The sequence below is a fragment of the Rousettus aegyptiacus genome, unplaced genomic scaffold (genome assembly GCF_014176215.1).
Source record: "Rousettus aegyptiacus isolate mRouAeg1 unplaced genomic scaffold, mRouAeg1.p scaffold_m13_p_6, whole genome shotgun sequence".
In the NCBI taxonomy this organism is placed as follows: domain Eukaryota; kingdom Metazoa; phylum Chordata; class Mammalia; order Chiroptera; family Pteropodidae; genus Rousettus; species Rousettus aegyptiacus.
Window position 1 is genome coordinate 94,558,891 of NW_023416309.1, and position 265,126 is coordinate 94,824,016.

Consider the following 265,126-nt stretch of genomic DNA (forward strand, 5'->3'; position numbering starts at 1 on the left):
ACCTTGAAGGACTAGATGTGTTGAGAAGTCTCAGGCCAGTCTCTTACCCTTTCTGGGCTCAGAATACCTTTATCCATATGAAGCCAAAGGTACCTGCCTTGCCACCTCATTCATGAGGGTCATTGGGACTACAGAGACAAGAGAACTTTGCAAACTGCCTAGACCTTTCCAAAGCCAAGACTTGAGCTGCCAAAAAGGCCACCTGTTCTGTACCATGCTCCACTCTCCTTCCTTGCTGCCCCCAGACCAAGCTCCATTTGCCCAGCCTTTGACAAAGCTGAGCAGCCTCCAGCCAGAAAGAGGACAGCTGACCTTGTTGGCCAGAGCTCTAATACCCTCCAGATGGGCCGGTGGCTTGCACTGAGGGCGCAGCTACCCAGATAAACCCTAGTCCCAGTGACCATGTGTGGCTGTGTGTGTCCATGCCCAGGGGGTGACCAAGGTCCTCAGCAGATCTTGGAATGACTCAGTTCAGTTTCCCAGCTGCTTCCTGCCCCACTGCTGACAGCCCCACAAGCAGTGGCCTCATTCGGGTTTCATGTCCAGCAGCCTCTTTTGGTTGTTGTACTGCTTGGCTTTGGTGTTACCAGCGTGCCCAGGCTCAGCAGATCCTTGAAGGTCTGAGGTAGAGGGGCAGCTCCATCCCCTCCTCCCTGTCAGCCCCAACACCCTACACCTACCTTCTCAAAGCACGCTTCCTAGTCTCCTCCCCATAGTGGAAGCTAGATGAGATTTCTGGGGCCTGTGAAGAGGTAGGTGCTAAGAATGGGACTTGTGTGCATCTCCTAACATTGAGGGGACAGGAGGAGGTCACAGAAAAGTGCTGGCTTTCCCTGCAGCAGGAAGGACTCAGATTTGAAGGAAAACTTTCAACCCAACAGAAGAGCCAAGAGCTCTTTTCCTGGCCCGGCTTGTGTGAAAGCAGGGGGATAGACAATATGACCTCCTGTGGGAAGGCTTTGGCTCCATCCTGGTGAAGCTGGGGGCTGGATGGATACCCCAAAAGAAATGTCCTTGTTCCTGATAACAGCAGCTACCACGGTGTACTGAAGCATGTGCAAATGTCATCATTTCATGAATAATAAAAGTTCATAAAAAGCATCCTTCTGCCCCTTCCCCAGCTTAAAATAGGAGGAGACAAAGGGAAGGTGGAGGGCAAGTCCCTTGCTTAACTCACCTGAGGACAAGGATTGGCACTTCCCCTCCTGGGCAAGTCTACACCCCCATCCCCACTCCTGGCAGTTTCACTCAGGGTGCAATCACCACGGCAGGGGACAAGATCAGCCTTGTCCTTGAAAGTGAAGGAGGAATGCAAGAAGGCAGAGAGGTAAGCTAGGGCCTCCCAGAGGAAGGGGCCCTGAGCTACTAGTTCACAGGCTGGAGCCCAAGGCCCCTCTCACAAGCAAAGCCAAGGCCCTGAGGTTACCACGGGACGCTGTTAGGTTTATTCCAGGTTAGGTGGGTGCCCATGGGGGAGGGGGACAGCGAGGATGGCCAAGGCCACCTGGTGATAGGGTGCCCACCGATGGCCTCAAGCTCTCTAGGGCCCCTCAGGGCCCAGTCTCTGGTCAGTTAGGGAGCTCTGCCTCCTGCCCCAGCTCCAGCCCGAGGAGGACAAGGCAGTCACTGATGCAACAGTTTGCGCAATTCGCTGGGCTCGGTGACAGGCATGGAGCAAGCTTGATTCTCACACACGTAGGCAGTTGCCCGGTCTTCTAGCCGTCGCAGGGTATTCAAAAAGGGCAGCTGGCGGGACAGAAAGCTTGAGGGGTCCCCGTCGGCCAGAATCAGCACCTGGGGTAGCGGCAGAGGAGAGAGTCACCTTGGAGCTACTGAGACACTACTAGCAGGGGCTACTGAGAGGGTTTCCTTCCCTCAGGCCTTCAGAAGACAAGATATAATGGAGGGGGGGGGAGGGCTGGGCTCACAGATGCAAACCTTGTTAGGGATGTAGATGGAGTGGACACACTGCACCAGAGCCTTGGTGTCCTTGGCCTGGGGGTCTCCGCAGATGACAATCTGGCCGCAACAGAAAGGTAACTCCCATGTCAGGTACGGGGGGGCTGCACCCAGACCTAGCAGGGCTTCCCTATTCTCCCTCCACCCCCTTATATCCTTAAGAAGGAATGGGACTCAGCTCAGCATCCCCCAGACCAGCTGCCAGGAGGCTGCCTCAGATTCACTGCTCAGCAAGTGAAGATACGTGTATGTACACACACACACACACACACACACACACACACACACACACAGATATAGGCGAACATGCAAATGTAAGCAGGCAAACCTTAACATGGAGCACACACATGCACACAGGCAAAAATACAATGGAAAACACATCAGCACACAGAAAGGCAGACACACAGTCACATATCTCTAGATACCCACATACAGCAATAATGCACACAGGGACACACATGCAGATAAGTATATACCTGCACACACACTAGCAGACCCATTTACACAGATACACAGACACAGAGAAACACTACAGCAACCACAAGGACCCACCAACCACAGGGATCCCTGCCTCCCGCCCCTACTCTGAGACCCTCAGTCACAGGCACTCACAGAGGCTCCTGCCTGTGCCAGAGGCCTGTCTCAGACTCACACAGATTCCTCCACCTGCTCAGAGCAGCCCTTACAAACGTTCCCGTGGAGAACCTGCACACACACGCCTAGATGGCCACACACTCACAGAGCTGAGCTCTGGAGGGACAGTCCCAGGAGCACCACCCCCTGTCCCCATCCCCCACTTCAGTCCCGGCTCCTTACCCACCCAGGGTCTCAGCCTAAGCGCCCTCACCGCCCCGTACCTGCTTAAGGGTCTGCTGGTGGGCCAAGAGGGCGCGGACCATCTCAGGCAACGCCACGGGGACACGGCGCATGCGCTCAGAGAAGGCAGTCAGCAGGCACACACACTTTTCCATCCAGTCCTTGTGGCCCGTGAAGCCATGCAGCCGAAGCAAATTGTGGGCCGCCACGGAGTTGGCGCTGGGCTCTGCGCCATCCTGGTCTGCAGAGCGCAGGGGTCGGCAGCCATGAGTGAAGATCACTGGGTCCCAGGACCCTGCCCCAGGGTTGTGGCCAGGATGGAGAAGAGTCTCTGCCCACCTACCCCGGCCGGGGTCTGAGTGGAACGCCGGCACCAGCAATTATAGGTCCTTTGCTCTCTCATACACATACTCCATCCACTTCCTTGCCCCTGGCTGAACTGTTGGTCTCCCAGCTCCCCCATCTCACTGCTGACACCTCCGTCCAACCACCAGGCTGCTGGAGCCAGAGTGGCATCCTCCTTGCCCCTCCCTCCCTCTCACACCTCCCACTTCTAATTCCTCCACAAGACTGCTGGGTCTGCAGCCAGAATAGACCCAAATCTTTCCACTTCTCCCATCTCACACTTCTCCCTTGTCCAGATCTTCGTCAGTGCTTGCTTGGACTAAATGCCATTAAAAGACGCCTAACTGGTCTCCCTGTTTCCCCTGCCTCCATTCTTTCTCTACCATCAGCCATAGTGGCATTCTTAGATCTAACAGGAGCAGGTCACAATCCACTTAAAACCCTTCAGAGCCTTCCACTCCTTGCCACACCTACAAGACCCTGAAGGGTGCTAACCCTTTGTTCACATGCTGGCCTCGGCCCCCATCCTCCATGTCACAGGCTGCCCCCACCCCACCCAAGTCCTCTCACAGGCTGTTCTCTTGGCCTGAAATCCCTCCCCAGCTCTCCACAATCACACAGCCCCATCTTGCCTTGGTTAAGTGACACCTGTCAATGGTTTAATTTGACCTCCCTCCAGCTGAGTTGGGTCCCACTGTCGTTCTCTCTCAGAGCCATCCACTCATTCGGCTAATGTTTATTGCGCACTATGTGCCAGGCCTGTGCTAGACTCAAGATACGGCAGTGACAAAGTCCTGTCCTCAAGACGCTAATATTTGGTGGGAAAGAGGAAGACTATTAACAGACCAGACACATCGGGTGATGGTAAGCACTACTGAGAAAAGTTAGGGGACAGGGTGCAGAATGGATGCCTCCTTCTTCTTCTTCACAGCACTCACAGTTTTAACTATGCCTTTGTGCGTGCATTTCTGCATTAAGTACTAGTTGTCTCCCCTACTACACTGTAAGCTTCATGAGGGGAGGGACTAAGTTGGCCTTGTTCAGCATGTGAATCTAGGCATGCCAGTTACTGTACTAAGCACATTCACAGAATAGCTAAACTAATCTTTACATCAACCCTATAAGGCAGCACCAACATTAGCTCCATCTTGCATATTGAGAAACTGAGATTCTGAAATATGACAAGCCCAAAGTCACTCGGTTAGTAAGTGGTGGAGACGTGAACGCAGGAAGGCCTGGCACCTGCCCATGCTGGCTTTTCACCACCACACTGAGCTGACATCCCTCCCCCAGGGAAAACCAAGCCTCAGTTGGGTCCAGGAAACCAGGCCAGCTCTGCCCCCCCAACCCGCCCCCCACTGACCGTCCTTCAGGCGCAGGGGCAGGCCGGCCCCCAGCTCAGCTTCACTGCAGAAGTAGCCGCCACCCCGAGAGTCCCAGAACAGCTTGTCCTGTGTGTCCTGCAGCCGCAGAGCCCACTCGAGCCATGCGCTCTCCAGTGAGGCCTCGTACAGGTCTAGCAGGCCCCGTACTACGAAGGCATAGTCCTCCAGGAAGCCCCAACAGGGTGGGTTGCTGGAGGGACAAGCACCAGGGAAGAGGAGAGAGGGGTTTTTTACAAAGGATGCCCTTTTCACACATTCTTTCATTTAACTCTCAAAATCTACCTCTCTGGTGGGTACCATTAGCCCATTTCCCAGATAAGCAAATGGGCCCAGGGATGTTAAGAGCTTGAAGCAGACAGATGGCAGAATCAGGATTGGAGTCTACCCGGAGTGCGGAGAGGGGCAGAGACAGGTCTGGGGTACCCAGGGAGACAAGCCTTCCCCAGCTGCCCGGCCCCCCACCTGTGCTCCACTGTCCCTCCAGAGCCTGCATAGCAGGTCCTCATCAGGCGGCCACTGGCCACGTCAAACATGTGCCGCTTCAGGAACTTGGCACCATTGGTGGCATAGTTGACCAGCCTCTCCATGCCCAGGACAGCCCCGGTGATGGCATAGCCAGACACCATCAGTCCTGGAGGAGAGAGACATCAGGAGCAGTGAGAAGCTGGCTGAGGCCCTACGGGTATGTCCCCCCTTACCTCCCCTAAGCCTCAGTGCCTCTCTGGAGCAATGCGGTGACAGAGTAGGACTTGGACTCTAGCACCAGATAGGTCTGGGCTCCTGGCCCATGTGTGATCTTCGGCAAGTTACTTAAATTCTCTTAGCCTCAGTTCGCTCATTTGCAAATTGAGATAAAAAAAAATCTGATAAAGGAAGAATTAATATTCAGCGGATGCCTGACACACAGAAGAAACTTTGCGAAGGGAAATTCTATAAGTAGGATCAAGCCACAGACACGGCTGCCCCACCATTCCAGGCAGCCAGCATTTTGCTGTCCAGGTGCGGCTTTGGCCGATGTTTCCGGGCCTGGAAGAGCTTCTCCAGCCCTGTATTGAGCAAGGTCCGTACAGCTTCCACATCCAGGCCAAAACGGGCAGCGGTCAGCTCCAGCGAATACCGGACAGTCAGCACGTTCTGGCCCTGCAGCTCCCCCTTGGGGTCCTGAGGAAAACAGCCCTTGTCTGAGAGAGTCCACTCACCTGCACACCTGTCTGGCTTCAGGACCCCTCCAGTATCCCCAGGAATCCTCACCTGATTGGGGCTGATGTTGCCGGCCTCCGTGAGCCCATAGTGCTTCATGAGGAGCTGGCCCGAGGTCAGTGGCTCGGTGGCGCCATGCACAGGTTCTGGGAGTAGCTGCTGGACCTCTTTGACTGTCCACACATAAAAGGCGCCCTCTTTAGGCCGCATGCCCCGCTCTGGGGGCGAGTCTGCATCCTCTGCACTGTAGAAGCCTCCAGACTGTGAGGAGGGGAGAGTTGGCTGGCTCCCGTCTTTTGGGCAGTGGAGTCCCCGAGCCCTCCCACAGCCAGGCCCTCCTGCCTCAGTGGATACACACCCGGTGACTCAGGTTCCGAGATACATACTGCAGGATGCCTTTGGCAACATCTGAATAGAACTCGTCACCAGAGATCTGAGGAGGAGGAAGGAGGCTATCAACAGAGGTCCCTGGGTTGGCCTTGGTAGAGTGGGCAGTTAACGTTCTCCCAGGAGGGTGGGGAGGCAGCCTGGGTAGTGGGCATAGAGGAGGGGGTTAGAAGTGAGGTCAAGGGGGAGCCATAAGTCACTGGGAAGGCCCTGGGAGGGGCAGCCATGGGTAGGTAGACAGGCTGGGTTCAGGGGTCACCTGGAAGGCCTGTGAATAGGCCACTGCGAGCTGCCCCTGGTCATATAGCATCTTTTCAAAGTGGGGGACATGCCACTGGCGGTCCGTGGAGTAGCGATGAAAGCCCTGTACCAAGTGGGACATGGGGCTGGAGGCCAATCCCAGCCTCTACCCCTACCCCTCTGCCTCCTGCTGCCCCCTCCAGGGAGTGCCTAGCCCCCTTCACCTGCCCCACGTGGTCTCGGATCCCCCCATTGGCCATCATTTTCAGGGTGTGCAAGGCCATCTGCTGGGCCCGAGAGCCATCCTGGGTGAGTCGATGGCTGAGCCAGTAGGAGAACAGGAAGTTCAGGATCACTGTTGGCACCAAGAATACATGGATGAAAGAATGAAAGCGGGGGGCAAGGGCCGCAGATCTGGGTGGTCAGCAGACCCTTGGCCAGGCTGGGGTTAGGCAGTCTCTGACAGACTTAGGGTCAGGAGGTCAGTGATCAACCCACAGGACAGAAGATCAATATCCAGGTCAGTGTTGGGGTCACTGCTAAGACCAGAAGTCAGATATTCATTAGATAGCTATTGACAGGTTGGGTGAAAGGAAAATAGGTTAATGACCAAGCCAAGGGTCAGAAAATTATTGACCAGGACAGGCATCAGAAGGCCAGACTGGGGTGGGGTGGGTATGGTGGGGACACTGACCTGGTGTAGGGAACTTGGGGGCCTCAGCGAAGCCACCGTACTCCTCATCATAGCCCTCGTCCAGCTGCTGGAAGCAGCGGCTGTTCATGGTGGCAGCGGAGGGTGGCAGCTGGCGGTCACCGGTACTAATCTCTGACCGGGCAAGCAGGGCTGTGGTGACACGCTGGCTGTTTTCTAGCAAGGTATTCTTGTTCTGTTTCCACTGAGCGAGACAGGGGCAGACTTGGAGGTCAGCATGAGATTCCCTCGCCCTTGACCCTTGCCCCACCCCAAAGATACCTACCTGCTCCCGGATTCTCAGCAACACTGTGCGGAAGCCAATTCGGGTCAAGCCATCCTCAGGGGGGAAATAAGTGCCTCCCACAAAGGGCTGGAGGTTGGGAGTCAACCACACATTCATGGGCCAGCCCCCACCACTGCTGGTGGCCTGGCAGAGAGAGGACGAAGGTGAGGGGAATAGTCCGCTATGCACAGACAATCCTCCCTATGGGAAGACCACTCACCTGCACAAAGGTCATATACACCTTATCCACATCTGGCCGCTCCTCTCGATCTACCTTCACACTGACAAAGTCCTCATTGAGCAGGCGGCCAATCTCCTCATTTTGGAAGGATTCCTCCTCCATCATGTGGCACCAGTGGCAGGTGGAGTACCCCACTGGAATGGGGCCATGGGACCACCGGGGGTACCATGACTTGTCAGAGGGATGCCAGCCAAGAGGCCCCAGATGGACCGAAGAGGTCCTGACCTCTGGTTTCCTGGGAGGCCCCCAGGCCCAAACCACCCTTCCCCTATCCACTACAACTAACCTCCCGCACCCCAAGGAAGGTGGGTGCATTACCTGAAAGGAAAATTGGCTTGTTTTCTTTTCTTGCCTTGTCGAAGGCTTCCTGTCCCCAGGGGTACCTAGGCCCAGCAGGGTGAGGCATCACACTCGGCCTGGGTGGTAAGAGGGACTGGGAGCCCAGCTGCCCCGGGAAGTGTTTCAGGAGAGGTACTCACCAATCCACAGGGTTGTAGGCATGTTGCAGGAGGTAGGGTGACTTCTCATTGATCAGGCGGTTGGAAACCTTCTGGGGCTGGGAGCAGTTGGTGCGACTCCCCTTCCCTCCAGCGGGCATGGGCACTGAACCATTGGCCGTCACACTTCGGTCCTTGTCCCGGGAAGAACTGCCCCTGGCATGGGCAGGTAGGTGAGGCCAGGGGCCTTTCCCCCACCATCGCAGAGGCCCAATCCACTCTGCCCTGCCCTCTGGCGCCCCTCCTGGAACCCCTTGCTCCCAACCCAACCTACCTTTCTGAACCACGGGGGAGACTGTGGCCTTTGTGCTCCCCCTTGTGTTTGGGGGGCGGTGAAGAAAGGTGGCTCATTGGGGGCACCCTGCCAGGTTAGTCTCCCCCAACCTCTCAGACCTGGCAGTGGGAAGGATGATAACTGTGAGGTCAGGGTGAGTCACAATGGGCAGAATGGTGGTTCAGGCTCCATTCTCTCCCCTCAGCTGGGCCCCCTCCCCAGGGTGGTGGTACTGGAGGGGTTTCTCTGGCATGACCCAGGCCGTGATCAGGGCAGGAAGGCCACTCACTGCTGGTGGTTGGAAGAAGAGTTGGGTCAGGACTGAACCAGGTGAGGGGCAATGAGAAGGAAATCAACAGAGGGGACTCTCTCACTCAGTATTGACCCACTGGGCACTTTATTGGGTCAGGTCCTGTACCAGACCTCCAGAACCCCCCAGGTTATCAGAAACTGGCCCTGATATCAAGGGGCTCAGTCTAGGAGAGTAGCGATGTGGGGCGGGGGGGGGGGGGGGCAGGCAGACCTAAATAATGACAGATCCCTGCAGCAATTAAGACTGTGACAGGCCAGCCCAGGGTGCTGTTGACAAGGACCCTTTAGCACAGCATTGGGATTCAAGGAAGGTTTCCTTGAGGTGATGTGAGAACAGAGTCCCAAGGAGCTAGCCCTGCAGCCAGAGGGGAGGGAAAAGCAGTAAAGAACGGCAGGACAGCGTTATTGCCTGGTGCCAGGAGCAGACTAGAGCGGGGTGAGTGGGGTCAGGTATGAGGGGGTATGAGCTGGGCAGGGACTGAGGACCAGTGCTCGGATGCCTGGCCCTGGGTACCCGCAGGTGCAGGCCCGCTGCAGCAGCCCACTTGCCCGCCTGTACCTTCGGCTCGTGGCGAGGTCTGGCCCAGCGCGGGGCAGCAGGAGGCTGCGGCACAGCCAGACGCGCGCGCCCAGCATGACTGTTCCAGGCCTTGGGCCTGGGCGCCGCCGGCTGGAAAGGAAGTAGGGTGAGAGGCTGCGAGGGGCGGGCCGAGGCACCGACCCAACCCGGGACGGGTCTTCGCCCAGACTCTGAGCCGGTAGCTGGTCTCCGAGCGTCACCCTGTGGCCAAGCGCGGAATTGCAGGCTGGACAACCCGAGCTTGGGAGGACCCGGGTCTCTGCGCAAAATTGGAAGGACTCAGCTGGACCTAAACCAACTGCCTGAGGGAGAATAACCGTCATGAGGAGAACATGGAGGTCTGTGAAGATTCCAGGGCCTTGGAATGCCAGAGCCTCGGCTTATTTTGTCCAACCCTTGCCCATTTTACAAATGAGAAATGAGACTGCAGCAGAAGGTATGGCTTCTGTAGGCCCATCCAGCCAGTGAGCTTTGCCTATGCGCTGCCTCCCCATCTCAAGGTTCTGCTCAAATCCCACCCACTCTAGGAAGTCTTCCCTGACTAATAATGATGAAGCCAACTTTATGTCCTATCATATACTTTACACACTTGTTTCATTTGCTACATGCCGCCAATATTTATTGAGCGCCCACTGCCTGCCTGACATTCTCCTAGATGTGGTGGTGGGCGGAGAGGGACTAGGCTCCTGCCCTTGTGTTGCTCAGAGTCTGATAAGGGAGGTAGAAACTAATCCGACAGCCATACAAATGAATGTACAACCACCCACTGAGAAAGGCCATGACTAAGTATAACAAGGAAATTGGTCTTGTGGGAGAGGCAAAGGGGGAAGGCTTCCCTTTGCAAATCACATTTGTGTAGCATCCATCAGTAGAGGGCATAGAATCAGTAGAGGGCATCACAGGTGAGTGCTGGGGAAGCAGGAGGAACAGATATGCAAAGGCCCTGTAGCAGAGCAGTAAATCAAGGCTGAAGAACTGCAGAAGGGCAGCCTGGCTGCAGGACAGAGCAAAGGGAAGAGTGTCAGTAGGTGAGGTTGAGTTTGGTGGGGAGGGCGGGGGCCAGGTCTTGGAGGGACTCGTGAACTGTGAGAAGTTTTGGTAATTAACGAAAGCAGAAGAAAGCTGTAGAAGGGTTTTATAGTCAAAGGAGTGACCTTGCATTTTGGAAAGATCCCTTTGGGTTCCTGATGGAGAATGGGCTGGGAAGGGGTAACAGGAGTGGTCAGGAGGCCATAGTAGGACCAGGAGAGATGGTGGAGGTCTGCACCAGGTAGAGGTGGACATAGAGAGATTGGGATGGGCTTGAGGTCCATAGAGGAGAAAGCATTACCAGGACTGGTGGTGAGGAAGAAGATGGCAAGAATGATTTGCAGAGTGGGATTTGTGCTGGATGGTGGGGCCATTTGCTGAGGAGGGGCACAGGAAGGGGCTCAGGTGGAGGTTCATGGGGTCATTTTTGAATACGTTGGTTTGAAGTGCCCTTGAGACATACAGGTGAAGATTACAAGGCTCTAGAATGCAGAGGTTGGTGGGAGAGGGGAACTGGGGGTGTCTCGTGTGGACACAGTGAGAATGTGGGAGAGATCATCCGGAGAGACTGCAGGGAGAGGAGAGACATAGGCTCAGGCTGGGGCTCCGAGAACTCGGGAGTGCACCCATGAAAGACACAGAGAGGAAATAGCCAGAGTGTCAAGGGAAAACCAGGGGAGGGTGGTGCCCTAGAGGCAAAGGGACAGAGAGTTGTAGCAAGGGAAGGTTCCCATAGCCAGACTGGGATGGGACAGAAAAAGGTTCACTGGCTTCAGCAACATGGAGGCCATTGGTGGGCTTGGTGGACAGTGTTCCTTTGAGGTGAGGTTGTCAGCAGAGGCTGGTGGAATGGGTTAAGCGGGGAGGGGAAGGAAAGGGGATAGAGAGAGATAAGATGGGCACTTGGTGTAAGGGGAAAGACACTTTCAAGATAGCTGGGGCTAATTATTACAAATACTTAGGGGAAAGATTTGGTTGAATGAAGGCAATTGATGATGTGGAGGAAACAGATCCCTGAGAAGGTGAGGTGGTGAGGTGTCAAAAGGATCGGTCTGATGGGTGTTCCCTGAAAGGAATGAGAATAAGATTAGAGAACGGGAAATCTGCCTTGAATGTGGAGGAATTTGGGGTGATGGCAGCCCCCAAAGTGTGACCATGAGCAAGGATAGCTGAGAGATCAAGGGGCAGTAAGGTCATCCTCTTGAACAATGGAGTCATGTTGGATTGAGCAAGATCTGGATCGAAAGAGACTCTGAGCCAAGACTGAAGTATGGCAAGAATGAGGAGGAACAAAGCCCCAGGCAGGGAAGAGATAGAACAGCCTAGTGGCTCCAGCCTCCAGGGAGGAGGGGTCTTAGAGGATGAAAATAGTCTGGAAGAGGCTATGGGGAGCAAGGGTACCAACCACTTCTTTGTGGAAAGCAAAACAAAACCTCTTGGGAGAGAGGGTCAGAAAAGCCATGTCTGCACAGAGAGCCATTTTATAAGAAGAGGAGGTCCCAAGTCGTGGAGGGGAGAAGGGTGGGTCAGTGACCAAGGATGGAGACTTCCCATGTTTGTGTGGCAGAAGACAGATGAGGGCTGGACTCTAGGCAGTGTCTGGCAAACCAGGAATGAGAGGATATGGTAGGTTCATTCCTCATGGTTAGTCTTTGAGAAGGTGGCCCCAGGCCAAATGGACAGTGGCCAGGGAGGAGCCACATAGCAACCTAATAAGGAAGGAACTCTTCCCATTTGACAAGGAAACAGAGGCAGAGTCATAAAGAGGTTAAGTAATTTACTCAAGGTCAGGGAGCATAACCACTTATTACTAAGTGATTGTTATTATTATTATTATCATCATCATTATCATCATCATCATCATTACTATTAAATGCAAACCTTGGAGCAGAGTTTTGAACTTTGCCATTCTGACTCCTAAGTAGGTGCTCTTGTCCATCCTGCATGTAACAGTCAAGGTAGGACTCCCTCCCTCCTTCCAAAACAACAAAGCAGGTCCTTTCTCCACCCCTGCCTTAGGAAGGAGAGTCCCCAACTTTGATGTTTCTGGGCTATGGAAAGCCATTCCTCCCAGCTCCCCAAAAGTGGGTAGACCTGCTGCTGCTGCCCGCAGGCTGCTTGACACTGAGGACATATCAGTGTCTAGTGGTTAGAGCGCTCTCAGTTTAAAAGGAGGGAAGGTGACCATGGTGGCCCCCAGGAAGAGGTACCAGGCCCTGCTGCTCCCCTTAGTTTCCCAGACCCCATGTTAACCACCTCTGCATGACAGGTTGAGTTTATTGCCAGCCCTGTGGAAGGAGAGGAGGGTAGAGCCAGACTTAAGATGACTCAGTACAACAAAGGAGCATGTGGGCTCCTGTACCTGGCTTGCCTGCCTACTGGGTTCTGAGCTGCTGGAGGCTGTGGGCTTAGCAATTCTTGGTTCCCTTCCAGGTGAGTATAGCACTTTGTTCACAGCAGTCAGTCAATATTTGCAAATTAAACCTGCTGCACAGCCTACATACGAACTCAAAGCTGTCTGACTCTGAATTCCACCCCAACTTCTCAGCTAGCTTTGTGACTTCGAGCATGACATTTAACCTCCGAGACTGTTTCCTCACTATAAAATGGGAGCAGGGCCAAGGGCTTTGCACTTGGTTTAATGCTCTGCTGTCCCCATATTGAAATTCTTAACCCAATTTTGAACAAGGAGCCCTGCATTTTCAGGGCCCCCATAAATTATGTAGTCGGTACCTCAGAGAGTTGTTGCAAGGATTAAGTGAAATCTGTCTAAAGTGCTTAGCACATAACGAGTGTGCAATAAATGAGAACAACTGCTATTGTTCCTAGCTACTAGATCATCCCCAGCACCTATGTGTGATAAGTGAATGAAATGATCGAACGAGTGAAAGCCTGGGGAGTATCTGGAAGCGAAGGTGCCAGGCTAATCGGGCTGTGTGGGAGGAGTGAGAGCATTTTTGTGCTCCACATTGTGGAGCAGTTGTTTCCACGGCAGCCGGTGGGTGATTCACGTTGTGGTCCAGGCCCTGCCACCATGCCCCACAAAAGTCCACTTGATGAGAGCAGAGGCCGTGGGTTCCAGTCTTTATTACGGGGTCGTGCTCTCGGATCCCAGGAAGTTGTCAGTCTCCAGCTCCAGGAACTCCAGAGGGTCTGCAGAGGCCAAGACCAGGATCCGTGCAAGCCTCAGGGCGGAGTCTCAGTGGTTCTGGGATTCCGGGGGCGGGCCCTGGTGGAAGCCCCGCCCCGCGCCGAGGCGTGCCCTAGGGGCGGGGTCTAGCGCGGTCTGCGCCGGAGGGCGGGCCTAGCGCGCAGGCGCCGAGTGGCCGGGCCCGACGCGGCTCAGAGGAAAGGGTTGGTTCCGGGCTGTGGGGAAGGGTGGAGCAACCCAGCCGAGCCTGACGTGGGCAGCAGCGGCGGCGGCAGGCTCGCGGGAGGTGGCGTGAAGGCGCCAGCCCGCGGGAAGACGCTGACCGAGGCTGGGAGGGTCACGCCGGCTGGCACGCTGCTGAGTGGGAGGGGCAGAGAGGCACTGTAGGTCATGGAGCTCAGTGGCACTCCAACTGGCCCGCTGGCCGCCAGGCCCAGCGCTGGCGACCCCGTGCGCATCTGGTTCAGGGTTGACCTCCCCTGCTCTCCCAAGCCAAACGGGTTGGCGGGAGATGGAGCGCTGAGATCTGCAGAACGAGAGTGGGTGGGGTGTTTGGAGCCAGCAGGGGACAGAGTACTAAAATAGGAAGACAATCTGGGGTCTCAGAAATAGGGAAGAGTAAGATTCTATGTCAGGGTCTGGGCTCTGAAAGGAGAGATGCAGAGAGAGCAGGGGACCCCCAGTGTTGAGGCCTAGCAGGGACGCGGGGATGTCCTACCTGTCAGGAAGGGGTTCCGGGTCTTCGCAGCCTGGGGCACCTTGACTAAGGAGTCAAGGTTGACCAATGGGGAGGCTGAGGGGCCCAGGAAAGACTCAGGAGTGCAAGGTCGTGCCTCCTTGCTGGGTTGGGTTAGCGCTTCCCCTACTACACCTAGGTCAAAGGCATCTGGTTCCTTGGTGCCATTTTGCTTGGAACTGAAAGTAGGGTCTCCAAACAGGTCCAGCTCTGGAATAGAAATGATAGAGCACATGGTTAGGCAGAAGGATTGGTCACTGGGAGGAAAAGGGCAGAGGCCAGCAATGGGAGGGCCCCTCATTCTGCAGAACTGCATCATCCCTTGCCTCCTGCTTACCCGCAGGACTGCTGGGCTTTCCAGAGGGCAGGGCCTGGACACCCTCCAGCCCCTCCTTAGTCTCTGTGGATTCTGGAGGTTTGGCAAATGGGTCAAAGGTCGAGGTACCACCTAGAGCTAGCCAAGGAGGAAAAGGGTGATGAGATGGGTTGGCAAAAAAGGCAGGCAGGTCTCCTAACAGACAGGCTCTGCTGTCCCTTGGCCCTGGAGGTGGGGGACCCAGAAGTCCAACAGACCCTCATCCACACCCTGTGGCCCTTCACTTACCAGGTGTGTTGGAGGTTTCCACCAGGGCCCCCCAAGGGTTGGCTTCAGTGTTGGGAAGCTTGTGCTGGGGGGAGTTCTGTGCCCAGGGGTCTGTACTGGGGAGTCCAGCAGGCAGCACTGGGGTCCGGCCCCAGGGCTCAGAAGAAGAGAGCATAGGGGGCAGGTCCCATGGCTGGCTTCGGGATAGGGTGCTTCCTGAGGGGACTGGAGACCAGGGGTCTGCTGATGGCCCCCAGGAGGAGCCACTGGCCTCTGTGTTGGGCCTGAGACCTAAAATGGGAAAAGCACAGACATAACCTCAGGCTCACGCTTATCCCCAGTTCAAGGCCTTCCCAGTTACCCAGACCAAGTTGGGAGGCCAAGGGACCCATTTCACAGTCAGGATACTGACTCAGAACCACTCACAAGCTGGAACCCATATCCAGCATGGGCAGCTCAAGTCACCCTCCCAGTCAGGGATGGGCTGGGGCAGGAAAGCCAGGGTGACCAGGGGCAATAAGAACATACTTCTCAGATCATTTCCCATGAGCTGGGCTCTTCAGAGGTGTTCCCTCTTCCTGACTATGACACCATGTCACAGAGGAAGCTGAGGCCCAGAAACGAGTGATGTGCCCAGTGTCCCTCAGTCATGAGGAAAAGTTGCCCATGACCCTCAGTCATGGGGTGCCAGCAAGTGGCCAGGAAGGAAGAGGCTCTCTGAGGCCAGCCTGGGAGGATCTTGCAGCCCTGCGTGCCCACCTGGGATGTCCCATGGGTCAGCGGAGCAGTGCGTGGAGGGCGGGGCCGGGGTGGGTGCGAAGATGTCCGCCAAGTCCAGGATGGAGGACTGTGAAGGGGAGAGGCAGCCATGGCTCAGAGGAAGGCGGGGCGTGGAGGAAGGGTGGGCCCTGACCTGTCATCCTGACTAGCTCATTCTCTCCATGCATTCCATAAACATCTAGTAATGATCCCTCACCTCTGCACAGTGCTTTCCAGTTTATATTTCCTCATCCACTTAGTGTCTGATTTTCCTAACGACCCTGTGTAGTAGATACAGAAAGTGGCGATGTGCCCATTTGACAGATGTGCTAGCTAAGGCCCAGAGAGGTAATAATTTGCCTAAAGTCAGCTAGGGAGAGGCAGGGCTGGGCTAGAACCCAGGCCTTCCTCAGCTTTCCTGCTCCTCAGCCCATCAGTGGCAAGGCAGATTTTATGATGAGCCTACCTCTGTTAGTGTCTAAATGAAACTGGCCATAGTGAACATAGGCAGGAAGGGGACAGAAACACTACAGGGGTAGTATAGATAATTTTGGAGGGGGGCCTTGCTCCCAGAAGCTACCTGCTTCCCCATCTTGGAAAGCATGCATATGAGCCCAGGATGTTTTCAGCACCATATGCCTGAGTCCACCTCCAGTCTTGGTCTACAGCATCACATAATCCTAGCATGTCAGAGCTAGAACTGTTTAACAAGCCTACTGTACAGAGGAGGAAACTGAGGCCGAGATAATGATATGCCCTGACTCATAAAGTGGCGGCAAATCCAGAACCCAACTCCAGGGGCCTCGGATAAGGATTCTTTGCATCCTACTTAGCCATCAGCTTGGTCACCAGCCTATGTAGTATGAAAAATCAGAGCTACTGTATCCCTCCATCCCATTTTCATTTGAATAAACATTTAAGTAGTGCCTACTGTATACCAAGCACTGTTCTGCACTTTACAAATACAAACTCAGTTCATGTCCCAGGCTCTGCCAACCCACGCACCCCTGTCCCCTCCCTACCTGGCTGGTTTTCAGCTTCTCCTTCTCCTCTTCTCTCTCAAGTTCTCTGTCCCGCCGAGGGCGGACGGTAGCCCCAGCACCATTGGACATAGGGGAGTCATCTCCCCGCCAGGACCTCACCTCCTGCAGAAGGCACAGAAGGCGTGAGAAGAGCATGGGCAGCCCAGGTCGGACTTGAGGGGACCTGAGCTGAGTTGAGGGGAGTGCAGGGCGAGAGTCTGCCGAGAGAGGTTAGGCACAGCAGGGCCACCAAATAAAGTGGGAGGAGCCTGGTTAGTGCCCATTTAACACCTTCACCAGCACCAGCATGGAGGCTCGGCCCACTACCTTCTCATGCTCCTGCTGGCTCAGACGCAGAGCCAGCTGCAGCTGCAGGTCCTCATCCCTGTGGGAGGCTGGGGGGGCCGGCTGTGAGGGAGGAAGAGAGAAGTGAACTTGGCCCAGCACTCCCACTCCTGAACAGGAGAAAGGGGCATGGAGAGAAAAATGCCCACCCCAGACAGCCATATAGATGTGGCCTTCTCCCTGTCCAGATCTGAGATGCCGTTTAATCAAGAAGATAGATGCTTTTCTTCTGGGTTCCCTGAGTCTCCCCAAGTCCTGCTATGTGAGGCCCAGCTGCATCCTGCCCAGTCTACCTGGATCCACAGAAGTGATAACAGAAAGAATATTAGCATAGGGGCTGTCCCCACCCCCCCCCCCATAAGGATAGCTGATGGGGGTTGTGGGAGTAGGGGTGGTAGCAGCTTGTCTCTGTCTCCTAGGAATGTGTCTGCCAGCACACTCATCCCTTTCCCCTCCATGAGGCAGCAGCAGGCCCATATGACACTCAGCTATCTCCAACTGCACTACACACACACACTGTCCTTTCCAGGCCTAAACAAAGAGAACTGAAGGCAGGGAGGTAGTCCCTATGGGACAATCCCAGGCACACAAACAGGCCCTGTGCTGTCCTTGGGAGCAGGACTAGGGCTTTGGGGCCCAGAGGAGAGCCTAAGAGTTGGGGTGTGGTGCATCCGGTCACCTCTCCTTCCTCCTTCAGTCTCCTCTCCATGCCCCCCCCCCCCTGCCCAGCCCAGCTGTGGGACCTCCTGGGCTGCCCCGGGAAGGGGCCTCACCTTCTCAGCCTCCTCTCGGCTCATGGCCAGGGCCAGCTGCAGCTGCAGCTCCTCTTCTCCTGATGTCTGGGGCCGGGCCCGCTCCAGGTCTGAGGTGTAACGAGGGGATGAGGAGGAAGCTGCAATGACCATCATGGTTTCTGTAACCACACAGGTGCCCACAGGCTCCCACACCCCCATCTCCTCCAGGAGGCCAAGGTTCAGAGGGGAAAACTGAAGGGAAGAGAACAACGGGCAGCCAAGGGCCCCAGGGGCCAAGCCATGTGCCTAGCACTTTCTATAAGGTTTCCCATTCCACCATGAGGGGTGCCTGGCCAGGGTCCTGCATCAAGACTTGAACCCAGGCCACCTGACTCCAGTCCCTGACTCTTCTAGCTGAGCGCCCTCCAAGCCTGGGATCCAGTAGGGTAAGAGGACGAGAGGCTCAAATAAGCAAGGTCCCAGCTCTCACAGCTCACAGCACACTGTCAAGTGCTTTATGAATGGAGGGTCATTCCCTCAGATCAGGGAAGGCCCCATTGGGGTGGGGAGGAGAGTCGAGAACTGCTCATCAGCTGTCCCTAGCTTCTAGAACAGGCCCCTCGAGTTGGGGGATAATGGGAAATGCACTGTGTGCCATGTGTCTAGGTGCAGAGCTGAGGTCATTCCTGGGCCTGGTCTCTTGAATTCTCACATCAAATGATCAAAGTAGATATGATCGTCCCTTCTTTATAGAAGAGGAAACTGAGGTTCAGAGAGGTAGTTAGTTGTCCAGGTCACACAGCCTGGAAGGGGCAGAGTGAGCAGTGCTGCTGGACTCCTATGCCTCCACCACCGCACCGTCCTACCTGACAGAGAATTAACAATAATAACAATGAACGTATAATGATATTATTGTTTATGCTAACTGGTTGAGCTCCTACTATGTGCAGGGCATAGTGCATCGAACTTTACATTCCTTATCTCACTGAATCCATTCCTTCCTCTGAGGTGGTAGAGCCAGGATTAGAACTCAGGCTGCATCCCCGTCCCCAGCCACATCTCTAGACTCACTCACAGTTGTAGGAGGATGGGGAACCCCTCGAGCGGCTGTAGTCCTCGCCATGGCGGCGGCTGAAGCCCAGCTGCCCGCTGCCTATGGCCATGCCTTCCAGTGCCATACGCTCCTTGGTCTTGAGGGCATTAGTTCGCTCCTGCCGGAGGCGCTCCTCATCCGTGAGCAGAGCCATCACTTGCCTGACCTTCTCACGTACATTGACTCCCTGGTCTTTGCCATCACGGTCGATGTACTGGAAGTCCTTGAGTGTCTGGATGGTGAAGACGTTCTCACGGCACTGGTGGGCCACTCGCTCCGAGCCCGTCTTGAGCAGGTAGTCCAGCAGCGTTAGCGCCTTGTACACATGCCTCCAGTTCTTGCCACTGTCATTGAGCCGCCGCCACAGCATGCCCATGACCTCAGCAAAGGCCACCGTGTTGAAGGTTAGGTCGGCAATTTCCGACATGAGCGAGCTGGGCGGGCCCCAGGGGTCATTGCTGGTTGCCTCTCGCACCTTGATCTCCGCCTCGGAGTAGTTGTGTACGATGTTTTTCACCTGGCGCCGCAGCGCCGAGGTCGTCATGGCTGGGGACTTGGAGATGGGCGCCTCCCGCCCCAGCCGGAGGTGGAGGGCTGAGGGCCACCGTCTCGAGGTCACGGTTTCCAATGATGGGCCGCCGCCGTGCTTTCAGCAGAGCGGCTGCGTCCTTTGGTTCCACATGGGTCTAAGGAAGAGAGGATCTGGGACTCAGGGTCAATGGTCTATCTCAGTGGCCACTCAGTGACCAACTTAAGGCCTGACCAGGGCATCCCCTCTGCTAGGAGTAGCCTTCAGCAGGCAGTTTTTATTTTTCTTATTTTACTTATCATTCAGTGGGCACCTCTAGCTTTGCATGCTCATTTATCATCATCATCGCACTATAAAGATGCTATTATTATTATTATCTCCATTCACAAAGAGGAAAGTGAGGTTTAGGGAAGGGTTAAATGACTTGTCCAAGATCACAGAGCTGGTAAGTAAGGAGCCAGGATTAACTCAGCCCTCACACCCTACAGTCCTTGCGCTTAGTAAGGGACACCACGATGACCTCCAGGAATGCCTACTTGACTAGCTTCTGCTTGGCTACCTCTCCTCTTTCTGCCAGGATCTAGCTTAAGACCTATCCTTCCTGACCTTCTCGGGCCTCACTTTCTTCTCTTCTCATATTGTTAATTTTGTAGCTTGATTCATTCAATGCCTATTTCCTGGGACTTCCTCTGAGCCAGGCACTATGGCAAGCACAGGGCACAAGTCCTGGTCCATCCAAGGCCAGTTGAAAGGGTATAGACAATCACAGCCCAGCATGGGGGTACAGAGGAACACAGGCGTACCCAAGCTAGGAAAATCGGGGGAGAGTTCTCAGAGGTAGTGGTAGCTGAAGTGAAATCAGAGATCAAAGGAAAGGGAGAGTAGGAGTAGCCAGAAAGTCTAGGAAGGGCGGCTTAGAGGGAATACTGTGAGCTGGGCCAGGTGAGAGAGGAAGGAGCACTGGGGGAGGCTGCCTCTCAGACAGATCTAGCCACTGCCGCCAGTTATACAAACAAGAGCACTGAGGCCAGAGAGGGTACGTGGCCTGCCCAGTCGCATACTGTGTAGGTGGCAGAGTTGGGACTAACACCCAGGTCTACAGACGACTAATTCAATACTTATTTTCAGTATCACCGGTTTCATAATTAATTCATCTGATTGCTTTACTGCCTCAGCTCCACCTTCTCAGCCAGAATGTAAGCTCCCTACAGGCAAGGCCAGTCTGGGCTCCCCAAGCCCCCAAAGCCCGGGACACGTGGCAGGCCTCTGACACCCCACCTGCGGGGTGATTAGGACCAGCCCAATGCCCTCCCCACAGCCGCAGGACCAGGCCATCTACTGAAAGCAAACCCAGGCCAAAGACAGAGAAGTGTTCTCCCAGGGCCCTACCAGAAACCCTAATTGGAGTTCCCCTGCCATCACCATTCCTTCGGTACACACACACACACACACACACACACACACACACACACACGCACACGCATGCACCCACATGCTGGCCGGACCTGCAGAGCCTCCACTTCACCAATGAACCCCCACCAACACCAGCACCCAGCAACTCCCACTCTCAGCTCTACCCTGAGACTCGGCAGCAGTCAGGAGTTTGTCCTGCCCCTCATTCCCCAAATTCAACTCTCCCTCCACCCAGTTCTGCCAGCAGCAACACAGGGCTCAGTTCAAAGCGGCCGGCCCAAGGGCCTCCCAGTTTTTTTTTCCAGAGCTCGGGTGCCTGTGAGAGCTTTGCCCAGACTTGGCTCCTGTGAGGGTCCCATGGGAGACCCGGAGACATGGACAGTGCTGGCCGAAAGTGCTGCCTACCTGCTGTCTGCTGTCTTTCTGTCCAGCCAGTTGCAGGCGTTCTGTGGGGATGCCACAGTCAATACTTGTTTAACTCCCGCCCTCCCCCTCACTAGTGACTCAGATCTTTCTTTACTTCTCTAACCAGTGGGCTGGAGGGTGACAAGAGTCAAGATGAGAAATAATTGTGCCCCAAAGCCTTCCCAGAGTGCACGCCCCTCCCGGTGCTGGCCACTGAAACCAGCAGAACCAGTCAGGCACTGTGACTCCAGGAGGAGCTCTACCTGGCCCTCCAGCCAACCTGGGGTAGTGGGAGGGGCCCTCAGTGTGGGCCCTGAAGCCCTGCCGGGACTCTTCTCCTGGAAGGTGGGCATGGAGAAGCCTTCTCTGCACACTTCTACCATAGCTGGGGAAAGGGAGGGATTGGAAACACCTCAAGTCTGAGAGGACAAGAGAGAGAGGAAGAGGGGGCAGGGTGAGGCCCAGGGAGCATGGAGGGGAGGGAGGTAGAAAGGAAGGAACGCAGGAGGGAGCGGCTGGGAGTGCTGCCAGTGGTGTTACAAGCAAAGGGTTTTATTGAACACAATATGCCCAGGAATAAAAGGGACTGAAACAGAAACCCAGCAGCCGATAAGGCGGCAGCAGCGGCGGCGGCGGCGGCAGCCCAGGCAGCTGGGTATGGAATTACTGCAGTGACCTTGAGCCAGACCCTGTCAGGTGGAGGGAAGGACACTGAGAAGGCAGAGCCTGAGAGGCCAATTCAGAGATGGGGGAGAAAACGGGAGAGGCAGGAGGCAGGAGGGCCTGGGTGCAGGAGGGAAGAATCTGCCAGAGGCGACGAGAGAAGAGCCAGCAGGGGATGGGACTGGCTGGGCATCAGCACTCTCCTAAGGAGAACTTTACAGAGGGGAGGGGGCTGCTTTCCTCAGGGCCCAGAGGACGGGGGAACTGTCAGGATTAAGGAAGCAGATGGTATCCTCGGAGTGGGGGTTCAGAGAGAGAGAGAAAGAACCTAGATGTGTCAAGTCAAAAGTCTGCGCGTGTCCCAGCAGCCTGTACCCCCTCCCATCCTCTGCTAAGGTGGGCTCTGGCACTTGTCCCCCACCCGCATCAGGTCCAGCAGGAACAGCGGGGTGTGGCAGTGCCCTAATTCCTGCTGAAGGGACAGGGGAGTGCACTCTGGCTCTCAGCTTATGTCATCCCTGAGGTAGCTATCAGATGAGGGCACTAGAGTGGGTGAGGGGCTGCCCTGAGGCCAGAGGTGCATCAGGGGCTGAGAAGAAAGGGTCTGTAGAGATGGGCAGGAGTCCGTGGGGAATGCCACTGAAGATGCTGGTCCCAGGTCAGGGAGCAAGCCCCCAGTCCTCCTTCCGGGGTGCAGCAGGGAGGGGCTACGGGCAAGAGGGGCACTTGAGGCAATAAGCCCACTCTACCTCCCTGCCCTCCTCACCCTTCTCCCTGGAATGTGGAAGGGAGATTAAGCCCCAAGCCTTCCATGCTGAGCGCCACCACCACCAGGGAGGGGCCAGCTTACCTCCGATGCCGGCTCCCTTGGCCCCAGACCCAGGACCAGGAGCAGCCTCTGCAGTGACCCTCCAACCTGTGCAGAACTGGGACGGCACAGCTGCGGGCGTGTCCCCAGAGCCATCCACCACAAACCCTCTCCCAGGAGGTGTGGTCCCCTCCAAAGGGTGGCGGCAGGGTCCCCGAAACAGGCTGTAGCTCTGCCTCTTGTCCACGGGTCTCCTGGATGCCCAGCCAGCAGGCAGCACTTGGGAGGAAAGTTGCTCAGCTGGCCAGGCAGGTCTGCCTCAGCAGTAACAGGACACAGGAGGAAGCGCAGGGCGTGTTAACCCCTTCCTGCTGGCCAGGCAGGCCGCACCTTCAGAGGTGGGAGGCTTGCCTGCAGGCTGTCCCCAGGAGGTGCACATCCAGAGCCAAGCCAGAGCCTGTTTGGGCAGCCCGCTCCCACCCTGCAGTGAGTTAACTCTTCCTCTGCCTCTTCAACAGGAAACAGGGCCACAGGGCTCCAACACCCACCCCACCCCTCCCCTTCTCCCTCTGGCCAGGACCATTCCCTGGGGCTGGCTGTTTGGTGGAGTCACTGCCTTCTGTGGGCCCCCAGCTGGCCACTCTGACAGGGGCATCAGGACCCCAGGCTCAGCCCCCTCTCTGCTCTCCAACACAAAGTGCTCTGCTCTTTCCAAACCTCCCCCCATCTCAACTGAAGGACGCTTAAGGCCCATGAATGAGGTACTTATCGGAGGCACCAGATGCAAAATCAGATTGGTGGAAGACTGTGGCCACTCCCCTAGTCTCCCACCCACACGTCCTGCTCCCCTGCTCCGTCAGCGCTTAAGGCAATAAGCCCACCATTAGCAAAGTTCTTCAAACTCTGGGAGCCTGGAGCTCACTCCACACAGGAAGCCTGGCCCAGAATGACAATTACTGACAGAGAACAATTATGGTACTGAGTTTGAGCTGACAGTACCTTTCTTTCCAAAAGCTATCTCTTATCCACTTCACATTTCTCCGAGCGAGGGAGGGGGCATAAAGTCCAGAGACTGGTTTTATAAGGCATAAAAATGGCTCAAGGAAGTCAGATGGTTTGACGTGAGGAGGGGGATGACAGACTGGAATTCAAACTAATGACCTCTGGCTTAGGACAAAGGGATCCATCCTCTAGAGGTTGAGTGTCATGAGCATGATTCTCAAGCACGAACAGGGCCCTTGGACCCCAACTGAAGCGAAAGGATCTCAGGGAGCCAGGTCCCATAGGGTCTAGTTATCCTCGTCTCATACTTTGTCATACTTGGTGATGACACTTGGGGAAGACTTGGCTCCAGGAAGCAGCGCCCCAAAAGGGTGGGCCAAAGAAGGCCAAAGGCAGGAACTATGAAGGGTGATGCTATTGGTTCTGTCACCTGATTCATTCCTCCTCCTGGTACCAGTCGCTCTTCAGGTCATTACCCCACACATCACTTCCCCAGGTGTGTTTCTCTCTCCTGCTAGATGACTCCAGGAACTGGGACAGGGTGGTGGTGGGGGATCTGAGGGCAGGTGGAACATGGGAGGACCTGGGTTATGAGCAGACCTCATCAAAAGCTGGTATTCAAGACACAAGTCATAATGGAAATGGTAGAAACCTAAAGGTTCTTTATTTGTTTGTTAACCGGTTACCCAGAAGGCTGCTTGGACACACGAGTTAGGTGCAAAGACGCAAAGACTCCTCGACATTCTTTATGGGGCTGAGCTCGTCAGCCAAAACCATCAGGTCAGTCACCAGGGTGTCCAGCAGCTCGTACACCTGGAAGAATGGGATAAACATCACCGGCAAAGGTTTGCTCTGTGCAAGTACCTACACAGGGGAGAGCACCCATTGTGCTACAACGGCGGACATACCTACACCACAGAGAACAGCCAGAAAGGGGATAAAAACCAAAGTGGTGAGAGTTTCCGCAGAACTTTCGTTTTTGCAAATAGTTTAATTTTTCAAACCAGTCTGAGGAGGTAATCCTGCACTGGCCCCTAGGACATATGGGGACATTAGAGCCTACAATGGTTCAAGGGACAATTCCGGGGAGGCCAGAGAGCAGTGCCCACAGCCCCTTGGGGTGACCCAAACCTACTCTGGCCTCATGAAGGTCAACTTTCCTTCCTGTAAGATCACAAATCCACATACTGAAATATCTCCAAGACTGTGCCTTCAGTGGGGCTAGACCACACAAACCTCGGCAAGTTGATTCTTAATTTCAGGAAGCCAAAGAAGAGTCCACTGCATGGGTCCTCAGAGCCCTATGATTACTTTCTAGACTCCATTGACCCTCAGAAATCTCAGCGATGTCACCAGCAGTAAATGAAGCTTGTAATCAAATGAGATCCAGAGTGTTATCACAACACATGATGTAATCCCAGTTGTCCAGCTGTCCACGCCAGAGGAAGACAAAGCCTCACCATTAGACTGGCTCCGCCATTAGACCTCCCCTCCAAAACGAATAGCAACAATAAAACAACACCTGGGTGAGTTTCTAAGGACCTACTGCTCAGGAATTCATCATTATGAAGTCTCTCCAGTGTTTCGAAACCCTTATACTTGCTGGAAATACACTCCACATGGTGTTAAATGCCAAGATCCATCTAACACAGAGAGGAAGCAGGAGCAGCAGAAAGGGAAGGGCTTCAGCTCTGTTCCCCTAGTCTATTTTCCAAATGGCAGCCAGAGTGATTTTCTAAAGCTCAAGTCAAGACCATGTCACTCCTCTATTCAAAACCAGGGGTTATGACTTCTTGTCTCACTCAGAAAAACCCCAAATCCTCACGTTGCCTACCAAGCCCCACATATGGCTTGTTCCCTCTCGGCAGTTTCTCTGCCCTCTGTCCTGGCTACTCCCTCTCCTGCATTAGTTCTCCCTCGCCCTAGGGAACTCTTCCTCAGGGGTCCACCTCCCTTCAAGTCTCTGATGTCACCTTCTTGATGAGGCCCACCTGCCTTACCGGGGCCTTCCCCGACCCCCCGTGGCTCTGGCCTCTCTTTTCTTTAGTGCTCGTAGCCTAACACCTAACATACCAGACGTGTTACTTATTCATGAAGTCTGTCTCACACACTAGGATGCCCTTCACAGGGCAGCTCTGTTTTTTTCAGAATGCAGTAGGAGCTGATCCTTCGTGGACTAAATGAGGGGAGTGCAGGGCAAGTATGAGCGAGAGGAGGGCTGAGCGCTGGGGCTCTGCCCTCACCTGTGTGTACAGCCTCTGGGTGTATTTCTCCATGACCAGGGGATCCATGGGTTCCTGAAAAGGGGTGGTGCTTTCAGGGATAGGGTCTTCCAAGGAAAACCTATCCCGACTGAAAGATTTCACAAGTTTCTTGTCGTCCTTTGCCTTGTGCTTCTTGCTGTTGAAGCGGTCCTGCTTGGAGAGATAAAACACACACAGCCTTCAATAGCTCCTGAGGGAGGTCACCAGAGTGACCACCCGCCTTCCGCAGCCCCTGGTGCCCTCCCCGGCCGACCCCAGGCTGGACCATGTCCTAGCATGCCTCTTTCCCTGGCAGCTTGGCTTTTTTATCTTCTCTGTCTTTGATTCCCAACTGCTTCTTTTCCTGGGCTGCCCCTCTCCGGTCCTCCTTTCCAACTCTCCCAGAAGTCACCTTCATTTCCATGACAGGAATTGATTTTTGATCTAAGGAAGGCGAATGAAAGGCAACGTGGCCTGTGGCTTAGCTGAGCCCACAGGGAGGAGTTGGGAAAAGCAAAGCACTGTCAGCAGTTCTGAGAGAATTCCCATAGACTAAGAGCAGAGTTTCTGGCTCAGGCATGTGATCTCGTAGGGACCGTGGGCCAGGGGCAAGAGGCCTGGTTCTAGTCTCAGCGCTGTCACCCCCCTAAGTATGGCACAGACAAATCATTTAACCTCTCTGGGACTCCACCTATATAATGAGGGGACTGAACTCAAGTGATCACTAAGGTCACTTCTGGGTCCCAAATCCTGGCAGCGGATAAAACGGTAGCAGGGCCTACTCTACAGATCAGCCTAATGGAGTCTCCCACCGGAAGGGTGTGAAAGGTTGAGTCTCCACTACTATCTGGGCAGAGGGATAAGGAAGGCTGTGTGGAGACATGGCTGCACAGTGTCTGACCTTGCTCTTCTGGCACGTCCAAATAGACGGTCTCCTTCTCAGGCAGGCCCAACAGAGCCCTCAGCCACAGGGAATGGCTCACCATGCTGTCAATCACATCCCGCCACAGCTGCAGACTAGAGGGAAAGACGTACTGGAGAGAAGCCATCACACCTCATTTGCCCTGGAGTCTACAGAGGCTTGGATCTTTCCAAGACACTGGTGCCAGGCCAGGCACTGCCATAGAAACGCCACGCCCCTGACCAGCCAGCATCCTCATCAGCACCTGTGCAAGCGCTCAGGTGGGAATCTGGCTTCTTTTGCGTGGCAACCAAGAAAAAGTCACCCAGAGTTAGGATTAGCTCATCTTAAACTCCAGCTTGAAACTATGGCTGGACCTTGCACAAGATTTCCAGCATGAGGCTCCGGGGGATGTATTCTAAAGGCCTGGCAAAACCCATCCCCTCAGCAAGTTCCAAATAGTCAATGACAACTGAGTCTTTTCATGGAATATGCCCCTCTTCCCGCCACCCTCTGGTTTCTCTTATTCGTCCCTCTGCTCACTGAGAAGGAACAAGGAAAGAGGAAAAGAGGGGTAGGTGCTTACTCTGCTGTGACCGCTGCTCAGGGAGCAGCAGGTGGCTATAGGGGCCATTGCAGCAGGTGCCAAGCATGGAATGTTCGCAGCTTCTTTTAGCAACCTGAGCTCAAGTGAAGCTTAGCCCCCTTGAGTCCTAGGACTGTCTGCTCAGAACCCCTGGCCAGAAGCCACCAAGCAGAAGAGATGGGGCTGGCTCTCTTGCTGGGCCACCTACCACATCTGGTACAGGAAGTCGGACTGCAATGGCCTCTGTTCCTGGCAGAGCTCCAGGGCCGCTTTATTGAGAGTGATAAGGGCATCTTCTCTCTGATTCTCCTCAGGGAGTGTCATCACCGCCTGGCAGGGTCACAGGTACCATGAGTAACTGTTCTGCCCAGGACACCGAGGGTCCCTGTGTCCTCTAATGATGTGTGTGGTGTGGTAAGGGGATATGGCCATGGAGAATCTGTCTGGCGTGCCTTCTGTGGGAGCTTGGGACCTCCCTCAGAAATCTGTACCCATGAGCCCCTTTTCCAGGGTTTGCCAGGGTTAGAGAGGGAGGCCCCTCTCGTACCATGGTGGCCTACGCACCTGAGACAAAAAGAGATGACCCAAGAAATTGCTTTCCCTGGGCCCTCATTTCTTCACCCGTGAGGACAAAAGGCACTGCTGGGGCCCTCCCTCGCCAGGCTGGGCCAGGGCCACTCTCCCCCACCCCTTCAGGGGCAGGCAAGCACCTTTCTGAAGTCCTCCATGCAGAGGTTCCACTCAGGAGGGGAAAGGCTCTCCAGCTCCCAGGGGCTCTTGGCACTCTCCCGGTCCGGGCTCCCCTCCACCAGGATCTCTTCCATGATGCTCTTCCCCTGAGGACTCCTGACCCTCACTCCGGGCTTCTGAAACCTGAAAGAATCTTGGGAGTCCCCAAGGGCCATGTGCTCTTGCCGAGGCAGTTGGGATTCCAGGACTGGGTTCTTAAAGTACGCCAAAGGCTCAATGTTCACCGCTGTCTTCTCCAAATAGGCCGCCTGGGCCCTGGGGCTGAGGTGCTCCTCCTCGCCTGGCCCAGCTTCCTCAGCCTTGGAGGGCAGGATCATGTACTGGTGCCACAGTCCGTGCAGGTTTTGCACCACTTGGTGCTGGTAATGCAGCTGTTAGCAGGTGCAAGGGAAGACACGTGATGGGGAGGCCAGGCATGGGGCACCCAGAGCCTCTGAGCCTACTCTGGTTTCTCTGTTTGTTCCCTTGAGGACATTGATGAAGGAGGCAGGGGGGAAGCCAGCAGGAGAGGCTGTGACCAGCAGGAATCCCCACTTCCCCTTCAACCTGAGCATCTCCAACTTAAAACATTTTTTGCCTGTGGGCTTCCAAAGTAAGATTGGGTTTGAATGAAGGAGTTCCTGAAGCTCTGTTCTCACCGAGCATCCACTTATCTTAGGCAAATTACTTAACCTCCCTGGGCCTCAGTTTCCTCCATGTAAAGTGAGGATATAAATAGTGCCCATCTCACAGAGCTGCCGTGAGGAGAAAGTGAGTTACTCATGGAAGACACTCAGAACAGGTCCTGGCACATTGGAAGGTTTGCTATTCCTTTCACCCAGGGCAGGCAGGAGGGACAGGGGCCAGTGCTAGGCCTGTACCCGAGGATTCCTGTGGTGGAACAAGTCCTCCTCTGTGAGGTAAGCATCCACAGGTGACTGCGCACGTTCTGGGGTCAGGATCCCCCTCAGCAGCTCCTGCAGTACGCTCTGCACAATGGTGACTGCTTCCTGGGAAGCCAGATTTTTCTGAGGAAGAAAAGTTGGCACCAGACAGCACCTCAGGCTTCCAAAATTCATTTGCATCGCAGAGGGGAGCCAGATCCCTGGGGACTTTGCGCCTCCCTAGGTGTTGAGTTCCTGCCATATTGTCTCTGTCTCTGTCTCTGTCTCTGTCTGTCTCTCTGTCTCTGTCTGTCTCTCTATCTCTTTGTCTCTCTCTGTCTCTCTCTCTCTCTCTCTCTCTCTCTCTCACACACACACACACACACACACACACCACGCACCCCTATTCCTAGACTCAAAACACCCTGGGTCTGCCCCAAACATCTTTGTTCCCTAAAAGAGGCTGTAAGGACCCCAAGGAAGGGCCAGTTCTAGAAAAGTTGCTCCTTCATAGGGCCAAGAGGTCACATAGTCAGCATTTCCCACAGATTAGGAAGCGACAAGGGCCAGGTGCCGCACGGTTTGAGCCTGAATATATGACTTAGCCATATAGTCAATATCACAGAAACAGAGGAACAGCATCTCCAGAGAGAGGTCAGGCTTATGGTCACAAGTAAAGCAGATATGGCCTGTGTCCAAACTACCTCTGATCAGCACAAGTTGAGCCCCAGCTGAAGTAGCTCTGGCTAGTGAATAAAAAAGCATGGCTTTCCACAGAGTCCCACAGAGCACAGCACCAGGAGGCCAGGGTCTGGACCTGACTCGAGGGGCGGAGTCCCAGTTCCCACCTCATACTCACTCCTGAGTGCCACCTCATTGGTTAAATTGTTCTCTCTAATTTTGCCTGGTTTTGAAGTCTTGCCAGTTAAATGCAACTCCACTGGTTGGTACCAGACAGCAGTGAACAAATACAGCACCAGGACATGACATCATTCGTTATCTGTACTCAAATACATACTTCCCCACAGGCTGCATCTTAAGGCCTTGTCTCATCTCTTTCTGGCTATGGGAGCTATGCATGGCGGAGCTCAAAGCTGCCCTTTCTCTCATCTGCCCACCCATCTTTTACAACACAAAACCCTGAAAAGTGTCCATCGAGCAAGGGTATCTGGCAGAAACAAGATCTCTGCAGGCAGTGCCAGGAAGCACACCAGGGTAACCTATCTGGTATCCACAGGGGCCAAGATCCTGAGTTCCTTACCTCCAGTAATTTCCTCTCGGTCCTAAAAATATCCTGGGCCAAGGAGACTGCATAGAGATTGACCTGCAGGACAGCACCTCCCAACAGGGTGGGGTGGGTTCCGAACTCCCAACATTCCCTGAAGATCCCAGCATTCAAAGACTTGAAGAAGAAGGTAAAGGTTTTAGTTTCTCTGGGCAGAATCACACCTGAGAAGGAAAGAGATGGCGGTTTTCAACAAGGAGGAACTGGCTGAGCCACAAATCTGCGTGTCTAAAATTAACTGAGCCCTAAGCCCATGCAGATACATTTAACTGAACCCCAGGTAAGGTGACCCATTGCCCTGGTTTGTCCAGGACTAAGGTGTTTCTTAGGATGTGAGACTTATGGTCCTAAAACTAGGAAAGTCCCAGGCAAACAGGGACAGTTGGTTGTCCTAGCCTCAGGCCTGTGCCTATAGGTAACTGAACCCCTAGAATCCCTCTGCTCCCTGGTATTCTTAAGAATTCTACCCTTCCCCCAACAGACATGAATAGTTAGGAGATGACACATGCCATGGAAGAAACTGGGGATGGGGAACGAGGCAGGGAAGAGGAACTGGCCATTAGCTAGACATGGCTTCTCAGACATCGAGGACGAGACCTGCGAGCAATGCCACTTCTCCCAGGTACCTTCCCGATTGTTAAAGTAGAACCGCTCCATCCTGTTTCTCTTCAGGTCTTGGAAAGAGTCCAGCTGGGACTGCCGCCGCCAGTCATACGAAATGGCCACTGTGCCATTATTGACCACGGTCAGTTCCGAAGATGTTTTCTGCCCTTCTAGAGTTTCGAAGGTTAAGCGGACAGCAATTCCAATGTGCTTCTGAGGAAGGAGGAGGTACAAGGAACGTCCTTGAGGGAGGCCCTGGCCTAGGGCGACCAACTCATCCTGGTTCACCCAGGACTTCCAGGTTTGGCACTGAAAGTCCCATGTCCCAGGCCTCTAGGGCCTGGCTGCTCTCAGACAGATTGGTGTCACCTCGATGGTGGCTATCTCTGAGGTGCCAGCAACAGTAATAAGAGATAAAGCAGATTTTATATCTGATGACAATTTCTGCTCCTTAGCACCTGAAGAATATTTTAGAACCTGCTTAAAGCCACACCTGTTTGAGAAGATTTGCTTTTTACATGGATTGGGGCTAGGTACAAACTGAGTGGCTTGGGACACTCTTTTCACCCTTGTGATTTTATTCTGGCTCAAGTTAGCATTGCTGTTACCATTTGCAGACATGCTGAAAGCATGACCAGATTTTTAAAAAAAAAATGCAGGCAGGAGACTGCAAGCTCCTTGTGACTGCCACAGTCACCTTGGGACTGCACTTGAGGGAGGCTCATCCAGCAGGTGGGTGAGGGTGAAGGCAGGCTTACCTTGTCCTCTGGGTTACTGCTTCTGATCCAGCAAGCTGGCTTCCCACAGAATAGCAAAGAAGGGCCAAGAATAGGCATGGGGCCCGTATCAGGGTAATCAGTCAATAAGTCTCTGTAATAAAAATCAATGACATATTTTTTTTCTGAGGCTGCTATGGTCTCGCCACATGGAGCCCACGGAAATGGTTGTCAGCAAGTCTGGAGAGGTGCCCAGCTGTGCCCCCCAATGGAGTATCATCTGCTCCACTTGAGCTCAGCTTTGTCCTGCTCCATTCCTGTTTGTGGAAGAGTCTTGGACATATAGAGACTCTTCTTACAGAGCCACTCAGTGTGCCCAGCCCTGGGAAAGTCTGGAGAGGCCCCACTTACCCAGTAAAGGACTCTCTAGGAAACCCCCATTAGGAGTTGGTTGCTGGAAGGGAACAGATGGCCAGAGAGAAGCTGGCACATGTGTTGGAATGGGCTAGAAAAGGAGGTGACAGCCACTAGCAAGAGGTTGTGATAGAGGCATCCAATTTCAGGGAGGGATGCTTGCCTTTAATACTGTGGGTGCTGGGGGAAGCCCAACCTTCCAACCTTTCTCCCTAGGGTCCAGGTCCAACTCACAAGCTTATTGTGTCTCCAGAGGAACTTTTCTGGCTCCTTTCAAACTCTGGAAAGTCTTGCACTGTAACAGCTGAGAAAGGCTGCCCTCTGCCTACCACCTCCAGGCCATCAATATCCTTAGAGAAAGCAAGAAAGGAAAGATTAGCTGAAGATGAGCGCCACTCTAAGGGGCTTCAGACTGGGCACAGAGGCATTACCAACCTGCTGGCTAAAATCCAGCTCTGCCATGATATTCTGCAGCTCCTTGCGTCGGTAGATCAGAAACAGACTCCGATCCCAGGTGTAGCGGTACCAAGCGTCCTTCTGGTCCAACAATCCTAGAGCAGGGTCGAGGACCCTCAGCACAGGCTGCTGCCATGCCTCCTTCCCCACTCAACCTAAACAGCTCTGAATATACTCATCTCAGCACCATTTCTGGGAAAGGGGAAAATACAGCTTCCCTGTGCAGCTGGGCTGCACCTCTTCTATAACTGTCTCACTGAAGAGGAAACTGGACCTCCACAGGGCTATGGGACCTGGTCCCAGGTCAGTCTCCCACCAGGGCCATGCTGTCCCACCTCCACATCAGTTACAAGCTGCCCTGCTCCTCACCCATCTCTGCCTGGATAGAGTGCGGCTTCCTGACATGAGTGATTGGTTCCAGAAGGCCACGCTGAGTTTTTGTCTTCGTCATTACCAGACCCGTCATTTCATCTCCCAAGTATTCCAGTTGACTCCAGAACCCTCTGGTCTCCTCACAGCACTGGAAAGGAAGGGCAGATGAGTCAGATCACCTGAACACCTTGGAGAGAGGCTGGCAGGGGCCCTGGGAGACCAGAGCACCACAGGTTACAGATGCTTGCTTTGGGGATTTGTTGCTGCCAAGGACATAGCACCCACTTTCTTGTTTTCAGGATGCCCCGTTGTAGCCTTCACCCAGTCTCAGACAGACAGTGTGGGTGATAGAGGTGCTGTACTAACATATCAGATACAACACGGTACCCTGGATCATCCAAAAGCTGGAGCTTAGCTTTTAAGAGAGAACACTAAGACTATTCTCATAACACAGTACCTGTGCTATCTTTCTCCTCAGATTAACTACCAGTGACCACCATAGGCTTAATTACTTAACTGGCCAGTCTCTGTTAATAATATAATATAATAGGACCAATAATATAATTTAGTAAAGGGCTTGAGGGTTTAACAATGCTTTGCAATGGATAGATTTGTTTTGTCCCCAACTGAGCAAACTGAGGCAGCCATCCCTGTCTCCAGACCCCCAGCTCACAGGGCACCTGGGAATGCTGTCCTCACCTTCCCATCGTGCTGTGTTGGAAGTGTTCGGTCAATGAGCTCCCGTTCCTCCTGGATCTGTCGGTAGGTATCCCCAACGTGCATCAGCAGCTGGTTGACAGGCTTCTTCAGGTGTTCTAGAGAAAGAGAGAGCCAAGAATGCAGCCCCTCTACCAAATCAGAACAAACAAGCTCAGCACTAGGCACTGGTCAGCCTTATCAATGGGCTAATTTCAGGTCCCACTAAGAGCAAGAAGCGCTGGTAGAAAATGGCACAAATGTGTGCAGCCTAAATCCAGGCTCTGGACAGGTGGAGGGAGAGAAAACAAACAGCAGCAGAGCCTGGATGTCAGATGAGGGAAGGCAGGAGCCCCAGGCACTTGCTCACCACTGAGAGCTTCCTGCTGCCTCTTCCGCAGGGCTAGGTGACGCTGCCAGTTTTTTAGAAAGTTGTGCTGAGGAGGTGGGGACCAGGGCTGTGCCTTCTCTTCTTCTGGGGATTTCTGCTTCTGCTCTTCTGTAGCTGAGATGGAGTCCACCGGACAGGGCGGGGTGTGTATCAGCTCGGCTAACTGAAAAGTACACCATATGTGTGTGCAGGGTGGCGAGAAGGCACTAAACGGGCAGAGCAGAGATTTCTTTGGGCCTAGATCGCTGATGTCCTCCTACTCTGCTGAGGATCCTTCTTCTTCAGGACCCTAAGGTAGTGAGTGGCAGAAAAATCACAGAACCAGGGTGTCTGGGAAACTAATCAGTCCCCTCTCCCCCAGAATGGGGACCTCTGTTCTAAGATTACGGTCAAAATCTTTCCATGAGTCTGTTCTCTTCACAACTGTTGTTAATTGACACCTTCACTGCCAAGATGATTGAGACATTTTTATATGACTCCAGGCCTCTTAGTACCTGACCAATCAGAGAGTCTTTGCCTGGCACCAGAGAAGCAAAGAAACAGAGAGAGAGAGAGAGAGAGAGAGAGAGAGAGAGAGAGAGAGAGAGAGAGAGAGAGAGAGAGAGAGAGAGAGAGAGAGCGAGCAGCATTGCAGGATGGGAAAGACAGTAAGACAGGCCAACAATTCATGTAACTCCAGGAGCTGGGCTCCAGCATGTGGACCTAGGAGGAGAGAAGGGAAAATGCAGCTGGTGCATAGAGGAGCAGAGGGCAGCGAGGGAGCTTGGGCCCGAGGCCCCGAATCCTTTCTGGGTTCTCTGGCCAGACACACTCTTGCCTTTGGATTCCTCGAGGCACCTTTGTATCTGTATCGCGATTTCCTAACTTCAGCCGAAGCTAACTTAAGTTGACTTCACTATTTCAGGGGGAAGGTCACTTATCACTTCAGACTCTGGGGCCCAGAGACTGGACTGTCTTTTTAACCCCGGGTCTGCTTGACTCTGCCGGGTGTGAGACTAAAATGACCAGTGACCTCTCTTGTCCAGGCAGCTTTGTGCAAACGAACCTGGGTGTTCCCTCGAGCAACTGCAATTCTCTTAAAGTCCTGGAGACTCCCCAAGATGTGGTGGGACAGGATCTGGTTGCTGCCATGGAAATAGTCACCTGGACCTGGTGGGCAAAAGAGGAGCGGGAAAAACAAGCTGTAGCTAGCTGATGTAAACAATTCAAGGGGGCTGCTTTCTGATGGAGACCTTGCTGTCTTTCAAGGGCAACCCATGAATTCAGAGACCAGGGCCAAGGCTGGTCATACCAGAGTAGTCCAAGGGCTTTGTGGTTGCATCTGGAGTAGCAGGATGTGCTACTAAGTGGCAGACTTTCTTCCTAGGATCCTTGGGTTTGGGTTTACGGATGATAAATTTCTGGGTAATGACAGGTTTATCTTCCGTTTCAGTAAAGCGAGGAACATGTTGCTAAAAAGAAACAAAAGAGAGAAGTCCGGAGATCAGGAGGAGGAAAAACACCACCCATCTCCTCTGTCCTAATTCTTCATGGAATTCCTGAAGGCTGACAAATTTGTTTTTCCAGCTCCGTCCATATGTTCTGATGAGGAAATGCCCATGCAACAGACATGAGACTTAATAATGTCCTGGAAGGAAAAAAAAATAACATACCCCCAGACAGTTCAGGTGAGAAGTGGCTAACTCTTCCAGGTAAGGCATGGGGTTAGGGTTTAGCAGCTTCATCCACATCTGTAACTTTGGTTCTTAAACTCGTTTTCCCTTCTGTGAAATAGGGATGATGGCTCTTGCTTCCATGGGAAGCAAGATGCCACATCATCTCACTCCTCTGCGGTTCTATACAAATCTCAGGAATGTTAAAACAAACAGTAAATTCCTTTAGATGTAAAAGTGAAAAGAACTATGTTCAGTGGATTCCATGGAATTAGACACACCCTATGAGTAGAGATGGTGGACATGGTTAATGTTGGAGACCACACAGGCTGGTAGAGAAAAACTACTGCAGGAAGGGATCCTTGGACTTCATCCTTACCTTCTTCAAGTCTTCCTTCTTAATGGCTAAGGCAAGAATGTCATCTCCTTGTAGGACATTGCTAACAGGCTCAGTTTCTTCCTGAATGGGGGGTGTGGGCTGTTCAGATACCTTTGCCCGCTTCTTTTCTAAAGAGAAGCAGATTACAAATGCTATATATATATGTATTTATTTGACTCCACGGTCGGGGGCAGGCAGGGGAAGAGCTGGCCAACTGGATGGTCAGTAGACGCTGCCAAGGTAGCCTGGGCAGTACTTGACTGGGGTGACAGGAGTTCTCTCTTCAAAGTCCCCCCTCCCCATTGCCCTTGGCCCACCACAGCAACTGAAGGTAGCCAGAATTGAGATCAGAAAATATTCCATTCCAGGCTGTGCTACTTATAAGCTGAACGACCTTGGATATATCACTTAACCTCTCGGCCTTAGTCTTCCCTTCTGTAAAAAGAGGAAGCTGGACTAAATCAGTGGTTCTCAAATATTAATCAAATATCTGCCTCAGAGTGTTCTGGGAGTTTTACAAATATAGCTTTCTGGCTCCTGAGTGGAGTTAGGGCCTGAGGAACCATATTTTTAAACTCCCTAGGTGTTTCTAATGTCAATGGGTTGGGACGCCTGGACTAGATGCTTCCTCAGCTTTCTCCATTGCTGGCACTGATCCATTCTTCCAGGTGAAGGCATAGGATTTTTTAAGACACTGCTTAAAATTCAGATGCTCGGGGCGGGGGGGGAGTAGAACACTCACAGGTGACCATTTATTTCATGTTCTTTCATTTAATAAATACTATTTAAGTATCTTCTATGTGCCAGGCACTAAGCTAGGCTCTGGGGGACATAAAGCAAGAGCTTCGGGCTTCAAAGAGCACACGCCCATGGGTGACAAGGCTGTCAGGCTGTACTAGGGTTACTATGGGAGCAGCCGGGGTGGGGGGCCTAGCCCAGTGTGTGGGGTAGTCAGGGAAGGGCTCCCTAAGCACATGATGTTTAAACTGAGAGCTGAAGAATGAAGAGAACATAGACAAGGGAAAGGGCTTGGGGAACAGGAGTAGCGTGAAGAGGCCTAGAGGCAAGAGAGGATGGTGCACACTCTTGGAACTCAAAGCACGAGTTTTTAAAATAGCCGGAGTGTAGTGAGGTGGGAAGTAGAAAGCAGTGCCTGGAAAGAGAAGTTGGAGCCATATCACAAAGAGCTTAGTGAGCCATGTAAAGGACTTCAATCTTCACATGGCCATCACATGGCAAGGAATGGATTAGGGGGCGCAAGACAGAGGAGGAGATTACTGAGGAGTCTACTAGAGTAATACACTGGTTGACGACAGTGGCTCATGGGACTGGAGAGAGTGGGGAGATCTGAGCCTATTTCTCTCATGCACCATGCCAGAGCATGGCATTGAGAATTCATTGTGCAGAAGCAAGTCATTCTCCAATGAGGAAACACTTTCTGCCTTCCTTCCAGAGGTGGGTTAACAGTTCCAAATGCATCTCTTTTCTCTGGCTAGTATACTCCTGTCTGCTGCCCTCTGGTTTAGAATGGTTTGATGTAAGGCCCTACAAAAGAAAACTCTGAGTCCTGACTTCAGGAACTTTAAAACAGACCTGGTTTTGTCCACCGCTTCTCACAGTACTCTAATTTTGCAGAAGCGATATCACCAGAACATCAAAGCAAGTGTTTTGGTTACCCAAATCAAACTTTTTTTTGTAGGAAATACCCACATAATTGGTGGCAAAACAAAACAAAATAAAAAAACGAACAAGCCTAAGCCCGAATCATTCCAAACATAACTCTAAATTCCGCCTGTGTCTCAGAGTCCATCTCCTCCGCGATGGGGTCAGTAGAAACTCAGGAGCGTCATCAACTAAATCGCATGGCTCTGGTCCCATCCGTTGCCATGCATGGACATGCAGCCTTAGGTTTTGATTTCTCCAGTCACTAAAACTGGTGGCAGCCCAAGAGAGAATTGGTATCAGTTGAAAGTCTGCCTTTATAAAAATTGTTGTATTATTTCTATTTCCAGAATATCTTCTCCCTCTGCCCATCGCCTTGGCTGCTTCTACATCTTCTCAAGGGATTAAACATCTCCAAGTCTGTGCATTTTACTTGTGAGTGTATAATTATCACGGAGAATTTATAAACCTTCAACATTGCTGAAGATTTCTGAAATACTGAAACTCTGGTCTGAGGTTTTTCTGAGAAGGTCATCTTAATATACAGTCAGGGAATGGTGTGTTCCAGAGTTAATAAAATATTCACAAAAAAGATGTACATTTTAAACTTCAAATCACCCTAGAGAATATTTACCAATCATCTTTTATGTGCTATAAACTAGACAGAAAATGGTATAAAAGGTTAAGGTATGGCTCTTTCTCCTGAGGAATTGAAAAATTCAGCAGACATTAACATACATCAATTATAACATAAGAGCCTAAAATTAGTGGCACAGGCAATGAGTTTGATTACACATCAAAGCAGGAGCAGATGGATGTGGATTATACAGTTTAGGGCTCTAACCAAAGGTTCAGAAGAGCAGCTGCAGGGGTCAGAGGCAGCTTCTCAGGCCATTAGGCCTTGAAGGACAGGAAGACTTTGCATGGACACAGCAGCACACAGAGGTGTTCCAGATGGGGTCACCGTTGGAGCAAAGGTGGAAGCAGGGCTGAGCATGGCATATGTGAGGCATGGTGACACAGAAGGCTTATTGGGGAGGTGGGGGTGATATTTGGGGATAAGAGGAAAACCAGGGCTTTTAAAGTAAAGCCAAAGCATCTGATCTCCCTCTGTCGGCAAGAAAGGAGGTTTGGCCCAGGAGAGTGAAATGAAAGCATTTCAGAGTGATTCATCCAGTCAGGTAAGCCAGGTGGACTGGAGGGGCAGAGGCAAGTTGGGGAAAACAGAGAGGAAGCATAATCCCATGAGGGTCACTTCAGGACCTTCGTGAAGACTCTACAGGGTCAAAGTGTATCTCACTACTGAACCTGCAGAGGCCCAGCTATTTCCTCTTCTTCCGGTCTGGAAACCCAAGCTGAGTGGGGCTCCTGGTGAGCGCACAGCTGGCACTTCTCCCCTAATCTTGACAGCTGCAAGGTGGTCAAAGACTAGCCTCCTTGTATGGAGCAGTCAGGTGACACCTCTGCTGGAATTAAATCAGGCAACTAGAAGCAAGGTGTCCAGGTGGGGTAGGGTGGGTAGTGGGCTGGGGAGAGAAGACAGCTATAGAGGGAGAAGAAACCTGGACTCTCTGGTTTTGCTCCTTGTTTTATCTAAATGTTATTCTTTTTTGTGTTGATTAAAGTCTTCAGGAGATTCTGACTTCAGGGTTGTGTAGGGGGAATGCAGAGAGGGGCTGTTCTTACCAGGGCTAGTTTACTTGATGGGGGAGGGGGAGCCGGTACTGCTGGGAGGGAGTCTCCCACATTTCTTAGCAATGAGACCGGGGAGTCAAAAGGGCTGGGATCTCTAAACAGGTTTACAGTCACGATATTTGCTTGCCTTTTTGCTTATAATTCAGAGACCTTGAAGAAACACAGCACCAGATGAAAAGATTATATTTGTTGATTAGCTGTATTATAGTGGGGAGGGGGGAAGTAGTGCTCTACAACATTAGAGGCTTCCCCTGAGATATTTGGGGCGGGGGGGAGGTATCGGCATGCTGAACTAAATTAAACACTGATTTTTTTTAAACTCCTCACCCTGTTGCACGTTCTTAACTCAAGGGCTATTTAATAAACCCAATTTCCCCTTACTAAAAGTAAATATGCAGTGAAAAATCTTTCCTTGATTTGCTTAAGTCTGATAAGATCTCCAGGAACTAGGCGAGTGATAGCGAGGAAAGCCCTTGACTGCCCTTGGAAAAGAAGACCAGCTATCTTCTCCCTTTCTCTCTTAACTGCTAAAAAGCATATCACGAAACGGCATCTCAGTGGTGCAGCCTAAATCTGACTTTCATACTATAAAGAAGCATTAAAGAAAGCCATGCTGAAAAGTGGCTAAGACCCTGTTCGTTTGACTCCAGGCCTGCCCCTCTGCTTACACTGTGCTCTCTCTCCCCATGACTCTGGGCTGGGTCTCTCCAGGGCCTGCAAGGACACACCCACACTTTCTGACCTATCACCGAAAGCCCTTTCCTGGAAAACCTCTGCCCACCTGTGCAGGTCCCTCTGGCCCCTGTCCCTTTCCTCCACCCTTACCACCTCTGTCCTGGCCACCAAGGTCATATCACTCTCACAGTTCCATGCCTCGGCTCACGCAGCTGCTCCTTAGACCTGAAGAAGCAAACTGCTCCCCTCGCCTGTTTTTTTCTGCTGAGCCACAGATGTCACCTTCTTCAGAAAACCTACCCCTCAAAATCTACCACCTAAGGCCTGTGTCAGGTGCTCTGAGTCCTTAATGCCTATGGAAGCTTATATCACAGCATTTATATTGTCTGGTTACTCCTCCAGGAGTTCACCAAACTGAGTTTCTTGAGGGCTGGGATCACGCAGTTAATACCAATACCCTCATTGTCCAGCACAGTGCCCACACTGCAGGCCCTCAATAAATGGAAACAGCAAAAAAAAAGATGGAAGAGAGAGTGAACTGCAAATGGGAACACGTCCGTGGGGTCAGTCTGCTGTCAGGCACCCCGGGGCTCTCCCATGTGCAACCAGAGGGTAGCTGCAGAGGTCAAGAAGCAGTCTTGTCTAGTGACTGTCTCCAGGTTAAACAAGCAGGACAGGTGTCACCCAGCTGGAAGAGACATGTGATAGGAAAAGGCAGAAACAGAATGAGCCAAGTTAGGCATTTCTCCTGGTTTTCCCAGCAGGACTCTTAGGTGACCCCTACCCCCACTCCCTCAGCCCGCCAAAGAATCCCACCAAGGTTGTTGGTTGCATCACCTCAATATGTTTCTTGCATCCTTTCCTGAATTTCTTTTCCCAAGCACCTCATGTCCTGATCCTTCCAGTGTTGAACTTTTCCTTTCTGGCTCAACCGCACTCCCCTACAGAGGGATCCTGCCTTCTGAGCCCCATCCTAAGATATGGTTCCAGGTAGGGGTCTCCTGTGCCTTCCTGCCCAAGGCCACCTCCCCCAACAATTGATCCCTGAGGCCCCTGTCAGTTCCCTACTTCCTCTGTTGCCATCCTCAATGCCCCAGTGCCCTGTGTCCCATTCCTTACGGGGTCTCCACTCTGTCCATTACCCCTAAGGTATGGGGAACACCTTGCCCTGTACTCCATCCCTCCATAATCTTTACCTCCATCCTGGTGTCACCCCTATCCTCCAGGCCCCGTGTCGTGAATCCTATCCAAGAACCCCTGCCCCTGTCAGGGTCTCCTTAGTTCCCAAGGCAGCGAGTGCCGACCTTTCAAGCTCTCTGTGGTCTCGAAGAATCTGCTTGGTATTCTGAGGCGAGATTCCTTCTTTAGAGACTTCATGGTGTCGCCTGGGCCGAGAGCGTGGCCCCACGTCGCGGGGACCCAGGATAACTTGGCCTTTCGTCACCCCACCCGGCGACACCGCGCGCGCCCGCCCGCCATTGGTCGCAGCTGCGTCCATAGCAACCAGCGCCTCGCGACGGAGCGCGCACCCACCGAACAACTTGGGCGGAGACTGCTTGGAAGCCACCTTTTTCATATGGGCGCCTCGGCGCACTCGCCAAGGGCTGCTCCTGCCTCGTGCGAAACCCGAAAATACCCCGGGGCCCGACCGTGACGTCACAGGCGGTGCCAGACACTCCCGTGAGGTCACCAGCGGGGAGGGGCGTGGGTGGAGCGAAGCCTCTGGGAGCTGGGGGAGGGGGCTGCATGACCCATCCCACGCCTCCCGCACTAGGCTAGGGTGTGCGCAGCTGCCCCTTCGGCCCCAGCTCCTGCCTTCCCTCTGCCCCTCCACACAGCCGCCACAGGATCCTTCGCTGGAGGGCTTCCCGGGGATTTCATTTCCCAAAGACCCCCTGCCTGTCCCTTACATGGGCCTGTTGACCTCCCCAGTCCTCGCTAGCTGCAGCCACTTGGGTGTTGCATTAATTCCCAAACCAGTCAAGCTTCCTTCCCCTCCCGCCCAAGGCCTTGGGGCCTTCGCATACTGCTGGATTGTCTTTGGACTGAAAGGTTGCCCTTGACTCCTGTCCCCTAATTTGAAGTAGCCCCTTTGTTATCTCAACTTTATAATTGCACCCGGTTCGTTTATTTTTCTGGAGCCCTAACGCATTCTGGAATTATTTTGTTTGTTCATGTTCCCTGTTGTCAGGCAATCTGTGAGGATGTAAACTCCGTAAGGGCAGGGAAGCCTGTCCGTTGTTCCTACTCCAACCCAAAATTTAGCCTATAGTGGTCACTCTATGTGGAATGATGAAGGGGCTCTAGAGCCAGACACAACTGGGTTGCGATCCCACCTCTGCCTGCTTGCTGGCTGTGTGTTCTTGGGGCTGACCCGTCATCTGAGCCACAGCTTTCTCACTTATAAAATGGAGGTCACAATGCCGCCCACACAGGGCCACTGTAAAGATTAACTGCGAGTTTGCATTTAAACCACCCACCCAACACAGTACCCCCCCCCCATAAACTGTAATGCCTTCTCAATCAATTCTCAAAAATCATGCTGGGGGTCGGGGGAGCAGGTGCACTCTGTACCCATTTTACAGATAAAAATGGAGCTTCAGAGAGTGGAAGCATGTAAAGTCACCTGACTCGCAAGGAGCACAATCTGAACCTGGTTCTCCCAAGTCCAAGGCCTTATCTCCTGGGCCATTTCTGAGCTTTGCTGCAGTCTGCCCCAGACAGGGAACTAGGGAGGATACCAGGAGGGCTGCCCAAACCCCAGCGTTCCCTGTGTGTTCTCCACTACTGGGCATCTCCCAGAGGCATGGCCCTTCTCAATGCTCCCCTAGACCTTCACTCCTCTTATGACTGAGACATCTTCCATGGGCAGCTCCTCCTCTCCTGCCCTCTGAGGCCCAGGCATTAACCTCCTTCCACCATCCAAGGAGTCCCCAGTTCAGTTCACTCCATGAACAATTACTGAGCACTTAGGATACACTGGGCTGGGAACTGTGTAGACAGTCACTGTGGTGGAAATAGTGCAAGAATTTTTCTGTCAGGAGCACTGGGGGCCCTCACTGCAAGGCCTATGAAAGATGAAAGGGAAAGAAACAGGACTGGGTTGGGAGAACCTCAGACTACGCTGCAGATCTGACAAAGTCTTGGCCAACCCCATGTGGACCTCTGGGGCAGAGAATGTTCTTCAGGGGCTGTCAGCCAACTGCCCTCCTCGCAGGTGAACAGTAAGGTCTTTCTTGAAGGGAGATAGGAACAGCTCACGGCCATGGCTGCCACAGGAGCTCTGCAAGATATGGAGGAAAATAAATATTTCCTCTAGCCCTCTAGGATCTCAGATAGAACAAAAGACACACACTCATGAAACTCCAATCCATTCGCCCAGCTTCAGGAGGGCATTTGACTTTGGGAAGTTGCACAGCTTTGTGAGAAACCTGGCTGGGGCAGGACAGAAGCCTGGGGGATGTTTAAGGAGGGTTCAGTGGAGGTTAAAAGACAAGGGAAGGAGGGAGTGGGAGAGGCACTTGGTTAGGCAGACACACAACCTGGTGGGGCTTGGCTACCAGCCTTAGTACCTTGAACAGGTTTCATCCCCTCTTTGTACCTTAGTATCACCATCTGCCTCATGAAGTTGTTAGACCAGATTAGAGCTGCTTACCCCTTTGAGAATCTGATTGAAGCCAGGAAACCTTCCCAGAAATATGGTTTGTTGTTGTTGTTGTTGTTGTTGTTTTTATGATAGTAAAATACACATAAAACTCACCATTTTAACAAATACAATGCAGTGGCTTTTAGTGTCAGGCAACTATCACCACTGTCTAGTTTCAGAACTTTTTTATCATCCCTAATCAAACCTTGTATCCATTAAATATGCACTCCCTTTTTCCTCTCTCGCCCTAGCCCTTGGCAACCACTAATCTACCTTCTGTCTTTATTGATTTATCTACTCTGGATAGTTCCTATAAATGGAAACATACAGTATTTGGCTTTTTGTATCCGCCTTCTTTCACTTAGCGTAGTGTTTTCAAGGTTCATCCGTGTTGTGGCATGTATCAGTACTTCAGCCTTTTTCATGGCTGAATAATATTCCATTGTGTACCACATTTTGTTTATCCATTCATCTGCACATTTGATTTTACATTGTATTCCAGGGATTCTCTGAAGTTTATTCATGTGCCTGTGGGGTTGGGTGGGCTATCATCAGTGTGCCTTAGGCACAGAGCTGGGTCACCTGAAAGTGAGTTTCCAATTCTAATGTAAGTGCTCAGGGGCTAGTGATTACTGGTGACTTGGGAAAGGCAGAATGGATATTAAGGAAGCCTTCTTAGAGGAGGAGCAGCTGAGGTGGGCCACGAAAGGTAAGAGTTCAATAGGCAGGGCAGGCAGCAGGCACTCCAGGGAAGGACTCAGTGGGAACCAAGACCTGGAAGGGATAAGGCGCAAGTTTGGGGAACAGCATCATTTAGCCACCACAGCTTTAGCAGTCTTCTCCCAACCTGGCAACTCTGAGTGACCTCCTCAAGCTCGGGGAGGAGGAGGTGGCTGGGTTGACAGAGGACAAGACACCAATTATTGCTTCACGTTTCTTTTTATTTCCACCCAGCCAGGTGCTGGGCACGCTGTCAGCTCCTCTTTGTAGAGGCTAAACAGCCTCCCTAAAAAGAAAGTGTGTTTTTTGCACAGCCTGCATCATCCCTTTCCAGGGATAGTCGCCCTCCAAAGCCTGAGGCCAGGGGAGTCTGTTCTCAAGTCCCTCACAGCTAGCTCACCCTTTCACGTCTGGATCCCTCCTCCCAGTCCATCCTGCCACTTCTGTCTCATCTCCACATACACACGCGGCCCTCTCCCATGTTGTCCACATTGTCCCCCCTACACATCTGGCTCACTCTCCACATCTGGGTCATTTCCCCCTTTAAGGACACATCACACTCTTAGGCCCTTGCTCAAAATGCAGCAGGAATCTTCCATTCTTCTTGGCCCTGAAGTCAGGCCACAGCTGGACACCGGTCTCAGAATGGCCTGAATTCAGCCTCGGGGGTGATATGCAGACTCTGGGCACCACCCCTAGGCGCAAATTGCTCTTATTCTCTTCTGGAGAGGGACACAGGGGGAGATATTTTAGGGGCCACATAAAATAGGGGTTAGGAGCAATGGGGACTTTGGAGCAAAATGTTACTTTGCCTTTCAGTGTTGCCCCTTCCTAGGCCATCTCCCTCTTTAGAGTGGGGAGAATGCCAATCTCACAGAGTTACTGTCACCCTCTGTCATCTCATCCTGTTTAGCTATGCTCAGAATCCTTATCCCATACTTTCATACAGTCTGTCTGTCTGCCCCGACTAAAGCATAAGGTCTAGGGAGCAGAGGCCTTGCCTTTCAGAGCCACAGTTGTATCATAGTTCCTAGAATAGTATCTGGCACACGTGGGCCATCAATAATGGATATATCAATAATGGGGGGAAGCCTGGAGACATGTCAATGGATTTATGGTAGCTGCCTTCCAATATCTGTGGGGGCAGGCAGGGAAAGAGCCTAGCTCCTTCTGTGCAGCACCCAAGGGCAAAACTATTTACCACCTGGGAGGTTTGCTGTAAGACTTCTAAGAATCAGCGTGCCCTCCTGGTACAGGAGTTCCGCCTGGTACAGGCCCCAGGACCATCTGCCTGGGGTGCTGCTGAGGACATGCTGAGATGGATGGACACTGAGTTCTGGGACTCTGTGCTGAGGCTCTCCCCTAAAATGAAGGCTCTCTGTTTGCATGCCAGTCCGTCCCTCCTTTTCCTGGTCAGGAGAAGGCTGCTTGCTGAGGGCAGATTCAAAGCCAAGGGAGCCGGCTTACCTTGGGGTTTCTTCTTCTAGATTGTGGGGATAACTGAGGAATTGCCCTGTTCTACCAGTGAGAACATTGTTCTCTTGGAGCATGGCTTGGAACTGGGGGTGGTAGGGGATGCGGTGGGAAGATGCTGAATTAAAAGCCTTGGGCCCTTATCTCTGTCTAGCTGTGTGACCCAGGAACTGTTTCCCCGACCTCCAACCCCAGTCTCATCTACTTCCCTTTCAGAAGGGCTTCAATGCTTTCATCCATTTCCAAGGATCAATGTACACAGGGGGAAAAAAAAAAAGGTGTATAAGTACTCTGAAACTGTGCAGATGAAAGGGATTATAGCTAAGGCCCAGAACACTCAAATCCACTAGATAATTTCTCCTTTAGATAGTGTGATAGACAGAATAATGGCTCCCCAAAGGTGTCCACATTTTCATTTCTAGAAGCTGTCAATTTGTTACCTTACATGACAAAAAGGACTTTGCAGATGTGATTAAGGATTCTGAGCTGGAGAGATTATCCTGGATTATCTAGATGGGCCCAATGTTATCATAAGGGTTCTTATAAGAAGAAGCCAGGAGGGTCATAGTCAGAGAAGATGTGATGATGAAAACAGAGGTCAGAGTGATGTGGCCATGAGCCAAGAAATGCCGCAGCTTTTAGAAGTTGGAAAAGGCAGGGAATGGATTCTTTCCTAGAGCCCCCAGAAGGAATACAGCTCTGCTGATACCTTGATTTTAGTCAGTTCAGATTTCTGGTCTCCAAAACTGTAAGATAATAAATTTGTGTTGCTTTAAGCCACTAAGTTTATGGTGATGTGTTATGACAACAATAGGCTATCAATACAGATAATGATATAAACAGTTTCAAATCTGATTTTCCAATTCTTTTTCAATATTCCTTCTGTGGAGATCTTGTCTTTACCAGATTATCTCAGGGCTCCTATGTTATCATTAAGTAGATCACTGCTTATCTGTCTTGAGTTCCATTTTTGCAGAGCATACCAACCTGACACACCTAGGTTCAAACCTCAGCTAAGTAATTTTCTGGCTGGGTGACCTCAGACTAGGTAACATAACCTCTCTGAATCAGTCTCTTCTGTGGCAAAAATGGGAGTTGTGAGAATTAAATACGATTCCACTCAAAAACTTCTTTCACAGAAATTAAGGGTTGTGTCTAGGGTTGCCAGATAAAATACAGAATGCCCAGTTAAATTTGAATCTCAAATAAAACAATTTTTTTTTTTTTTGGTATAAATATGTCCCATGCAATATTGGGGACATAAACTAAAAACTTATTGTTTTATCTGAAATTCAAATGTAGATGAGTGTCTATATTTCTCTTTGCTAAATCTAGCAGCCTTAGTCTTGTCCCACCCAGGTCATGTAGCTTGTAAGCAAAAGAGCTAAGACTTAATCTCAGATCTTTAAACCCCAGGTCAGTGAGCATCCTGCCCCATCACAGGCCTCATCTTGAGTAGATTAGCTGAGTCACATGGCAGCCCCAGACCTACAACCCAATAGAAGCTTCAAAAACAAATGCAATTTGAACTTTGGAAACCCATTTCATACCTTAAAAATATCTAAAGTGATCATGAAAATAAAATTTAATAACCACACAAGTGTTTATATCTTATATATGTATAAGTGTGTATAAAGTCTATAAAATCAAATCTGAGTATGAAAGCAAGTGAAAGAAGAAACTACACTCAAACATAAATTAAGTTTGTGAATTCAATCTCTAAAGGCGATGTGCCTCTTAGGATTTTTTTCTTCTGCCTGATCAGACCAACATACAAGTCCAGTAGAGTTTAAATTAAATGGCAACTAACTGTACTGTGTGCCTATCATGGACTGAGTAGCCTTCTAAGTACTTTGTGCACTTTTTCAAACACTGAAATATAATTCACATGACATAAAATGCTATTAACATAAAATGTACCATTTAAAGCGTACAGTGTTTCATTATATTCACAAGGTTGCACAACCGTCACTAGCTAGTTCCAGGACATTTTTATCGCCCCAAAAAGAAACCTTGTACCCATTAGCAGTCACTCCCCACCCCCCCTTCTCCCCTGTCCCTAGCAAACAATAATCTACTTTCTGTATCTATGGATTTGCCTATTCTGGACATTTTATGTATATGAAATCATATAATTTGTGGCCTTTTGTGTCTGGTTTCTTTCACTTAGCAAAATGCTTTCAAGGTTCAACCATGTAACATGTATCAAAACTTCATCTTTTATTGCCAAATAGTATTTTGTTGTATACCACATCTTATTTATCCATTTATCAGCTGATGGACATTTGGGTTGCATCTACTGTGTGTCTATTGTGAATAATGCTGCTATGAACATTTGTGTACATGTTTTTGTCTGAATGTATGTTTTCAATTCTCTTAAGTACATACCTAGAACTGGCCTTGCTGGGTCATATAGTAACTCCATGTTTAACTTTTTGAGGAACTGCCAGACTGTTTTCACCAGCAGCTACACTATTTTGCATTCCCACTAGCAATGCATGAGGGGTTCCAATTTCTCCACATCCTCACCAACACTTGTTATTTTCCTTCTTTAAAAAAAAGTATAATTACCTCAGTGGGTATGGATTGGTTTTGATTTGCATTTCCTTAATGGCTATTACAGCTTTTCACGTGTTTGTTGTCTATTTGCATAACTTCTTTGGAGAAATGTCTATTCACATCCTTCGTCCATTTTTAATTAGGTTGTTTATCTTTTTTGTTTTTGCATTGTAGGCATTCTTTATATATGTTGGATATTAAACCCTTATTAGATCTAAGATATGCAAATATTTTCTCCCTTTCTGTGGGGTTTCCTTTCTTGACAGTATTCTTTGATGCATGAAAGTTTTAAATTTTGATGAAACTCAATTTGTAGCCTTTCTTGGTTGTTTCGGTTGTCTTCTCAAATGTTTACAACAACCACATGAGGTAGAGAATATCATTAGCATTTCCATTTTACAGATAAGGAAACTGAGGCATAGATATATTAAGTACCTTGCCTGAGATTAAGCAGTTAACAGGAGGCAGAGCTGGGATCTGAGTACAAGCACTCACACTCCAGGGCCCAGGCCAGAACAGTTCACAGGTGCTCAACTTGGTATGCATGAGTAGGATTTTTTAATTATCCCTTGAGCTTTAGACCTTGTTTAAGCAGGACTACCTGCTTGACAGTTTTCATAGCTCATTTTGTATTGTTCATAAATTCATCTGAAGGGTTGGTTCAGGGTGGGGACTACGAGGAGGGGCGTTCCCACAGCAACTTCCTTATTGATCTAAAGCACCCCGCCCCCGGCTGAGGCCCTGCCCACCTTGTCCCCCCATCAGTGCTGCCAAGACTCTCAGAAAGGGGTTCTGGCCCCTCACTGCAGTCACAAGCAGTGTAAGAATGGTGAGTGAAGCAAGTGAGGCCTGTGTAAGTTGGTCTGGGTCCGAGGGCAGGCTGAGCCAGGGACAGCAGGAATGGAGGTAAGGAGGCCCGAGGTCTAGGGAAGGATGAGAAGCAATGGGCGCCAGGAGAGACCTAATCTGGAGGTGGGGGCAAAGGAAAGGCACATGCTGGGAGTGAGTGTGTCCCAGGTGTCAGGGATCTGGGAAGCAGATGGGGCAGTCTCTGCCTGCACAGGTCAGCCACCTGAGAAATGGTGCCATTCCTGCCTGACCTGATGTGGTGGTAAGAGGTATCACCTAGTGAGGGGCCCTTCCTTCCTGGGTGCTGCTGCCTGGAGGCTGTCAGTCTGCCCTGTAGCACACACTCTCCCAGGTACCTAGGAGGCGGCAAGTTCTACACTGGGTCGGGGGAAAAATTTCCAGAAGCTCATGGTTACCTACTGACAAGTTTCAGCATCACAGGGAAACAACAGGTTTCTCTGCCTTGTCAGGCATCAGGAATTCCTGTTTGGGACTTGTAAAATGGACATAATAATAATCAAACTTATCTCATTGGGTTGTTGTGGAGCTTAAATGAGTCAATGCAGATAACATTCTTGGCGCGTGCCTGGCTTACAGCTATTACTGTACTACATTATGCTATTGCATAGGCACTGATGGTGGCAGAACCAATTAGAAAAGCTCGGGGCATGTTGTTGAGTAAAAAAAACAGGTTGCAAAATTGGCACACAAGTATGATCCCTTTTATAAAAAATTATTTTCCTTTCCACATCTATATCTATGCATCAAGGAATGTCTGGAGGGATGGTTATCCAAATGTTAGTAATGCTAATTTCTGGGTAGATTTCTTCTCTCGTCTATATGGTTGAAAAAGAAAAGGCATTATGATATTTGGGCAGAAAAAGAAAAAAGAAAAACCCTTTGTTAAACAACATCACAATTCACATCAAGTATTATTAAAGCATTCATACCCTTTGACCTAGCTATCTCGCTCTTGGGAACTGATTTGAGGAAATAACTCAAATGAAGGAAGAAGTTATATCCATAAAACATGCACTACAGCATTATTTATAATAGAGGCAAATGGGGGAACCACTTAAGTGACTTACTTTAGGGTAATAATTATTAAATTATTCACTGATTGGAACTTTGTGCAACAATTAAAATGAGAAAGATGATGAGCATTTAACAACACGGAAAAATGATTATGGCAGAATGAGAAGCAAAAGGGGCAGAATGCAAAATTAGAGCTGTGCCAGGAGCACAAATGGGCAAAAATCCTGCATGCATTTGGATGAGCACTGGCAGGGAATATGGGCAAATAAAAACTGTTTAATTCGTTGGGGCCACTGACGGTGTCTGTTTCTTTCTTTTTTTTTATTATTTAGAATTGTTCCTCTAATGTTGTTTGTGTAATAAAAAAAAGAATGGCTTTTACAAATTCCTGCAGGGAAAAGAAAGGGGAGCAGGGAAAGACAAAATAGAAGGGAGATCTGAGATTCTCCCAGAAGGGGGATCTGGATAAGAGAAATTCAGAGGCAGCACACTGGCAAACACTTCCAGTTTGGTCTTCTACCTGGCTGGCCCCAAGGGCTGTGTCCCCTTTCCTCTCTGACTTGAGTAATAAGATGAACAAAATAGTTGCCCAAGCTGGGGAAGCAGTATGTTAGCTGATTATAAAGCTAGGGTTAAGAGTGCTCTCCAGATTGGAATCATTTGGAAAAGTAGATGTGCTCGGTGCTGACAAGACTGTAGAGAAATGAGCACCGGCAGGCTGGCAAGAGCGTGAACTATGCAGGCTTCCTGGAGGGTAGTTAGGCGTCATGTATCCAAACAAAGGATGTGAGTATCCTCAGCCAGCAATCCCACTTGTTGGGATTTATCCTAAACCTAAGGGAATGATCAAGCCAGTGCATGAAAATATTTACATAAAATGTTCATCGCAGAGTTTACAAAAACCAACAGGTAAACCATCAGTATCACCAAAAAGGAATTGGTAAACTAAATTTTGATATAACCATGCAGTGGTACACTACAAAGCTACACTAAAAACAACTGGATGTAGATACAAATATGACATGAAAGGATGCCTACCACATGTTAACTAGAACAAGATGGCTCCAAAGAAAGATGCATACTATCATGTTTCGAAGATTGTATATCTAAATATGTTTATCTGCATATAGGAATTTTTGCTAAGATACACACCAAAATCTTAACAGTGATTAATCTTTGAATGGTGGGATTACAAATTGTATTGGTCAGTTTAGCCTCAGTTATACTACAGTAACAAACGACCCAAAAAATCTGGTTTACAACAGTAAATGTGAATTCCTCACTCCTCCTCACATCACTGTGGTTGGCTGCTCCACTGCCTGACACAATGTCTGTGTGACCAATCTAAGTCTCTGTGGCAGAGAGAGGAAATGGTGGACCACCCACTGGCTCTTACAGTCAGTGCGGGCAAGTCTCATGGTCCTTCCTAAATTCCAGAGAACAGGGATAGGTAATACCCCACAGGCCCTCAGGGAGGCGCACTCCAGGAAGAGCGGTAAACCTTTTGAACAATAATACAATCTACCACACAAGTTAGTTCATCCTTATCTTAGTCCATCTGGGCTGCTTAACAAAAATACTACAGACTGGGTGGCTTAAACAACAAACATTTATTTCTTACAGTTCTGGAAGCTGGGAAGTCCAAGATCAAGGTGCCGGCAGATTCAGTATCTGGTGAGAGTCTGCTTCCTGGTTTGTAGATATCTGTCTTCTCTCCATGACCTCACATGGTAGAAAGGCAGAGTGAGTTATCTGAAGTCTCTTTTATAAGGGCACTAATCCCATTCATGAGGGCCCCATCTTGGGGATTTTTCCGCATATGTACTGGTGGTGGGGGGGCAAACATTCATTCTATAGCAATCCTATTTTTCTTTGTAAAATGCAGTTCTGTCCCAGGAAATGGGTGGCCTCATGGGGATGGTACACGAGGGTTCTCATTGTTGGGGTCTTTCAGGAGGGAAAATAGAGAAACTGAATCTGGGCTAGCAGCTCCAGGCCAAGATGGCAGCTTCAAGCCTGAGGCAGAAGGGCTAGAGAGAGGTCAGGATTTTCCTGAATTTAAGAGATAAGTCAACCTAGACCTATGGTTAAGTATAATATGATGATGCAACAGACAGTTCTGGATGTACGGAAATGTTATGCCAGGCTGCTACTTACTATTTATATGACTCTGGGCCAGTTAGAGGGTCTGTTTGAATATCTCCTTATGTAAAATGGAAATTACACAAGCTGTCCTGCCTACTTCTAATACTTTGTGGGGTAGGGGGAGAGATTCCATCATAGGGCTTTATAATTGTTAGTGGCCTTGCACTCAGACGGTTTGGTCCTTCAAGCTGTAACCACACACTCACACATATTACATCTCCCCAACTCCTCTCATCACCAAAATAGCTTAGTCATTCCTTTTGTGTTCATGGACTTTTCAGTAGGGCAGGTGAAAAATGAAAATAAAAGTCTCACTATGAAGGAGAACTCATTTGATGAATGAGCCATGGAAGGCCTGGATTCAGGGAAGGACCTCACTCTGCTGGGTCATGTCTGGAGGTAGCTGTGTCCCCCTTGTTCCTCCTGACCTTGGCCTCTCAGAACGGAAGGCAGGAGATGACAGGGCTTCCGAAACTGGCCTGATCATTAGAGCCATTTAGGAAGCATTTAAAAACTAGATTCCTTGGCTCCGCCTTCGGGAGATTCTGATTCATCTGGGGAAGCTGAGTAACAGAAGCTGATCCACGCTACCCCCACCAGGCCCTGTCTCCTGTCCAGGCTGTCTGCACAGGCCCCGTGAGGTGCCCTGAAGGGAGGGCCTGGGCATCTCAGGTGGCACGAGCCCTGGCCGCTAGGAGAAACTTGAGTGGGCCCAGGTTATCTGATGGTGCACTTGCTCTGGCCCTGTGCTCACTTCTTGAATATCAAGACCAGACAGCACAGGTCACCTGAAAACTGCACCAGGCCAAAGGAGGTAGTAAGAAAAACGTATTCCCCCTTCCTGCTCCCAGCGCCTCAGAAGCAAATGGGCCACAGGCTTCTAACGTCTGCCTGGACACCCTTACTGATAAGCCTGAAATTTATCTCTTTACACATCTACCAACGTAGAGGTGAGTTTCTTGAGGGCTGCGACAGGTCTATTCCTCTCTGCATGCCCGGTGCAGTGCCTGGCACACCAGTAGTGCTTGCTGAATATTTCATGAATAAATGGGAGGTGGTAACACTTACCACATTACCACAGGTCACAAAAGGACTGATATTCACACCCACTAGGCACACAGGAAATACACGTGCTCACCTCTGAGGGGTGGGGAACCCCATCCTTAGTCACCCGGCTAGCTAGAGGCTGAGCTTAGCATGCTCCGATTTGCAGGGGTTCTAAATTACTTTTGGTATCATATACACTTTCATATGAAAAATTATGACGTTTCCTCACAGGCAAATGCCTTTCTCTTATACACACATATACACATGCGCTACATACAATTTCTAGGTTAAGACTATCAGCCCTTCAAAAAAAGGAAAAGCTCTATTATGTGGATGAATGCCAGTTAATGAATGTAGATAGAATGACAGCATCAGAAATTAACATTTGCAACCCTCACCCTAATCACTGATTTAGGCAAGGATCATCAGTGGATGCTAAAATCATTGTGTCAATAACTATCAGGGAACAGAAAGAAATCTCAGCCTAGGCTAAGCCTCTAGCCCCCAAATCGGGATTCACACTGCACGAAGGGACCCGGACAAAGCAGAAGACCACAGTAAAGGAAGGCTCCAGATGGTCTTATTACATTATTTAAATAAAACCATTTCTGCAAGTAAAAGGGTAGGAGAGAATTATCAGGTTCTGGGTCTTTTCTGAATTCTTCTCCCCTCTCTTTTCCCTGTTTGCTTCCCCCACCTTCACTCTCTCAAGGGAAAGGCTACATGAGAGAGGGAACTGGGAGAGGGAACTCAGGAGGGTCTGTGAGGCTCCTGACACCCCAAACGCATCCTGGTTGCCAAAATAGAAGGAACAAGGCTTGCTCGGACCTTTCTCGCTATTCTCAGAGGCCAGCAGGCTGCTGTGCTGGATACACACATGGGCCCAACAGCGTACCTCAATCCCTTCTATGTCCTGTCTTATGTTGTAGGGGCTGGAAGCCTAAGAGCTAGATTTCTCAGCATCTCTTGTCAGCCAGGATTTGCTTTAGAGGTCACTAGTGAGAGGCACTTGCAGAAACCATTACTCCTTCCCTAGCAGTGGTGGGTACATTTGATGTCAATTCCCAGACAAGAAAGGTCTTCCCATTCACCTCATTGTAGCTGGTTCCCTGGGGATGCCAGGGCCAGGTGATGACCAGAGCTGAGATGGCACCTGCCAGGCGAGGTGCCTGTAGTGTCAGCCCTATCCCCCAAGCCTACCCGGCAGTGTCCTGGGATACGGAAACATCTGGTCATCTTCCTGGCACAGATGAGGGGGTTCTCTGCTGCCAGGCCTCTTGTAGTCGAGGTAGAAGGGTCAGCAACAGAGAATCTAGCACAGCCAGTCCCTCCCAGGAACACCGAAGACCCCTGGGAAATCAAGAAGCCTGGATATGACCATTGCATCTTACCAATTTCAATCCCCACTCTTTACCAGTGTCACCCAGAACCCACAGGCCTCTCCTCATTGGTCTTTTGCACTTTTCCTGAATATGTGACCTGTAGTCACATACTGGGCCTGGGATTCTTTAACTACCCCCACCCCCACCTCAACACACCTGTGATCCAGCAGCAATAGGCCCTGCTCCAGTAGCATGTCCACCTCCTTTCTTGCTCCAAACACATCCCAGAGGGTCAGCTGGGGCTCAAACTGCTGCCAGTGCTGGAGAGACCAAAAGGGTCAGAGGTGCAGGGACCACAGGGTGGGCAGCTGGCAAGGCTACTCTGGGCCACAGATCTGGAAGAGTGGTGAGGTAGGGTGCTGTCCAGCACAGGGGTCTCAGTAACTGACTCTTATGCATACCAGGTCCAGACACATGGGCCAGCAGGGAGGTGAGCACATTCACTCCTAGTCCATGTTCAGGTCAAAACCCAGCTCTCAGCCAAGCCAGGTCTCTCTTCAATCCTCCACCCACCACCTGCTGCTGCTTAGGGTACGGCCAGCCCCAGCCAGGGCTTTATGGCCCTGAATCATCCAGAGCAGCTCTGAGTTTGATCGATCATACAGTACACTTCCTATCTGAGCTCTCCGCACTGTTCAATAACATTTGAAAACCCTTAATCTAGTCTATTCCCTATAGCTGAGAAAGTTGAAGTTCATAGATGACAGGATGCCTGTCCAAGGTTGCAGTAGAACAGGGATGAGATCCCAGGTCTCTGCGGCCCTAGTCTAGGGTTCTCACCATCGCCCCCATTGCCCATCTGGCACTAAAGCCCAACCTCCAGCTGCCAGCCCCAGAGGAATGGTAGGGGTGTGTGTGTGTGTGTGTGTGTGTGTGAAGAAAGAGTGAGAGAGAGAACGATTCTGTATGACTTAGGAGGAGGAAGCAGTGTGCCAGAGGCCCTTGACCCCTTACCTGGTGAGTAATCCCCACGTCTGTGCGCAGCCCCATTGCCAAAACTTCCTCTAGCCTGAAAGGAAAACCATCAAAGGGTCTTGGAGAGGAGATCTGTGCTTCTTCCAGTCTTAAACCCTATGCTGGGATGGGTGTGTAAGGGGCTGCTTATGAGGGTCATGCAGTGTGGGGCAGGGTAGGAAATAAAGAGGTTTCTAAGGGTACAGGAGAACCCTGGATGAAGAACCCTGTGCCCTCAGATGCTCACAGCTCCAGCTCGCCCAGGGGGGTGTGCTTCCGGGTGCCGTGACCAAACAGCATCACCTCTTTCATCCAGTTGTTAGGCTCCAGGGTCTGGATCCGAGCCTCCCGGACGTAGCGCCCGGCCCCCTGGGGCATAAATCGCCCATGGGCCCCTGACAACATCAATAACCACCACCGCTTTAATAGCAGCTAACGCTGTGTGTCTGCCAGATGTTGAATGGTTCTCTGAGAGTGGTCCCGGGACTAACAGAATCTAACGTGCTAGAAACGTAATTTCTCAGGCCCTACTCCGGCCCTGTCCAATCAGAAATTCTGGAGAAAGGGCCCGGCAATCTGGGTTTTAACAAGCCCTCCACGTTATTCTGATGCATGCTAAAGACTGAGAACCACGGTGCCAGGCACTCTATCAAGCACCTCAAAATGTACACTCGATGGCTCTACAGCATCATATTTTGCTATACTTTACATATGAGGAAACAGAGGCTCAGAGAGGTTAATAAGTAGTCCAAGATCACACAGCCATGACATTCCACTCCTGAGTCATCCCTTTTATGGTTCACAGGAGACTCACCTGGCCCAATGCCAAGGTACTGACCACAATGCCAGTAAGTCCAATTGTGGGTACTAAGCGCCCCCTGTGGGGAGGGAGGGAAAAGTCAGGGCAGAGCAAAGAAGGTAGCCCCATTTCTACTCAGGTAAGGGGTACCTACTTATAATGTCCCACTACCTCAGGCCTCAGAGCACCAAGCAGAGACCTTTCTCCCCATAGGGCCACATTTCCCAGGTCAGGCCTCAGCCTGCCCACTTCCTGCCTTCAGCCACCAACCCCAGGACTTACATTCCGGGCAAAATTGGAGACCTCGTACTGGCGGAAGCCAGCCTCCCGAAGGATTGCCCGGCCCTCCTGGTACATCTCAGCAGCAAGCTCAGGGTCAGGGGCAGGAAGGGCACCCTGCTGCACCTGAGCGAAGAGGGCAGTGCCCCGCTCCAGGGACAGCTGGTAGAGGGAGATGTGGTCATCACAGTGACACAGCAGTTCCTGGAGCTGCCCAAGCCACGGCCCCACCTGCTGTGTTGGTAGCCCCAGCATCAGGTCCACAGATACGCGCCCAGGAAAGAGGCTCCGGGCCTCTGCCAGTGTCTGCAGAGCATCGCTGGCCGAGTGTGTCCGCCCCAGCAGCTGGAGCTCAGTGTCATCCAGGGACTGGGGAGAGAGGGTCCAGTGTAAGCACACAGGCCAGCTCAGAAGAAAACAAAAGCACTCAACTGATCTTAATATAGACACACAGGTGAAAATGCAAAACATGGCACAGAGCTGGAAGGCAAATGGTCAAACCAGTACCAAGGGTGCCATTCACTGAAGGGTCACTATGTGCCAAGAATATTTATGCACTATATAATTCATCCTCATAACCCTCCAACATTAGCAGATGAGAAAACTGACATTCAGAGATGTTAAGCAACCTGCCCAAAGTCATATGATGGCAGTCAGACCTGGAATTTAGGGCTGTCTGACTCCAAAGCCAAGAGTCTTTTAATTTTACTTTTTATTTTGCAGTATTTCAAACCTATAGAAAAGTTAAAAGAAAAACTCAATAAACACCTTCATCTAGTTCACCAACTAACATTCTGTCACATTTCCTTTGTCTCTCTGCAAACATACACACATATTATTATTATGTTGAATCATTTGACAGTAAGTTAAGACCAGCACTGTTGAAAAATCTTTCTGCGATAATGGAAATGGTCTATATCTGCATTGTCCAATACAATAGGCACTAATCACATGTGGCTATTTAAATTCTATGATAATTAAAGTAAAATAATCACATTCCAAGTGTTTACTGGTATGTAGTCAGTGCGGATATAGGATATTTTAGTAGAATATGGTAGCCACTGGCCACACGGTGGTGAGCACTTGCCTGGCAGTTATTTAAATTTAATTAACTTAAATACTGTACCTTTTAACTCCTAAACACTTAAGTGTATGTTGCCTAACAACAAGGACATTCTCTTACAAAACTACAATCCGATTACAGAGTTCAGGAAATGTAACATTGATACAATGCTATTATCTAAAACACAGTCATATTCAAATTGGCCAACTGTCCCAATAATGTCTGCTGTAGTAATTTCCTCTTCCCATCCCAACCCAGGATCCAACTGGGGTCACATATTGCATTCAGCTGTCACTGACTCTTTAGTCTCCTTTAGTCTAGATCCTTAGTCTTTGTCTTTCATGACACTGACATTTTTGAAGAGTATAGGCTAGTTGTTTTTCAAAATGTCTCTTAATGAATAAGTCTTAAATAACTGTTGTACATCATTGTGCTTATAGCTAACAACACTGTACTATACACGAGAAGATATAAGATAGATCTCGTGTTACCTATTCTCACTACACACATACACAGTAAGTCTCTTAGGTTTTTCTGAGGTTTCCTCACAACAGATTCAAGATATGTATGCATTAGGGGCAGAATACCTCAGAAATGATGTGTTCCTTTTGATATGTCCCATCAGGACAAGGCTCTGACCCTAAACTCTGTGGTAAGTGGTACATGTATTAGAAGGGCATTGGGAGGTATGGATAGAGAAATACTGGACATAGAAATAATACCAGGGATCAACCTGAGAGGAATATGTTTTTCTCAACTTCAATGGCTTCTCTGTCATCACTAGGCAAAACCTCAAATTCCCTAGAATGATGCTGAAGGCTTCCTTGATTCCAACCTCTCCAATCAGAAGGGATGACTCACAGCTCCCCCAAAACGTGAAACGCTCATCCATATCCTGTATCTTTTCCTCCCACATCCTCTTCCTCATTCAAACATCACCTCTCCAGGAAGGTTTCCATGATTTCATCAGACTGAGATTCCCTTCAGTCTGTACCTTTTGTAGAGACCCCTTTAGCATCCTGCAATGATCGGACCACCTGTTTGCTTCCTCCTGGTCTCCAATCATGTAACAAATCTTTTTTGAGCATCTACTATGTCTCAGGCCCTGTGGTGGATGCTTGGACTACTGTAATAAACAAAAAAAGCATGCATGATCTCTGCCTCACAGAGTTTGTGGTCTAGCACAAAAGCAAACAATTACATAGTTATAAAAACGTCACCATACACTTTTCAGTACATACTAGCACCCAGAAAGAGGAGCTCAATAAATGTTTGCCCAATAAATGAATGTGACCAGAAGAGAGACAGCACTGAAAGGCTGGGTGCTCTGGGATGGGGTGGGTAAGACTGGTTACCTGGAGGCCAATGGACAACCTGTTGACTCCTGCTGCCCGGAATGCTGCCAGCCTGGAACCTGGGGCCGAAGTGGGGTTGGCCTCTAATGTGACTTCGGAGTGTGTAGGTAGGTAGGTTGCTTGGGCCACTGCCTCCAGGACAGCAGCCACAGTGTGGGGACTGGCTAGACTAGGGGTGCCCCCACCAAAGAACACAGACTCCACCCTGGGGAAAAAGGATGGAGAAAATGAGACCTAGTGGAGCACTCTGGGATGCCTGCACCTGTCCTATCCACAACCCTCAATATCTGACCCCAGTACCCACCGCTGCACCCCGCTAAGCTGCAGCAGCGTCTGAGCCTCAGTCACCAGGCAGCTCCGCATGGCGGCCTCCTCCACGCCGCGGGATATGTACTTGTTGAATTTGCAGTAACTGCAGCGCTTCTCACAGTAGGGCCACTGGGAACAGGGGGTGTACAGAATGGGGCGAGAGGTGACCACGGGCTGCCCTGGCCAGTTCCGGGGTTCAGTCGCACACATTCCCATCCCCATTCCAGATCCGTCAACGGTGGCTACACAATGAGAGCCACAATTCCCCCAAAGGAGGCCCGACTAGGAAGGATTATTACGTCTACTGCAATAAGACAAAATTGAAGTTAAGAAGTAAATTCACATGGTGAAGGTAACCGAACTAGTGAGCACCAGAGACTTCAGGTCCCCGGACCCACACATTTCCCTGCCACGGTACCAGGTCCTATCCGAGACCTCGCCTAGGGGTGGGGAAAGTAGGCAAGTCGGCTCACGAGCGAAAAGTCACTGTGTGGGTTACCGCCGGCGCCGCCTTGTCCCCCGAACTCCGCCTCCTCCTTACGTGGACGTAAAGCGCCGCGCGCTGGGTCCCGGGCCCAGGACTCTGAGATCTTTCCGTACCATCCACGCGGCGGCACCTCTGGACCATTTTGGTCGCGGCCGCCCTGGCACCAGCCCGGACCCCAGGGAGCGCCATAGCACGCACTGAGGGCCAGCAGCCGGGTACGCGGGGGAAGATGGGAGCCCGCAACGCGCCCAGTGTGCACAGAGTCGGATCGGTGGGCCGCCCCGGCGCAAGGAAGAGGGGCTGCGTGAACGCGCGGATCGGGGCCTCAGGTGTGCGGCGCCACCTGCCGGACATCGATGCGCTCACTCCAACCGCCCCGCTTTCCTTTCGCTGGTGGCCAGAAGGTTGTGGAGCCAGGGGCCCTCCTTTCGCACCCAGTTGAGGGGAGAGTTCCCTGACCCATCCAGGAATTTGTAAATCGTTCATTGAACTCCTTCACATTTTATGTGCCTGGCACAGAGCTGGGCGCTGGGGAAATTCATGTGCATGAAACCAGGTCACAGTACAGGTGCATAAAATAGGAGGCAAACCAAGAGGCAGTAGCCACACAGATATTAATTCAGCACGTGGTGGATACCAGGCCAATCAGTTCTGTGATGTAGGGCGGTCGTTAAAAGGGCCGTGGAGTCAATATGGGACGAGAGGGCACTTGGACATTGAAGGAGCAGAAAATCCCAGGGGAAGCTGCTTGGCCTGGAGACAGGCCAAACCCCACCCCCCGCCCCCAGAACCTGCTGGGAGGAGAGTCAGGGATAGTATCTGATAGAGAGACAGGATTCAGGTGAAGGGCTGGGAAAGCAGGCACCTGAACTGTCCCATGAAGTGGAAAGATCGTGGACTTTGAAATCAGACAGCTGGGTTCTAATTCCAGCTGTGTGACCTTGGGCAAGACCCCGAACCTCTCTGAGTTTCCATTTCATCATTTGTGAAATGTGGCTAACGTCTACTTGACAAATTTGTTGGAAAGATTTCAGGAGAGCATGTATATGAGAGCACCTAGCATAGTGTCTCAGAATCTCCTAAACTTACCTTCATTTTCTAAAAGGTAAAGAGAAGGCAGCTGCTGCTGGGGCAGACACACTGGGAGGTAAGGACTGCAAACAGCAGGAGCTGTTTTTGTTTCCTGAGTCAAGCTGTAGCCTGCTTTATCTGGCTTCTCCACGTATATCAATGGAATGAATATATATATATATATATATAGTTGGTTGAGGAGGGGATGGAGGAGTAAGGAGATGTGGGATGATAGCTAAAGAGTATGGAGTTTCTTTGTAAGATGAAAATGTTTAAAGTCGACTGATGATAGTGGCACATATCTGTGAATATACTAAAAACCAATGAATCGTATATTTTAAACGGGTGAATTGGATGGTATGTGAATTATATTTCAATAAAGCTGTTTTAAAAAAAGAATACTTTTTGTATTCTTTTGTACTTGTAGTCTTGTTGTCTTGTTGAACTAATCTGACAATATGAAAAAGAAATGAGTATAGTCTTAAAAATCCTCACTCAATACCTTTGGTATTTCAAAGGGATTACATTAAATAGAAAATGCACAGCAACAAGAGACCAGCCAAAGAAAACAGCTCTTTATGCCAAATCACAGACAGAGGAGGAGAATGTGGGGGAAGAGCAGGGAGGGCCTTAGAGGACACTTCTCCCGTTTATTCACAGGTTCAGATGTTTTTCCATCTGCTCTCGAAGTGTGAATTTCTGGACCTAGAGGAAAGAGAAGGAAGAGCCAGGCTTGAGGCCTCTGCCAGCTAGGGTGACCAAGTATCTTGGTTTGCCTGAGACTGAGGAATTTCTTAGGCTAAAGCTGGGAAAGTTTGGGACTGACTAGGATGAGCTGACTGGTTGGTCACTCTACTGCCACTCTTACCCATCACTGAGGGCGACACAGGTGGGGCCTCCTGGCCTTCTGCTCCTGGACTCCAGGCTACCCTGCCCCTCCCTAGTCTCCTCCACCTTACATACCTTTCCTGAGACAGTAAGGGGGAAGCTGGTGACAAACACGATGTATCGGGGGATCTTGAAGTGGGAGATCTGCAGACCAGAGGAAGATAAAACATGAGGTTGGGTTGGAGGGGTCATAGGGTTGAGTGAGGGGACAGTGGGCTACGTAGTTGGCAGGGAAAGGGGGTTGAAGAACCAAACACCATAAGCTTTTGGGGAGTTGAGGCTCCTACCTTCCCTTTGCAGAAAGCCTTGATTTCCTCAGGTGTGGTCTTCTCCCCCTGCTTCAGCTGAATGCAGGCACAGACTTCCTCCCCCATATAGGAGTCCTTCACTCCCACCACCTCCGAGAGTCCCAGGTAGATATCAGACATCATCATCCCATCCATTTCCTGCTCCTGGGGGCTCGCTCACCTGGGCTTACCTGGATTGGGTGCCTCACCTGCACTTCCTGCACCTGTGGGTGTGTGTGCAAGAAGTTCTCAAGCTCTGCGGGGTAGATGTTCTCGCCACCCCGGATAATCGTATCCTTCATGCGCCCCACAATTTTGCAGAAGCCCTCCTTGTCCATAGTGGCGATGTCTCTGCAAGGAAAGGCCAGGAATGGCATCTTGCCTCAGCTGGCTGGCTCGCTCACCCATTTACCAAACATTTATTGAGCACCTGTGTGTCTTGCACTGCTCTAGACTCTGGACGATACAGCATGAACAAGATAATCACTGGAACTTACAGTCTAGCAGGGAAGGCAGACAAAAGCAAACCAATACCTATAACATATTCTCTCTGTCAATATATCTATACATATGTTTTCCATGGCTGGCTTCTTTTCTGTAGTTCAGGTCTCAGCTCAAACGTTTCCACCTTAAGGAAGTTTTCTCTGACCACCCAATCTAAGAGAAGCTCCCCTCCCTATGACAGCCACTTTCTCTCCTTTGATCCTATTTTATTTTCTTCATTTTTACCAATGTCTGAAATTGTCTTGTTTGTATCTGTCTCTAGACATGTGGAAAGTAAGAGTAGAATCCTTCCCATTTTGCTTTCCACTGGACCACTAGTATCTAGAGTAGTGCCGACACATTACAGGTACATACAAATTTGTTGAATTAACAAATGAATGACTGAATCTTGGCTCCAATTTTGCAGACACTGGTGGAGTGCACTGTCCTAGGCATTCTCATCAGTACTGCGTCTGATTCTTCCAAAGCTCTATGTACCAACTGATCATCCCCATTTTACACAATGTGGAATTAAGTTTCCAAGATGTGAAGGGGCCGTCTTGACACACACGTCTTCCCTCTTCTGGTTTAATGTCCCCAGCTCAGCCTCAGGACCCCCAGCCTCCCTTCAGCAGCCAAAACCTCTGCCCCACTCTGCCCTCTCACCCTGTCCGATACCACTTGTCTTCTCTAATTACTTCCATAGTCTGCTGGGGTTCATTCCAATAGCCCATCATGACGCAGTACCCTCGGATCCACAGCTCTCCAGGTGTATTCAGCTCTGCCACCTTCTCTGTTGTCACGTTCACGATCTGGGCCTGAGACAGGGCAGCTTCGGGCTGGTGCCTCCCACCCTCTTACTTCAGGATGGGGGACCCTCCGGAATGGGGGAGAGCTTTGCCTTACCTCCCCCCCAATAATAAGGTCCCCTGGCTCTGCCTATTTGGAGCCAGGGAAGGGAGACAAAGACTAGAGTGGTTCCATAATCAGTCAGACTTCTGAGTTAGGCACACAAGAACAGGTGAGGCCCAGGCCAGCGGTGCTGAGGAAATGGAGTGGATGGGAGCCACTGCAGAGAAGAGCTGTGGAGGACCAGGCCAGCTGAAGAATTACAAATTGTGTAAAAGAAAAGGGAGTGTCCTCTTCCTACTAAGCAACAAACAGAGAAGCCAAAGAGGATGATGTGGCAGGGCCGTTTGAAGAGGGCGGCAGAGAGGCAGAGCCTGAGAGTCTCGAGGAGAAATGAGCTGCAGCCAACATGCGAGGCAGGCTTAGCCTCTGTGTGTCTCAGTGTCTGCACCTGTGAAATGGAGAGACCTAAGCTGACCCCTACCTACCTCATAGTGAGGCATCCCACAGAAAGTGGCAGTGTGGCTATTGGATGCATGAGAGGGGGCTAATGCACACTCACTCCAGGGAGGAAGACAGGAAAGATCTGAACCAGGATGGTGGTTGGCCCCAGGGGAACCAGCTGCTTGGGCACACTGGCCGTGACCCTGAGAAGCAAAGGCACAAGGGGGCAAGGGAAAACCAGGTGCAGGCTGGCACAAAGCACCAGTGTTGGAGCAGGAAAGGAGTCACAGCGGAGAATTTGAGAGTGAGAGATGATCTGGGTCAGCCTTCAGGTACAAGAGACCTCCAAAGGGACAGGCTGCTTGGGAGATTCAGTGTTTACACCAAGCAAAAAGAGGAACTCGGCTGAAATGAGGGTGGGGGGCCTATGGAAGAGAAAGAGCAACAAAGGAAAAATCTCTGTACTCTGGCTCCTCTTTGAGGCTGTCCTGGCTGCACCGAAACAGACAGCAGGTCTTGGCAAAAACACACCTCAGACAGGAGGGAAGGTTGTGGAGAAGTTCAGCTGGCAGCTGCTCTTGATCGCTGCTCAGCTCTTCCCCTCAGGCCTTAGCCCCCGGAGAAAGTCCCAAGACAGGGCAAGGGAAAGCTCTGCAGCAGGGAAGGGTAGAGGTGTCTGTGGGAGGTGGGGTCTAGGGATCCTGGTATGGGGCTCACCTCTATGTGAGGCACAATTCTACCCACACTTTCTGCCTTCTGCTCCAAGGTGTCCATGGGAAAAGACATGAAGGTCGTAGGACTGTTCTCTGTGGTTCCATAAACAACCTAGAGGGTCCAGAAAGGATGTTTGGAGGGAGCTGGGGGACTGCAGAGGAATGGGGTGACCTACCCTGAGGGAATAAAAGAAACTCAGGGGAAAGTGGAGGGCAACTGAATGGTAGGGAAAGAGACACAGTTGTTAGAGGTCAAGGGTCAGGAGGCAGAGGTGCTGGGACATTAAGCTGACTAACTCAACTGGCAAGGGCCCCAGCTGTGAAATAAAATTAGGAGCAGGGAAGCCATTCTCTTCTAGTCAGGGCTCTCAGTCTCTCTGTTTCCCTGGAGCAGCCACAACCCTCAGCCTATGGCTCCCAGTGTTACCAATGCTCAGCTTCCTTATCCCCATCCCAGGCTGTCTTAGCAAACCCCATTTCCTGATTTCGGGACACAACATCCTCTGCCCCTTCTTTCCAAGCTGAAGGTCCCGAAAACTTAATGAGAAAGCCAGTCTGCCTTGGCCCAGCTGGATGCCGCATAGACACAGCCCCCACCCCCACTCCTACCCTACCCCATCCATGGAAACCTGGGAAAAGTGCCTGGCCTTAGGGTTGGTGCCCCTCAAGCTCTGGAGAGTTTCCTGTAAGTTTTATTTCCATCAAAATAAAAATACAGCCAAAGTAAGGCTTTTAAAAAGCCAGTGGTACCTCCCTGCCCCCACACCACTTCTAGTGGTTGGAATATCTTGAGCAATAGAAAACCAGAAGCCAGCCTTGCAGGAGCCTAAATACCATCAGGGAATGTTCTAGGCCAAGTATGACCCTCATTTAGAGACATCCCTCATCTAGAGGGAAAGGGGCTTAGGAAAAGGACAGGCCTCCACATCTGAGCACTGGGTGAGGGGAGAGAGACTAGCCACTCTATTCTAGGTCCCTACCAGTCAGCAAAGATACCAGACTTTTGTCTTTCACACCCTCCTCCACTTTCCTCTGTGTCAGCTTAGGCACAGTGTGGTCTGGTGAGACCTGGGGTCCAGTTCATCACCTACCTCCCAACACAGAGGATATTCCCTGCTAGGCAGCCCAGAGCTGAGACCCTGACTTCCCACCCTCCCTCTTCCACAGGAATCTGGACACAGTGGCTGGCAAGTGGATACACAGAGACCTGGTCGGCTGGGACAGGGCTGCCCACAGGACCTGAGCTGTCCAGGACTGTCCCTTGTAGCCAAGACCCAGGCCCCTCACCCGCCCTTCCAGTCCTGGGGCCACAGCCCAGGGATGGCCTCTGCCAAGTACATCTTGGCGCCACTCTGGCCACCACCCTGAGAGACCCCTCAGGGGTGGGTCCTCACCACTGGGGGTGGGGACCAGGGGATGGGATATTTTAGGGAGATTAAAGAAGAGGGAGGTGGGACTATGCTTGTTCAGTTGCCCTGACTCTGGTGCCTGTGGTCTTCCGATGTGTTTGCCAGGCCTGTGGGTCACTCCCCTCCCTGCCACCCACTTTTCTAGTTAGTCTTCGGCCATGGAAAAAGGGGAGAGTAGTTGCAAGGGAAGCTCAAGCAAGCTTGGGGCTGGGAGAGAAGGGCCAGAGGCAAGTCCAAAGGTGGGGAAGGAGCTCGTATTTTCTTGGGGCTGGCTGAGTGTCTTACCGGAAGGGGGAGCCCGACGGCAGGGCGACTAGCACGCTAGGGCCGGCGCTGCACAAGAGCCCCATTAAAGCGCCGCCGGCTGGCCAACCGCGGCGAGACTCGCGTCCGGCTGTCCAGCCCGGCTTCCTCCCTCCCCGGGTCCAGGGCACCCGGCCCAGTGTCTAATGGCGGGGTGGGGGGGGCAGCTTGGAGGCTCCATCTTGAGCAAACAAATACTTTCATGGAACGCCTCCCTCTCTGCGGTGTAGTCTCAGGGCTCTAGACACGCGCCCCACCCCCACCCCCAAAATAAATAAAAGCATAAGGAAAGGAGTTAGGGATCTGCAGGGAAGCTGGATCTGAGAGCAGAGGACAAGGTTGAAGGACACTGTCCCAGCGCCTACAAGGTCGCCAGCTGGGGGAGGGGCCCCACCGCCTCCCTGTCTAGGGCGGGGGCGCATCTCTGGGCGGGAGGAAGTTAAGCCCGGTGGCCTCGATGCTCCACGTAGGAGCTGGCTCTGGCTGCTAGTTGTGGTCAGGGCCACCGTATAAATAGGGCAGGAGACCCGAGCGCCGAGGACTTCCCGCTGCCCGCGCCCCGCCGCCGTCGTGCAGCTGCCCCCCGCCTGGCCCTAGGTATCCTGGCCATGGCCCACCCCATGCTCTTGCTCACCCTTGGCCTCCTGGCCGGCCTGCTGCCGGCGCTGGCTGCCTGCCCCCAGAACTGCCACTGCCACGGTGATCTGCAGCATGTCATCTGCGACAAGGTGGGGCTGCAGAAGATCCCCAAGGTGTCAGAGAAGACCAAACTCCTCAACCTACAGCGCAACAACTTCCCAGTGCTGGCTACCAACTCATTCCGGGCCATGCCAAACCTTGTGTCGCTGCACCTGCAGCACTGCCAGATCCGGGAGGTGGCTGCCGGGGCCTTCCGTGGCCTCAAGCAGCTCATCTACCTGTATCTGTCTCACAACGACATCCGCGTGCTGCGCGTCGGTGCCTTCGATGACCTGACCGAGCTCACCTACCTCTATCTGGACCACAACAAGGTGACTGAGCTGCCCCGGGGACTGCTTTCCCCGCTGGTCAACCTCTTCATCCTACAGCTCAACAACAACAAGATCCGCGAGCTGCGTGCAGGCGCCTTCCAGGGCGCCAAGGACCTGCGCTGGCTCTACCTGTCAGAAAACGCACTCAGCTCCTTGCAGCCCGGAGTTCTGGACGATGTAGAGAACCTTGCTAAGTTCCACCTGGACAGGAACCAACTGTCTAGCTACCCCTCAGCTGCTCTGAGCAAGCTGCGGGTGCTGGAGGAGCTGAAGCTGTCCCACAACCCCCTGAAGAGCATTCCTGACAATGCCTTCCAGTCTTTCGGCAGATACCTGGAGACCCTCTGGCTGGACAACACCAACCTGGAGAAGGTGAGCTCCTGGCTGCAGAGCTCTGTCCTGGCTCCTTCTTCTCAGCCTGGAAGCCCAGGGATCCAGGGCCACAGCTAGGTGCCATTCTCTAAAATTGCCTCTGTTCCTCTGGCTATCTCCGAGGTGATGAGCTCTGTCTGTCTCGTCACATCCCACCCTAATCCCTGCCCTGCTGCCCCTATTCCTAGTCTCAGCCACTACCCTCCTAGCATTCCTACTTATAAACAGAGCCGGGGCCACCCTGGCCCCACAAATGGCCCCTACGAGGCATTTCCAGTGCTCTCCAACCCTCTGCTGTGGGAAGCGGCCACTTCTTCCTTTTGGGCCTTCTGCCCCTCCTCTGCTTTTTTTCCTGTCGCCAGTAAATCTACCACCCCATAAAGGAAGGTTTGTTTATTGAGGAGATTTCCAGAGGAGCCAGGCGAATCAAGTCCACAAAGAAACTCTGTTCCTGGAGGGGTGGGGGGTGCATGCATGTGTGCTCTAGTGGAGTGGGAGTCTGGGGAGTGATCAGGGAGGAAATGCCAAAGGAAAACCGCCTCTATGCCCCTCAGAGACCATGGTGGGTGCCCCGCCCCACCCCTGCAGTCCACACACACATTCCACTGCATTCTCCCTGAGTGGGGACCAGGGACCAGAGGCTCCTCTAGGTTGCAGACATGGTACCCATGAGCTCTGTGAAGGGCCAAAGGCAAGAGCCATACACCGTTATCAATCTTTGGCACAGGTCCCCAGGTGTCTCCCCACAAGAAAGACTGGCTGTGCCTCACTGTCCCACAGACAGACCACTGACTGCCCTTTGCCCACCCCAGACCCATCTCCTGGCTGCAACCTTATCTAGTCCTTCCTCCCCTTTGATGCCCAGCGCCCGGCCTTGGGTCTGGGCAGAATCCCTCCTTGGGGCTGGAAAAATCGCTCTGGTACAAGGGCTTTGGCCAGGAGGTTTGGGCAGGGACCAAGACAAGGTAGGGGAGATAGTTATCAGAACAGTCTGTTACCAGAGAATTTCATACCCCTTCCCGGCCACTGGCATGGAGATGAGGGCAGAATCATACCTGGAAGGTAGCCAGCCTTTGTCTGCATGGATAGAGCCTATCCAAGCCTGCCCTTCTGCAGCCTGGCCCCTCCCCAGCCTAAGCCCAGCAGTGCCAGAGCAGCCTTTCAGTGGGAAGTAGAGCAGGGAAGGAGAAGCTGATCTGGGCCAGGGGAGGCCAAGCAGGACCTGTGATGCCTGGGCCAAGATGTGGGCACCAATAGGATGTTTCCTCTGGAGCCATCCAACCTGGCCAAAACCCCCACCAAGGAGGTTCCACAAATAGTTTCTGGCAGACAGTGAGGACAGAGCTGGGGAAAAGTCCCAAGACTCTGGAGCTGTGGGAAGCCTGGGCCCACTGCCCATATCACCAAACAATGATCAGGTTTACCATATACCAGCTTGGGCCACTGGAGCCAAACTCTGACTGCCTCCCCAGTCACAGTGTTTGTGCAGGGAGTTTTGGGCCAGGGCAGAAAAGCTGGGTATGGTCCTATAGCTACTGTTCGCTCCCTAGTATGACCCTGGACAAGGGACTTAACTTTCCCCTGGCCCCATCTGCACATTGGAAATAATACCGGCTATCTCGAAATGTGGTTATATGGATTAAATCATTAGAGACAACTTTGTCACACTGTGACACTCCTCAAGGTGCCGCTGCTTGTGTCCAGGGAAGGATCCTGCCCCTCTGGGGCCATAGAGCTGGGAGAGACTGGACACTGGGGATGGGGTGCTCACTCATGCCCACCTTGCCCCTCAGTTCTCTGATGCTGCCTTCCTGGGTGTCACCACACTGAAACACATCCATCTGGAAAACAACCGCCTGAACCAGCTGCCCTCCAACTTCCCCTATGACAACCTGGAGACCCTCGCTCTCACCAACAACCCCTGGAAGTGTACCTGCCAGCTCCGTGGCCTCCGGAGGTGAGAGCACCCCCATGCCACCCCTCCCTCCTGTGATGCAGCGGAGATACCGCCCTGCACTAAGATATCTGTTATGTGTCCTAGATCTGCTCCCTAAGAGATGTGGGACCCTGCAAGCTCCCACATTTGTAAAATGAAGATGACAGTTCCAGACTATCCTAGAGCCAAGTCAATCCTGGCCTCGTGGCTCACTGTCCCCTCCTCTAGTACTCACACATCTCTTCTCCAACCCTAGCATCTCTCTGTTTTTCCAGGTGGCTGGAAGCCAAGACTTCTCGTCCTGATGCAACTTGTGCCTCACCCGCCAAGTTCAGGGACCAGCACATCCGTGACACAGACGCCTTCCGCAGCTGCAAGTTCCCCACTAAGAGGTCCAAGAAAGCTGGACGCCATTAAACAGGTGGGAACAAGGCAGGCAGGTCCTTCATTCCCCTCTCTGGAGACTCTGGCAAATGAGGAGGGTGTCCCAGGTATTCCCTGCTCGTGGAGAGACATGCAGACCCTCCAATTTTGCAGAGAGAAGAGGGGAGGACTGAGGCTCCCTTCTGAAGGGGAAAATGATACTGCCTAGGACTCCCACCATTCTCTCCAAGCATCACCTGGGTTGTTGGAGTTCTAACACTGATTCTTGCCTCACTGTAGGTCCTGACCCAGCCAGTCCTGGTGACTGGCCTCTGCCTTCTGCCGGAGAAACTACTGACCTTCCCACCTCTGACCCCCATCTTCTTCCACAGCCTCTGCTGTTGCACAGAGCTGTCCACACCTAGACATGTCCTGGCAGGGAGACTCGGGCACTCCAGCACCAGCCCAGGTCCACCTGACCGTAGGGGCTCCATCTGTCTGGCCCTTCCACCTGGCTCCTCTCAGAGAAGCTGTTTCCGACACTCTCCCACAAATCCTTTAAAACCAGAACTGGGTGGGCATCAGGATGGCCACCTTCCAGAATCCTCCTTCCCTCGGCTCCCCTTGCCCTGCCATTTGAAAACCAACATCAGGTCCTTGACCCAACCCCTTGTTTCCAGAAAGGGTCTTAAGCCCATGCCCCAACTCCGCCAGCTCCCCCCTGCCTGGGCATTCTAGCAGGACACCGGTGCTTTGCCACATCTCCCTCCATGCTGCATGTCTTCCCCAGATTTCTATAAAAATAAATTTATGTATGTATACTCTTTACTCCCCATTCCCTATCTCTATGACTCGCCAGCTGCTGATGAGGTCAGGTTGCATTTTCTCACATCTGATTTCTGGAAGGAGGCCGGGCGGAGAGGATCTCCCCTGGAGATCTTGCCCGGGCTTATCCCCACTTTCGTCCACCTGTTCTCATCCTAGGCCTGGCCTCTCACCCACCCATAGCCCCAGCCACCACTCACCACCAGCTCCTGTGCATTCAGCTTTTTGATGATGGCTCGGATCAGCTCTGAGGGTATAGGGGCCCCGGCAATTAAACCTGAATCAGAGAGAGGGCTGACACAGCTTCCCGCTGCTCCAGGCCTGGTGGACCTCCTTTGCCTGCAGCTCTTTTTAGGGAAGAACATTTGCTCCCTCCCCTGACCCTGGACCCACTCCTACACCTGACAGCTGGACTTGGGCTGGTGTCCAGGGATGCTTGGGATTTGCCTCCCTCCCACCCATGTTTCTACAGTGACCTTCTTGCCCCCTAAATGAAGGATTGAATGTACATCTAGCTCACCCAGGCCAGTCCTGTCCTGGCCACCCTTGCCCCCTTCCCACCTCCACGCATGGTTGAGATGTCATAACTGGAGAAGTCTGGCTGGTTCAAAATATCCATGAACATTGTGGGAGTTCCATACAGGAAGGAGCCTCTGTATAAAGGGGGTTCGGGGGGGCATTTCAAAATCAGGTTTGGAAGTATAAGGGAACTCCCTCTTCTCACCCACCCCACCTTGAACCTGCAGTAAGGGCCAAGGCTACAACAGTGGGGAACAGGCAAAAGAAAGTCCCAGAGGAGGAACCGGTACTCTCCTTGGGTTCCCCACTACTCTGTTTCCATTTCTCCTGGCTAGAGAGAGAAGACATCTTGGAGAGGGATCAGGGCCCAGGAATGAGAAACAGGAGGGTCTCGTGAACCTGCGGGTAGCTGCCCACTGATGCTCACCTCTCTCGGCTGATGGCCTCCAGCGCCTTCTTGCCATCAAAGGACGGAGAGGACAAGATGAGGGTGGCACCGTGTACTATGCTCATCATCGTGCCCCCCACAGAACCCAGGCAGTGGTACAGGGGGCAGGGCAGGATGTGCCGTGATGACCCTGGCGACTGGAGATGGAGGCAGGAGGCTGATGACACAGGAGCAGGAAGCCCCAGAAGCGAAGCTACTTCCTTTAGCCAGCAGGGGAGCCCAGCAAGCCCCACCCCTACCCACGCAGGGTGCCAGTAATCCCGGACCAGCATCCCCTCACCTTCAGGTGCATTTGTATGCGCCTTCCACTAAAGTAGGAGTTGTTGACAATGTTGTAATGGGAAAGGGTAGCCCCCTTGGGTCTGCCTGTCGTCCCCTGATAAGATACAGGTGACACTTAGCCCCTTTCTCCCTATCTCCTTCCCTCCCTGGGCCACTGCAGGAAAGAGCACTAGATCGGGAGTCAGGAGAATGGGACTATTGTCCTAGATCCATTCATTCTCTCAGTATGCATTCACAAAGGTTTACCACATGCCCGCATGGTGCCAGGTGTTAGGATCCAGAAGTGAGAGATAAGGTCTCTGTCCTCATGCCACTTGTAAAGTGGTTCAGAGAACTCTGTGGACCAGCAGCAAATTCCCTTTCCGGGCCCCAGTTTCCCCATCTGCCAAATGAGGGGCCAGGCTCTACCAGCTCGGACCTGTGGTGGCACAGCACATCTGCCTGTGCTGTGGACAAGAAGGGCAGGGGAGGGGGGCATGTGACAAGGAAACCAGTTGCTGATGTTTTCCAGGCCAGAGAGGACAGCTAGGGCAAACCCTAGGAGACGTGTCTGTACTCTTGACCTCCTCAGCTGTGTCCTTATTCTTGGGGAAGAGTCATAGGGGCTAGTAGGGGGCAGCATGCCAGCCTGAGCTTGGGGCCTGGAGACTTATGCCCTACTGAAGTGAACTGGATGTTGACGGGGTCATGGCAGGACAGGAACTGCTGGGTGTGCCGGAGCTGGGCCAGATGCTGCTCTTTGCTGCCAGCTGCCACCACTTCATCCAGGAGCAGTGTCCCAGGCATAGGGCTGTCCACTAAGATGACTGTGGTCAGATCTGGGAGCCTGGAGGTAGGGAGGGTAGTGAAGGATGACTGAGGGAGGGCCCAGAGAGACACCAGCCTCCACCCTGAGGGTGGGTAGGGAATGAGGAAGCCAGGATGCCACACGAGGTACCCTTTTCAATCTGGGATATCCCCACCTCTGACTCTTCAAGGCTCCTGGCTGGGCCTTCTCCAACTCTGGACAGATCTGCTTCAGGATGTTGTAGTACTGCTGGGTCTTGAATTGCTTGGGGAACACGAGGGCTTTGCAGCCCACCTGTGGAAGGGGAGTCCATCCCCTCCACAGTCAGCAGGAAGCCCCAGACTGGGAATCAGGTGGAGTTCACACTAACAGTTGCTCTCTCTTGTACATCCTGACACATACATGTACCACTCTTTAACACACACACTACCACCATGACACATGCATGCACCAGCCCCATACATACACCAGCCTTGTATCTGCCCAACCACCCCCTCCTCCTACCCCCACCCACAGCCTAAGGAATGATAGATTTTGGTTATCACCCACCTGTGCACGCCCTCCCCACCCTATCAGCCTTCTGTGTCAGGCGGTCACCTAGTCGCTCCCCCCAGGAATGGGTCTTACCTTCTTGAGGACATACTCCAGCTCCGGAGCCTGGTAGGCTGGGTTCACAGACACCTGGCAAAGACAGCAAGGGTATGTCGGTGTCCTGGGCGGACCCCGTCCCTCTTGCTGCCCCTCTTCCTTCAAGAGACACTGCAGACAAAGGCAGTGCCCTGCCCCTGCAAACCCTCTTGGTAGCTTCAGGAGAAATCACTACCCAGTCTGAAACCAGGCACGCACTGGTTTTGCTCTGGGGCCAAGGAGCTAGGGGTGTTTCCCATGAATGATGCCCTCCCCCCACATACTCAGCTTTACCAGGCAAGCGCCTCCTCACCAGAATGATGCCTGCTTGGGCTGTGGCCAGCTGTATGAGCACCCATGCATATGAGTTGGGTCCCCACATGCCCAGCCGGTCACCCTTGCAGAGACCAGTACTCAGGAGCCCAGAAGCAGTTTTGTCCACCTGGTGTAAACATACAGGGCATAAAGATGAGATGTGGGCAAGCAGAAAGGGGCCATGACTCCCATTCCAGCCCTTGGCTCGAGGATTCACATCAGAACCACCTGGGAACAAGGGACAGGCCTCTGAATCTGGGGTGGGGCCTGGAATATACAGATTTAACAAGTGCCCTAGGAGTGACTGATGCAGGAGGCATCCAGGTCACCTCTGCCTCAGCTCTGTCCTCAACTCCTGATACCTTTTGGGGTCCTCAGGCAGCCCCAGCACCCTGCTCCACAGTCAGTTGCCCCCCTTGTGGCTCCGCCCAGCCAGGACAGCCTGGGGCTGGTACCTGCCCACTTTGAAGGTTCAAGGTTAGCACCCACCTCTTCCTTAAGCTGGGCATAGGTCAACCTCACGTTTTCATGGTTGACGACCAAAGCCTCTTGGTCCGGAAACTTTTGTGCTGTGGTATCCAGGCAATTCCCCACAGTCTTGTTGATAAGCTGCAATTCCGTGGAGCCCCGGACGTAGCTGAGGCCTCCAATGGGCAGGGTAGCAGTATAATTCACCTCTTTGGAACTGCATGGAGAAGTGCCATGGGCTCTACTGCACCAGGCCAGGCCTCCCCGGCACCAAGGGCCTGGCACGCCCAGCTGGGAGGCAGGCTGCTTACAATGGATTAGGGACTACTCCAGAAAATATTGAGCCTACCCTATCCCCAGGACCCACACATCTGTTAAACTTAGAGGCTACTTCACCCTTGGGAGATCCAAACCCAGAGGCCGACTTATTATCCTTAATAAGAGAAGTTTCTTTTCCCCAACCTATTCCCCAGTTTTCACTCAGTGCCAGCGGCCTGGAGGCTTAGTGCAGAAACCCTAGAAAGGGAAACCAAGGCAAATCATGGTGTTCTGACTAAGCAGAGAGGTGGCCTAGAAAGGCTAGGAATGGCCTCATCCTAGATACCGCACCCTCCTGATAAAAAGCCCCTGGGTATGTGTCAAAACCTATAAAGTAGTTCAACACAAGGACTAAATCTTAATGTAAACTATGTATTATAGTTAATAATAATATATCAATATCAGTGCACTAATTGTAACAAATGTACCACACTAATGCAAGATGCTAATAATAGAGGAAGCTGCATCTGGGGTGGGGTGAGTTTGTGGAACTCTACGTACCACCTGCTCAGTTATTTTGAAACTCTAAAACTGTACCAAAAAATTAAGTCTATTAATTTAAAAAAGCAAAACCAGAAAAGGCCTCCAGAAGTCCAGGTATTATATGCTTAGGTCTATGTGTGCTCACTTGCCCAATTTGGGTGACAGCTGCTGGGCTCCCACCCAGGCCACATGGTAGTGTAACAGGTCTCAGACCTTGTTCCCATCAGAAAGCATATGCTCCAGGTTCCAACCTTCCAGGTCACCTCCAGGCCACCACTGGGAGGAGTGGGCCCCCCAAGGGCCAATCCTAATAATTCAATTCTGCAGCTGCTTTGTTAAAAAGACCATGCCTATTGTTTGTGGCTTGTAGGGGAGAATTTCTGGGAAGAACATGGTATGCGGGGCAGGGGAGAGCAAAACTGGGTTTCCCTGTAAATGAGAGAGAAGTCTGCTGCTGTCTCGTAGGTGAGTGGGTCACAATGCAAGCTGATGGGGAAGTGGCCCTGACTTGACTTTGAAGCTACGGCTGGGGAGGCCAGGATGATTCACATAGTGGGAGCACTGCTGAAGCTCTGTGGGGAGCAAGCAAGCAGCAGACTGGGGTTGGGGTTCTGAGGTCTCATCCCTGGCATGCTGCTGGGTGGGTGACTGTCGCGGACACCTTTAGTGCCCCACGTTACGTCTCCTCAGAGCACCTTTGGTTTCAGCAGCTAGGACAGTTCTGTGGGGGGTCTGTCTGGTCAAGGACTTCTCATAACTCCCCTTCTGCAGCCTGACAGTTCTGGTTAGCAGCTATACCTTCTCAGAGATCCTGGCGGGTAAAACCCTGGTTACCTGAGGCGACAACGTCAATAACAGCCAATATTGGCTGCTCTTTCTGTCCCCTCTTCCCACTCCCTCACTTCTGCTTCCTAGGGTCACAAATAAAGCACCAGCACCCAAGTCCTTGTTCTCAGAAGAATCCAAATCAAGACACAGGATTTCTCCTCTCTGGGCCTTAGTTTCCCTGCCTATAAAGTTTGGGGACTGCATCAGTAATTATTCACAAGGGGGTGTTATCTAAATTATCTGGATAATCATCTCAAAGGGTTGTGGCGAGCCACCTAAGCCAAGTGGTTCTTGCAGGTGTGCTAGGAAGAACTCTTAAGTTCCCGTGAGCCTACACTCCCTACTGTCCACAGGTTGACAAACCTAAAGAATTGTTGAGCTGGTTCCCAGTGGTTACCATGACACCCCTCGAGAGAGGTTGTGTACCCTAAATCCCTACCTTATAGACATACTGTAGAGTGTGAGGAAAAGAGTGAAGAAATAAAATGGAGTCACTATAGTCAAGTTGCTAAATTACTAAAATCAAGTAGGCCAAGGCACAAGGAAATGCTTCTATTTTTGCTTTAACTAGCCCAGAAACTTAAACTTTTGAACTTGTCAGTTGTGCATTGATGCCTGGAGGTGGATATATAAATATATATTTAAGTGTGTGTGTGTGTGTGTGTGTGTGTGTGTGTGTGTGTGTCCTATAGATAACTCTCTGATTATGCCCTGAAGAACTAAGGAAAGAATGTTCATATGTCTACCAGACAATTGGAATACTACCATTTTGGACCAATCTAGAGGCTAAGAATGCAGGACTGTTTCTTTTCAAGAATGTACTTTTTACTATATGAATGCTCAGCTTTTCTTTTTTCTTCAGAATACTCTGGGTATTGCCTAGTTGCTTTTCCCGTTTGCAAACTCTAAGACCCTTGAATAAATCTTTATCATATATTTCTCGTCAAAGCCTCCTAATTAATTTATGCTTGGTCAATAAGGGCATCTAATTTTGCCTGCTGGGAAACAGCTATGCTCTCTTCTTTGGATTTGCTAAAGTGATAGGTGCAAGAGCAAGGATGTGGAGAGAACCTGTTTAAGAAGAAAATCAACACAGGGGGGAAAAAATGTAGGGAAAGGAGACAAAAAGAGAGAGGGCGGGAAGGAGGGAGGGAAAGAAAGAGAGAGAGAGAAAGAGGAAATACAGTGAATCTCAGACTTAATCTTGAGGATGTTGAACCCAGAGCCCCAGCCATGTAAGTCCATCCATCTTAGGACTTTTTGCTGTCAAAAGCCAAGAAATTTGCTCTTTAAATTTACCTAGTTTGAGGGGAAAAAAATTAGCCAAACTCTACTTGTGACAACGTGAATAAACCTGAAGAACATTATGCTAAGTGAAATAAGCCAGACAGCGAAAGACAGATATTTCATGATCTCACTTATATGTGGAATCTAATATATTAATTAATTAAGGCCAGTTTGAATTGGGTTTCTGTTGCTTATTAACTGGTGAATCCTAACTATACCTACATTTTTTTCACATTCAGTGGCTAACCAGTGCCCTTGAAGGTCCAGTAGACCACTCCTACAGTCCAATATCTGGATTAGGAGGCAGTAAAGTACAAATCTCAGCCAGTTTAATGGTTTTGTTATCAACAAAACATTAAAGGTGTGAGGTTCTGCCTTACAACAGCATCCTCCTATTCTCATAATGACCCAGAGATCTATTTGGTTTGGAACGTGTTTTTCTGAAGTGGTTTCCATGGAGAACATGGTCTTCAGACCAGACAGTGGCCTCTTAGAAAGTCTAGTTGGCGAAACGACAGGATGATTTATGTGCAAAAAAAAATCCAGTTCAATTGTCATATGCGTTATCTTCTCTATCTTCACAGCATCTCTGACAGGTGCTGTGAAAGAGACCCCAGTAGCCCCTTCTTCTTTAATATTACACCCTCAGATGTTCAGTTGGCCATGTGGAATAGAGACCAGATTTTCAGGCCTCCCCAGCAAGTGACCTGGCCCAAAGGTGAAGTTCTGGCCACTGGGATTTAAAGAGAGATAGTGTGTGTAACTACTGAGAAGAATCTTCAAAGGGAAAGTGCATCTTTCTTCTGGCCAGCTAAAATGCTGCCTATGACAGGAGAAGAATGGCAGCTATCTTGGACCACCTGGTGAACTTTGACACCACAGAGCAGCAGGACAGAGGGGGCTGGTGCCTGATAGCAGGATGTACCATATCAGCTACAGACTGGCTATCTTCCAGAACAAGAAATTCCCATCTCCTTTAAGCCATGAGGAGAGTGGGTTTCTCCAATACACATGAAGCTAATCTAAAATTCATAGGTAGGAATCGTGATCTCATTCTACAGATAAAGAAACTGAAATACAAAGAAGCCTAGTAGACTGCCGGGCTGGTAAATAGCTGAGCCCAAAGTTATAGACACATAGCCCACCTGGATTGGGGCAAAAGGAGTAGGATGGGTAATTCTTTTCTTTAGATTTTCGGTTTATCCCTTATCTGGTCACCAGAGATTATCTAATCTCAATTTTATTTTTTCCACTATTGTTTACTAAGTGAAACCAAGAAACTAGGACTGGCGTAGGGCAGAGTTGAAGTGGAATCAGGTGGCTTCTTCAAAGAACTTAAGAGTTCTAGAAATTCATATCAATGCAATTTGCTCATAAATGTCAGAACCACCTATCATTTTGAAAGTCCAAGCACAAACAGAACTGATTTTCTCTCCTTCCTTCAACGCAACCCAAAAGCCTTGGCCAAAAAAGGCAGCCACTTCTTTTTCTAATCTTAAAATGGTAGATATTCCATTTAAACATGACAAAGGAAACAAAAAAATTTTTGTTTTAGGAAAAGTTGTTTGTTTGTTTAATGTGTTGGAGCTGGAGGAGGACAACCAGCAGTTCCAGTTGCTCTCAACTCAAATAACTAAATAAATATTGAGTAAGGCCTTAGATATTGCAAAATACAAGCTCCAGATAGAAACGAATATGTGTAAATCAGTCAGATGAGAACCGTGACAAAAGGTCCCACCCTAAGAGGTGCTCTTCGGAGAATCTGCACATGAGATTTCAGGCCCAGATCTGCTGCTAGATCTGAATTCATAACTCAAGAAACAAGGATTTTTTTTTTTTTTTTAAAGAACTCTCTTGATTTCTCACTTTGGCAACTAATGTGCTCATGGTTTTATACCCAGTGCTTCACAGTGCCTGGAATGTTAGAGGCACGCAACTGAATAACCAACGAATTAATTATTAATAACACATAAAACAACCCAATTTAGAAAATAAGCAAAGGACTCAAACAGACATTTTCCCAAAGAAGATATACAAATGGACATCATGCATGCGAAATGCAAAGTAAAACCACAATGAGATGCCACTACACACCCACTAGAAAGGCTATAATCAAGAAAACCAAAATAAGAGGTGTCAGCCAGCATGTGGAGAAATTGAAATCCTTGTGCATTGCTGGAGAGAATGTAAAATGGCGCAGCCACTGTGAAAAACACTTTTGCAATTCTCCAAAATGTTAAACATAGAATTACCGTATAACTCAGCAATTCCACTCCTAGATATAAACTCAAAAGAATTGAAAACAGGTGTTCAAACAAAGACTTATACACAAAGTTCATTGCAGTACTATTCACAGTAGCCCAAAGTGAAAACAACCCAAATGTCTAGTAATGGATGAATGGATAAACAAAATGCAGAACACCCATACAATGAAATATTATTTAGCCATAAGAAAGGAATGAAGTGTTGGAGAGGATGGGAAGAAAAGAACCCTCATACATTGCTGGTGGGGATGTAAACTGGTACAGCTACCATAGGAAAGAGTATAGAGTTTCCTCGAAAAATTAAAATAGAGCTACCATGTGACCCAGCAATTCCTCTACTGGGTATTTACCTGAAAAATTTGAAAACTTATTTGTAAAGATATATGTACTCCCTATGTTCATTGCAGCATTATTCACAATAGCCAAGACATGGAAACAACCTAAGTGTCCTTTGACTGATGGTCGGATAAACAATATGTAGTATACAATGGAATACTACTCAGCCATAAAAAGGATGAAATATTACTATTTGCAACAACATAAATGGATCCTAAAAGTATCATGCTAAGTGAAATAAGTAAGACAGAAAAGGATAAGAAACATGATTTCACTTATATGTGGGATATAAACAAAAAGCAACAAATGAACAAACAAAACAAACAAACAAACTTATAGACACAGATAACAGTATGGTAGTTACCATAGGAAAACAGGAGTGAGGGGAGGATGAAGAGGATAAACGGAGTTAAAAATATAGTGATGAAAAGAGACTAGACTTTGGGTGGTGAACACATAATGCAATATATGTATGATGTATTATAAAGTTGTACAACTAAAACTTATGTTATTGACCAATGTTACCCCAAAACATTTAATTTAAAAAAGAAATAATCTCTAATTTGAATGTAGCAGGATTTTTCTTTCTGAGGGATCCAATGGATAAAATAGTTTATGTGCCTTCTGTACAGTTGTGGTATCCTGTGATTACTGGCTCAACCAACCCCTTTTATACATGGACACGTATTCTCCAGGTTCAAGAGCAAAGAGCAGTTCATGACACTTTGCTAAACTGTTTAATGTATAACACACTCTTTCACGAATTTTTGTCAAAGTTAATGAGTCACTCCTCCCAAAAGTATCCCTTGGTTTTTGAGCAAAAGAAGCCAGATACAGAGACTCAAGAACAGGCAAAATTAACCTAGGAGATTAAAAATCAGAACGGTGGTAGCCTCTGGTTGGGAAAGGGAATCGATTGGAAAGGGGCATGAGAGAAATTTCTAGAACTGTGTTGTCTATATGGTATAGCCATTAATTACATGTAGCTGTGGAACACTTGTAATGTGGCCGGTCTGACACGAGATGTTCTGTTAGTGTCAGATATGTACCAGATTTGGAAGATTATATGAAAAAAAAAAAGTGTAAAATATCTCATTAGCAATTTCTAAAAGACTGAATACGTGCTGAAATGCTATTTTGACTATATTAAGTTAAAGAAAATATAACATTAAAATTAGTGTCACATCAAGGGAATCACTTCGTGAAGCATATAAATGTCTAACCACGATGCCATATACTTGAAATGAATATAATATTGAACGTCAACTGTAATTGGAAAATAAAAATAAATAAAATTTTAAAATTTTAAAAACTAATGTCACCTATTTCTTATTGTTTTTAAATATGGCCACTAGAAATTTTAAAATTACACATGTGACTCACATTATATTTCGATTGAATGGTACTGTTTTAGAGTGATGGACAAGTTTTATATCCTTGGATGCTGAGTAATGGGTATGTACATTTGTTAAAATTCATTGAACTGTACACTTAAGATTTGGGCATTTTACTGTATGTAATTATACCATAAAGCCCCATGATCTTTTCACCACCTAACATATCCTTCCTAAATGAGACTACAGCCTGCAAAGGACAGAGACTATAAAGAACTCCCAAGTAATAAGAGCCACAATAAGATTTGAGCAGAGTACTCTACATTTGGTGGAAACTTTCATTTTTAGTATCTTGAATAAAACCACTGGTATATCTATGTTTATGCTTATGTAGAGAAAGTATGCAGGAACTTACTGAGTCCAGGAAACTCAAGAAGACAGAGGACATTTTTGAAAGCCTGAACTACTCAGGGTGGGGAGGCATCCATGCTGCAGATTTTCCCTTGGGCCACTTGTATGGGGCCCCCAGGGAAAGCACACAGGAGCCGGGGTGGGAGTAGGGGGCTGATTCAGGACACCCAACCCTTGATAGCATCACTAAGGTACATATAGGTCTGGATCTTAGCTTTCTAGGGTCAAAACACTTGATGTTTTGTACGCACTCCCCTAGGACTACAGGGAACCACAGAATAACACTTCATGTAAGTATGAAGACTTCATACTTCAACCACAGGGCTCTTGGATTCAGGCATCAGGTTCAAAGACCAGCCACCTTAGGAATCACAGAATATCTGCAGAAATGTGGAGTGCTTCTTTTCTAAGTGGCCTATTTTACAAAGAAACCAAAGTTTAGAGAAGTTGACTGATTTCCTTAAAGCTATACTAAGTTAGAAGTGAGGGGGCTAGGATTTGCTTTCCTGTCATGTGACACTGAAACTGAGAAATAAAAGCATAAGGACAAGGTTCAAAAAATATGCCTTGTCAACTAGAAACACAACTTGTTTTCTTTCTGAAGGGAGGCAAACCTGTTAGGCTTGCTGGTACTTGTTACTTAATAGCAGTACACACCCCAAAGTCCAGCCAGCATATAAAATATCACACATCTCAAGCAGGTCCGCCTTGGTTTAGGCAGTTGCCCTGCCAGAACTGCCTCCTTGTTCATTTCCAGACAAAAATTATTAAAATGTGGGTTTGTTGGAGTTGGTAGAACATGCAAAGCTGTTATTACACAAGAACTACCTGTATAACAGCTTATTACTGCTTGGTAAAGAAGTCATTGGTGCCAGGCTATGATTTTAAGAATTTTCTTACGTAACTTCATTTAATCCTCACAACAACACTACACATGAAAAAAGTCAAGTTCAGCTTCAGCTCCAGACCTACCAGGCAGAAAGTGGTTCCTTCTAGCCAAGATCTGGTAGATTCTAAAGTTTCTGTTTGTAGCTTGAATAAATAATGTCGGGGAGATTAGGAGGGGTCCACACCCAGTATTCAAAAGAGTTCGAGGACAAGCAAGATTTCATACAAGTCTACAGGCATCATACTTCAAACTACAATACAGTCCTATGGCTGAAGGGTTCCGGCCTCTTTAGAAAGCCTTCCCTAATCTCATTTCCAGCAATTAGATTCTCTCTTGCTTTGATTAACATCCTCTGAGGGGTAGCACCCTTTCTGCTTTGAATCAGTGGGTCTATAGTCTTCAGCTGTAGATCCCTATTAGGCAAAGAACTCAGTGAAAACAGATTCATTCATCTTTGTATTCTCCACTGCACCCTCCACAGTAGATTGTACATCTACTTCCTGTAAGGCAGGAAAGGGTAACTAAAACCAAAGTGTACGATTCACTGACTACAACACCCCAGATGGATGTGACAACGTCACAGGTAAGCCTTAGAGATCTGGGGGAAGCCTGGTCATCTCAGGTTCATCAAGGAATAAATGTTAGATTTCTCCCTCCAAGGCTTCCTAAAGCCCCAGACTAGCCCATCTGTCTTCCTTGGGGAAGGAAATATGTGGACAAGGGGAAGGAGTTGGTGGTTCAGGAGATCTGAAGAGCAATGGACAGGTTCTTATTTCCTTCTGGGGAAAAAAAGGCTCTGGACAGTCCCAGCTTCGATGGAGAAGGACTGGCCAGGAGAGAGACTCAGGTGCAAGAAAAAGGCCACTGAGGAGGGGATTCTCTCCTACTTTCAAATCAGTTGGAATTCCTACCCAGACACCATTTGAAGGTTCTTGAAAACCAGCTCTGCCCCAAAGGAAAGTCTGAGAAGAGGGAGGCTTCAGCAACCCAAGTACGTACATTAGTGAATTAGGGACAAGTCACTGGACTCAGAGGATAGGTAATGTACCCGAGGTCATGCAGCGAGTACGTGAAGTCCAGGGCTGTAACCCCCAAAGTAGTTTTGTTTCATAGTTCTTGCTTTTTCCTAACAAGCAATAAGTAACAGGCCAAGAATATTGGACAGCAGGAAAGCAGGGCATATGGGACAAGATCAGAATTTGGAAAGGTCGGAAATTCAGGAAGATTGCACAACATTTGACTTGAAACGCTGAGTGATGATCACCTTGATTTACATTTTCCCCCACTAGACTGCAAACTTCTGGAGGACAAGGCCCCACGGCTTCCATAGCCACGGTACCCACCAGAAAATTAGGCATGGTAATCTTAAAGCATATTCGAAACATTGTGATCTCAGAGTTCTAGCCAAAAGAGGAGTTTGCATCTTCTTCTAACTCTCATCATCCAAAAAATTTTTTTAACCAAACAGTTTTCTCAGATGAGAAGCTTCTTTGGGCTCCTCCTCCCTTTTCCACATCCAAGCCCACATCCCATCTGGTATCTTGGTTTTGGTATCCAAAACCAAGTCCTAACCCCAGACTTAATACCATGCCCAGTTGGTGGCAGGACAGGCTAAGTGGTCCCCAGGTCTCTGCCCTGCTGCTTGCTGAAGATAACCACGACCACTGATAACAACAGTGGGAGCCCAACTCTGCTTAACCAACACACTCACTTTTGCAACTGACAGCATTACTCATTATACAGCTATGGAGACAGCAGAACAACTGGAGGTGTTCAGCCTTCACCTGCCAGCCCCTACCCCATCCTTTGCAAGGAAGACAAAATGAAACAGGCCTAGTAGATGCAAGGGGCCAAGCAGTGTTTGTCAGCAGTTAATTAAGAGGAAAGGGGAGACTGCTGAGTTTAGTAGCCTGGGGTGGGCAAGATGGGGCTGAAAATCCCCAAGTTTTTCCCTGAAGGGAGTGCAGCTCAGAGGCAGTGTCCTGGGGAGAGTCCAGACCTTGCTCCTGCCCCTCTCCCTCCCTCGGGCTGGATTGGGAAAGGCCCACAATGCTGATTCTGCGCTTACATGAGTGTAAGAATCTATAGAGTCCTGGACCAGAATGTGGAGTCAGTGAGGGGTCACTGCCAGCCACCAGCCGAACCCCATGCCGGGCCGGCTAAACTAGCATTTCCTGTTGCCTAACTGCTAAGTGCAGGGTACCTACTACCCCGAGCGCCATCCAGAGGTGCAGCAGTCGCGGGCCTCCCAGCCCCAGTGGGATCAGCCGCCAGCGAAGCTCTGCAGGACCCTCCCGCCTGCCCCTTTCCCGGGCCCCGTACCTGAGGGAACGGACGCCCTGCAACCTCACTTCCTGGTAACCCCAAGAGAGGACGGGGCGGACCCCTAGCATCCCCAGACTCTCGGCGAACAGCTTCCCGAGACGCAGCATCCCGATGCAGACAGCAATGACCCGCTACGCGGGCGTCCCAGCCTGACAAAACTTTTAAAGTAAATAGAGGCGGTGCGAACGCGATGCTGGCCGGGAGAAAATAAAGGTCACCTCTCGCTAGGAAGCGAGACTGACTTGGCCCAGCAAGACGGGGCGGGGCAAGGCGTGCCAAGAAGGAAGCGACCCTGCGCGCAGCCACCCTACCCTGCGACCCGCGGCCCGCCCCCTACCACCCTTGAAGAATTGACCTGGTTTCCCGCTGGATCTGAAGTCCTCGGCTGCAGGTCTCCCAAGGCAGATCTCCACTCCCAACCACCAGACTCCTAGGTTTTGGGGCGCAAAAGCTTATTGATTTCCTAGAAGGAAACCAGTAGTACGTGAATGCGGTGCGGATGGCTAGGCCCAGAAGCGTTCATTCCCCGACAGGCGTCACTTGCCGACACCTTTCCCCTTCTCTCCCAGGGTTGTGAGGCAGAGACCCAGAAAGCTGGCACAAAGTGTCCCCAAGGCAAGCCAGCTAGGGCATAGGACCTGTGGGTGGGTGGAGGCGTGGAGGGGTCGCTGGAACAAAGGGTGCCACCGGAGAGAGAGTCCCAGCTGAAGCCAGATGTCAGCTTCAGAAGGGAGACCAGTTTGTACCCCTATATTCCAAGCGGCAGCTTCCCATGGCTCGCCCTAGGCCTCTGCTTTCACCTGCCGGTGCAGTGAGGTGGCCTCAAGGACTGAATATGTGTTTCACCATCCCTTATTTGCCTGCCCCTAGCACAGTTTCATGCGCTGCCTCAGGTGTAAATGGAAAGCAGTCTCACTCTCTCTCTAGCTCCTCTTTATGGTCACCGGAACCCAAAGTACAGCTGCTGGAGGGACAAAAGGTGACATTGCTCAATTCTCCTGGCTGGAAAGAGTGGCAATGGGCACCAGAGTGGATGGAACGTGTGCCAGCTCCACACTCTCTGTCTCCAGCCTTGACCCTTCCTCCAGAGCAAGAATGGGTGAGCAAGGAGGGCAAAGTCCCTGACAGGTTGCTCTGTAATCTCATGATGTAGAGGCAGTTATGAAAAGCTGGGTCAAAGAGATAAGGCAGCTAAGGGTGGGCTCTGGCCTGACGAGACCTTCACCTCTATCTGGGAACTTTGACTCAACTAAAGTCATGAGGAGGAGACTATGCAGCTCCTCTTTATGATGCCGAGAGCGATCTCAGATGCTCCTGAAACCCTGACTTGTAGGGAAGGTCTTCACACTTCAGATTGTGTGGGGATGGGGCAGGAAGGAAGACAGAGGATCAGAGACATTATGAGGAGCCAGGCTTGCGAGGTCATGCCTTCCTGGTGAGACCAACTCACTGACTCTGATAGCCCAGCCAAGAATGTGGGGCACCGGCGAGTACCTCAAGTCTGGTGACCCCTTTCTGGGCCTGTGAAGAGTCTGACGGATTCTTTCACTTTCTTTACTAGTTTGAGGGTCAGTTCTGTGGGAAGAGAAGGATTAATTCCTCCTGGAATTTTGCTCAAGCCGTGGCCCTTCACACAGTGGACTTCCCTGCCTTACCAAACATATGTGCAATGGAATTAGGACTGCCGGTTTCAGGATACCTCCCGCATGCCTGACTCTGCAAGGAATAGTCATGCCTTGGAGTGTGTCTCTGTTTTTGTGTATGAAGACACTGAGAATGATTCAGCTACTTGTCCAAGGCCAAGGAGGGCACAGTGAGCACAAGCCAGGTGTCTGCCTATACTCACTTTGTGGCTTTGGGTAAGTCTTGGAGCCTCTCCAGCCTTAGTTGTCCTCTTTCTTTAATATGGGGATAATAGTATCAGCCCCATGCAGAGGAGTGGGGTAAGGATTGAGTACCGTGGCACAGTACTGGTCTTCGATCATCTTTCAGTGATTGTTAGTTCCTTTCTCCATCCTCTCCTTCCTCTTGCATCTACACTCTGAGACCTTCCTCTGTGTTAGGTATTGCAAACCATTTTTAGGAAGAGGAAATATTTTTTACTCTGCAAAGCCTAGAGAGTCCTGGTAGGCATGGTTCCATGGAGAGGAAGAAGGGTTGGGAGAAAGAATAGTGACGATACCTGATGTGGAAGTCCTGAATCTGGATATCAGATCATGTTGACTGGAATTCTTGGGTCACTTTGAAGGAGTGGGGAACAGGGCACATGGGCCATCCAGGCCCTTTAACTTTCCTCCCTCTTTCTTCACCTCGGTTCCTCATAGTTTCCCCAAGGGGTTTCCGCCTGAACTGAACACGAACATGTCTGTTTTGTGCTGCACATGACTCTCATGGTTCATGGTCCCAGTGATTTTGCTCATGCCATTGGCTACCTAGGGAAAGCTCTTAGTCCTTCCTCTTCACCAATATCCTTCCTATCTGTGCTTCAAAAATGGGCTCAAACTGTAAGTACCACTTATTGATTTTTTTTTTAATTCTTAGTATCAGCTTATGAAAAAAGTTCAGAAGACTTAATCGAAGTTAGGAGACAGAATGTAAATGCTATGAACCTGGGATATCACACCTGGCTGTAGTTGAGAAGTAAGGGACAGGAGATGGAGAGTGAAGGCAAATATCCTTACCTTATAAATCGAGGTGTCAAGAAATCTGTCTAGCAATGATGGAACATGAATTAAAGGAGTATGTTATTTAAAGTTACAAAGACAACCAGTATATGTACAAAATAACAATGAAACTATTTAGGAGGATTTGGAAAGAGAGATGGGATTGCAAATCCTCACCTATCGAACAGAAAATCAAAAAATGGCTGAAAAAGTATATCATTTAGAGGTAAATAACAGAAGATAAAATGGATATGGTTAAAAAAGTTCAAAATTGGTCCCTTTAGACTTGAATAGACATTTTCTAAAGAAGATATATGAATGGACAATAAGCACATGAAAAGATGTTCAACATTACTAATCATTAGGGAAATGCAAACCCAAACCATAGTGAGATACCACCTCATACCTGTTAGGATGGCTACTATCAAAAAGAACAAAAAAGTGTTAGTGAGGTTGTGTAGAAATTGGAGCATTTGTGCACTCACTGTTGGTAGGAATGTAAAATGGTGCAGTGGCTATGGAAAATGGTATGTCAGTTCCTTAAAAAATTAAAAACAATTCAAAAATGTGATCCAGCAATTCTACTTCTGGGTATGTACACCAAAGAATTGAAAGTAGGGACTCAGGCAGACATTTGTACACCAATGTTCATAGCACTATTATTTACAAGAGCCAAAAGGCTGAAACAGTCTAGCTGTTCATCTACAGATAAATGGATAAACAAGATGTGGTATATATACGCAATAAAATATTATTCAGTCTTATAAAGGAAGGAGAGTCTAACACATGTTACAACAGGGATGAACCTTGAAGACATGATGCTAAAGTGAAATGAGCCAGACACAAAAGGACAAATATTCTATGATTCCACTATATGAAGCACATAGAGTAGTCAAATTCATAGAGACAGGAAGTAGAAAGGTGGTTGCCAAGGGCCAGGGGAATGGAGACCTACACTTACGGAGTTTTAGTTTGGAAATATGAAAAGTTCTGGACATGGATGGTTGCACTTAATGTACTTACTGCTACTGAACTGTACACCTCAAAATTGTTAAAATGATAAATTTTATTTATGTCTATTTTATCACAATCAAAAAGAATGGTTCTCTTTGAAGCATGGGACTGGGAGGAAGGGAAGAGCAGAGAACTACTTTTTGTTAGAAAGCCTTTACCTTGTTTTATTTTCCTAGGACAGTGTACATGCTTTATCTTAATAAATTTTTTTGTTAACAGGACAAGGGAGGCATCCTGACGAGCACCGTTGATCAAGGACAGGGACTAGTGTGTTTTGTAAGGTTTTCGCTGTAAAGCAATGATTGCAAAAGGTGACAGTCTCAGAATCTGGGAAGAATCCAGCTCTGCTTCTTTTTCTCTCAATGACCTTGCGCAAATATCTTCTCTTTGATGTAATTTTTCTTAACGCTCTGTCGTAACTGACTGTTTCCAAGCAGTATGTGAAAAATGTCCCTTTGAAAGAATTCTCAAAAAAATAAATAAATAAAAGAATATTCTTCATTGTATGTCTGTGAAGGGAGCTGTCTAATAAGAAATGCAGCAGCATGAAGGAGAGGTAGGAGAAAAGGAGACTGCTGGCCGCCATATAAAGAAGAGAGGAGAGGAAGGGAATTTTAATTTAGAAAAAGAGATGACAGTGACTTGGAACATGATGCCTATACTTTCCCAGTTAGATCCAATACTAAAACAAAACAAAAAAGAACAAACAAGACAAAACAGTAGCCAACACCAAAAAAACAAAAACAAAAACAAAAACAAAACCCCAAAACCCAAGGCTGACAAAAGTTGTTTAAAAATGGATGTTTCTGATTTTCAAACTGAAAGTGTACAAAGGAACTTGTTTCTGAACTGCTGTGTAGAATAAAATTATTCGATTGCAACAAATAATTAATGGCGGACACAGGCAGATGTGATCTTAATCAGTATTTTCTTGCTGACAGCTCCAAATTGAAAAACTAAATAAACTTCAATTGCAGCAGCTGCCAAACATTGTAAAAGCCTTACTTTTGTAAAGAGTGTAAAACAAAAATCCTTCTTTGGATGATGTCATTTTTAACTTTTCTTGAGTCAAAGTCAAGAGCTAAAGTCGACTGTGAAGTCTTGGATGAAGAACCAGTGTTTTGGTAATTTAGACCAAATCTAATTTATCTCTCTGGCCTCCTCATTCATTGGTTCAACAGACATTCATTGAATACTCACTTGATACCATGCACAATACTGGGTCCTCAGGATGGAGATATTAATGAGACAGAGAGTCTGCCCTCATTGTGTCACAGAGAACACCAACCCTGAGACTGACGATTGAGTGTGGTGTGGCTGGCGCTGTGGGAGAGGGGGCAGAGGGGACAGGCACCTACCTACTCTAAGCATGTCACAGAAGGTCTCCTAGAGGTCTGAGCTGAGCCCTGAGAAATGAGTAATGTAATAGTTTACTATTATTGCTGAAATAAATTACACAAATTTAGTGGCTTAAAACAGTTTATGCTCTTACAGTTCTGGAGGTCAGAAGCCAGGAGTCCGATGGGACTAAAGTGTTGGCAGGGGTGTTCCTTCTAGATGTTTCTGGGGAGAATTGGTCCTTGTTTCTTCCAGTTCCAAGTATGCCTTGGCTTATGGCCGTAGTACTCTCATCTCTGCCTTCATGGTCACATTGCCTCCTCGTCTACGTCCAATCTCCCTCTGCCTTTCTTATAAGAAAACTTATAAGATTGCAATTAGGGCCCACCTGAATAATCCTGGATAATCTCTCCATTTTAATATTCTTAATTTAAACATATTCTAATTTAATCAGCCAGACCTCTCGTGATGAATTTGACTTTAAATGCAATCTTGATTATATATTAATGACTCACACATATTTGTGTCTGTTTCCAAACTGCCTTGTTTCATTGATGCCTGCCTATGACAAAGCTAGACTGTTTTGAGTTTTATTCTAAGGACTAATATCTGGTTGGGCAGATATCTGTGACAATTTGTTAAAAATTTCATGAAGTATTCTTGGTAATTCTTGTAGTTATCCTTTCATGTGAATTAGAGTTTTTCCTCATATATTTATTTTAAGATCATTTTTACCTAGGTCCAAAAACAAAACAAAAATCTTGTTGGGATTTCTAATTGCAGTTGCTTTAAATTTGAAGTTTACTTTGGGACAGGCCGATTTACAGAAGCATGGTATATCTCTCTACATTCGGATGAATTTAAAGCAAATCCATGTAAACAAGTAAACTATACAAATAGATCATTTGAATTAAAAAGTACCTTGGGAGCTCCAATCTTCAAGGACTACCTGAGGCTGTATTTCAATCCACTTCTGGCTGTAATGACAAACTATGAATGGGGCCCAGTCGTCATTAGAAAGGTTGACTCATGCTGTGTAGTGCTATTTGGCTCCTTTTCTCTGTGAGTCCATGACATACTTCCCCATTTTATTATTCCCATTCTACAGAAGGAGAAACAGAGGTTTGGAGAGGTGGGATGACTTGCCAGGATCACACTGGAGTTGGTAGTCACAATGCTGTCCTAATGCCCAAGGTTTTCCCAAGGAGCAGTTGTATCATGTTTTGGTCCTGATCTTTGGCTGTGGTACTTTGTGTTCTCTTTGGTAGCTTCCCAAACAACCTCAACATCCAGGTACAGGTGGCACTTGGTTTGGGGGCTACAGCACATGGGCAGTCTATCATTCCCAAGGAAAAAGCTGCCAACGGATGACAGGTTTCACTTTCTCATGAAGCTGTGAGTTTCCATCCTTAGGGATTTAAAAAAATCTTTCTCAAAGCGAACAGCTACTGTTAATTCCTCATTTTGCTGCCCAGCTTCCTAAGGCTGTGTCTATGCCTGTCTGAATTGAACCCATTCTTCAAAGCCCAACTTACATTCCACCTCTTCCATGGAGGCTTTTCTGATTTCTTCTTTCTTCCTAGGTTCCTACTCCCTACCATGTCAGGTATAACTCACTTTCTTTGGAATGCTTTCACTTGCGTGACTGTCCTTAAATGAAGGACCTCTCTGAATTTTAATTACTTCCTTTATAAAACTGAAATAATATCTGCCTACACAGTTGTTGTGAGTTAAGGGAAATAATATATGTAAATCACAGTCCTAGGACACAAAAGGTGCCTATATACGTCAATCTGAGATTATCACACTTAGACATACACCCATATAGCCCTGTACATTCACACACAGATTTTACTTGTATTTGGGTGCTTATTTTTTCTACCTTTTATAATAGTTATTTGTGTTGACTGTAGGCTCCTGGGGGCGGGTAGGGAAAATAGGGCATAGTGAAAAGAAACAGGATTTGGAATTAAAAGATTTGGGTCTGACCCTCCACCAGCTATGTGACTGAGGACAAGGTTTTTCTCCTTGAGTTTCTTTCTTCATAACAGAGAGATACACAATAAAATGTGCCTTCTGGTCTCTTCATGTACTTTATCAAAGTAAGATCCTCAAGAGCTTGAGAGAGTGCCAAGTGCTAATGTCTTATTACCCCGTTGCCCTTGTCTATTTCCCAGACGCCCAGCACAATGCCTTGCTGGGGGCAGAAGAAGTGTGCACACGGAGTTATTAAATGAGTAGGCTATTGCACTGATTTCATTTCACATTTCCCCTCTGAGATAAGCCTTAATATCCCCATTTCAAAGAAGAGCATAGTGAGGTTTGAAGTGGGGTAAGTGCATTATTCATTCATACAGCAGACATCTGAAAGAGCAACCACCATGTATCAGACACTGAGACACTGGAGCTACAAAGATAAAATCCTTGCCCCTCATAGTCCAGAGTGAAAGGCAGACACAAAGATAAGTATAATACAAGGCAGATTATGAATTATAGCTTAATATTTACTGGGTACTTACTAAGCGCCATTCACTGTGGCAAGCTCTTCTTGTGTTTAAATAAAACACAGTCCTCCCCATTATTATTATACCCACTTCTCATGAATCCATAGATAAGGCATGGTGATTGCTTACAGTTTTATAAGTAGCAAGAGGCAGAGACAGGTTTAATACCCAATTGGCCTAGTGCCAGAGGCCCCACCTTAGCCGCCAAGCTCTACCACCTCTAATAACATGGCAGGACACAGGGTATCGTCAGAGCCCCAAGGAGGGACCCCTAACAGTCTGGGGTTCACTGTAGTCAGGGAAGATGTTATGAAGGACTGAGAATTAACTAAACAGATGCATGGGTAAAGCAGGACCATTCAGGAGAGGGAAAGGTGAAAGACCGCCTACTGGAGGTCTGTCTACACAGCATCCCAGGCAGGGACTGGGACTTGTGAGGAAGCTGCAGAAGGGTCTAGAAAGGAGAGTGGTCCATATCCTAGAGGTAACTGGAGGTTTGGAGGGTTTTAAGTAGAGGAGAGACCTGGCTAGATTTTTAGATCACCTGAGCAGCTGGGTAGAGATGGGTGGGAAGAAGAGAAACTTAGAGTAATCTCAGGTAGGAGTAGATGGTAGCCTAGGCAAGGGATGGGGCGGCAAGGAGGAGATAAGAAAGATTCAGAGGTTAAGTTTTCTGGATATTGGCTTGCAGATTGTTAAATAAAGAAAAGGGAGCAATTTTGAAGGTCTGCAGTTTCTTCTCTTAATCCAGGGGAATGGGGGTGATCTCATGAGATCAGTTTTGGATGCAGCTTAGATCTCTGGCTCGTAGTCCCCTGCCCTTTCGCCTGCTGGCGTTGTCGGGGACGATGTCCACCGGAGTGCCCCTTAACGTCAACAGGGACTCGGAGCCTTGAACCCCCACACTTCCGGTGTGAGCAGAGACTGCAGTGCGCAACCCTTGGCGCCAGGGGGCGCTCCGGCACATGCTCGGGCCGCTCTGGCCGCTCTGGCCCAGTCCCTATCAGTGGTCGCGGAAGGTGACGTGGACACGGAAGTGGTCGTCGTCGCGGCGGCACTGGTGGGAGCTGGGCGCGGGGATCAGAGTGTGGACGGCGGGCGGACGGACAGCAGAGGTCTCGCACCTGTGGTGGCGGAGGACGCAGGTGTTTCGGTTGGTTGCGAGTCCGCTGAGCTGACGAGCGGCTTCTCAGGCTTCCTGCCGGTCGGAGCCCCTGAGCCGGGCCCCGCTTAGCCGGTGTCACCATGACCAAGGCCGGTAGCAAGGGCGGGAACCTCCGCGACAAGTTGGACGGCAATGAGCTGGACCTGAGCCTCAGCGACCTGAATGAGGTCCCGGTCAAGGAGCTGGTCAGTACAGTGCCGCGAGGCCCAGGCGCCCACCCGCGCTGGCGCTTGGTCTTGCGTGGACCGCCTCCTTTCCCATGCCTCAGTTTCCACGTCTTAAAATAATGTGGGGAGAGTGGGACTAAGTCTCCGGGGACGCCGCGTCCAACCTCAGTGCTCTTCTTGGGATGTACACGTGTCATTTTGGCGCAATTCCAGAAGATGGGGGTAGCTGCTTGTCTGGCCACGGGCTTTTTAGGAGTCAAGAGTGAATCTTCCTCCTACCCCCATTTGGGGGCGGATTTCACAGCGCTCAGCTCGGTGCTTGATCCCAAGTAGGCTCCCGTGGAACGGTTGCTGGATGTATTCGGAGAATGAATGAACAAGTGAAAGAATGACTAGGGCTGTAAGGTAGGCCTCAGGGTAGGCCTGGGTATGGCCCAGAACCGGCTTTTCTAGGAAAGGCACTCCAACCGTTAGGCGTCCTTCCTTGGAGAAGGTGAAGTTTCACTGCTTGGTTGGCAAGGCTCTTGCCTACTTGTCTGAAACTGGCGGGAATCCCACATTCCCAGGGTTCACTCCTCTAATCTAGTATTCTCAAATTATCACACTGGCACCCAGGAAACTGAGGCCTAAAGCTCCTGGAAGATAACTAGTTGTTGCACAGGTGCAGTAAGGTTGTACATCTCTGCTTTTCCCACGTGATTGACTTACACTTTTGTGAATGACTTACACTTTTCTCACTGCCTCTGGCACTTGGCCCAGCCTTCCATTCTCCTTGGCTGTGTAGTATGGAGGTTAGCAAGGGATTCCCAGTTCATATCTCAGCTCCATTGATTAATAGCTGAGTGCCCTTGGGAAGCTGGTTAACCTTTATTTCTAGAGTTCCTCATTTATAGAATGATGATAATAGTTTCCATCTCATAGGGTTGTTGTGAAGATTCAATAAAATTGTAACGTGAAACATCTGGCAGGTAGCAAATGCAGATGCATGTAGCTGTCCATGGCGTTCTTCCTACTGTAATATCTAAAACTCTTTTAGGTGCTCAAACTTCATTCTTGGGAATTTCTGATAACTGGCAACTGCAGGTTGGTCCAGGGTCCTTAACTGAATTTTTGGCTTCTCCTTCCCAGAAAGACAGCCAGCCTTGTTTACATCGAGCTCTAGGACTGCTGTCTGAAACTGTTTACTCCAGGCATCTGTTCAGCGCAGCATTGCCCCTAGGGAGAAAAAAGGGTCAGTTTTGCTGAGCCTCTCCAGCCCTGAACACCAGGGGGAAATGGAGATGGGCCATGAGGGCCTTGTTTTCACTCTGTTATTCACTTATTTATTCATTCAGTCAGTCATGAATCAGCCAACATGTAGATCGAGTGCCTGGAAATCCTGAACTGGGGAATATGGAAATTACAAAGCAATATTAGATACAGTCCCTGCCTTGAAACCTAATAAGGAAGAGTGCTGGAGAAAATATTAGAAGTACGAGGGAGAATTTCTAAGAATTTGTTTTCCTTTATTGGATGTTCCACAGCAAAACCCCTACTCTTTGCATTCTTCCCTATCTTGTGGTTGACTGGCTCATTTTTTCTTCTATCCCTAGAAACATTACACTTTAGTGCTTTTTTTTTTTTTTTTTTTTTTTTGGAAAGTCCTTTCCTAATTGTGGGAACTAGAAAATGCTTCCTTAGCAGATGTCACTGAATCATTCCATGTGTTGGTCTGACATTTTGTTCTCATTCTCTTTCCTAGGCTGCCCTCCCAAAGGCCACCGTACTGGATTTGTCCTGCAATAAACTGTCTACTCTACCGGTAAGACTGGCAAGCAAACACAATTCCTCCTTCCTCTTTGGGGGAGTTGTGTCATAAGGCATAATTTCATGTTAGGCCTGCATTCAAGCTTCAGCTAAATCTGAGTGTGTTTGGGGTAGAGTGGGTGGTTTGTCTCAGTGGGAAAGGAAGCAAGGTAGAGGTCTTATTCTTTAGAATAGTGGGAAAGTCAGGCCACAGAAAACTAAAGTCAATAGGATGCTGGCCGAGTCAACTGATTTTGGCTCATCTCTTTTTCTGCCTTATTAATTTGAAAAATAGTTTACCTCCCTATTGCACAGAAGAGGCAGGAGACCTTCGTAAGTTGCTCTGCATTTCAGGGAGAAAGCTATTTGTAAACTCTCCTTGTACATCGTTTGATGGGGAACAGGAAAAAATGTGGTTTTATGTTCCATTGTATCATTATCTTCCCAGTCTTTAATTACTTGAGATACTTTTTTATTCAGCACACCAATCTATGGTCAAATTTTTTTTTATTTTTCTTGCACAACTTCTCTTAATTCTCCTTTTTTCTCCATCTGTGTAAGTGCTAGAGTCATTCAGCCCCCTCAGCCTCTCCTGGATAAGAGCTGCTCTCCCCTCCATAGCACTGCTCCTTCATTGTCAGGCTTACGTTTGTTGTTGTTACCTTTCCTGTCCATTATCCTGGTCAGATCACTCCTTGCCATTCTCTGTTGGGCTCTGGCTTAGGGACTGAGTCTCAGAAGTTGGCAGTTTCTTCACTGGATCATTAGTCCATTCCCTCCTCAGCATTCTCCTGGACCTCACTCACGGTCTGTAGCATCTTCTCGCAGCTCATCGAGAACCATTTCTAACATCTGAGATCCTACTTCTTTCAGGAAGTATTTTGTGTCTAATTAAAGCAGGGTAGCAATTCCTTGTAGCCTGACACCTGCTGCACACATTGTCAGATAATTATTCAGTACTCCCCCCACACCCCCGCCACGTACTTTTCAGTCTGTTCAGTTGTATTGCCTCATCTGCAGTGCAGATCCACTGGCGTTTACAAGTCCCCAGAGAGCACGAGTAGTGCCTCGTTAGCTGAAGTTAGAGCTTCACTTTAAATGGGTGCTGAGCAAAGGCTTAATGACAAGAGGGATGTTTTGGACTGTGCTGAAGAAGAGCCAGGATGTGGGTAGGATAGGCCCCAGCCCATGCAGTGAGTCAGTCATTCAAAGAACACTCATGGAGCACCTGTGCTAAGTACTGTGCTAGGTGCTGCAAAGAACAAAAAAATAACACTGAGAACTCAAGGGGTACTTGATCTTAGGAAAATGGATGGTCTCACTATGTTGACAGCGCCTGTGAAAGGTGGACATAGGGTAGTGTGAGAGGACAGAATGGGTCCGTAATCACACCAGTAGCAATGTGAATAATGGATTGGAGAGTGAACTGAGGGTGAAGAGACCCACACTGATTTGTGCCTAGTTTGTGCTCGGCCCTTTTGCATGCACATTTAACTATTTACCACCAGGAGCGATGCTTGTTTTGCCTATTATCATTTGAGGAGATATAGCTCATAAGAGTTAGAGTCAGGATTTGTGTACAGGTGCCTCTGACTTGGGGCTTCTGGATTGTTCCATGTGTGAGCCCCAGGTTTAGGTGTTCTCTCTTTGGGTCCTAGTCGGATTTCTGTGGCCTTACACACCTGGTGAAGCTGGACCTGAGTAAGAATAAATTACAGCAACTGCCGACTGACTTTGGCCGTCTGGTCAACCTCCAGCACCTGGATCTTCTCAACAACAGGCTGGTCACCCTGCCTGTCAGTTTTGCTCAGCTCAAGGTAATAATTCATGAATCAGTGTACATGGCCAGGTGTGGCAGAGGGCTCAGGAACTGATGGAACATGGCTTTGCCTCATGCTTTCCCTGTGACTGGGACATAGAGGGGCTCTTTTCCTGCTCATTTGGTTCCGATTTGAAGGACTGTGTGTGTGAACTTGAGTTTAGCCAGTCTCTCCGCCCCTTCTTTTTAGAGCCTGAAGTGGCTGGACCTGAAGGATAACCCCTTGGATCCTGTCCTGGCCAAAGTGGCAGGGGATTGCTTGGATGAAAAGCAATGTAAGCAGTGCGCCAACAAGGTAAGCACAAAGCTCCCTGGGATCTCCTTTATATGCCTCCCTGGGACTTACTTCTGCCTCCTCTTGTTTTCCCTCCCAGGGCACCCATGGCTGTGTGTTGATTAAAGCTCTAAGGTCTTAGTGACATATGCCTACCATGAGCCTGGCAAGCGAAGGGACTTTTGTTTCTATGTTTATTTTACAACTAGAGGAATAATACTATCTCTGCTCTACTACAGGACTTCCATTCTCAAGAAATCAGGACCTTCTGTGTTCCAGCATTTCATTGTTAACCATTTGGATGGGACAAAAGGGTTAGGGGCTGTGGCCTTTCTGAGTCACAGTTATTGTAGGAATTTAGATAATAAAGGTGCTAATATTTTGTGAGCTTATAGCTATGAACATACACATCCCTTGCAGATCTGGCATTTGATTTCATTTGAATCATGTGGCATAGTGAGGAAATAAAGTCTGCATGGAAGGCAAACATTACCAATAACCTTGAGGGTGCCTTACATTGTTCTTTAGAACAGCACTATACCCATCTCTCAAAAACTCCAACTATAGTCATTGTTTTTTTCCTTGAGCTTTGGAACAGATAGCTGCTGCTTCAGCTGAGTAACAGCTGACTTACTTGGCTATGTTTAGGGAGCACGGTAGACAAAAAGGACTTTAGATGTTAGAATTAATGTAAGTGAAGTGTGTATATATTGGCTCTCTACCTGAATCTCAAAAGTAAGGGCCTTTATTATCATTAGTTCAGGGTTTTTTATATATTCTCATCTGTGTCACCCATTGTAAGATTCCAAGAACAAAGTCAAGGCAACAGTTTGTCCTTAGCTGGGAACAGTACAAGTGATCAGTGAAATTCTGTAGTGTTAGGAGCAATGTCTATTCCGCGTGACCAACAATAGCTACCACTCCTCTCCCTTTGTCTTCCATGCTTTACATGTTTCGTCTCATAATCCTCATAACGCTGGGGAGTAGATATTACTTTATATCTCTGACATGAGAAACCCTCATTGTTCACAGGCCTTTCATTTATCCATTTGTTCATTCAACAATATGTGGAACCATATGAAATTGCTGATATTCTGACCTGTCAGAATAATTTTCATTGCATGCAAAGATCTTTAGTACTCATATGTATCTTCTAAACAAACCAGGTGGCACAGTGCATTGTCGATGTGGCAACTAGTTATGCTCCCTGGTACCATTTTCCCAGAGCTGTCTTCTGCAGCATACCTTCGGGCATTGTAGAGGAGTGGCATGAGACAGTCAGAATGAGGTTACTTGTCTCCAGGAGTTGTTTTAGGTCTCACCAGCTCTGACCATGTATGGATTAGTCATAGTAACTGATCAGCTTGGTGCACAGTAAATCACCTTTTAAAAATAATTTGTGAGTTCAGTGGTATTCAACAAGTGCTTACTATGTGCAGTGGGCTGGGATGGGCAGACAAAGTCTACCTTCCAGGGGCTCACAGTCTAGACTAGAGGAGTCTCTCCTACGTCTGAGTTTGCTGTGTTTGCAGATAATTTACTCCTGATGTATTACAGCCAAGGCAAAAAGAGATGTTTCTTAAACCTCCCAACTCTTTATTTAGCCAGCTCTACACTCCCTAAAACCAACTGGTGCTTGTTTAAAATTCAGAGTGACACAGGGATTTTGAACTTGGGCTGGCCTGTCTCTATCATGCTTGACTTTCCTCCAGATTGTACAATTTCTTGTTGAGCAGCCATTGTTTTAGGAAGCTTAACTCCATTTGAAGAGGTGCTGGCAGGTTCAACTCCTGGGTTACTCAGGACAGGGTTTCTTGTGGCTTCAAACCAGGCTCTTGGAGCTGCTTTTGCAGGCCTCCTGCTGAGCTTCTCAAGGTGGGTGTCTGTATGTCTGAAGGTTCCATGAAGTAAAATAATTCCATTTGAATACATTTCTGTCCTGCAGGGTGTCTAGTGAGGTAGCAAAACAAGGACAATTTGCCGTTGTAATTTAGAATAGTTTAGGTTTTCCTCTCCTGTTAGTACAGTATAGAAGATGAAGTAAAACAAACAAACAAACAAATAAATAAATGAAAAACAGTATTTATTGAGCACATATAATGCCAGAGATTATTAAATTACATAACTTGTATTTATGTTATGTAATTTAATCTTTGCAGTAGGCCAGAGAAGTCTTACCTCCGTTTTCCAGATGAGAAAATTGGTTTAGAAAGGTTAAGTCACTTTCTAAGTTCATGCTGTTAGTAAGTGGTAGAGTCAGGATTGTTGGGCTCCGAGCTTACATTCTGTCCTCTACATTCAAAGAATACCAGCTTTTAAAAAGTACAAACAAAACTAAAAAGAGAGTCTCTTACATCTTACCCTAACCATGCCCATAGCGAGAATCTTTGGCTGTTTTAGTTAGAGGCCAACCGTGACTGAGTTGACGAGGAGTTGAGGGGCTCAGGGCACCCGTGTGTCTTGTGGTGTTTGGCAGATGGCTCCTCTCTTTTCTCCAGAGCTCTCCCGCCTCTGCATGAAGAGGAGTGGAACCAGCTCTGGGAACTCAAGACCTTCATCCCTAGCTGTACTGCTTTATAGCCATGTGACATGGACAAATCACCTGATCAGAGTCTCAGTTTTCTTTCTTTTGAAATAGAATCCAGTCAGTTGTTCATCAAACATATATTGAGCACCTAAAATTAGCTAAGCTCTGTGCTCGCCTACAGACAGGACAATAGCCCCTACCCTTACCTCCCAGTCTCCTAACTGAGCTAGATAAGAAAACTCCCTAGGATTGGGGCAAGGGGAACCTAAGATAACCAAAGGAGGGAGGTCAGGAAAACGTCCTGGAATAAATGCCGTTCCTGCTCATCACAGAGCTGCTGGGAGAATGATATGCAATCGTGCATGTAGAGTGACTGTAAATGGCAGGATTTTTACAGACTCCAGTTGGTGTTGTGTTCACAAACTTTTTTCTTGACAGCTTCAGTGAACTGGGTTCATATGACTTCTGTAACTGAGCTTCAGCACTAAGTTAGGATATAAAGACGATTAACTCCATTAGCTCTGCTCTCCTTCTGGGCCCTGTGGTGACCTGGGATCCTGAGAACAGTCTCTTGAGACTCCCCTGAGCAAACATGTGAGCTGTGATGACTGCTGCATGGAGCAGTTCAGTGCCCTCCTCTGCCTTTGCAGGTGTTACAGCACATGAAGGCCGTGCAGGCGGATCAGGAGCGAGAGAGGCAGCGGCGGCTGGAAGTAGAACGAGGTGTGTGGCCATCCCTCTAGTCATCTTCTGGTCCTTACCCCAGCAGCTGGTTCCCATGCTTCAGGAGCTGGAATCCAGTAGAGGGGTCGTGAAGAGCACTGGGGAAGAGTGTGGTGGTAGATGGTGTCATCTTTGTCTGATGAATCTCTCTCCAGGCCTGGCTTCTCCACTGAGCTCCCAAGTCATATTCAACTGCTTGTCTTTCTGTCTGCTCGGAGGGTTAATAGGCACCTCAAATTAAGCATGACTGCAGCCCCTCGCAGTGTTCTCCATAATAGGAAATCACCAGTCCTGTAGCCATTCAAGCTTGAAATTGGAAAGCTGTCCATGATTCCTTCCTTCCGTTAAGCCCATATCCAGTCTGTCAGCACATCCTGAACATGACTTTCTCCACTTCTGTGCTGCTGTCATAATGAAGCCTCCATTTTATGGACTATCATATTACCTGTCTCTATACTTGTGCTGTCTCCTTAAAGTCAATTTTCACACAACAGCCAGGCAGATCTTTTTAAAACATAAGTCAATTATGCTACTTTTTGGTGATAACCTTCTAATGGCTTCTAATTGAATGCAGAATAAAACCCAAACTCAGTGACATAGCCGACAAGGCTCACCATGGCCGAAGCATACTCATTTCTCTGGCTTTGTCCCACACAAGAGGGGTGAATGCAGTTAACTTCAGCCACACGAGCCTTGCTGTTGCTTGAACACAAGTACAGTCTCAAATTCAGGACTTTGTTTGGTTTCCTTTTCCCTCAGATTTTTCCATGGCTGGCTTTATGTAATCCTTCCTATCTCTGCTCAAATGTTGCCTTAGGTAACCTTAACCCTTTCAGAACCACCAAAACTAGAAGCCATCCCACTTGTCATTCTCCATCACATCCTCTATTATTTCCTTTATAGCACACATTACTATTTGGTCACTTGTTTATTGTTTCCTTCTTGAGAAAGTAAATGACTCAAGCACTAGAACCTACCTTGTCTTCACTGCTATATCTTGAACACTTAAATCAAGGCCTGGCACACACTAGGCACCCTATCACCTGGCTAGCAGACTCCTGAATCCCTTACCAGAGGACTCCTGTCGTTAGAGGAGGGATTTATGTGATACTGATTACAAACAATCCCTGAGATCAGAACTTCTGAGTTACAATCGTCCCTTATATGTGCACAGCTACCGTGATGCCCGTGTTTACTCTGATCACTGCTCCTTTTACTTCTTGATGGCACATGTTCTCTTGAGGCCGAGTGTAGTCTGTTCTTGGCATCCTCAGTGCCCAGCTGGAACTTGGCACTTGTTTGTTCATAGAGAAGCAGTGGAAAGCTACAGTACTTATACTACTACTATTCAGCTACATGATGGTTCAAATGGGCTTTTAAGCCCTAAAGGACATTTAACCACCATTTGTGGCATTCTGGCTTTGGAAAAATATACTTCAGACTTCCAAATAACTAATTTGGAAATGCATTTTTAGAACCCAATAATTTGTAGGTTGGGTACTGCATGTAAACTTCCTTGAACTGTGAAGTAATCCCAGTGTGTTACATAGATTCCTGCATTGTAAACTGTTAGTCTCGCTTTTTCAGGAAAACATTTCCATCGTCTCCAACCCTGAACCTGAGTGCTCACTTTCTCTTCTGACTTGCTCTCCCCATGTCACATTCATTTCTGAAGCTTGGGAAGGTAGGAATCCCATAGACTCAACACCTCTATTGTTTCTTCTCAGAGCTTAGTTGTACAAGGCTGTCAGTTGCTGTGCCTTCTGAGTCAGTACCGAGTTCTAGAGGAGCACCAGACTCATCACCCATGCCTTTCTTATGCTCCTCTTGTTACCTCACTCTAATCTCCCTGCTGCTTGTGTCTAGAAACCACTTAATAAGGATCCATTCAGCAAACCCCAAGAGCAGCTCATTGTATTTTAGGGAAGGCATAAAGACAATTCTTTTCCTCTTCTGTATCTTATGTGATCCACGGCATAGGGAAAAGGGGGCTGAATTCATGCTTTTAATGACTCAGGAATGCACACTGGAAGGTGTGTGGGGAGGGAAGGCATTTTGGGGTCTCTTTTCTTGTAGAGGCTGAGAAGAAGCGAGAGGCCAAGCAGCGAGCCAAGGAGGCTCAGGAGCGGGAGTTGCGGAAGCGGGAGAAGGCAGAAGAGAAGGAGCGCCGCAGAAAGGAATATGATGCCCTGAAAGCGTCCAAGCGGGAGCAGGAGAAGAAACCGAAGAAGGAAACAAATCAGGCCCCAAGTAAGTTTCCTCTCAGTTGTGAGGTTCCAACAGGGTGCAGTGGGGAGACTCAAGTATGTGTTTAGCATGGATGAGTGAGCAACTGAGCAGCTTTGCACATGGGTCAGATACAGTGAAAGGCCTGGGAATACCTCGGAGGGTTTGCTTACAGGGAACGTGAGGCTCTCCTAGAAAGTCAGTGCTGGCCTGGCTTGTTTTCCCAGAGCCGCATGCCTGTGTGCAGGTGTTTTGGTCAGATGTAGCTGAGAGCATTCCTAAAACAGCAAGTTGCACTTTTTGTAAGACTTAGCTTATAAGATCACTGAGAAAAAGTGTAGGTTGCATATGGTCACATGACCCTCAAAAGTCCCTCACCTCATCCGTGAAATCTTTTGATGTATGATGCCATCTCAGTAAAGCCAGCACTACCTATGGATTTCTTTCCAAGTCGGAACAGATCACTCTGTTTGCTTGAACACCAGGGGAATCATTTGGCACATGTCCCAGGAGCCATGCTGTATAAAAAACACGTTAAGTGGTTTGCCTGAGTGTGTCCAGTCGAATTTGTGTGGTGATATGACTCCATGTACAGGGGAGGATTATATACCCTCTGGGCAAAAGAGGCCTCTGAGGGAGAGGCACCTGAGAGGGAAGGATGTCTGGAGGGAGGTGGAGGCCTGTGGCCCTGTCCCTGCTTGCCCTCGCTGGCCCTGATCAAGTTGCCTAACCTTTTACTACTTTTCGTTTCCTTGTATAAAATGAGGATCATACCTCTTTACAGGGTAGTGATAGGACTGAGAAAATCTACGTGATAGGAACATGTAGTTCTTGGCATGTGGGTGCTCATCAAGTTTTTAAAAGTTCGCCTCGAAATTTCAAAACCATTTTTTTCTAATTATAAATGTAATATATCTGTTCATTGCAGAGAATTTAGAAATGTTCTCTCTATATGTATCAGAAAATGGCAGTCACCTCTAATTCCTGTTCCCAGCAGTAATCACTATTAACAGTATGGTATGTTACCTTCCAGGCTTTCTTTTTGCATCTTAGATAATAATAATAATGACAGTAACAATAAATCTCGAAACTGTTTCCCCAAATGGGCAGAACTCTATTCATGCTTGATGCCTCCTGATAAGCCCTTTCCCTGATCCCAAGAGGTCCAGATCATAGCCATGTTACTGAGGAGAATTTAGGACCCTGGGGACTATGTGTGCCATGTGAGACGTCCAGAATGAGTTCTAGTTTTCAGTGTCCTTTGAGATCTCAGGAGAAGGTGTATATATTTCAGTCTTTGCATAGCAAAGTTTTTAAGAGCTCAGATGTTCTTAAAACATTTTTCCTTCAGGGTCTGGGGACTTTTCATTAGAGAAGAGGAGTATAAGTGGATCTGCATGGAAGAGACTAGCACTGATTGCTAGAGTGTGGATCTCTTCAAACTGACTGAACTTTTTTGTCTACTCTGACTTTGTCCCTCCAGAATCTAAGTCCGGCTCTCGGCCCCGTAAGCCGCCACCCCGAAAACATACCCGGTTTTGGGCTGTGCTGAAGCTGATGCTGCTGCTGCTATTGTGTGTGGCTGGCGGGCTGGTGGTTTGCCGGGTGACTGAGCTGCAGCAGCAGCCACTCTGCACCAGCGTGAACACCATCTACGACAATGCAGTCCAGGGTCTGCGCAGCCACGACATCCTCCAGTGGGTCCTGCAGACCGATTCTCAGCAGTGAGCTTGTCCTCAACACCTGCTGCCTCCCAGCCTTGGAGCTTGGATTCCTATGGAATTGGGTTCTGCTGGACACAACCTCTTTTTAGCGTCAGGCCTACTTGCCATCATCAAATGGCTGCTGATTGGTACTTGAGACCTCCTCTTTGTAGGACTTCTTTGTTCCTTAGTCAGGGTTCCCTGGTGGAATAAGAAGTAGGAGGTGGAGAAAGGAAAAAACCTGCATGCCTAAAGGAATAGGCTTGGGGGTGGGGAGAGGAAAATACATAGTCTTTTCTAGTTGTTATACAAAGCTGTGTAAAGGGAAGGCTCATTTCTACTAAATGGTCAGCTGTCACTACATTTATACTTTTGTATGTCACAAACCCTTTCATTCCCCCCTGGGTAGCCGGGGCAGATCAGGAGGCAGTGTGTTATTGGGGACAAGGGGAACACCATACTCAGCAAATCCAGCCTAAATTGGGGGGGAGGGGCATACCTATTTTCTTAAAGACCTTAGACATTCAGACATTTTAATGAACATACAAAATCTCAGGCCCAGAAAGGGACTTCAAGACAATCCAGTCCAATAGAATACTTGCAGATGTGGACATTGAGGCCTCCCATGACATGCTTATGGTCTCCCAGCTGGTTTGATATAGAGCTGGACTCCCACTCCAGTATCCTTTTCTTCCCATCATTTTGCCTTCCTTATAATGTCTTGAGAGAACAACTCACATGAGAATTGAGTACCCCTCAGCCAGAGTATAGAATTGTTCATGTAGATAGATTCATGACCCACAAATAGAAATCTCAGGCATGAGGGTCTTGGGCAGCTCCTGTGGGGTCCCACCCCAAATTATGTGGTTTCCATAAAACAGGAATGGTTCAGGCTCTTATCCTTAATTTTAGAGCATTAACTCCCCAGCTATCAATAAACAAGGCAGATCCTTGCAAAGCCAGTCTGTGACAGCTCTGTTAGTAGTTATGACTAAATACCTCAAAGGGAACCTGAAAACTTGAGCGTCATAGACAGGTTTAGAATTGTTTGATTCTAAACCTGGAATTACACCTATGCAGTGAAGGGTAATAAGTAGCATCATGGTTTTTTAAAATGGTGCAGGAACTCTAGTGACTAGTGCAAATAAGGGCATAACTGCCATTCTGTCTGCAGAGTAAGTGTTGACTTGCTCAGTGGGCTCCTTGCCTCATCTTTTCACAACAGCTGGATGAAGGGATCAGAAATGGCCATGTCATGGTGCTTATTCTCTGAAATCTCTCAATTGCAAGCTCCTTGCCTCTCCCCTAGGAGAAAAAGAACCTGTCATGGTTCAGAGAAAAAAAAGGATGGAGTCCAGCTTTTTAGCCAGAGTGGCCCAATGAGATAGGACTGCCACTCATGACTGCCCTGAATACTGGAAGAAATGACTCCCCCAAGGACATATCTGATGCATAGGCCCACACCTTCATCACTACACATTCCTTTTGTCTTCCTCCAAGCTCCAGAGCCATTGGTACAAATGCTTTATTGAAACTAAACCCGTAGTATGTAAGATAAGAGAATACAGAAGTTGGCATAGTGTTCAAACCCTATTCCCTAGCTGGTTGAGGCAGCCTCAGTGGGTGAGAGGAAGGCTGGAGCACACCCAGCCTAGTAAAGCCAACCCACTGAGGGTAGTTCACTCATGATCCCTAGAATTGATGCTGAGGTTCTTTTGGATTTCAATGATTAAATACATGTCTGAGTGGTCTGTCTGTGCTCCTTTTGTGATTTGAGGGCTGGCTGGGGCAGGAGTCAGGGTAGTTCGTGCATGGCAGTTGATTTTTGCCAGGAGAGGAACACAGTGCTGGTGAAGATAAATGCCAGTATCTCAGCCAGTTGACAGAGAGACTCACAAATAATGACACCCAGGAAAGCCTATTATGGGCCCAACCCAGGCTCGTGCTTCAGGAGGCACTTTACTCTTCACTGTAGTCATGCTCCAAGGTGAGTGAGGTAGGAATCTCCAGTTTTTCATTCTGTCCCTGAGGGCCAGCATCAGTCTGTTGTGTCTAAAGAGAGATCTGGCTGCAGAGTAGTCATCTGAAGGTAGATACGCCTGGACAGCTCTGGTCCAACACGGCGGGAGGTGGATGTCACTCCTTCCCCACGGCGCACCTGTATGTCTGCAAGCAGATTCTGGCGTTCTTGCTCCGAAAGACACCGCCGATAAGCCTAAAAGTAGTATACGTTCTCTTAATAGCATACCATCCAGTCATCCCCCGTCCATGAACAAGGACTTGGTAAACTTAGGTTGGGGGATGAGGACCTGTCCCACCCTGGGTCAGTGTTAACTTGGATCTTAGCAGACCTGCACAGTTGATCTATGAGGCATTCTTGGGCTCTCACCAGTGCTGTCTGTGAAAACCATCTGGGAGTCCCACTAAAGGTGCTGGGCAGTGGCCTCTGGAGCAGCATACCTGGACCAGGAGCTGTGGAGAGGGATAGGTGGCCACAACAGCACTGGCCATTTCCAGGCTGACTCGGTTCAGCTGCTGGATCTGTCTCCTCCAGACCTGAGCAAGTCCCCTGCCAGCACGATCCACCTTTGCCCCTCCGGCCCAGTCACTCTCCAAGCAGAAAGAGAAACTAGTTTGATCTCGGAGTTTCCTGCAGACAGCACAGATGAAGAGCTGTGAGTCACATGGTTACTCTCCTGCACCTGTCCCTTAACTAGAACTTAAAAACCCTCCAGTGACCTCAGAAGAGGTGGGTACAATGTTACAGACTGGCTTATCTGAATGCTCACTTTGATCACAAGCAGTGCTAGTTACTGATTCCCTTAAAAATGACACTTACTCCTTTTCATTAAAAGAGAAGTTAACAGAAAAGTACCAGAATGTTTCTGTTGGGATTGGGTTGTACTGACCAGAGTCAGTGAACAGGGTCAAACATCAGGGACTGGGTATCAAGCAATGTGGAGTCTAGTTCTGGTTTTAACTTACTGGGAACTCAGGTAAGTCTCTTCAGGCCTCAGTTCCCTCAGGTATAAAATGAAGGACTTAGGCTGGACTGTCTCTGAGGTCTCGTTAATTTTAAATTCTGACTATGAACACTCCTTGAGCTAAGTAGGCTAAAATTTTTATTTTCTGAGGGCTTATCACATTGTGACCTGACTAATGAATCCTGGTACCTTGGCCATCTGGTGACCCAGTACCAACCTGCGGAACACAAACACAAACTAAAGCAGAACATTTCAAAGGGACTGGGCTTGAGGTCTTCCCAAGAATCCCCAGTGTGAGGTCTGCTCCAGCTTCAAGCTTGAGAGATGATGGACTAACAGCAGAGTTCAGGGGAAAGGGACATTTTTGGGTACCAGAACCACTGTAAAGGGCAAGACCCAGCAGTGGAGCCACGACTTGTCAGGTCACTCACTTGAAGGGTGCCTCAGCCACAGCCTTCGTGAACGTGCATGCGAAGTCAGCCAGCTCTTTCCAGCTCTTCACTATTCGAGCCTGAGCACGTGTGTGCAGCTGCAGATCCACCAATGCCTAAAACCCAAAGGAAGATAGATGGGAAGGGTGGAGAGACTAGTCTGAAGTTGTTCTCCTCTTCCTTTTTATTGAGGCTGTACCCCAGGCCCTTAACTCCTGTTTGGCCCCTTCCCTCCTACTCAGCACCAAGACAGACAGTACTGGCCAGCAGGCACTCTCTCTCAATAGCAAATTGGGTTAGATGAGAGGGGGTGCCCAAGCTGATTCAGGCAACAGAACATTCTTACCTCCTCTATGTCTACTCTGGACACAACGGGCCCTGTGTTGGCCTCTGGTGGTCTCTGCTGCTTCTTCTCCTTGGCCTGTTCTCTGTTTGCCACTCCCTGTTTCCTTCTCCTTGGAGGATTTCGAGCACTGGAGCAGGGGAGGAAATCAAAGGGCAGCAGCTCCAGATTAAGCTAAGGCAGAAGAGGTGCAAGTAGACTGGACCAGAGCATCCCACAGGGCTTGGCAGGGACACTATCTGGCAGAGGGACCCAGATCTGGGATGAATAAATTCACCCGTTAACCCAAGCGCTGCCCCTTTGGATGCTAAGTGTCAAGGACAAATCCAAACCTGAAGCATTTCTCCTGCTCAACAATCACCAGTGACAGAGTCTTCCCCCCTGTCCTTGCTGTGATGTCCATTACAAAGCTCTGAAGTGTTTCCTTCCCTTTCTCGGTGCTGCCCAGACTCCCCTGTGTGAAGGGGCAGAAACTACATTAATGCTTGCTCCCCAAGGTCAGCCCTCTGTCCCATGCCTCAGCACCCACCCCTCTGGCTCTGCCTACCTTCTTGAAGTTGTAGATCATGGACACAAAAGCCTCTTCCAGGAGTAGCACCAGGACCATTGGCTCCTCTACCCAGCCCTCCTCTCCAACCTGCCAAAGCACCCAGAACCCAGTAGAGTGAAGCAGGTCAGTAGGTGCTCAGCACCTGCGAGAAAGACCCAGGCCTAGTCCATTTTGTAGTATGCTTTTTCTTCTGGAATGAAGTCATAGCGGCAAGAAATAATAACCCATGATCCTGTCCCTCCCTAGTCCTCAATTGTTCAGCCTTGGTGTACTACACCTCAGAGTGATGAACAAGGAAGGAACATTAGCAAGGTGAAATGTGCTGAGAAAATCATGAAATCCAAACGAGACAAAAAAATCTTAATGTTCCATCTATAGACTCTTGAAAAAATGCAGGGAGGAGTATTTTGGATTTGCAGATAAGAGGAGTGGAAGGTAAAGGAGCAGTAGTAACCTGGGGAGTCCTGGCCAAGAAGGAACAAGTATTGAGTGCCTACTATGTACTCAGTGCTTGGTTATCTCATTTAGTCTCCAAAATGGGGCAGGGGGAGGGTGGTAGTGCTGAAAGGAATGTAAGTGTCCTCATCTTATATACAAGGCACAAAGACACAAAATAATTTGTCCAGGATCACAGCAATAAAGCCATGAGGCTGGGATTCAAACAACTCTGCCCATTCCCAAAGCCCTGTTAGAGAGAACTAGAAATCCTGTGCAGATTATCTTCCTTCTGCCCCACAGATCCCTTCTTCAGACCACATCGCAATGTCCGCATGCCCTCTGGTTGAGTAGGGCCAGTGGGGAACCCAGCAGGAAATTGGAGGGAGGGAGGAGAGTGAAGTCAGGATATTTCTTTCCCTGGCTCCCTCCCAATGGGTCACCTAGGGTTTGCACACTTTTCTATTGGAGGTCAAGCTTCTCTCAAGGCAGTCCTACATTTCTCTCTCCTTCCAGATTCTTGTAACCACTTCCTCCCCTCATCCCTTCAGGCCTAGGCACGATAATGGCTATGCCAGTGGTTTTCAACCAAGCGATTTTTCCCCACGAGGAATATTTGCAGTATCTGGAGACACTTTTGATTGTCATGACTGGGAGGGGTGCTACTGGCATTTAGTGGATAGATGCCAGGGATGCTGTTAAACATTTTACAGTGCATAGGACAGCCCAGCACATCAGGGAATTATCTGACCTGAAATGGCAACAGTACCTGAGATGGAGAAACCCTGAGTTAATGCTGTTACTACCCTGAAGGACTGTGTTGTCTCTTGTAGTTTCCTTGTACTGTGCCCACGTTTGGAATACAACCTTTATTAAATCCTCCTCAAATTATCCTAAGTTGAGGGTACCATCTGTTTTCCTGCTGGGGCCTTGACTGATTTATACTAGGGGGAGGAGGGGGACTAGAGACACAGAAAATCCCTACCTCAGCCGGCCCGGCCCTTCTCTTCCAAGTAATGCAGCATGGCACGGCCTGTGCCTCAATCACACAGCAGCACTCCATGGACTGCAGTGCTCCGAGGAGCTGGCCTCCACCTTCCATTTGTAAAAGCACTGCAATGGATGGGAAAGGGGCAGTCAGTGGGTGGCCAGGAAAGCAGATAACTCAGCACAGGGTAAAGACAGATGCTAGGAGGACCTGGATCCAGCATCACAACGATGTGTTTTAAGCATTCCTCTGGTTTCTGGGCTTTTGGCCTGTTAACTGGTGCTGCCGCCTTCTTCCTTTCCTGTTGTCTCAGGGTACGTTCCTTCTGGCTTGCTTGTCCCCGCAGCTGGCATCTCTGTGAGTCTCTCCTCTGGACCTTCTGATTGTGCTTGGTTCGCTTCTGAGACAGGGGGACCTCAGCATTTGTTTTGGTTACTGTCAAGTCATTGTTCTGGACAGGGCAGGTAGCTTGATAGGCTGGAAGCTGAAGGCATGGATTATTTACCATAAGGTCCTTGTTATTTGATGCCCACCTCCTTGAGGTATCATGAAGGGGAACATCAGGGATCTTTGGAACGGGCTGTTTTTTCCAGTCACATGATGCTCCTTCATTATTTTGATGATCCAAAATGCTTTTAATTGGGGAGCTAGAGTTCTCAGGGCTCAGTTGCTTGTGGGTCAGAAACTTACACGTAAGCCTCTCAGCCAGAGGAATAAGTTCCTCTTCATCCTCACTTCCACTGCTTAGCACCCTAACTGGCTGTGTTTGTGTGATAGTTTCACCTGTGTATGGAACAGGTGGTGGATCTCTTAACCTTGGTGATGAAAGACAGGAGGGTTCAGAATCTGAGGTGTCAACCACTACAATCTTCTCCTCCCTCTGAGGCTGCCTCCTCTTTGTTGAAGATGGTTCCCTCTTCAGAAAGGCAAATACTGGCAACTCCTCAGAGTCACTCTCACTGGAATCCAGTGAGAGTGATGACTTCTTTAGAGCCATCAATATGTGCTATCAAATTAATTCCCTAAAACACAAAGAAAGATGAAACAGACTTTAGCATTCAATTCAGTCCACTCGATATGTTCTATGGTCAAGATTGACAGAGATAAATATGACATAGAGAAACAGAGAAATAGGACATGGCCCCAACACATTCAATATGGAACTCAGAACAGCTACACCTGTAGTCTGACAGGAACCCTCCTCAAATCCTTTCTAGGTCAAGGTGAGATATAAACAAAGTGGAGGTTAGTAATACAAAATGTTAACAGGATAGTAACAAGACTCAGTCCCCCTCATTGATCTTTGCATTCGAAATGAAGATGACAAATGTTATGCTTTTTAAAAAACTAAAAGATTCAGATACCATAAAATTCATCCTTTAAAGCGTACAGGTCAGCAGTTCTTGTATATTTACAAGGTTGTACAATCATTACTAATTCCAGAATATTTTCATCACGTTCTCCCCTCCTCCTCCAAAAAAAAAACCCATAGCCATTAAGCAGTCACTGTCCATTTACCCCTCCCCCACAGATTTTGGCAACTACAGATCTACTTCTGTCTCTATAGATTTCCCTATTCTAGATATTTCATATAAATGGAATCGTACAATATGTGGTCTTTTGTGACTGGCTTCTTTCACTTAGCATGTTTTCAAGGTCCATTTATGTTATATGTTTCAGTACTTGTTTCTTATGGCTGAACGATAGTTCACCGTATAGATATTTTGTTTATCCATTTATCACCTGAAAGACATTTGGTTTATTTCCGTTTTTTTACTATTATGAATAATGCTGCCATTGAACATTCATATACAAGTTCTTGTGTGGACATGCTTTCAGTTCTCTTGCATATATCCTAGGTGTGTGTAAGGATTTACCCAGCAGTCGTGTGCAAGAGTCATTCTTTGAATGAATATTTACTAACATTGTAGGTATGTAATCTTTCTGGGTCTCGTTTTCTTTAGTAAGACAGGGATAATACCTACTTTATTAATTTGTAAGAAGGAAAAGACATGCATCTAAAGCGCTTAGAACAGTATCTGGTATAGAGTAAAAGCTCCGGAAATTAAGCTAAATTACTAGAAGGAGACCTCATCTCTGTCCCCTCGCTGGGTCTGGTACACTTCTGCAAAATGATAGTGGGACAGGCGGGCCCTGCAAGGTGCGCTCCTCAGTTGTCCACATCCCGCGGCAGAGGCCCCAGACGCCCAGGCCACCAAGTCCTTGGGAACCAGTGCTTCGAAGTGAAACCTGGCCCCGCAACGCCCGTACCCGCACCCGCAGCCAGCTCGCTCGACTCACCTGCAACTTCTCCCGCTACTCTTTCAACTACCATGCGGGACCTGGAAGTAAATTGCCCGATGGCGGAAGTAGAAGCTTTCTGAGACCGGAAGCGAGCATACGGCAAATATGGCGTTGGCGGCGCTGACGCTGAAGACGCAGGCGGCTGGTAACCGGGACGCGGTGGCCTCTGAGGGGCAGGGGCAGGGGCGGGGGCGGGAGGCGGAGTGGAGACCGTACAGGGAGCCTGGAGAGTGGGGGGCAGGGTGTGACAGCCGCTCCCTGCCGAGAACCCCGAGTGCGGGGCGTGGGAGGCAGTGTGAAGGGCCCACGAGGTTTGAGGGACGGCAGTCGCAGCCCCATATCTAGGGCGCCGAACCGTGGGTGACTCTAACACATGCCCTTCCTCTGCCTGGCTTGCAAGTGCGCTTCCCTAGCGGTTGGTGAAGTGGGCTCACGGCTTTCCTTCTCTGTGTGTGTTTGGATACCTTCATCTATAAAAATGGATTACTAACATTGGCACATTTGAGCTCAAAAACTTAATTTGTTCGAGTTAACCTCAATAGTTCGAGGCTTTACTTTGTGCCAGACATTGTTGGGGGTCTCAGCAGAGAAGACAGTCTCTAATTCCTAGACGGTTCTTCCTAGTAGATAAGCCAGTAAATGAGCACATACATAAAATGGTTGTAAAAGTTGTAAATTGTGACAAGCTTTGAAAGAGTGTGTGTGTGTGTGTGTGTGTGTGTGTGTGTGTGTGTGTGTCTTTTTTAGTTTAGTTGGTCAAGGGAAGCCCTCTTAGGAGGTAACAGCTAAGTTAAGACCTGAAAGATGACAGGAGGCTTAGCATTGTACGAGTGAGGAGCAAGAGAGTGAGTTGACTCAATTTTAAGTTTTTAGAAGCAAACTATTGCTCTTATTTGGAATGGAAATGAGGAAACCAGATGGGAAACTGCAATAGTACCTCTGATGAGAGATGATTTAGCCAAGATGTTAATAGTGTTAGTAAACTTGGAGAGAAGTGGATGGATTTGAAATCTGTTTTGGAAATAGAACCCACAGAGCTTGTTGGATAATTGGCTATGTGAGGTGAGCAAAGGGACAGGATCTGCAGTGACTCCTTGATTTCTGCCTGAGCAACTGCATATGTGGTAGTGTCACTTACTTCGAGGAGAATCCTAAGGAGTAGGGTGAAAGGCAAAGATTTGTGAATGAGATAATGTAGGTAAGGCAAAAGACTGGTTCCTGAGCTTAATAAGTGAATGAATGAATGGATGAATAGGTGTTTGGAAGTAAGTAGACCCTGGTACTGGAGCATTTGATACGCAATCTCTCTAGGTTCTTATCTCAGGTCCTGTGCCCCAGCTAGTCTCTATTCTCATTAAAACTTCAGAAACCTTGGTTTCGGGAACTCTGAACTTATAGGCTTCAGAGACCCTCAAGGATTCTCTGAAGACCCTGGAATAGCCCTGATTAACCATGGCTGAGGACCTGAAGGTGAGGACTGCCAGCCCTGGGCTTATATAGCAAGGTGCTACCATATTGGTTAGTGTGAATGTTAGTTCACTTTCCTTTTTAAAATAAATTCCATTGAGCACTTGGGAATAAGTATAAAGAGGTCATTAACGAGGGCAGGGTGTCAGTCTTCTTGCTTGGACCTGTGCTTGGTGGGCTTGCTAAAGAAAGGGTCCAGCCTTCTGAAATAGCTAAAAGCCCATGGGAGCCACCCTCAGAGAAGCTGCCCTTTTTGTTTACAAGTATCTGGTGTGCAGTGGATGGAAAAAAAAAAAAAAAAGTGGTTGAGGAGGAACCTCTCTGGTTGTCTTGTTGCTGGGCTCTGTGGTCTGGCCCCTCCACAGTGCCAGGAGCCTTGAGGGCATGATGGTGAGCGAGGCTGAAACAGGCAGCTCCGTGGTGTCCTCCTACTGGCTTCTCTTTCTGTGGTGTTTGTTTTACATCAACAGGGCTGAATGTGTTAGGACCCAGGGCACATGGTGTTCTGTTTTTATTTTCCATTAATATTTCACTGCCTCACACCCAGTCCCCTGGCCACACACATCTCATGCAGTGCTTATACCCTGGACAATACAAGGAATGACTTGTCCCTGTCATGGGAGAAGGCCAGGGACTTCCAGACACTCCCTGAAAACCAGCACAGTCACGTGGCATTTCTGCTCACATATCTTCTCCGCTGTCACTGTCCTCTGCCACCTCTTAGCTTAGCAAATGGACCACGGAGGCAGATTGGGAAGGCTCTCTGAACAATTTTTCCATTCTCTCTGCAGTTACAGCCCTGCTGAGGCCCCCTCAGGCTGCAGCTCTTGCCATCAGATTTGCATCCAAGAAGACAGGTGGCAGCTCCAAAAACCTTGGTGGAAAGTCACCAGGCAAACGCTTTGGCCTCAAGAAAATGGAGGGTACGGGTGTGCCTTGGCTTTCATTTCTCAGCTGTACCCTACCTTCTGCTCCTGGCATTTCTCTGAAGAGCAGGAAAACCATGCAAATGCTGGATCCTGTGCTCTCTGCTTAGCTCACTAGAGCATTTAGCTCCAGATTAAAGAGGGGGATTATACCTGAGGTGGGGTCAGAGACCTTTGGAAGAGCAGATAATGTAAACCCTGGGCATGTGACTGGAGACAGGAGCCTGCTGGGCGGGGACAGGTGGCTGCTTGTGTTGGACCCTCTGGGAGTTGGTTTTATCCAGGGGCAGGCTTAGAGGTTGGTGTGCAGCATTCAGGCCAGGACACCAAGGGCTGTTTTCTTAGCAGTTTGCTCTGCTGTCGCATCACTGGGGCCCAGAGTCAGTGCACTTGTGGACTTCTCTTCTAGGCCACTATGTTCATGCTGGCAACATCCTTGCAACTCAGCGCCACTTCCGCTGGCACCCAGGTGCTCATGTGAGTTCTGTGCCTCCCCACCCCCCACCTTTATTTCTTTTCTGGGACCACGTCTCCATGCTCCTAAGCCTAGTGATAATAATAAAACACTTGCATTTATTGTGTGCTTACCAAATGCCAAGCGCTGTGTTGATTCCTAGGCCTACATTATCTCAGTTCACCCTTACCACATCCCTGTGAGGAAGGTAAGTATCATCTGTTTTTAAGGTAAGATGCCAGAGATTTAGAGGGGCCCAAGTAACAGAGCTGAGATTTGAACCCTGTCTGACCCCCAAATCACTGTGTTTTACCTTGCTATAGCATTAACCTATTTCTCCTAGGTCTCCTTTCTAACCCCAGTTCTTGAAGGAAAAGATGCCTAGTGATTTAAGATATTTTTTGAATCTTGGGAAACTAATTTCAATTTATTCATTTTTCTTTATTTCTAAGAATTTCTTCTTTGCATAAAGTTGTTCTTAGATGGCTGAAATTTAGCTTGAGTTTAATACAATAGAATTGAGTGTGTATATCAGAAATTATGTCTATACCAGGCAGGGATTTCAGGTCAGCAAGCTGGGGTTACTTTCTGAGGTAGGAAAGTTCTTTGTTATTATTTTAACAATTAGTTTAGTTTCTTTTATAATCATACTCCCTACACCCCACTGCTTTTTGGGCAATTTTAGTAGGAACAAAAAGACTGATAGTAACCTATAGTTACTTCAGAAATGCTAATCTGTAAGTGAATTGATTGTATTTGTAGTAGCTTCATCTTTTAGAACTTGAGGCATTGGTTATGTGGCTGTATTAACTCTAGGGCTTGCTGAAATAATAATGATGACAATAATAAAAGCTAACAGTATTAGTATTCCAAGCTCTTTATGATTGCTAACTCATTTAATCCTTGAGGTGACCCCTTCTATATAGTAATTCATATTATCCCCATTTTTCAGATGAAAATACTGAGACAGTGAAGGAAAGCAACTCGCTTAGATCACATAATAGTAAATAGTAGTGCTGGGATTTGAACCAGGCTTCCTGGCTCCAGACCATTCTTTTAATCACAGGAATATTGGCTACTGCTGGACTGCCTGGGTAAAAATCACCACACATCCAATCTCAAGTTTTAAAAGAAAAAAAAGCTAAAATATATGCAGTTCAAAAATTGTATATACAACACACAGGTTATTTAATCTCTTCGCTTGTGTTTCATGTCTGAAAAACAAGTTTAGAAATAGTACCTACTAAACAAGGTGAGAATTAAATGAGTTGATAGATATAAAAGGGCTTTATTATTATATATCAGTATTATAAAAGGGCTTGGAACAGTGTTCACACACAGTAAGCGCTATATAAGTATTACCTAATATCATTATTGTTGTTTTATTAACATACACATTGTCCAAATAGCTTTGGTCTATACTTTCCTTAGAGCTTAAACTTGATAGAGAACTATATAAATGAAAATATATTTCAAACTAGTGTTTAATGTGATAACTGCAGTGTATTTGAAATCTAAATGAAGCAAGCTTCTAGAGATAGTGAGTAGGGGCATTTTCTGGGCCTGGTGTAGGGATCTGTCCAGTATGGCTTCTGGCCAGCTGCACAGATATGGGTCCAGGTAACTGTTCTTGGAGACTGAGTAACCACCCAGACTGGGTGGCTGTTATATTCTTCCTCTGTCATGGAGTCAGTAAAGAAATAGAAAGCAAGGCAGTATCAAGCAATGGGAAAGGGAACTCAAAATGAAGCTTTCTGAACCCTCCCATTTGGTCCCAGGGCCTGACTTCTTGTGAGAAATCTGTCCTGTAGCCCCAGGATGGATCGCCTGGCTTTCCTTGCAGCTGAGCAGTTCTGTATGTTGCAGGTGGGGCTAGGGAAGAAGAAGTATCTGTATGCTCTGGAAGAGGGGGTCGTCCGCTACACGAAAGAAGTCTACGTGCCTCACCCTAGCAACTCAGAAGCTGTGGATCTAGTCACCAGGCTGCCCAAGGGTGCTGTGCTCTACAAGACTTTTGTCCACGTGGTTCCCGCCAAGCCTGAGGGCACCTTCAAACTAGTAGATATGCTTTGAGCTCCTGGTTGAAGCCATGGGACAGAGAGTAGAGCCCAGGTAACAGGAGTGGGTGATACCAGAAATCAAGGGTTGGGGTGACGACAAGGCCTCCTGAGGAAGAAGTCTGCTTAATGGTGACTGCAGGAGATTCTGTGAAGTGACTGGCTGGGAAACTCTTGGAGAGACCTGACCTGGGGCCAGAAATAAAGTTAGCCAGAGTCATGAGTCTGTGCTATTTGGGAACAAACCTCGATGGAGCTGCCTACTGATTTGTTGGTCTTTCTGCATGTTCTCTAGTGCACATCAGGGGAGAGCCTTCAAGCTGGAAAAGAACCCAGTCAGAGGAAATGATAAAAGGGGACTTTGAAGAGAAGATTGCTTTAGCACCATTCCCCAGAGAGGAAGGGGAGAGCTTATGTTTAAGGGTGTTGCTGCTATTTCCCTTCTAGGATCCCATAGAAGTTGGGCTGGGCCCTTTGTGGAGTAGGTGGGAGTAGCCAACAGAGGAAGCAAAAGATAATGTTCCTCTTCAGAGGGAGCTGGGGCAGCAGCCCCAGAAATGGCTGCATGGCAGAACCCTTCCTGCCTCTGCGGGTCCTGGCAGAGAGGCCCCATCTGCCTTGGAATACTGAGGTCTTTCCACTGATGAGGCAGAGTGGGTGACAAATGGGCTCCTTCCTGCTAACCTGGAAAGACAGGTACACCAAGCTTACATTGCTTTCTGGTTCTTGGTTTATCTCAAACCATAAATAACAGCAAAAAATTTGGCTTTAGGAATCTCAGTCTGGACCTAGAGTGGGCTGGGGCAGGCCTTTATTGTCAACCTCACCTAAGACCTTTAGAGGTTTGGCTTCTAGTGGAAGGGCCAGGAAGAAAGTCTCAGTTGGTGCCGATGGTTGTCCTGGCTGTTGGAGGTAGGTGGAGGTGGCTACAGCCCCAGAGTTCAGTGGCTTCTTTCTAAGGACTTTCCTCTGCCTTGAACTAGTCACCTTGTTCTCATAGGGCATGACCTTAGATTCCTCACCTCCAGCAGATCCTTGGCAGAGGTGACTGTGGTTTGTTGAGGTTCACTTTGTCTTCCTTCTCATAAAGTCTCACATATCAAGGCCTAGCTGGGGAGGGTCGGTGGGGGCATCACCACAGGCTCAGTGGTATCCCTGCCAGTCTCCTGGAGAAGCTGGAAGGGACAGGATAGAGGAAGGTGCTTCCTCCTACACTTTCCCTGAGCAGGGAAGATGCTGCTTCCTGGGCTGAGTGAACAGATCTACGGTTAGGTGGTGGTTCAAGCAGTTACCTTAGGGCCTTCTCATAGCTCAGTGGCAGCTGGAGGGGTAGAAGAGCAAAAGCATTAGCCGTTTCCTTACAAACACACCCCCTTTCTTTGGATTACTGCTTTCTGTGTCTCCTTTCCCCCCGTGACAGCCTTTTCTGAGAACAAGTTGAATCCTGGAGCTGTTGGCTCCACAGAAACCCTTTTGCAGGAACCTGTCTTGAATCTAGGGGCAGGCCTCCCTGGGCTGGGTCTACCATCCTTCCCTCTACACGAAAGAGTACAGTGGTGCCTCCAGCCAAATCCTCGGGCTCTCCATCAGTGGCCCTTTCCTTGTCCTAGCCCAAGGGCATTGCGTGTAAAAGTATTAAAAGCTCAGTTCTTAAGGGCACTCAGGGCTGAAAGGACTGAACATTCACCTCTCTGCAAGCCCAGAGTCTGAAGCACTGTGCAATCAGCCAGAGAATGTGCTGCTGCAGATTGTTTCGAACACTGTCATAGCTGAATAGGCGAGCTTGCTACCACAGGGGGGCTGGTGGCTGCTGGGCAGCCCCACATAATACCTTGGCCTCCTAGGGATAGCCCTGTGACCAAGAGGAGCCACAGGAGCCATGCAGTCTCACATACCTTTCTCCAGCTTCTAGCTGGAGCCTCTTCCCAGAGGGAGGCTAAGATTGGGGTACCACATGCTTTCCTCTCCAAGAAGTCTCTAGGCTTTACTCCATCCTTCCCCTAGCCACACTAGGCCCCTAGCCTGGCTTCTGGCCTCCAGCACACACCTCTACCCCAACTCCCAGGTGGCAGCCCCCAAGAGTCTTCCCTCATCTGCATCCCCTAGGATCCTAGGCACCTTTGCATTGCCTGAACCTCAGTGGGGCATCCCATGGTGCTGGAGCAGGGAGGGTAGTTCTAGGGCATAGTAAGGCTCAGGAAGTGAGTAAGAGAGCAGAGCCCAAATTTCCTGTCCCCATGTTCCTTTCCCCATCCCTTTAGTTCTTCCCATGGAGTCCAAGGCCCAAAGCTCAGACCCTCAGTATTTGCAATGCACTCAGGTTAGAGAGATTCCACTCTTCTGGCCACTACCTCTTTCTCTCGCAATCTGGCAGCCAGCTCTAATGACCTTTGGAGGAAGAGTGAGAGAAGACCTCCCTCTCCTCCCACTCCATCCTCTTGTCTGGTGCCAGGTTAGGGAGTCAGAGCCTGGGGAGGCTGCAGTTCAGAAGGTTTATTTTGCTTTCTGTACTCGGGATTCCACATGGTGCCCATGCCTGGGGAGAGGACATCATCACTCCCCTGCCACACACACAGAAGCCAGGGCTCTGGGCTATCTCCTGGGAGCTAGGGAGAGAGGGTGGGCCTCCAGTTGCTTGGAGAGCTTGGAAAAGACCATTGTTTTCATCAGCAGCTCCCACTACTGGGTCCTATTTAACAATGGCCATGGAAGAGGCTGGCCAGGATGTTATTAATCCTTTCTACGCTGCTGCCCTGGCCTAGAGGGAACTGAGGCTAAAGATGCAGTCGAGAGAATAGATTCCAAAGGCCCCTCTATACTGAATGGAAAGCAGGTGCCCTTTTGTTGGGATGGGGTAGGGGCATGTAGAGGGAAGTCGTTGGGTCAGGTTGCTTTTGTAATGGCTGGGGCTCCGGAAGAAGTGGCAGGAGCAGAGGACCTGGCAGCACTGGGCTCATGCTAGTATAGCAGCAGCAGCGGGATGGCCAGGACGAACACCAGGGAGGAAACTACCATCACCCCCAGAGGCAGAGGCAGCGCTTCAGCCTGTATCTGGCCTGTATGGGCACATCTCACCTCCCCAGGTTGGAATTCCACTCCAGATGTTGGGTAGGAATGACCTGGCTGGGTCTAGTATCAGCTTGACATGCAGGGGAAACTGAGGTGCAGAAAGATCCCTTTTTCCTACTGTATAAACTGTGGCAGAGACTTGTGAGGGAGAGCAGAATAGCTTTACCCCGCCTCTTCTTTCAGTCCAGGGAAGGAGTGAGGTATGTAAGGGAGTTTACAGAGGGACAGACTTAGGGAGGGGAAGGACCTTGTGGCAGCGGGAGACACCCTTAGAAACAGTGGATCTGAGGAGGCAGCGAAGACTCAAGAATCTGAACTCAGACTCCTGTGCCAGCCCCTCTTCCACTCTCACAGACTAGCATCACAGAACTCTGTGCCAACAGGGCAGGGACCTCAGTGATCATAAACCAACCATATACAGCATTCTTCCCAAGTGGCTGGCTCTTATAAAGAAGCTGGGCTTCTGGTCTATGGTGAGGGCTCAAGGGGCATCTGCCTCAACAGTGGGACTTGGGATGGCAGTAGGTACTCAGCAGTAGCCACACCTAAGGCTATGAGGCTGTTTTTTTATCCATGGTGGTCTCTGTATGTGGAGCAGTAGTGGCAGAGGAGTGCCAAGAAAGGACATCAGCACCAAGCAACCTTGGAAACAGCCAGGGCCACAGGACTGGCTCTCTTCTCCACACCTCCCAACCCAGGAGCCCTGGCCCAAAGGAGCAACTTCATTCAGAGTCTGAGAATCTGTGAGCAGCTCTCCAGCTTCTTGGCTTCTGCCCCTGCTTGTCCTGGTCAATAGCACGCCATGACCTAGTGTGTCCCACAGACAGTACTCCCCTCCGGAGGCCTGGCAGCCACGAGGCTCCCTGTAGAACCTTCAGGAGAAGGGGTTGGTGAGAAAAGGCTTGGCTTCTGCTAAACCCAACAGCCAGCAGGGGAGCTCCAACTCTCCCAGATCTCTGTACTTCTCAGTCCCAGGTGCCCCTCCAGCCAGACTCTGCCCCTCTCCACTTCCCATTGGCCCAGGTAACTGGGCTCTGAATGCCAATTGGCTGTCCTCTGGTCTAGCCCCCACTTCTAATGGAATGGAGATCTCCATGGTTGCCCTGGAAACTGGGCACACACAGGCCATAAAATACAAAAGCCTCTCCACTCAGGCTCTCCTCGCCTTCCAAAGGAATTATTGTGCAGCTCCAGGGGCCCAGCCTTTCCCAACCAGCCCCCAACTCCTATCGCGCTTCCAGCCTTGTCAAAATCCTGGTCTTGACCCCAAAGGCCCAGCCAGGGGAGGATTTCAAAGAAGCCTTAAAAAGCCCAAGCCTCTAGGTTGTGCTAAGTGTACAGAAGGATGGGGATGGGGAAGGAACACTGTCAGCAGAAAAGCTGCATTCAACACTTGCCTCAGTGACCTGGACAGAAGAGGGCTTCCACCTCCAAGCCTGCCCTCTGAACCTGTCTGTCAGGAGTCACGGAGCCTGCTTCCTGGTCTGCAGAGCTTCTAACTCATGAGGCCAAGATGTGCAGCCAGAGCAGTGGGCTGGACTTGAAGTTCTCAAGAGCTGCAAATTAGAATCACTTGGGTGAGGTTTGAACCCATACCGTTGTTGGGTTTCCACCTCAGACCAATTGAGTTTCCAACTCAGGACCCTCAGGATCATGATCCACTGGGCTAAAAGTGCAAATGCAGTGTTCCCAGCAGGTGACAATGAGTAGGACCTGTTATGACAGGGTAGGAGTGGCAGGAGCTAAACCAGATAGTTCATGTCCTACTGAAATTTTTTTTTAAAAAGACTGAAAACTATTATGCTAGCCTAACAATAGCATAGCCACAGCTGGGTTAAACCTGAAGGCTGGTCTTTCAGTTCTTAACCAGCAGTCTAAATGTCCTGATATTTACTGCCTGGGTCTAATATGCTGAACCCAGTTACTAATTTTTCATTTTATTTACCTAAGAGTTGGTGTAAAAAACAAAATTCTAGAGGACCAGAGTAGAACTTCTGAAAGTCACTAAACTCGGAGCCAGAAGAAACAGTCATCTTAGCCCTTGAACCCAAATATGCTTTCCTTGGAGTCGTGTAAGCTCTTTCCTGGGTCCCTGCCCTTTAGAGAGCAGAATACAGTGACAGTGACATGGTGTCCTGCTCCATCTGGAGTCTGCTGCCACCATCTAATAGCTATGAACTGGGCTCATCATTTCAGTTTCCTGATGAGCTAAATGAAGAGATTAAGTGTCTGCATCAAAGGATTGTGAGGATTAAATGAGATATATTGTCTGCAGGGTCAGCTCAGTGGCCAAACACCCCATGCTATCGGTGGTCAGGGGTGCCCTCTCCTGGCAGCCAGGAAAACAACATGTGGCAGCCTAGGCAGGAACTGAGCCCTTTGTTCCCCAAGCTGAGCTGACCAGGCCCGTGTGACTGGCTGATAAAGGTCTAAGAACCCTTCACCTTTACCACATGAAGTAAAGTGTGAAGGACTGACACTGAGCCCTTGCTGACAATGGCAGGAGAGTTGGAAAAGTGGCTTGAAAAAATGAGGGAAGTTGGATAACCCTTTCCAACATGGCTCTCCCACGTCCTAGGGCAGTGGCCAGGGATCGAAGCCACCGCTGCTCCTTCCCCTAAAGGTACAAGCTCCAAAGGTAACCAGAAGGCCTCAGGATCACCACTGTTATGAGGGTGCTCTTGGACTCAGGGCTGGGCGGGAAGCAGAGTGAGGAGGGCTTCTGGGGTAGGCCCTGGGGACACCAAAGGCACAGCAGCAGGGGAGAAGTGATGGATCAGGACTCTCCTGCTGGCTTACTGGGTGGCAACAAGGGAATCTCTGAGCCTCTCTGGGCCTTTTTACCCCTCAGAAAGATGGAGCTGGATTAGATGGGTTCTTGTATTCCTTCTGATTCTTAAATGGCTTCTAAACTCATGCCACTCTGGAATGAGATTTTCACCTCATGGCTGCTAAAGGACCAGCCAAGACTTTTAGGTGATGGCTCCCGACACCCAGGAGGAAAAACACAGGCTCAGCTTAGAGAGATAGAGATATATTTCTTCTGTTGCATATTTCAGACTTCACACTGAGCTTCAGGCACAATGCTGCTCCAGGTTCTTCTGAGAGCCCTGACAGAGTCTTCTTCCCATGCTTCTCATGAGGGCTCAGCCCTCCAGGGCAGGAAGCCAGGCCCTGCTTGCAGTTCTGAGTACCTGGGAGATTCTGCATTGGTCTCAGTATGCCCTGGTGCTCTCCCTTTCCCATCAAGGGGCAGGGTATGCTGGAAAGCCCCAGAGCCAGCCTCACCCCTTCTTCTATAGTCCCCTGGCTACAAGAGGAGAGGCTGTCCTGCTAGAGTCCAGCTCTGCAGTGCTCCCCCAAATCACCTGTTCTCTGGACCTCAGAGCCTGGCACGGCACTTACAGAGTCTCAGCCATGAGCACCACAGGCCCAGGCTGGGGAATGAGACCCTGGAGAGTAAGGCAGCCCCAGCCTCCTCCGGAGTAATAGCAGATGGGCTTATCAGGCCCCTGCTCCCCAGAGCCATGGCCCACTTCCTGGGGCTGCTTTGAGCCCTATTGCACATCTTTTGTTTCCAGTTCCTCCCCCCACCACCCATTTTCTCTTACAAAACAAAACTAGAGGGGAAAGTTCGGAAGAGCAGGATGTGGAAGCTGGAGCCCTTCTCCCCAGATTCCTACCACCCTCTGGTCTCCAGCAGAGCCATTAGCAGAAGTAAACACTATGTCCACCTTCCCTGCCATCTGTACATGTCATGGCTGACATGGCTGTGCTGCCTCGGCCTCTGGTCCTTGCCTGTGGCGGGGACACCCCTCCATTGTCTGTAAGGTGCAATTCCCCGGGTCTTCCGGAGGTACTGCCTGGGGCCCTGCTACCTGAGTCGCCCGTCTGCTTTGACAGGCCCCAGCTCCGATTTGGGGTCGGGGAACAGAGAACTCCAGCTGGTATGTCTGCAGAGCTCCAGGGAAGGGCAGGCGGAGGGGCCCATAGCACAAAGTCCAGCCACAGACCAGAAGCTGCTCAGTTCCCCATCTGTCCAGGCCTCAAGTTCAGGGCCTGTGAGCTCCGCATGCTGCCGGGCGGCCTCTTCCGCGGGCTCTGGCTGAGGCAGGTTCAGGATGCCACTCAGGCCCTGGAAACTCTGCTCCATGTACTCGTTGTGGGGGGGCCCGGCATGCAGCCAGCTGGCATCATCTAAGGGTACAGAGCAGGCAGTCAGCATACCCTGCCCAACCGACCCCATGAAGGCCAGACCCAGGGAGTCAGGTCTGGGCACCTGTTCCTGTCCCAACTCTACCAGTGAGTCACATCTTCCCAAGTGACCTATGATCTTGGGCTAAAGCACAGAACTTTCTGTGCCTGTAAAATGGTTAGTTTTATAAAATCAAGACAGTAATCTCTGAATTCCCAATTTGAGGATGAAGCTAAAACACTGGGTTTGAGGCACTTTAGTAAATAAGGTAACTTTCCTGTAATGATATGGCTTGTGTCCCCCATGCCCATCTCCAGTGGTTCTTAGAGCTATCAGAAGCCTCGTACTCAGACCCACCAGCTGTGGGGCCCTGCTTGCTTTGCCAGCCTCCCTTCGTGCCAGTCCCCTGCATCCTACTTCCCTCCATCCTCTGTTCTCTTCATGTACCAGACACCTGCCAACTTTGTTCCCTCAGCTTAGAATACCCTTCTCTCATTCAAGGCTCAGTTCCAGTACTGGCCTGCTACAAAGCTGGCCTCCATTCTTTCCCATTCCCTCCATTGGGCTGTGAGTCCGGGGGGGAGGAGGGGTGTGGCTACCTGCTCTGGATTTGCCACAGCCTCCTCCCCATATCCCATCCTCCTCTGGGTCACACTTGCTCTGACCCACTCTCTCTGTGATAGGATGTAGCTAGAGGAAGGAAACATCTCTCTGCCTACTGAGTACCTATTGCATAACAGCCTCTTTTACCCACATAACTCGGCCCGAATGTCTCCCAGGGCCTAGTAACTTGTATTAGGCCTACCTTTCAGAGACCTTCGGCCTATGCCTGTGTTCAGAGTCTGCTCCCTCAGCCTCACCCAAGTGGGTGGAGGGCCAGGTGACCCTGCCCACCTGGCCACACAGTGGACAATCAGATTTGCTGTCCCAAGAATGTAGAAATTGGAGACCAAGAGGCCCTCATCAGTCTCTGTTGCACTGAGAGGCAAAATATCATGTATTGGAAAGCCAGAGCCTGAGGCTGACAAAAAGAGAGGACAGGATGAAGGACAAGGTGGCCTGAGAGAGACTAAGAAAAAGAACCTCTGGTTCCCAGTGAGACCTGAGACATTTCCTGGGTTCTGTGGGGCAGAGCCCTCATTCTTCCACTACCTTCTCCTTTTTTATTTGAGCTAGTTTGAATGGATTTATGTTCAATGCACTCACAAGATCTCCATTAGTTGTATTACTCCTACTTTATACCTAATAAGACTGAAGCTCAAAAAGTTCACGTAACTTGCCAAGGATAAAAGTCCAATTACAGTGTCAGTGCTGTCTTCCAAAACCAAGTTTGCCTGACTCCAAAGCTTCTCTTTCTACCATATCACGGTGCAGGGCCTTGGGATGCTAAAGGACAGACGATCAAATTTCCAACCTTACCCCTTCCCCTACTCTAGCGATAGGGGTCGGCTCAGTTTCTTAGGATCACCTGCCTGGCAAATCACATTCTGTCTGCCTCTGGCCATCATTTGGGAACTAGATCCTTACCTTTCCTGAGAGGTAGTTTGCGGTTGAACGTCAAGGGCAGCACGAGGAAGCGGGTCTCACCCAGGGGTTCCCAGAACTGAAGCAGTCGAACAGTCCAGGCCCCTGGCCGCAGGGGCCGACTCAGTGGGGGTTTATACTGCGTGACCTCGGTTTCCGAGTCTACCACAATGTCATAAGATGTGGCCACCACAAAGGTGGGGTCGATCCACACCACAGTGGCTGTGAGGTTGGGGCCCCGGGCCCAACGCTGCATAGCCACAGGCTCATCCAGGGGTCCCAGCAATCCCCCAAAGTTCCGGAAAAGACGCTCCTTGGGGTCCCACTCGGTGCCAACCTGTAGGGAGGGAGGCAGCTGGGCAGGAGCCTGGAGGGAAAATCCTCTCTACTCTGCAGCTGCCTCTAACTCGTTGTGTGACCTCAAATTAGTCAGTTTCCTTCTGGGCCTCAGTTTCCCCATGTGCAAAATGAAAGGCTTGGATTAGGATTTCTTTAATCTCTCTCCCAGCCCTGAGATTAATTCTGGGCTTCCGTTCTGACCTGCTCTGTAGTGGTGGGGGCAGAAAGGCAGAGATGAGGTTAAAGATCCTGCCCAGAGACCATCCCCACATAGAGTCAAGGCCTCTGAGAGGGAGATCAAGAAGACACTCAAAAGCCTAGCCTATGGCCAGAATGGAATGTCCACATCCCTCTAGGAGAGAATCCCTGTAGTTCAGAAGATGGGACTGCCTTGTAGTGGAACTACAGTCCTCTCCATGTCCACTGCATGTCCTTTGTGCACCCCAGGTGGGAGGTGCTCCTCTACATGTGCACGCAGGGGTGACATAAGGCATGTGCACCGGGCATTGGCAACGTTGCTGTCACTAGGAAAGAAGAGCCCATGAACCCAGTCCTGAAAGTCCTAGCCCAGTCCTTGATCCTCCCTTGTTGACTGTCCCTTCCTTCCCACTACCCTGGTCTTGCTGGGGGTCAGGAGAAAGCAAGGGGAAAACCTGTCCCACCTCCAAACTCTGGAGCCGGCTGGCCTGGTCACTGTGACTCAACAGCTTCAGGGACCCCTGGGGCATCAGCCACATCTCAAGCGTCTCTGCTGGCCCCTGGGCTGAGGGCTGCACCGCTTGCGTCACCAGGTAGCCCTGGAAATGGTCGTCATAGAAATACAGGTGCACACTGGACGGCAAGCCCCTGGGCTCAAACCTAAGGTTTCAGCAGGGAGAAAGGGAGATGCCATCAGCACATCTAACTTGGCCTGGAGTCCCAGGGAGGGGTTCTGGGGAGTCACATCCCAAAGCACTTCCTTTGCCCCAAATCTCACACCCATAGCACTCATGTGCCTGGCTCTTGCCATCTTTGTTTTACTTGCATTTTCCCCTGCTTCAGACTCTGGGCTCCCTGGGGGCAGGAGCTGTCTCCTTCTGATTAGCCTCCCCCTAGGGCCATACCCTGAGGGTCTGCAGTATGTCAGACTGAGGTCTCACCTGCAGAGTGGGCTGGCTGATGGGGACACAGTGGTGGAGGCAAGGCGTAAGCTGAGGCGGGCAAAGGCAGTATAAGCGGTGAGCATGACATCACTGAGCCCACTGGGTCCATCGGCGACATCATAGGTGTTCTCCCAGTAGGCTTTGAGAGCTGGTGTGCCAGGAGGGTAGCTGCCATATAGGTGGAAGTCGAGGATTTCCAGAACCTCCTGGTTCACAGTCGACTCAAACTTCCGGGCGAAGAAAGTAGGTCTGGAGACTTGCTGGAGTGAGAGAGGCAAGGAGGATGGAGGGGTCTGGAGGTCTAAGCATGGCAGGGGAGAAGGATAGGGGTCCCTCTCAGCACTGCCCAGAGATCAGCCTCCAGAGTTTTTATTGCTGCCACTGCAGCCCCAGAGCCCTGAGGACTGCTCCAGGTGAAGGCCCCAGATTCCCTGATTGGCCCACCCTGAATCCTTTCTGCCCCTGGTGAAAGGCCGAGGTGAAGCAGCTATTGGGTGAGCCATGGGGAAGCACCTGCAGCCGTAGGAAGTCCTGTGGCTTGAAGTCATTGGGGGAGCAGCCGCACCAGTCCACGATGTGCTTGTACTGGCACTTGCAGCCCAGTTTACGGTTCCAGTTGGTGACCCGAAGGTTGTTGTCCACGAGGCTCTCACAGGCCAGGCTGTTCTCCAGCACCGTATGGAAGAAGGACTGCAGATGGCAGGGCAGGGTGGAGGGTGAGCTGTGGATACCCAACCGCGCTCCCTCCCAGGCCTCGGGGAGGGCCTGGGTCACCCACCTCAGCTGGGAGCAGCGTGTATGTGTAGAACTGGCGTAGCTGGGCCACAAGTGGGTCGTCCGTGTACACCACATATTCCACGAAGCTGCGCGTCAGCACGAACCAGTCAGAGCCGCCGTCCACCACGATGCCCGCTGGGATCTGCCGCTCACCCAGGCGCCACATGTGCGAGTCGCACTCATGGAAGAGCCGGTCCAGGCCCTGTTTCTTGATAAACCTGTGGGTGGCAGACAGGCTGAGGGTCATGCAGGGTGGGGTCCAAACTCTCCCATCTGCCTAGGAACCAGCACTCCTCTATCCATGATTGGCTGGGTCCCTGAGCCCCCTGTGTGGGAGAGGTTGTGATGAAACCCCAGGGTCAGGGCCTCCTCCCCAACCCCCTCACCTGGAGTTGTCCCTGCCATGAGACTTGAGGAAATTCTTGTCCCGATTCTTGGACAGGAAAGCCACCAGCTCTTCGTTGGTCCTAGAGAGGGAATGGGGTATGGGCAGCGTGTGTGAGGGGTTGCTCAGTCACTGTGCCAGAGCAGACTCTCTCCAGCATACTTCACCTATACCCGTTGGCCCCCTGGCCATGTGCTCTACTCCCATTTGATGCTCTAGGGTGGCGAGCACCTGAGGCCCCTGAGAAGACCATTCCATCCTTCCTCCACCCCTTGCTATCCGACCCAGCACCTGTGATACACACTTCTGGCTTCTCCCCATCTCTTGCTACTCTCAATCCTAACATCATCTTTCACCAGCCCCTCCCCTAAAACATGTCTGGGTCCAAGAGTGAGGCCTTCGGGAGAGGAAGGACTCTTATCAGGACCCTCCAACCCTGAGTGCCTAAATGGGCCCCCTTTCATCCAGAGGGTTCAGAGCACCATCCCATACCTGGTTGGGTAGTCAGTGGCACTGAGGTTGATGAAGAAGTCCCAGGCCCAGCCGGGCACCTCCAGGAGGTCCCGCATGCTCCGAAGATACATCCTCAGCAGGCTGGCCCCGCCCCAGATGGTGACCATGCGCCAGGGCGTCACTCGCACATTATCATACTGCCGGGCCAGCTCCACCACCTCCCGGTGCAGGTAGTTGGAGCGCTGTGTGGGGGGTGGGGGTGGGGAAGAGACACTCGTAAGCCAAAAGTGGACCCTCAGCATTACAACCTCCCCACCCCATCCCAAACCCGGGACAGAGTACAAGTGACACGGAATGGAGAGAGCACAGGGCAGAGCTCTGTTACCTTGTATTGGCTGCTCCACCATTCTAGGCCTGTTTCCCTAACTCCAGGCCACCTGAGGTCAGAGAGCCTATCTGTGACATGGGTCTCTGCTCTGCTCATTTAAACTCCCTTGGTCTCCTCCCCCACCCCACAGTACCTTGTCCACATGGATATAAAAGAAGTGCTGCTCATGGTAGACAGCTTTGAGGAGACGCTTCAGCTGGCGGATGGCGCGGCCATGAACCACCAGCATGTAGGCAATTCGTACTGGGGGGCCATCCATGGGCTGCTGGGCTTGGGCCTCGTCCCACTGGATGCCTGGGCTTATCTTTCCTGAGTAAAGAAAACAAGCATCAGTGAGGCCCCTCCTTGGGCCACAGGGTGGAGGTCAGATGGGAACAGGGGGATGCCTGCCTTCCAAGGAAGAATCCTAGAGTTAGAGCCCAAAGCCCCTGGGTCCCAGCTCTACCTCTGCCACTTAGTACACTTATCACCAACCAGGCAAGGGAGGTGGTCCCTCTAAGCTGTCCTCCACTGAGAAATGGGGGTGGGATCCCTGTCACATCACCTCCTGGAACTGCTATCTCTCCACTCGTGCCTGTCTCTTACCAGCCAGCTGGCAATGCCGCGGCACAACCTTGGGCATGAGGCTCCCGGCCTGGTGCAGGCATACCACGTTGGCGATCTCCTCCTGGCACTGCTTGGAGGTGGCCCTGGCCAGTGCAGACAGTGCGTCCTTGCCCACAATCTCGCACTTGGGTGTGAAGCTGTTGTCTGTGGGCTGGGGGGCGCCCTCCACACTCCCTGTGTCACCATGTGGTGGGAAGCCAGCCGCTCCAACCAGTGCCTCTCCGGCCGCCGCCCCACTCAAGTTCTGGCGGCCGGGAGCTTCTGGGGGTGGGGCAGGTGGGACCCGCCGGCTGGCTCTGTGACGGCTGGTTACTGCCCGCACCACCTTAGCCACGGGCATGCCTGGGCTCTCAGCGCGGCCCCGCCAGCGTCCATGCCTTCTGCCAGCACTGCCCCGCCGCCCAGCTGAACTGTCTGTGTCCTTGGAGCCCTCGCCGGGGTCCAGTGGCCTCTGCTTCCTCTGCCTTCCTTTCTGTAAAAGACAGGCAGACACAGGTCACTGGGACAGTCACTTTCCTACTGCACCTTTAGCTCCCTGTTGGCCTCAGGCCTGGAAGCCTCTGCCATCGTTTACCTAGAGGAGTTCCGTTCGCAGGAGGACTCTGCAGACAGCACTCTCCGGGAGTGCTCCCCGACCAGCTGGCTGAGCAGCATCACCCTCCCTCCATGGCATATCGCACCCACCTCCCCACTACTGCATAAATCATAGGGCACTGTGTCTCCTTTGTGATTTGGACTCAGTACCAAGTTTCTTTCCAGCAGATATGAAAATAAATGTTCACAAGAAAAGGGTGCGCAGACCCTGCAGAGGACACGAGAGTGTCCACCTAGCACCCCCACCCTGGCCTGACTAGGAAGAGGCAAAAGGAAGTGCAGTCACCTTTCTCTGAGCATGTCCCCTCAGGTGCAAAATACAGAAGGGAAGTGTGTCAAATGGGGTAGGGCATGAGATAAGGCAGCTTGAAAGCACTCTCTCCGTAGGGGGTCCCCAATCCTTTCTCACCATCCTGTGAACCCCCTCCACAGGTCACTCCCTCCACTCCACAAGTACAAATCCTTTCTGGCCTAGCTTTTCAGCAGCATGACTTACTGGACCCCAGCGTTTTCCTGAAGTACCCTCCTCACCTAGTTCCCAGAATGCCTGCCAGGTGTTTCCACTGCCTTATGGCCATTCATCAGCCTTCTTGGCTAAGCCTTCCTCTTCTCCCCAGACTACCCTGGGCCTTTCCTTGTCCTAGCTCAGTCTCTGAACTCCATCCACTCCCAAGTTTCTCCATCTGGCGTGAATTGCTCCCTTGAACCTTCAGGTGTTAAACGGCCTGCCCCCTTGACATCTCCCTTGATAGCCCTCTCAACCCCACAAGTCCAAAAGTGAACTTCTGATCTTCCTCCCCCACCACTCCTACTCCAGTCTTCACTATCTCAGCTAACGGTGACTCGATCCTTCAAGTTGATCAGGTCAAAACTTTTAGGGAGTCATCTTTGACTCTTGTTTTCCTCATACCCCACATCCAATCCATCATCAGTAAATCCTTCTGGGGTTACCCTCAAAGTACATTCAGAATCAGATGACTTCTCTCTGCCTCCATCACTGCCATTCCTGCCTGACCCCTGTGCCTGGAAGGCTCTCCCCCAGATGTCCCTACAGCTTATTCTTGTCACTTTCAATTCTGTGCTCAGATCACTTCTTCTCAGTAAGGCCCACCACAACACTAAAACTCCAGCCCTCCTTCCCCCTTTGCTTTATTTTCCCCACAGTATTTATTGCCTTCTCTCATCCTATAGTGTACTTACATTGTGTTATTCTGGGTCTCTCTCCTTACAAGAATGTAAGCTCCACAAGGACAAGGCTTTAAAAAAAAATTTTTATAAGGGTTTATTTGAGCCAAAACTGAAGAAAACTGCTGGTAAGCAAGATCTCAAATGTTCCAGGTTTTTGTTACTTTGTTCACTGATGTATTCTAAGAGCACAAGAGTGTCTGGCAATGGCGGATACTCAATAAGTATTTGTTGAATGAATGAATGAATGAATGAATGAACAAATGAATGAATGGATGTGAAGCTCTTGGCATAGGCTCCGCATTCAATAAATGCTGCCATCCTTATTATTACTACTGAAAGGGGAGTAGAAACTAGTCAAATGTGAAATCAAGTGAGGGTCTAAGGCCCTCAGACACTTTGGACTCTGTTGCCCCACACCTCCCTAGGACCTTCCCCCTCTCCCCCATCAGAGCATGGCAGGTACCTCACATGTCAGGCTGACAGCCACCTTAAGGCCAGAGCCCCACCCCTCCACTCTAGCCCTCTATGTCCAGCACCCTGCTAGCCCTCTGTTCTCCTGAGAGACACCCTATGAGAGCTGGGTGTGTCTATCCCCATCTGAGAAGAGACACCTGCAAGAGGGAAGGCAGCGTAGGAGAGGGCACCTTGGACTAGTGAGCCCCAAGAAAAGATGAATACAGCTTCACTGAGCTGAGTGTATGCCAACCTGGTGATGTCTGACCTGGCCACACAGCAGGCAAAGAAAGACATTCTTAAGCTTAGGTGAGTAGAGGTGGCAGAGGAGCTGTGGGCCTTTGGGGTGGAATCCAGTATCAGTGAGTCAGGAAGCTGGTCAGGAGGGTAGGGTCCAGGGCACAGGGCCAGGGTGGCTGCGGTGGGGAACAGGATGTGGGAGGAGATGACATGTTGGTGCCCTGCACTGCAGCAGGGAGCTGGCTGACCCTGAGAAGGACAACCCCAGAGGAGGCCGGGGGACCAGGAGGCAGCAGTGAGGAATGGCTGATGCAGGAGGGTCCTTAATGGGCAGCCAGTCCTCAGCTCTGCCCCCTCCCAGGCATATTCATATGGGCAGCAGCAGGGCCCCATACTGGTGTCCCTAGAGGAGCTGCCCCCAGTAGTCCCTGAGGTCAGGGTCCCCTCTGATTACTGAGGGTGAGAACTGGCCCTATGACCTCTGGCCTGGATGTATTCTGGCCTCCAATGCACCCTCCTCCCCACCGAAGAGGCATCTGAAGTCCTATGCCACCTTTTGGCTCTACGGCAAACCTTCAGAAACCTCTGAGCTGGGGAGACAGAGAACGCAGAACCACATCCCATCTCCTTCGGACTTCTCAGACTGCATTCAATGTAAGTGGTAAGACAGTGTTTGTGAAAGCTTTGAAAACGATAAAGTGGCTCCCTGGATGTGGATCATCCCTGGTCTCTACTCTAGCCCTCTAGACAGATGGGCAGAGTGTGCATCTTAAATGCACATCTGATCCCATCACTGTGTGACCCCCTCTGGTGCTCTCCCACTGCACTTAGAATAAAACTCTTGCCCCTCACTGTGGTCTCCAGGATGTGCCCCGGACTAACCCTTGAACCTTCTTCCAGGGAACATATCACAGCCTCCTTTCTGTCCCTTGAAGGCGCCCAGCTGAGCCCATTCTCCCCAGGGCCTCCTGCAGGAACTCTGCCCACCTCTTCCCCAGGCTGACTGGCTCCTTCAGCTCACATGCCACTTTCTGCAGAAGTCTTCCCTGACCACCTGATCTAAACCAGCCCCCTTGTTATTCTATTGAGTTTCCTTTACTGTCAGTCTCTCCTTGCAGACTGTCTGTCCATGAGGGTTGAGATCCTATTTCATTTATTTCTGTATCCCCATTATTAGCAAATGTCCTGGTACCAAGAAGGACTTGCTAAATATTTGTTGAATGAATGACTGAAAGAATGAATGAATGAATCTCTATCCCTAATGCAGAGTGCTAAGATAATAGTTATTTACTGATGGCTTAGCATATGCCAGGAAATCCTGCAAATACTTCACAGACATCATTTTCATTTAATCTTTACAATCACCCACCAAGAGAGGTGCTATTATTATCTCCATTATGTGGGGAGGAGATACTGAGGAGTACATGGAAAGAAGTTAAGTAATTTGTCAGTGGTCACAGTGCTACTTAGTAGCAGTACAGGAACAGGATATGATGGTGAAGTGGGGTCGTCCAACTTCAGCGCCCACCTTCCTAAGCACTGTTATGCTGCCTGGCAACCCTAAGGTATGATGGAGTGGCTGCTGAGGGGATCCAGGCACTGATGGCTGCTTGCACTGCACAATCTTTAGGTCATCAAGGATCACTTCCCATTCCAGTCCATGGATTTCCCACCGGGTAGGATGGGATTCCAACCTACTGCTCCAGTTCTCTACCCCATGCTATGGGCAGGGCAGCAGGGACCTTGAGGCCTGAACAAAAGTCAGCCCATCCAGAGACAAAGCCGAGCAGCAGATAGGGTCATTTGTTTCTCAGAAGCCCCACTCCTCTCCAGAGGTCACTAGCCTCTGCTCACATACTCCAGGGTCAGAGGGCTCCCTAACTGCCCTGGTGGCCCTGGTGGCCCTTTCCATCTACCCCGGGCACCACTTTCTCATCTGCCCAAAGAGTCTTCTTACACTGAGCCCAAAACAATCCCTTCCTCCTACTTACTGGTCCACACAGAACAAGCTCACTCCCTTGAGACGTCACAGAGTCAGCCTCCCACACCCCAACCCCCAGCTCCTTTAGGAGTTATGGTCTCACATGACTATGTTCCAGCTCCCCGCACCATCTCAGCCTCTTGGTTCTCCCAAAAAAGGCAAATGTAGCTCTTCTGCCAGTCTCCACACCAGGCCCTTCAGACAGCCCGGATGCAAGCAGGAAAGTGGACATCGGGGTTCCCTTGACTTTCGCCCTGCCAGGTGGAGAGGTCCAAAAGGACATGACAAGCAGCGCATCTGACTAGGAGCCCTAGAGGCATCAGAACTCATGGTGGTGGGGTGGGCACAGGAAAGCCCCTGCCCTCTGGCTAACAGCTTAGGGCCAGGGTTTGGCCTACCCTTCTCGACCTTCCAGGATGGTCCCAGACCCCAATGGACTCTTTCTGACCACACTGGGGAAGACATATCAGGGCCTCCAGCTGAAACCGAAGTCAGCCAAGAGTGACTGAGACCCTCTGGGGCAGGCACCTGGAGACTAGGCAGGATGAGGGTCTGCTCCAGGGCCTGGGGCTCTGCTAAACCAGCTGCTGCTGTCCCCATTCCGTTGGACCCAGAGGGGGCCCCTTCCTCAATTCCCTAATGTCCTGAGGCCAACTCACCAGCTAGCTCATTTCCCCCTGCCATCTCCTCCCAAAGACCGAAGACCCGTGCAGGTTCTTCAGACACTTGGCGTGGCTTGGCTAAAAAAGCCGCGCCTCGAGGACACTTCAGGTTTTCCCCTCAGGGTCACTCCCTGTTCCCTCAGTCCTGGACTGTGTTCTACCCCAGGCACCACTTCCTCACCGGCTGCTGCCCGTGAGGCGCAGCTGAACGTGATGCCTGGGGTCCCTCGGCCTCACTCCTTTGCCCGCGGCACACACACCCCCGCCCCCTCCCAACTTCAGAAAGTTTGGCCTGGGGCTCCCCACCCCAAAGCAGGCTCAGGCCCAGCCCCGCCTCCTGGCCTCGCTCCCCGAGCCTGACCTTCATTGCTCCCTGAGCCGGAGACCACCCACCAAGACTCGCTTCTCCCGCTCCGGCCCCCTACTAGCCCGCGGCCCGGGCCTCAGGGTCACGCACTGGCCCCGCGTGCAGCCCCTGGGCTCGCCTAGGAAGGGACGCCACGATTCGGGGGCCCTGCTTCAGTCGGCAGCCCACCTGAGCCTGGCACGCACGCGGCCAATGCCCCACTTCGCCAGCCGGGGCCGCCCACAGCCCCGCCAGGACCCCGCGCGCCCCCGCGCCCGGCCTGCCCGCCTGCTCGCCCGGCCGTCAGAGCACCTCGCCTGGCTCGTCCTCCTCCAGGCCGCTGAAGCTCCACACTACCAGGCCCTGTAGCAGTAGGATGGCCAGTGCCGTAGCAATCGCCAGTTTGTAGCGCCGCACCAGCTTCTGCACCCGCGCGCTCGCCACCATCTTCCTGTCCTGGGCGCGGAGCGCGCACCCAGCCCTGCAACCCGGCCGCGGGCGCGCGCAGGCCCAAACGGCAGCCCCTACGGGAGGCGGGCGCGGCGCGCGCTGGGCAGGGGCGGGGCCGGGGGCGGGGTCGGCGGGCCTGAATCGCCGCGCCCTGCAGACGAGGGGCGGAGCCTGGATCTGTCTGGCCGCCGGCCCGGCCTTAGAGGGGCGTGCGGCGGGGCATGGGGCGGGGCGTGGGGCGGGGCGCAGTCCTCCCGCAGCAGGACTTGGTCGCGAGCAGCCCCTTCCCTGGTTCCGTGCATGCCCCAACTCCTGCGTGTGCTCACCTCCAGGATGGCAAACCGATGACTCCGCGGTGCGGAGAGGTCTGAGGCCTGACCTGTCCTGCGCACTGCCTTGTTTTGGAGTGATGGTGGGCGGGGAACTCAGCTCCGCGTGGATAAGCTCTCCGCTCCAGGGTACACAGAGAATGATGCCAGAGCTCTTAGAAACGCCGAGTTGGGAGATAGTGTATAAGTGTCACAAGCCCCTGCTTTTGTCGCGACCCTGGAGGCAGCACCTAAGGGGCAAAGTTTAACCCTCTTGACTGGCATCAGAGGCCCTCACAAAGCCTCCTTTCCTTTCTCCTCGCCCTCTCATCTAAGGATCTTCACTCAGGCCTCTACTAGAGCCGTTCTGAAATTCTAGGGTGCGTCAGGATCACCTGGAAGACTTTATGAAACATTGCTGGGTTCTACCCCCCAGAGCTTTCACTTTGGTAGGTTGGAAGTGGGGTCCGAGAATCAGAATTGTCAGCAAGTCCCCTGGTGATGCCTATGTTCCTCATCTGGGACCACACTTGGAGAACTACAAGACCTTTGCATATGCTGTTCCGTTTGCCAAGTCCTAGCAGCTGTTTCCACCACGCCTCCCCAACGCTCTCCCCTTCCCTGCCAATGGTATCCCCCCGAAGTGTTTCCCCAGCACTGTCCAGTCGAACACGGATCACATCCCTGGCAGTGATTTCTCTGGCTTCACGCCTTCACCGTTGAATCCTTGGCCCGGCATTGGACATACAGCGATGCTCAATAAGTGTTATGAAAGAGCATGTGAAGCCAAATGTCCTGTTTAATCAGCTGACCCTAATGTGTGTGTGTGAGTGTGTGTTTTGTTTTTGTTTTTGTTTTTGTTTTGAGACCCTGGAATGTTCAAGCTCAGCATGGACAAGGTCTGAATACCTGCAGCCCTCCCCTGAACCTGGCAGGTGCGTGAAGAGAAGGAAGGAGAGAAGAGGGAAAGCAGTGCCCACCAAAAGTAAGGTGCATGCACAGTCCAGGGAAGCCAAGCAACGTGAGAAGGAAGTAATACAAACAGCAAAGCCAAGACCCAAGATTTAAAACGAGAACTTTAAGAACTGCTATAGATAGGTCTGGGGAAAAAATGGTTTTCAAAAAAGAAGGAAAATGATGACAAAAGGATTTGGAAGTTGCCAGGAAATAAGCTTGGAGAGGGAATTCTACACTGCGATGGGTAGAGGAGATCCAGTTATTTGATGGCACTTAAATAAAACCTCCTTTAATGTCTTCTGCCCCTTTGGTATTTGCAATTGTTCCATTCTTCAGTCTTAGGTGAGAGGATTGTGAACAATGTTTCAGCTTGCTACTTAAGAGAAGCTACACTTCGAGGATTTTGGAAAACTTCAGTTGACATGCTGGCAATTGATATGTTAATTAAATATCGATCTTCTGTGCTCATTAAATCAGGTCCCCTAGGGACCTCTACCTGCCACCGCCCATGCAATAGCTTCGTTTTCTTCTGATTATATAAACAATATACACTCATTATATAACATTTGAAACACAGAAAAAAATATAAGGAAAAAAAGTAAGTCACCTACAATCCCATCCCTGAGCTAATCATCATTAATATTCTGGTGACCTTCCTTTCCCCTATATCTATATGTACACACAATTTTGCAGGGATGAAGTCACATTACATATATGGTTTTTAAGTATAGAAACTTATTTTTAAGTATTTCTCTCCCCTTTTATTCATGTTAATGGCCTTGCTAGCTAGCTTGCTTGCTTCCTTCCTAGCTTTCTTCTACCTTTCTCTGCAACAATTCTCTCTCTCTCACACACACACACACACACACACACACACACACACACACACACATAGAGGTTTTTTTGGGGGGGAAAGGGATAGGTGTCATTATATTTAAAAGTTGAATCATATTACAAACATTACCCTGTATCTTGCTTGTCTCCTTTAACCATGAATACATAGTAGAAATTCCTCCAAGGTGGATGGTGCGGATCTAACTCATTCTTTTTAATGGCTGCATAATATTCTACTCCCTTCTTGAATGGGTTTTGCTACTACCACAAGGCTATTGTAAACATGGTTCTACCCATAGTCCTATGCACAGAAGCCTTTATTTCTATGGTAGAGTTTTCCAGCAATGAGATTAATGGGGAAAAGGGAATTTTTTTTTATTTTAATAGCTATTGCCAGATTGCTTTCCCAAAATGCTATGACAATTCACATTTCTAAGAGCAATGTATAAGACTATTATTCTCTGTATCCCTTCCATCAGCAGGTGTTATTACTGTTTTTAATTTTTGCTCATCTGATAGGTGAGAAGTGACTCCTTGGTTTTTTAATTTGCGGTTCTCTGCTGGGGAATGTCTGTTAATTGGTTTCTTGACTGGATTTGCTCCTGCAAGAACTGCCTCTTCACCAACTTCAAGAGTTTACCTATTGCTTTTGCATTATTTGTCTTTCTCTTATTGATTTTAAGAGTTTTTCATCCTCTTAAAATTTCCCTCAATTTATCACTGCACTTTGACTTAACACCTTTCTATTTTTAAACTTTTTTGGAAATGAAATAGTTCCTTTTGTTTTATGGTTTCTCATTTTCTGATTTGGTTTAATATCTCTCCCAATCTTGCATGGGGTATATGGTCTCATATATTTTCTCTTATAATTTTTGTTTTACAGTTTTACATTTAAGCCTTTAATCCATCTGGAATTTGTTTTTGCATGCGGTATGAAGTAGAGGTGTGGGAGTCTTTATTTAACATGATTCCCAGTCGCTCTACTAGCATCCATTTAAATTTCACTATTTTGTAAAGCGAATTTGTCATTGAGGTATAAATGAATAGATTGATTTAGATTTGACCACATAAAGTCCAAGGTTCATTGCTCCCCACTGTCTCCTCTTCTATTCAGGTTCCCCTGTAATTTTCATTGTGCTTTCTTCCCCGCCCCCCTTTATTATAGATAGTCTTGAAAATACCAAATGGTTCATGTGAAGGCATTGTCCTCAGAGTCTTAGTTTTTAGAGCAATGTTATGAGACACAGATGCTGAATGTTTTCAAATGCATTTTTAACAGCTAGAGTTCAAATTTAGCTCAGGACCAGAGGACATACAGGTCCCCCACAGTCAGCCCAAATAGTGTGCCTCCAAATATCTCCCCAAGCTTTGTCTTCTCACCTTTATCTGGTTTCTGCTTCTCTGTTCAGTTCTTTGGAGTGATCGTTCACTGGGCTGTTTGCCGGGCCTGGCACTGACTTTACCCCTAGATGCTAACTTTGGGACACCCTCTGCCAGCCCATACCCGTCTTAGCTCTAGATCCCTGGGCCTCTGCTTGTCAAGAAGTAAGTTCCAACATTTATTGAAATGATCATATGGGTTTTCCTGATGTGATCTTTTGAGATGATGGATAATTTAAAAAATAATTTTCATATACTAAAACATTTTTGCAACCCTTAGGGTAAATGTAACTTGGTCATAGTAGGTGTTTTCTTTTTAATGTAGTTTAGGTTGAATTGGAGTTGCTAGTATTTTATTTAGGATTTTTACATCTATGTTTACAATAGAGATTGACCTACACCAGAGGCTGCAGACTGGTGACTCATGGAACTTATTTATTTGATCAGCCCAGGGTTTGAAGTGTTTGATTTTGAATTCCCAGTGAAGGGTGGGTACACACTCCTCAATTCCTGTAGCTCCCACTTTTTCCTGTAATTTCACACCCAATTGACTTCATCCATTTGTATTACTTTCTAGTTCTTATAGACACTCATAAACCTGGGTCTGTGGTTTTCTTTGCTCATTTTTTTTAAGCAGCTTTGAGAATTAGTTATACCAATTTACAATCCAAATTGAGGAATATTCTTTCTTTATTCTGTGTTTTTAAATAATTTGTACAACAATAGACACTGCTATTTCTTAAATATTAGAAAAGCTTTGCCAGCAAAAGCATCTAACTCTGGAGTCCTTCAGGGAGCTAATGTTTTTGGTAACCTCTTCCCCCCCACCCTTCTTGGTTATTGGTCTCTTCGAAATTCTGTGCTTTTTTGAGTGAATGTTGAAATTTATGAATATTCTTCTGGAGAAAAATTTAAATATGCTACTACATCTTATTTTTCTTTCTCGGTTATTTTGTTTATATTGTGTGTCAATAGTATGAATTGTTCTGAAAACAAAAGGGTCACATCTTGTTTATTTTTCTATTTAGCCCACTGGGAACCTTTATGCAGTATTAGCTTTCCACTTTGATCCTCTTGAGTTATCTAAAAAGCCTGCGGTGAACACATGGCACTCACAAAGAAGGCCTCAGGGGAGCTTCCAACAGTACTGTAGGCGAGCACTGGGAGTGGAACATTCTACTCCTGCAAATCATCTTACTGCCACATGGGGTCGCTGTAGCAAGCTTGCGCATCATTAGGAGTTGCCCAGATGGGCTTTTGCTGGTCTGGTCTACATCCCTGCCCAGCCTTCAAAGCCCATTACTTGAACTTCCAGCGTCGTAGCCTCAGTGCTCAGCTCTTTCACCCCCAAACTCTGTTAGTATGTTTTCCACTGTGAGAAGCAGAATGTTCATCTCCAAGTGATGAACATTCTTAAACACTAAGAAGAGGAAGGTTGGACAGTTTATGCTTTGACACACTCTCTATGTTCCAAATACATTATAAGAGAGAAAAAAAATTAAAAGACAATAAGATATACACAGGCTAAAAAAATAATAAAATAAAATTTTATATATATATATATATATATATATATATATATATATATAAAATCTCAGAATAAACATCTCAGTGATGAGTAGGATCAAAGCCAAGGGCTAATTGGGGTAGTAGGAGCTAAAATATGGAATAGAGGATAAAACCAGACTCCCTGGCTGAATCCAGGGACTGGAGTGAAGCTCCCTCACTTGTGAAAAAAGGCTGGAAAAAATGGCAACTGACCAGCTCTCAGGAGACATGGCCAAAACTGTGGACTTCAAGAAGCAGCATAGCAAAAACAGCCTCACAATCAAGAATTGGGTCAAACCATCTTCTAACCCTGTGACTGGATCTGCAAGACCCCCAAATCAATAAAGAGCACAAGTTCACAGCTGCCATCACAAGACCAGTTCTTGACTGAAGCACAGCAGATGCATCACAAAACTAAATCAACCAGACAAGAAAGGAGAAAGAAACAGATCACAAAACAAATGTGAAAAATTCCAGACACAATGAGCCTGTAAACCAAAATTCTAAAAGCACACGAAGGAATCAAATGCTAAAAAAGATAGCCAACCAACTCAACAACCAAGATATAAACTCACAGATGAAATAAACTTTTTTGGATTAATCTGACAAACACTTGAAAATAAAGAAGCTCAAGGAGATAATGAAGATATTATTTGACAAACAAGAAATTATGAAACAATGCAGATGAAAATGAAATGAACACTAGCTATAGCGCCTTAGTTCATATATCCTTAGATACTGGTGTCTTTATTTTTGTATGATAGATTCCCAAGAATGTGATGAACATATACATTTCAATTTTTTAAAAGATATTGCCATAAGATTACAAAAAAAAAAAAAGATGCTAGCAAGTCACATTCTTTTGAGAATACGTGAAAATTCTCCTTTTTCTAAAACTCTAAGTAGGTGCTTCAAGCTGGATTGTTTTTCTCATTCTTGAGTTTTTGCTTCTGATTTTTTCCTGTGCCCTAGAAGACATTTTTAAGTGAATTATTCAAGAAGAGTACTTGAGAGGGATTATTTTAAAAAAAAAAAAAATCTATACCTGAGAAGGCCTTTTTTCTTTCCTTCATCCATGAATGACAATTTGGCTTTTTCTTTAGTCTTTTTCTAGATCAGTGTATTTCAAACTGCAGGTCACAATCCACTCAATTTAATTAAAGATTGTGGTGCTTTTTTTAAAAAAAAAACAAATGATACAGACAAGAATAGAAAATATTAAAGCACATTGAATGTAGTAAAGATAATTATTGCTTCATGAATGTCTGAAGATCTAAGAGGAAGATTTAAATTTTTAATATCCTTTCTCCTGTATAAATATATATATATATATATATATATATATATATAAACAGGTTACAAAGTAAAATATAATTATTTCTAATGATGAGCTGAGGTAAAAAAAAATTGACATTTACTTCTCTAGATATTGTGAGAAATCTAAAATCATTTTAATTTTAGGTTCTTGGTTCTTTTTCCCATTTGTCTGTAAAATCCTTACTTATCACCTCTCCTCCCAATTTAAACTTGTTTTTAAAAAAATTAGAAATAAATAAATGCACTTAAAAAAAACACAACAGAACAAAAGATATAAAAAGGAAAATAAAATCTCCCCTTTCAGTTCCCTGTTCCATGGTGTGTGTGTGTGTGTGTGTGTGTGTGTGTGTTCCAGACATTTAGCTCCATTTACTTTGAGAATTCCACCGCAGTGTGTCTAAATGTGGTCCTCTTTTCATCAGCTTTGCTCAGGACTCCGAACACACTTTCAGTTTCCAACCGAGTCCTTTCTGTGTACCAGACAAGTTTTCTCCTCCCATGCCTTTGATACTGCTTTCTCTGTATCTATTCTTTTATCTCTGAAATTCCTATTATTCTCAAGTTCTGGTCCCTGTGTCTGACCACTTGCCTCCTTGCTTTTCATCTCTTTAACATTTTACCCTTGACCATGTTAATTTTATTTTTTCCCATGTCTTGTCTGCTATTTACAGCCGACGGCATGGGTTTTGACCCAGCTATTGTGGTTTGTTTCCCTGCTACATTTCCTGCTCTCAGATTTCTGCTTCTTTATTATGATCTTTTCTAGTTTCTAGATCTTTTCCAGAGTCCCCTGCAATCTTATTGAGAATAGAATTTGAATCAGATATTCAGATTTAAAAAAAAAAAAAAGCTGCAGTAAATAGCTCCACCCCCTCCTCCCCCCCCCCCACCCCGCCCACCGTCCGCCCCAGAGAGGCAGCTTCCACAGAAGCGTCAGGGGATGTTGAGCTTGTAAGCTGTAGCATCTCCCCAAATACTATGAGCTTTCCTTAGCCTCATCCTTCTGGAGGAGAATTTAAGTCAGCCCAGTATGGCTGCTGGGGTAGAATCTTTACTTCTCCGGTTTTATTTTTCCATGTTGGAGTGAGATTAGTTGCGGCGCTGACTTAGGCCACAGAGACTCTGAGGCCTCTCTGTTCACCCACTACTTAGAGAAATGTGTTATCTGATCCGTGATCGGGCTCAGCTCCTCTGCAAGTGTTTTCTGTCTGCTCTTTGCCTGGCAATTATCAGATTGTCCCTGCAGGGGGCGGTATATCAGGGGCTGATAGCAAAGTCTGTTTAGTTCACGTGTGAACCACTAGGGAGCCCACATTCTTCAGTCCCCTGGGTCAGTGATAAATCTGACATTTTCCTCTCCAATTGCCTAATTCCTGTGACCTATTTCTCAAATGACCCCACACTTAGCGAGGTAAGAAAGGGATACTATGTTTTGCCTCTCCAACAACTCAAATCAAGAAGGAACAGAGCCATGTTCAGGGGGAGATGGTAAGATTTCCTGCCTTAATCTATCTCAGTCATTCAGGTTCAGACGAAAGGACTCTGGGAAAACTGACGGAGAGCACAGCAGAGAATGATCACTTCAGACATCACATACAGTCCAGGAGGACTGGGAGAAAGCCAGAGCCGAGCAGCCACTGCTGGGAGATATAGTGCCTCCTCCATGGATGAATTTTTAGGAGAGAAAAAAAAAAAAAAAGTTTTCTTATTTTTAAATTCTCAAGAAAACATAACCATTGCAGATAAGTCACTAAAAGTTTTGGGGGAATTCCTGGCAGGATGATGCCTGCTTTTTTTTTGCTTCATGGAGGCACCAGCTGCTTCTCAGGGCTTCTCGGTGCCTGTGCTTAGGTGTGACCAGCCAGGTGCCCAGAGGGTGGCATGAAAGCTGCAGGTGTGCGGAGGTGGGAGAGAGGCTTAGAGATTCACCTTTACCACATCCCTGGGGGCCATCCTGGCCCTTGGCCCTTGTTTGCTCATCAAGGTGGCTCCACTGGTGTGGGCGGAAACCTTTGCCAGGAGCTTTCCCAATATAACCTGAAATGGGCCCTGGTGGTTGGAGGACGGAGAGAGACCAAAGAAAGAGGTCGCTCACCCCAAATTAGTATGTACCAACAGAACTTACTTACGAGGCTAGTCTTGGGTAACTGTAAGACAAGTTTTCCCACACCCACCTGCCAAATGTTAAAAAGTTTATACAGAGGTTTTAACTGGGTTAAGTCACGTACACAGGGGTCTTAACTGGGTCTAGTGACATAAACCAGTCTAGATAGTCTCATCACCACATTACTATTTCAAGGGTGTGTCTGGCAGCCTCTGGGAGTGGAGAAGGCAGGGAAGGGGAGCACACATTCTGAAGACAGTGGAAGGGGTGGGGAGCCTGCATGCCAGGGCCAGCTTGAGCTTCAAATTAGCTGGTGAAGCCATCCGGTCCTGGACTTACTTTTTGATAGGTTTTTGATGATTGTTTCAATTTCCATACTGTCGATTAGTCTATTTAGATTTTCCAGATCTTCTTGATTCAGTCTAGGAAGATTGTATTTTTCTAAGTACTGGTCCATTTCTTCTAGATTATTAAATTTGGTGTTATATACTTTTTCATAGTATTCTTGTGTGATCATTTTTATTTCTGTGATGTCAGTCGTAATTTCCCCTCTTTCATCTCCGATTTTGTTTATTTGTGTCCTTTCTCTTTTTTCTTTAGCGGGTCTAGCCAGAGATTTGTCAATTTTAATAACCTTCTCAAAGAACCAACTCTGTCGTATTTTTCTTTTTTTTTTCTTTTTGATTTCATTTATTTCTGCTCTAATTTTGATTATTTCTTTCCTTCTGCTGACTTTAGGCTTCATTTGTCCTTCCTTTTCTAGTTTCTTAAGATGAAGCGTTAGGTTGTTTATTTTGGCTTTGTCTTATTTTTGGAGATAGGCCTGTAATAATGTGAAAGTTCCTCTTATGACTGCTTTTGATATGTTGTACTCGCTATCCTTTGTTTCTAAGTATCTCTTGATCTCTCTTTTTATTTCTTCTCTGACCTAGTTATTCTTCAGTAGCATTTTGCTTAATCTCCATGTATCTGTGGTTCTTCCTGATTTTTTTTTTTTTTTTTTTTTTTTTGCGGTTTATCTCTAGTTTCAAAGCATTATGATTGGGAGAATATGGTTGGTATGATTTCAACCCTCTTATATTTGTCGAGGCTATTTCTGTGTCCTAGTATGTGGTCAATTCTTGAGACTGTTCCATGTGCGCTAGAGAAGAATGGATAAGTAGCTGTTTTGGGATGGAAGGCTCTGTGTATGTCAGTTATGTCCAGTTGGTCTAATGTGTCATTGAAGGATGTTATTTCCTTATTGATTTTCTGTTTGGGTGATCTGTCTATATCTGACAGTGGGGTATTTAGGTCCCCTACTACGATAGTGTTTTGGTCTGTTTTTCCCTTTAGTTCTGTTAGTAATTGCTTTACAGATTTTGGGGCTCTCTGATTGGGAGCATAGATATTAATAAGTATAATGTTTTCTTGGTGCATGATTTCCTTTATCATTATGAAGTGTCCCTCAGTACCTTTCTTTACCTTTTTTATTTTGAATTCTATGTTGTCCGATATTAGTACTGCTATTCCCGCTTTTCTCTGAATGCCATTTGCTTGAAATATTTTCTACCCTTTCACTTTGAGTCTATATTTGCCGTTGGAGCTGAGATGTGTCTCCTAGAGGCAGCATATGGTTGGGGTTAGTTTTTTGATCCGTTCTGCAACTCTGTGCCTTTTTATTGGTGAGTTTAGTCCATTTACATTTAGGGTGATTATTGAAATATAAGGTCTTGTTATAGTCATTTTATCTTTTGCTTTCTGGTAGCTCAGTGTTCTGCTTCCTTGTGCTTCTGTTTCTGTTTTCTTTACTTTGGTTGGCTTTTGTGGGTTTTGCCTCTGATTCTTCTTGTTTTATGCTATATACTTCAGTTCTAACTCTATGGTGTCTGGTTACCATTACAAATACAAAAGAGATAGTTATATATATACGGTCATCCATTTTCTTCAGTGTGTGCCTTATCTCCTTTCCCCTTTGTGAATTTGGATCTTTGAATCCTCCCCTTTTCAGTCATTGTCATCTCAATTTGTTTCTATGTATGCTGAATGTTCATTACTATCTTGTTATAGCAATTCTCTTACTATTATTTAAACTTATAATGCCCTATTCTTAGTAAGGATTACACTCCTCTGCTTCTATTTGCCTGATAGTCATTTTACTCCTAATTACGTATTTTTTTTTGTTTTTATTTTGTTTTAGGTGAGCTGACCCCTTTCAGAATTTCCTGTAGTGTAGGCCTTATAGTGGAGAATTCCCTCCACTATAGTGAAGGAGTCTTAATTTCTCTTTCATAGCTAAAAGAGAGCTTAGCTGGATACATTATTCTAGGTTGGTAGTTCCTTTCACTAAATAGTTTAAATATTTGATTCCATTCCTTTCAGGCTTGTAAGGTCTGCGCTGAGAAGTCCAATGATAATCTAATGGTTTTTCCTTTATACCTTACCATTTTCTTCTCCCTGGCTGCCCTGAGAATTTTGTCTTTGTCATGATTTTGGATAACTTTAATACAATGTGTCTTGGTGAAGGCCTTTTTGGGTTGAGACAATTGGGTGTTCCGTTGACTTTTTGAATTCCAAGCTCCAGCTCATTCCTTAGATTTGGGAAATTCTTGTCCACTCTTTGTCTGAAAATGCTTTCTAGTCCCTGCTCCTTTTCCTTGCCTTTGGTAATGCCCATTTTTCTTATGTTTTCTTTCTTGATCGTATCAGCTAGTTTTTTTTATTTCTCTTTCATTATTTTTCATTCTTCGGTTTCTCTCTTCTTCTTTCTGATTTATTTATGGATTTCTGTCTTTGATATCACTGATCCTGTCCTCCATTTGGTCAACTCTATTTCCCAAGCTTGCTATTTCATTTTTCAACTCCTATAGTGTGTTTTTTATCTTGAGAATTTCTATTTGGTTCTTTTTTGAGGGTTTCAATCTCCTTGCTCTGCTCTTCTACTTGTTTTTCAATTTCTGAAATTGTTGACATGATTTGTTTTCGATCTCACTGAGTTTTTTTCAGAAGTACCATCCTGAATTATCTGTCACTTAAGTCCATAAGCTCATTTTCTGGAGATTTTTCTCCTTCTTTCTGAGATGCCATGTCACCTTGATTGTTCATGGTGTTTAATAGACTGTTTCTCTGCCTGGGCATTTATGGAAGTGTATTCTGTTGTTTTTCCAGAAAGAAGATTTATTATATAAAGATGTCTCTTTAGCCTGCTGCAAAGAAGGCGCTTTTCTTTTGGTTTCAATAGGTGACGTCTAAGCCTCTTGGATCCCTGCTTTATATAAAGCCTAACATCTTTTATTTTTTTGTAGATTTTAATCACACTTGCTACTCTCAGTTTCAGTCCCTGTCCGTGTTAGTAACAGTTTTGGTAGCATTTGCTCAAATTCCCTTGGGGCTCCATGGTGATGAGTCTCAGAGGGTATGAGGGGAGGGGCCCTCTGGGTTGGGGGTTAGGGTTGAGGGCTGCAGCTCAGTCTCAGTTTTGCAACTGGGGCTGGTAGAAATCAACTGTTGTTTCTCTGCAGTCCCATCTCATTTCTCTGCTTTCTGCCCTGACGACTGAGCCCTCTGCCGGCACTTCCAGGCAGGGCTGTTCAGGTAAGTCGCTGCACCTACACCCCTCCCCCTCCTCCTGCAAGTTGCTCTGGCGGCTGCAAGAGGCAGCTTCTTTATTTGTCCCAATACACTGCCTGACACCCGGGGTTCTGACCTATGGTCGCTCTTACGTGCAGATCCCACACTCAGACATGCTGGTGTGCAGTTTGGGTGTTTTTTTGTTCAGTTTTAGATGTTCATCTTATTGTTATTTCAAGGGGAGAGATCTGAGGACATCTCTCACTCTACCATGTTTTCCAAAATCTCTTGTCTTACTTTCTTCATGACATCCTCCATCACCTGGGTAGCTAGCATCTCCTACTTAATCGTGAACATGTGGCCCCTATCTGATGGGGTAGCAGCCTGCCTTTTCTCATGGATGACTTCTGGATGCAGTCTGGCAAAGTCCTTAAGTTTTCTTGGTGTGGATGGTTAGTTTCTGGTACTCATGCAAGTCTTCCCTTTTTTCTGATGGCCATTTCAGGGATGTTCTGTTGGGACAGGAAGGGAGATGTATGCCAAGCACGAGATCCAGAGAGCAGTGCCTATGTCACGGTCCTGCTAGGAATTCCCAGCTAAGTTTTGTTCTCTTATTCAGGTCTTTTGTCTACTTGAACACTTGAAAACAAGAAAACTCATTCTTTTGCTATGCTTAACAGTCTACATTCCAGGCTTTTTGGCTCCTTCCTCCCTACCCCACCCCGATTACCAAGATATGGTTTTCTGATGAGTAAAGGCACTGAGGACAGGTGTAAGCACGAAACTGGTGTCAGATGGAAGAGACACAGGCCTGGATAACCTCTGAGCTGCTCACTAGCTGTTGCCTGGTGAGCACTTACCTCATCTTTAAATTCAGCTTAAAGTGCCTCCCTCAGTCAGCCCTCTCCTGAGCCCTCCTCTCTCTCCAGGCAGAAGTAACCACATGAGTCCCCCACACCCCCCCTGCCCTTACCCACCTCCCACCAGTGTGTGCTCATGCATTTGTTGGGTACATCTTCCACTTTTGCTCTATTGAGATTTTAAAAGGTTTCCTCCTCCCCTTTGATTCCTGATTGTGAAAACACTTAAAGAGTCATCTTCCATGCTTTTAACATTTAAAAATTATCATAGAGAGGCTAAAACAGCTAAAGTTATTCCCAGTTAATCAAGCCTCCCTGAGTGTTTGTGCGCCAGAGGAGATAATGCAGGTGAAAAGCACTTGGCAGACAGGAAGTCCCAGGGAGGTGTTGCAGTAGGCATCTGGGGAGCCTGGAAGCCTTTCGAAACTCTCTCTCTCTCTCTCTCTCTCTCTCTCTCTCTGTGTGTGTGTGTGTGTGTGTGTGTGTGTGTGTGTGTGTGTGTTCACACACCCATGGTTTAGGAGCATTGCAGCTCTGACAGGGTCACATAGGCCTGACCTTTGACTAGCTGAAAAGAACCGGCCTGTATTTGGCAGGGCCTAACTTTGTCCAGACCCCTGATGCCCTTGCAAAGTAGTCTTTGACCTCAAATGACCATCACTGGAAAAGGTCCTAATGTTGGGGGATTCTGTCAGAGTTGGTTGGGGCTAAAGGCTAGACTGGTACCCCTCGGTGTGGAGGGTGACCTCTGAGGAGGGTCACCAGTTCCGCCAGCAGGTAGGCTGGGAAGAGCTAGGTCTCATGGAGAATACCAGAGCCTTGGAGATGGGGCTACAGCTGGGAGGAAGGGAACCTCTCTCCTCTCTGGGTTTCTGGACCAGGACTTCAAGTCAGGAGGATACTCAGCATTTAACCTCCAGTAGATTTTAATTGAGTGCCTTCTATGTGCCAGGCACATTCTAAACATTGGGATACAGTGGTGAGCAGAACATAGTCTTAGTTTGCATGGGGTTTACAGTCTACTGAAGAGAGATGATAAATAAATAAGAAATCAAAAACAAATGAATAAGAGTGATTCAGATAGTGATAGAGGCTATGATGACCATACAACAAGCTGAGGGTGACAGTGGGGGGCTGGGGGGCTGCTGTAGCACTGGAGCCCATGTGACCTGTGCCCATTTTGTAGGCCCTGGCTGGTGAGGCCGGGGCATGCTGATAACGTGACTATGACAACGGAGTTCTCATATAGCTAGCCGTGTGTCCTGGCTGAGCCTGGCTGAGCCAGAATTGGTGGGCTAGGGAGTCTGAGGGCTTTCTTCGTCTGAAACGATATATATAGCAGTGTGAGATTTTGTGCCAAAGGAGGAGGTAGGAGGATTTTTTAGATTCACTATTTTTTCGAGCATTCTACAAAATTTCTTGAGTATTCACTATGTGCTAGGCTCTATTCTGGGCACTAAACATACAATGGTGAATAAAATGGGCAAAAAAAGCCCTGCCCTCAGGGAGCCTCAATTTGTGTGTGTCTGTATGGGTGTGTATGTGTGCATGCGTGCATACGTGTGCACACACACGCATACACAGTCACACACTAGCATGGCGGGAAATCCAGGAGAGGGAAGTGAGAAAGGAGAAGAGAGGGAATGCAGTGGCCCATGTCTCCTGGCCCCACCGAAAGAACTGGTTTAGAACCTTGCCAGAAACAGGTGCAAGGCCAGAGGCTGCAGGATGTGGGGACTCTCTGCCTCTTTGAGGTCCCGGTGGCAAGACGTGGTGCGGAGTGACAGAGAGGCCATCCTCCTTCTGTTCCTCCACCTCCACGTCTCCACAGAACTAGGCACCTTTCCCAACCTGAGGGCTCTGAGTGCCACCAGCAAAGCCCAGCTGGCCCAGCAGCATCAGGAAAGGCCTGGGAAGCAGTGGTAGTATTGGGCCCTTCTTTGAAGAGGCATGTGGGCAGTGGATGGCCAAAGAGTAGGCTCGGATAGGAAAGCTTGTCCTTGGGCACAGAGAGGCTTCCTGTGCAGAGAGGCTGGGGAGGGGTGACCAAGCACCTGAGGGAGGTCCTGTAGGCCAGAGCAAAGAGCTTTTGTGGTTTGGGCATTACTGACTATGTGGCCTCATTTGTACCCACAGGCTATTGAGGCCAGGGGCCTGGTGGACTGCGAGATATGGGTGCCCTTTCCAACAAACGTTCTCTAAACACTTGTTAATAGTAAATGGAGAAGCAGATGCTCTGTTAAAATCTGTATATATTCCTTTGTGTTAAACATGAGGGATTTATTGCATATCTTTGTTACATGTTCTTTTCTGAGCCATTCAGACAATTTATTGGGAGGCATATTAAACTGTTTAAATATTAGACAATAAAATAAATCTCTCCTTCTGGATAAGCAGTCTTCCCCTCGTGTGACTTAGTTTTATCATTTCAGCTGACTGCAGCTGCCGTCTTCAGAGAAGCATGTCAAGCTGCTGGCTGCTTTGAGTTGGGGTCATGCTCATGGCTATACCTGGTCATTTCTACATTGGTAGAAATACTCAGCAGAAATTGGGGCTAATGAGCAGTATTTTTAAATTTGCACCCAAGGGCATTGCCCACTCTGGCAACAGTGGGGATAACTCACATCTGGCTTCTTATATAAGGGCCACTTTTGGAAACCTGAGTTAACCTGCACCGTCTTCATGATTATTACCAAGGTCATCCCCAGGCAACTGCCATGCTGGCCTTCCTCTTAATTTAGGTCTTCCAAAAGATGTTTGGGTTAGAATCAGAAGGAATTAGTACTGGTTTAAACCAGAGGTAAGTACGACTCTTCATGTTTGTAGGGGCAGGGAGGTAAAACCTTTTTATTAAACATTCAATGGTACAGCCAGAGCCTCCAGAATGGTATAGAAAAATTGACTCCTTTTCCCACTGAGCCCAACCCAGTAGGTACCTGAAAGCTCCCTCTCCGGTTTCTCCTTATTCTCTTCCTTTCCCTTACGCCCCTGCCCCCAACTGTCCCTGAGTCATTTTATCCCTTTGCTTCCCCATCCCAGGCTCCCAGACAAATGGTTCTGGTTTTTCTCTCAGTGGAAGTGGGGGTGGTTTGCATATGAAGAAGAGAGTTTTTGTCCATCCAAGCAAAGCATTCACCAGTCAAACAATTCTTTCTCTTACTGAAATGAATCGTTACTTGTAGCATAACTTCACTGGATTATTCTGCTAACAAAGCATCTGTCCCTTCTTTTACCAAAATGCTTTCTTCTATATACTACCTTGGCCTGGAGCCTTAAGATGGGGATGGGGAGGGGCACTTCCTTGGGGGTTAGGAAGAGGACACTCCCACCTGCTATGTAAGGAAACGTGGTCGAAAGATTCCATGTGTCCAAAAGGGAAACAAGGTAATGAGCATCTTGTTTAAAAGTCTTCAAATGGAGGATGGTTAATTACCCTTTCAGTGAGAACCCAACTCCACCTTAGAAGTTAGAATCTAGGGACGTTTTCAAATAAATTTATTTCAAGTGTTTCTCCTTCTAGGTCCCTGACCAACCAACCAAGCCATTTGCCACTGCCCCTGAGTTCATGTGCATTCTTACTTCAGGTTACCTTTCTTTGTACACAAAGCAAATGACCGGATGTGCCACCTGAAGCTCTGCCCGTAGGGAGGATTCTCCTCCCTGTTCTTTCAGGCTACCCCGCTTCCGTAGAGCTGTGGCTCAGCAGCAGTCCATCTGTTGCCACCCACATACTAAGCCACCTTACCCATGAATTAAACCTAATCTTTTTCTTCCTCCATGAGCTGGTTGTCAGCCCCCCACCTCCACCCCAAGGTAGCTTTAGATGAGAAATTAAATGATAAAAATTATGGAGACCATCCTTTAGTTCTTTCAGGGTGGCACTAATCTCTGTCAGTCACCCAAAATAAGATATGGCTTTTGGTTGGCTGGGTTGGGAGGCAGTTTCAGAGGCTTCCATTTCTCTTGCCTCACTGTGATGGCCCTTACCCCATAGACCAAAGAATCAATGCAAGGATTCTGCCTATTCTCAGCTGTATCTTGCCCAATTATATATTACGAGACCAGAAAAGTGACTATCAGGTGAGTCTGTTTCGCAAGTGGGACCTAGAGGACCCACTTGCGAAACAGAGGCCCCTGCATCATCTTCCAGGAAGAGGGAACATTAGCTTCTATCAAGGAGGAGGGGGCACTTTTGCTGGTGCAGAGGATACAGTGGAACCTGGAGATTCAAGATTTTCCAGTGCATTGACCCAATGCTCCCATCCTGTCTCTGAGTCCTGATCCTTCTCTATCGGGGCATGATCTTGGCAGAACAGACCTGTCTTGGTTGAGAATTTCACCTTCTCTGGAACTCCATAATTCTTTTTTTTGTCCTGGGATCAGTTTTCACCTTTTTACTGAGGGCCACAGAGAGGGCCTCCTCCCCGTCAATAAAGGTGCCCTTGGCTTCTTCAGCCACACAAAGCTTGGGCCCTGGGGGTCCTGGGGGCAGCTGGGCAGGTCGGGCATGTTTCCATCATCTTGGAGAGGCTCTGGATAGAGTGTGTCCTGGTTGATCAAGATGGTCTACTTGGTGTAGGGGCTGAGTGGGGGCAGAATTATTGTTGGGCCCCTAATGGTGAAGGACACAAGTAGCACAAGCTCCTTGGCCCGGGCATTCTCAAGAAAAGCGGCAAGTTCTGGAGGGGTGGGAGGAGGGTCATCCTCGGGCCGTCTTGTCTTTGCTGCTGGGACTCCATTCCTCCCACAGTTAAGTCCCATATTGATCCTCCGCTTTTTCTGCTCTCCAGCTACAGAAGATGAAACTTTCTCTTTATATGCTGCCCAGGAGACTTTCACATTTTGCCTTAAGTTGATGATTAAGCACCCTCAAATATTCGTTGTCTTTCTTTAAGGATCAATAGCCTCTAGTCACGTGATTCCACAGTCCTTACATTCCTACATCCCTTGAACTTCTTAAGCGCCTGAGAATTTGCCTCCACCAGTGCCTTCTCTTCCATCAGTCTCTCGTCCCAGTACATTCCCAGTGAAGGTTTTAACAATTGAACCACTTCAGCATGCTCCACCTTCTAGCTCCAAACTCCTATTTTTAGTGTTTGCTCTCTAAAATTACTCTGAGCCCCAGCTGTCACAGGTCTGGGTTCCTGAAAACAGATTCTGTGGTAAATATTTACAACTAGGGAGTGGTCTTGGAAATGACAGTGGTCTTAGAAAAAACAAGGTGGCAAATGAAGCAGGATTGAGTGGAGGGAGAAGGTGAACTATGAGGCAGTTGTACCGAGGCCTCAGCTGGTCCTACAGGGAGCTCTGCAGGTGAGATGGCCATTTGAGAGTTGCCTCAAATTTAGGCAAGAGGACTTGGCCTTTGTACCCTTGCATTGGCTATTTATTGGGAGGCCACATAACCTCAGCCAAGGCAGAGGATAGTATTTGGATGAGAAAAAATAAAGCCTGAGAAGGGGTGGCTCCATAGTGTAAGTGGTTAGTACGTCTACTTTACATGCAGAAGGTCCTGGGTTCGCACGCTGGGGGCATGCCAGGGGTGTGTAGAAGGAGACACCCTGCCTTCAGAGATCCAGTTCTTAATGGGAAGGGGTGACATACACAGGTCAGGGGTAGAAGTGTGTGTGTGTGTGGGGGGGAATTAAGACGGGAAAAAAAGAAATAAACCCTGAGAAATTTTAATAGGAAACAATGCATAGATGTCAGCATGAGCCGTCAACAGCCAATCCTCCCTACAGCTGGGGGAATGAGAGCTAGGGGAATGAGAGCTCTGGTCCCAAAGGGGATAGACAGGAAGGGGATAGACAGGTAGTACTCCCAGTATCCACTATCCTGAGGAAAAGGATGACCCAGGAGAGGTCAGAGAGGAGAGGCAGAAAGACACCAGGTTTTTGATGGTGTCCTTTGAGTTACTGGATGAAACCTTGCCTGAAGCCACATTTCCTTTGTTCTTGTCATTTAAGCATGCAAGCAAATTCACCTGTCTAAGCCAGGTAAGTTGAACTTTCTTTCACTTGAAACATAAAGACTATCCATGATCTATGAATTCAAGTGCAGACATTAATGATTTATTGCCTTTTTAAAAATCAGAAGCTAAGATTAAATTTGTGAATTGGAAAATTTATTAGTAAAAAAAATGTTAACATATAAATTAATGATGTTTTTTTTTTTTTTTTGAATTGCAGTGCTACCTGAATATGGAGTGGAAATTACTTAGAGAAATATTTACAAGCTTATACTGCAGTATAATTGGTGCTTGTTTGAGCACTTCATTAATATTTAATTTTGCACCATTTCTTGAACTAATTTATTGGCACATTTTCAGCATTCCACTGAGAGACTTAACATACATCACATTAATAATAAATGGTTTGGGAGCTTTTTATATCTCTTTTCTGAGCTATCATTTAAAGTTAATTTTCTATGACAGGGTATTCTAAATGTACTATCGAAGATAATACTTGCTTAATGTATCCTTCAGCAACCAACAGGAAATACAATGTGATTTTAATTATATTCTTGTCTTGGATTTTGACACAGTGCTTTCTGGCTTTCTGTTGTTAACTCTTGTGAAATGCACTTCTTTGTAAAGCGTTTTCAGCCATCCATGGAAAAACAGGCTTGCTCAGACAAGTACTTGAAGCTAAAATGAAACTACGAAAGCAAGGTCATCAGATGAAGCAGAAGTTTCCTGGTGGGAACTGGGGCAGGATAAGTTTTTCAGAGTGGCCAGGACCTAAATTCTTTAGGTGGCTGATATTTCTGTTGTCGGGCTGTCATGCCCCTCTCACCTCTTGAAAAACTACAAAATTAATTCTTTAAATAAGTCACATTTGCCAATTAGTAATTCGAACATTTTATGTAGAAGAGAGAAAATATAATAAACTGCTGGAAGCATGTCGAATTAAGAATTACCTTGCAGAATTTCAAAACAAATAAACCTGAAAATCGTTTAAAACTCTTAAAAACATTTTTAGCAAAGCACATGGCTATTAAATGCAAAAACGATTTTTTTCCCACAATGCTTCTGTAAGTCAAGATTCTTTTGATCGCAAGTCACAGAAATCCACCATAGAGAGCAATTCAAAATTAGAATGACCAAAAATGTTCGTTTTGTTACAAAGTAAGAAGGGGAATTCTTCCTCCCCATCCCCATATCTTATTCCCACTTCCAAGGGGACACTCAAGGCCTAGGGTATCTATTGGCTTTGTGAGCTCAGCAGCCTTCTGGAAATAGCACCACTTTCTTTTGTAGCAAATGCACCCAACTCTCTGTAGTCCTGGCAGGGGGTGCTGTCAATCACAGTGCTCATCCCACTCCTGCAACTAGGTATGTGACTTAGGCTGGGCCTAACTTAGCAGTGACCCTCCTGGACGCAGTGATTGTTCTAAGAGGTGGACATGTGAAAAACACTGGCCAATCAGAGGCCTCTCTCTGAAGTCTTAAGGCCTGAGTCTAAGGGCCGGTCTTGGGAAGTGAGGTTTCCCAAGCAATGTGATGGAAAGCAATATACAGTTTGTGCTTAGAAGCCAAACCGTTCCGCAAAAGGAAGAAAGCAATGGAGGAAGGTCCAGGGTGACAGTCGGGACCAAGGAGGCAGGATTGGGGGGCGCTGAGCACAATCTTGTAGACCCACTGGTGAGGGGCTGGGAAGAAGGCACGGAGGAAGAAGCATCTGAAGAGTTTGCTATTGAATGAGCAAGTGATGTAAAAGCTCTGCTCAGTCTTCTCCATGAAATAGTAAAATCCGCGTAGCTCGTGAAAGCCTGAGAATGCAAAGCTGGCCTGGGGCGACGGCAGAGACTGCACCCAAAGACAGCTGACGATGATGCTGTGACCTCCGACGCTCACACGATAAGAAAAGAAGGCTCCTTCTTCAACATTTTAAATCTCATCCACTTGAAAGCCATAGCCAAGACCATATTTAAAGGGGTCGTTGTTGCTGTTATGATTTAACATGGTTCTGGAAGTTCCGTCTTTTGTCTTCAAGGAGAGGGACACAGTCAGCAGGGTTGGAAAGCCTCCTCAAGCCTGTGCCCCTCTGGGGAGGGTCTGCCTTCTGTTCCCATGCCGTACCCACCAGAGAGACTAGTGGGAAGGTCACTGGTTACCAAGTTAATCTGGACATAATTGAGCAAAATTACCACCACTGTCATCTTTGCCTTATTGTACTTTTCTCCTTCCCTTGGGGACTTAGAGGAAAGTATTCAGCAGGAATCAATAGAGCCTGAGCATTTGCTAATATGAAACATTAGATAGAACAGTCTGGTTCTAGTATAGAAGGGACTAGAGTCAAAGGGTCTAGCCACTAAGCTCTGCCCCCAAACGAGGACCAGGACAAGATGCACTTGCGAGCCTTCCCTTCTAATGCAGAGTGATACCTAGTAAATTAAAACCCACCGTATCTATCATGTGTCCCCTGGGAGGGCACAAAGCCCCAGTGGCAGCCAGCTAGAAAATAGCCATATTCCAAAAGAACTAGTTTGTCTCCAATGAACAAACAATGGCTAAGCCCAAAACTACCCAATTGGGAGCTTCCATATTAGATGGTGACAGAACCAGGAAGTGAAATCCTCTCTCCTTGGGAAGGTTGACTAGAAGTCAACTGCCGGGGAAGGCTGAGAGAGACCTGGGGTGAAGAAGAGGAGTTACACTGCAGCCTCTGCTTTCCTATTCCGACAATCACTGCCTCCCCCACCAACCCACCACATTTTTTAAATTTACGGAGCCACAACAACTGCTCCCCGCAGCCAGGAAGAGTGGAACCCATGAATTCCCTGGTCTCTCGGCCCTCTCAGGAGAGGGCGGCAGCTTAGCTTGGCAGGGCTCATCTTAGGAGCCTCTCTAGCTCTGAGGGCTCAGTGGGCTTGCTTCTAAATGTGCACCCACCATCTGCTGCATGAGTCATGCCTGGCCGCATGCAAAGCTGGGGCTTCGTTTGGGTCTTTGGACTTGAATTCCAAAATCAAAGGTGTCAAGTTTAGTGGCCTTAAAATTCTGGAATCTTTTTGGGAAATGAGAACTTTGTATACTCTTTTGACCTGCCTACCATTTTTATCAAATGCGAAGAAGGTTCTGAGAATCCCCTGAGACGACTCCTTCCCCATATGGACTGGGGGTCCTCTGAACTAGAGACTGGGCACTCCTGGGCAGCCCCTGTTTACACACTCATTTGTCCCCTTCCTGGACCAGCTTTCTTTCCTCCTTCCTTCCTCCCTCCTTTAATCCACCGCTCCCACCCCACCCCACCCCCGACAACCTGCCCTGCCTCGATCTTCAACTTCAGGTACAGAAATTTGAGTTGATCATATGCTGTAATTCATGGTATTCTAGCATCTCTAGTCCATGCACGGCCCATCTCTTGCTCATAATTATTTATTCTCTTTTATCCACATACCCCTTTGCTATTCTCCATCCCTTCCCCACCATAAACAAAGATTCCAGTAAGCGAATCTTTTGCTCGTAGGTGTTCTCGTAAAAGAGTATATAGCTGCTTCGTATTTCATAATCTATATATGCATACATTTTAAATATACACAAATGGTATTGAGTCGTATTTCTCATTCTGATTCTGATTTGTCTCACCTAGCAATATGTTTTTGAGATCTGTCTATGTGGCTCTGTGTGCATCTAACCCATTTCTTTTAATTCTGCAAAGTTCTTCAAGGTGTGTGTGCTGGGCACTCTCCACTTGCCCCTCAGACCCACTTTCTTCTCCCTCGCTCTCTGTTCTGGGAAGCTACACTCTATGGACTGAATCTACCAGGTTCCCTTTCCTTCCAGCTTCCAGTTGGGTGTGGCCTTTGGAAGGTACCATCGGCCAATCAGAGGGTGAAGTCAGACGTTTATCTGATCTGATGGGTTGGGAAAGCAGCGGTCACATTCCTCTCCCAACGGCCACAGGCCATGCTCAAGTCCAGAGGCCTCCCTGCCCTCACCTGTTTGGGAACACGGGCTTCACTGTCTCTTGTTGGTATCTCTAGAGCTGCCCACACCTCGTGCCGGTTTCTAGCATTGAACTCCCCTCAGCTGCCCCGTTGAACCAGCATCTACTTGACTCCTCATGTACTCGTCACATCTGTTCCGTTGTTCACTCCTGCATCGCCTGTTCCTCGTCACCACAGATGTCTCTGGAACAGACCCCTCACTCTTTTTTGCCTCTGGTCCTTTGCTTTCCAATTTCAGTGAATTCCCCTAGCTCTTGAAGCTGCGCCAGGTAGGACAGTAGTTCTTCATCGTCTTTCTGCTCTGTGAACGTGGCAGTTCTTAACCTGGGGCGATTTCGCCCCCAGAGGATATTTGGCAATGTCTGGAGACATTTTGGGTCTTCGTGATTAGAGATGGACGTGATGAGGTGCTAGGGATGTTGTAAATAAATTTCCTCCCTTGCACAGGACAGCCCCCTACACCAAAAAAATCAGCTGGTCTGAAATATCAGTAGTGCCGAGGTTGAGAATCTCTGCGTTAACGCAACCCCACTTTGGATGTTAGACTTAATCTTTCCTTGGGGGCTTTATTTGTCCCAGGGGAGGCGGTGGGATAGCTCCTCTGATCCTGGTGCTTCCATGTGAAAGGAGCTTTGCTGCGTCTACCTCTGGCCTCCCTCCATCCTCTCCCTCTCTCCCCCTAAGGAAGGAGCCTGTGCCTAGGGGAAGCCCGCAGTTGGCTTAGCTCCTCCAGACCCTATGCTAGTGTCACACTCTGCCCCAGCTGGCAAGGACCACGTCCAGCACTGCCTATGATGGGGTGGGATGGAGGTTAAGTTGGCCTGATCCTGGGGTATAGTATTAGGATATTGTTCTTGTCACTTACCTTAGCATGCACACTTCCATTGCTGCAGTAATAAAGCTGATGTTTTCAGTGCCATCTGCCTAACTTCTGTGCCAGTCTCTCATTTGGTCCATTCAGACCTGCAGCTTCTCTCTCTGCCTCAGGCCAGTCCAGGCAGTCACCCAGTGGGGTGATGAGATTAAGAGCACTGGCCCATCGTTAGGGCCTCAGGATTCTTTCTGTGCTCTTGATAGGGGAAGACTTCACTCAGTTGTGTTTAGGTGAAGAAGGTGAGTGTGAGCTCAGTGTCTGACCAGTGCAGGTGGAGCTGAATGCAGGGGTTCGGGCTGTGTCGGGGGCCAGTGCCTCTCTTCCCGTGGCTGGGCTTCTTCTCTCTTCTGTGCTGACCAGGCTCTCAGGCAGGCTCTCCTTTCTGGGTGGCCACCAGCAGCAACCAGACTCTGCATTGCAAGTTCAAATCCTGCCAAAACGAGCAGGTGGCTTTGTCCAGCATCCCCAGCAGTGCTCTGATTCTGTGGCCTTGGACACCTCTCTCTCCTGAACCAATGATTGAAATCTGGGGAATGCACTCTGCTGGTCACATGTTTCTTCCCTAGGTCCTGGTGGTGGAGACCCCCCCGGGATTAAGAAGGCTGAAGGATGGATCCCCAAGTGAAAATAGGGGCTAGAGCTGGAAGAAGAGAGGAATGGATACTAGGGAGCATAGTCCACTATGGTCCCACGGGTCTGCTTCCTCTCCTGACCTCCTACTAACTGACTGTGTCACCTTGAACAAGTTACTGAACCTCTCTGGGCTTTCTATTTCCTTTCCTGTAAAATGAGGATAATCGTGCCTATCTCAGAGGGTTGTTATGAGCACTATTTGAAATGATACATATAAAATACTTAGCATAATATCTTGTACATAGTAAATGCTTAAAAATGGCAGACATTATGAATATACCTTTTAGATCCTGCTGGTGGTTCTCTGAGGGTGGGTATCTATCCGGGTGAGGGAGGACTGAGAGCAAGTGTTGTCATCGCTGGGCTGAGAGGCCTTCGAGAACACTCAGAGTAAAAAGGATGGTATGAGTTTAATGTCGTTTAGGCAGGAGGTCCTGATGCCATTAAGAGGATGAAGCACAGAGTTCACACTTCAAAGTTAGGTGTTTGACCAAGATACGAACATGGTGACACGATTCCGAAGGGTATATATAAAAGGGTTGGAAGCTGGATGAGAAAAGCTTTTTCAAGAAAACTTTGGTGAGCCAGGAGTCCCACTCTCTCTCTACTCACCCCTCCGCATGGAGGAGATGTGTGTGGGGTGCCCACCTCTCACCTCAGGCACAGTGACCCACTGCTTTGCATGCTTAGTTGGGGGATCCAGGGCATCTGAATCCTGGAAGGAAGAGCTAAAGGGCTGAGTGAGTCAAGATGGCAGCTCCCAGGGTTTGCTGGGGGAAAGGCATATGGTGCTTCACAGGGATCAGGTGAAAGTGCAGAACGAGGTGACTGAAGGCCAGTCCAGGAGGGCATCCTGGAGGGGCAAACCCACCTGGTAGAGAGAAGCTGGAGGTAAAACCAGAGGCCCAAGGCTGTGACAGAGATGCATTTGCCTTGTTGAGGGAGCCAAACAGAACTCAAATTGTCTCCCCACCACTACTCGTCCCAGACACTGAAACTGGCATAAACAGGAAAAAAAGGGGGTTCAATGGAAAGTAATCTCACAGGGTGATCTGATTGTAAATTCCTAACTGAGCAGGTCATAAGGGGTGGTCATTATGCCCCAGGCCTATAACTTCTTCTTTAAAAGGCTTACTTTTGCCTTAAGCAAGCCCTGTCCATTGTTTCTGTGCAAATTGGTTAACACACCTTCAAAATGCTTCTTTTCAGACTCTTCTTCCTAAAGCCTACAAGAGAGCACATCATCTTAACTGTCCTCTAGTGCAATCACTGGGCTTCTGTACCAGGATTCTTCTCCAGTCTTAATCAACACTCTCCCCTCCGCCCCCTGGCCCTAGGCCTGCTTTAAACCACTTTACAATTCTCAATACATTCTGACCTTACATTTCCTTCTCTGAGACGCCACCAAGCTGGTGATCTGGTAATCGAGGTGGTGACCTGGTTGTGGTGACCTGGAGACCCCAGTGAGCTCAGCTTTCTCTTATTGACAGGTCGTGTTGGTACTATTTGGAGAGCCGGCCTTTGACCCTAAGATGGGAGATTTCCCTTCAGGAGAAGGGACTGAGTCCTACCCCTGGAGGACCCTTGTAAGTGCTAGCAAGGGGGTCAAACAGGGAGTCTTAAAATACATCCCAGGACCAGAAGGCATAGTGACTGGGTCAGCATGACAGTACCATCCTTCCTGCTCCCTTTCATTTATCTGTGCCCTTAAGCTGCACCCTAGGATGGGTCCAACACCTCTGTCAACAGAAGGGAGAGGAGGGAAGGGCTTCCGTAGGGCGGCTTCTCTGGAAACAGATGCCGAGGCAGAGTTTGGCCCGTGGACATTACTTACAGAAGTTTATCAGGGTAGGAACCTGAACGAAGGCAAGGAGAGGGAGCAAGAGTAGGCGGAGGGGCAGAATGAAGTGTGTCTCTCAGCGGGCCGATGGCCAGTCCTTCAACGCCCTCCTCTGTGGGTCACTGGATGTGGGAACATGCTCCAGTGAGGCAATCCCTGGGGAGGTGACAGCCAATCCCTGCCTGAACCCAGCAGAAGTCAATGGCCCTGCCTCTCTCTGGATGCAGGTTTCTCCCTGGCACAGACCCCATCTTGGAGAGAAATCTCCTTGAAAGGAAGATCAGTGTTTACACTATTTTGTTATTTAGAGCTTTTAATGACTAATGTGACACTGTTTTTGGGACTTCAAAGGACTGGAGAAAGGATAAGAGCTGCCAAAGGATTTCCTGGGTTTCTGGCCAAGATGGGAAGAAGTTGGCCAGTGAGACTGAGAAGTGGTGGGAGACCACAATAAAACTGCTTTAGAATTATTGTCCCTTAGGAGTCTTGCTTGTCCAGTTCAATAGGAACAGTTAAATGTATCTTTGTGGCAAGTGGGAGGCTGTTGGGTGGGAACCCACCAGTGTCCTGAGGGATGACACCCCAGAGCCAGCCCATCCGGTCCCTCCTTACATGACAATACAACTGCCATTTAAGGTTGTCAGTGAGGACCCATTTTGGCCAACTTCCTGGAATGGGGAGGCATGGACATGGGGTGAGAAGGACAATATACTTCTACTTTCTGGAAGAAAATGAAGGGCAAAATCACTTAAATCTAAATATTTCTTTAAAAAATCTATTTCTTTTAAAAATTATTTCTTTTAAAAAATATTTCTTTTAACAATTCACAGCAGATGGAGCACAGGGGATTTTTTAGGGCAGTGAAACTACGCTGTTGATACTATCACGGTGGATCCGGGTCATGATACGTTTGTCCAAACCCGTAGAATGTACAACACAGAAAACGAGCCCTAATGTAAGCTATGGATTTTAGTTAATAATGCACCAATATTGGCTCAAGTGTAATAAATATACCATACCAATCCGAGATATTAATAATGGAGAAACTGTGGGTGTGGGGAGCGTGTGAGAAGTCCGTGTACTTTTCATTCAATGTTTCTGTACATCTAACACTGCCCTAAAAAAAAAAAAAAAAAAATCCATTAATGAATTAGAGCAAAATAAAACAAATCTATTAATACAAGGTCATATTTCTAGTCTCTTCCAATTAAGAATCATGGCACATGAGTACATGTGTATTTTCCGCAAAGAAAACCATTCGACACAGAGGAAAAAATGAGGTGAGCCCCAATTTTATCTCTGCTGAAATCAGTTGTGTGTACATGAGCTTTAACTGACACAGACCGCCCCCGCCCAACTTACATGCTAAGAATCTTTCAAAGTTTGCACAAGTGCTCATTTTCATAGTTTAACAATTCAATTATTTATCTTATTTATCTTGGACAAATAAGCTGTATTGAGAGCTCTGAGGAATGAATTCACTTACATATCACCATCTCAGTCTCCTGCCCCAAGAGAACATTCTCTGCCAAATAAATCCTGATTCCAACTTGGAACCAGGGAAGTGTATAAATACACATAGGCAGACGCACAAACGCTTCCTGGTTTCGCACAGTTCACCGATTAATAAGTCGGGGGTGCTTTGCTGCTGCTCCCAGATCTCTCCCTGAGTCGGTTCACCCCGCTCCTTTCCCCGTGTGTTCCAGTCCCAATTCTAGGGCCCGCTCCTCCAGGCAGGCAGCAGGGGTGCTGCTGCAAGGGGTGCCAGCCCCTCTGTTCTTTGTCAGCATGCCTGTGCCTCTCACAGCACGGATTGGCACTTTGCTCTGTGTCCTCCTGGGAGGCAGCATCCTGTTCCCAGCTGTCACACCCAAACCCCACCAGCCTTTATTGCATGTAACGTTTTACTGTAACACCAGCTGTTTCAGTGTTTTCCCAGCTCTGTCCATACCTGCCTCGCTTGCTCTCCGCCATTCATTTGGGGCCCACAGAGATCTGCTGCTACTAAAATAGCCCTCTTCCAGCTCTGCAAAAGGGCAGAGGAGGTACCTGACCCATGAGGTCTGAGTAGCCACACCGCTGCATCCTCAACAAGCTCTTCCTTTTTAGAATCAAAACCTCTGGTGTCGGGCCCCTCCCCCAGGTACCAGCCATGGAGATCCCAGTCCTGCCTCACCTGTGCCCACCCCCAGCCCATAGACACCTTCCTTCCACCACGGTCCAGGAGACCACAGGGCTTAGGTTCCCCTCATGGGTTCTAGAGCCAGGCAACCTGGGTTCGGATCCTGGATTCCCCCCAGGTATAACTGAATGACCTTGGGCAGATCACAGCAAGTCTCAGCCTCAGGTTCTTATCTGTAAGGTGGGGATAAGAGCTGCACCTAAGATTAAGGAAAACATTTGCTCAGCACAAGGCCTGGCTCCTGCCTAACACCTGGGATTTATAATAACACCATTATATTCTGACTTGATGGTAAAAGACTCCCTTCCCAATGTCACCTTGCTGGGCTGAGGGCTGGGCAGGCCTGAGCTACCCCTTTATTGACATTATCATCCCATTAGCTGAAACACTGTACTCTGCCCTTGAACTTGAGTGGTTTAAAAGTGTCTTTCTGAACACTAAAAGCTACTTCTTCTCACAGTCAAGATGGGACAGCCAGTCAATGAGCCCAGGATGCTTGTGGACAGGCTTCGCCTGGGACAACTGCTGCGTTGTACCCCTGTTTTGCCCATATTCTCATGACAGGGGTGTGGAGAAGCATGGTAGGGCCAGAGCTGTCTGGTCCTGTCCTCTGTGGAAACTGACACTGGGCCGAGACCCTCAAGAATGTAGCCACACGCTTCCATTGGTAACACCTTCTCCTTGCCCCACCGGTGGGTTTTGAATAAGAGAGCAGGTGATTGCAGCCTCTTTTGAGACTTAGGGAAGACCACCTGGGCACACCCCATTTTGGGTTCTTCACAGATACTACTCCCTCTGTCTGAAACCTCTCCCTGACACATTTATGCATGTGTACACACACACTAAGCCTGGACTTAATAAAACTACTACTCCATCCTTCAATTCTTACCTTAAAAGCCAGTGTCTGGCACACGGCAGGCTCCAACCTGCTCTCCCTCGACGTGTCCTAGGGAGTTACTATTTTCCTGGCTCATTAGGAAGGTGGTGAGCACTGTCAGGGAGATGAGGATCCCATGCCCATGCTGCCGCTGTACCTGGTCTTGCCCACCTGTGTAACTCCCTCAGTTTAATCAAGGTCATCAGCTTCCTGTTCCTTCTAATCTGAATTCCTCACACTTGGGCCCTTGTCAGGCACCCGCTCTTACTTATAAAACCTCTGCAACTTTCTGTGCATCAGGCCACAGAGAAATCCCCAAAGAAAGACAGACTTATTTGACTACGTCAACATGTAAAACTTGTGAAGTTTAAAGAAACAATAGATAAAATTAAAGGCAAACTACAACCCAGGGAAAATATTTGCCACTAAAATGGGAGATAAAAGATATCATGTTCAACAAATATTTATTGAGGGCCTACCATTCCCGGGGCACTGGGGAACGGAGCTTAAGATAGGAATAGCAGTTTATTCAGTAGTGTTGTGCCCACAGTTACATAAATGTGTGTGGCAAATGTGTCTGGGTGGAGTCCATCAGAGGGGGCCGTATCCGTGCAGAACCCCAGATGAGACGAAGTTTGGCACCTAGGAGGGTCTTAAAGAAGGATGACATGGATCACAAAGAGCAAGGTGGGCAGGGGACATCGGCAGGGGCCGGACCACTTGAGCCTCTACACCTTTTTGTTGTTGTTGTTCTGGTTTTTTTTATACTTCATGCTAAGAGTCGTGGGAAACCATGGGTGGATTTTAAGCAGGAGCTACGGGGCTGAGTTTTCCTTTTTCCAAGCTCACCCTGGCTGGTAAATGGGCGAGTGGTTGAGAGGAGGGTAAGGATAGATGGAGATGAGGCCTGATAGGACAAATGGCTATTGTATGAGGCCAGGAGAGGACAGCGATGGCTTAGAGTAGGAGGCGACGCAGTCTTCAGATGACCGCATTCAGTCAACAGCTTGACCGCGATGTCGTGAGAGACTGGAAGCCACAGCCACCAGTCTAAGCCGCTCCCAGATTCTGACCTGCAGAAACAGTGTCGGATAATAAATATTTGGTTTTTTTAAACTGCTGACTTTCGGGGTAATTTGTAGATAACTAATACACCCATGACTATTGTTTTACTCAATGTTTTTGTTTAGCCAATATTCATTGAACAACTACATTTCAAAAGAGAAATCATCCGTAAGAATCATAAGCAAAGTCTACAAGATAATGTGGAGGATAAACCTGATTTTTGTAACAATGTGTGTGCGAGCACACAGAAAATGTTTAGGAAGATATTTAGACACCATAATGTCGGTCACTTTCTGCTTTAAATATTCCTACATTGTCTGAATATATTTTTTTTTTTTTGCAGTGATTCTAGGCAGGAAAAAACAATTTTGTGATTTTCACTTGGGGAAATACTGTAAAAGCATCTTAATGAGCCCTTCTAGGAAAGCTGGAAGGCAGTATGTTCAAAATCAGCGCTTCACAAGCTCTGACACACATACTAACTACCTAGGGTCTGTTAAAACGCTGATTCGGTAGGTTTCCCGTGGGGCCTGAGGTCCCGCATTTTTCTAATGAGCTCCCAGGTGACACAGAGACTGCTGGTCCAAGGCCCACACTCCGAGCATCCAGGCTCTAAAGTAACCCTGGATTTAGAGCTCAGGGCTCAGGGTTCAAATTCTGACTCTGTCCCTTGGGAAAAATACACGACTGCTTCGATCTTGGTTTCCTCTTTTGTAGGAGGTAAGACTAAATCTGTCACGGTCAGAACTTCCTCTTTTGACCTTGAGGCCTCTCAGCGTGCTGAAATGCGCCTGCCTGGAAACTAGCTTTGCAAGCCACACCACCTGCCACATGAGGGGAGGTGCGCTGCTGGCCTCTCAGTGGGTAGGCCCGAGTCCCCCCACTGCATGGGTCTCTGTCCTTCCGTGTTCCCATACTCCCTCTTTTCTCCAGGCGATGGCAGCAGAGGACAAGAAGTCTCAGAGGGTAGCTTCCTGCCAATTGACGGTGACAAGTGGGCATTTGTAAATGTTTCTTTCACATCCGTTCAAACGGTTATAAGACAAACTGCACCAGTGCAAATTCACGTTTTTATTTGTTTAGGATTTAGGCTCCAACTCCTCCCCCCGCCCCCCCCCCCCCCGCCAAGATTTGAAGATTATACTAGTGGGAGAATTCACTGGCACCTGACTTGAACCTCAAGTCCTAAGGTTAGATAGTTTCAAGGAAAGTGAGGTCGAAGGAGAAGGTCATGGGCATACAGAGCCAGGAAAGGAGGGGGCGATCACATGCTCAACTGGCCTGAGCTCCAGGTTCCTTGTGGACTGGAGGTTTATTTTTGCATTCTAGCCTCACCATCCTGGAGGTTGGTATCCCCATTTTACATGTGTAGAAAAAGACTCAGTGAGGCCAGCATGGTGATCACCATCCCTCAGCGTAAGTGGCAGAGCTGGGCAGGACCTTTTCCCTACATTCTTCTGCCTCCCTTGGGTGACGCGATTTTCATTTTCTGGCCCAGCTGCCACACTCCTCTTTGCAGAGAGGTTTGTTTTATTTTTTCTTTGAGACTAAACTCATTAGAGTGTATTAAAGTGACCTGGGACCACAGCGAGCAATGGTTTCCAGGACAGTGGTTCAGGCCCCAGACTCCATGTCACAGATTGGCTTTGCGCTAAACCACATCGAAGGTCGAGGAAAACAGGAGACTCTGAAGCCATGGAGACGGAGAGAAAGTGGTTCCGTCCTGTCGTGTTCCGATGAGTTATTCCGCTCCAGCCACGCCGGCCTCCTCAGCGTTCCTCCAACGCACCAGACGCGCTGCTTCCTTTGGGCTTTGCACCTGCTCTTCCCTCTGTCTAGAACACATTTCCCTGACATCATCGAAGCTCATTTAATTGTCTCCTTCAAGTCATCGCTCAAACGACTCCTTAAGGGGCCTACCCTGACCCCCTTATTTACGATGGAATCAAATCTGCTCCACAGCCCTGATCCCCCTTGCTGTGTCCTATTTTTTTCATAGCACTCATCATCTTCTGGCATGCTATATAATTTATTCATGTTATGCTTATCGATTTATATGCTTGCCATCCTCTAACTGAGGTTATGAAGTTACCATGTTATTATTACATTGAATAACAATAGTCCGATGGAAAATTGAATAATTATCGTTATTATTGCATTTATCGTCTTTCCTCCATGATGGCAGGGCTTTTTGTTTGTTCACTGTTGGATCCACAGAGCCTAAAATAGTGACTGGCACAATGTAGGAACTCAAGAACGTATGAACACATACATATATGGGTTATCCTGATGGTTTCATGCCAAGCACATACTGGACAAGTGACTTACCTGTGAAATTCATCTGTAGACATGCAGCTGACATGTGGGGGACTCATGACCCACCGTGGCACACACCGAACCAAAATGCGACAGAGCTTTGAAGGGAATGCGTAATGCACGTATAGACACACGTAAACCAAGTGTGGGGATGTAACAGATGTGAGAGGGAAATGTGAAAGCACGGGCTGAGCGCACTGAGGGACACATGGCAGATAAGGCAGTGCAGGTGGCAAACACATGGAAAGGGAGGCGTCCCACAGGAACGGATCTCCTAGGTCTTCTTCATTACAATGCTGAGATCTCCTTGCATAAACAGAAGCCCCTTCCAATCAAACAACTTTTGCTTTTCCTATAAAAAAAAGAGGGCAGAATTTTTTCTCAGGAATCTCCTCATGCCTGGACCCTCTCTTCACAGTTCAGAGACACTTAATTTTTATTATTATTTCCCCCACCTAGGCCTGTTTGGCAATCTCGTGAAGTCTATGGAGCCCTTCTTAGAATCATGTATAACTACATGTTAAATGTATAAAACAAAAGACATCAGAACAAAGGAAACAAACTTTTAAAATGTAATAATCAAAATATTTGAGAAAATTGCGATAAAATAATGCATGTGTTTCTTTACAAAAATACCAAATGAGGTCTAGCATTGAGTCTAATAATTAAAGGGATTTTAAAGTAGTTCTGAGTATAAATGGTATTTCAAGATACTTGCAATGACTGTAAGGTGATAAACAATTCCTGTGGGTTCCAAGTGACAAATCCACAGACAGGTACTGCTATGCTAACATTGCCCTGGCTTGTTGCCTACCTTCTTCATAAAGGAAATGTCAAACTTCAGTTAGAGGATTGTGAAAATCAAAATGTAATGTCTTTCCCATTTCAGTTCACAGACTCCCTGAATTCTGTCCGGGAGGTCCATGGACCTCATAGTTTGAACTTGTCTGCCAGCCACACTACAGAACTGCAGGAAGCTTATGAAAACAGTCTATCCTGGTTATGGGAATTCATCTTTAAGACTCTTTTCCATCCAGGAGGTAAATCTTAGTGAAGAGAAACAGTGGACTGGCAAGGATTGATTTTGGTTGCATCCGGAAGGAGGAAGAAACAGGTCTTCATTACCAGTCAGACATTTTGCCACCTGCTCATAGGCTATCTGGACACTGCTCATTTCAGAAGGCCAGAGCCAGTCTGTGGTGTCCTACCCTTTGTGGCCAGGATGGGAAAGGGCCCCCAAGTGGAGACAGAGCTGGAGTCCTCCACAAGCTTTGTTGGTCTATTCCAGAGGGCCTGGTGGCACTTGCGCCAAATCGGAGCTAATCAGGAAGGAAGCTCCCCCCCAAAAAAAGGTGGTCTGCCACACGGATGGTGTCTGGGGGCTCTGAGGAACCTGGCTGGAACAGAGAGTTGTCACTGAGGAGTTCTGAGGGACTGCTAAGCACTCTTAAAGTAAAACTCATCTAATGTTCATGGTTTATTCTTAGGATTCTAAAGGCTCTCCCAATGCTTTCTTCTGCAACTGAGACTCTGAGAAGCTATCCTGGGGAGTCCTGATGTCTCCCAGGTAAAGGAGAGTCAAGGAATGGGTCCATTTCAGGTGTGAGTGGTAGATATATAGAAACTAAATTTGATGTCAGTACATCCTGGACTTTCTAGGATAGTTCTGATCTTGAAGATTCTGTGTCATTATCAGAATATATGTACCAATTTTGAGTCCGGGTCACAGAGTAAGCACGCACATGGATCAGGTTAATATTTTAGAGATGGGGACATTTTTTGCTATATTAAAACTTTTGCTAGGGTTTCTGAATTGCATTTGTTGGTCCAGAATCAGGCAGAATTAGAGAGATAATTACCATTCAGATTAGGAAAAGCACCCTGAGGAACAAGTCTGTTCATGGAAGGCAAGACCTCGGAAGAATGGCAAGTCTTGGATAAAAAGAGTTAACATGCTCTTCAGAGTAAGCTGCAGGCTGGAGTTTGGGGATCCTTTGGGAACACAAGGAGTGGAAGAGAAACCCAGCTGTAGGTAAGCCCAGGAAACACCAGGTGAGGTGGGTATATCTGAGTGGGAGGGCTGCAGTCTTGAGGTCAGAGATGATTGCCACACGCCATGCACATGTTTAAGATGTAACCTTCTGGACAGGTTCTGCAGAGGGTGGAGTCTGGGGCTACTCGGAAGCTGCCCTCTGCCCCAAGAACCTACCAAAGTAGTTTGACTGTGGGAGGCTATGAGTTGGGAGATGACATGATTGTGGCTTCTTGGGTACTCCCTGGGTGATGGCTAAGGGATTCTGCCTATCCTAGGTAAAGATATTCCATGTCCCGGGCTCACCAAGCCACTTGTCCCCCAGCTACATCTTCCTGAAATCCCATCATAATTACCTCACAGGGTTGTAAAACCTGCTTTTAGCGAAGCAGTCACTGAGGTCCAACTAACATTATTGTTCTGGAGAAAAGGCTTACTTGGTATTTCCAGTCCAGGCTGTTGAGTCGCCTATTTAGAAGTGACCACTCTGTTATCCTCATACGTCATGTTGCCGAGGAGGAACTAAAACTCCTGCAGACCTGCCAGGGCCCATCACCCCTCTCTGTTACTCCCGACCTTCAAGGAAAACACACACACACACACACACACACACACACACACACACACACACACACACACTGTCAGCGGTGCTTGAGAGGTGGGAAGCTGGGAGGAGGGCTGTGTCTAGGGTGGAGTGAGAGATCACCAGACTGTCAGCTGTGGGACCCTTAGCTGCACTTCTATGCAGAAAGGGAATCTGGATCCTCCCTTCAAAGAATCGTATTTTATATTAAATATAATGGTGACCTCAGTTGGCTTGGGAACCCACAGGCAGCCTACACTTGAGTGGGTCTCTGATTTCCTTTTAACTTCGGTTAGGAGGATATTTATTGGCTTAGTTTAATCTGAATCCTACATGAGAGCTTTGCACAAAGGTGAAGAAGATCTCCTTTGATCCTGTCTTCCTTGTGTGAGAGCTCAGCCACAAATAGTGCGATGCCCCTTTAGTTTTCGCCTCTGAAAGTCTGACTTTGTTCTTCCCACTCTCAATTTCCTGTGCCAACTTCGCATGTCCCAGGTCTCCGGTTATGTTTCAAAGGTCTTCTATTTTTATCCTTCCCTTTTGTTTCGTAGACAGGAGGAGGTATGGATGCATTTCCCTCCAACTGAAGACTTTGGAAGTCTCCGAGGGGCTTTGTAAATGTCGCATGGCACTGTGGTAGCAGCCCCTGTGCAGGAACACGTGGGAGCTACAATCAGGAAGCTTGAGATTTAATTCTAGCCTGGCCACTTGCTATCCTTGCAGCCTTAGGGAAGACATAGTCTTTCACAGAATCTGGTTCTGCATTTGTAAAGTGAGGGAATTGGTCTAGTAGGCTATTCTTAGCTCTTTTGATTGCAAATGACAACAAACCAGCTCACACCAGCTTGAGAAAAATGGGTGACGTATTAGCTTTTGGTTGCCAAAAATGGATGAAGTAGCCAGGCTATGAAAAGGCGGCTGGGCCTCAGGACAAAATGGAGTCAGGCATTGGATGGTTATTAGTACTTTCTCTCTGTCTCCTGTCTCCATTGTCCTCTGCATATTGGTGTCTTCATTTCTCACTCACCCAGATGTCTTCACGTAGTGGCTAGCATGGGCCCCAGTGGCTCCAGGCTCTCCATCTAACGGCCTTGCTGCCTGAGCGATCTAGAACTTAGACAGTCTCACTGAGTTCCAAATCCAAAATGATCATGGAAGGGCTCTGATTGCCCACATTGGATCAGTGCCCACCTCTGAACCAGAGCTGTGGCCAGAGAAGCAGAAACACTTGGTGAAAAATGACTGCTTCCCAGTCCAACAGCCATTATGTGCGTGGGAAGTCGGTGGGGCAGGTAGAGACAGTTCAAAGAAAATCCAGGAGGCTGGACAAATGGAAAAATGTGCAGTACAAGAGATTTGGGATTTAATTGTTGGTGATTCTACTACTGTTGTGTCAAATTGTGAAATTGTCTTCTTGAGCCTCTGATGAAAGTTCTTAACATTCTTTGTTCTGAGAAAATGTTGGCAGGAAACTACAGCAAGTTTTTAAATAAATTATTGGTCAAATCTCAGCTAACATAACTGAATCTTCTCAAATGAATACAATTCAAATATAACCATGATGAGAGACCTCTAGGAAGATGATAGAATAAGAAGTACCATGAATCTCTCTCCCCATTTAGATAACAGTTTCACTGGGAGAAGCTGTCTGATGTAACTATTCCAGAACTCTGAAGTCTATTAAATACTCCCAACTTCCAGGGGAAGGCTTGGACAGTAATTGCAGTTAATTTTAGTCAATTTTACCTCTTAGCACAGTAGTAGCTACCTGGGTGGCAAGCAGTTGTGCATGGGTTCCTGGATTGGCTTGCACACAGCTTGCTGAAAGTGGAGTGGGAAAAAAAGGACCCTGTCTTCCAAATACCAGGGATCTCTGCTCTGATTGCCGATTGCTGCTTCTGATCTTAGAGATGAAGACAAAGAGGAAAGAAGCCATTGTTGTTTTTCCCCCTTCCTTCCCCCTCCCTCACTGAAATGACTTTCAGGGGATTTGAAAGGCGAGTACCCTTTCCCCTCTTGCCATTTTCATTTTTTTTCCTTTGAGAGTAAGAAATTAAAGATTAGGACATTCCAAAGCAACTGCCTACACAGGGAAAATTAGTAAGTGACCACATATGCCTGGAGAAAGACACAGACTCATATAAGACCTGAGAACACCTTAAGTTTATACCTCAGTCTGATCCTTGGCACAGAGACAGCCTACACTAATCAAAAAACCAAAATAATAACAAAACACAGAAAGCCTTGTGGAGGGGGTAATCTGATTTCCAGAGTTACCACATTATTAGATTCAGATGTTCAGTTTTCAACAACAAAAATTACAAGGCATACAAAGAAACAGAAAGGTATGGCCCATTCAAAGAAAAAAAAATTAACAGAAACTTTTTGTAAAAAAGACCTGATAGCAGATCTATTAGACAAAGACTTTAAAACAACTGTCTTAAAGATGCTCAGAGAACTAAAGAAATTTGTGAAGAAAGTAAAGAAAATGAGGAATAAGCACAATGGAAATATCAATAAAGAGACAGTAAAACTAAAAAGAAATGAAAAAAAATCTGGAGCTGAAAACTATAATAATTGAAATGAAAACTTCACTAAAGAGATTCACTAACAGATTTGAGCTGCAGGAGAAATAATCAGTGACCTTGAAGATAAAACAATGGAAATTATCAAGTCTGAAGAACTAAAAGAAAAAAGATTGAACAAAAATGAACAGAGTTTAAGGGACCTATGAGATACCCTCAAGTGGACTAACATATGTTCTGTTGTAGTCCCACAAGGTAAAGAGCAAGAGGCAGAGAGAATATTTGAAGAAATACTGGCTGAAAATCCCCCAAATTTAATGAAATATACATGACTATAAATATCAGAGAAACTCAACGAGCAAGTAAGATGTCAAAAAAAAAACCTACACCAAGATACATCAAAATTAAACTTTGGAACAATAATGACAAAGAGAAAATCTTTAAAGCAGCAAGAAAGAAGTGACTCGATACAGGGAGATCCTCGATAAGATTCAGCAGTTCTCATCAGAAACTTTAGAGACCAGAAGGTAGTGGACTGATATATTCAAAGTGCTAAAAGAAAAAAAAAAATCTCTTCACCAAGAATCTTACATCTTGCAAAACTGTTATTTGAAAGTAGGGAGAAATTAAGACATTCTCAGGTGAACCAGAACTGAGAGAATGTATTACCACTAGACTTGCCCTGCAAGAAATGCTCAAGTGAATCCTGCAGGGTGAAATGAGAGGACACTAGGCAAAGCCATGTAAAAAATAAAGATCTTAATGAAGTCACATACATGGGCAATTATAAAAGCTAATATTGTTATAACAACAGTTTTTACTATATTTTTGTTTTCTACATAATTTAAGAAGCTAGTGCATTTAAAATAATAATTGGCTTATGTTTTGGGCACACAGTGTATAAAGATGCAACTTTGTGACATCAACAACTGAAAGAGGAAAGGACAAAGCTGTAAAAGAGTCGAGTTTTTGTATATTATTAAGGTTAAGCTGGTATAAATTCAAATTAGAGTATTATAACTTTAGGATGTTAAATCTAATCTCTATGATCACTACAAAAAAAAAATAGCTACAGAGAGTATACACCAGAAAATGAGGACTGAATTTAAACATTTTCCTGAAAACATAAAAAATAAAAACAAAAGAAAATAGTAATACAGGAAATGAGGGACAAAAATTCTGTAAGGCATATAGACAATGAATGACGAAGCAACAGAAGCAAGTCCTTTCTTATCAGTAATTATTTTAAATGTTAATGGATTATATCCTTCAGTCAAAAGATAATGATTGGCAAAAAGGTTAAGAACAAATGATATAACTATGTGCTATCTATAAGAGACCTGCTTTAGATTCAAGACACAAATAAATTGAAAGTGAAGGATGAAAAAAGATATTCTATGCAAACAGTAACCAAAAAGGAGCTGAAGTGGGTATAATATCAGAAAAAAAATAGACTTTAAATCAAAATAGTTTATAAGAGACAAAGAAGGACATTATATATTAATAAAAAGTTCACTATAGCAAGAGGATATAACCAATTATTAACATTTGTGCACCTAATACATGAAGCAAAAACTGAAAGAATTGAAGGGAGAAATAGTTCTATAATAATATCTTCAATAATAATAATAACAATAATAATAATGATGATAATAATAATAATAAATATTCAGCAGGTAAAAATAAATAATTCAATAATAAAAGGAGACTTCAATACCCCAATCTGGATAATGAATAAAACAACCAGACAGAAGATAAATAAGAAAACAGCACTTAAACAACACGATAAGCCAACTAGATTTAACAGAAATGTAGAGAACATTCTTCCCAACAATAACAACAATGACAACATACACATTCTTCTCAAGTGCTCATGGGAAATTGTCCAGGACAGGCCATGTGTTAGGTTACAAATTAAGTCTCAATAGATTTTAAAAGATAGATATCATACAAAATATCTTCTTAAACCACAATGATATAAAATCAGAAATCGATAACAAAATTAAATTGAATAATTCACAAATTTGTGGAAATTAAACAGACTCTTAAATAACCAATGGATCAAAGAAGAAATCACAAGAGAAATTAATCTTAGAGATGAATGAAAATGAAAGCAACATATCAAAACTTACAGCATGCAGCAAAAGCAGTGCTAAGAGGAAAATTTATAGCTACAAACGCATTAAAAAGGAAGAAAGATTTCAAATCAACAACCTAAAATTTTAACTTAAGGAACTGGAAAAAGAAGAAAAAACTTAACTCGAAGCTAGCAGAAGGAAGGAAATAATAAAGATTAGAGCAGAGATAAATGAAATAGAGAACAGAAAAACACTGAAAAAAATCAATAAAATTAAAAGTTGATTCTTTGAAAAATTAAACAAAATTGACAAATATCTAGCCAGATGGACTAAGAAAAAAGAGAGAAAACTCAAATTACTAAAATTGGAAATACAAGTGGGAACATTATTACCGGTTCTATAAGAATAAAATAATTATAAGAGTACTGTGAACAATTGGTTGCCAAAAAATTAGATAACCTAGATGAAATAGACAAATTTCCAGAAGCACAAAATCTACCAAGACTAAATCATAAAGAAATAGAAAAATTTGAATAGACTTATGACTACTAAGGAAATTGAATCAGTAATCAAAAATCTACTGACAAAGAAAAGCCCTGGACTCAATAGTTTCACTGGTGAATTCTACTAAATATTTAAACAAGAACTAATACCAATCCTCAAAGACTTTTGAAAACTGAAGAGGAGGGAACACTTACTAAGTCATTCTTTGAAGCCAGCATTACTCTGATATCGAAGCAGATAGGCCCTGCAAAAAAACTACAAAACAATATCCTTCATAACATTGATGCAAAAATCGTCTAAAAAATACTAGCCAACTAAAATTGAGCAGCATATCAGAAGGATTATACACCAGGACCAAGTGGGATTTATTCCTGGGAAGCAAGAATGCTTCAACATACAGACACTAATCTATGTAATACATCACATTAAAAGAATAAAGAGGAAAAAAACCACACATGATCATCTATGTTGATACAGAAAAAGAATTTTACAAAATTCAACACCCTTTCATCACAAAAACACTCAATAAACTAGGAATGGAAGGAAACTACCTCAACATAATAAAAGCTATATTTTAAAAACCACAGGAAACATCATATTCAATGGTGAAAGACTGAAAGTTTTTCCTCTAAGATCAGGAACGAGGAAAGGATGCCTCTTTTTTTGCCACTTCTATTCAATGTAGTACTGTAATTTCTAGCCAGAGCAGTTAGACAAGAAAAAGAAATAAAAGGCACACAAACAGGAAAAAAGAAGTAAAATTATCTGTTTTGCAGATGTAGAAAACCCTAAAGATTCCACAAAAAACTTTTAGAACTAATAGATGAATTTAGTAACATAACAGGACACAAAGTCCACACACTAAAATTCATTGTATTCCTATACACTAACAATGAGCAGTCTGAACAGGAAATTATAAAAACAATTCCATTAACAATAGTATCAAAAATAATGGGAATTAACCAAGGAGGTGAAAGACTCATGCGATAAAAACTATAATATGTTACTGAGAAAAATTAAAGAAGACAATAAATAAATGGAAACACAACCCATGTTAATGTTTATGAACTGGAAGACTCAATATTGTTAAGATGTCAATACTACCCATAGTGATCTACAGGTTCGATGCAATCTCTATCAAAATACCAATAATGTTTTTTTGCACAAATAGAAATTTCTATCTTAAAATTCATATGGCATCTCAAGGGACTCCAAATAGCCAAAATAATCTTGAGAAAGAAGATCAAAACTGGACGACTCACGATTCTTTCTTTTGAAACTTATTACAAAACTATAGTAATCAAAATAGTTCGATATTGGCATAAAGGCAGTCATACGGACCAATGGAATAGAAGAGAGAGCCCAGAAATAAATCCTTGCATGTATGGTCAAATGATTTTTGACAAGGGAGCCAAGGCCATTCAATGGGTAGAAAGGGTAGTCTTTCAACAGATGATGTTTGGAAAACCGATGTCCATGTGCAAAAGAATGAATTTGGACCCTTACTTAACCTTACTTGACATAATAATACAATAACTAAAACATGAAATCGCCCAAGTGTACAGATGAATGGATAAGTAATATGTGATTTACACATACAGTAGAATATTATTCAGCCTTAAAAAAGAAGGAAATTCTGATACATGCTACCACATGGACAAACTTTGAGGACCTTATGCTAAGTGATATAAACCAGACCCAAAAGATAAACACTGTTTCCACTTATATGAAGTACTTAGAGTGGTGAAAATCACAGAGACAAAAAGTAGCATGGTGGGTTCCAGGGGCTGGGGGGAAGGGAGAGAGAATGGAGAGTTGTTATTTTTAATGGGTACGGTTTTACAAGATGGAAAGAATGGATGGTGGTGATGGTTGCACAACATCACTAATGTATTTGGTATCACTGAATTGTATACTTAAAATCGGTTAAGATGCCAAATTTTACGTCATGTATGTTTTACCACAAGAAAAAAAATTGAAAAAAATTCAAAAAACAAAACAACAATAAAAACAACCAACTGCATAAGCAAGTTGGGTAGGCAATAAGCAGTAGAAAAAGAAGACTTATCTATATGTTTTAGTTCAGAAGTTGACAAACTATGGCTCCTGAGCCAAATTCAGCCCATCTCCCATTTTTGTAAATAATGTTTACATTTCACCAAAAATATATAAATGTATAATCCTGCACCAAGGAAGTACATCTAAGAAACTCTCATCTCAAAGCTAGCCTCTGTGTTTCTATAGGAGAAGAAGCTACACACTTGGCTACAAGAAAGTCATGGTCAGGAGTGAAGGAGGGAGAAGATCCATTCAACTTTGCCTTCTCCACCGCAGCAGAACGTGTGTAGATTACAGTCCTCTACATCCAAATTACTGCAGTTTAAATAAGCTGCAAACTATAAAAAGTAATAACCCATGCTTTTTTTAGGGCCCTGGGCACATACACTGAATCTAAATTTGATTTAATGAACTTTAACCATTAAAAAAATCCTCTTGAACCTGGAGACAGGTTTCTGAATTTTTAAAACCTTTCTGTTTTGAAGTCATTTCAGACTGACAGGAAGTTGCAAAGATCATACAAAGAGGTCCCAAGTTCCCTTTGTGCAGCTTCTCCCAATGGTTACATCTTATAGTTACATTACATAAGATGCGACCATTGGGAGAAACAGTATCAAAATCAGAAAACTGATTTTGGCACCATGTGCGTGTATAGGTTTATGTCATTTTATGTGTAATCACCACTGCAATCAAGATACAGAACTGCTCTATTACCACAAACATCTCCCTCCTGCTACCCTTTAAAGTCATACCCACTCCCTCCCCACAGCATCCCTAACCCCTTGGCACTCACTAATTTGTTCTCCATCTCCATCATGTTGAGGAGACTGAATTTTAAATCCAACTTCCAACCCTGCCAGCTGTGTGACTTTAGATGAGTCACTTCTTTTTTTTCTGGACAAACTGGGGCAACATCAGTATTTTTCTCAAATTTCCACAAGATGAAAGGATCTCAAAATTCCACAGGGATTATGAAAACGATGATTATGGGGTTTATGGTGAAATAAACTAGGGAAATGCTGCCGTAAATGATGATAAGGTGGATTCTTTACTGTGAATTCTCAGTCTTTTGATATGCTAAGGTGAATTGTGAATCTACCAGTGTGAGATGTATACACAACATTTTCCTAATTTATTTGAAACCCGAATGCCACTCTCCTCCTTTCAAAAATATCTTCTAGAACTAGTTGTTTAGGAATCATACTTTGAGGTAGGCTGTTCAGAAGATCTTGAGGTGCCTTCCAGACAAGAATGTCTAGGGCTACATCTCCTGTAGTGGGTTGACTTGTGTCCCCCAAAAGATATGTCCACCTGGGACCTCAGAATATAAACTTATTTGGAATAAGGGCCTGTGCAGATATAATTAAGGTAAGGATCTTGAGGTGAGATCATCCAGGGTTAGCGTGTGCCCTAAATCCAATGAAGAGTGTCCTTAAGACACACACAGACCCAGAGAAAAGGGCCATGTGAAAATGGAGGCAGAGATTGGAGGACAGTCGCAAGCCAAGAAACACCAAGGATCACTGGCAGCCCCAGAAGCTACGAGAAGGCATGAAATGGATTCTCCCTCAGAGCCTCCAGAAGAAACCAACCGTTCCAACACCTTGATTTCAAACTCCTGGACTCTGGAACTGTGAGAAACTTAATTTCTGTTGTTTTAAGCCCCCCAGTTTGTGGTATTTGTTATGACAGCCCTGGGAAATGAATACACTCTCGTTCAGCATCTTGGGGATTTTGAAGCAGGAGGAGGTCTCCTTCGAGTTTCCCCAGCCCCTGAGCTCCTTCTCTACTCAGGGCCTTTGCACGTGCTGGCCCCTCTGCCGCGAGCACTCTCCACTACTGCCTACTTCTCTTCCTTCTGGAATTAGTTTACCATTGGCTCCTTAGAGAGAGCATGTCTGACCACTCAATCTTACACAGTCCCCGGCCCCACCATGGTTCTCTGATGTGGCGTGTATACTTTTCCTCCCAGCACTTAGCCCACGGTGTTACCACAGATTCACTTGTTGGATTGTTTGATTGGCGTCTGTTTTCCATGAGGGCAAGAACGGTGTCTGTTTTGTGGGCCTCCTTTACCCAGGCCCTGGAATAGTGCCTGACACTTACGAGGTGCTCACTAAGTAGTCAGTGAAAAAAATAAAGGAAGGGAAGAAGGAAAGAAGGGGAAGGGAAAGGAAGGAAATGGAAGGAGGGAGGGAAAGAAAGAGCGCAATAACTCTTTTTGGATCGAGGGCCTGGTATCGACAGATGGCATTAAGGGGCGTTTGCAGGGTCTCAGAAACTCCTTTCCTGGTTATTTCTCCTGCAGGAACTTTTGGCCTTTGCTTTCCAGGAGGCCATGACCACTGTGGCTCCTGGGAGTGTGTGAGTCAACAAAGACTGATGCCTCCCATGTATTAGGCATTGTTCTTGATGCTGGATGAGACGGCAAACATGGAAAATACCAGGTCCTGAGGGCTGTGAGTCCAGAGAGAGGGAACAGACTGTGACTATGCAAGCACGTAAATAAATAAGGCCATTCGCAGCTCCGGGAAGAAAATAAAATCGGATTGTGTAATAGAGTAAGACTGGAGGGGGGCCGCTTTGTGCAGGGTAGGCTTCTTTGAGGAGGTGACAGCTGGAACCAGAATGATGGAAGGATGGCAGCCATGTGAATTCTGGGAGAGAAGTGGGCGGGGTGGCGAGGGTGGCGGAGATTCCAAGCAGAAAAGTCAGCAGAGGCCCTGAGCCAGGCTGATTTGGGACAGTTACGGCTCAAAGAGATGGCCACTGCGGCTGGAATGCAGTGAGAAGGGAGAAGAGAGGAGGGGCCACACCTTAAGGTTCTGCAGGACGCAGTCAGGGGTCTGGCGCTTACTCTAAGCATGATGGAGAGGCCTTTAAGTGGGGCGGTGGGTGAGGGGGTTGTGACTTGGCATTATTTACGCTTGAGAAAGACCTCCCTGGCTGCAGTGCGTAGGATGAACTGCAGGGGGCGAGGTGAGACAGGAGTGGAGACGGGGAAGGTCAGGATGCCTTTAGGATCGCCTGACTAGAAGGTGACTTGGTCTAGGGCTGTGATGGTGAAATAGAAAAACATGGACATGGGTCTATTTTGCAGGCAGGATGAGGGGGTGAGGGAAAGAGAGAAATTAGAATAACTCAGTGTTTTGACCTGAACAGCTGGCCGACTGGTGGTGCCATTTATTTATGATGTGACAATTTGAGAAGAATTAGATTTGGGGTGGGACGAAGGGAAATTAGAGCCTAGTTTTGGCTGTGAAATGCTCATGAAGCATCCAAATGGAGGTGATAGGTAGTTAAATATAAGTTAAATATATAAGCCTGGAGATCAAGGGAGAAGTCTTGGCCAGAGATTAAGATTTGAGATTCAGACAATAGATGGTCTATGAAGCCATAGAACTGGATGAGACCCACTAAAAGGGTGAATGAAGATAAAGACAAGAGGGCCAAAGATGAAACCTCTGTGTTGACTCCCATTTAGAGACAGTGGAGGAAGGAGGAGGGGAAAAGGTAAAGAGCCTAAGAAGGAGCAGCCCGTGAGTAGGAGGAAAACCAGGCAAGGTAGCCTCAGAGAAGTCCACAAAAGACAGTCTTTCATGAAGGAGGAGTGGCCAAGTATGTCAAATGCCGTCGAGAGACTGAGTAAATGAAGCTAGAGAGTTGAGCTTTGGCTTCAGCAAAATGTAGGTCACTGGTGATATGGACAAGAGCCAATTCATGGAATAATGGAGACAAAAGGCTGATTGGAACCAGATGGACTGAGAATGGGGATAAGAAAGCAGATGCAAGAGGAAATGCGATGGTCAAAGGAGAGTTTCTCTAAGGTGAGTCATGAGGCATATTTATGCACAGGTGATGATAAAGGTCCAATAATGAGAGAGAAATTGCCGATGCAGGAATAACTGCAGGAGAGAGGTTCTCGGACGGTCCAAGGGGGTGGAACTGAGGTGGAAGTGTGGGATGCGGCTTCCAAAGTAACCAGAGGTGGTGGTTGGGGGTGGGGGCGGGGTTCTTGTATGATTGCTTCTATTTTTTTTCTCTGAAATATGTATTGCCATCATTAGTTGAAATTGAGGTTGGGAGTGTGGAAGATTTTAAGAGAGTAGAGGTATATATTAGTCATCTCAAGAGTGAGGAAGTAAAGTTTCTAAGGCATGGTGGAGAAGTTGGGGGCCTGCTTGAGATTTACAGTTTTGATTTTAAAGTGTGTTCGATCACACAGGTATGATGATTCTTGAGCAAAAGTTGGTTCCAACCAGAGTCTGGGGTTTTGCCAGGTGAGCACAATGGATGGAGAAAAGGGTAAAGGAATTAGATGCAGGGTAATGATTATTGGGATGGATCAAGAGCCTCAAACTAGATAAGGAGGGCAGTGAGGACCTGGCCGATGGCACCTGCAAAAGGTCAAGGCCAATGGCTTGGAGGTCTCAGTGGGTTCAGGAATTGCTGGTATCTGAGTTAACATAGTACCTGAGCTGGAAGAACCGGAGGTGACGTTAAGGGCATGAGGTTATCAGGATGACAAGATCAGTTATACCATTTGATTATATGCCTGAGGTGGGGAGGGAAAAAGGCTTTCGGAGTCAAGGAGGTTCTCTGAAATCTCCGACCTCCTTAGTTCCTCGCAACTTGGGAAACAGAGAGCTACATCCTACCAGAGCTGGAAGGAGCAAACCTCTTCATTGCACAAATGGGGAATATGAGACCTGGAGATGTTGGGTGCAGAAACGAAAATGTCAGAAGCTGAAGTTCTGAATCTCAGTCTCGGAGTGAGGTAAGGTTTTCGTTGGCGTCATCCTCCTCCCAACTTCCTGCCACAGCAAAGTTCCACCCTCCTCCTCCCTCGGTCCCTGGAGCACAGGATCCTTCCCCACCTCCTAAGCATGCCCACTGCCTTACAGTTTTCCTGCACTCTCCAGTCCTCTGGGGAGTCCCCTGAAGATGAAAGTTCAAGTCCACACCCACAAGTTGTTAACTGAGTTTTAAGTGTCTTTACAAACCTCTGGTGGCAGACTTTCACACTTATTCATTCATTCACTCATTCAGTTGATCGTTCATTCATCCAGTGATTCCATCTGTCATTACTCATTCTTCGTATTTGACCAAGCAAAAGGGATGAATTCTCAGTCATTGTGAAATTGCTTATCCAACCAACCAACCAGCCAGACATCTGATATATACTGAGTGCCAGTCATAGTCCTGCATAGGTTTGACATACAGGCATCACCTGTCCACATGTTTGGCAGGTGTCTAGGCTTTTCCATGTCCATTCTGTATCTATTCCCTGAGTCACACACACGTCGTGTCTGAGTTCTAGCCTCTTCCTCATAGCAAGAATTATGAGAATACAGAAATTGTCATTGATCAAAGTTCACAAGGCAAGTCTATATTTTCAAAGCTGCCTGTGTCTTCCGTTAAAGATTTTTTTTTTAATTTGCCAAAGCCATGCTTGCTCATAGTAAAAAATATAGACAACAACAAAACAAACAAAATTCAAAAAAACTTCCTTACGACTGGCAACTTCCATCCCTCTATCTCACGGTGCCAATCACTGTTGAAAGTATGGTACGTGTGGTTTTGTTCATATCCTTCTATGTCTTTTCTATACATTTGCAAAGGGAAAATATTTATATTATGTATGCTGTAGTATATATTTACAAATTGAGATCACAGGCTATTATTCTGCAACTTGCTTTTTCTCTGTAATTATAGATGATAGACATCATGCCAGGTCAGTGCTTCGGATCCACCTCTTTCTTTTTAGAGGATGCAGCATTCACAATATGGACGGACCTGGTATGTTTAACAGGCTCCTGTCAATGGACAATTAGGATGTTTTCGTTCAATGCCCCCCGCCCCTTTCCTGCTAGAATGCTGCAGTGGACATCTCTTTGAGCTCTTTTGTATGAACATTTCTGAAAGCTATTCCTAGAAATGGAATTGCTAAGTCATGTGCATTTTAAATTTTAATGGATACCCAGTGTCAGGCATGGCGCCGGAAACAGTAAGATCTTTGTAAATATCCATGGCATGAATGGATACTGCTGGATTGCCCTCCAGGAAGATCGCACTATGTCCACTCCCACCAAAAGCGAACAGAGAGCCATAGAACTGGCCATTTCTGTCATGAGGCCCCAGCAACACTGGGTTTCAGGATGATCACTTTCCTCCAGGTTACTCTGCTGCTGCGGGGAGGATGTAAAGGCCTCCGTCATCTGTGATGAAAGGAAGGCAGCGTCCAGGCTGAGGGTGACCTCCTCCTTCAGGTCTGCAAGGCTCACTGCTTAACACGCTCCCACTGGGGCGGGAGTTTACCACAATGAGGGCAACATCGGGGACTTCTCTCATCAGAGCTAACCGGGTTTACACAAAGCCCCCACACGTCTTCCTTCCGCTCCTCACTGATCCATCCCTGAAACTGAAGGAAACTTTCTATGGTTGGGCTCACTCTCCTACTAACAACCCCGGCGCTATGTGGTCAGTAAGCAATGTCCTTCCTCTAGGGCCATCTCCAGTAGGAATCCCCAGCCAGACGGCCCCCGTTGCTAGCATCTGTTGCTAGCATCGTCAGGGCCGCTGCGCCATCCCCTGCCACATGCCCGAGTTCCGATGCCCCAAGGCTGAATGAGGATCCAGAGGAGACATCATGGCCAGCACACCAGGGCCAGTTCTACCTCCATCCTCCCAGGAGCTTTGCTCAGGGTTGCCGCTGTGCCCTCTGTCTAGGGAGGAAGGCCAGCATTCATGGGTTGCAGGGGTACTGTTCGAAGGCAAGGTCAGGGTGCAGAGGAGCCCAGCCCTGCCTGAGCCCCGAGATACTGGCATGGGGGTCTTTCTCACTCTGCATGCCCTATGCCAGACTCTCACAAGACTGATGCCCTGGGAAGACTCTGTGCTGCATGGTGAATGCTTCTGCCCTCTTAGGGGTTAATCCCACAGATGGGGCTGAGATGGCAGTGCCCCAGAACCATGCAGGACAATAGCACTGGAAGAAAAAGTGGATCTGCCCTCTCCTCTCCTCCCTCCAAAGACGGTCCAAGGTGGAGCTGATCAAAGTCTCTTGAGGCCCTGCCCCACAGAGGCCAGCTTCCCTACTCCCCTCCCCGATGTGAGTCAGGAAGCTGAGCTGTCTCCCCAGGACAGCCATGGGAGGATGGGATGGGGAAGCACTCAACGATCACTCTCACCCCATCCCAAGCTCCCAAACCAGGCTCTTTAGCACCCCCAGACATCAAGGTGCTAGAGGCTGAAGCATCTATAAAGATCCTTTCCTGGAGGGTGGCCATGGATGTACTGCCCTCCTATGCTCATAGTCCACACAACCCTGGAGGACTCATCAATGGCAGGATTTCGGGTGCAGTGATGACCCCCTCTCCCCTCCAGTCCCCCAGCAGGGCCTGGACTCATCTCCCCACATAGCCCGAGGCAGACTCTCAGCAATAATCAGCTGAAATTTAGTGAGAACAAGTGTTGGGGGGAGTAGGGTAGGGTAGAATGGGTTCTTCTCTCTTCGGGTAGAACTGGAGGTGGCTCAGAGCTCATAGAGCCCGATTTCTTAGTGCCTTTCATATCTCAGAGATGGCTGTCCAGTCAAGATTTGTATACTTCCAGAAACGGGGCTCTCTTCACTCCTCAGAGTAGCCCATTCCACTGTCAGGCACCTCCAACTGTTGACATTTTCCTCTTGGCAGCTTCTAACTTGGGTTAGGGGTGGGGGGATGGATGGATACTGTCACTCTAGCCCAACCCTTGGGATAAGAGAGACAGCTGAGGTGGAACAGGGGCAGGAAAAGCAATAAATTAAATCCAAGAATGCCCAGGGATGTAGCAAGTTGGGTGGGAGTGTTCCAAGGGTCCCAAGCATCTCTGGCTCGATCCAGGAGACATTGGGGAGGAGGTGGCTGGGGTAGGATTCCAAGCAGCAGGTAGCTCAGAAGGCTGGGTTGTCGATGCCTCTGTGTACCCCAGAATATTCTTCAGGCCTGAAGCTGTAGGGAGGGGGCGGCTCCATGGGGGGCAGGCCCAGGACTGGCTTCAGAATAATCTGCAGGGAAAGGAGGGGACAGAGTCTTCTTATGGCCTGGCACTGGCCATCACCACCCACGTGCTGGAGGTAGACAAGGAACAGGGGTGACCCAGTGCTGGCTGCAGAGTCTTCCCTGGGGTAAGGAGGCCTTCCATTGTCCCTTTGCTTCAACAGTTGAGACAGTAGGGAGGTACAGACAGCCAAGGAGCAGAGCAGGGATTGTGATAGACACCCACCTCGCTGTAGGGAGGTGGAGGCTCAGAGGCGGACACCCTGACCCTCTCTGCGGGGGAAACGGAGGGTTGTTCCGAGGGACCCTCGTGGTCCATCTGGTGGTCCTGTCCCTGCTCTCTGCAGCTGCGACAGAAGTGCTTAGCCAGGCCGCAGATGCACAGGATGGGCAGGATGATCAGGAAGATGATGACAAAGATCCTGGGGTAAGGAACCACCAACATCACCCTGACAGTTCAGGCTATCCCCATGGCGCCTCCCTCCCGCCCTTGACCCACACCCACCCCCAAGGCAGGAAGCCCAGTCCTGTCCTGTGTGGACCAGGCCCCTCGGAGGGCTGTGCCCAGAGGAGCTGACCCTGCACTCACCTCAAGGGGCCAGAGAAGAGCTCATACTCCTGGCAGCAGTTGTCACCACAGCACTTGAATCCTTCAGGGCAGGTGCTGGGGTGGGGGCGGATAGAGGCTGTTGGTACCAAGGTGGGGAGGCAGAAGGATCCCAGCCTCCCCAAAATGTACCCATATACTCAGAGCACAAGCCACACCCTAGCGGGGGGAGGGTAAGGGACTCCAGGCTCAATGGGAGGAACCTGGGGCCAGGATTGAACCTGATTTCCAGACACATCTCAGTACTTGCCTGTGCACTTAGACCAAGTTATGCTCCTCACTGGGCCTCATCTTTTTCCTCTATAAAATGGGTGTACTGAACATCATGGCACCCTCACTGGGCAGGTGTGGGATTGAGTGCTGTAGTGGCTACATCACCCTAAGGACATGTAGTGGGGGAAGGGGGCTGGGGACTGTCCAGGAGCTAAACTGAAGAGGAGCGAGCCCTTGCTGGCGCCCAGAGTCAGAGTGGGGAAAGAGAGGGTGTTCTTGGCACTTCCCAGTGCTGACTTGATGCAAATACTCTTCTGCCCAGAGACCACCCCCTTCAGCCCCTCCTCATCATGCTCAGGCTTCCTGGCATTTATATATTAAGGTCAAATATCCGAATACCCGTTGCTCCACCTCACAGGGGCCCCTTCAGAGGGAAGATGGCCTGAGACTGCAGTAAGAAGGAGGGGATTGGGCTTCAGATGGCTCACAAGTGTGAAACTCCCCTTGGGGGGTAGCTGGTGGGGAGAGAGGGGGCGGAGTCTCCTTCTTTGGGTTGGGGAGTGTGGGGATGATTTATGGCTGGAAGGGAAGTGGGTGAAGATGATGGATAAGGTGCCTCCCACCCATGAAGGCAGGCAGAGTAGGATTTGGGGTATCTCCACCCCGATTGGAAGTTATAGCTCAAACCCCAGACTTACAAGATGCCACAGTTGGCTGCAGTCTGTGGAAGGAAAGAGGCAGAGGTTAGGGATCATAAATTGGGTGATGGTGTCTCTACCCAGAACCTGCCCAGGGACCTGACAGCCAGCAGGTCCACAATGGATCAGCATCTACCCCAAAGCCTGCTCTCTACCTCACTCCATCATGTTCCCCAGGTCAATAATGGGGCCTCCGGCTGCCACCTGGAGGCTCCCAACCTTCTTTCATCTCCTTATACCCCCACCCCCACCCACACACACACAGCATGCTCCCCCCTCCCCAGGTCTGTAAGCCTTCTGTCATCTACCGTCCAGGATGCCAACGACTCTCCTCCTGCCCTCCTAAGTCAGTCACTCCCCACACTGCAGGCAAGTTCCTACCCCCATGTGTACGATCATCAGCAACCTTGCTAGAAGCCCTCTTTAGTGGCTCCCTGGGGCTGATCCCCAGTGACCAGTGGTTGCCCCTCTCCTGCCTTGCCCTTTTGTACACACACCCTAAACACACCCGGATGTTTTACACTTGCATCCCGGGGCAGGCCCTCTTCCCCATGCCTTCATGGTCTAATGAACCCAGTTCATCCTTCAGATCTCTGTGGGGAGGAGGAACCTCGCTTTGTGAAGCTGCACAGGCCCTCCTCTCTAGAACCAGCTCCTCCCTCCCCACCTCTCCTACGCTAGTTCTACAGAGTATAGGTCCAGAATTTAACCCAATTAATAGCAATTACGTGTATATGTCTTGCTTGGAACATTCTTTCCCCAGGTATCTGCAAGGCTGGCTCCAGCAGCCCCCTCTCAGACCTTCTTACCCCAAATTACACCTATTGTCTCGAAGGACTCCTCTTCCCCTCATTGTGCTTATTTTTTTCTGCATAGCTCTTATCAACATCTAACATACTATATATTTTCCTTTATCTTATTAATCATCTGTCTCCTCAGTAGAATATAAACTCCACAGGGCAAAGATTTTGGTCTGTTTCATCACTGTTGAAAACCCAAGTCACAGTGTTGGCAGAATGAATGAAAGAGCATTCATTAATTACCTGTCTTCACTTCGTCCAGACTGGGGGATGGTGGTAGAGAAATGCAGGGGTGGAAACACAGTGGGGAACAGGAGGGTATATGTCACCCAGACTCCTGGGGACAAACAACCAGGACTCAAGAATAAGAAGCTAACTTTGTTGAGACCACCCTATCTTCATACCTTTCTCGAAATCATGCAGTAGCATTTCAATTGCTAATGACAAGAGTAGGGCTAAGAATACCAACAACAGTCAATAATGGTTGCTGATTCTGCTTTTCTGTGTTCAGTCCCATGTGAGTACCTGCTTGTCACAAGCCTTGGCCAGTGGTGCTGGAGCAGCAATAAATCCCTGGGGCAGGTTGGCCCAGAGAGGCTGAGGGCCACACAGCACAGAGGGGGCCACTGTAGACAGACCAAGGAGTCCAGGCACTCCGTGGCGGCCTCTTCCCCCTCAGATCCCAGACCCTGTTCCTCCTCCCTCTCCTGGGCCCCAGGTAAGCAGGACTGATAAAAGAGGTTTAGTAAGTTTGTTCTGAGTTCCTGTTTGGGAGGGACAGAAGATCTCCTAGACTCTCTACCCCCATTACACCAGGGGGCCATCTTGTCTGAGGTGGTCCAGAGCCTGAGTTTTATCAAATGTCAGGATGACCTTGGGGAACCTCGGCTGACAGTCATGCATAGCATAACCACATTTCCATTCCATCAACGACAGGCCGCATATATCATGGTGGTCTCGTAAGATTACAATGGAGTTGAAAAATGCCTCTTGCCAGTCATATAAAAGTATATGATACATGATTATGTATGGTGTACATACTTGATAATAATCAGTGACTATGTTATTGGTATTTACTAAACTATACTTTTGATTGTTATTTTAGTGTGTACTCTTTCTACTTATAAGAAAAAAAGTTTGGTGTAAAACAGTATGTTACACCAGAGCAAACTCATATATCTCATGTTTATAGCATCTCTTGACTGCATCATTTTCTCTTGTGCTTGATTTAATCTTGTGTTCTATAAATTCAGTGTAGCCTAGGTTTAGAGTGTCTATAAAGTTTACAGTAGTGTACAGCAATGTTCTAGGCCTTCACACTCTCCACTCACTGACTCAATCTGAGCAATTTCTAGTTTCATAAGCTCCATTCATGGTAAGTGCCCTCTATAGGTGTACAATTTTTTATTTTTTTATAGCATATTTTGGCAGTACTTTTTCTATGTTTAGATACATAAACACTTACCATTGTGTTACAATTGCCTACAGGATTCAGTACAGTACAGGCTCGTAGCCTAAGAACGATAGGCTGTACCATCTAGCCTAGGTGTGTAGTAGGATACACCACCTATGTTTGTATAAGTGCACTCTATGATGTTTGCACAATGAAATAGCCTAACAACACATTTCTCAGAACGTTTGTTAACCAGTGCCTGACTGTACTTATAGGTGAATTGAGGATATAAGCAGTGCCTGCCCCCTGGAGTTGTTGGGAGGAATCAAGAAGAGGATGGTGCTCAGCCTAGTGCTGGCATAGACTGATGGCCTAGGGACTGAGGAGTACCAGAGCTTCAGGGGCACAGCCGCACAACTGTGTGAATGTGCCCCATTCCGAGGAGCCAGCCTGGGACTTCCCTTAGATCTTAAAACAGAAGTTAAAAATCTGTGTTCTAGACTCACATCAGTTTCCAAGATAATCTCCCATCCCAGGACTGGATAGAACTGCCCCATCAATGGGAGAGGGAGGAATGAGGGCATGCCTGTCCACTGTCAGAGTCACAGATTTCAGAGGTGTGACCCCAGCCTTGGGTCAGGCAGCCAGATTAAATCCTACCAGGGGCTGGAGTCCTACTCCTACTCCTAGAAAAGGACTAAGGGGCCTCTTTTCCCCTAGGACATAAGCAAATAAACACAACCCAGAGAGGGCTGGGCCTTCCCCAAGGTCACGCAGCACTGGAGGAACATAGCTGGGGTGACAAGCAGGCCAGGCATTCAGATTCGGTCCTAGATTGTCCCGGCCTTCTAACGCAGGGAAGGAGCGGGAAGGACTAGCCAAGGCTAAAAAGCAGGTCAAAGTTCCCAGTCACTGAGAGGCGCTAGGTGTCAGATGGTGGTGGGCGAAGACCAGTGTCACTACACAGTCCCCCCAGGGTGAAGGAACCCCGGCCTTTTCAGGTCCTTCCTCTGCTGCCCCCACCTCCACCTCCCTAGCTAAATGAGAAAGGAAGTTGCTAATTGAGTGTGGTCACGAGGAAATCCTAACAATGGAAGGTGGTGACCCGGCTCCAGAAGGCTCCTGACCCACACGGGTAGAGCCCTGAAAGTTGTACAGCTCTACCTCCCGAGCTCTCACCTGTTGGAGGCCAGCAAGTAGGCCGAGCAGCAAGGTGGGTACCAAGCCGAGGACCCAGGCGTCGGACATCCTGGCGTGGGAGCCACTGGGCTTCCGCGTGAAAGGGGAGGAGGGGAGAGGCAAGGAGAGGCGGGGCGGCGACCTCTCCCACGTCTCTCCACCTATGGGGCCCCGCCTCGGGATGGGGGCGGAGCTTATGCACCCGGTTGCGCGGGACTTGGGGCAGGGAGGGGGAAGAAGTACGGGTCGGGCTTTGGAAAAGGGGAAATAGGAGAGATTAATTGGTAAAAATTGTGGGGTCAGTTCAAGACTGCTAAGCTGCTTCTTCCCAACCCCCAACTACTGCTCCACCCTTAAGTGGCCCCAGGTTTAAGGGAGGGAGTGCTGAGTCTGGCAGGGGAAGAGGGGATGCAGGCATTGGGAGCCGACCGCTGGAAGTTCCTTCCCACCTGGACTTCTGGGGCTCAGAGGATGAGGGAGAGGAAGGTCCTGGAGTGGATTGAGGGGTCTGTATGGGGGAGGTATCACACACACACACTCTCTCTCTCTCTCTCTCTCTCTCTCTCTCTCTCCCTTTTCCCAAGAAAAGAGGGCCGGCCCGGCTGATTTCTAGGGAAGGAGAACCAGGAGCACAGCATCGGTACATTCGTGTCCCCTCACCCCACTGCGTTCACACACCTCCCTTGTAATCTTGAGAGGAGGTGTTGGTACACTTCCTCCTTTTGGCTATAGGGACAATTAAGGCCCCAGGGTTCAGAGACTTGCCCCGGGATCTAAAGTGGGGCGCAGCGGCAGCCAGGCGAGTTTCCGCGCCGGCAAGGAGGCCTCTCCAGATTCCTGGAAAGACCCCGCGGAGGCGGTTCCAGCCGGGAGGGGGCCGGATCCCAACCCTCAGCGGCCGCACCCCAGCGCTGCGGGCGCGCTGCGCTTACCGAGTCCGGCCAGCAAGTGGCAGCATCACTCAACGCGGGATTCCCCCGGAGCGAGGGGCTGCAGGGCTGGGACACGAAGGTGGTCGCCGTAAGCTCCCCCCGAGGGAAGCTGGCTGGTGGGCGGTGTGGGAGGCCGCCTCGGAGGGCGATAGGCGCAGGATGACAGCCAGACGCCCAAACACGGATGAGACAGGTGGAGACCATGCCGGAGCTGGAGAGCTGGAGCCCGGACTTCTAGGGCAGGGGCGCAAGGGCAATGGTGGGCGCGCTGCTGCTCCCTGGCCTGGGGGAAGGGGGAAGGCTCCGGGAGTTCTTAGGTTGTCAGACGTCTCCTACTGTGTCTTAAATCTGACTTTGCCACTGAAAAATATCCCCAAGTTGGTACCACAGGATAGCGGTCTCCTCTGGCTCCTTTTCCTCATTCTTTCACCGCTTTCTCTTTATCTGTTCATCTCTCCTAGTCCTGTTATCTTCGTCTTATGCTTAACTGCTCCATGTCGCCCCCCATTTCTCTCAGTCCGCCTTCCTGTGCCAGTTTCTCCCCATCTCTGTCTCCCGCAGGTTCTCTCCGTGTCTCCGTGTCCCCCCCCCCCCCCTGTTTCCCATCCCTGTTTCTCCTTTCTTCCTTAATCTGTTTATCTCAGTCGAGGAGTCTGGTTTTCTCTCGGCGCTTCCATTTCCCTGTCTCTGGTTTGGTCCCTTGTCTCCCTGTCTCTGTGTCTGTTTTTCTCGCCGATTTCTTGGTCTGTCTCTCCCAGTATATCTCTCCTTAGTCTCTCTCTCTCTCCCTTTTTTCCCTGTCTCTGTTTCTCATTATCTCTGGCCCCTTTTGGCTCCTAAAGACAGAATTTTCCAGTCTCAGGATCCAAAGGGAATTGGGGTCTGGCCCTAGGGAATGCCCTATTTGCATATCCTGGTGACCCTTAGCTTGTAGAAGGGAACTGCACCTCCCCTCCCCCGTCCCTTGGCAGATGGCTGTGGACCCGGCCTAACTCTCTGCTTAGGGAAACCTAGTCCAGAGAGTGCTCTAGCCTCCTCCCAGCAGTGCCCATTCTGCCACCTCATCAGTGAAGTCCTTGCTAATTTGGGCTTCCAGAGCCCTCCCACCCCTGCCTTGGCCTCACTGCATCCACATCCGAGGGCAGGGGTATTGGCCACAACTCCTGACATACACAGAGGTGTGGCCTTTAGGGGAGAGGAAGATGGGTGAGCTTAGGGGAGGAGGGTGTCCTGGGAAGTGAAATGGGGATGCTGAGAAGGGCATGGAGGAGCTTGAGGGGTAGGTGTAGGAGGCTTGGGGGAGGCTGAGGAGAAGGGACCAGGGAGTCACCAGTGCCCTCAGGATGGGCAGGAGGAGGCAGGAAGCTAGCATCACTCCCCTCTGGCTCTCTGGCATCCACCTGGCACAAATCTCGGATTGCCAGACAAAATCCAGGACACCCAGTTATATTCAAATTCCACATAAATGATGGATAATATTTTTAGCATGACTGTGTCCTATGCAATATTTGGGACATACCTATACTAAAATTTGTTATTTGGAATTCAGACTTGACTATATGTGTTGTATTTTTATTTGTTAAATCTGGAAATGCTACCCACATCCCTTAAATATCATAGGAATAGACATTTGAGAACAGCTGCTCCACCTGCTGGTCCACATCTCCCCAGTGGGAAAGGAAGGCTCATGGGGCAGAGTCCAGAGCGCCTCTGTAACCTACCTCTGGGTCCCCAGTATTTTTTCATGATACCAAACTGCTCTGCTATACTCTTTCCTCCAGATGAAGATGAAGTGAGAGGTGGGTGGTCGCAGCCCAGGCCACTAAACCCTGTTGTCAACATGTCAACTGTGGCTCTCAGGGCCCCAGCATTCTTGGTAGGTGAGGTCGGGTGGGGGTGGGATCACCGTGGGACAAGCTGAGCAGACGGGGACTTTTTTTTGTAGAGACAGGAGGGTCCTGGACACAGACAACATCTTCTGTTCAACCCCTCGTCTGGCAATAGAGGGAAGTACGTGCATGTGTGCATGTGTGTGCTTGGGCACCCAGGGGCCAGGGAGGCCCCAAGACCTCATGCAGTCAGTGGGTTCCTCTAGATTCCACACCAGGTTCCATCTGGGGTTTCCCAAGAGCAGCATAGTCCAAATGTCTTCATACTCGCTCTCCACCTCCCCAGGCCTTTCACTAAAGAACAAGCTGACTGTCTGTGCATCCTGCAAGGACCCAGCTGGAAAGGCCTGGGAAGGCAGCCGGTCCACCCGCCCCTTCTCAGAGAAGCTAACTGGAGCTCAGAGGGGTGGGAAGGCCAAGTGACATGGGACATTGGGGCTGAATCAGGATCAGAACCACACAGGTCTTGAGACCCTACACCCAGAGGCAGCCTCAGAGGAGGAAGCTGCTGCTCCAAATAGAGAAATCCTCATTGGGGGCTGGGGTAGAGGCCTTGTGCAACCTGGTTCAGCCCAGCCCAAGGGGCCAGGCCCTGGGCAAGGGGGAAGAGCCAGGCTAAATTCTGTTCCTCTCAGCCCGCCTCCCCACCATACTGTGGTAGACACTGATACTGATAATGAAATGGCTTATGGCGCTGGGCCTGGATCTTTCTTTTTAAAGCCCACGCAGCATTCCGCTTTAGCCCAGCTCCGACTGGAGGGACAGTATTATGTCATATTGGTAAGTGTACCACTTACTATGGTGTGCTGCGTGGCCTTAGTCAAAAAACTAAACTTCTCTGTGCCTCTCTAGACTCATCTGTGAAGGGGGATGGGGTGGACAACGTTCTTTATCACGTAGGGTCATTATGAGGATGAAATAAGCCACTCAATGTCTAGAATTCAGTAATAGTAGGTAAATGTTGGTTTAATAATAATATGCAATAAGTGTTTCATTCCTGGCAGAGGAAAGGAGCCAAAGCTCTTTTTCTCCATTTCACCTAGAAGCAGAGTGAGGTGATAAGGAATCAAGGATCTTGCTTCCCTAAGAACTGCTCTCTCCCTCTATATAGGCCAAGTCCTGCTCCAGTTTCCCTAGAATGCTGTCTCACTAGCCCCCTCTGCTGCACATTAGGTGCTCTGCCCATCCCCCTTTCCCCCAAAGAGCGGGGTAAGAGACTTACCTCAGAGGATGACCTGGAATGGGCCACTCCTTCTAGAGAGCCACAGGGGACCCAGTGTGGCACTGGTGCTGGGACCAGACATTTGAGCAAGTCCCTCTATGCCTGGTTTGTCCACCCCGTCTGCTTCCCCACTGCTCGGAGTGCTGGCTGGGTTGGCCTTATGGTGGGTACCCAGCTCTCTTGCAGGCTGAGAGCTTGGGGAGACTAGAGACCGTGCTTATCACAGGCATTCCCACTGCCACTGACTCCATGCAGTATGGCTCCTCAGGGCCATCACAACCATCTTCGTAAGGCCTCCAGCCTAGTCTCTCCATGCCTATGTTAGGGCATGTCGCTCTCTTGCTCCCTAACTTTCAGAGGCTCCCCACTTCTGCCTGATAAAGTTCCATCTCAGGGAGACCTTTGAGGTCCTTCATGACCAGCCCCCACCTGACCTCCCAATGTGTTCTTCCTGTCCTGCCCACATGTTCTCCAACCACACACCCAGCCGTCTCTGCTTCCCTCCCTTCCTCAGCTTTGGCAGCTCTCTCTACTTAGAATTCTTGTCCCTAGACCCCTCCCTGAAACCTAACAAATTCTCAACCATTTTTCAAGGCTCAACTCCAATTCCACCTCTTCCAGAAAGCCTTCTAGGACTTGGATCTTTGCGTAAGAAGTCGCTGTCTGCCCCCCACCCCCACCCCCCGTCACCCCTACCCAGGCCTTCTCTCTGGGCTTCAATCTCTAGATGTGTGCTCATGCCCTGCCTGACATTCCCACCAGGCTGCGGGGGCTGGCCCCATTCAGATCCAGCTCTCATTTCCCTACGGTGCTTTGTTCCAAGTAAACACTGGCTCTGTTGTCACTGATTTGAAGCTGGTTGGAGGCTTCGTGGGGTCAAGGGCCAAATTTCTCTAGGGGGATAGGGAATGAATTCCCAAAGGGCCTTGGTGGGGGCTCGTGGTTGGGGGAGTTGTTCCTGACTGATTGGGCTCCTCGTTTCCACTGGCTGTGTGGTTGAGGAATCCACCTCTTCTGCTTCCTGTTCCTCCCAAGTGTACAATACCCCCCAAGTGAGTCAGAAGGCTCCCTAGGGATCAAGCAACTCCTATGGGGTGGGTTGCAAGGAAATCTGGCTTACTGTCCACCTTCCAGGAGGAGGTGGGATGCATGTTGTGTTGCCAAGTGGAATTTTTGGCCATGGGACCAGGGTCTGAGTCTCCTTCTCTGGAAATTGAAGTCTGCTAGCCCCTCGTTCATTCTCAGAGTGATGGGCATGAGGGTGGGGAGATGATTTCTGGAGTTCACCTCAGGTCTGAGCCGCCAACCTGTGGGCCAGGAGGGTGGAGAGAGGCATGCCACCTGCCAATTAACGGTGCAGGGAGCTGATTATCCTAATGAGCGGTTGGAGGAGCTCAACTAATGCTCACCTTCCCGAGGCTTAGCAGAGACAAAAACGGCGTTTGGGAGCCATTATCCTTCCAAAGTGTAGATTTCCGGACATGGTGGAGAAGGAACCACCTCCAAGAGGTGGGTGGGGAGAGTGGGGTGAAGGTTAAGCTAGTGAGTTTGGCTTTCTGGGGTGGCATATAGAGCAAAGCCGCTAAGACTTGGGTGAGAGGGGCCAAGCAAAGACCAGGTTAAGGGTGTTGAGAGCCCCCGGTCCCCTCCCTCTGGGGCTCTTTCTCCCCTTGGCTTCCCTGCCCTCCCTTCTCTGCAGCCTACTCCAACCCCCACCCTCACTGTTGACTCTTTTAGATAGGACCCAGTAACCAGAGAGAAGAAATAGGTCGGGGCTTCCCTAGGACCACCCCCCCCCCCCACTTTCTAGCTCTGCTCTTTTTGGCCCCTTCTTTTAAGGGCTGTGGGTTTCCATGTCTCAGATCCAAATGTTACAGGGGATTGGTATTGGATTTCAGAAGAACTTCGCAGACCCTTTGCTGGGAGTTCAGGGCAGCCAGTGGAAAGGGTAGCCCTTCTGTGGGCTGGACATACCTAGAGAAGGGCCTCTAACGGGTCTCGGGGGGGCTCAGACTAAAATGTGGAGAAAGTACATCCCTGAAGCTGATCACTTCTTAGGTATGTGGGAGTCAGGCAAAGAACGAGTGTGAGCCGAGGGGCGGGGGAAGTGAGGTGGGTAGAGATCACATTTTTCCACAAATCATAGCTCCTCTAAGCAGCCACATCATCTGGCCCCCAGCCGAGGACAGACTTGGCTTCAGTTGTGTGCACGCACGCATGTGTGGGTGTGTGCAGTGTGTCTGCTTGTGTGTACACACATGTGCACGTGTATATGCACACAACCCAGCCTCCCATGGTGATGTGGCAGCCCCCACTCACGCCCCCAGCTTTTGTATCTCCAGGCCAGCCTTTAGGGGGCTCACTCTAGGATGCCCCTCACCCCAGTGGCCCTGTTAGCACCTCCTCCTTCCCTTGTTAGCGCTTCACAGCCCCTCTTCCTCCTCTGGCCCCTGCTGTCCCCAGAGAGAGGCCCTGTGGCTTGCAGCCCAGTTCTCCTCTTCCGACTCCACTTCGGCTTCTATTTCTTTCCAAAGTTTTGTTTCCCCACCCCTAAGCCCCCTTACTCTCTCCATCCCATCCTTGTCCATGTGCAGAGGTTCTTTCTGAACAAGGGAGCCTGGGGAATATAGTTGGTGCCCCTATAATTTAGCACACACTCGTCTTGCAGGCTAGGGCACAAAGTGAGCCACCCCCAGCCCCTCCTGCCTAGGGGTAGGAGGGGGCAAAGTTGGGAAGGAGCCCTGGATTCGAGGTCAAAGATAAGTCCTGGTACTGGCCGTGCTACCCTGATGTGGGCAAATCACTATCCTCTGCAGGACTGGAGGGGTTGGGGAGACATCGGGGTAAAAGTTCCCTCTTCAACTCACCCCCTTCGGAACTGCTGTGCCCACCTGAGCCCGGGCTGCCGAGTGGGACAGGGTGGTCCTGTGCTCTGAGCCAGGCTGTCAGGCCGCCAAGACTGCAGGTTTCCTCTACCGAAGGGCCCCTTCCCTGCCCGCTTTGATGTGTCTGCGAGGTTAGAGGAGGATGTTTGGCTTCAGGGCCAGGTGCCAGGATAAACTGCTCTGCCTGCCGGGCCAAACCACTGCCTCCTCAGTGCCTGGCTTGCCTGCCTTCCACGGCCTGGGGCCTGGCTTCCCCCAAGGCCAGCGCTGCCCTGCCCATCCAGTGGGGTGGGCACTGAGTGGCTGAAGTTACTGCTACTGGGGAGAGGCTCTGTGGCTGATGGATGTCCTGTCGTGGAGGTTGTCACTGGGGTGCCTATCTGACTGCTAGGTGACTAGGGGCCTTGCCTAAGTGGGAATTAAGAGAGCAGACCCCAGGTGCTAGTGGGGGCAGGGGTGATATTCAGTATGGGGGAGGGGTGTCCACGTGGAGCTCTCTACATAGGCTTCCGCTCTTCCAGATGTGCAGAGGCTCCAGATGTGGGAATGACTCAGTCTGGAATGAAGGGGGGGTGGGGCGGGCGTCCAGGTCCATGGTGGAGATAGTAAGCAGGGGGAAGAGATCCAGAGCTACCGCCAGCTGCCGCCCCCCCACCCCCTTCTCTGGAGCCTGTGGCTGGAGGAGTGGTAGCTGCCGTGGCTGCCCAGATGTGCAGCACTGTGTGCAGATAGGGAGAGAAGAGACTGAGGCCTCAGGGCAAGGGGCCCACCTGGGAGGTCGCCTAGAGTCTATAGAGAGAGAGGCAGAAGGTGGGGGGCAGTGATGGGGAGACAGCAGGCAGAGGAGGTGGGAGGGAGGATGGAGGAAGGGAGGGGCAGGGAGAAGCTCAGGACTGATATTTTAGACCCCCCTCTCAGGCTTCCTTGGAAGTGTAATGTGGGGAGGAGGGTGCACGGGTGCAGAGAACTTGCATGTGTGCCCATGGGTGTGGCATTGTGTGTCTGACACCTCTAAGAAGATTATGTGCATGTTGGATGTGGCTGCAGTGGGGACATGGTCTCTATGGTCTGTATGATAGAGCAAGAATGTGGAGACAACTGTACAGTGATTGGCTCTGGGGGTGGGGGCCTGTGATGGTGCTGGCTTAAACAAAGCCATGTGTGCCTTCGGGTGCTAAACATGGGACCCTCGGACCTGGCGAGGCATTCGGGCACACCAGACCAGGAATCCAAACTCCTGGGGTTTCCTCCACCTCCATCAGCCTCCCTGCTTCCTGGGAAACTTTGGTGGTAGTGGGGGTGGGAGCATGTCTAGAATCTTTGGAGCATCAGTTTCTTCCTCTGGGCCTCGGGCCCATGTGATTTCCTTTCGTAGGGCACCTGAGGGGCTGCCGAGCTTTGGCGTTAGTGCCCCGTGGGCTGCAGTGTGAGCACCAAGTATGCAACTGGGCCAGATTCCTCTCCGTGCACCCCTCCCCCAGCTCCACAGAGCCTCTGTCCTGGCGTCCTCTTTGGCCTCCAGGTGGGTCTGCTGGCCAGGCCTCTAGCCGCTCTCTGGAGAGCCCCACCTGTGCCAGCCGCCTGTGCCAGGGTAAACAGGGCACTAAGTGTCTGGGCCGGTGCCGCTGCAAGCTGGGCACTGCTTCTCCACAGAGGCTCGGCTCTCGCCTGCGGCTTGGGTTGCCTCCTCCAGCTAAATGACAGGTCTGATGCCCCAGGCCCCATAAACAATGTTCTCTGGGGGGCGTGGGGACCCAGTTAGCAGGCAGATAATCAAGTTTAAGCAGGAGGCAATGTGTCACCACTTCTGGGTGGGGGGGGGGGTGGTTGAGGCTCGAACCCCTGCCCCCATGCTGCAAGGGTCTTTTCCTTCTCAGGCAGCACTGGTAGAATCCTTTATTCTCCCCTGACCCTGCCTCCTCAGCCCCCCCCACCCCCCACCACACACACACACACACTAGTCTGCTCTTCCAGGTTTCAGGCACAATTCTTGGCATTGGCTTCATCGTGAGTAAGTATTCCTCCCTGGTGGTGGCTGGGACCTGGTCAGCTCATCTCATGATGTTCCCTCTTTTCAGTCTCATGGTGGAGCTCAGAGAGGCTGAGCCCTATCCCCTAAATTATCTGCACGAAATATGAACTTGGACGTGTACGTGGTCTTCCAGACAAGGCAGTAGTACCACCACCCACCTGCTGTCCCATCCCTGGCCATCTTCGTCCCTCCTCCTGGGACTCAGGCTCAGTGACCAGCTCCTTCCCAAGCTCTCCCAGCCTCTCTACTCCCTCCTCTTCCTTCCCTCTTCCTCCTCAGCTTCCTTTCCCATCCCTCCTCTGGGGCTGAGTCCAAGTGAGGGGGGCACTTAGTTCTCTGTCCTCCCTTAGGACTCATAGCTGCTCCCTGCCCAGGGCAACTAAGCAGGAGAAGGAGACTCAGTCCCCTTTGAAGCTCCCCTGAGGAGCAGGTAGTGGTCAGGCCTCTGGGGGCTGGAGCAGGCTCCCAGGGTAAGCAGAGGGGCCCTGAGCAAGGGTGGGGTGTAGAGGAACAGGAGTGTCTCCTTCCCAGGCCGGCTGGAGGCCCTTCACCCACACTCCTGACGGGCAGGGAGGCAGGCCAAGGAGCCAGTGGGCAGTGGGCAGGCGTCCAGGCCCATGGGCGCCACGTAGAAGAGACAACGTGATGCCAGGCCCAGGGCTCTGGAAGTGCCCCTCATCCTTCCCTTCCCCTCCCTCTCTCTGTCATTATCCATCGCTGTGTGTCTGTGTCTGTCTCTTTCCATATTTCTGCTGCTCTGTGTGTTCATGTCTCTATCTCCCACTCTCTTCTCTCTTTTCTTCTTTCTTGCCTTTCCCCTCCCCGCCCCTCTAATTAATTTCTGACAACAGAAGCCCCAGTGGTAGAGCCAGGTTTCCAGCATGGACAGTGACTTTGTCCAGCGAGGTCCTTGGCTTAGGTCCATGGCCTCAAAATAGTCATGTCCAGCTACCCACTCTTTGCTGGGGTCCTTGGAGCCAGAGCCATTCATCTTCTCAGGTGGTGTGGAAGGGTGTGCCCTGGATTCAGAACTGCTCCCTGGCAGCTTGGGGTAAAGACAGATCTTTCTCTCTCCCTCCCTCCCTCCCTCTCTCTCTTTTTCTCTCTCTCTTCCTTGGGAAGTCAGCATTCTGGGAGGCTGGAGGCTGGGACCCATTCCTGGTGCCTGGGACAATCCAGATCTATGCTGTTTCCGGAGTGTAATTGTTAGCATTGCCCCAAAGCATCCTGATTTGGACTATAAATTCCTGGAGAGTGTCACAACCTCCCCGTTCCTTTCCAATTCCTAAGAGAGCTATGTAGCCTGCCTGGGCTTTGCCCAGGGACACCAAGGCCAGACAGCAAAGAGGGGAGCTATATAAATAGCCCATTTGGGGAAGGCCACCCCCCCCCCCCAGCATTGGGTTAAGGGCGGGTCTGCTTGCTGGAGAGGGAGGAAGGAGAGTTGTGGTTGCCCCCAGGCAGCATGTAATTTAGGATTTATTTTGGGGCTCAGGGTGGGGCTGAGGTTAATTTAAGGGTTCAATGGGGTGGGGGATTGGATGGAGAGGGAGAGAGGGAAGCCCTTCCACTCATGCCTGTCTGGGAAGGTGGATCGTTTCTAAGATCCTGGCTACCCTCTGTCCTTGGGTCCCTCCTTGGAGGCCCTCTTGGACCCCTCTGTACCTGCCTCCTCTAACAGCAGACTGAAGTTTGCAGTTTCCTCCAAGGTCTGGGCTCCAGGTGATGGTTCCCAGCTCTCTTCACACCACCGGGCACCAGGAGCAGCTGGTGGTTGAGAGAAGTAATGGTGGCTGGGGAGAGAGGGTGTTGGTCAGCATGTGGACAGAGGATCCTGCTCGGGGCCTCCTCGGGCTGGGGAAGCAGCCATTCCTGTGAGCTTCCAGAGACACCTCGGCTCTTGCTTCCAGATGCTTCATGCCCTGCCCTTCCCCAGCGGTGCCGGGAGCCCAGTCTGGTAGAGGAGACACAGGCCCTCTCCTCAGTAAGTCCTCTGTCTGAGGGCGAGACAGGCTCTACTTTCAAATGGCCGGTTATTATTTTCTTCACAACCCCCATCATGATCTTGATTTTTAGCCTTTATTTATTTACAACTTTGTAATCTGTCTCTTCCTGGAACTTAAGTTCCGTGATGGCGGGGACTTTATTTTTTCCTTTACACTTGCCTAGCACAGAACAGGAGCTCAATCAATATTTCCCAAATGAATGAATGAAGAAAGGAGAAAATAGCATCAGATCCCAAAGCCCCTAGTCAAGAGGCAGCCGTGCACAGTCTGATGTCTTCTTTGGTGTTCCAAGCCTGCATGATCTGACCCCTTCATTTTGAAGTTCTCTGCCCCTTCCGGCCCCACTCTTTGGGACCGCCAGCCATCCTGAGCTGCTGCCCAAATGTTGGGCCCCCTTTTCTACCTCCATGCCCTTTCTCACCACATTCCTTCTTCCTGCAATTCCTTTTGCTCCCATTGCCTCTCGACCAAATCCTGCTAGTCATTCAAGGCCCCGCCCAGAGTCACCTCTTCCATGAAGCCTTCCATTGATTCCCTCTGCCAGATCTAAGTGCCCATAGCTCATTCTCTGGGCCTCTCCTCTCACTCTGCATGGATGGGCTTGGGTTGTTGTTTCCCTTGCCTTTAAACCATAAGCCCCTGGAGGCCAGGTATGCCTAGAGCTGTCCTGGAGCCTGGCACCCTGTGGGTGCTCAATCAGAGGAAGCTGTGAATCATCCAGGGGCTGGATGATGCTGAGTGCTCCTCTCTGCCCCAGCTTCTGGGAATTCTTGGTGATTCTATCACAAGAAGTATATGTGATAGGTGGTGGTGGAAGGAGGTGATTTCAGGAGCCAGGAGAATAAACAGGACTCGAGCGGGATAGGGGTGGCATGAAGTTTCCCTTAGAAAGATGCTGAGCCTTTGAGTCAGAGAGAAGAGGAGGGTCCAGAGAATAGGGAAGAGGGAGGGGCATTGGGGTAAGGAGGCTGGGGGATAGACAGAGGCGGGGACAGGACAGAGAGTGGGCAAAGCTAGGAGTCAGCGAAAAGAGAAGACTGGAGGTCAGAGGAAACAAAGGAAAATAGTCCCTAGACTACATGTCCCTTCTCAGGCCACAGCCTGCTTCACCTGCATAGCCGTCTATGCCGCCAGCCACGCTTCTTTTAAGAAGACCTCCTACCTTGGGGCTTGGGCAACCCCTTAGTCTTCTGGAGTCCCTCTTATCTCGCTGGCCACTCTTTTCCCACCTCTTCTGTAGGCTCCGCTTCTCCATCTTCCCTCAGGTTCGTGCCTGGCCTCTTTCCTCTAAGCTTTCTCCAGGGGACCTTCGCACATCTGGCAGGCTGGTGGGCATCTCCACTTGGCTGCCATACAGGTATATTGACATCATCATGTTCATCAGTGAACCAGCCAAAAACCCAGAGCCGGCCCTATTCCCCTGCCAGTCAGTCACCAAGTCCCGTGACTTCTGCCTCCTAAATCTCTGTCGACCTGGCCATCTCGTTCATCCTGCTGCCAACGGCCTGGGCCCGGCCACCATCGCTTCCCTTCTGCGACTCTGGGGCAGCTTCCTAGTGGCCACCCACCTCCGTGCTGATCGCTTTCCTACTCACCCGCCACATTTCGCCCAGGAATCTTTCTAAAACACAAATCAGGTTATGTCCTCCCACCCGCCTCCACCCCAAGGGCTCCTGCAGCTCCCTATGCCATGGCCACTCCCTCGCAACCCCCACTCTCCTGTGGGTTCTGCACTAGGCTCTCGCTCATCGCTGGGCCTTGGCAGGTACTGTTCCCGTGGCCTGTGATGCTCTACCTCAGGGCTCCTCCTGGTTGTCAGTCCCTCTGGAAAGTCTCCTCACCGAGCTTGGGTCAGGAGCTCCCTTCCAGGGGCTGCCATTGCCTTAATTCCCCCATCACAGCACTCGATGTGTTGAATAGCACTTCGCTTTTTACTTTTGGAAGCTCCACTGGAACCCAGACCGTGACTACCCATAAGGCCAGATGCCAACAGGGTAGGTGCCCAGGAATCATTCATTGGTGGAACATTTATTTATGAGAGACAGGGCAAGAAGTAAAAGACAGATGACTTCTTCCTCCTGCCCCCACACAGGCCCCCCATGGCTGAGCCTCTGGGGCAGTGGGCTTGGAGAGGTTTCAGGGCCTATAGGTGGAGCAGGAGGCTTTGACTGGGGTTGGCTGGCGTGCTGGCCTAGAGTTGAGGGTGCCCCGTGTGCACTGCTTCCCCTGGAAGATACACAGAATCAGCAGAGAGCTTCGGCCCCAGGCCTGGGTGTGAGAGGAGGCCTCTGCATTCCAGGATGGGCCAAGGCTACCCCCATAGCATCTTCAACAGCAGCCTAGGTTCCAGACAAACTGGTTACAGAGATGGCCAGCATCCCACCCCGGTTCATAGCCAGGCCCAGGAGGAGGATGCTGCTCCCTGGTGTCTATGGACAGTCCCAAGTGGATATCTTCTTTGAAAACTTGTTTTCTACCTTAAAGAATCATAGGCATTTTACTTCCTACCCCATTCTATGTCCTTGTATGTTTTCATATCAAACTACTGTTTTAAATCACCTACCAATGGGGGGTGGGGTGGGAAATAAACACTCAAGGAGATGAGGCAAACAACTAGGCGCGAGCCATTCTTGCCTTCTTCTGGCTTTGGAAAGCGTGCAGGACCAGGAGTTACAGGCTCAGGTCCCAGGCCCTGCTCTGCTCACGCTGAGCATGGCTGCATCATCCACAAAATGGGCGGTGAGCCGGCGATGCTTTGGCTTAAGACGGTGGCCACTATAAAATGGAGCAGTGGGTGTGCAGACTTAATGATTCACACATGGAACCCGAGGTGCCAGGCTGGATGCCTGGGAGCTCCCCAGCCTCCTTCAGGGTTTGCAGGGGCAGAAGGGGGCAGCTCGGCCAGTGCCCTCAGCCTGGCCCCCACCCAGCTTCCTTGAGCGGGCTGGGGGCTGGGGGTCCAGGCAGCGGCCACCCCCTCCCAGACTAGAGGAAAGCGTGAGCTCACCCTCTGGCCCAGAGAAAGCAATCGGGTAGGAGAATAATTAAAATGCCAGAGGTTAGGAGGTGAAGTTACAATGGAAAGAATGAAGCCCCGGCACCGCCGCCGCGCTGCTGCTGCTGCTGCTGCCGCCGCTGCCGGCTGCATCTCCCACCCCGCTGCCTCTGCCAAGCCCACACCCCGCTCCCTCTGCCAAGCCCACATTTGATTTTTATTTCGGGAGCCGCCAGCGCAGCACTTGGGAGGGAGTGGAGAAACCTCACTCCTGCTCCCCTGCCACGTCTAGACCTGGGGCCCTGCGAGGGGGAGGGGGCTCCTGGGACCCAGAGGAAGAACCTAGAGACCCCACCCCAGGACCCAACCATCCTCAGGGATCAGGCTCAAGGGAAGGGTGGCACGTGGGCCAAGGGCAGGATTGGGAGGCGAGGAATGGAGACTCAAGAAGAATGAAGGCTATTCTTTCCTGTTCTCATCGGCCTTTGCCCCTTTGCTTCACTCGTTTGAAGCTGAGGCAGAGAAAACTCATCTAGTTTCTATCCTGCCCCCACCAGCTTTTGCCCCCTACCCTTCCTCTGGGGACTTCTAGCATTCATTGGTATCTGCATATACATGGAAGGGTTCTAACTCCAACTTTGTTCCTTATGACTTGCTGTGTGACCCTGGGGAAGTCACTATCCCTCTCTGGACCTCAGTCTCATCTATGAAATAGAAAAGTTGGTAGTAGGATAAGCACTTTCAAACCCAGCTCTTCAGAGATGTCTGGAGGCATGAGCCCTGCCTTGCTCAGGCCACTCTCTCCTGGGCACACCCCTCCTCTGCCCCATCCGGGGACCAGAAAGGTGGGAGCAGCTACTGGCCCATCCCCTGAAGAGCGCTGAGCCCCTCTTCCTGCAGAATGGAGCCGCAGGGCCCAACTCACATTTTCCTGCTCTCAGCTTTCTCCACTGCCTATAATACACTCCAGATGGTTTCTCCATCGAAAGCGGAGGCAGCAGATTCCAGAGGGAAAGTGGTTGGGCTCCTCTCTGGGCTCTTCTTTCCACCAGGCTGCAGAGGGGGCCGGGGCCGGGACTGGGGCAGCTGGAAATATGGAGTGAGAGCAGCGCTACCTCCAAAGAGGGGGGTGGGAGGAGGAGAGACCTCCTCGGCCACCTCTGGGGACAATGGGAGAAACCAGGGGTCTGTGCTGAAGCAGGGCCACATCCCCAAACCCCTCATGGATTCCCTCAGGGAGCTGCTGTGCGGGTGGCCTCCAGGCCTGGGGAGAAAGTCTCCCCAGCATTTCCAGGGCTGGGAAAAGAGCACCATCCAATGAGCCAGACATAACTGCGTTCAAACCCTGCCTGGCTCTGCCACTTCCAGACTCTGCATCAGGTTCCTCGCTTGTGAAATGGGAATGGCCGAAGCTGCTTGGGGTGGTCGTGAGAGGACACAGGTAATGAACGGAAAGATTTTGCATGTCCTCAGGTGTTCAGGAGATGCCCAGCAGTTCCCTGAGCACGCGGCTTGTCTCCTCCCTGTCCTGGTCTGACTCCCATCCCTCCTGCTGCACCTTCCTAGTGGTTCCTTCTAGGAGCCCAAGGGGATTTTAATTACCCTTTGGAGCCTGTTTTGGAGACAAGCCTGGGGAAAGAGGGTGCTATGGGCCTGAGGCTGAACCCAAGCCAGTGCTTGCCTCCTCCCAGGCCCCAACCGCACCCCCCTCCCCACCTCAGCCTCGGGACTTAGCCCTGGGCCTGGAGAGCCACGTAGAAGCAGAGGGGGCTGAGAAGGGGGGCAGTCTCTCCCAACCAGGCCCCGCCTGCCCCTCAGCATCCCCGCCAGGACAGCCTCCCAGCCACGCTAGCCCTCTCCGCCTCGGCTGTACCAAGGGGAGTGCCTCGATTTTTCCACCAAAAGAGCCAAGAGCAAAATGAGAAACAAATTCAGCCTGGGGCTGCCAGTCCCCCTTCCTGCCTTAATGGTGAATGAAGGGATGGGGACAGAGAGCCCCCAGCCCATTCCCTACCCCCACTCCCACTCTCAACCCAGGACCCCAAGGGCAAAAGGCTTAGCTGGGGAGGGACAGGGGAGATCCTCACTTCCTCACACCCACGGTGAGGCAGAAAGTCTGGGGCTCACCCTCTCTGCTCCCCACTCCCCAGCCAGGAAAAGAATAAGCCAAGTTTCTTCACTTTCCCATTCTGAAGCTGTGAGCCTATGGTTAGAGGAGAAAGGACAGTCACTGCTCTCAGGTACTCGAAGGGAGTCCTTGGAGACAAGGAAATAGGATCTCTGAGCCCCTCCTACTTAATAAGTCCCCCTCCCTACCCAGCCCTTTTCCTCTCATCGACCTCCTTCCTTCCACCAAGCCCTTCTCCCCTCACCCGGCCACAGTCACCCCACTGCATCCCACTCTCTCCACTCCTCTCCCCGCCATAGGCCACCCTCTTTGCAAGGACCTCATCTCCAGCTACTCCTGGAGACAGCAGCCCATAGGGAGGCAGGCTGTACCCCACTGCAGTCCTGTATACCTGGTGGCCCCAGCATCTCGTCTCCTCACCTTGCGAGGTGGTGCCCCCTCCCGGCCAAAGCCCGCCCTCCACGGGCTCAGGAACTCTCTCCTGCCCCTGGCCCTCAACTTGTTCTCCTGGTGCTGCCCACGCCTCCCACTTGACGGCCTCCTTCCCATCCGCCCACAAACACATGCCAGTGTTTTTCACCACCCTACACTCCCAAACCCCAAATCACCTTCCTGGCTCTCTCCTCCCCTTCCCAGCCACACTTCTCATAAGGGCTGCCCCAGCTGACATTCACTCTTCAACTTACTCCAATCTGGTTTACGGTTGAGACCCTGGAAAGAGCCACGCCCAGGAATAAGGGCAAACTGGAACTAGACCAGCTTCACGCCATCAGGACGATTTACCTGCATTCTGTCTGGCTGTGGAAGGAAATGACATTCTCTGTGGAAAAGACGACATCACCAGAGCTCTAAACCTGTTACACACCATGTCCACCTTTCAACAAAAAATTGCCAGGAAGATCTCTTCCTTCTCCTCCTCCTTCTCCTCTTCTTTGGTTTTCTCCTCCCTTGTATTCTTTTTGACAGTTTAGTTTAAAATCTTTAGATGGGCCAAGCAAGGTAGGCATCCCTGGGGTTGGAGGAGGAGGGAGGGAAAATGCAGTGGCCCGTGCATGGTTTTGGGGCTTAAGAGAAATACAGAGGATATCTCCCATGGAGGGCAGTCAGAGCAGAGAGGGAGAGAGAGAGGGAGAGAATGGGAGAGGCAAAGCTTAACCATGCAGGCAAATGGCCTCGGCCAGAATGTCAGAGCTTGAACAGAGAAAAGAGGGCATCCTAGTAGGAAGGCAGCTGGTGTGGGGTGTCGAAACAAGCTAAAGAGGATGTCCCCATGAAGGCCAGATCAATGAGGGAGATTGGACCCTCAATGAATGAAGGTGACATCTGACCGAGGTAGTAGCCAAGCAGCAGAAGTAGAGTCCATGTGGGAATGAGAAAGGCACCTCCAAAGGGGTAACGGAGGGTGTCCAGAGGGTATGGGATGTCGGACCCTGTTGAGGTGAGTAGCAGATCCACGTGGGGAGAGGAGTGGCTGGGGTAGCCTGAGGCAGGGTGTCAGCGCCCAGGAGGGCTGAGGAGGGGTCTGCATGCAATGGGGAGCAGTGGCAAAGGGACATCAGTTACCCACAGTGGGACTGATCCAATAAGTTGATTTGTTGAGGAAATGAATTAGGTTTCTCATTGTTGACAAAGGGGGTTATAAAAATGGAAAGGGAGAAAACTAGGATGAGCTCTTAGTCTGAAAAACTGTCATAACTCAGAAGAGCCTGAGCAAACATGATGATGAAATGTAATGTGGTATCCTGGGTTTGGATCCTGGAATAGAAAAAGGACATTCGGTAAAAACTAAGGAAATCTCCCAAGTGTTTATTAATGGATGAATGAATAGACAAAATGTGGTATGCACATACAATGGATTATTATTCAGCCTTAAAAAGGAAGGAAATTTTGACACATGCTACAACATGGACGAACCTCAAGGGCATTATGTTAAGTGAAATAAACTAGTTACAAAATACAGATACTGTATGATTCCACATATGTGAGGCATCTAAAGTAGTCACATCCTCAAACAAACAGAGACTCATGGACATGAACTATAGACTAGTGGTTACCAGGGGGTAGGCAGTAGGAGGAAGGGGGAGGTAGACGGGGTAAAGGGGGTCAAATATGTGGTAACAGAAAGAGATCTAGCTATGGGAAGTGAACACACAGTGTAAACATATATATGCCTTCTGTTAGGGCTAAAACTTACTGGATTTCGTTAACCAATGTCACCGTAAAAAAATTAATTAATTAATTAAAAAAAAATAAATAAAGTAGTCACATCCTTAGAAACAGAAAGTAGAATGGTGATTGCCAGAGGCTGGGGTAAGGGGAAAGTGGGAAGTTGTAGTTTAATGAATATAGAGTTTTAGTTTTGCAAGATGAAAAGAGTTCCGGAGATTGGTTGCACAGCAAGGTGAATGTATTTAATGCTAGTGAACTTAACACTTAAAAATGGTTCAGATTGTAAATTTTATATTATGTGTGTTTTACCACAATTAAAAAATAAGGAAATCTGAATAAAGTGTGGATTTCTGTTAATAATAATCTATCAGTATTGCTTCATTAATTGTAACCAATGGACCATACAATAATGTAAGATGCTAATAATAAGAAAACTGGGCACTGGGTATATGGAAACTGTCTACTATCTTCACAATTTTCTGTAAATCTAAAACTGCTCTAAAAAATAAAGTTCGTTATTGAAAAAAATTTTTTTATTTCATGGGCCATATGCTGACACCTGCGCTAAAGCAACCACTGGAAATATTTTTTTAAAGTATAGATACTGGACATTAATAAATATAAAAGGAATATTTTAAAACGATTAATTCAAAAGAAGGCCAGGGAGAAAAGAAATAAAGGATACATGGGACTGATAGAAAGCAAATAGGGAGATGGGAGATTTAAATCTGAACGTACTGATAATTACATCAAATGTAAATGATCTAAATACTAGCAACTAGATTAAAAGAAAAAGAAAAAGTCGCGCCCCGACTGTATGCGATCTTTAAGACATAAAACTGACATGTGATATTTCCACGGAAGTGATGGAAACCAGAAGACATTCTGGCATATTTGAAGTGCTGTAAAGTAACTGGCAAACTAGCAAATAAGCGAAAATATCTTTCAAAAAAAATGAGAATGACTCCAGTCTGGCATGTAAGGAGCTTGGAAGTTATAACTCCATCCTAACAGCAACTAAAAAGCTGAACAGACTGAAAAACCAACAACTCTTCTCGAATTTATCACAGGGCGAACTGCTGCCCCAAAACGAGAGAGAGACAGGCAGTTACAGAGAATCACAGAGAATCACGACTTACCCCCTAGCAGAAACCCCTGCAGGAACCAAGGCTAGGGCAGGGAAACTGTAGTTGATGAATTGCTGGAGGCTCAGTGTGGACAAGTTTGAGAGTTAAAAATCTCAGGGGACCTAGTCGTAGGGAATCCCACACTTCTGTGAGTTTTACTTCTAGGAGCTCTACGTAGTTCTCACAGTATATATCCAAGAAAAGTCCCCTCTGTAAAGTGGAAGAGAAAAGCTACCATTTTGAAATAGCCAGGCTTTCTGTTCTTAACAAGGCCTGTCCTTAAGAGAACATTTTACTAGACCTGAAACAGACTTGGAGGAAGGTCAATACTAACTCCAGCCCGCTTTAGCCAGCCTATCTCACCTAAGGAGGAGGGGGAGACTGAGAAGTACTTGTGAAGTTCACAGTCCAGAGGCATAGGCTCATTAAAGACTGAGACCTAATCATAGGACTACATGGGAATGTTTCCCCTCCCACCACCTTACCACCCTATTACTTAAGGCAGTTCCTTCTACCAAATACATCTTGTCTGGCTATCAAGAAAAAATTCCAAGACATATTAAGAGGCAGAGAACACAGTTTGAAAAGACAGAGCAGGCATCGGAAGCAGACTCACGTATGGCAGGGGTGCTGAAATGATCAGACCCAGAATTTAAAACAACTATGGTTCATATGCTGTGACGATTAATCTTATGTGTTAACTTGGCTGGGCTGAGGGATACCCAGATAGCTGATAAAACATTTTTTGGGGTATGCTGAGAATGTTTCTGGCAAAGATTAGCATTTGATTCAGTAGGCTGAGTAAAGAAGATTTGTCCTCACCAATGCAGGCAGGCTTTGTCCAAGCTGTGAAGGGTGAGAAAAGAACAAAAAAAGGAAGGAAGGGCAAACTCTGTCTCTCTCTCTTCTTCTTCTGCTTGTAGATATTGGAGCTCCTGGTTTTAGGGACTTTGGACTTTGGCCCCCCAGTTCTGGGAGTTACACCATTGGCTCCCCTGGTTACTGGACTTCAGACTCAGACTGAATTATACCACTGGTTTTCTGGTTCTCAAGCTTGCAGACAGAAGATTATAGGACTTCTAGGCTTCCATAACCATGTGAGCCTGTGTGTGTGTGTGTGTGTGTGTGTGTGTATTCCTATATATGTATTTCTAATATGTATTCTTATATACATAGGCTAATACATATGCTAAGGTTGTAATGGATAAAGTAGACAGCATATAATAGAAGATGTACAGTAAAAGCAGAAAGATGGAAATTCTAAGAAAGAATAAAAAAGAAATGCTAAAGATCAAAAATACTGTAACAGAAATGAGTTATGCCTTTTGTAGAGCTTATTAGTAGGCTGGACATGGCTGAGAAAAGAATCTCTAAGATTAAGGATATCAATAAAAGCTTCCAAAATGAAAAAACAAAGAGAGAAAAAGACTAGGAAAAAACCCTTGAACAGAATATCCAAGAATTGTAGGACAACTGCAAAGGATAAAACATATGTGTAATGAGATTACTAGAAGGATAAGAAAGAGAAAGAAACAGAAGAAACATTTGAAACGATAATGATTGAGGATTTCCCTAAATTAATGCCAGATCCAGAAAGCTCAAAATACCAAGCAGAATAAATGCCATAAAAAAACCCCATAGGTATATCATATTCAAACTACAGAAAATCAAAGATAAAGAAAAAATCTTGAAATAAACCAGAGGAATAAAACACCTTACCTATAGAGGTGTAAAGACAAAAATTACATCTGACTTCTCCTTAGAAAAAAGCAAGAAAAGAGTTGTGTGACATATTTAAAGTATTGAGGAAAAAACTTCTCCAACCTAGAATTCTGTACCTTGTAAGATTATCTTTCAAAAGTACAAAAGAAAGAAAAATTTTTTCAGACAAAAAATGGAGGGATTTGTTGCCAGTCAATCTGCCTTGCAAGTAACATTAAAAGTAGTTCTTCAGAGAGAAGGAAAATTATATACGTCAGAAGCTGGAATTATATACAAAAGGAATTAGAAAAGGAATAAGTGAAGGTAAAATGAAAACTTCTTTTTCTTATTCTTAATTGATCTAATGGATGACAGTTGTCAAAATAATAACAACAATATATTTGGTTATGTAGGCCTTTATCTATTAGAAACATTTTCAGTAATTAAACATCTTCCCATAAAGAACATTTCAAGTCCAGATAGCTTCACGGATGAATTCTTCTAGACGTTAAAGAAGTAACTCTTTTACTGAGAAGAGAGAGAAAAAGAGAACACTTCCTAACTTTTTGGATGAGGGCAGCATAACCTTAATATTAAAACCAGACTAAGACTTTACAAGAGAGAATAATTACAGAATAATTTCTATAAAAACTAGATATAAATTCTTAACAAAATAATAGTAATCAAATCCAGTGTTATATAATACATCATGAAAAATTCAAGTTTGTTCCAGGAATGTGAGGTTGGCTTGACATTTGAGAACCAAGTCTGTAATTCCCCATATTAAAAGTATAAAGGAATAAAGTCATATTTCAACAAATGTGGGGAAAATTTGATAAAAGTTCAACATTTATTCATAATAAAAATTTTCAGCAAGCTACGTATAAAATTTTCTTAATTCGATAATATCAAACAAAAAAAGCTACAGAAAATATCACACTTGAAGGTAAAGTATTGAAAGCTATTTCCTTGAAGATGGAACAAATGAAGATGTCCACCACCACCACTTCTATTGAATATTATATGGGAGGTCTTATCTAAGGCAAGAACAAGAAATAAAAGACACAAGATTTGAAAAGGAAAAAAAACCTGGCTGTCATCGATGGCATCATTATGTACATTGGAAATTTTTAAAATCTGCAAATATGGTGTAAGGTCAAATAAATGTAGCAAGTTATTATAAACAAAGCCAATATACAAAATTAGAGTATTTCTGCAAGATGACAATAAGCAATTAGAAAATGAAAAAATATTTCATTGACAATAGCACTTTTAAAATTAAAATACTAATATTTAGGACTAAGTCTGATAAAATATGTTTGTGATTCTACATAGAAAACTACAGAATATTACTAAGAGGACAAGAAGGAGGCTTTTTAAAAAAAAAAATAGAGCTATATTGTGTTCATAGATTGGTTGTGTCAGTATTGTAAAGCAATCAATTCTTCCCTCAATTGAACTACAGATTTAATTCGACCTTAATGAAACCTTATACACTGCTGATGAGAATGTAAAATGGTGCAGCCTCTTTGAAAAACAGTTTGGTAGTTCCTCCAACAGATAAATATAATGTAACCAAATAACTGGCAATTCCAGTCCTAGGTATATACCAAAGAGAAATTAAAGCATACGTGCACACAAAAGCTTGCACATAAATGTTCACAGTGGCATTATTAATAATAGCCCAAATCTGGAAACAACCCAAATAAACATCAATTAATAAATAAATCAATAAAATGTAGCTTACCCATAAATGAAATATTATTCAGCCATAAAGAGGAATAAATACTGAGACATAATACAACATGAATGAACCTTGCAAACATGTTAAGTGAAAGAAGCACATCACAAAATACTACATATTTTATGATCCCATTTATATGAAATGTCCAGGATGGGCAAATCTGTAACGACCAAAAATATAATTAATGATTGCCTAGGGTTAGGAGTAGAAGGGGAAAACTGCTAATCGGCCCGGGGTTTTTCCTGAAGGGTGATGACATTTTTCTAAAATTTATTGTAGTGATGTTTGCACAACTCTGTGTATATATGAAAACCCACTGAATTATACACTTATTTAAATGGATGATTTGTATGGCATGTGAATTAAACCTCAAAGCTATTATTTTTCTAAAAACTCAATTAAAAATTTTCCTAAGCAATTTTTTTGGTGAAAAGTGACAAGCTGATCCTAAAACTTATATGAAACTTCAAAAAGCAAAGAATAACAAAGATGGTTTTAAAGAAGTACAAGTCAGAGGACTTGAATTACCTGTTAGTAAGACTTATTACAAAGCTACAATAATTGAAGCATTTAGTATTGACAAAGTTATAGAAAAACAGACTGATAAAAACAATGGAGAGTCCAAAAAGAAACCCACACGTATATGGTCCAATGGTATGATAAGAGGGAAAGAATGATCTTTTCAATAAGTGGTACTGAATAAATATAATATCCTATAATGTGGGAGAAAAATTAACTTTGCCTCCTACCTTACACTATACAGAAAAATTAGCCCTAGATGGATTATTAATCCAAATGTAAAGGACAATGGAAATGTGCCTTCAAATTCTGAAGGAAAATTTTGGGTCACCTAGAATTCTATACCCAGTAAAACTATCAGTCAAGTATGAGGGTAGATTAAAGATATTTTCAGATGTTCAAAGTTTTAGAAATTATATCCCCTTTGCACACCTTTTCAAGAACCTATTAGAGGATGCGTTCCTAGAAAAGAAACATGAATAAAACAAGAGAGAGGAAGACGTGGGCATCAGGAAATGAAGGAATCACATGTAAGAAAGGGGCAAAGGGAATCCTTAGGAGGATGGTGAAAGGAGATTCCAGCTATTTACAGGGTCTAGAGAGCAAAGGGATTGGGTAGATCAAAGTTTGCAGAAGATATTGCTTCAAGAAGAGGAAACTGACAACATTTTATAAAAAACATATAAAGATTGTGCCCAGTTTTTTTCCCAACTGACAAAGTACTCTGTGTATCAAAATGTCTTAACAGGGGATTTGGACACCTGGGGTTGAAATAGTGATCATTACATGGAATACTAAATGAAGATAAACAATAGAACAAGATAATTATTAACTTCAGGAGAACAAAGAGCAAAAGTGATCATAGTACCCTATATAGCTCAGACACGAATATCAATGATATTGGCATAATAAGGTAAATCCTGAATATTGAATTAACCAAAATTATCATGTAACCAAATTGGGAGATTGGAGGGACTGGAAGTGTGACCGAGTATAGCAGAGGTGAGGGGATAAAAAGAATTAACTCCTCATAATCTATACCAGGAAGTGAAAAGAGAATTCCCAAAACTGAAAAAACAAACAAACAAACAAACAAGAATTGGCAACAAAAGCTTGTTATTTAGAGATATGAAAATTTTCTCTCTCAAAAACAATTAGCTGATTGAGTTGAAAAATCACTGTCACTGGTGGACAGGAAATAAGTATGAAGCAGTATAGGACTGCTGTTTTGCTTTGTATGTCCTATAAATTCTTAGCCTCTTAAACTATGTATGTGTGTGTGTGTGTATATATCTTTAATAAAACTTAAAACTACATCTAAAAACAACTAAATGTGAACAGTAAAAGAAAAAGAAAGTTTCTAGAGGAAAACAATAAAGATTAGCAAAAGAAAATAAATTTATTATTTTAGAATTAGGCAAATAATTCTTGAACACTCAATTAACCATAAAGAAAAGATTAATAACTTTATTTTAGTAAAATTAAAGATTTTTATTTATCGAAAGACATCATTAAGTATAAAAGCAAGCCACAGAGTGAAAGATATTATAAATGACAAAGGACTTATAGAAAACATATATTTAAATTATCCTACAACAAAATATAACAGAGAAAGGATGACCATCCGATTTTTTTAAAAAATGGGCAAAATCTTAACAAGCTTTTCATAAAAGATATACAAATAGCTAATAAATACATGAAAAGGTGTCCAACATAGTTATCAGAGAAATGCAAATTAATACCACAATGAAATACCAATATGTATTCACCAGAATAACTAAAATTAAAAAGACTGACAATACTAAATGTTAACAAGGATATGGCCACTGGAATTTTAATACTACTGAGTGGAAAGTAAATTCGTGTAAGCACTTTAGAAAATAAACTCTGGCAATACCTACTAAAGTTGAGCATATGCATTTCCTATAATCTGTTAGTTCTACTCTCAAGTACATGGCCAACAGAAGTGCACATATATGTGCACCAAACAGGCATTGCAAGTTTGTTAGTAGCCATGTTACTCCCAATAGTGAAAACTAGAAAGAATCCAAATGACCATCAATAAGAGAATGGATAGATGAATAGTGGTATATTCATTCAATAGAATACTAAACACAATGCCAAAAATCAATCTACTGCTACATGCAACAACACAGATAAATCTCACAAACATAATACTAAGTAAATGAAGCCAGTCACAAACAAAAGAATATATGTTTCCATTTATATAAAGTTTAAAAATAAGAAAAATTATCTTATACTGATAGAAGTGGATTATCTTAGGGAGGGCAATAATTGGATGAAGTATGAGGGAGACTTCTAGGGTGCTGGTAATAATGTTCTACTGTGTAAAAGTTCACAAAGTATACTATACACTTAAGATTTGTTCACTTTATAGTAAGCATGTTATATTTCGGTTTTTAAAATTCTCCTTCTCTCCTTCCCCTTCCATCTCTCCTTTCTTTCCCTTTTCTTTCCTTCCTCTGCTTTCCCTTCTCTTTCCTTCTTTACCTGAACAATCAGCCCTGAAACCATTAGGTCGGCCAGAGTGAGGTAGATGTCCATGACGGTTGTGGTAGGAGCCACAATGGCCGAGAGCAAGGTATCAGAGCCAGAGGAGAGTGATGAGAGAGCGGCTGGCATGGTTAGTCAGCTTGATGGGGGTGAGGATGTCCATGCACTGGAATGGCTCCGTGCAGTTTATTAGAGCCTGGTTGAGGAGGGTCTCCCTGCATGGGGATGACCTGGCACAAGAAGTCAGAACTACAGTGTTTAAGAAAGACTGTGTGCATATAGGTAAATAAGTGTGGATTTCAGCCTTGGGGTTCACCCACACAAGGAGATGTCTCAGCGTGAAGAGTTCAGCCTGAGTGACGTGGGAAGGGCATCCGTGCAGAGAGGTGACCTGGAATGGGATAACAGAGCCCATGGAGAGTGAATGGGATCCACATGAGGAGGAAGTGACAGCAGAGACAGCGAGTGGCTACGAATATGGGGATTGATCAGGTGAATAAATATATTAAGAAAAATGGAAGCCAGGTTTATCACCGTTGGAGAAGGATGTTATAAATAGGGAAAGGAATAAACTAGAATGAACTCTGTGATGTTGAAAGCAGTGCCATTCCAATAGCAGTGAGCACCCAGCATCCACATCTTGGTTGCTAAGTACCACTTACTAAAAGGAGCCAGAACTCTTTAGAGGCAGAGAAAATACAAAATTAACCCAGGCTGGAACATCTTGTGGCCAAAAGTAAAGAACTGCTCAAAGAATTATAGGAATTGTATTAGTTTGTTAGGGGTGCCATAACAAAATATCACAGACTGGGTGACTTAAACAACAGAAATTTATTTTTGGAGTCTAGAAGTCCAAGATTAAGGTGTTGGCAGGTTTGATTTCTCCTGAGACTTTTCTCCTTGGCTTGCAGATGGCCACTTTCTGGCTGTGTCCTCACATGGCCTTTTTCTGGCCATCCTGATGTCTCTTCCACTTCTTATAAGTCCTTTTGGATCAGGGTCCTACCCTTGTGACCTCATTTAACCTTAATTAAATCTTCAAAGGCTTTGTCTCCAAATACAGTTACATTGGGGGTTAGGACTTCATCAGGAATTTTGAAAAGACATAATTCAGTCAAAAACAAAAAGAATAAAAAAGACAGAGATGCCAACTTGAAGAGTCTCCAACTGACAGAATCTGAACAATTTGGGCATCAAAATAAATAATAATGTTAATATTGACATAAATAAATGAAGAAATAAGTGAAGAAAAGATAAAGCTTTTTCCATAGAGCAGAATGACAGAGGGAATGATAGAATTAGATAATCATGATTTGGCAACCATCATCATAAAAATATTTCAGTTGGGAGACATTGGTGGATGCTAAAATGGGTTCAATTTGGATAAAGAATGAGACTTTATATAGAATTTTACAAACTACCTCCCCCCACACACAAAAAATTATTAATTCCAGTGGGTAAAGGAGTAACTTTACAGTAGATAAACCTGGTGGACAGACACCATCTTAATCAAAAGATCAGTGTTAACATTGATAATGTGACAAATTGAAATCATGCATCATCTGAAAAGATGCAGTGAAAACACAGCCTTGCTTCTGTGATATTCCTTCCCAAAATGCATAACTTAAATCTAATGGTGAAAAAACATTAGACAAACCCAACTGAGGGATACTCTACAAAACCACTGTCCTATAATCTTCAAAATTTACAAAGTCGCAATCATTAAGGAAAGACTTAGCCATTCCATGTTGAAAGAGAATAAAGAGGAATGGCAATTAAATGTGATGCACGATATTGGAATGGGTCTTCTTGCTACAAAGAACATTATTGGGACAAATGACAAAACATGAGTAAATTATAGTAATACATCTATAATTGTTATGGTTGCCATGTGGTTATTTTAGAGAATGTCATCGTAGGGTTTACATAATAAAGTATTCAGGAGTGATAGGTCATCATATTGGCAGTTTACTCAAAGATGCTTCAGAAACTTTTCTGTAAATATGGAATTATTTCCAAATAAGAAAAAAATAGTGACGAAAAAGCTTACAAATAATAGACGTGTATGGAAACAGTAGGTGTGTGTATGTGTGCTAGCAGCCAAGGGGTGGAATGCTTCGGACATCTATTTTTTCTGCCTTCCATAGCATTCGTTCCTCCTTCTTTCAGAAACATTCAGATTTTGTTGTGGAGAACTGCCCCTCTCTACTCTTGGTCCATGTGTCACTAGCATGGGCATGTCCCCAGGTCAACCAGCATATTTCATTCGCCTGGCCACTGTCATTGCTGTAGGGAAGGGCTCAAGTCAGCCTAATATAGGTCAACATTAGGAATTTTTTTTCTGAAACTATTGTGAAATAGGCTCTGTTTTTCTCCAGGGATTGCTTAGTTTTTACAAAATAAACCTGGAACTGCCTGAGACCACCACATGGAGCCAGACCATCCAGGGAAAAAAAGGCATTTCAGAGGAAAGTAAAAATAAGAAAGAAACTGAGTCTTCTTGATATCATTTTAGCCCAAAGATCCAGCTGTATTTGGACTTTTTGGTTAAATAAGCCAAATATATTTAATTTTCTGCTTAAGCCACTTTGAGTTAGGCTGTTGGCACTTGAAACTGAAAGAATCATGACTAATGTTAGGAAATTCCTAATTCAGCTGGGCTGGAGTTCAGGGCGGGCGGTGAGGGGGGAGGAGAGGAGAGAGTTATAGCTGACAGCCAGACATGGCAAAGCCTCTGAGCATCAAGATTCAGTAGGAGTGTTGGGGCCCTCAGTGGCACTTGAAGTTACTTTTGGAAAAGTGGCAAGAGCAGCTGGCAGGGAGACAATGACCAAGCAGAAGTCCTTGAGTGACTTCGAACAAAGTTTGGGCTTAGGTCTATCCAATCAACCCTACCTCATAACAGCTTGCTGCCCAGCCCAGAGGCCAGGGGCCACACCCTTGGCACAGCCCTGACCAGAGATGCTGCAAGCCTGGTCCTATTCTCCACTTCCAACTTCGCGGTAACTATTCTTGCATTTCTTCACACTGCCTCTGTTTACAAAGCACCCTGTCTCTGGTTTGTGTAATTGAGCATCGGGACAACCCTATGAGGAGTCAGGGCTGGGACCGTTTCCATTTTACAGATGTGGACAATAAGGCTGAAAGAGGAAAGCAACCTGCCCAAAGTCACACAGCTGTTCAGCGGCAGAGGCAGGATAACGGACTAGCTCTTTCTAGAGCTCCCTGCATTTTGGATTTGCAGAGACCAGGCTGAGGGATGGCACATCTATCTGGTATGGGAGATGTGGTGGAAGATGGAATCTCTCCCTTTGGGTTGTGAGACTACCCTTGAGTGAGTGGGCAGGGGGCCAGGTTTCCTGGGCACATGAGCCCTCAGGAGAGGGGAGTGGAGTGGGAACACTGTCAGGGGTCAAGATGCTGATTACGGGAGGGGGAGAGAGCTTCATGGAAGACTACTCAGTTCCTGGAGCAGGACCCAAGGGACAGCTCAATATCAGGCATTGGGCAGAGCCCTAGGGAGTCAGGAATTGAGGAAGGATTAGGTTGGACCCCGCACTCAAGGAGCCTGCTATTTAGTGGGAGACATGAAGAGGAAAAAGTAAACTAACACCACAAATAAGATTAATAATTAATATATTAGCGAATACGTAGCGCATGCTTACGTACATGCCAGGCACTGTTCTATGCGCTTCAAGTTCTTACACCCTGTGAAAAAAGCCTCCTATTATCTTAATTTTAGAGATGAAGAAACAGGCACAGAGGAGGGATAATAAGTTGTCCAAGAATGTAAGTTGAACAAAGGAGGGGCTGGGATTTGAAGTGGACGTCTTAGCCCCAAATCCCAAGAGCTCTACTCTCCTGCTCCTGCCAGATTCAATGCTCATCTGCTACATGCCAGGCACTGCGCGAGGAGCCAGGACCGACATGGCAAAGGAGCCCCAATCTTCCCAGAGCTGCTCTGTTGGAGGTTGGGATGGGAGAGGGCAAGCAGCCAGGCAGAGCATGGGCTCTGGTAGGGGAAGGCGGGATCCTGTGGGAGAACACTGATGGGGTGGATCAAGGAAGGCTCCCTGCAGAAGTGGTACCTAAGGTGAATCTCTGAAGGATGAGTCGGAAACGCATAAAGGAGAGCAGGCCGGGACAGTAGGTGGAGAGGAGGATGATCTGCGCAGAGGAGAGGTAGTGGCGCCAAGTCTTCAAAGTGGGTTAGTACCCGTGCCTAGGAAGGGTGGGTATAGTACGGGTGTCGTGGGAGCCCCTGCGCCGCGCAGGTCGCAGATGGGGTGCCCGGGATCCGGCCTGGGGGGCAGTGGGCACTTGTTTCAGACTGCGGGCCAGACATTTGGGGGGCATGGGGTCAGGTTTGAAGAGCCTCTACTTTTAGGGACACCTAGGAAAATGAGCCTATAGATGTGCCCGGGGACTGGACTGGAGGGTCAGGAGAGAGGCGGAGTTGTGCGAGGGGAGTTGCAGGACTCAAATGGGAGGATTCAAACTCAGAAGCCGGTATGATCTGGCGGGGAGCTCGAGGGGTCGGGCCAGGCTCTTAACGCAGCGCAAGAAGGGAGCTCATGAAGGATCCAGGCAGGCGCTACCCAGGAGGTCGCCGGGCGCCCAGGGCCATGTTCAGAGCACAGAGCTGAGACGCAGGCGCCTCGGAGGAGGCAGAACCTGGGGGCGGTCTGGGACCCGGGTCCTCCCAAGGCTAGGGGGCCACTGCGCAGGGGACAGAGCGTTCTCAAGACCACCAGGCCTTTTGGAAAAGGGGTTTCACAGGAACGAGGTGGGGCAGGAAGAGGAGTAGGGAGGCTGGTGCAGGGATTCGCCCGGGGTGGTGGGACAGGGCTAAAGAGAAAGCAGCTCGGATCAGAACTTGTGGATCAAGAGATTTTAGAGAGGGTAGACTCCCAGGCCAAAGCGATGGGCCTTTGTGGGGTTTAAAAACCCACTCTTAGCTGTGGGGCCTCAGTTCGAGGCCCTATTGCCACTCCCTAGCAATGTAACAGGAAACAAGTTACTTAACATCTCTGAACTTCAGTTTCCTTATCTGTAAAGTGCAGCTAATTGCTCATAGAGTGCTGTGAAGAAGAGGCAATGTGAGTACCAGGGCCTGGTACTCAGTAAATCCTAAGTAAACTGCAGCAGTTAATATTCTGTAATTTAGGCCATTCTGCAGACATTTAAAGGGGGAAGAAAGAGCTTTTCTGGGGTTGTCAAAAGGCTTGGATTCTTGTCCTGGCCCCTGCTGCACAAGCTGGTGGCTTTAGGGAAAAGTTCTCTGGACCCTGGGCCCTGTCTGTACAATGGGGACGCTGACATCTCCCACACTGGACTTGGAGTGGAGCAGATGGGACATTGTGAGTAGGAGCTTGCGATGGAGGATCAGTCGAGCTGGCACGCGGGCCTGAACTAAGCAAGCCAGGCTGCAGGATCTTAGGGGCCTCTCTGGATTCCCATTAGGGATTTCTTTATCTGCTGTGGAATGCAGCCATCTTAGGCAGTAAGGAGGAATGTTCCCCATATTCTTAGTTAGCATCAGAAATCCTTTTATGGGCATTGAGCTCACAGATCAACCATCCAGTTTAAGCAAATTTTAAAAACAACATTACATTTCTAAAATAATAAAGATGCAACATTGTAAAAGTAATATGAAGGATAATTGTTTCATACCAGTGAGAGAGATGATACTGTCTGAAAATTCCACCAGTGTATCTATGCCCTGTGTGACAATAAGGAGCCATAAGGAGTTTTCACATCCTGTCAGTTTCTTTTCTTACTCCTTATTTGTGCTAAATTAGAAAATCCTAAACCACAATTACAGGTCATTAGAAATGGCAGCAAATGTTTGGTGGCTCTTAGATGGTTGTGGATTTAAACCAAAGAAGAATTCAGAAATCACAGAGCTGTTTCTTTCTGAAGACTATTTTCCACTCTCTTGGACACTAGGTCAAGAGGTACAAAGCTTCCAAAAGTTAGAAGACTGAGCATTTCACCAAGAGAGAGTGACCAAAAAAAAAAAAAAAAGGCCATAATCTTCTCTTTGGTTGAATTTGATCTCAGAAAGAATTCTTTAAGTTCTGATGTAATATTTGGATGTGGTTTCTAAATAATCTTAATAATATGTCACTGATTCCTTCCTCCTGCTCAGAAACAAAAATCATCAAGTGTTGAGAAAGAATCACACTCTCATAATGCAGCAGCCACACCACAGTTCAGTTTTAAGAATTTCTGCTAACTTGATACTCAATAGTAAACATTGTAATAATTTGGTGATGTCTAGGCAATACAGATGTTGAACATATTGCCACCTGAGAAGGCCACTTAAGATCTCAGAAGTGGTCTTGAGTGGCATTATCAATGACATGAAAAAATGCTTTTATCTCATTGTTCTTCTCAAAACTGCCGTGGGAAACTTTTCCTCCACAGCTAGACTATCTCAGGGTAGAAAAGTGGACTCTGCCATTGTCTTTGCATAGGATACAGAAAATAAATACACTCATTGAATGAAATCGGATCATAGTTATGATTTTCACTATTTCCTTCAACTCTATACTGGTAGGATTTAGGTTTGGTCATTCATTACAGAGAACTAAAATAACAGTGGCTTAAATGGGACCAAAATTATTTATCTTCCATGTAAATAATCTAAAGACAGGTGGTCCAGGGCCTGGAAGGTAGTTCTTCTTATTAGTTTGTCCAGAGACCCAGGCCCCTTCTGTCTTATTGTTCTGCTACTGGTAGGTCTTGCCCTCATCGGCATGCTCTAGGGTGGCTCACCACAACACAAAGTTCCAAGCAATAGTTGGAAGAAAACAGAGTGGAAAGGCGTGCCCACTCCCTGTAAAGACCTGAAAGTCATACTTCAGACCACATCCTCCCATTGGCCAGAACATTGTCATGAGAACACATGTAGCTGAAAGGGAGGAGAGGAAATGTAGTTTTTATTCTAAGTAGTCATGTATCCAGCTAAAAATTGGGAATGCTATTACTGTCTTCCTGAAGCATGGGTTCTTAATGATAAAACTGAAAGCTATCGAATGCTTTTTTTCTGGTATGTGAACCACACATATGCTCAGTGTGTTTGGACTCTGCATATCCTTGATTTTAATCAACTTCACGGACATGAGCCCACATGAATTTTTGAAAAGAGAGATGGGATAAAGCAATTTCTTCAAGTCATTGATTATACCAGTTGAGACAACTTCAAAGATCTTAAATGGTTTGCTCAAATGGCAATATGTTCAATGCCAGCGATAGTCCAAACCTAACCTTAGAGGAGCAAATAATTTATAATTTTTAATCAGTGTAAGACAGCAAGATTTATTAACCCCAAACTATTTTCTCATAATGCATGCCATTGATATTATACGATGCCCAACCCTGTCATGTGATAAAGGAAATTTGCCAAAAGCTGGTTGTGTATTCTTTCTGAGAAAAACATAGGTCATTAATAAGCTTTTGTACGAGCTTCTCAGATAGTCAGGTAGTGTTACTTGTGTCTGTGTTTTACTAAGAGGAGTGCAATTTTAAATGCTGCCTGAGCAGTTTTGTTTTTCTTTCTCCCTTTAGCCGGGGGGCGGGGGGGAATCCATCAATTTTGTCCTGGAAAGCTTATTTTACTCTTGTTCTAAAAAAAAAAAAAAAAAAAAAAAAAAGAACTCTAATGGTTTACCAGAAAGGTCACTCTGCTGTGTTTGAAAATGATGTAAAAGTCTTGATGGCTTCATGCCACTATTTGACAAAGTTTCATAACACGCACACACGCTGGGGATTAGGATGGAATGGGCAGCCAGTGCGACGAAGTCCAGTGCTGGACGTTCAATATCATACGCGCTATTTGCACTTTTCTGTCTCAGCTGCTTGTGTGAAATCATCATACGTGTCCTAGTTCTTAGAGATTTACATAATTTTTAACTAGGTTCTTGTTCATTATTTATTTTTATAATACTGTTCTCAGTTGTATCTGGGTTACTATTTTTACCACTCTTAAGCCTTAATGAGCCACTGTTGAACCATTGACTTCTTGTTTGAGTTGAGGATATTACACATCACAAAAGTAAGAACCAAAACCCATAAATGACTTGAAAATATATCACCCGAGACAAATTGCCAAGATGTATCAATCAAATTCAAACCTTGTAGCACATACGGAATGTTGAAGGATGTGACAGTTATTAAGGACATAATGGAATTACTGTAAAAATCTGAAATTTACATTTCAAATCTATAATTAAATAATTCCACCCTTTTTTCCTCAGAAACCTCCAGCACCTGTGGACCACACGTAGACCTTGAGGGATCAACAATGGTCCATGGACCACATTTTAGGAAAAATTTTATAGCCATTAAGTCTGCTTTTTTGAGTCACTAGATGGAGGGGGCGCCTGTTACTCTGGCCTCTGGCCACCTCCAGCTGGAAGCACATGTTCTTGGCTGACATGTTAAGTGAAAGGAACATTGATAGACACATAAGGGGACTTTCAAGAGAGAGCTAGGCAATCACCAGAAAGCTGGGCATCTCAGTTAGAAGGAGACTCATGGAAAATGTTGGGTATGCCAAAACCCAACTTGTGATTGGCAGCTCCAGCCACATGGTCACCTCTGCATCTACATGGCCCTGTAGCATACAAGAGGCTTCCCCACCCCCTCAAACACTATACTCCTTCAGTGAAGACAGGCCTTTCTCCAAAACCCTGGGGGTCTACATTGTGGTTCATATTGAAATGTCAAAGTCTTTTTCGATGTCACAAATACCTCTAATAACAAAGGTCTTATGGTGCAAATGACCGTACCTGGAACTGTTGCAGAGTTCATTCAAATTTGGCAGCCTTTTATGCCATCTGTAAATGGGTCAATGCAGTTTTCTCAAGTGTAGAATATGTTTTCTCCAGAGCTGGAAGAAGCCTGCTAGATGTGCTTTCTTATTTGTGGTAAGAAATGCGAGCTGCAACGATTTCTCCTTGTCTGTGGAAGGATGTTCAGGCATGTCCCAGACACTAAACCCCTAAAGACTTCACTGGTGTTATGAGCTGCTAGATCTTTGTAGGGTTTTTTTCTTCCCACCCTCTGGAATGCATATATCTTACTGAGGTTCCCTCCACTTCTTGCTCTTCTGGTCCAATTAACATGATGATAACTGCAGATCACCAAAATAGGAGATCAATCTGATATTCTGCTGAATGCCCGGATAATCCAGGTCCTTTCAGACACCATTATGACAGAGTGCGAGAGTAATTTGCCCGGGGACAAGACTGTAAATGTATACAACTGTCCATCCCAAATGAATGCAAATTGTTTCTGCTCCTCTCTCCTGATAGAAATGGAAAACAATGCAATAGCCACATGCTGTGCACCTGAGGCATGTTAATCTGCCTTCAAGAAGATCCCACACCTGGCCCAGCAGCTGTAGTTGGGGCTAGAACTTGGTTGTGTTTCAATAGTCATGCCATTCTCTAGGAGATATCTGATTAATTTTTGGTTTTATGTAATATCCACTCCAGTATGCCCACCTCTCTGAGCCTCTGTTGTTTGCTCTTTCAAAGTTGTTCCCGCTTGAGACAAGGGGTCAGGGCTTTTGTGCCTTATCAACCAGTCCTAGGATGACTGCTTCTGAAGAGGGAGCATGATCTCTGGCAAAGTAACTCTCTTTGGCTGACAGCAATACTTGGAGAGGGATAGGGAGCCAGCAGCCTCCCACATCCCATCAGCTGGAGAAACGGGTGTCTCAGTCCTGCAGGGGTTCCCTGGGCAGCACACAACAGGTGTGCCCACAACGGAGGCTAGGGAAGGGCAGATTTCAAAGCCCTTTCCAGCCTTCGGCGCTTCCTCAAAAAATAGCAATGCTCCTGTCACTGGAAGTATGTGAGCCTGAGTCTATCATTACCTGTCCAAGGTGTTATAGAAAAAAACTATGCACTGAGCAGAGCTTGGCCTCAATTAATGGTTTTCAGACTGGTTCCATGACACCACAGGGGTTTCTTGGAGTCCTCAGGGGAACCCGGGGAGACTCACATTCAGGCGTCTCCTCCTCCACCCACCTCCCCGACTGTCCCATCACTGCTGTGAGCAGAGGAGCTCCACTGTTACCTGCTCATACACCAGGAACCTGCGCAGGGTTTCATGAGGGAAGGCTTTTACTTCTGAAAAATAACACCAGGAAATTCCACAGAATGCCTGATCGGGACCCCTCAAAACTGTAAAGTTTGTGAAAAACAAGGATATACTGAGAAACTGTCACGAATCAAAGGGAGACCAAGGAGACATAATGACCAGACGCAATGTGATATCCCAGATGGGATCCTGGAACAGAAAAGGAACATTAGTAGAAAAACTAGTGAAATCTGAACGAAGTCTGGAAGTTTAGTTAATGCTAGTGTACCAACGCTGGGTTCTCATTTTTGGCACATGTACCATGGTGATGTAGAATGTTAATGTTTGAGAAATCGAATGAGGTGTACATGGGAAATGTCTATTGTCTCTTTGCAGCTTTTCTGTAACTCTAAAATCATTCCAAAATAAAAGGTCATTAAAAAAAATCATTAGGAAACCATCATATAGATGAACTCTAAATACTTCCAGAAACGAGGAGAAAGATAGGTGGGCTTTGCTGGTCGAGGAAGGCTTCTAGGAGGAGGCCAAGCTTGGATCTTGGGTGGGATTGGTTATTGGGCAGAATCCCTGCCCACAAATTTCTCTTTGGAATGTAGGTTATTTGTGCGTTCCTGTCTTTCCTTATCTCCAGCTGCCCCAGGGAACTAAGGACTCATCTGGGAAGGAAGGAACAGAAGATGGGCTCACTGGACATTAAAGCATTAAAGTTTGAACAAACTTTGGAGGGAGATATGGAGGGTGGAGAACATTTTAGTCCCTTCATCCCTGCTAAATACTTCCCAAGGCAGAGCCCAAGCAAGAGACCAGGAGAATCCAGAGGAAGGAGGAGACACAGGCCCTGCCCACAGTCTGATGGAGGAAACCCAGGTTATACCCTCAAGGAACCCCAGTCTGGTGGGAAAGCACAGTCCTTGCCTTCTCAGTCTGAATGAAGAGACATAACCCTACACTTGAGAGCTCCCTGTCTGAAGGGAGGGACCCAGCTTCTTACCCCAGTCTGAATGAGGAGGCAGGACACATCCCAGACATGCAGGCTGGTGATATCTAGACTGAACCTCAGCCACTAATATTGAGGGACAGAGAGAGCTTGGGAGGAAGGCTTGAGGAAGAAAGAACTGTGGTCCTTTGTAGAGAGGAGGTGGTAGGGAGGATCTGAGATAGAGCCGATGTCCATTCTGATGGTGGGTGACCAAGCCTTTGATCTGCCACTCCCACAGGGGCTGATAGCATCTGAAGGAACAGGGTGAGTCAGGAGACAGATGGATATAGACACAGAAAAACAGATATGCAGAGATTCAGCCAGAAATGCCAGGAGAAGATCTGAGATGGAGAGGTACAGAATAGATGCGAGCCTAAGACCAGAATGGAGGCAGAAGCAGAGAGACAGATGTCCCACCCCAGCCCCTGCCCCAGCCCTGCCCCTAACTGTCTTACTCCATTTGCATCTCCCTGCCTCTGTGTTCCCATTCAGGCTTTGGCACCACCTCAGTATTTTCCCTCACTAGGTGTCAAATGCAAACCAGAGCCAAGATCCACATGGCCTTGTTGGCCAGTGAGGAGGCTCTCTGGGAAGGAAGGAGAGTGAGTGCATGCACAGCCCCCATCTACTGTGCAGCACTGGGCAGGAGCAAGGGGAGGGGGTGGGGAGGACCTGTGCCTCACTCACCTGTGTGCCTGGGGCCTGGCACAGTGCTGGGCACAGCGGGCTGGTCGGTCGTGGGTGCTAACTGTCTGATTGCATAGTGCCCAGTCAATATAAGAGAAAGGGTTACAGCATAATAGTGAAGACCTGGGTTCAAATCTCAGCTCTGCAACTTCCTAACTGTGACCTTGAGCAAAGTACTTAACCTCTCTGAGCCTGAGTTTTCTCATCTGTAAAATGAGAATAAGGATATTAACAAAACCTACATCGTAGGATTGTCGTAGCTGTTCAGTGAGCTAACACTTATCTGGCCCTCAGGACAGTGCCTGGAACACAGAAAACAACACCGAAAAACTCTGTGTCTGTCACATGCATGTGTGCTCAGCGGGAATGGGTTTGTGCAGGGGCACTTCTTGTCTGGATGACAGTGCAGGTGGCAGGTGGTATAGTGTCAAACAAAGAATGCTGGCTCTGTGGCCAGGCCAGGCAGGCATGGGATTTAGTCACAGCTTTACTACTTCCTGGCTGAAGGGGTTGGGGGGAAGGTCCCCAGCAGAGGGCTTCTCTTCACCTACAGAACCAGCATAAGGCCTTCCTCAGGGGATTGTCAGGGGGAGGAGCAAAGTGCCACTTGAAACGCCGCCACCGAGGCCTGTAACTCTTGCCAGTTGCACGTGGTCTGTTGTATGTGGCTATGTGTGTACGGATTTGTAAAGAGGGAGCACACAGGTCAATGAGAAGAATCATGGTCTGGCTTCCAGGTCACCTGGGTTTTCTCTCACCTCTAGGAAGGGGTTCTTAGGCAATGCCTTGACCCTTCTGAGTGTCAGGTTCTCCAGCTGTAAAACAGGGGTATTAAGACTGACCTCCCAGAACTGTTATAAGGATTAGATGAGATGACCTCTGGAGCTGTCAGTTCACAAAAGTTCCTTGGCAAATAGGGAGATGGCACCGTGAGAGAGCCTTCCAGCTGCGATGGTGCCTGCCATCGATTGATCGCCACGTGGCGACACGATCCTTCCCACACCTGGACACAGATGGAGTGGCATGTTTGTGCATACAGCTGCTTCTTCACACTAGGCAGGAGGGCCTCCCTTAGCATCCATTCTGAGTCTCTTGGACCTCTCTTGAGGAGGGGTTAAGCCTGTGGGTTCTGGAGCCAAGCTGCCTGGGTTAGAATCCCAGCTCAGTCATTTCCTACCTAAGCTTTGGGACTTCAGGCAACTGACCTAACCTCTCTGTGCCTTTTTTTCCTCTTCTGAAATTGGAGACAATAACAGCACCCACCTCAGAGGGCTTTGTGAGGAGTACATTAGTTCAAATGAGCCTGGTACAGATGTTTGTGGTTATTCCTGAGTCAGGCCGGTTCTGAGGGGTGCGCACTGCTGCCCAGTTCCCACGCCTTTCCTGGCCAACAGATAGCTCATCCCCTGGAACAGTCCCTTGTAAGGTCTGACCAGATTCCCTTAGGCGGAAGTTCCTAGAAAGGGTGCAGCCTGGGGCAACAGGGCCAGTGCAGGCTGCTAAAATCATCACACTTACCAGGAGGCCCCAGGATGTCTTTGGGACAGAGAATTTTGAAAGCGAATGGTAATGAAGTTGAGAAAAGAGAAGTAAGAGGCTGTTGCCAGCTGGGTGGAGAAGAGCCAGCCTTTCTCTGCTCCCCCCTCACATCCTTCCCACCCAGAATCTCAGCAAGAGCCAAGTGACCCAAGGGGGTGGGGGGAGTGGTCTTTGGCAGGGTCAGATGTCTGATACTCCCAAGTTCAAATCTCACATCCCACTCTTCCTTTTTGCCTTTACCCTGCCTGTGACCTCAGGAGGAGGAAATTGTAAAGCGTGGGGCAGGGGATGGAGGTGTGAGAGGAGTGGGGAGCTGTGAGAAAGAGGGAGATAGGAAATGTGGGGAGCTGCTGCCCCCCCAAACAAGCTGAAGCCATCCATGTGTACACGCAAATGTATGTGTGAAAGAGTGTGTTCTTGAATGTGTGAAGGGATGTGTGTGAGAGTGAGTCAGTGGGTATGAGTGTGTGTGTGTGTGTGTGTGCGCGCACGCTCGTGTGTGCGCACACGCCTGCCTAAGTGGCTGTCCCTATGCCTGGGAAGTCACGGAATTATAGAATAACCTCACCGGTAGAGACTTTTCTGTCCAGACCTCTATTTTACATATGAGGAAACTGAGGCTCTGAGATGGGATGTGAAATGCCCAAAGTTGCTAGGCAAGTTGGGTGCTAGACCCGTGGTCTCTAGACAGCGAATCTAGGGCCGAGGGGCAGGAAGATGGGGGAAGAAGGGGACAGGGGGATACTCTGGAGAGGAGGGCGTTGGGAACTTTTCTCAATCGCTGTCCTTTCTCTCAGTTTCCCCTCCGCCCCCAGCTGTTTCTTCAGGCTGGAGGAGGGGGCAGGACAGGGCTGCTCCGGAGGAGAGACAGGAGAGGAGGGGATGGGAGGCAGCCTCACGGAGTGCAGGGGACCTATGGGAAAGGTCCGGACACTCAGCCTCCCCCTCTCCTGCAGACGTGGACTCCCCACCCTAGCCAGGACATTTCATCCTTGGAGTCTGTGGCAGTAGTAGCGGCCTCTCTCCGGCTTTCCTGCCAGATTCAGCCTTGAATGTGGGGAGGGCCCTTCAGAAAGAGGCTTGGGCCGGTTCCCAGCTTGACTAAGCTGAAGCCTAAAACAGAGAGGGGAGGAGCCTGAGCCCACCAAAGATCTGGCCCTCCCCTACCTGCCCCTCCTAAGTTTTCCCACCTAGGAAATGGGAAAAAGGACAGGCAATTCTATCTGTGATGGGCAGGTGGAGTCTGGGTGGAGTCCTCTGAACCTCCTCCTCACTGCACTGGGGGAATGAACTGTGCCTCACTGGTCCTGCCCGTGGCTTTCCCGCCCTGCCTGGGAGGGGCACCCTTGCCCTTAGCTTGCGGAAGGAGAAGAGGGTCCACAGCCACCAGAGGGAAACAGCAGCCAGAGCAGACATTCCCGATGACTCACAGGCCTGGAACGCCTTGAGAGGCAGCGGGACAGCCCCCTGTTCAGCTGGGGCAGCTGGAAAGAAGACCTAGGACCTGGGGGGCAGGGAGGCAAGGGGAAGGCAGAAGGTCAAGAGGCAGAGCTGAGGCGAGGCTCTGGCCTGGAGAATTGAAGGGGAGGTCATCAGAGGTGCCTGGGGAGGGGAGATGATGTGCCTTCCCCCTTCCATCCTAGCAGAGAATGGCTCTCCCAAATAAAGGGCCACCCCGCCCACACACACACACCTTCAGGGAACTCTCTGTCCTGAGGACAGTTGGAAAAGAGGAAGATGCACTGCCCCTTCGCCTTCCTGGGTCTGAGAGTAACAGCCTCTTGCCCTCAGGAGGCAGAGGGATGGCTGACACGGCCTCCGAAGAGCCCCTTGGAATGGGTTTCGCCCATTCCAACTTGCTTCTCTGTCATGCTCCTCCCATGGCCCCGGTCCACTCCGTTTACTGGACTCATCTTTAGGGAGGGGAAGCTGAGGCCCAGAGTGGTCTAGGGGCTCAGAGAAGACAACTGCTCCCTCAGGTCTGCCTGACACAGCAGGGCTCTGGGCTCAGGCCGCCTGTGTCAATCTGCTCTTCCTGCACAAGCAGTGGAGGCAGCTAACGCACTCAGTCTACGTGGCAGGCAGAGGGGGGGCCTGCGAAGGAGGGGGAGCTGGGAATGAGGTCAGCGGGTTGGATGGGCCAGGCCATGGCTGTGAAGGCATCTGGGCTGCAGGAGTCTGGAAGGCAAGGGCCTCCGGGTGGGCCACTCCCAGCTCCAACCCGCCATCCGCCCGCCCACCATGGCCTCTTTCCCGGCTCCTGCTCCTCCCCACCCCCCCTCCCTGCAGCCCACACTCCGCCCAAGCCAGATGGTTCCCATCAAGCCTCTTCCATGTGGCAGTTCCACCCTGCCCACCAGGCTCCCTTCCCCCTCTGGCCACATGGCTCAGCTGAGGGTTGGGGAGCCTCTCTCTCACCCTGTCCTGGACTGGCATTCTCTGGGATCCCTATGTCATGTCGACCCTCCACCCACAGTTGCTTCCCTGGCCCCTCTAACTCCCCAGCCCCCACCACTCAGGATCTTGAAATGAGGGAAGGATCTTCCTCTGACTCCTTAATATCAGCTGTGTGACTTTAAGCAAGTCACTTCCCCTCTCTGGGCCTTAGTTTTATCCTCTGTGCAAGTTAGGGAGGGCAGGGCAGGATGAGCTCAAAGTTTTCTTCCAACTGAACATCTATTGTTCTATAATACTCCCATCCTAAAACTGCAAGGTTCTGGAATCTAGTACGAGCTGAAACTCAACTTCGGAGGGATCATCTGGTCTATCTTTGTGTGCTTCCAATCCATGTTGTCTCTCTATCCCAGAGCAACAAATCCCACCCACTTTCCTTGCATCTCCCCCTCCCCCGAAAGGGTCACAGCCTTCTAACTTGAGTTCTACCATCACCAAGGTATAGTTTCTCTGGGTAAATCCCTGGCAAAAGACTCACAGCCATACCCTGCTCAAAAGCAGTCACTGGCTCTCTGTGGCCACCAGATTGATTATAAATTCCTCTCCTGGAATTCCAAGCCTCTAAGAAGTTGGACCCAATCTACTTGTCTAAACTTATCTTTCATGTTTCCTCTACTCAAGGCCTTCTCTTTCCCTTCTACCTCCATCCCTCCAGAGTGCAGTGTATGTTTGGGGGGCGGGGCTGATTGGGATTTGGCATGCCTTCTCTCCCACCCTTTGTTTCTAACCCTTCACCCTTCATTCAAACCCTGTCACCCACCGTCACTGGCCCAGCTCAAAAGCAGCCTTCTCTATGAAAACTGCCTTATCTCTCATTAGCATCCTCATCTTTGCATCTCTCTGGAGGCTTCCATTTACTGAGCATGACACAGGCGAGCAATGTGGTCTTACTGCTATCCTGTTTCACAGATTAGGGAAATGAAGTTTGGAGAAATGAAACAACTTACTCAAAATCACACAGCCAGTTGCTGCCTTGGGTCAGAGACATTTTCATGTTTATTTTATTCCCTTCCCAACTCCCCACTCTCTGAAGGCAGGAGCTGTTATCCCCAGAGCTGACTTCAGCACATGGGTGGCCCCAGGAAGTCTGTAGTAATCACTCATTGAATAGAGTCAACTAGAGTGTCCGCAATAAGCACAGAACTCAGGATCGTCTTCTCCATTCTGGTCCTCGCCCAGCCTCTTCTCTTCCAGGTTAGCACACTTCTCATCTCTCAGATCAGATGACCAGGAGTCATCTGGGCTCCCCGCACCCACACTCCAAGTCCAATCCAACCCAACACCTGTCAGTTCTATCTCCCAATGGGCTCCTGATCCATCCTCTCCTTAGACTTGGTCCAGGTTGTCACCAGTTCCCATCCGGACTCCTGCAGCAGCCACCTTCCGCCATGGCCTTCCTCCAGCACCTACTCCATGGAGTGAACACGATGATCTTTTACAAATGCAGACATGATTGTGACCCTCCCTGCTTCAGACCCTCTGAGGCCCAAAGCTCTGGGGGCAAAGACTGACATCTCTAGTGTGACCTCTTTGGCCTGCCTGGACTTTGCTTCCTGTGCCCCAGCCACACTGGCTTTCTCTGGATTCTGTGGACACCCAGAACTTACCAGGCTCCCTCCTGCCCAAAGCCTTCACATATGTGGTGCCATCATGACAACCTCCACCTCCCACCTTGCTACCTGAGCCTTACCGAAGCTATCTCCACTTATTGGTAAACCCATTCAGGGGTGCCTTATTAGGCCCCCAAGTCTAAGGCGGACTCCCTGGAATGCCACTCAAAGCTCTGTGTTCCTTTCCTGCATAAACTTTATAGTTGTAGTTGCAATTACACACTTAGATATGTGATTTCATTCATGTCTCTCTCTACCAGACGTAAGCACCATGAAGGCAGACACCGATTGCCCAGTGCCCAGAAAAGTGCCTGGCATATAAATTCTGTTTCATAAATAATTCTGTATCCTTTCTGTATCTAAGCCAGACCCTGTCCAAAGGGGTACTCTGCCCAGGGCTGGTGCACGTGAACAGAGAAAAATCCCCCTCACCCCTCGCTCAACCCACCCCACCTCAGCAAGTCCAGAATCCCAAGTTTGCTGGGAGGAAAAGCCGGCGGTTAACGTTAAAGTGGAAGACACCAGATATCCGTGGCAGAGGCTCATCTGTTGAGAACATGAGAGTGGGGTGAAGTAAGGAGATCAGGATCCAGATCTGGACAGGTGCCTCTGTTCATGGAGGCTACTCCCCACCTCACTCTTTTTTTTTTTTTTTTTTAATCCAGGCTTCAAAGGAACCAACCATCTATCTATCTCCTGAACACTTCAACCAGACATCCGGTTGTGATGCAAACCCTAGCCCCGCCCCTCCCAGCTGTGGCGGCCCTCCGGTGGTGGAGAGGCATCGGGAGACAAGATGGACAGGAACACCAGAGATGTGGGAAGAGAATATAGAGAAAATGGGGTGGGGAGGGGGGAAAAGAAGAAGTGCGTGGGTGGAAGGGTGGAACAACGGGCCAAAGGCAGAGGACAGAGGGAAAGGGAAAGGGAAAGGGGAAGAAACTAAGAAAAGGGAAAAAAATACATGTAAAGGAAAAGAGCTAAGGGTAGGGAAGATAAAAGAATTTTTAAAAACGGAAAAAAAATGGGGACTGGGGTTAAACAAGCACAGTATTAAGCCAAACCAGAAAGGGGTAAATCACACTTCAATCAACTCACTTTCTCAGTCTTCGATGAGAACCTGCTCTGCCTCCAGACACAGTGAGGAGACTAGAGCTACAGCGAAGACTCTGCCAGGCCCCTGCCAGGTCGCTCATGCTCCAGCAGGAAAGATGGGTGTCGACCCCTCACTGGTGATCAGCACTGAGCGAAGGGAGGACTTGGGCCCCTGAACCTGACGACGTCCCCATCCAGCCCATTTTTCTGGGCTGGGACCTGGTGGGGCAGCTGGAGTCGGGCCTGGGGAACGTGACTGCCCTAGCGTCGTCTGTGCATGCTGGCCAAGCCGTTTTCCCCCAGCTCACCCCAGTTCTTTCCCTCATTCCTTCCTCTGCCCCCTCATTCTTTCCTGCGCCCCTCTTGAGCTGGGGGGTCCCAGAAATGAGGCAGGATCTTCCAGGACTAGAAATCAAGACTTCTCACTAAGATCCCGGACTGGGGGCTCACAATGGAAGTGAATGAGGTGGGGGTGGGACACGGATGTGGGCATTTGAGGGCTTAGGTCACTTTGGAAGAAAAGAGGCGGGAGGAGCAAACGAGACGATGGGACCCATTTTAAAAAGCTACAGAAAGGGGGAAAATGAAGAACGACGCAGAGTCCCACTGAGAGAAAGATGAGGGAGGCAAGGGACGGGAAGACGAACAGGAGATGGGGAGTGGAGGGAGTAAGAGGAGAAAAAGAGGAGGAGGAAGGGAGAATGAAGTATCTGCTCTCGCTCCTCCCTTTCACAGCTAAACTCCTCCTCTAAATTGTCTGCACTCTAACCCCATTTCTTGGCCTCCTACTCACTCCTCAGACCACTCTAGTCTGGTTTCCTCATCCATCACTCCACCAGAACGGCTCAAATTTACCTGCCATGTTGCTAAATCCAGTGAACATTTTCCTCACATGAATTCTCTCTGCAGCATATAATTCTCCATCCTTCTAGAACAATCTTCCCTCTGCATACATGACACCACACCGCCCCTCTCCTCCTTACCCTCCTACTTCTCCCGTTCTTGTCCTGTCTCCTGTGCAGGCTCCTCCTTCCCTTCCTAACCTGCACACCCTGAAGGTCCTCAGGGCTCTCTCCGTCTTAGCCCTTCGTCTCTCCTTCCTCCGTGCTTTCTCCAAAGACAGTTCCATTCACATCGTCGTGCTGGACGTCCCGCATTTGTCTCCTCTGAACTCCAGACCCAGACGCCCAAGGGTGTCCTCCTCATTTCTGATTTGATGTCTCAGAGGCACCTCACACTCAACATGGATAAACTTAATTCATCACCTTCCCTGTAAACTTGGAGAGGATGGAAGTCGGAGAGAAATCTCAGGAGGCAGAAGGACTTGGGTTGAGCTGAGGCATAGAAAGAGCTGAGCTGTACCTGGAAGCTAAGTAAGTTAGCTAAGAACCAAGGGGCCAGGGTGGTGCAGTGCTAAGGAAAGGGAGAAAGAGAGTTCCCCACACACCTGGGAACTGTCCCCAGACTCTGCCCCCAGGGTCTCTCAACAGGAACAGTGCAGAGTTAGTTCCAGGGTGAGGGCACCTGAAAACCAAAGTCTTCACTGCAATCTCACTCTTAGACCCTTCTCTTCTCTCTCTTCAACCCCTCTCTTAAGAATACTTTCTCCATCACCAGTCTGGGGCCAGGATGGGGGAAGAGAATTCTAGAAGGTCAAATAGGGGAGGGAGGGCAACGGAACCCCTGGAACTAGAGCAGCTGGAAAAGGCTGACCCACCTGCTCACCAGGTGCACCGACACCTGGGCTGCCTCTTCTCCCTTGTCCCACACCACAGAGTTCGGGCTGGGGGCTTGAGGGGCTCCAGAGGGAGTGGGATGCTGGGGAGCACAGGCCTGCCCCCTTCCTCATGGAGGGAGGGCATTTGGGGAAATTTGGAGAGAGAGAGAACTCAGAGCTCAGCACTTTCCTCTTTCTGTTTTTCTTCTTGACGATTTTTTTTTTCCCCTAAGTGCTGATGACTTTACCATTTCTTGAGGGTAGGGGGAAGGAGATTTTGGCTTTTGCTCCCCCCCACACTCCAAATGCCAGACAAAGTCTTACATTCCACAAGAAGCCAGAGCTTCAGAGTTTCCTAAAGATGAGGTGGCGTCTCCTCCCCTCTCCAGCCCCAGCTCCCTCCCTCAACCCTCCCCCCAGTCTCAAGCCCTCAGTCCTGGCCAAGGAGGCCCAGCCTGGCTGGGAGGAGACCCCAAGCACATTCTTCCTCTCACTGTCATGCTGCAGAAATTAAAGACACATCTTCAGGCTGGGTGCCCGCCAAGCTTTTCAAGTCAAAAAGTGGCAGAGGAGGCTCTGGGCCTCAACTCTGTGCCACGTGTAATGGATGCTTGCAAACCCTCTGCCTGCAGTTCCTGGGACAGAGGTCCGAAACTGGACAGTGGGGCTTTGGCTGTCACATGCCACACCCAAAGAGCTCATCCCCCAACCCCAGGGGTCCCTGAACACCCTTCAGAACCCCAGGCCCCTGATGGCCAATCTGCATCTCTGAGGCTTAATCTCTCTGTAGGATGGGGGTAGGACAACCTGGACAGGAAGCATGTGGGAAGGGGGCTGTAGGCAGGAGTCTTCCTAGCTGCCAAAACTCAACAAGTCAAGAGGTGGCCAGGCCACACCAACCCTCACCCCAAGCCTGTGACACCCCAGCCCCAGACAACCAATCCAAAGAGTTGACCCTTGTTCCCTGTCGGGTGGGGGACTCTTTGTCCCCAGCCCATACTGGAGGTGGAAGGAACTGCCATCTCAGCACCTCAGCACCCTGCCTCCCCCTCCCGCCCTGCAGTCCCTGGCACTAGGCTGGGGCAGATCCTGGGCCACAAGTTACTGCCACATGGTGGGGATAATTGATGAAGGCCCAGCCCTCCATTGCTGTCTCCAGCCTGCCTCCCTGGAAACTCTATATTTTCCCTTTAATTATAGCCCCTGAAGTCCCCTCCACAGCCCCACCCGCACCGCTCATCCTGGCTGCCCACGGCCGGCCAACGTGGCTCCCTCCCCTTCTCTCCCCTTCTCTCCCCTTGGTCTTTTTTTTTTTTTTTTCTTTGCCTTCGTTGCACAAAACCAGCTGGGGGAGGGCGTGGAGAGGGGCGGGGGTTGGGGGGAGGCAATGGAATCTTGGATGGTTTGGGGGAGGAGGGACTCCCCGCTTCCACGTTTGCAGCTCTGGAGTGACGGGGGTGGGGGAGCTGTGCAAGAGGGATTGGGGTTGACAGAGCACTGCGAAGGGACCCCATTGCCTCCTCTCGGACCCACAGATTTTGCCCCTACCAAGACCTAGATAGATAAGGGCTGGGATAGAGCCCTGACGGGAGGTTGAGACATGGGGAAGGGAGGACACTGGCTTTAAAAGGGTATCCCCCAAGTATAGGTTGTTGTTATTGGGGTCTCCATACCCTTTTACAGGACAAATGATTCTCTGCTGGTTCCAAAGGCAGAGAGCAATGCCCTGGGTTTTCAGAAAAGAGGTCGGGTAGTGGGAAACATTGTCTAAAATAAGGTCACTCACCCTCCCTCGCAATTCCATCCCAAACCCCCAAATACAAGTCTCCCCCAGAAGCCCAAATTCTTCCATTTGCCTCCAATCCTCAGTCCAGGTACAGTCAGGGACAGGGCTGCTTGCGGCTCCACTTCCCCTGGGGAATGGAAGGGTCCTAGCAACTTCCCACCACCATTGTGTTACCCCATCTCTCAACACCAAAGCTTCCTTCCAGTGAGACCACGCAGTCAAATTTCTCACCCAGTGCCTCAGCCTCTCCACCCTATCTCTCTCAGTCATGCCTGGGGTTTGGGAAAGAGCATTTGAGCCTGTCTTGGAGCCTCGGGCATGGCAAAAGAATTAACATTCTCAAAATAAAACCCCTCTTGCCAACGTCCCCCCAAATACCTGATTCTTAACGTCTACAAAGGCATGTCTAACTTGTTCCCCCAAACGTTTCTAAGCACCATACCACAGCCACACCAGAAGACACCCCTAACACAGGCATATCTTTTTAATTCTCTGATTCTCCTGTTTTAGAGGGGCCCCCAGCTGGCCCTTTCATACCCATCTCTTGGCTCTTGCCAAGGCCGTGGGGAGGGCAAATGAAGCATCTCCGGGAGGAACCTCTCCCGGTCACCTCAAACCTTCTACCTTTGGAAGCCTCCCCACCCAGTTCTCCAAGTCCAGTTTCTTCAGGTCGGGGGTCCCAGGAAGAAAGACGAAAGGGCACCCCTACCCACCCTTTAGCCCACACTACGTTGAGGACCTAGCCGCACTCCAGCGGCAGTATCTCTGGCCCAGGCTGGGCTGGGGGCTGGGGAGGCCGAGCAGCGAAGGGGGGAGATGTGCGGTGGACTCTCTTCCCTTTCCTCTTCCTCCCCCTCTCGGTTCCAACTCCCAAATTGGGGGCCGGGCCAGGCAGCTCTGATTGGCTGGGGGACGGGCGGCCGGCTCCCCCTCTCCCAGGGGCCGGGTTCCTCCCCGCTCTCCAGTGGGATGGTTTAAAAAGGGCCCGGGCCACTGGTCGGAGCAGACGGGAGTTTCTCCTCGGGGTCGGAGCAGGAGGCACGCGGAGTGTGAGGCCACGCATGAGCGGACGCTAACCCCTACCCCTGCCGCAAAGAGTCTACATGTCTAGGGTCTAGACATGTTCAGCTTTGTGGACCTCCGGCTCCTGCTCCTCTTAGCGGCCACCGCCCTCCTGACGCACGGCCAAGAGGAGGGCCAAGAAGAAGACAGTAAGTCCCAAACTTTGGGGGAGTCCAAGGCTACTTGGTGTCGCACCCTGTGAGGGGTCTCGGGAGTCCGCGACTTAAACGGAGACTCAGGATGCTCCAGAGACTCGGGGATGGAAGGGAGGGCGCGTCCTCGGCGCCCTGGGAGAGAAGGGAGCCCACCCTAGGCGGAGGGTGGAGATGAACGCACTCAGGAGTGGGAGGGGAGGATGGAGCGCGGCGTGGTTGGCACCGGAGGGAGTCCTGAGCGCGCACGGTGTAGTAGTACAGCCGGAGAAAAGGGTATCTGAGCTCGGAGTAGGGGAAAGTACGTCGAAGATGGAATGGGGGCGCCGAGCTGAGAATTTGGAGCCCAAGTTGTAAAAGCGATCAGGAAGGCTGTGGGATGATTCATAAGGAAAAATTGTTTGCCCTCTCTGCAGGCTAGACAGTGTTGCTGCGGCCGCGGGGGTGCTGGGCTGAGGGGGGAGGGGGCACGGAGAGTGGGCGGGTTGGAGCTTGAGAAACTTTGGCGCGGCCTGGGCAGGGCGGGGTCCTTGCGCCCTCTGCTGATCAACGCCGAGCACCGCACCTCTCTGTCCAGCGCTTCCCGGAGCTGGAGCTGGAGCGGGAAGACGCGGGTTATTGCCGAGTGCGAACCCCACCTCTAGACCTGGAAAATAGACCTGGAAAATAAACTTGGGGATGGAATAGCCTCTATCTCTAAAGGAAGTGGCCAGTCTAGGAAAACTGTTTAGTGTTGCCCGCCATCTAGTGGCTGTCTGGGTAGACGCTCGCGCGGTGGGCCTGGTTAACAACTAACTTCATTACTATTTGTGGACTTTTGGGTTCTTTGGTTAAGGAGTGACCCAGAGGCACTGGCTGGCTTTGGGAAACAAGGGTTGTCCCTAAGAGAGGGCTTTTGAGATGTCTGGGCGCTGGAGGTTAGGGCGTCTCCAACTTTTGAGGTACATGTCAAATTTCTGGGCGGGACCCCACGCCAATCAGCCCTTCCCCATCCTCCAGGCCCCGCCCACGCCATCCCACCTGCCTGGGGAATGCGGCGGGATGGAGGCTGGACCTCCCATCTCTCCTCCCACCGCCTCCTCCTGTCACCACCCAGACCACTCCCCACAAGCCTGCCCTCTTGATGGAGCCCCTCCTGTTCCTTCTCCTCCCCCACCCCCTCCCCCCATTGGGCTTTTTATTTCACTTGGCCTCAGCACCAATGTGCTGAGGTTGGAGTTGGAAGCAACCCCCGCCTAAAGCTTTGTTTAAATTCCTGAGAACTGGAAAGAGTTATAGCCGCCCTGGCCAGGAGCCTCAACGCTGTCACTGGCGCTGATGAGGAGCAGATGAACTTTTAAGGATATGGGGGAAAGAGGGGGTGGGGGAGAGAGGCGGGAAATGGAAAATCTAAATGTGTCTCTAAGACTGAGGGTCCGGACGGGCGGTAGGGTTGGGGTCCCCGGAGCCCTGAGGTGGGAGGCTCGGGCGCCGCAGACAGCCTCGCTCTTCCCCTCTTGCCTCAGTCCCACCAGTCACCTGCGTACAGAACGGCATCAGGTACCATGACCGAGAAGTATGGAAACCCGAGGTCTGCCGGATCTGTGTCTGCGACAATGGCAACGTACTGTGCGATGACGTGATCTGCGAGGACACCAAGAACTGCCCCGGCGCCGTAGCCCCCCCGGGCGAGTGCTGCCCGGTCTGCCCCGACGGCGAGGGTAGGGCTTCGGGCCTGGGACTGGGGAGGGCTGGGCCGCTCCCTCGACCTGTGCCTGGGAGGCGGACCTCTGCCGCCTGGGGCGCTGGAGCGAACCCTGCCTCTAATCCGCGTATCTTCTCCCCCTAGTGTCGCCTACGGACCAAGAAACCGCAGGAGTCGAGGTAATTCTCTGCTCTTGACTTTTGCCATCCCGCCCGTGACTCTCCGTGGTCCTCCTTTCTCTAATCTAGCTTATTTTATTTCTTCTCCCCCAACTCCAAAGGGACCCAAAGGAGACACCGGCCCCCGAGGCCCAAGGGTAAGTAAGCACTGGGCTCTCTGCCGTTGTGGGCTGGAGGTGCCGTGGCTCCTGGCCTGCATTCACCCTGCCCACCCTCTCCCTCTTCAGGGACCCTCAGGCCCCCCTGGCCGAGATGGCATCCCTGGACAGCCTGGACTTCCCGGCCCCCCCGGACCTCCTGGACCTCCCGGACCCCCTGGCCTCGGAGGAGTAAGTATAGAGTCCAGACGCTCGCGGAAGGCCTTGTGTGTTCCTCTCGTCCCCAATCCTCTGTTTTTTGTTTTTGTTTTTTGGTGGATGGCATATTTTGTATTTTGAAATAATTGCAATCTTACAGAAAAGTTGTGAGAAAAATGCAAATCATATCCCCTTCACAGTTTGTCACATTTGCTTTATCAGTTTCTGTCTATGTATACATATAGTTATCATCATTTTTCTCTCTAAACCAGTTACTTGAGAGTAAGTTGCTGATACTTTGTCCCTTTGCTCCTAAATACTTTAGTGTGTATTTCTGGAAAACAAGCACTTTCCCTTACATATCACTGCATAATGATTACATTTTGGAAATTTAACATTAATACAATATTGTATCTAATATACAATCCATATTCAAATTGCACCAATGTCCCAATAATGTCCTTGATAGCATGTTTTATTTTTCCTTATCCAGAATCCAATCCAGGATCATGGATTTAACGATCATGTCTCTTTAGTTTGCTTTCATCTGGAACATTTCCTCAGACTTTTTTTGTCTTTCATGACACTGCCATTTTTTTGAAGAAGCCAGTTGTTTTGTAGACTGTCCCTGGGTTTAAGTTTGTTGGATTAAGTTAAGTTTGTCTTCATGATTAGATTCGAGTGATGCACTTTGGCAGGACTATCTGACATGTGATGTTGTTGTCCAGCTTAGCGCATCCCATTAGGAGGCGCATGATGTCAGTTTGTCCCATTATTGGATGATGTGTTCTGCATTTCAACTCACTCCCCTGACCCCACTTTCTCATACACTCTCTCTTGTTTTTTTCTAGAACTTTGCTCCCCAAATGTCTTATGGCTATGATGAGAAATCAGCTGGAGTTTCCGTGCCTGGCCCCATGGTAAGCCACCAGGGGAGCAGGGATGACAGAAGAGCTGATGGGGATCCAGACAAGATGGGCCAGTGATGGTAAACGGAGGGGCAGAGATAACTTAAGAGATCAAGATAACCTTTGGGACTCTGAGTCTGTCAGGGATGCAAGACAACTGGGTGGTTTCAACAGGAGCCGATGGGAGAAAGCGAGACTAGACCCATGCTGCACTTTCCCACAGAGGTATCACTGCAGCCTCCCTTTCTCTTCCTTTGTAGGGTCCTTCTGGTCCTCGTGGTCTCCCTGGCCCTCCTGGTGCACCTGTGAGTATCCAGGATGTCTTCACACACCACCTTGGGCTTTGGTCTTTTGGAGGAAGCGTTGGGATGAGGGCTCCAAGATCTCATGGTGAGATGAGGAAAGGTTGGCAGAGACCTGCCCTTCTAACCCCACCCCTCTCTCCTTGTCCTTCAGGGTCCCCAAGGTTTCCAAGGTCCCCCTGGTGAGCCTGGCGAGCCTGGAGCCTCAGTAAGTGCCCCCTAACTTGTATTCTACACGAATACACACTCCTTCTACAAATATATGGATGCTCCGCCCCCATCTGGAGTCTTTCTTTCCTCCTTCTTCCAATTCCAGCCTTCCCCTTCTTTTTTCCCTTACCCTGGTGATTCTAACCTTCTCTTCTCCTATCTCTTCTAGGGTCCCATGGGTCCCCGCGGTCCCCCTGGCCCCCCTGGCAAGAACGGAGATGATGTAAGTAGCCCCCATGAGAAGACCCCCCCCCCCACTGCCTCTATGAGCTAAGTCCCTATAATCTCCACCTCAGCACCCCACCATCTTCAGTGGTGGTACCCAGGAAAGGAGGTCAAGTTCTCCCTGATGCACAGGATTTCCCTTGAACAATGATCTCTACCCTTCGAGGGATGTTTCCCTATGTCCCCAACAGGAGTGACTGCTCTTCCCCTCCATCCCTGGCCGCTATCCCCATCCCTCGGGGTGAATGACTTCCTTAATCTTAACTGCTGTCAGCACCTCAGATTTGCTCTCTGTATGGTGAGACTAAAGTGCTGGTGACAGAAATAAATAGAAATTCTTTTGGAGGAAATTAAAGTTCACCAAATAAGAGTTTCGTGGTAGATTTAAAGTTAAAGATAAAATTCTAGGCCCCTACATCTGACCTTCAACAATCCCAAGAAGATTCAACCTTCCACACTTTTCCAGCCCAGTGTCAGAGGCACTAAGGCCTTTTCTCCATCCCTCAGGGTGAAGCTGGAAAGCCTGGTCGTCCTGGTGAGCGTGGGCCTCCTGGACCTCAGGTGAGCAGGACAGTATGGCTGGCCTTCGGCTTTGCTGTATTTGGGCTTCACTGGGAGCTGTGTCCACAGCGGCGTCTTCTAATGGTCCCGTCTTTCTTTGCTTTTTTCTCCAGGGTGCTCGAGGATTGCCCGGAACAGCTGGTCTCCCTGGAATGAAGGGACACAGAGTGAGTCCCCTTTGATTCATCTAAGCTCCCAAAGTCTCAGCATCCCACCATTCCAGCCCCTTTCTCAAAGGATTTTGGTGTGTGTCATGGTGGGTGACAGCTGCAGAAGTCCCAAGGGATAGAGAGTAGATATCAAAAAGAACTTCCCTCCATGGGGAAGGAAATACCAATAAAGAAATTTGGTGAGACCCTGGGCCAGCTAAGGTTTAGTCTAGCTCAGAGACAGGAAAATGGCTGTGGTGAACTCCTGAAGCATCTTCTCAGGTCTGGGAGGTGGTCCCAGACCTTCACAAGGTCTCACCTTGGCCCTCCTTCCTATCTTAGGGTTTCAGTGGTTTGGATGGTGCCAAGGGAGATTCTGGTCCTGCTGGTCCCAAGGTAAGAGACGGTCTGAATATCGTGGTCCTCCACCTCCCATCCAGTCCCTCCATGAACGAATTTCTAATTCTGATCTCTGCTCTATAGGGTGAGCCTGGTAGCCCTGGTGAAAATGGAGCTCCTGGTCAGATGGTAAGTCCACTTCTAGAAGGAAGAGAGGGAGCAGGGCGTAGGGACAAGACGGGGGCTTCAGGGAAGGGGGTGTGTCTCCCATCTCACCTGTCTTCTCTGGGCTTTGCTGTCAGGGCCCCCGTGGTCTGCCTGGTGAAAGAGGTCGCCCTGGAGCCCCTGGCCCTGCTGTGAGTACTCCTGGCCCCTTGGGGGATCCCTGGGATCTGGAAGGGATTCCCTCGGGAGTTACAAGGACCAGCGAGTGCTCAGTGGACATAATTGGGGCTTCCCCTCTGTCCCGCAGGGTGCTCGTGGAAATGATGGTGCTACTGGTGCTGCTGGACCCCCTGTAAGTATGACCCCTAGACCTCGGTGCCTGGGAGTGGGTGGGGGTCTCAGCGTCATCTCTTGGGGATGACACTGGGGTAAGCTGTGTTGGTCTGACCTCTGAGACCTCTTCTGTCCCAAGCGTGACTTGCAGCTGCCACCTTCCTTCTTGCTAACATCTCCCTTTCATGCGCAGGGTCCCACTGGTCCTGCTGGTCCCCCTGGATTCCCTGGAGCTGTCGGTGCTAAGGTGAGACCCTTGTCCTCTTCTGAGCATAGCTCCCATAGGCAAAGGGATCTTCTTGCTCCCCAAACCAGAGGGACCCAGAGTGGGCAAGAGAGAAGCCCATTTCCCAACATCTTTGTCCTGGAGTCCCTTTCTCTGATCTCCGAATCCTGATTCTTGGTTTCCTGTCCCCGCCCTTCACCATACACCATCCAAAGGTGAGGTTGGGCTCCTAGGGTGGCTCCTGACAAGTCCTTTCTTCCCATCCAGGGCGAAGCTGGTCCCCAAGGATCCCGGGGCTCTGAAGGTCCCCAGGGCGTGCGTGGTGAGCCAGGCCCTCCTGGCCCTGCTGGTGCTGCTGGCCCTGCTGTGAGTATTGCCTCCTCATTGCCCCTGTACCCCTCCCCAGCTCAGAATCCTCGCCTGTCACTCACCTGCTTCTTTGTGTGCCACAGGGAAACCCTGGTGCTGATGGACAGCCTGGTGCTAAAGGTGCCAATGTAAGTGTCCTATGGATTTCAGAGCTGTTCCTGATGCCCACCTCCCACCTGCCCCACGCCCTCCAGTTCTTAAGCTCGACCTGCTCTGCTCCCTACAGGGCGCTCCTGGTATTGCTGGTGCTCCCGGTTTCCCCGGTGCCAGAGGCCCCTCTGGACCCCAGGGCCCCGGCGGCCCCCCTGGTCCCAAGGGTAACAGCGTAAGTACCACTCTCTTATTCATGCCCAACTCTGCGCTGGCTACACTGCAGCATCCTCTGGGAAGCATAGAGATCGAGGCCAACTGAGCTGCCCCAACAATCTGCTCAACCTCTGCTTCTCCCCCGCCGCAGGGTGAACCTGGTGCTCCCGGCAACAAAGGAGACGCTGGCGCCAAGGGAGAGCCCGTAAGTGCCCCTGCAGCTCAGCCCACCTGCCTGGAAACGCCTCGAGGGAGATTCGGGGAGGAACGGGAGCGCCTGGTGCTGGAGGCTAGGCTCCAGCCGGCTCTGGAGCTGGCATCGGGACGGGCCCCCACTACAGGCTGTCCCCTCTTCTCTGCTCTCTCCAGGGCCCCACTGGTATTCAAGGACCCCCTGGCCCTGCTGGAGAAGAAGGAAAGCGAGGAGCCCGAGGTGAACCCGGCCCTTCCGGCCTGCCTGGACCCCCTGGCGAGCGTGTAAGTTTCCTCTTCTCCGCCCCCAGTGCCGGTCCAGTGCCCCACATCTGAGCTCACTGACCTCCTCTCCTCCTGCAGGGTGGACCTGGTAGCCGTGGTTTTCCTGGTGCAGATGGTGTTGCTGGCCCCAAGGTAACCATTCTTCATAGCTGGAGGCTGACCCTGCTGCTCCCTGCCTATTACTTCCTCCTTACAGTTGTCATCAGCCCCCTCATTCCCATCCTAGCCCAGTCGTCAGTATTCCATGCTGTGGCTGCAGACCTCTCTCTTCATACTTGGCCTCACCTTGACCTTCCCACCTCCAATGACGCCCCTCAAAGTCCCCTTGACCTTCTCACCTCCGATAACGCCCCTCAAAGTCCCCCACTTCCTAGAAGGAAGAAGATTCTGGCCCCTGGTAAAGAGGCCCAGACTTGAGACCCTCATTGTTCCTGTGACCTCCCCTCCAACCAGGGTCCCGCTGGTGAACGTGGTTCTCCTGGCCCTGCTGGCCCCAAAGGCTCTCCTGGTGAAGCTGGTCGCCCCGGTGAAGCTGGTCTGCCTGGTGCCAAGGTGAGACCCCCAGCCCTTGGCCCAGGACCCCGCCCGCTCTGTGTTGGGTCTGGGGGGATGAGGTGCTCTGGAGATCCGCCTTCTGCAGTGTCCCTCACCCCAGCTTCCACTCTCTTTCCTCCTCCATCACCTTTCTCCCCGACCCTGCCCACACCTCTCGACTCCCCTTTAGGGTCTGACTGGAAGCCCCGGCAGTCCCGGTCCTGATGGCAAAACCGGCCCCCCTGTAAGTATCACTGCCCCTGGCCTGCTCCCACTCTTCTGACTGCCCACCGTCTGTTCTCACCTCTGATTTTGTGCCTTTCGCCTTCAGGGTCCCGCTGGTCAAGATGGTCGCCCTGGACCTCCAGGCCCCCCTGGTGCCCGTGGTCAGGCTGGTGTGATGGGATTCCCTGGGCCTAAAGGTGCTGCTGTGAGTATTCAGGGAGGAGTGTCACCGAGCCAGGGACAGACACTCTGGAAGGCAAAAGCCCTGGGTTCTGAGCCCAGCTCTGCCACTGACCTGTCGTGTGGCCTCAGGCCACTCACTGCCCCTCTCTGGGCCTCGATCTCCCTATTCATAAAATAAGAGCCTTCTTCTGGCACCAATACCATCTCTTCATTCCTGGAAATAAAAAGTATTGTTGGTGCACCCCCACACACTCACGCATGGGGATAAGATGGGCCTTATATATGATAGTCACCCACAAATCTTGGGAGTTCTTTAAGGTTCAAAAGGAGATATCAGAGGAAATGAAAGTCCTTTGCAGCTCAGCTCACCACAAGCATATGACAGAAAGAAGGAAGGGGAGAGGGCGGAAAGAGGAGCCCGAAGGGGCATGTCTGTGGGGAGAGGCTAAGGGACCAGCGGTAGAAGCCAGCAAAGACCTTTCCCCAGAGCCCAACCTGGTAGATTAGAAAAGACCTTTAAAAATTCCACTCGAAGTAAACAGAAGGGACCTAGGGCCCCCGGTTTCCTACTTTGGCCCCCTTAACCGTGACTCTTTTCCCCCCAGGGAGAGCCTGGCAAAGCTGGAGAGCGAGGTGTTCCTGGACCCCCCGGCGCTGTGGTAAGTGTCTTACTTGTCCCCCTCCCTGCAAGAGGGGTGCAGGAGGCTGAAGCCCATCATCCGGGCACCAGGAGCCCCCAGCCCCAGGCCCTGCCTACCTGCCCCCTCTTCCTCCACCTGCCTTACCACTCTGAGTTATTTTGTACTCTCTTCCCACAGGGTGCTGCTGGCAAAGATGGCGAAGCTGGAGCTCAGGGGCCCCCTGGCCCTGCTGTAAGTATCCCTGAGAGAGGCCTGCAGTGGAGACACGGTGGAGCAGGAAAGGGGAGAGGCCCCCTGCCCTCCTCTTCTGGGCCTTCCCATGACCGCAGCTTTATCTCCTGACAGGGCCCTGCTGGTGAGAGAGGTGAACAAGGCCCTGCCGGCTCCCCCGGATTCCAGGTGAGGCCTCACAGCTGGCAGGAGGTGGGCCAAGGGTGTGGGTTCCCCTTTGTTCTCTTCTGGGTTCTAATACCTTCTTCCTCCCTCTCTTATTTCTCACCTCCAGGGTCTCCCTGGCCCCTCTGGTCCTCCTGGTGAAGCAGGAAAACCCGGTGAACAGGTAAGAGGGAGCAGCAATCAGAGAGGCAGAAACAGAGAGAGAAGCCAGCCTTTCTAGCTAGCCAGACACCCATCCCGTGGAGGGGTCATGGTTAGACACCAGGATGGACTTTCCGTCAGGAGGGGAGGAGCTACACAGAGGGAAGCAGGAAGCTGTACCCGTGCATGATATGATCTGGAAGGGGCTGCTGGTCTAGATAACTTCTTTTTAGAGATGCTGGAATACTCTATGACTTTCCCTCAACCCAAAGTTGGGGGGCAGTGTCGTTGACACATCTTGGGGAGCAGAGAGTAAAGGGATGATCCCAGTTCAGTGCTGCAAAGGCACAGACCACCCCCCACCCGAGGCCAGCCCCCAGCGGGAGGGCAGGGTGCTTTCTAGTGCAGAGGGCCCAAGTGTCCTTTGCTCACGGTCTGTCGCTCCCTCCCCCGCCCCCTCAGGGTGTTCCTGGAGACCTTGGTGCCCCCGGCCCCTCTGGAGCAAGAGTAAGTAGAACCTCTGCTTTTCCCATCCAGGTGCCTAATGCTTGGCCCTGTCTCTGGAGCTGCCATCACGTGTCCTTTCCTTTCTTCCCTCCTAGGGCGAGAGAGGTTTCCCTGGCGAGCGTGGTGTACAAGGTCCCCCCGGTCCCGCAGGTCCCCGTGGGGCCAATGGTGCCCCTGGCAACGATGGTGCTAAGGTGAGGACAGCACTGTCACCAGGTCGAGCCCCTCCTGCAGCAGGAGACACCTGGCTGTGCTCAAAGCCACCTAGATGTCAGGGAGGGGCCGGGGGACAAGGCCAGGCTGAGGTCCAAGTGCAGCCTGAAGTCCTGGGCTGTGGGTCTTTCCTCTCGGCTGGTGCCTATCTTTGGCCTCAGAACCAAGCCCGGGAGGTATTAAGAGGAAGCTCAGGGCTGTGACCCACTCCTGGGACCCCAGGCCTCACCCCAGTCCTCTCGGTTGTCACATAGGGTGATGCTGGTGCCCCTGGAGCCCCCGGCAGCCAAGGTGCCCCTGGCCTTCAGGGAATGCCTGGTGAACGAGGTGCAGCTGGTCTTCCAGGCCCTAAGGGTGACAGAGTAAGTTCAACTGTCGTCCCCTGAGCCCGGTGTGGTTCCCATTCTCCTCCTACTTTGGATTCCTCGGCCTCTCTTCCCCCCTCCTTGTGATCTTTTTCTTTTCCTTAATCCTCACTTCTTTTCCTCTGGCCTCTTTGCTGATGACCTTCTACCTGTGTGGTCCAGGCCCTTCTCTTCCCATGAGTTATCATGGCAACGAGAGGTGGGGCTCCCTCCTAAACGGGGGATGCCTTAATCATCCCCCTGCACAAAGCAGGACCTCTTTACCTGCATGGGGATCCTCAGCAGGCACCTTTCCCCCTGAAAAGTCTTAAGTCCTCAGCTTGGGGGGCGGGTGCGGGGCAGAGCTGGGAAGGAGTCTCAGACACCAGCAAGACATGCTAGGTCACCTCCTTGCCCCATGCTGGAAGTCTCAGGCTTTCTTATGTCTTTAGGGCGATGCTGGTCCCAAAGGTGCTGATGGTGCCCCTGGCAAAGATGGTGTCCGAGGTCTGACTGGCCCCATCGGTCCTCCTGGCCCCGCTGGTGCCCCTGGTGACAAGGTGAGGTGGCTGCCTCCCCACCTTCTTCCCTAACATAGCCTTCCCAGCAAGCCTGGGCATGGTTCTGCAAGGAAAGCAGGTCCCGAAGGGGGGGGAGTCTCTCTGGGGTCACCTGCCAGGAGTGTTCAGGATGGGCCCTGACTCTGCGCCTCCTGCCTGTCTCTCTCAGGGAGAATCCGGTCCCAGCGGTCCTGCTGGTCCCACTGGAGCTCGTGGTGCCCCTGTGAGTACAGAAGACCCTGTTAAGGCCCCATCCTTGGCCCTTCTCTTCCTCCATACTGCCCCCTACCCCATCCTTTTTCTGTTCTTTTCCAACATTGCTCCTACCCCTGGGCCCTGGGGAATGCTCCTCAGGGCCCCTCCTCCTCACTGTCCCTCCAGCCCACCCCCCCCACCCCATCTTCCCCATGTCAGGGCATCTCTCCAGTTTACCTCCTTTTCTTCTAGGGAGACCGTGGTGAGCCTGGTCCCCCCGGCCCTGCTGGCTTTGCTGGCCCCCCTGTGAGTACCAAGATCCCCTTCATTTTTCACCACCAAATAGGATCTGGGACCCTGGGTGACTGGATGAGGACAGAGGCATAGGCTTGAGTTGGGAAAGGAGGGTGGGGAAGGAAACATCTCCCATTTGAGCATCTTCCTGCCTAGAATTACTGGCCTAGCTCAGCCCTGTGGAACCACCCGACTCCCTCTGCAGGCATATCTCTCTCCTCTGCTCACCATACTCCCTCCTTCCTCAGGGTGCTGATGGACAACCTGGTGCTAAAGGTGAACCCGGTGATGCTGGTGCTAAAGGCGATGCTGGTCCCGCTGGCCCTGCTGGACCCGCTGGACCCCCCGGCCCCATTGTGAGTATCTCACTCTCTGAGCCCCAAGCTGCCAACAAGCCTGGACCCAACACTGGCTCAGCCTTGATGCCTCTTTGCTCTCCTACAGGGTAACGTTGGTGCTCCTGGACCCAAAGGTGCTCGTGGCAGTGCTGGTCCCCCTGTAAGTGTCGCACTCTGTGTCTCTACTGAGGCTCTCCTCAGCCCACATTCGGGAGGTAAGGGTGACTGGGCCAGGTGGGGGGCTGTTCTCCTCCTGACGACTTCTTTGTCCTCTTCGGCCAGGGTGCTACTGGTTTCCCTGGTGCTGCTGGCCGAGTTGGTCCTCCCGGCCCCTCTGTAAGTATCTATGGTGGAGACTCCATTGCTCTGGGGGAGCGGGTGGGGGACACGGACTGTGAAGAGCGTAGTGGGCCTGACTGAGGCCTCGGTGGAGCTCCCGAATACACTGGAATCTGACAGCCCCTCTTCTCCCCATCCAGGGAAATGCTGGGCCCCCTGGCCCTCCTGGTCCTGTTGGCAAAGAAGGCGGCAAAGGCCCCCGTGGTGAGACTGGCCCCGCTGGACGTCCTGGTGAAGTTGGCCCCCCTGGTCCCCCCGGCCCCGCTGGCGAGAAAGGATCCCCTGGTGCTGACGGACCTGCTGTGAGTTCCAGCTCTGAAAGCGTCCAGGGCAGGGGCACGGTTCCTGGCCACTGCGACACACCTCACTGCTGTCTGCCTCCCACAGGGTGCTCCCGGCACTCCTGGACCTCAGGGCATTGCTGGACAACGTGGTGTGGTTGGCCTGCCCGGTCAGCGAGGAGAAAGAGGCTTCCCCGGTCTTCCTGGCCCCTCTGTGAGTGCCCCCCCCCCCTTAGAGGACCTCAAGAGCAACTGTCACATGAGTTGGCGGGCACAGGATGGGGGTGGTGGAACCAATGAGAATCGACATGGCAGATGGCCTGGGGGGCTCTTGGGGCTTCCCTCACCCCATCTCTGGCCTGACTCTTTCTCCTCCCTCAGGGCGAACCTGGCAAACAAGGTCCTTCTGGATCAAGTGGTGAACGTGGCCCCCCTGGTCCCATGGGCCCCCCTGGATTGGCTGGACCCCCTGGCGAGTCTGGACGTGAGGTAAGCAGTCGCCAGCCCCATTCCAGTGCCCTCAGCTTGGTCATTTGGGCCTTTGCCTGAGCCTCCCTCCCCTGGCTGACACATCTCTGTCTCTCTCTGCAGGGATCTCCCGGTGCTGAAGGCTCCCCTGGACGAGATGGTTCTCCTGGCCCCAAGGTAAGACGGCTGCACATCCTGGCCACAGCCCCACCTGCTGCTCCCCTGCCCGAGCCTGGCCCTTTCAGTTGGGGCTAAGTGCACTTCCTTCCTCTTCCTTGCCAGGGTGACCGTGGTGAGACTGGCCCTGCTGGAGCCCCCGGCGCCCCTGGTGCTCCTGGTGCCCCTGGCCCCGTTGGCCCTGCTGGCAAGAGTGGCGACCGTGGTGAGACTGTAAGTAGCTGGGCGCTTGCTTACTGCTTCTGGCCAGGCCAGGGACTTTCCAGGCCTGCCTAGGCGCTGGCAGAGGTCCATCTGACTTCACTGAGAGGGGGAAGGAGAGGAGGTCTTGCAAGATATCCAGCCAGGTTCTTGGCCTCCCTGAAAACACTAAGCCACAGCTTAGCCTCAGGGCCCCCATCCCAATAAGTACCCCATCCTCCCCCGAGGAATGGGATTGTCCTCAGGTACTTGCCCAGCTCACATGAAGTTTCCTCTGGGGCTTTGGAGAGATAGGCATAGTGGAAAAGGGTGTGAAGAAAGAGGGGTCTGGCCAAGGGGTGGTCTCATCCTGCAGTTCAGGCTGTGCCAGGCCTCAGCTGGGGCCTCCCTGGCCAGGATCTAATGTTCTCTTTGCTTTTCCCAGGGTCCTGCTGGTCCTGCTGGTCCCGTCGGCCCCGTTGGTGCCCGTGGCCCCACTGTAAGTGCCCTGTGTGTCCTTGGAATCCTTGTCCAGGCGTGGACTGTACCCCACTCAGTGCTAATGGACCTTCCACTTGACAACCTGTTCCCTCTTCTCGTCTAGGGACCCCAAGGTCCCCGTGGTGACAAGGGTGAGACAGGCGAACAGGGCGACAGAGGCATAAAGGGTCACCGTGGTTTCTCTGGTCTCCAGGGTCCCCCTGGCCCTCCCGTGAGTATACTCAGCCTTTCCCCAGCCCCCAATGCCATTGATTCTTCTCGTACATCTTCCCATGATCTGCTGTATGATGGTGGAGCCCACTTTGCCTCAGTTTCCCTCTCTGGATAGTCATCCTCACTCCTCCCTGGTGGGAAATGGGGTCTGAAGATTTATGAACATTTCCAAGGAACTTCTGAGAGGGCAAGGGGTACATGAAGAAGGATTGTGGGAGGGGTCTCAGCCTGTGGACACCCTAGGAATAGATTTCCAGAAATAAAGAGGGGGGAGGCTAGATCGCTGGCTGCGTTTGACCCACACTGGGACTGAATTGCCTTTGCATCTGTCCTTCAGGGCTCTCCTGGTGAACAAGGCCCCTCTGGAGCTTCTGGTCCTGCTGGTCCCCGCGTAAGTCGTCCCTCTATCCACCTCTTCTTCATGGGTTCCAAGCTTAGGCTCACTTCAGGGTCCTTTACCTCTCTGGAGAAGGGTCCAGGGCAAGTGTTAAAGGAAGGGAAGAAGAGTTCTGGACAATTTTACCCAGCCCTTGGCCTCCCCTTCCCACTTAGTTCTTCCACAAAAGGTTCCCTGGCCAGGCTGTGGGAAGCAGTGAAGATGAAGCTATAGAGCCAGCATCAGGCGGGGGTGGGGAGGCTTCTCTGCCAGAGTTGGGCTGGTCCTGTGTTTTCTGACAGGCTTTTTTTTTTTTTTTTTTTTTTTTAAACCATCTTCCCCCTGCAGGGTCCCCCTGGCTCTGCTGGTGCTCCTGGCAAAGATGGACTGAACGGTCTTCCAGGCCCCATTGGCCCCCCTGGTCCTCGTGGTCGCACTGGTGATGCCGGTCCTGTTGTACGTAGTTCCCCACCCTGTCTGTCCATGGCACTCCAGCCCGGAGAACGCTCGGACCCCAGTAATTCCTGCACTCCTCTCTCTCTGTGCAGGGTCCCCCTGGCCCTCCTGGTCCTCCTGGTCCCCCTGGTCCTCCCAGCGGTGGTTTCGACTTCAGCTTCCTGCCCCAGCCACCTCAAGAGAAGGCTCACGATGGCGGCCGCTACTACCGGGCCGATGATGCCAATGTTGTTCGTGACCGTGACCTCGAGGTAGACACCACCCTCAAGAGCCTGAGCCAGCAGATCGAGAACATCCGGAGCCCTGAAGGCAGCCGCAAGAATCCCGCCCGCACCTGCCGCGACCTCAAGATGTGCCACTCTGATTGGAAGAGCGGTGAGGGCCTGCCCCGCCCCCGCCCCCGCCCAGTCCTGCTCCTCCCGCCACCACAGAGCTGAGGCCCTAGGGTCTCTGATGCCCATGCGCGCTTCCTCTCCCAGACGCACTCTGACTCCATCTTGCCCTGCCCCATTGCAGGAGAATACTGGATTGACCCCAACCAAGGCTGCAACCTAGATGCCATCAAGGTCTTCTGCAACATGGAGACAGGCGAGACCTGCGTGTACCCCACTCAGCCCAGTGTGGCCCAGAAGAACTGGTATATTAGCAAGAACCCCAAAGAGAAGAAACACGTCTGGTACGGCGAGAGCATGACCGGAGGATTCCAGGTGCGTGAGCTGGACTCGGGCCTCTCGCGACATGGGCCAGGGAGGGCTCTGAAGGGGCGTGAAGGAAGGTCTTGGGTACTCTAGACTTCTTCTAGGTGTGATGGACAGAGCAGGGCTGGGAGGCAGGTGTCCTGGGTGCTTGATACTGGCTCAGACATAGGGTTTCCATGGGCAGGTGAGGCCACCTCTGGACGTGGGGATTCACTAAGATTGTCTGAGGACTCCAGGAAGGGAGGCCAGGGCTAGAGACTCCAGCACAGTCACTCACTCTTCACTCTCCCTACCCCCCGCAGTTCGAGTATGGCGGCCAGGGCTCCGACCCTGCCGACGTGGCCATCCAGCTGACCTTCCTGCGCCTGATGTCTACCGAGGCTTCTCAGAACATCACCTACCACTGCAAAAACAGCGTGGCCTACATGGACCAGCACACAGGCAACCTCAAGAAGTCCCTGCTCCTCCAGGGCTCCAACGAGATCGAGCTCCGGGCCGAGGGCAACAGCCGCTTCACCTACACTGTCACCTACGATGGCTGCACGGTGAGTTCCCAGCAGGGTCCCCTCTCTGGGCTTTGTTTTTCCAGGCAGGCCGCAGTTCTCACCTCACCACTCCCACTTGGTGACGCCCCTCTCCCAATGTCTTCCCTTCACCCCAGAGTCACACTGGAGCCTGGGGCAAGACAGTGATCGAATACAAAACCACCAAGACCTCCCGCCTGCCCATCATCGATGTGGCCCCCTTGGACGTTGGCGCCCCAGACCAGGAATTCGGCATCGACATTGGCCCTGTCTGCTTCCTGTAAACACCCTCCAGCCCAGCCTGGCTCCCTCCCACCCAACCCACTCACCCCTGACCCTGGAAACAGACAGACAACCCAAAGTGAACCCCCCAAAAAGCCAAAAAATGGGAGACAATTTCACATGGACTTTGGAAAAATTTTTTTTCCTTTGCATTCATCTCTCAAACTTAGTTTTTATCTTTGACCAACTGAACATGACCAAAAACCAAAATCGCATTCAACTTTACCAAAAACCAAAAAAAAAGAATAAATAAATAACTTTTTAAAAAAGGAAGCTTGGTCCACTTGCTTGAAGACCCATGTGGGGGTAAGTCCTTTTCTGCCCATTGGGCTTATGATACCCCAATGCTGCCCTTTCTGCTCCTTTCTCCATGCCTTCTTGGGGCCTCCCTCCACTGCTCCCCAAATCTAAGTCTCCCCAAAAGACACAGGATAGCATGCATTGTCTGCCCAGCAACCAAAGGCAATGCTAAAACACCCAAATGGCCCCCACACTCCCAGCCCACTCCCCTTACCCAGCACCCCCAAACCCTGGGGGGACCTGGGGTTCTCAAACTGCCAAAGAAGCCTTACCATCTGGCGTCCCCTGGCCCTGGCAATGTACCCTCCCTTCGTTTTTGAGGGGGTCATGCCAGGGGACCACTGGCCCCTCGACGCCGGGCTTGGAAAAGTCAAGAGGGGCTGTAACAGAGTGGAAACTTGTCAATCCCCCTGCGACAGGGCTGGGTGGGAGAGACTGCTGTGTTCCTTGTGTAACTGTGTTGCTGAAAGACTACCTCTATATGTGTCACCGGGGCAACTGCGTGGGGGCGGGACAGGGGCAGGGTGGAAGCGGCTTCTCATTTTATATCAAAGGTGCTACATCTCTGTGACGGGGTGGGGTGGGGTGGCGAGGGTATCACTGGTGCTATAGAAGTTGAGACGCCCCCCCCTCCCCCAGGCCAGCAAATGTTCCTTTTTGTTCAAAGTCTTTTTAATTCTTTGGTTTATTTTCTCGTGGATGGGGACTCATGTGAATTTTCTAAAGGTGCTATTTAACACGGAGGAGAGAGAGCTGAGGCTCCAGAAAGTGCCACTCACTCTCCACCCTCTCTCTCCACCCCCCTCACGCCTCAGGCCTGCCCAGGCCTCTCTCTCCAGAACCCTTTCTTCTCTGAAACCCCCTCCTCCTCGACTGCCTCCCATCCTCATGCCTCTCTCTTGGTCTGTCCTGCGTCCTCTCTCCTGGGTTTCGGAGCACAAATTTCCCAAAGCACAAAGCAGTTTTCCCCCTGGGGTGGGAGGAAGCAAGAGACTCTGTACCTATTTTGTATGTGTATAATAATTTGAGATGTTTTTAATTATTTTGATTGCTGGAATAAAGCATGTGGAAATGACCCAAACATATCTGCAGTGGCCTCCTAATTTTCATCCTTGGAGTCGGGGGATGGGATGCCTGGGGAGGAAGCTTGGGGGTTGGGGGCGGGGTTTCTTGCCCCTTCCGGTCCTCCTCCTTCCCATCCAGCACCCTCCATAGTCCCCCCCCCTTCCTCTTGTCTTTCCTATGCCTTAACCAATTTTCTTTCCTCTCTCGTGCAATCTTCCGAACTCTCTTGTCCCTCATGGTGCATACAGGCAACACATGTGCAGTGCGCATGCGCGCGCGCACACACACGCACCCCTCTCTTCAGATCCTGGGCTGCCCAAACCTCATGCCCTTTCTCCCATTAATGCCATCACCCCTCACTGCCCTCTCCACTGCTGTGGGCACCCTGCAGGGTGAGGGGACATGGGAAGGCACTGACCATAGGGCAGTGGGAGGCACATGCCTGGGAGAGGGAAGCAGGGTTGGTGAGGGTACCAGAAGCCCTCAGCAACACCTCTCCCTGGGCAAACATAAAAAGTCATTTGACCTCCTCCCTCCTTACCCTCTCTGACCTTCTCCAAAGAGCAATGAGCAGTGTAGCACGAGAAGGGGTCACTGAGCCTGTGCTGAGGGCCTTCTGAGGAGACCTGGAGGAAGGAATGCCTCCTGTTCACTCTCCTGGGCTCCCAGGCAAAAGAAGGAGGGAGTCTGCTCAGCCCTCAGGAGAGTCTCCCCAGAAGCCACGGAGGGCTGCAGTCAAGACCTTACAGAATGCTACCAGAAAGGAGACAGGCCCTAACCCAGCTAAGCATGTACTGAGACCCTCTGGGCCTTCCAAGTCCCCATAACTTGAGACACTCTGGGTGTGGGGTGGCCTGGGAAGGCAGCCTCAGCCCCCTGCCTATTCCTTATCCTTTTAAAAATCCTTGTTTCCTCTTCTTCCTGCTTCTCCCTCCCCTTTCTTTTTCCTCCCTCTCTGCTGGCCCCTACTCTGCCAGTCTGAGACCCTGAGGCTCCCAGGGGGAAGGTGACTGATCAGCTCTCCAATTTCAGGGAAGAGGGACAGCAGCGTACAGTCAGTGGGGACACAGAGGATCCGGAGAGGCAGAATTCTGGAGCAGATGCGCCGCCCAGAGACCTAGAGACAGGGAGAAGTTGACAGTTGTCACTACCTCCCACCTACTTAGGGACTAAACCTCGAAGGCAGGAAAGGCCCATGTCCCTCCCTCAAGGAGATGAAAAAATTCCATAGAAGCCATCATCTGCAATATTCACACCCTGGCTATCATTAAATAGTCATGGCTATTCATTATGGACTTCAATAATTCATCGTTAGCACTTCTACCACAATCAGGACAGTGTAGAAAGGGAATTAGTCTAGAGAGGGCGAGCAATCTTTGCATGTAAAGGAAGGCTGATTCATATGCAAATTATCCAGTAATGTGATTAATTGATCCTGCCTCTGCCTCGCCTCCCTCAGTACCCCCATCTACCTGGATGGACCTCAGGCCCTCTGGGGCCCTTAGCTATCTCATCTTATCCCTACCTACCCCCTTGAGGGATCCCAAAGCATCTTGAGCCTGGCATCTACCTGGCAGCTACCTACCTGTCCATTCTCCCTGTCCCCTCTCCTGTCCATACCTACACGCCAGCCAAAAAGGGTGACAGCAATTCCCACATATGCACCACACTTCCCATTTCTGTATCTTTCTTTATGCATCTTCCCCTGCCGGAAGAGACATCCTTATCTCTGTTTGCTCACTCCCCACCCTCCAGGCCGTGCTCAAATGTCTCCAGTCGCCCTGGTCGCCCTGTGTTCTCCTGCCCAACCCAGGGTAAGTTTGCCCCCTCTGACTTTCCAAGCCCTGCATGTCTGCAAAATTCATCTTAGCCTTAGTAATAGACATTGTTGTCATTGTAAGCTGTCATGCTTTCACCCTGTTACTCTCCCCGGGCTGAGTGGAGCTGACTGAGGCCAGAGGCTGCAATACAGGGCTAGGCACAGGGGCCATGCCCAGATACTGGAAGACTAAAGAAGGAGAAAGAGAGCTAGAGAAGCAGGCCTCCTTGGCGAGAGTGTAGAGCCGTGTGCACCTTTATGAACAAGAGTGAGCAAGTGTGAGGGGAAGAGCAAGTGCAAACCAGCCCACGTGTGAGAGCAGAGAGCAGTGGAAGGCTCCAGACCAGAGCTTTCCACAGCAATGGAAGTGTAGTCTGACCGTGCAATCCATATGGCAGCCACTAGCTGCAAGTGTCTACGGAGCACTTGACATATGGATAGTGCGACTGAGGAACTTGATTTTACATTTTATTTACCTGGAATTAATTTTAATAGCTACCTGTGGCTATTGGGCATCGCGGTTCCAGGCAAAGGAGTGAATTTGCTTCTCACGACATACGTACATTCGTGGGTGCATGAATATGTGTGTATGAGTGTGCACACGCACGTACGCGTGCACATGAGTCGCCATGGCACGTCAGGGCTGTGGTGGTAGCAGTGCCCCGCTGTGCAGCTCCATGGTGGGTCACGTGGTGTGAAGTCAGAATGTGGTTTCGCTGTGTGTGCAGGACAGGAGGGGAGGGGGACAAAGGGACCATTGTACCACATTCCCAGCTCAAGCCCTCCTTTCCGCTGACATCACAGCTGCCCTAAATACAGCCACCCAGACCTGCTCCCCAGACCCTACTGCCCCCTGCGTGGTTGCACAGCACCGGCAATCCCAATGCTGCTCTGAGGGACTCGCCTTTGCTTCTCTGTGAAGGGATGGGCCACGTTCCTGTGGATGATTTTTCAGTCAGATCCAGATGGAAAATTCTAGGAAGGAAGGAGGCTTCATTTGGATTTTTAATTTTTGCTGCTCTCTCAGAATTCTGGGTCTCTAATGTGGAGTGAGCCCACCTGGCAGGATATTCTATGACCAAAATATGGTGGATTTTCCTTTCTTTTTTTCCCCAGTTCCTTAACCCTCAGTTTCCTAGATGCTTCTGAGACTTTCCTGGATGGAGCTGGGTGAGGATGAGGAGGAGAGAGCTCAAGAGGTTTCCTACCTGGACTGTAGGAGCCTCAGGTGAGGGGCATGTGGCGTATGTGGAACAGGAGAGTGCGGGCTGCTCTCAAAGCCAGGATCCACGGCGGGAGGCTTCACGGTGGCCATAAGTGTGGGAGGCTGTGTGAGAAGTGAGGTGGTTCCAACTCAGCCGTCCCTGTGTGGATGAGAATGTCTCACTCTCGGGGTGTCCATCCACCCATCTATGAGCACATGTGTCTGTGTTCACAGGGGCCCTACACACACGTGAGTGTGCTGGGGATGGGTGAGGGGGTCTGTATATGTGGGGACAGCTTCCGTACACACATGACAGCAGAAGAGAGGCCGTATGAACTGAAAACGCTGGGGTCTAGCATTTGGGACGTGTGTGTGCACATAGACATGACGGAAGCCATAGGCGGGTCTGTGTGTGTGATGAGGATGAATGGGGGGTAGAGAGGGGCGTGGAAAAGTTAGGAGAGGCTGGATGTGGGGTAAGACCACCGTCCTGAAGTCCCGGGGCCAGTGGAGCCCTCGTGCTGGCTCCGTCTCTGTGTCCCCTTCCTGGCGGGTGCTCCGGAAGTACCAAGTAGAGCTGAGAGATGTCCACGGACCAGGAGGCAAGATTCTGGAAGGAGGATTCTGGATTCGGACCCTTAAACACATGAAGATTTCAATGCTTTGCAGAGGACACATGTGGCAAGGCCCAGAGGGAGGTGAGTTTGGTGCTCGCAGGTGATACAGAGAGTGGGGTTTTCTCTGCATAGACAGCGGGAGGAAAAGAAAGATGAGGTGGGTGGACATCAAAGCACATTTTAGAACAAGGAGGCCACATAGACAAGTTTTAGGTGACTTTACTGCCGGGAGGCAAACCCCTCCGGCTCCCCGAGCCTTCTGAAAGCTGATGCCCACACAGAGCGGGTGTCCTGGAGGGAAGCGAGGGGAGAGGCTGAATTCTGGGTTTGGGTCAATCTGGAGCAGAGATAAAGGAAGAGCCAGAAACCAGCACTGCCCGATAAAAATATAACACGAGCCGCATATGTGATTTTCGTTTTCAAGCAGCCATAATAAAAATATAAGCTAAAACAGGTGAGGTTAATTTTAATAACATACTTTATTTATTTTCATATTCATAAAATATATTTATAAATATACTTGATAATATACTTTATTTAACCCCAAATACCCTCCCTCCAATATTATCATTATCGTTTTCATTACGTTTGCAGCCCATCTCAATCTGGACTGGCCCCATTTCAAGTGCTCAGTGGCCGCAGGTGGCCAGCAGCTGCCTTGCCGGACAGTGCGGCACTGGGCGGCAGATCAGTGCCCAGGAGCTTGAGAAGTTCAGCCTCCACCCCAAACGCACAGGGGGAGCTTGAACTCTTCACAGGACACAGAATGAAAATTGTACCCACTTAACCCAGATCTTAGGGGGCAGGGAGACACCGTTGACCTCTGGGTTGGGAGTGATTGTGCGAGTGCTTGTAAATAATAATGTCTCCATGCTTGGGAGCTGCCAGGTGCCAGGCTCTTGCTTGGTCCTCACGAATTCTCACGACGGCCCGAGGCATTTACAATTTACGTCTATGAGTAAACTGAGTGTCAGAGCTGCGACTGGAGCCCTGCTCAATCTGACTTTAAACCCCAACGGATGCATCAAGGTGCTCTCTGTGAAATTTTGAGAATAAGGGAGAAGTGTGCATGTGGGGGCTGGGGCCAGTTGTAGGTGGTGCCCATGTCCCCATGTCTGGCAGAGACCCTCCTCGCCAATTGAGAGTTGGTGAGGAAAAGTCTAGGTCAGGCCCGGCTCTGCTTAGGGAAGAGGTGGAGGCCACGCACTGAGCCATGTGGGCATTGCTGCCTGTGGGACTGCAAGGGCCAAGGGTAGAGCAGGGTGTGAGGTGGGGGGGACACCTTGGCTATCTGTCCTGGGCTGGGTGGAATCTTACTCCTCAGTGAGTAGAGGGGTGCTGAGTGTGCCTACGCCCTTCCCTGTGCTGCCGGGGGGGGGGGGGGGGCTAAGCGTGCGTGCGTGTGCCCAGGCACAGCTCGGTGTCCTCTGCAGTCACGCCATCCTCTCAGCTACTTGTCTGGGCCACTTCCTTCCAGGCCGGCAGCCAGGCTCCCGTGTGCTCCTTGGAACTGATCAGGGAGAAAGGCGCTGCCAAGATCCCAAGGCAGAGCTGGGAAGTGGAGGGAAGAGAGGGGCCGGCCTTGAACTCTCCCAGCCTTGGCCCCTTGGCAGGCACGGGTAGAGCACAGAGGCCCACGGTGGGAGCACAGAGACAGGGTGAGGGTAGCCGCTTCCTCAAGGGGGCAAGGATCAAGGAGAAGCCACCCAAGACTGTGGGCTGAGCAGATTCTGTGCAACTCCTGGTTTAGGCCAGATGAGGGGCCCTCAGGGAAAGGAGGAAATTGCAAATGAGAAGTCAGAGGCAACAGCTTGCCAGAAAACCCATGTGGTTGGGGGGTGGGCACCCAAAGAGCTGTCAGTCAACATCAGTCTATTGAGCACATACACTGTGCCAGCACTAAGCCCCTGCCGGCCTCTGCAGACGCATATGGGATTAACTAACTAACTAATGGGTATGGAATGCCCAGCAGGGAGGGGGACCAGAATATAATGGTAGATGCATTAGCAATGGCCTTGCTCGCCCTCTTTGCCAAAAGAGGAGCAACCTCTTTAAGAGCTCCGAGCAACCGAGACGGACAGCCTCCCTTCATGCATGCCTTCAGAACAGCTTTCCAGAGCGCCTACTGTGTGCAGGCACTGCGCCCCCTGGTGGCACACAGAACCCTGGCCTCTTGGAGCTTATGGCCAGGGCAGGAAGCCAGACCCCCACAAGGCACCATAGAGAGCATATCTTCTCAGAGTGAGGAGTGCTGTGCAGGGCACCCCGGAGACCCCCCGATGGAGAGGGCCTCTCTGAGGAGCTGCCATTTGGGCGGAGACCAAAATGACCGCAGTGAGGAGGGAGTTGTGTGGATTTGGAGGACTGGGGGTTCCTGGCAGAGGGAACAGTAGAGGCCAAGGCCTGAAACAGGAGATTGGTGGGAGGCAGCGGATGGAGCAGACATGTGAGGGAACAGCGGGGTCCTGAGGCCAGAGAGATGGGTGGGCCTGTGTGCCTGGTCGGAGTTGAGAACAGGAGGAAAAGAAAATTTTTTCCTCTCAAAGGAGGGCCCAGCTGCTGTTGGAGAGGAGACTGGCAGGGCAGGGAGGGCGCAGGGAGGCTGTCACGGGGGTCCAGGAGCAAGATCCTGTTGCAGGACTGAAGCAGAGTGGAGGCTGTGAGAAGGGGATGGGTTCGGGCTGGACATATGGGGAAGGCAGAGATTCTGGGGAGTGCGAGAAAGGGGAAGGGGTCCAAGGACAACTTTGGGTTTCGTGACCCCCTCGCCTATCCATTTCTGAACGCCGGGACACTGTTTTCAGAGATTCAGCCCTCCTCGGGGACCCTGGCCCAGGGTCCACCTAACCTATCAGCCTCAAGCCTGAGCCCCTGTCCCAAGTGAGGGAGAACACCCTGTTCAACCTCCCAGCCCCCACCCACCACCTCCGGGTTGGAAGAGGTGGGGAGGGATGATTGAGGGAGCTCCAGGCAGCAGGTCCCAGGCCTGGTTCATAGAACTCGAAAAGGGATTTAGAGGCCCAGGGACCTCGAGTGGATGTCCTGCCCTAGTTACGGTTCTCTTGGAGTTGCCACCTGGAGCCAGGGCCTGGGGCCTGGACCACAAGTCCTTGCTCTTCTCTCTGTCTTTCTCTGTGTCTCCTCTCCAGCGTATCCTCCCAAGGGAAGAGTCAGACATGAGACTGGATGTGGCGCTTGATGGCGGCCTATTTTGGTTGCAGCCACCTGGGAAAAACAAGCTCAGGCCTCTTTCTGGCAAGCTAAGCTCTCCAGGGCTCACACTGGGTCCAAACCAAGCCGGCAACACCTCCACCCTGCCTCTGGAGGAGCCAGTCAGGAAGAGGGCATTGAGCCTGGGCACTCAGGGTCCTGCAACCCTGCCCCTCTCTTCATGTCTAAGTTGGGTTCTCTCCCTACGCAGCTTACAAAGGAGCGCTCCCTCCAGGGGATCTGGGCAGGTAAGAGCCTGGGTCTCCTGTTTCTAGGACCTCTCACCCCTCCAGAAGGCAGCGTGGAGGCGGACACA

The 265,126-nt window shown here is 49.2% G+C and overlaps 12 protein-coding genes and 2 long non-coding RNA genes across 32 annotated transcripts; 5 read left to right on the forward strand and 9 right to left on the reverse strand.

Moving 5' to 3' along the window:
* Window positions 1-1,422: 1,422 nt before the first annotated feature.
* SPATA20 (spermatogenesis associated 20) lies at window positions 1,423-9,304 on the reverse strand. Of its 3 annotated transcripts, XM_016158507.2 has the most exons (17): window positions 9,193-9,304; window positions 8,322-8,440; window positions 8,030-8,203; window positions 7,869-7,933; window positions 7,530-7,684; window positions 7,310-7,453; window positions 7,027-7,228; window positions 6,557-6,687; window positions 6,352-6,456; window positions 6,064-6,138; window positions 5,757-5,966; window positions 5,474-5,666; window positions 4,968-5,136; window positions 4,484-4,695; window positions 2,817-3,016; window positions 1,939-2,019; window positions 1,423-1,794 (listed from the first exon to the last, which is right to left on the reverse strand). In XM_016158507.2, exons 2-17 carry the CDS (start codon window positions 8,396-8,398, stop codon window positions 1,624-1,626), a joined length of 2,364 nt encoding a protein of 787 aa, XP_016013993.1. In that variant the 5' UTR covers window positions 8,399-8,440; window positions 9,193-9,304; the 3' UTR covers window positions 1,423-1,623. The 3 variants fall into 3 exon arrangements, with proteins under 3 accessions (XP_016013993.1, XP_016013995.1, XP_016013994.1); XM_016158509.2 differs by lacking the exon at window positions 1,939-2,019; XM_016158508.2 differs by lacking the exon at window positions 8,322-8,440 and having other exon boundaries at window positions 9,193-9,297.
* Window positions 9,305-11,999: 2,695 nt separating this feature from the next.
* On the reverse strand, window positions 12,000-23,186 carry EPN3 (epsin 3). 5 transcript variants are annotated; one of them, XM_036223560.1, is made up of 10 exons: window positions 22,526-23,186; window positions 18,648-19,351; window positions 17,612-17,700; window positions 16,821-16,901; window positions 16,494-16,616; window positions 15,472-15,559; window positions 14,734-15,003; window positions 14,467-14,583; window positions 14,112-14,339; window positions 12,000-13,919 (listed from the first exon to the last, which is right to left on the reverse strand). In XM_036223560.1, the coding sequence occupies exons 2-10, from the start codon at window positions 19,207-19,209 to the stop codon at window positions 13,585-13,587; spliced, it is 1,893 nt and encodes a 630-aa protein (XP_036079453.1). In that variant the 5' UTR covers window positions 19,210-19,351; window positions 22,526-23,186; the 3' UTR covers window positions 12,000-13,584. The 5 variants fall into 5 exon arrangements, with proteins under 5 accessions (XP_036079453.1, XP_036079452.1, XP_016013990.2 ...); XM_016158504.2 differs by having other exon boundaries at window positions 13,585-13,919; window positions 17,612-17,730; window positions 22,526-23,184; XM_016158506.2 differs by lacking the exon at window positions 22,526-23,186 and adding an exon at window positions 21,013-21,418 and having other exon boundaries at window positions 13,585-13,919; window positions 17,612-17,730.
* A 926-nt stretch (window positions 23,187-24,112) lies between these two features.
* On the reverse strand, window positions 24,113-41,486 carry LOC107517572 (MYCBP associated protein). Of its 6 annotated transcripts, none has more exons than XM_036223516.1 (19): window positions 41,358-41,486; window positions 35,793-35,920; window positions 35,053-35,212; window positions 34,807-34,910; window positions 33,741-33,924; window positions 33,374-33,489; window positions 32,672-32,822; window positions 32,282-32,397; window positions 32,081-32,196; window positions 31,475-31,586; window positions 30,740-30,929; window positions 30,090-30,277; window positions 28,826-28,972; window positions 27,926-28,336; window positions 27,424-27,545; window positions 26,630-26,745; window positions 26,030-26,172; window positions 25,729-25,899; window positions 24,113-24,298 (listed from the first exon to the last, which is right to left on the reverse strand). In XM_036223516.1, exons 1-19 carry the CDS (start codon window positions 41,398-41,400, stop codon window positions 24,197-24,199), a joined length of 2,820 nt encoding a protein of 939 aa, XP_036079409.1. In that variant the 5' UTR covers window positions 41,401-41,486; the 3' UTR covers window positions 24,113-24,196. The 6 variants fall into 6 exon arrangements, 4 of the variants coding, with proteins under 4 accessions (XP_036079409.1, XP_016013911.2, XP_036079411.1 ...); XM_016158425.2 differs by lacking the exon at window positions 41,358-41,486 and adding an exon at window positions 41,129-41,322; XR_004951551.1 differs by lacking the exon at window positions 41,358-41,486 and adding an exon at window positions 41,129-41,323 and having other exon boundaries at window positions 24,189-24,298; window positions 24,722-25,899.
* Window positions 41,487-51,696: 10,210 nt separating this feature from the next.
* Window positions 51,697-61,098, reverse strand: RSAD1 (radical S-adenosyl methionine domain containing 1). Of its 4 annotated transcripts, none has more exons than XM_036223215.1 (10): window positions 59,939-61,089; window positions 59,435-59,568; window positions 59,131-59,335; window positions 56,716-57,081; window positions 56,449-56,512; window positions 55,882-56,029; window positions 55,635-55,689; window positions 54,837-54,940; window positions 54,499-54,648; window positions 51,697-51,828 (listed from the first exon to the last, which is right to left on the reverse strand). In XM_036223215.1, the coding sequence occupies exons 1-9, from the start codon at window positions 60,410-60,412 to the stop codon at window positions 54,531-54,533; spliced, it is 1,668 nt and encodes a 555-aa protein (XP_036079108.1). In that variant the 5' UTR covers window positions 60,413-61,089; the 3' UTR covers window positions 51,697-51,828; window positions 54,499-54,530. The 4 variants fall into 4 exon arrangements, with proteins under 4 accessions (XP_036079108.1, XP_016014026.2, XP_016014027.2 ...); XM_016158540.2 differs by having other exon boundaries at window positions 59,981-60,383; XM_016158541.2 differs by lacking the exon at window positions 59,435-59,568 and having other exon boundaries at window positions 59,913-61,090.
* Window positions 61,099-61,554: 456 nt separating this feature from the next.
* Window positions 61,555-85,027, reverse strand: ACSF2 (acyl-CoA synthetase family member 2). Of its 3 annotated transcripts, none has more exons than XM_036223047.1 (16): window positions 84,798-85,027; window positions 74,347-74,542; window positions 73,856-73,984; window positions 73,543-73,596; window positions 73,091-73,209; window positions 72,789-72,954; window positions 72,127-72,222; window positions 71,826-71,983; window positions 71,441-71,532; window positions 71,080-71,156; window positions 64,693-64,773; window positions 63,322-63,473; window positions 62,382-62,523; window positions 62,173-62,283; window positions 61,961-62,029; window positions 61,555-61,702 (listed from the first exon to the last, which is right to left on the reverse strand). In XM_036223047.1, exons 1-16 carry the CDS (start codon window positions 84,905-84,907, stop codon window positions 61,652-61,654), a joined length of 1,803 nt encoding a protein of 600 aa, XP_036078940.1. In that variant the 5' UTR covers window positions 84,908-85,027; the 3' UTR covers window positions 61,555-61,651. The 3 variants fall into 3 exon arrangements, with proteins under 3 accessions (XP_036078940.1, XP_016013987.1, XP_016013988.1); XM_016158501.2 differs by having other exon boundaries at window positions 64,666-64,773; window positions 84,798-85,025; XM_016158502.2 differs by lacking the exon at window positions 74,347-74,542 and having other exon boundaries at window positions 64,666-64,773; window positions 84,798-84,881.
* On the forward strand, window positions 66,466-70,874 carry CHAD (chondroadherin). Its single transcript, XM_016158503.2, has 4 exons — window positions 66,466-67,755; window positions 69,549-69,712; window positions 69,967-70,112; window positions 70,355-70,874. Exons 1-3 carry the CDS (start codon window positions 66,982-66,984, stop codon window positions 70,106-70,108), a joined length of 1,080 nt encoding a protein of 359 aa, XP_016013989.1. The 5' UTR covers window positions 66,466-66,981; the 3' UTR covers window positions 70,109-70,112; window positions 70,355-70,874.
* An 801-nt stretch (window positions 85,028-85,828) lies between the features above and the next one.
* Window positions 85,829-89,376, forward strand: LOC107517599. The gene is made up of 3 exons (XR_001598558.2): window positions 85,829-86,659; window positions 87,125-87,304; window positions 88,697-89,376. It is a non-coding gene; the product is annotated as an uncharacterized LOC107517599 (long non-coding RNA).
* Window positions 89,377-93,348: 3,972 nt separating this feature from the next.
* Window positions 93,349-106,459, forward strand: LRRC59 (leucine rich repeat containing 59). Its single transcript, XM_016158519.2, has 7 exons — window positions 93,349-93,669; window positions 95,393-95,452; window positions 97,095-97,253; window positions 97,446-97,550; window positions 100,707-100,779; window positions 102,856-103,029; window positions 104,489-106,459. The coding sequence occupies exons 1-7, from the start codon at window positions 93,565-93,567 to the stop codon at window positions 104,731-104,733; spliced, it is 921 nt and encodes a 306-aa protein (XP_016014005.1). The 5' UTR covers window positions 93,349-93,564; the 3' UTR covers window positions 104,734-106,459.
* On the reverse strand, window positions 106,217-112,820 carry EME1 (essential meiotic structure-specific endonuclease 1). Its single transcript, XM_016158517.2, has 9 exons — window positions 112,741-112,820; window positions 110,650-111,461; window positions 110,437-110,564; window positions 109,014-109,103; window positions 108,799-108,920; window positions 108,470-108,596; window positions 108,124-108,239; window positions 107,169-107,358; window positions 106,217-106,923 (listed from the first exon to the last, which is right to left on the reverse strand). The coding sequence occupies exons 2-9, from the start codon at window positions 111,434-111,436 to the stop codon at window positions 106,747-106,749; spliced, it is 1,737 nt and encodes a 578-aa protein (XP_016014003.2). The 5' UTR covers window positions 111,437-111,461; window positions 112,741-112,820; the 3' UTR covers window positions 106,217-106,746.
* MRPL27 (mitochondrial ribosomal protein L27) lies at window positions 112,794-117,892 on the forward strand. The gene is made up of 4 exons (XM_016158516.2): window positions 112,794-112,888; window positions 115,002-115,133; window positions 115,546-115,613; window positions 117,457-117,892. Exons 1-4 carry the CDS (start codon window positions 112,849-112,851, stop codon window positions 117,661-117,663), a joined length of 447 nt encoding a protein of 148 aa, XP_016014002.2. The 5' UTR covers window positions 112,794-112,848; the 3' UTR covers window positions 117,664-117,892.
* Window positions 117,893-123,729: 5,837 nt separating this feature from the next.
* On the reverse strand, window positions 123,730-136,507 carry XYLT2 (xylosyltransferase 2). Of its 2 annotated transcripts, XM_016158514.2 has the most exons (12): window positions 136,302-136,413; window positions 132,320-132,375; window positions 130,505-130,997; window positions 130,053-130,228; window positions 129,571-129,773; window positions 129,080-129,160; window positions 128,695-128,911; window positions 128,430-128,606; window positions 127,914-128,176; window positions 127,437-127,632; window positions 126,439-126,772; window positions 123,730-124,913 (listed from the first exon to the last, which is right to left on the reverse strand). In XM_016158514.2, exons 3-12 carry the CDS (start codon window positions 130,863-130,865, stop codon window positions 124,591-124,593), a joined length of 2,331 nt encoding a protein of 776 aa, XP_016014000.2. In that variant the 5' UTR covers window positions 130,866-130,997; window positions 132,320-132,375; window positions 136,302-136,413; the 3' UTR covers window positions 123,730-124,590. The 2 variants fall into 2 exon arrangements, with proteins under 2 accessions (XP_016014000.2, XP_016013999.2); XM_016158513.2 differs by lacking the exon at window positions 132,320-132,375 and having other exon boundaries at window positions 136,302-136,507.
* Window positions 136,508-186,250: 49,743 nt separating this feature from the next.
* TMEM92 (transmembrane protein 92) lies at window positions 186,251-193,101 on the reverse strand. The gene is made up of 6 exons (XM_016158423.2): window positions 192,676-193,101; window positions 191,744-191,994; window positions 188,372-188,394; window positions 187,443-187,517; window positions 187,080-187,275; window positions 186,251-186,861 (listed from the first exon to the last, which is right to left on the reverse strand). The coding sequence occupies exons 2-6, from the start codon at window positions 191,810-191,812 to the stop codon at window positions 186,748-186,750; spliced, it is 477 nt and encodes a 158-aa protein (XP_016013909.1). The 5' UTR covers window positions 191,813-191,994; window positions 192,676-193,101; the 3' UTR covers window positions 186,251-186,747.
* Window positions 193,102-232,190: 39,089 nt separating this feature from the next.
* Window positions 232,191-233,010, reverse strand: LOC118603956. Its single transcript, XR_004951518.1, has 2 exons — window positions 232,618-233,010; window positions 232,191-232,428 (listed from the first exon to the last, which is right to left on the reverse strand). It is a non-coding gene; the product is annotated as an uncharacterized LOC118603956 (long non-coding RNA).
* Window positions 233,011-240,564: 7,554 nt separating this feature from the next.
* COL1A1 (collagen type I alpha 1 chain) lies at window positions 240,565-257,978 on the forward strand. 2 transcript variants are annotated; one of them, XM_016158542.2, is made up of 51 exons: window positions 240,565-240,797; window positions 242,306-242,500; window positions 242,629-242,663; window positions 242,765-242,800; window positions 242,891-242,992; window positions 243,811-243,879; window positions 244,128-244,172; window positions 244,324-244,377; window positions 244,549-244,602; window positions 245,112-245,165; window positions 245,279-245,332; window positions 245,657-245,710; window positions 245,798-245,842; window positions 245,956-246,009; window positions 246,126-246,170; window positions 246,345-246,398; window positions 246,645-246,743; window positions 246,830-246,874; window positions 246,973-247,071; window positions 247,204-247,257; window positions 247,422-247,529; window positions 247,608-247,661; window positions 247,983-248,081; window positions 248,254-248,307; window positions 248,395-248,493; window positions 249,077-249,130; window positions 249,290-249,343; window positions 249,458-249,511; window positions 249,618-249,671; window positions 250,112-250,156; window positions 250,252-250,350; window positions 250,624-250,731; window positions 251,166-251,273; window positions 251,443-251,496; window positions 251,721-251,774; window positions 252,011-252,118; window positions 252,207-252,260; window positions 252,383-252,436; window positions 252,580-252,741; window positions 252,827-252,934; window positions 253,102-253,209; window positions 253,312-253,365; window positions 253,471-253,578; window positions 253,991-254,044; window positions 254,150-254,257; window positions 254,597-254,650; window positions 254,984-255,091; window positions 255,184-255,466; window positions 255,608-255,798; window positions 256,092-256,334; window positions 256,451-257,978. In XM_016158542.2, the coding sequence occupies exons 1-51, from the start codon at window positions 240,707-240,709 to the stop codon at window positions 256,595-256,597; spliced, it is 4,380 nt and encodes a 1,459-aa protein (XP_016014028.2). In that variant the 5' UTR covers window positions 240,565-240,706; the 3' UTR covers window positions 256,598-257,978. The 2 variants fall into 2 exon arrangements, with proteins under 2 accessions (XP_016014028.2, XP_036078652.1); XM_036222759.1 differs by lacking the exons at window positions 246,126-246,170; window positions 246,345-246,398; window positions 246,645-246,743.
* Window positions 257,979-265,126: the final 7,148 nt, after the last annotated feature.

Coding starts and splice junctions, on each gene's coding strand:
- SPATA20 (XM_016158507.2), bottom strand. CDS start 8,398: ATGAGCCACCTTTCTTCACCGCCCCCCAAACACAAGGGGGAGCACAAA. Junction 7,685..7,868: donor CAAGCCAATTTTCCTTTCAG/GTAATGCACCCA, acceptor GCCCCATTCCAG/TGGGGTACTCCACCTGCCAC. Junction 6,457..6,556: donor TCCGAGACCACGTGGGGCAG/GTGAAGGGGGCT, acceptor CACTTGGTACAG/GGCTTTCATCGCTACTCCAC.
- EPN3 (XM_036223559.1), bottom strand. CDS start 19,209: ATGACGACCTCGGCGCTGCGGCGCCAGGTGAAAAACATCGTACACAAC. Junction 16,617..16,820: donor GCCAGCAGGAGCATGAGAAG/GTAGTGGGCCGA, acceptor TGCCTTCTGCAG/GAGGTGAGGTCCTGGCGGGG. Junction 15,004..15,471: donor TGACCCATGGGACATCCCAG/GTGGGCACGCAG, acceptor TTCCCATTTTAG/GTCTCAGGCCCAACACAGAG.
- LOC107517572 (XM_016158425.2), bottom strand. CDS start 41,201: ATGAAGTCTCTAAAGAAGGAATCTCGCCTCAGAATACCAAGCAGATTC. Junction 32,823..33,373: donor CAACACAGCACGATGGGAAG/GTGAGGACAGCA, acceptor CTTCCTTTCCAG/TGCTGTGAGGAGACCAGAGG. Junction 30,278..30,739: donor CTACTTTAACAATCGGGAAG/GTACCTGGGAGA, acceptor TTTCCTTCTCAG/GTGTGATTCTGCCCAGAGAA.
- RSAD1 (XM_036223215.1), bottom strand. CDS start 60,412: ATGAACGATTTACAAATTCCTGGATGGGTCAGGGAACTCTCCCCTCAA. Junction 57,082..59,130: donor GGTTGTCCATTGGCCTCCAG/GTAACCAGTCTT, acceptor CTCTCTCCCCAG/TCCCTGGATGACACTGAGCT. Junction 54,941..55,634: donor ACGTGGGGATTACTCACCAG/GTAAGGGGTCAA, acceptor TGGTCTCTCCAG/CACTGGCAGCAGTTTGAGCC.
- CHAD (XM_016158503.2), top strand. CDS start 66,982: ATGGCCCACCCCATGCTCTTGCTCACCCTTGGCCTCCTGGCCGGCCTG. Junction 67,756..69,548: donor ACAACACCAACCTGGAGAAG/GTGAGCTCCTGG, acceptor CTTGCCCCTCAG/TTCTCTGATGCTGCCTTCCT. Junction 69,713..69,966: donor CAGCTCCGTGGCCTCCGGAG/GTGAGAGCACCC, acceptor CTGTTTTTCCAG/GTGGCTGGAAGCCAAGACTT.
- ACSF2 (XM_016158501.2), bottom strand. CDS start 84,907: ATGCTGCGTCTCGGGAAGCTGTTCGCCGAGAGTCTGGGGATGCTAGGG. Junction 72,223..72,788: donor TCAACATCCAGTTCACTTCA/GTAGGGCATAAG, acceptor GTATCTTATCAG/GGGACGACAGGCAGACCCAA. Junction 63,474..64,665: donor GAATTGTGCCTCACATAGAG/GTGAGCCCCATA, acceptor GCCCTGTCTCAG/GCCCAGATCGTGAACGTGAC.
- LRRC59 (XM_016158519.2), top strand. CDS start 93,565: ATGACCAAGGCCGGTAGCAAGGGCGGGAACCTCCGCGACAAGTTGGAC. Junction 93,670..95,392: donor AGGTCCCGGTCAAGGAGCTG/GTCAGTACAGTG, acceptor TCTCTTTCCTAG/GCTGCCCTCCCAAAGGCCAC. Junction 97,551..100,706: donor GTAAGCAGTGCGCCAACAAG/GTAAGCACAAAG, acceptor CTGCCTTTGCAG/GTGTTACAGCACATGAAGGC.
- EME1 (XM_016158517.2), bottom strand. CDS start 111,436: ATGGCTCTAAAGAAGTCATCACTCTCACTGGATTCCAGTGAGAGTGAC. Junction 108,597..108,798: donor GAGCAGGAGAAATGCTTCAG/GTTTGGATTTGT, acceptor CCCCTGCTCCAG/TGCTCGAAATCCTCCAAGGA. Junction 106,924..107,168: donor CTCCACAGCTCCTGGTCCAG/GTATGCTGCTCC, acceptor TACTACTTTTAG/GCTTATCGGCGGTGTCTTTC.
- MRPL27 (XM_016158516.2), top strand. CDS start 112,849: ATGGCGTTGGCGGCGCTGACGCTGAAGACGCAGGCGGCTG. Junction 115,134..115,545: donor TGGCCTCAAGAAAATGGAGG/GTACGGGTGTGC, acceptor CTTCTCTTCTAG/GCCACTATGTTCATGCTGGC. Junction 115,614..117,456: donor GCTGGCACCCAGGTGCTCAT/GTGAGTTCTGTG, acceptor TGTATGTTGCAG/GTGGGGCTAGGGAAGAAGAA.
- XYLT2 (XM_016158513.2), bottom strand. CDS start 136,436: ATGGTGGCGAGCGCGCGGGTGCAGAAGCTGGTGCGGCGCTACAAACTG. Junction 129,161..129,570: donor GCCACTGACTACCCAACCAG/GTATGGGATGGT, acceptor TTCCCTCTCTAG/GACCAACGAAGAGCTGGTGG. Junction 128,607..128,694: donor ACACGCTGCTCCCAGCTGAG/GTGGGTGACCCA, acceptor TGCCATCTGCAG/TCCTTCTTCCATACGGTGCT.
- TMEM92 (XM_016158423.2), bottom strand. CDS start 191,812: ATGTCCGACGCCTGGGTCCTCGGCTTGGTACCCACCTTGCTGCTCGGC. Junction 187,518..188,371: donor GCAGCCAACTGTGGCATCTT/GTAAGTCTGGGG, acceptor CCCCCACCCCAG/CACCTGCCCTGAAGGATTCA. Junction 186,862..187,079: donor CTCCACCTCCCTACAGCGAG/GTGGGTGTCTAT, acceptor CTTTCCCTGCAG/ATTATTCTGAAGCCAGTCCT.
- COL1A1 (XM_016158542.2), top strand. CDS start 240,707: ATGTTCAGCTTTGTGGACCTCCGGCTCCTGCTCCTCTTAGCGGCCACC. Junction 246,744..246,829: donor CTGGTGCTGCTGGCCCTGCT/GTGAGTATTGCC, acceptor TGTGTGCCACAG/GGAAACCCTGGTGCTGATGG. Junction 255,092..255,183: donor CTGGTGATGCCGGTCCTGTT/GTACGTAGTTCC, acceptor CTCTCTGTGCAG/GGTCCCCCTGGCCCTCCTGG.